The sequence below is a fragment of the Balaenoptera acutorostrata genome, chromosome X (genome assembly GCF_949987535.1).
Source record: "Balaenoptera acutorostrata chromosome X, mBalAcu1.1, whole genome shotgun sequence".
NCBI lineage: Eukaryota > Metazoa > Chordata > Mammalia > Artiodactyla > Balaenopteridae > Balaenoptera > Balaenoptera acutorostrata.
Genome location: NC_080085.1, coordinates 64040036 through 64328393, shown reverse-complemented (window position 1 = coordinate 64328393; position 288358 = coordinate 64040036). Strand labels below are relative to the sequence as shown.

The window sequence follows — 288358 nt, the reverse complement described above, 5'->3', positions numbered from 1 at the left end:
TATTTTATTATGTTGAAGTCTGTTCCTTCTATACCCAATTTGTTGAGGGTTTTTATCATGAAAGAATGTTGAATTTTGTCATTTCCCCCCTGTATCTATTGAGATGATCACATGGTTTTATTTTTCATTCTATTAATGTGGTGAATCACATGTATTGATTTGTGTATGTTGAACTAACCTTGAATCCCAGAGATAAATCCCACTTGATCATGGTGTATGATCCTTTTAATGTGTTGTTGAATTCATCTTGCTAGTATTTTATTGAGAGTTTTTGCATCTATCATTGGGGATATTAGCCTATTGTTTTCTTTTCTTGTAGTGTCTTTTTTTTGTTTTGTTTTGGTTTTTTGATGAAAGTTCATAATAATGCATCTTGTAGTGTCTTTATCTGGCTTTGTTATCAGGATAATGCTGGCCTCATAAAATTAGATTAGGAGTGTTTCCTCTTCTTCAACTCTTTGGAAGAGTTTGAGAAGGATTGGCATTAATTCTTTAAATGTTTGGTAGAATTCACCAGTGAAACCATCTGGTCCTGGGTATTTCTTTATTGGGAGATTTTTGTTTACTGATTCAGTCTCCTTACTCATTATTTGTCAGTTCAGATGTTCTATTTCTTCATTTCAATCTTGGTAGGTTGTATGTTTCTAGGAATTTATCCATTTCTTCTAGGTTATCCAATTTTTGGCATATAATTTTTCATAGTATTCTATGATTCTTTGTATTTATGTAGTATCAGTAATAATGTCTCCTCTGATTTCTGATTCTACTTGTTTGAGTGTTTCCTTTTTTTTCCTTAGTTATACTAGCTAAACATTTGCCACTTTCATTGATCTTTTCAAAAAAAAGCTCAGTTTTGTTGATTTTTTCCTATTGTTTTTCTAGTTTCCATCTCATTTAATTCTACTCTGATTTTTGTTATTTCCTTCCTTCTGCTAACTTTGGGGTTAGCTGTTTTTTTCCCTAGTTCTTTGAGGTACACCTCAAGGTTGTTTATTTGAAAACTTCCTTTTTTCTGAGTGTAGGTGTTTAGGTGTTTATCACTATAGATTTCCCTCTTAGTACTGCTTTTTCTGCATCCTATAAGTTTTGGTATATTGTTTTCCATCCTAAATGGTCTCAAGATTTTTTTAAATTTCCCTTTTGATTTCTTCTTTGATTCATTGGGTGTTCAGAAGTGTGGTGTTTAATTTCCACATATTTTTGAATTTTCCATTTTTCCTCTTTTAACTTTTTTCTAATTGTATAACATTGTGGTCAGAAAATATATTTGGTATGATTTCAATCTTCTTAAATTTTGTAATTGTTCTGTGACCTAACATATGATCTACCCTAGAGAATGTTCCATGTGCATTTGAGAATGTGTATATGTTGCTGTTGCATGGAATACTCTATGTATGTCTGTTAGGTACACTTGGTCTAAAGTATAATTCAAATCCAATGTTTCCTTATTGTACATCTTATTGATATAACAAAATATTTTAAGCTGATAACAACTTAACTTTGATCACATACAAAAACTCTACCTTTTTACTCCCTGCCACATAGTTTATGCTTTTGATGTCATAATTTACCTCTTTTTATATTGTGTATTCATTGATAATAATTGTGGCTATTGTTATTTTAATACTTTTGTCCTTTAACCTTTGCATTAGAGTTAATCGATTAATATACCACCATATTACAGTATTAGTATATTCTGAATTTCAATCTATACTTACCATTACCCTAGTTTGTTATATTTTCATGTTTTTGTGTTACCAATTAGTGTCCTTTCATTTCATCTTGAAGAGTTCCTTTCAGCATTTCTTGTAAAGTAGGTCTAATTATGATGAACTCCCTCAGCTTTTGTGTATTAGGGAAAGTCTTTGTCACTCCTTTATTTCTGAAGGACAACTTTGGCTGGGTAAAGTATTCTTCATTGACATTTTTTTCTTCCAGCAATTTGCATATATCATTCCACTCTCTACGTAGGCATTCCCTTTATATGAGGAGGTTTCTTTTCTCTTATTCCATCTAAAATTCTCTCTGTCTTTGATTTAGACAATTTAAAAATATATATATCTTGGAGAAGATTGTTTGGGGTTGAGATATGGGGTATGGGGTACTTATGAATCAAACAAACTTTGATGTCCAAACCTTTCTCCAGATTTGGGATATTCTCAGCCATTATTTCTTTAAATAAGCTTTCTGCCACTTTTTCCCTGTCTTCTCCTTCTTGGACTCCAGTAATGCATAGATTGTTTCTCGTAATAGTATCCCATAGTTCATGTAGGCTTTCCTCACCACCTTTCTTTCCTTCTTTCTTTCTTTCTTTCTTTCTTTCTTTCTTTCTTTCTTTTCTTTCTTTTTCTTTCTTTCTTTCTTTCTTTCTTCCTTCCTTCCTTCCTTCCTTCCTTCCTTCCTTCCTTCCTTCCTTCCTTTCTCTTCTCTACCTGGATAATTTCAAATGATCTGTTTTCTACTTTACAGATTCTTTCTCCTGCTTGATCCAGTCTTCTGTTGATGTTCTCTATTGCATTTTTCATTTTATTTATTGTATTCTTCAGCTCAAGAATTTCTGTTTGGTTCTTCTTTTTTAACATCTTTACTGGAGTATAATTGCTTTACAATGGTGTGTTAGTTTCTGCTTTATAACCAAGTGAATCAGTTATACATATACATATGTTCCCATATCTTTTCAAATGAGACCATAGGGAACTACAGCTAATGGTATTTACACTTGTGTCTACATGGACAAGTGACCTTAAACAAATGACCTGTGACTTTGCTTGTGTCCCAGAAAAAGAACCACTTATTAGAACTATTGATCAGATCCTGGGAATTATGAATTTGAATTTAACAATCTTTGTAGGACAATGTGCCAAATGCTTACCACCTGGAATTAATTAGTAGAAATTCACTTTTTTTTTAGTTTAAACAAATTGTTTACATGTAAAAAAAGAAAGAAATTTATATATGTAACCTAGCTAATGTAAGGCCTTTTCCAGACCTTATATCATGAACAATTCCTTTTTCCTGGATTTCCATGTGCTTCTAACAGACATTACTTCTTTGTGGCTAGGACACTTGGTCCTGTTTGTCTCAGACTAACATCTCATGCACCTTAGGAAGAGTATTCTGAGACTTGTCTGTACAAAAAGACCCTAATTCTATACATCTGCAAGGCTGAAATTCTGACTCAGATGTGAACTTCAAAATGAGGTCACCCTTGATTATTCAAGCATTCTACCTGAGGGAATTACTGAATCATTGTTTATGTGAATAATCAGAGCAGTATACCCAGTAATGGAAATCATACAAATAGAAAAAAACTGTGAGACACTTACCACTAACTTTGGCAGAAGTTATTAATACCACCTCTGCCCCAGATAGAATACAGGTTAGTCTCATTTTGGCATGAGTAGTGACAATCTCATTACTCTAGATTTCTTTTGGGCTAGTCATGTGCCATCACTAATACTTCTTGCTGTATTTGGATCAATGAGACAGACAAGGCAGTACAGGCTACACTTTGCCTTAAGGAAAAAGCTACTTGGATCTTTAAGGTTGATCATCATGGCCTATGGGAATTGTTCTCTTGGCCTGAGTTGAGCAATTGGAGTTCTGGGTTCCAAAGCATCATACAGAGAGGTAGCACAAGAGGGGTTTGGAGTAAATGAGGAGCTGGAAAGGTAGTGTGAGCAGGGACAGGGGATTTAGAGCAGGTGGAAAGTGAGTATAGAAAGGTAGTGTAACCTTGATCTGAGCAGAGATCTGTAGAGGCTGCAGGAATGGAAGTCTGAAGGGAGAAGAAAGAGACAGCACTAGCAAGAACTGGAGGGAGGGCCAGAGCAGAGAAGCAGTGCAAGTGGAGTTCGAAGTGGGTTGGGGAGCTAAGAGGCGGTGCAAACCAGGATGAGGCTAATAGTAGTTGAGAGCTAGCAGAAGCAGGTATAGGGAACCAGAACCGAGAAGTAGTGACAGCCGGGGCTGGAGAGAAAGTGCAACCTGGGATCTCGGCAGGAGCTTAGCAGAGATGTAGCCCCAGGAGTAGCTACAGAATGGTGGATGGATGGGGTGTGTAGACTGGAGGTAGCGCTGACCGGAGAGGAGTGGGTTCCTGGTGGGTGAGAGAAGTAATGCTGGGGCTGAGGAGGGGTAAATTGGAATTGGAGGCTGTTTTGGAGAGGAAGCACGAGTGAGGAACAGAGAAGTATCTTGAATAGATGTTGGGGCTGGTTTGGGGTCTGAGAGGTAGCAAGATCAGGTATGAAGGGGGTATGAGAAGAGATGTAGAATGATTGGGATCACGTTGAGGTGGAGGCTGGGGGTAGGAGGGAGAATGGAAAGAGAAGGTCAGAGAAATAGTGAGAGCTGGCAACTGGGGATGGGAGAGGGTGGTGGAGAGAGGACCTGAGGGGTAGTTGGGAGAGGTATCACAAGTGGGAGCCCAAGCAAGGCAGGACAAGCTGCATTGACCTGGGCTTTGCTGTCAAAGTCCCTTAGAAAACTGGACTTAGGGGGTTTTGTTACAGTCACGGCATCCGTTATTCTAATGCATCAACAAGGAAAGACATAAAACCAAATAGTGTCGAGGACTGGCACTCCCAATTGCTCCCAAGAGCGTGAAGAGATGTCTATACTCTGAGAGACATATATCTAGCAGGGGCTAGGGAACATGAAGTCTCAGTTTTTGAAAAGCCTGACACAAACAGAGATAGCAGAGGCTGAACCTCTGGGGCACAGCAAGAAAGTGATAACTTGGCCTCTCTGTTCTAAGCACCTCTGGAATAACCAGGTCATGCTCTATGACTTGTATCAATCTTTCCATTTCCTTCTTTCTCAATCTCCCCCCTTCTCTTTTATCCCTTCTCCCCACTAATGTAAAAAACTTATCACCTTCCCCTGGGAAAGGCCGGCTGTTGCCTCCTTCACTGTTCTTGAACAACACACAGCAGTTATACAACCACACCATGATTCTCTCATAGGTCCTTTCTTACCCTGCAGTGGTCTAGAGCTAATTTGTGAAAATGACCAGGTGATATGTGGTACTCTGCACTTTGGTACAAGGTTGAAAATGCCCTGGTACTGAATGCAGTGTGCCTTTTCCCTACCCTATACTCTCCCACTTTTTTCCTTAGAGGGAATCTTGCCATTGCTGACCTCCTGGGACGCATTGGGCTGATGATCATTAAGTTCTCAAGTGACTACATCCATATTGAAAAACCAGCTATCAGTGCTGGTTCTGTCAAGTATGTTTCTAACAGATAACTTTCTCCTCCTTGTTTAGTGGGATCTTGGCCATCACTGTTGACCTCTACATATCTCTGCACAATGCTTTTACCTACCAAGTGATTTGCACCATGCCCCATACCTTAGGAATATTAAGCAGGGTATAGTTCACCTGAGTGGCTCTTGGTTTGTTTCCAGTAATGGGCTGGAATTGTCTAGACCACCCTGATTCCTGCAGTGTGTCCATTTGTTTGAGAAAAGACAATACTTGGTTGTGTACTTCTTGACTGTCTTCATTCTCATGCTTCAAATCTATATTCAGATCTCCTACTCCTTCCATCACCAAGCCTAGGGGATCTTGTGTCAGTGTCAGGATTTAGGTCAGGTTCAGGACAGCCCAAGCCAGAGTGGCTTCATCTGAAACTTCAAGTGCATCACCACTGTCTCCCTGGTACTGGGCCTGTTTACTGGATGGATATGTCCTGCTCATCAGAGATGCCTCATATCCCTGGCTTCCCAACACCTCTATGGCCCTGACAACTACCTTCCATTCAGTCATCATTCCCATCACCTACAGATTTCAAAATGCAGAAATCCAGAGGACAGTCATCCATTTCTTCAATAGCTACTTCTACATCCACCTGTACATCCTTTTATTCAGAGTTCCTGGGTGGGCTTGTGGTATCAAGAAATCATTTTTCTGGGGGCTCCATCAAATCAGAATGTGTTGAGGGGTTGCCTGGGATAAGTTCTGGAATCCAAAGATGGTTGGGACACAGGCTATTAGGGTCATGCTGCAGAGCCACCTCCTGTGTGAGAGAGGAGGCTGTGGCAAAGTCCCTGGAGACCAGTGCTAGGGTAGAAGGAGGAGGAGAGAGTAATAGAGTATGAGGTGGAAGGGGGAAGGGTAATGGAAAGGAAGTAGGGGGGAATAAGTCATCTTCTTGCACAGAGGCAAAGAAGACATTCCAGATGATAGAATCTCTCCTCTTCAAGCATGTTGCTCCTTCACTTTCTTGTTCTCTGGGTCCAGAAAAACAGTTTTGGAGAAGGCCCCAGTTGGCTTCTAACCTCTATCTATTTACTTCTGTCTCTGTGTATTTGTGCCTATTGTAAATGCTGTTTGGGTGTGTATGTGTATACATGAATGCCTCCATGATTGGGGGATTCCTGGGGTGAGGCGGTACAGGGCAAAGAGTGGTATTGTTTTATCCCTTTTCCCCCTTCTCTTTCCAATGTTTAAGAGGAACTGTATTTATTAGTTTTATGCTCTCACTTTCAGTTTTATCTAGTGTCCTCTTTCAGTATCAGCCAGAATGAAAAGCTCACATCTGGGAAGAGATGGACTGAAGCATGGTGGTGTGGGTGAGGACGCAGGCGGGAAGCCATTCCCAGATATCCCAGTCTGTGCCAAGAAAGGCTTCAGGCTGCTGAATAGCCACCTCAGAACTGACTAGTCTTCCTCTACATCCAAATTTCTGCCCAAGTACTTGGAAAGATTTGCTCCTTCTTGGAGTCCCTAAGAAGGGGCAAGATCAGATTCCCAGGACTGCCTTCCATCCTGTTCCAGAGGGTGTCCTTTTTCGGAGCAAATAAAACAGTGGAAAAAACCTTGTGAATGAATCTTTCAGCTTTTCCTCCCCTGCCCCATGAATGTATCAGGAATCCTTAATGGAGATACCCTACTGGCCCAGGGCTCAAGGAGGAAGTGGGGATTGGGAGGGGAGAGAAGCAAGCTGAAAAGGCAGAAAGTAAATGAGAAAGCAGGGAAGAAAAAACATTCTTAGTTTGACTACCCTTCCCTTCCCACCAGCCCTACCAGTAACTACACACAGACATCTATTGAATACATAACTTTCTACAAACCTCTGCAAGTCTCAGCCTGATCAGGCAACCTCCTCTCCTCACAGTCTCCCCCTTCCCCTTTTGTCTCTCATCTTACACTTTTTGCCATAGAAATGAAGCACCCTTTACATTTCTAGGTTTCATTTCTATTCTGGCCACTCTGTAACCTCACTGAATGCAATAGAATTAAACCTCGAGGTTGAGAAGGGTGGGGAGCCTGATGAGGGTGAGAAGGGGCTGTGCCACACTGTCCACACGTCTACCACCAAGTTATAGCTAAAAGCATCAATTTCATGACCTTGAGAACACAGAGGTCATTTTAAGGGACCCCAAGAGTGTGCCTACAACTTTCTCTTTCCCAAGGAAGGCTGTTTTCACTTACCACCTTGCAGGCCATTGAAGGCCAGCCCACAGAGTGGCAGTGAGCACTTTGTCTGGAAAATTGGTCTACTTAATGAGATTCTAGAGTCTGTATAGCTGTCATTATCTTTCTATGTGTGTGTGTTGGTAAGGTTTCATAGCGTTTGAATGCAGACATTATAATATGTATTTTCAAAGAAGGTGACATAGCCCCATTTCCTCCCCACAGCTGGCTCATTTAAAAGCTCTGAAACTCTATGGTGCATATACTATTGAAAAATTCATAAAGTTTTTAATTAGATATAAAATAAGCTACAAGGATATATTGTACAACACGGGGAATATAGCAAATATTTTATAATAACTATAAATGGAATATAGCCTTTAAAATTTGTGAATCACTAATAAATAAATAAGAATTCACAAAGTTTTAATCTTTATCAAACCTCATCCACTTTTCTATTTGCCATTCTGCTTTTTGTCTTATCACTTTGGCACCTTTATTTTTCTAATGAATGACTGGTTTGATTTTTGTTTCCCATCTCTTTATTTCACTTTGCTAGAGGTCTGTGATGATCCTGGAGTTTGCCAGGACTATGCCAGGGCCTCACACAGAGTGCAGCTTGTAACATGTCTAATAAAATCATCTTTGGGAAAGTCCACTTTACTTGATCCTGGAGATTCAATTGTTCCTCACCCCCCTCCTGTTGTGTGTGGCAAGCCGCAGGCCTGGTGACTTTTAAGAACTTGAGGGTGGGGTTTTGGAGGAGATGTGGGCTTAAGCTATCAGTTTGAGAAGGATCTACAAAGACAAAGAGAGCACCCAGGCAATATATCAGCCAGCCCCAGTGGTGTGCTGACTTAACAACCAGCACTCTGAAAAATTTCTGGCATGTACATTGCTGATTTCCACAGTGTGTATACTCTAACCACGACCAACTTTAAGATACAGACTTACGCCACTGAAGGTGGAGTTGGGAATAAATGCACACAATCTGATTTCCTGAGTCCTTAAGAGTCATTCCAGTACACCACAGCTCTGCATACTATGGACAAACTGCGTCATGTCTCCTAGAGATGGGGTCTTCCTCTTGGCAATAATGAGGTTGGACTGAGCAGTGCATAAGGAATCTTGGAGCTTTGACATTCATAAGTTAAAGGTTCAGAGTCTGAAGGTTTGTGCTCCTGACAAATGAGCAGGAATACTGGGCAGGAAGATGGACCCCAAGCTGATATGCAAATTCACAGATGATAAATATCAGGTGTGCTTGAGTTTGATAAAAGTGTAGAGGAATTGCTTTTTTCTAGGAGGGGAGGGTTAATAACCAAAAAGTTGAGGGTAGGCAATGACATTATTCCCAGTTTTCCCGGAGAAGAGTATTTGAAAGCCAAGGACCTTCAATACCTTGGTTTTTCAGGAAGTTCAAGGAGAGCAGCACCTCTCACCAGCAAGGCCTATCTAATGCATCACACTCTCCTTGACCTAAATATTGTGGCAAAAAGGGGGTCTCTAGTGCCAGACTTCTGAATGTTTGGTAAAAATTTTCTGAAATGTATTTTCTCCAGTGGATAGTCAGTCACTGTGAGCTTTGACTCTTGCTCTATATAGGGTTGGGTTCATTAGGGTTCTAGGGGAAGTGAGATGGGTGATTAGGGTCATTGCTCTAACAAGAGACACTTTCTACCTGGCAACTCATTTTCTGGACTTCCAGTCCAGTGCTTTTTCTAATGCATCTGATCTCTTGGAGACAGAAGCCATATTTTCCCAGGCCAAGGAATGATTTGAGCAGATAGGATGGAGCTCTGGAGGCATCAGTTAGCCAGGAGGCACAAGTTTTTGAAAAGCATTGGCACCCATATCCCCTGCCCCTAACAAGTGTAATAAGGCATATCTGTGCTCCAGCTGTGTGATCATGAGCAAGTAATTGCCTTGAACCTCTCTCTCCTCGTGTGAAAAACAGGAGTAATAATAATAGTACCTATCTATGACATCTCGTTTTTGTGAGGATTAAAACAAAGCACTTAATAAGCTCAATTAATGTTTAATTAATAGTAGCAGGATTACATATCACCCCTGGACAACACTGCTGAAGTTTTTGAAGTTTCCTTGGTTCCATCCCTTCTTCCCCCCCAGCTATCCTGAATTTGTATCAGAATTCATAACCACCCCAGGGTCTCTTGATTTACTTTTGCTTGAGGGAGAGGAAGAAGCCCTTGGGCTGGAAATGGCTGAGTCTCAGGAGTCCTCTATGGAACAAAGGGGCTTCTAAATCCCTCTGCCTCCAAGTGACAGAATGTGGGGGGGGGGTGAAAAATTGGGTGGGACAGCAAATGCCTCACCCTAGGTTCTGTTCAGATGAACACAGAATGGCCATTTTAAACTTCAGATTCACAGCAGCAGACTAAGGCAGTGCAGTGTCTTGTGCTTTGGACCCAGAGGAGAAGGGTGAAAAGCCTGTGGAGGGAATGCCCTAGATAACTGCTGACCTGGTATTGTTTGCCTGTTTAGTTTAGTTAGTTCTGATGAAATTAAAATTCATATTTTAAAGCAAATCAAGGAAAATTTAAACATGAAATTTTTCTCTGCCCTTTGGCCTCTTACCTCCCCTCTGGTGTACATCGTGTATCTGCATTATGCATTGACCAGACCTCCCCAAAGACAGAAATACCTGCTCAACCACCTAGAGCAATACTCTCCTAATGTCAGCAAGATGACTCTTTAGGAGATAATATTCCTTCCTAACCCTATAAGGGGTCTTGATGACCCACTGTTTTGTACATGCAGATCTGGATTGTGTAAACTGTCAGTACGTCGTATGATGTATAACCCTCTGTCTCAAAAACGTATATAACTGTGCTTTGACCTTTTAACAGGCGGAACAGTTCTCAGAGCTCTCTGAAAGACTATCTCCTATGTTACACTCCTCAGGGTGGCTTCAATAAAATTTTTCACTTCTTTCATAGATTGACTGACTATTAATTAATTTTTCATTGACATTTGCATGGCATACCTGGCAGGATATCAGAAACACCCACTAGAGGACACCTGCAGGACATCCCGAACTGGCCCTTGGTACCAACATGGGCCCTTTGAGATTCACTGGCTTCTCAGTATCTCTCAGGTGTTCTGGTAAGTTCTCCTGATATTTGTTTTCTTTTACTTTGCTTTTTTGGAGTATAGTTGCTTTATAATGTTGTGTTACTTTCTGCTGTACAGCAAAGTGAATCAGCTGTACGTATACATATATCCCCTCTTTTTTTGGATTTCCTCCCCATGTAGATCACCACAGAGCACAGAGTAGAGTTCCCTGTGCTATACAGTACTTTCTCATTAGTTATCTATTTTATACATAGTAGTGTATATATGTCAATCCCAATCTCCCAATTAATCCCATCCCTGTTCCCTGTTGGTATCCATACATTTGTTCTCTATGTCTCTATTTCTGCTTTGCAAATAAGTTCATCTGTATCATTTTTCTAGATTCCACATATAAGGGATATTATACGATATTTGTTTTTCTTTCTGACTTACTTCACTCTGTATGACAGTCTCTAAGTCCATCCACGTCTCTGCAAATGGCACAATTTCATTCCTTTTTATGGTTGAGTAATATTCCATTGTATATATGTACCACATCTTCTTTATCCATTCCTCTGTTGGACATTTAGGTTGCTTTTATGTCCTGGCTATTGTTAAACAGTGCTGCAATGAACATTTGGTGCATGTATCTTTTGGAATTATGGTTTTCTCTGGGTATATGCTGAGGAGTGGGATTGCTGGGTCATATGGTATTTCTATTTTCAGTTTTTAGGAACCTCCATACGGTTCTCCATAGTGGCTATACCAACTTACATTCCCACCAACAGTATAAGAGGGTTCCAATTTCTCCACACCTTCTTCAGCATTTATTGTTTGTAGATTTTTTGATGATGGCCATTCTGACTGGTGTGAGGTGATAACTCATTGTAGTTTTGATTTGCATTTCTCTAATAATTAGTGATGTTGAGTATATTCTCATGTGTCTGTTGGTGACCTGTATGTCTTCTTTGGAGAAATGTCTATTTAGATCTTCTGCTCATTTTTTGATTGGGTTGTTTGTTTTCTTGATATTGAGCTGCATGAGCTGTTCGTATATTTTGGAGATTAATCCCCTGTCAGTTGCTTTGTTTGCAAATATTTTCTCCCATTCTGAGGGTTATCTTTTCATCTTATTTATGGTCTCCTTTGCTGTGTAAAAGCTTTTAAGTTTAATTAGGTCTCACTTGTTTATTTTTGTTTTTATTTTCATTACTGTAGGAGGTGGGTGAAAAAAGATCTGGCTGCGATTTATAGTAAAGAGTCTTCTGCCTATGTTTTCCTCTAAGAGTTTTATAGTGTCCAGCCTTACATTTAGGTCTTTAGTCAATTTTGAGTTTATTTTTGGGTATGGTGTTAGGGAGTGTTCTACTTTTATTCTTCAACATGTAGCTGTCCAGTTTTCACAGCACCACTTATTGAAGAGACAGTCTTTTCTCCATTGTATATTCTGGCCTCCTTTGTCATAGATTAGGTGACCATAGGTACATGGGTTTATCTCTGGGCTCTCTATCTTGTTCCATTGATACATATTTCTGTTTTTGTGCCAGTACCATACTGTCTTGATTACTGTGGCTTTGTAGCATAATCTGAAGTTAGGGAGCCTGATTCCTCCAGCACCATTTTGCTTTCCCAAGATTGCTTTGGCTATTCAGGGTCTTTTGTGTTTCCATACAAATTGTAAATTTTTTTGTTTTAATTCTGTGAAAAATGCCACTGGTAATTTGATGGGGATTGCATTGAATCTGTAGATTGCTTTGGGTAGTATAATCATTTTCACAATATTGATTCTTCCAATCCAAGAACATGGTATATCTCTGCATCTGTTTGTGTCATCTTTGATTTCTTTCATCAGTATCTTATAGTTTTCTCTGTACAGGTCTTTTGCCTCCTTAAGAAGGTTTATTACTAGGTATTTTACTCTTTTTGATGTGATGGTAAATGGGATTGTTTCCTTAATTTCTCTTTCTGATCTTTCATTGTTAGTGTATAGGAATGCAAGAGAATTCTGTGTATTCATTTTGTATCCTGCAACTTTACCAAATTCATTGATGAGCTCTAGTAGTTTTCTGGTGGCATCTTTAGGATTTTCTATGCATAGTATAATGTCATCTGCTAACAGAGACAGTTTTCCTTCTTCTTTTCCTGTTTGGATTCCTTTTATTTCTTTTTCTTCTCTGATTGCCGTGGCTAGGACTTCCAAAACTATGTTGAATAATAGTGGTGAGAGTGGACAGCCTTGTTTTGTTCCTGATCTTACAGGAAATGCTTTCAGTTTTTCACCATTGAAAATGATATTTGCTGAGGGTTTGTTGTATATGGCTTTATTATATTGAGGTAGGTTCCCTCTATGCCCACTTCCTGGAGAGTTTTTATCATAAATGGGTGCTGAATTTTGTCAAAAGCTTTTTCTGCATCTATTTCAATGATCATAAGGTTTTTATTCTTCAATTTGTTGATGTGGTGTATCACACTGATTGATTTGTGTATATTGAAGAATCCTTGCATCACTGGCATAAATCCCACTTGATCATGGTGTATGATGCTTTTAATGTGTTGTTGGATTTGACTTGCTAGTATTTTGTTGAGTATTTTTGTGTCTATGTTATCAGTGATATTGGCCTGTAATTTTCTTTTTCTGTGATATTTTTGTCTGGTTTTGGTATCAGGGTAAAGGTGGCCTCGTAGAATGAGCTTGGGGTCTTCCTTCTCTGCAATTTTCAGGAAGAGTTTGAGGAGGATGGCTGTTAGCTTTTCTTTGATAGAATTGGCCTGTGAAGCCATCTGGTCCTGGACTTTTGTTTGTTGGAATATTTTTAATCACAGTTTCAATTTCGTTACTTGTGATTAGTCTGTTCATATTTTCTATTTCTTCCTGGTTCAGTATTGGAAGGTTGTACTTTTCTTAGAATTTGTCCAGTTCTTCCAGGTTGTCCATTTTATTGGCGTATAGTTGCCTGTAAGAGTCTATTATGATCCTTTGTATTTCTGTGGTGTCAGTTGTAACTTCTTTTTCTTTTCTAATTTTATTGATTTGAGTCCTCTCCCTTTTTTTCTTGTTGAGTCTGGCTAAAGTTTTATCAATTTTATTTATCTTCTCAAAGAACCAACTTTTAGTGTCATTGATCTTTTGAATTGTTTTCTTCATCTCTATTTCATTTATTTCTGCTCTGATCTTTAGGATTTCTTTCCTTCTACTAACTTTGGGTTTTACTTGTTCTTCTTTCTCTAGTTGCTTTAGGTGTAAAGTTAGGCTGTTTATTTGAGATTTTTCTTGTTTCTTGATGTAAGATTGTATTGCTATAAACGTCCCTCTTGAACTGCTTTTGCTGCATCCCATAGGTTTTGGGTCATCGTGTTTTCATTGTCATTTTTTTACAGGTATTTTTTGATTTCCTGTTTGATTTCTTCAGTAATCCATTGGTTATTTAATAGCATATTGCTTAGCCTCCATGTGTTTGTGTTTTTTTTACAGTTTTTTTTCCTGTAATTGATTTCTAATCTCATAGTGTTGTGGTTGGAAAAGAAGCTTGATATGATTTCAATTTTCTTAAATTTACCAAGGCTTGATTTGTGATTGAAGGTGTGGTCTATCCTGGAGAATGTTCCGTGTGCACTTGAGAAGAAAGTGCATTCTGCAACTTTTGGATGGAATGTCCTATAAATATCAATTAAGTCTATCTGGTCTAATGTGTCATTTAAGGCTTGTGTTTCCTTATTAATTTTCTGTCTGGGTAATCTATCCATTGGTGTAAGTGGAGTGTTAAAGTCCCCCACTATTTTTGTGTTACTGTCGATTTCCCATTTTATGGCTGTTAGCATTTGCCTTATGTATTGAGGTGCTCCTATGTTGGGTGCATAAATATTTACAATTGTTATAACTTCTTCTGGGATTGATCCCTGATCATTATGTAGTGTCCTTTCTTGTCTCTTGTAACAGTCTTTACAAGAGACAAGAAAGGACACTACATAATGATTTATGTAAAAGTCTATTTTGTCTGATATGAGAATTGCTACTCCTGCTTTCTTTTGATTTCCATTCACATGGAATATCTTTTCCATCCCCTCACTTTCAGTCTGTATGTGTCCCTAGGTCTGAAGTGGGTCTCTTGTATACAGTATATATAGGGGCCTTGTTTTTATATCCATTCAGCCAGTCTGTATCTTTTGGTTGGAGCATTTAATCCATTTACATTTGTTAATTATCAATATGTATGCTGCTATTGCCATTTTGTTAATTGTTTTGGATTTGTTTTTGCAGGTCTTTTTCTTGTCTTGTGTTTTCTGCCTAGAGAAGTTCCTTTAGCATTTGTTGTAAAGCTGATTTGGTGCTGCTGAATTCCCTTAGCTTTTGCTTGCCTGTGAAGCTTTTGATTTTTCTGTCAAATCTGAATGAGATCCTTGCTGGGTAGAGTAATCTTGATTGTAGGTTTTTCCCTTTCATCACTTTAAATATATCATGCCACTCCCTTTTGGCCTGCAGAGTTTCTGCTGAAAAATCACATGATAACCTTGTGGGGATTCCCTTGTATGTTATTTGTTGCTGTTTCCCTTGCTGCTTTTAATATTTTTTCTTTGTATTTAATTTTTGTTAGTTTGATTAATATGTGCTGTGGCATGTTTCTCCTTGGGTTTATCCTGTATGGGACTCTTTGCACTTTCTGTACTTGACTGATTATTTCCTTTCCCATGTTAGGGAAGTTTTCAACTATAATCTCTTCAAATATTTTCTCAGACCCTTTCTCTTTCTGTTCTTTTTCTGGGACCCCTATAATTCGAATGTTGTTGCATTTAATGTTGTCCCAGAGTTCTGTGAGACTGTCCTCATTTCTTTTCATTCTTTTTTCTTTACTCTGCTTGATGGCAGTTATTTCCACCATTCTATCTTCCAGCTCACTTATCTGTGCTTCTGTCTCACTTATTCTGCTATTGATTCCTTCTAGTGTATTTTCATTTCTGGTATTGTGTTGTTCATCACTGTTTGTTTGTTCTTTAGTTCTTCTAGTTCCTTGTTAAACATTTCTTGTACCTTCTATTCCATGCCTCCATTCTATTTCCGAGATCTTTGATCATCTATTCTATCATTACTCTGAATTCTTTTTCAGGTAGATTTCCTATTTCCTCTTCATTTATTTGGTCTTGTGGGTTTTTAACTTACTCCTTCATCTGAAACATATTTGTCATCTCATTTTGTCTAACTTATTGTGTTGGTGGTCTCCTTTCTGCAGGCTGTAGGGTCGTAGCTCCTCTTGCTTCTAGTGTCTACCCCATGGTGAGCAAAGTTAGTCCAGGGTCTTGTGTAAGCTTCCTGGTGGGAGGGACTGGTGCCTGTGCTCTGGTGGGTGGAGCTGAGTCTTGTCCCCCTGATGGGCAGCGCCATGTCAGGGGGTGTGTTTTGGGTTGTCTGTGAGCTTAGTATGACTTTAGGCAGCCTGTGTGCTGATGGGTGGGGCTGTGTTACTGCCTTGCTGGTTTTTTGGCATGAGATGTCCAGCACTGGAGCCTGGAGCCTGTAGGCAGTTGGGTTGGGCAGGGTCTTGGTGTTGAGATGGAGACCTCCAGGAGAGCTCACGCTGATTAATATTCCCTGGGGCTGGGAGTTCTCTGGTGTTCCAGCATCCTGGGCTCAGCACTCCCATCCCAGATGCTCGGACCTGACCCCTGGCCTGGGATCCAAGACCTTGCAAGCTGTGAGGTATGGCCAAAAAAGAAGGAAAAAAAAAAGGAAAAACAAATAGACAGGGGACTTCCCTGGTGGCACAGTGGTTAAGACTCCAAGCTCCCAATGCAGGGGGGCCTCAGTTCGATCCCTGGTCAGCGCACTAGACCCCGCATGCATGCTGCAACTAAGAGTTCACATGTCACAACTAAGGAGCCACCGAGCTGCAACTAAAGGAGCCCATTAGCTGCAACTAAGGAGCCTACCTGCCACAACTAAGGAGCAGGCAAGCTGCAACTAAGGAGCCCACGAGCCACAACTAAGGAGCCCGCCTGCTACAACTAAGTCCCGATGAAACCAAAATAAATAAATAAATAAATAAATAAATAAAAATTTTTAAAAATTTAAAAAAAGAATAGAGACAAACAAAACCCAAGACAAATAGCAGAAACAGAAAGAAACATCAACAACATAAAAAAATAAAAGAAAACAAACAAAACCCAAGACAAACGATAAAATCAAAACCAAAAACACAAAAACAAAAACAAAGAAACAGAGAAAAACATAAAAATACAAAGAAAACAAAAAACAAGAGAACAATGAAACAAACAAAAGAACCCCAAAATGAAAACAAACAATAAAAATGAGACTACTAAAAACAAAAAAACAAAACAAAAACAGGAAGCAAACTGAAAAAAAGCAAAGAAAACATAAAACAAACACAAAAACGATCAAAAAAAGTTCCAAACAAAACAAAAGAACAAAAAGAAAAACAATAAAAAATACAAAACAACAAACAGTAAAGTAAAAATGGAAAAATAAAAAATACATTAAATTTTTTTTAAAAAGAAAAGAAAAATAAATGAAAGAAAACAGCAACAGAACAAAATGTAACAGAAAAATTTAATAGTAACAACAATGTTTTCCTGGGGCCAACTCCCACATGTACTTGCCCCCAAAGTCCACAGCTGCTAAAGCTAGACTGGTTTCAGTTGTGGGAGCACTCCTTGTTCATTCAGATAGTCCACACATGCAGGGTTTACCAAGCTGATTGCGGGGATTTAATCCATGGCTTGTGCAGCTGCATGGAGAGATTTCCATTCCTCTTCCTTTGTCACACATCCCCTGGGGCTCAGCTTTGGTTTTGGCCCCACCTCTGTGTGTAGGGCACCCTCAGGCCTCTGACTCCCACCCAGGCAAGAGGGGACAAAAGCAGCGGCTGATTGGGGCACACTTACTCAGGCTGGGGAGGGATAAGGCAGTCGCAACTGGGGTGTGTGTGAAGTGCCTGCAGTGGCAGAGACCAGCAAGAAGTTGCAACAGACTGGGTTGTGCTTGCTCTGGCAGGAGTCCCTCTCAGTGCTCGTGGAGGCAGGGGCTGGCATGTTGGAAGAGAGTCTGTGACTGTGGCTCCACCCCTTGCACACCACACGACAATGGTGCCTCCTTTCCAAGGCAGACCACCCTTCCTCTAGGAGCATTCCCAGCTGCTGGAGTCCCTCACTCCCATCCCGTTAGGTTGTCTCCACACAGCCAAGAGCAGTCCTCTCCCCAAATCCGCTCTCCTAACCCCATGCTTTAGCACTCAGCCCCCACCAGCACTGGCAGACTCCCGTCTCAGGCTGGGGAGCCCAGGGCTGATTCCCAAGGAGGCTTTGGCATGGGTGGCACGTGTGGGCCCGCTAGGGCCTGTGCAGTCAAAGGAGGCTTTGGCAGTGGTGGTGCTCAGGACCCCAGAGCCTGTGTGGGTGGAGGAAGCTTTGGCTTGAAGGGTGGTTAAGCCTGCTCAGGTGGGTGCCCCTCCCAGTGCCCGTGGAGGCAGGAGCCAATGGGTGGTGAAGGGGTTGCAATGGCGGCCCCACACCTTGCACGCGTCAACAATGACGCCTTGCTTCTATAGTGTCCTGGGTTTCTTCTGCAAACTTTCCTGGTTGTGGAGCTCTTTACTCCTGTCCCTTCAGGCTGTCTCTTCACAGCCAACAGCTGTCCTCTCCCTGGATCCACTCTCCAAATCCCACTTTCCAGCACACAGCCCCTCTCCACACCAGGAGACACACAACTCAGGTGTGCAGGGCTGTGGCATGGATCATGCATGCAGTTCTTACTTTGTCCTGCCTTCCACAGACTGGTTGTTGCATTCCACTCTGATCCCCCAAAGGTCCCTTTCTGCCCCAACTGATTTTCCCACCTTGGGGGGCTTTCTGCATGTGGGAACCTATCCTCACCTTTAGCTCCCTGCCAGCAGTGCTGGTTCCTTCCCGTTTCTTCTTTTCTTTTTTCTTTCTTTCACCCTACCCAGTTGTGTGGGGATTTTTCTTGTCATTTTATGTGTCCAAGGTCTTCTACTAGTGTACAGCAAGTGCTCTGTGAGAATTGTTCCATTCGTAGATTGTTTGTACTCTTGATGTACTTGTGAGGAAAGGTGAATTCCACATCCTCCTATTCTGCCATCTTGACTCCTCGAGTTCTCCTAATAGTTGGATCTCATTGTTTGAGTGACGATCCTAAAAATTTTATTTGAGCTGTTTTTACTTAAGACTTGGAGTCTTAAGGGGAATTGGTGCATTTTCCTAGGCAGGGACGTAGGGGGATCTGGGCAGGAGGTCCAGGGAACCATAGGTGGCTGGTTTTTGTTAAATTTGGCTTAACTTTAGAAAAAACAAGTTGATATATGGCCTGAACAAACCATTTGCTAGTGAAATGAGAGACTGAATTATTCAGCTCCAAGGCACAAGGGACTTTTGCTCCTTCCAGCCACAAGGCATCCTCAGGTGGCTAAGAACCTAGCAGAAGTGTTTGAGGATTAATCCTTGTGATGTGTAGTGGTCCCTAAGGGAGCCCCACTACAACCATTAAGTAAATACTGCTCTTCTGGGAAATGTGACAGAGGCTGATCACCTAGTGATCAGAGCACCCATGGCAGTTTTAGATTGTAAGAGGGAGAAACCAAGACACATAAAAGAGTTGAACTGACCCAAGGGTAATTCCTTGAGGAGCTAGACTCAGAAGCAGCACTCATCCAATTGAACACACCATCCTCAGAAAGTTGTTCAGATCATATCTCATATCTGAATTAGGCTACCAAATTAATAAAGGGAAATTGTGCCTCAAAGGCCAAACAGCTCCCAGACAAACAGCCACCTATGGGAAACCCAGCTGGGTTTATGTATAACATCTATGGAACTGACACTTGCAAGTATTTAACTAAATGGTAAGGTCTGACCAAATATAATTTGTGCCTGAGATGGCCAAAATGGGGCACTTTTGATTTAAAACTAAGTTGGTTTACTTGCAGGCTCAATTAGAAAAATATCCAGCTATAAGATCAAACAGCCAGAATGGAAGGCATATTTTAATTGGTACCTGGAAGCCTCAAAGCAAGAGAATGATAAAGTGGCTTCATTGCAAGAGACAAATTGAAAATTATTAGAAACAGTGGCTTAATTAGAAAAGACCTCAGAAACCATTGCTTATTATCCCCCTCTTTCCTCCTCCTTCAGCTTCTTCATATCCTCTTCTTTTTGTGCTTCCCTATCCTGACCTTCCTGCTCTTCTACCTTCAATTTCAAAGAAAGAACTTATGGAGTCTAAGGGAAAGGATAAAGACAGCTCTAAAATAACAGCTGCTCCCTCTAAGGAGAAACCCACAAGTAGAGGGGAGCTTGCTCTTACCTATACCCCTTGGACTAAGACAGAACTTAAGAACTTAACTAAGGATTTTCCAGATCCTTTACAGGATGCTTTGGGTTTTGCTAAATAATTTGACCTTACAGTAACAACTTACGAGCCTGGATATTAAGCCTTGTATCAGCTTGTACAATTACTAGTCTCTGAAAATAAAGCAAAAGAATGGCTCCAGGAGATAGATTAGAAGACACCTATGGAAGATTTTCTTAAACAAGGCTGCAGATTGCCAGAAATGTAGAGAAATTGCCCACAACCTTTATTAAGCTATTCCAAAGATCTTTCCAAAGAAAACAGATTGGGCAAAAATCCATCAATGCAAACAAAAGCCAGAAGAGACTTTTTTTGATTATTTCAAAAGATTTGAAAATATAGTCAAATACTACTCTGGCACTGACCCAAAGAGTTTCCTGAACCATCAGAATCCAATATTAAATTATATTTTCCTAGAAGGAATAGGTGAATTGGCATGACTGGTAAAAAGATATGAACTTGATTGGGCTACTATGCATACTAATACACTTGTCACTATTGCTGACAAAGTCTCCAAAACCTTACAGAAAAGAGAAAAGGAAAAAGCTGCCAAGGTTATGAATATGCAGTTACAACAGCTCAGCAGTCCATTGAGACTACCTGGCCCAAATTTCAATCAGTCTTGAAGCAACCACACCTGCCTTTGGAACCCTGTGGGCCCCCCTTCCAAGTACAAAGGCCCCCTCCATGTTCCCTGCCTCTTGTTTGTAGAAAAGCTGAAATCTCCCAGCCCTCCGTGAGTCACAAAAGAGCAGACTCAAGCAGTTAATGATTAGGACAATAAAGTCACAGATTCAGTATCTGATGCACATTTCTGAGTTGTTTTACAGATACTATAACTGCCACCAGAGGGAAAAAGCTAACTGCATGATGGCCAGATTGCAGCCATGACATAAGCTGCTCCATCTTGAGCAGTGCTGAATCTATGACTAGCACAATTCCAAGAACCGTCCTTAAGAGAATGGGATTAACACTATTGCTCATAGGTATCACCTCACACCAGTCAGAATGGCCATCAATAAAAAGTCTACAAATAATAAATGCTGAAGAGGGTGTGGAGAAAAAAGAACCCTCCTACACTGTTGGTAGGAGTGTAAACTAGTGCACCCATTATGGAGAACAGTATGGAGGTTCATTAAAAAACTAAAAATAGAACTACCATATGATCCTGCAATCCCACTGCTGGGCATATATCCAGAGAAAACTCTAATTTGAAAAGATACACAAACCTCAATGTTCATAGCAGCACTATTCACAATAGCCAAGACATGGAAGCAATCTAAATGCCCATCAACAGAAGAATAGATAAAGAAGATGTGATATATATATATACAATGGCATATTACTCAGCCATAAAAACAGAATGAAATAATGCCATTTGCAGCAACATGGATGGACCTAGAGATGGTCATTCTAAGTGAAGTACGTCAGACAAAGACAAATATCATATGATATCATTATATGTGGAATCTTTAAAAATGATATAAATGAACTTATTTACAAAACAGAAACAGACTCACAGACATAGAAAATAAACTTATGGTTACCAAAGGGGAAAGGTGGGGGGAAGACAAATTAGGAGTTTGGGATTAACATATACACACTACTATATATAAAATATGTAGACAGCAAAGACCTAGTATATAGCACAGGGAACTATACTCAATATCTTATAATAATCTATAATGGAAAACAATCTGAAAAAGAATATATATATATATATATATAGTAAATTAACTATACTTCAATTAAAAATAGGAAAGGAAAAACAAAAGAAAAAACACTATTGCTCAAAATAATCTATATCTTTGTGGGCATCAAAATAATTGTAGCTTGTTCTGCCCATGTATGTAAATAGGCAACTAAAACTGTCAGCAAAGAGATGCTACAGAACTACTTTGATCTCTTCCACTCTAAGAATATGGCACCCTATGTCAGCAGGAAGAAGTTACAGAAGACGGACCTTCACCCATAATCCCACAAAAATGGAATGATGTTCTGACAAGTGGGGATTTGTAAGCAGCTTTTGGCAGGAAAGAGCTCTTTGCAGGAAAGAGCTCTCTGCAGGAGGCCCCTTTGTTTTGTCACTTTAGCAAAGCTATATTTTAACTAATATAACCAGGCACCCCCATGCTCTGCTCATCTCTGGCCCTAGCACACATTTCATATCTTTTGATCACACAGTACCTTGCGTAACCTGTTGGTTCTTTCCATAGATCAAAGAAGTAGAAATGAAGAAAAAGTAATGAACAGATGACCAGATCGTTTCCCTAGCTTCCCCTTCAGTAATCTTTCAAATAAACTTTGTGAACAAACTGTGTGAACAAAATAGCATCTAAAGAAAGATCACGAGGAGTCAACAAGCCTGCATGCAGTGGGAGATGGCGACAACTCAGACCCCCTATCTCAGTGATTAACTAAAATTGCTTGTCCTTTTCCCTTTAAAACCTTTCATGGCAAAGCAGAATCTTGGGAGTTAGTTTTTGAGGGACATGAGTCCACCTTCTCCCCAGATTGCCAGCATTCTGATTAAAAGCAACTTTTCTTTCTACCAACAATTGCCTCTTGATATTGATTTTTGAGTGGCAGGCAGCCAGACCTGAGTTCAGTAACACCTTTATTGCAGAAAACCTGGGCATTTTAAAAGAGACTGCCACAAATTTAAATGAGATTTAGAACAAGGCAGGATTAACAAGGAATACGGGTGCTCTGAGGATTATGAGAAGGCATTCCCCCTCCTTATCACTAACTACCTTAGGGGAAATTGAAATAACAATCAGAGGGAAAACTTCTAAGGCCCTTGTAGACACAGGGGCTACATTATCTGTTCTTAAACCTACCCGTATTCATTGCCCTCTCCCTCAGAGTAAACAGTCGATTCAAATGATAGGGGTTTCTAACTTACCTATACACGTTTTTAAACCAGCACCAATAACTTTTCAGCTAGGAACTATCATTGGAAGACATGTTTTCCTTTTGGTAAAATGTGCTCCAATTCATTTAATAGGATGAGACTTTCAGAAGCATACAACACCCATATTACCTTTCCACCAAAGGGTGAAATGATTTTAGATTTATAAAACTTAGATGCAGACCAGAACATAATTACCAAGAAATGACGGTAATGAAAACAAGAGTTTGGACAGATGGAGAGGAAGTTAACTACTGTTACAAGGGCCTGAGGAATTATGGTCATCCTCCTCCTCAGACATTGGGAAAATCAAGTCAGCTACTCCCATTAAAGTAACTATTGATAATTCCAAGCCTCTACCCAATATTTGACAGCATCCACTTATATCAGAGGCATTAAATGGAATTCCTATTATTCAGGAATTCCTCAATAAAGGACTTATAATTCCTTGTACCAGTCCTTGTAATAGCCCTATTTTACCAGTAAGAAAGTTAAATGAGGAAGGCTGAAGGTTTGTTCAGGACCTGAGAGCTATAAATACTATTGTGATCCCTTGATACCCTGTGGTTCCTAATCCTCACACCCTGCTCTCAGCCATTCCAGCAGACACCTGTTATTTCTCAGTAATAGACCTATGTAGTGCATTTTTTAGTATTCCAGTGGAAGACGAAAGCCAATACCTCTTTGCCTTTATGTGGGAAGATCATCAGTATACTTGGAGAGTTATGCTGCAAGACTATACTGAAGGACCCACTTATTTTTCTCAAATACTTAAAGCTGATCTGGCTGTTCACTTCCTTAATGGCTCTGTTTTGATTCAATATGTAGCTGATTTGCTTTTGTGTTCTAGAACTGGACAGGACTTTATTTTATATTTATTTATTTATTTGGCTGCGATGGGTCTTAGTTGAGGCACATGGTACCTTTGTTGTGGCATGCAGGATCTTTTAGTTGCAGCATGTGGGCTCTTAGTTGTGGCATGCATGTGGGATCTAGTTCCCTGGCCAGGGATCGAACCCGGGCCCCCTGCATTGGGAGCATGGAGTGTTAACCACTGGACCACCAGGGAAGTCCCCAAACAGGACTTTCAAACAGACACTATCCGCCTGTAACAACAATTAGCCTCTAAGGGACATACAGTGTCTAAAAACAGACTGCAATTCTGTTTACCAATTGTGAAATATTTGGGTCATTTGATATCCAAGGAAGGATTGTTAATTGAATCTGAAAGAATTAAGGGAATCCTGGCTTTCTTGCTCCCCGAAACAAAGAAACAGCTAAGAGGATTTCTAGGTTTGACTGAATATTGTAGGAATTAAGTACCTACTTTTCCCCTCATTTCCCAACTCCTCTATGTGTTAATTAAGTACCACTGATCAGGCCCAATTGAATGGACAATAAAAGGAGAAAAGGCTACAGATGCCTTAAAAATCTTCATTGACTCAGGCTCTGGCATTAGGCCATCCTAATTATAAATTACCATTTTTTCTCTTTGTGCATGAAGATAAAGGAAATGCCCTAGGGGTGTGTTAACTCAGAAGCATGGTGACCAGCATCAACCCATAGGATAGTATAGCCACCACCTAGATTCAGTGTCAAAAGGAATCCCACCCTATATGAAGGTTGTTTCAACAACAGCTCTCTTGATCAAAGTTACTGAAGAGCTCATAATGGGGTCTCCTTTGACTGTCTATGTTCCACATTCAGTGGAATCTCTTTTAAATTCTCATTATACTCAGCACTATTCTGTGAGTAGACTCACTTCTTACAAGGCATTGTTGCTTTCTTTGTCTAATATTATTATACTTTGGCTCAATGTGATAATCTTAACCCCACAATTTTGCTTCCAGTGCCACAGGAAGAAAACAGCCACATCCGTATTTTACTAACGGATTATGTTCTTATTCCTAGGAATGATTTACAAGAAATCCTATTGATAATGCTGACTTAAGTTGGTTTACAGACGGATCTTACTTAAAAGATGAACACGGACATTACTGAGCTGAATATGCAATAACATCCACTGTGGACATAATTGAAAGTTCTTACTTACCAGAACCAAAGTTGGCAGAACAAGCTGAATTAATTGCTCTAATCAGGGCTTGTCAGCTATCCAAGGATCAAATAGCAAATATTTACACTGATAGTCGCTATGCTTTTGGAGTAGCTCATGATTTTGGAATGCTCTGGAAGGAAAGAGGGTTTCTTACTTCCTCAGGGAAACTCATAAAAAATGGGAAACTAGTCTCAGAATTACTAGACTCCATAATTACCCAAACAATTGGCCATTATCAAAATACCTGGACATTCCAAATCTGATTCAATAGAGGCTAAAGGGAATCAATTCACGGACTCGGCAGCTAAACAAGCTGCTTTAAGTTCTATTTCTGTCCAGCTCTGAGAATGTCCACTACTTAAACTTGACCCCAATTTAACTGTTAAGAAATTTCCCCTACAGGTTCAAGAATTAGTCCCAAAAGATTAAAAAGAAATATGGAAGAAGAAAACAAGATTCTTTGATCCCACCTCACGAATATGATTTGGAAAATAATAAGAGGCTTATAGTGCCCATGGGGGCTCAGTTACCCTTACTCCAGCACATGCATTCCCTGACCCAATAGGCTCCTAAAAAAATAACTCTATGGAGAAAATATATTTCGAAGCCCTCCCCAATGGTAGCCAAAAAGGCATATCCTTGATGTATTATTTGCCTTAAATATAATCCCAGTAAACCACTCCACTGGTCACAAGGTCACTTTCCCCTTCCTAGGGGACCCTGTGAGGTATGGTAATTGGGCTTCATCCAAATGCCACAATCTCAAGGATATGAATATATTTTGGTAATGATCTGTATGATTTCACACTGGGTTGAAGCTTTTCCGTGCAGGACAGCAACAGCTTTAACAGTAGGTAAATTAATATTGGAAAGAATAATTCCTGTTTGGAGGATCCCTTTCGAGTTGTACAGTGACCAAGGGACTCACTTTACTGGGCAAATAATAAAATCCATATTTGGCCAATAGTGCGCTTACCACCCCCAATCTTCAGGATTGGTAGAAAGAATAAACAGTATTATCAAAACTCAATTGGCAGATAGCCTCATCTACCAGAAGGCAGACAGCAGAAGCAAGAAAAACTACAGTCCTGCAGCCTGTGGAAAAAAACCCACATTCACAGAAAGATAGACAAGATGGAAAGGTAGAGGGCTATGTACCAGATGAAGGAACAAGATAGAAACAACAGAAAAACACCTAAATGAAGTGGAGATAGGCAACCTTCCAGAAAAAGAATTCAGAATAATGATAGTGAAGATTATCCAGGAACTAGGAAAAAGAATGGAGGCAAAGATCGAGAAGATGCAAGAAATGTTTAACAAAGATCTAGAATTAAAGAACAAACAAACAGAGATGAACAATACAATAACTAAAATGAAAACTACACTAGAAGGAATTCAATAGCAGAATAACTGAGGCAAAAGAACGGATAAGTGACCTGGAAGACAGAATGGTGGAATTCACTGCTGTGGAACAGAATAAAAAAAAAAAGAATGAAAAGAAATGAAGACAGCCTAAGAGACCACTGGAACAACATGAAATGCAAAAACATTCGCATTACAGGGGTCCCAGAAGGAGAACAGAGAAAGACAAGACCCGAGAAAATATTTGAAAAGATTATAGTTGAAAACGTCCCTAACATGGGAAAGGAAACAGCGACCCAAGTCCAGGAAGTGCAGAGAGTCCCATACAGGATAAACCCAAGGAGAAACACGCCAAGACACATAGTAATCAAATTGGCAAAAATTAAAGACAAAGAAAAATTATTGAAAGCAGAAAGGGAAAAACAACAAGTAACATACAAGGGAACTCCCATCAGGTTAACATCTGATTTCTCAGCAGAAACTCTACAAGTCAGAAGGGAGTGGCATGACATATTTAAAGTGATGGAAGGGGAGAACCTACAACGAAGATTACTCTACCCAGCAAGGATCTCATTCAGATTCAATGCAGAAATCAAAAGCTTTACAGACAAGCAAAAGCTAAGAGAATTCAGCCCCACCAAACCAGCTCTATGACAAATGCTAAAGGAACTTCTCTAGGCAGGAAACACATGAGAAGAAAAGGGCCTACAAAAACAAACCCAAGGGGTCTTCCCTGGTGGTGCAGTGGTTGAGAATCTGCCTGCCAATGCAGGGGACACGGGTTCGAGCCCTGGTCTGGGAAGATCCCACATGCCGCGGAGCAACTAGGCCCGTGAGCCAGAACTACTGAGCCTGTGCGTCTGGAGCCTGTCCTCCGCAAAAAGAGAAGCCGCGACAGTGAGAGGCCCGCGCACCGCGATGAAGAGTGGCACCCGCTTGCCACAACTAGACAAAGCCCTCGCACAGAAACGAAGACCCAACACAGCCAAAAATAAATAAATAAATAAATAAATTAAAAAAAAAAAAAACAAACCCAAAACAATTAAGAAAATGGTAATAGGAACATACATATCGATAATTACCTTAAACGTGAATGGATTAAATGCTCCAACCAAAAGACACAGGCTCACTGAATGGATAGAAAAACAAGACCCATATATACGTTGACTACAAGAGACCCACTTCAGACCTAGGGACACATACAGACTGAAAGTGAGGGGATGGAAAAAGATATTCCATGCAAATGGAAATTAAAAGAAAGCTGCAGTAGCAATACTCATATCAGATAAAATATACTTTAAAATAAAGAATGTTACAAGAGACAGAGAAGGACACTACATAACGATCAAGGGATCAATCCAAGAAGAAGATATAACAATTATAAATGTATATGCACCCAACATAGGAGCACCTCAATACATAAGTCAACTGCTAACAGCTATAAAAGAGGAAATCGACAGTAACACAATAATAGTGGGGGACTTTAACACCTTACTTACACCAATGGAAAGATCATCTAAACAGAAAGTTAATAAGGAAACAGAAGCTTTAAATAACACAATAGACCAGATAGATTTAATTGATATTTATAGGACATTCCATCCAAAAACAGCAGATTACACTTTCTTCTCAAGTGCACATGGAACATTCTCCAGGATAGATCACATCTTGGATCACAAATCAAGCGTCAGTAAATTTAAGAAAATTGAACTCATATCAAGCATCTTTTCTGTCCACAATACTATGAGATTAAAAATCAATTACAGGGAAAAAAACGTAAAAAACACAAACACATGGAGGCTAAACAATATGTTACTAAATAACCAAGACATCACTGAATAAATCAAAGAGGAAATAAAAAAATACCTAGAGACAAGTGACAATGAAAACACGATGATCCAAAACCTTTGGGATGCAGCAAAAGCAGTTCTAAGAGGGAAGCTTATAGCAATACAAGCCTACCTCAAGAAACAAGAAAAATCTCAAATAAACAATCTAAGCTTACACCTAAAGGAACAAGAAAAAGAAGAACAAACAACCCAAAGTCAGCAGAAGGAAAGAAATCATAAAGATCAGAGCAGAAATAAATGAAATAGAAACAAAGAAAACAATAGCAAAGGTCAATAAAACTAAAAGCTGGTTCTTTGAGAAGATAAACAAAATTGATAAACCATTAGCCAGACTCATCGAGAAAAAGGGGGACAGGACTCAAACAATAAAATTAGAAATGAAAAAGGAGAAGTTACAACAGACACCACAGAAATACAAAGCATCCTAAGAGACTAGTACAAGAAACTCTATGCCAATAAAGTGGACAACCTGGAAGAAATGAACAAATTCTTAGAAAAGTATAACCTTCCAAGACTGAACCAGGAAGAAATAGAAAATATGAACAGACCAATCACAAGTAATGAAATTGAAACTGTGATTAAAGGTCTTCCAACAAACAAGAGTCCAGGACCAGATGGCTTCACTGGTGAATTCTATCAAATATTTGGAGAAGAGCTAACACCCATCCTTCTGAAACTCTTCCAAAAATTTGCAGAGGAAGGAACACTCCCAAACTCATTCTATGAGGCCACCATCACCCTGATACCAAAACCAGACAAAGATACGACAATAAAAGAAAATTACAGACCAATATCACTGTTGTATATGGATGCAAAAATCCTCAACAAAATACTAGCAAACAGAATCCAACAACACATTAAAAGAATCATACACTGTGATCAAGTGGGATTTATCCCAGGGATGCAAGGATTCTTCAATATTTGCAAGTCAATCAATGTGATACACAATATTAACAAATCGAAGAATAAAAACCATATGATCATCTCAATAGATGCAGAAAAAGCTTTTGACAAAATTCAACACCAATTTATGAAAAAAAACTCTCCAGAAAGTGGGCTAGAGGGAACCTACCTCAATATAATAAAGGCCATATACGACAAATCCACAGCAAACATCATTCTCAATGGTGAAAAACTGAAAGCATTTCCTCTAAGATCAGGAACAAGACAAGGCTGTCCACTCTCACCACTATTATTCAACATAGTTTTGGAAATCCTAGCCATGGCAATCAGAAAAGAAAAAGAAATAAAAGGAATACAAATTGGAAAAGGAGAAGAAAAACGGTCACTGTTTGCAGATGACATGATACTATACATAGAGAATCCTAAAGATGCCACCAGAAAACTACTAGAGCTAATCAATGAACTTGGTAAAGTTGCAGGATACAAAATTAATGCACAGAAATCTCTTGCATTCCTATACACTAATGATGAAAAATCTGAAAGAGAAATTAAGGAAACACTCCTATTTACCATTGCAACAAAAAGAATAAAATACCTAGGAATAAACCTACCTAGGGAGACAAAAGACCTGTATGCAGAAAACTATAAGACACTGATGAAAGAAATTAAAGATGATACAAATAGACGGAGAGATATACCATATTCTTGGATTGGAAGAATCAACATTGTGAAAATGACTCTACAACCCAAAGCAATCTACAGATTCAATGCAATCCCTATCAAACTACCACTGGCATTTCTCACAGAACTAGAACCGAAAATCTTAAAATTTGTATGGAGACACAAAAGACCCCAAATAGCCAAATCAGTCTTGAGGGAAAAAAACGGAGTTGGAGAAATTAGACTCCCTGACTTCAGCCTATACTACAAGGCTACAGTAATCAAGACAATATGGTACTGGCACAAAAACAGAAACATAGATCAATGGAAAAGGATAGAAAACCCAGAGATAAACCCATGCACCTATGGTCAACTAATCTATGACAAAGGAGGCAAGAATATACACTGGAGAAAAGACAGTCTCTTCAATAAGTGGTGCTGGGAAAACTGGACAGCTACATGTAAAAGAATGAAATTAGAACACTCCCTAACACCATACACAAAAACAAACTCAAAATGGATTAGAGACCTAAATGTAAGACCAGACACTATAAAACTCTTAGAGGAAAACATAGGAAGAACACTCTTTGACATAAATCACAGCAAGATCTTTTTTATCCACCTCCTAGAGTAATGGAAATAAAAACAAAAATAAACAAATGGGACCTAATGAAACTTAAAAGCTTTTGCAAAGCAAAGGAAACTACAAAGAAGACGAGAAGACAATCCTCAGAATGGGAGAAAATATTTGCAAACGAATCAATGGACAAAGGATTAATTTCCAAAATATATAAACAGCTCATGCAGCTCAATATTTAAAAAACAAACAACCCAATCAAAAAATGGGCAGAAGACCAAAATAGACATTTTTGCAAAGAAGAAATACAAATGGCCAAGAAGCACATGAAAAGCTTCTCAACATCACTAATTATTAGAGAAATGCAAATCAAAACTACAATGAGGTATCACCTCACACCAGTTAGAATGGGCATCATCAGAAAATCTACAAACAACAAATGCTGGAGAGGGTGTGGAGAAAAGGGAACCCTCTTGCTCTGTTGGTGGGAACATAAATTGATACAGCCACTATGGAGAACAATATGGAGGTTCCTTAAAAAAGTAAAAATAGAATTACCATATGACCCAGCAATCCCATTACTGGGCATATACCCAGAGAAAACCATAATTCAAAAAGACACATGCACCCCAATGTTCATTGCAGCACTATTTACAATAGCCAGGTCATGGAAGAAAACTAAATGCCCGGGCTTCCCTGGTGGCGCAGTGGTTAAGAGTCTGCCTGCCAATGCAGGGGACACAGGTTCGAGCCCTGGTCTGGGAAGATCCCACGTGCCGCGGAGCGACTAAGCCCGTGAGCCACAACTACTGAGCTTGCGTGTCTGGAGCCTGTGCTCCGCAACAAGAGAGGCCGTGACAGTGAGATGCCCGCGCACCGTGATGAAGAGTGGCCCCCGCTTGCCTCAACTAGAGAAAGTCCTCGCACAGAAACGAAGACCCAACACAGCCAAAAATAAATTAATTAATTAAAAAAAAAACGGAAAAAACTCAACTATATGTTAAAAAAAAATCTTTAAAAAAAAACACTAAATGCCCATCGACAGACGAATGGATAAAGAAGATGTGGCACATATATACAATGGAATATTACTCAGCCATAAAAAGGAACGAATTTGGGTCATTTGTAGAGATGTGGATGAATCTAGAGACTGTTATACAGAGTGAAGTAAGTCAGAAAGAGAGTAACAGTATCGTATATTAATGCATATATGTGGGACCTTGAAAAATGGTACAGATGAACCGGTTTGCAGTGCATAAATTGAGACATAGATGTAGAGAACAAACATATGGACACCAAGGGGGGAAAGCGGCAGGGGGGGTGGTGGTGGTGGTGTGATGAATTGGGAGATTGGGATTGAGATATAAAATGTATAACTAATAAGAGCTTGTTGTATAAAAAATAAACAAAATAAAATCCATAAATTCAAAAAAAAAAAGAAAAAAAATCATAAGATCATGAAGATAACAACAACAACAACAAAACTCAATTGGCAAAATTCTCAGAGGCTTTTAGTCTTTCATGGAGAAAAGCTTTCCCATTGGTGCTTCTCAACCTCAGGTCTATCCCTTTTGGTAAACATCAACTGTTTCCTTTTGAAATAATCACTGGGTGACCTATGTGCTTAGATGAAGGCATGTAAGAACCAGCATTACTTAAGGGTGCCATATCAAATTATTGCCAAGGACTTATTAAAGCACTTAAAGAAAATGAAAAGCTACTAACTAATTCCTTTCACAGTGAGCTCCTGGGAGACAAAGACTCTAAGGACCATGGGTTACAGCCTGGGGATTTTGTCTATTGGACAAGATATCAAATAAAGGACTCTTAACAACCACATTGGAAGAGGCCATATCAGATATTACTAACAAATCTGTGCTGCAAAACTTAAAGGAGTAAGCTCTTGGATTCACATTGCTCACCTTAAAAAGCCTCCTCTCCTAAATGGACTGCAACTCCTGTTTCTGACACCCAGCTTTGACTAACTAAAACCAGCACTACCAGACCAGGATGAGAAGATGAAATCCAAAGTAAACAGATGACCCAAGATGCTGGACCAGGTCTGTATGCTAATTACTTTGATAATCGTTAACTTTTGCTTATGAACCAAATGTATTTATTTCTTGGGCTCAATCATATGAAAATTTCAAAAATCAATCCAATTGCTGGGTTTGTGGCCAATTACCCATGTCCCGCACTTCTGGATTACACTGGTGGGTTTAACCCCTTCAGGGTTCAGACTGGCTAGACCTTAGGCATTTTATCTTAGAAGAAAGAAATTCTAGTACCATGCAAGCCACCAGTGATATCAATAAGTGGGACCCTCTTACCTGGTTAATTAATGACACCTGTTCTGAACCTGGCCATAAATACTCCTTTTCACTAGATGTTACCCAATCCCAACCAGAGCAGCATTCTAAAGCTAAACCTAAAAATGTAACAACCCGCCTTTTTGGTGGCATTATTCCCCAGTTATGGGATGAATTTATTTGATGCCAGCCTATGGCAACCTGAATATGAGGGACCCTCTCTGTTGGGGACAAACCAATCATACCAAAGATAATCAACCTAGCAATACTTATAAGTTATGGTGGATGCCACCTGAAAGTTGTCAATATACTATAACTTTGAGGACCAGTGATTGGTTTGGAACTAATTGGTTAAGAGGACCAGGGGTATACTGGGTAGCTTCTAATGGGATCCAATGGATTTGTGGAACAAATTTGTGGCCTCGGCTTTCCTCAGGTTGGTTAGGGAGATGCACAATTGTTTTCCCTTGGGTTCAAGGTCACTTACCGGTAACCTTGGAAACAGCCCCTGCCAATCTGCCTTTAATGTGGGCACACTGGGTTTGATTAGGTTTTCAATGATATGATCATTTGGTCGTGATATTTGTTCCTGTGCATGGAATAGAAGATATCATTACTCACATAGAAGCTTTACTAAAATTTACTCAGCAAGCTTTGAATGATAGTAATTGAGCCATTGGCTTGCTCAATTCAGAAGTCTCCATGATGAGAAAAGTGGTCCTACAGAATTGCATAGCCCTTGATATTCTGCTTCTCAAGGGGAATTGTGCTATAATACATACTGAATGCTGTGTCTTCATACCTGACAAGTCTTCTAATGTAACTCATTCTTAATACATATGGAGACTCAAATTTCTGGTCTGAATAATCCTCTTCCCAGTTTAGGGGAAATACTAGGAAAATGGTTTGGTTTAGGAGGATCTTGGCTTAAAACTTTACTAATAATGTTGTTTACTCCTCCTGGCAATTTTAATTACAGTTTGTCTAACTTGTAAGGTGATAGTTTCTTGCCTTTCATGCCATATATTACCTACTCCTACTAAGATAATGATGTCTAAACAACTTGAAATTATTGATTACATCTATAGTTCTTTATAAAATAATGGACATGCACAATGCACATGCGAGGCAAAACTGGCATAAATCTTATTGGACAATCTGGAATTGACCTTCAGTCCTTGCCGAACATCCTATTAGTATAATCACCGTCCTCCCCAAAAATAGAGAACCAGGCTACTAGGTCCCAGCCATCAAGGGACATGATGAACCCAAGCAGGTAAGCAACCTGCATTGAGGGACGAAATAATTGATTACCTTATGCTTTTTATCAAAAGATTTATGATAAAAAGGGGGAGATTGATGAAATAAAAATTCATAATTTAAGGCAACTCTCTAAAAATTTAAACATAAACATTTTCTCTGCCCTTTGGCCTCCTCTCTCCCTTCTACTGTGCATTGTGTATCTGCATTATGCATTGACCAGACCTCCCCAATGGCAGAAATACCTGCTCCACCATATAGAGCAATATACTCTCAGGGCTAGCAAGATCATTCCTTAGGAGATAACATTCCTTCTTAATCCTGCAAGGGGTCAGGATGACCCATTACTTTGTAAGTGCAATTCTAGATTGTGTACACTGTCAATACATCATGTGATATATAACCTTCTGTCTCAAAAATGTATATAACTGTGCTTTGACCTCTAATGGGCAGAACAGTTCTCAGAGCTCTCTGGGTTATAATCTGTCTCCTGGGTTATAATCCTCAGGTTGGCTCTAATACAATTTTCCATCTCTTTCATAGATTGACTATTGATTAATTTTTCATCAACACATTTTTTTTAAGCCTGTAGCTGGTTACTTTGTAAGAGTCTGGAGATGAGCTCACAGCAAGTTTGAGTGTAATATAACCATTTCCGTAGAGGGTTTTATTTTATTTTGTAATAAAATTTTAAGTGATTTGTCAAGAAAATATCCAAACCCAAATAAAAATTTGTCTCTTGTTCTACAGTTGGATCATGAATGCTAAGACATTTTCTCACTATGGACAACAAAAATAAAGTATCTTTGGGACTTTCCTGGTGGTCCAGTGGTTAAGACCCTGCACTTCCAATGCAGGGGGCGCAGGTTTGATCCTTGGTTGGGAAACTAAGATCCCACATGCCACGTGGCACAACCAAAAAAAAATAAAAACAAGTAAAAAATTAAAATAAATAATGAAGGGAAAATAAAGAAAAAAAGTCTCTTTAAAATGACATTTCAATAGCTGATGTTGCCAAACTAATTAATATAAAAAAGGGATTTGAAAGGGAGAAAAGCTTTTTTAAAATATGAGTTACTTGGTACTATATTAAGGGGAAAAATACTTTTCCCCCAAATTATGAATCTGTATCTGTATCTTATTAATACAAGCATTTTTAATATTACTCCTTTATTTTAGAATGAATAATGCTTATAAGTATAACTAAGTCTCAAGTATAAAGGGACTGATTATCTGCCTGGAATATAATTTGAGCCTTTCTTCCACTCCCAACTTATCATTTAGAAATTTCATTGTATTAATAACAAAAGTTAGGCAACTAAAGGAACAAGGTATAATTCAAATAAGCAAATTCTGTTCTTTATTAGCTGCCCTTGAGAAAGTTTGAAAATGGAATTGAGGGGAAGCAATACCATAACGCTTATACTCATCAATTTATTTAATAGTGTTCTCTTTCTTCTATATTAGCAAAGCAGTTGAATAAAGCTTTATGTACTTACTCAAAGAGACTAAATCTCGATATGTTAAATGGCTTGCTCCATGTTGGTTTCACATGCACACACATAAACATATAAAACAAACCAAATAAATACTTAAGAACTTGATGTAGAGAGAAGATTCCCTCCCCAAAAAGAAGCTTCTGGTAAGATGAAGTAGACATACTTTTCCCTATTCTTCTCACTATTCATTCTTACAAATAAGAACACTGGACACTATATATAAAATAAGAATATGAAAGGTGGAGAGAAGGCAGACAGCTAGGGTCCTTGGGACCAAAAGGAAGAGATGTTTATGAGTTCTGTGGGGTTTCTCTTTGCCTCATATATCCCAGACTTGGAACTGAAGAAGCTAGAACCCTCAAACTGCCAATTACTGCTGTAAAAGGCCCAATAAATCCTGGTCTCCCTAGCAACAGATCAGGAAAGGAGCATCTTAACAAGGCAGAAAGCTTTTATATAATAATTGCTATACTCCAGTCAAACATTACAGAAAAGAACCGTGGCTCCTCACCCCTACCCATACCAGAAAAATCCAGGTGGGTACCACAGAATTCTCATGAGGTTGAAGCAGAGCACGACAACATTCATGCGTGGGTGATGTTCAAGAGGTCCAAGTAGATAACGGGAACTCTCATCCCCCTTCATCAGCAATGAAACCATTCATCCCCATGATATCAGTGGGGACCACGTAGAAGCTCTGGACTTCAGCCCCATGCAGCACAACATTCTTTTACCTACTGGGGAAATATCAAAAGAGAAGTGGAGAGTAAGGAACTTCACTATCACCTAATGGTACCAAAGCACCCCCATTACAGTATCACTGGAGACTGTGTGGGAAGCCAGAATTCCGATTCTTGCCCAGGAGTAAAAATAAGCAAATAAGCTCCCATCCTTAGGTGGTAATGAGGTCAAGTGGGGAATCTGGAATTCTACTTACACCTGGAAGTAACAAGGTGGTGATACTCCTCACCCTGCCAAAGCACTGTCAGAGAAAACCAGATGAAGCAGAAGATTTAAATAACACCCAGAGTCTAATAACATAATATTAAAATGTTCAGGTTTCAACTGAAAATCACTTATACCAAGAACAAGGAGGATCTTAAACTGAATGAAAAAAGAAAATCAAACTGTGTCAACACTGAGATGATACAGATGATAAAATTATTTGAAAAAGATTTTCAATCAACTTTTATAAAAAAGCATAAGTGAGGAATTACAAACACAGCTGAAACAAAAATTGAAAGTCTCATTAAGGATTTAGAAAGCACTAGCAAGGAAATAGAAGAAATAAAAAAGACCAAATGAAATTTTAGAAGTAAAGCATAGAGTAAGTAAAAATTTAAAAGCTCAGTAGGTGGGCTCAAGAGATTGGAGAGAACAGGTAAAAAATTTATGAACTGAAGATGCAGCATTAAAAATTGCCCAAACTAGTAAAAGAAACAAAAAGCAGAGAATAACATCCCTCATAAACGTATATGCAAAAGTATTCAACAATATATTAGCAAACAGAATTCAAAAATATATAAAAAGGATATACACCATGACCAAGTGAGATTTCTTCCATCTATGTAAGGCTAGTTCAACATTTGAAAGTCAAATAATGTAAACTCTCACGTTAACAGATTAGAGAAGAAAAATCATATGATTATATCAATAGATGCAGAAGAAAACACTTGACAAAATTCACCAGCAATTCATGATAGAAACTCTCAGAAAGCTAGGAATAGAGAAGGACTTCCTCAATTTCATTAAAAAAAAAAATTAAAAAACCACTACAGCCAACATCATTCTTTTTTTTTTTCTATATTTTTAAACATCTTTATTGGAGTATAATTGCTCTACAATGGTGTTTTAGTTTCTACTTTATAACAAAGTGAATCAGTTATACATATGCATATGTTCCCATATCTCTTCCCTCTTGTGTCTCCCTCCCTCCCACCCTCCCTATCCCACCCCTCTAGGTGGTCACAAAGCACCGAGCTGATATCCCTATGCTATGCGGCTGCTTCCCACTAGCTATCTATTTCACGTTTGGTAGTGTATGTATGTCCATGCCACTCTCTCACTTTGTCACAGCTTACCCTTCCCCCTCGCCATAGCCTCAAGTCCATTCTCTAGTAGGTCTGTGTCTTTATTCCCATCTTGCCACTAGGTTTTTCATGACCTTTTTTTTTTTTTTTAGATTCCATATATATGTGTTAGCATACTGTATTTGTTTTTCTCTTTCTGACTTACTTCACTCTGTATGACAGACTCTAGGTCCAGCCACCTCACTACAAATAACTCACTTTCGTTTCTTTTTATGGCTGAGTAATATTCCATGGTATATATGTGCCACATCTTCTTTATCCATTCATCTGTTGATGGACACCGAGGTTGCTTCCATGTCCTAGCTATTGTAAATAGAGCTGCAATGAACATTGTGGTACATGACTCTTTTTGAATTATGGTTTTCTCAGGGTATATGCCCAGTAGTGGGGTTGCTGGGTTGTATGGTAGTTCTAGTTTTAGTTTTTTAAGGAACCTCCATACTGTTCTCCATAGTGGCTGTATCAATTTACAATCCCACCAACAGTGCAAGAGGGTTCCCTTTTCTCCACACCCTCTCCAGCATTTATTGTTTGTAGATTTTTTGATGATGGCCATTCTGACCAGTGTGAGATGATATCTCAGTGTAGTTTTGATTTAAATTTCTCTAATGATTAATGATGTTGAGCATTCTTCCATGTGTTTGTTGGCCATCTGTATGTCTTCTTTGGAGAAATGTCTATTTAGGTCTTCTGCCCATTTTTGGATTGGGTTTTTTTTTTTTTTGTTATTGAGCTGCATGAGCTGCTTGTAAATTTTGGAGATTAATCCTTTGTCAGTTGCTTCATTTGCAAATATTTTCTCCCATTCTGAGGGTTGTCTTTTGGTCTTGTTTATGGTTTCCTTTGCTGTGCAAAAGCTTTTAGGTTTCATTAGGTCCCATTTGTTAATTTTTGTTTTTATTTCCATTTCTCTAGGAGGTGGGTCAAAAAGGATCTTGCTGTGATTTATGTCAGAGTGTTCTGCCTATGTTTTCCTCTAAGAGTTTGATAGTGTCTGGCCTTACATTTAGGTCTTTAATCCATTTTGAGTTTATTTTTGTGCATGGTGTTAGGGAGTGTTCTAATTTCATACTTTTACATGTACCTGTCCAGTTTTCCCAGCACCACTTATTGAAGAGGCTGTCTTTTCTCCACTGTATATTCTTGCCTCCTTTATCAAAGATAAGGTGACCATATGTGCGTGGCTTTATCTCTGGGCTTTCTACCCTGTTCCATTGATCTATATTTCTGTTTTTGTGCCAGTACCATACTGTCTTGATTACTGTAGCTTCGTAGTATAGTCTGAAGTCAGGGAGCCTGATTCCTCCAGCTCCATTTTTTCGTTCTCAAGATTGCTTTGGCTATTCGGGGTCTTTTGTGTTTCCATACAATTTGTGAAATTTTTGGTTCTAGTTCTGTGAAAAATGCCAGTGGTAGTTTGATAGGGATTGCATTGAATCTGTAGATTGCTTTGGGCAGTAGAGTCATTTTCACAATGTTGATTCTTCCAATCCAAGAACATGGTATATCTCTCCATCTATTTGTATCATCTTTAATTTCTTTCATCAGTGTCTTATAATTTTCTGCATACAGGTCTTTTGTCTCCTTAGGTAGGTTTATTCCTAGATATTTTATTCTTTTTGTTGCAATGGTAAATGGGAGTGTGTTCTTAATTTCACTTTCAGATTTTTCATCATTAGTGTATAGGAATGCCAGAGATTTCTGTGCATTAATTTTGTATCCTGCTACTTTACCAAATTCATCGATTAACTCTAGTAGTTTTCTGGTAGCATCTTTAGGATTCTGTATGTATAGTATCATGTCATCTGCAAAGAGTGACCGCTTTACTTCTTCTTTTCCGATGTGGATTCCTTTTATTTCTTTTTCTTCTCTGATTGCTGTGGCTAAAACTTCCAAAACTATGTTGAATAATAGTGGTGAGAGTGGGCAACCTTGTCTTGTTCCTGATCTTAGTGGAAATGGTTTCAGTTTTTCACCATTGAGGACGATGTTGGCTATGGGTTTGTCATATATGGCCTTTATTATGCTGAGGAAATTTCCCTCTATGCCTGCTTTCTGCAGGGTTTTTATCATAAATGGGTGTTGAATTTTGTCGAAAGCTTTCTCTGCATCGATTGAGATGATCATATGGTTTTTCTCCTTCAGTTTGCTAATAAGGTGTATCACCTTGATTGATTTGCGTATATTGAAGTATCCTTGCATTCCTGGGATAAACCCCACTGGTTCATGGTGTATGATCCTTTTAATGTGCTGTGGGATTCTGTTTGCTAGTATTTTGTTGAGGATTTTTGCATCTATGTTCATCAGTGATATTGGCCTGTATTTTTCTTTCTTTGTTACATCTTTGTCTGGTTTTGGTATCAGGGTGATGGTGGCCACATAGAATGAGTTTGGGAGTGTTCCTTCTTGTGCAATTTTTTGGAAGAGTTTGAGAAGGATGGGTGTTAGCTCTTCTCTAAGTATTTGATAGAATTCGCCAGTGAAGCCATCTGGTCCTGGACTTTTGTTTGTTGGAAGACCTTTAATCACAGTTTCAATTACATTACTTGTGATTGGTCTGTTCATATTTTCTAATTCTTCCTGGTTCAGTATTGGAAGGTTCTACCTTTCTAAGAATTTGTCTGTTTCTTCCAGCTTGTCCATTTTATTGGCATAAAGTTGCCTGTAGTAGTCTCTTAGGATGCTTTGTATTTCTGTGCTGTCTGTTGTAACTTCTCCTTTTTCATTTCTAATTTTATTGATTTGAGTCCTCTCCCTCTTTTTCTTGATGAGTCTGGCTAATGGTTTATCAATTTTGTTTATCTTCCCAAAGAACAAGCTTTTAGTTTTATTGATCTTTGCTATTTTTTTCTTTGTTTCTGTTTCATTTATTTCTGCTCTGATCTTTATGATTTATTTCTTTCTGCTGACTTTGCATTTTGATCGTTCTTCTTTCTCTAGTTCCTTTAGGTGTACGGGTAGATTGTTTATTTGAGATTTTTCTTGTTTCCTGAGGTAGGCTTGTATAGCTATAAACTTCCCTCTTAGAACTGCTTTTGCTGCATCCCACAGGTTTTGGATCATCGTGTTTTCATTGTCATTTGTCTCTAGGTATTTTTTTTTATTTCCTCTTTGATTTCTTCAGTGATCTCTTGGTTATTTAGTAACATATTGTTTAGCCTCCATGTGTTTGTGTTTTCTACGATTTTTCACCTGTAATTGATTTCTAATCTCATAGTGTTGTGGACAGAAAAGATACTTGATATGATTTCAATTTTCTTAAATTTACTGAGGCTTGATTTGTGACCCAAGATGTGATCTCTCCCAGAGAATGTTCCATGCACACTTGAGAAGAAAGTAGTTCTTCTTGCTTCTGCTGTTTGCCCTCTGGTGGATGAGGGTATCTCCGAGGCTTGCCAACATCATTGTTAATGTTAGGAAATTAAAAAGTAGATGGTTTCCCACTAAGATTGAGAACAAGGGAAGGATGTCTCCTCTCACCACTCCTGTTCAATTTCAAACTTGAAAGTCTACCTAATGCAATAAGATAAGGAAAGGACATAAAATGTAAACAGATTGGGAAGGAAGAAATAAAACTGTCATTAACTAGATGACATGAACTTCTATATATAAAATCTCAAAGATTTGATTAAAAACTCTGAGAACTAATTAATAAGTACAGCAATATTGCAGGAAACAAAATAAATATTCAAAACTCAATTGTTTTCCTATATAGCAGCAATTTGACTGAACAATTGGAATTTAAAATTAAAAACACAATGAATTTACATTAGCACCAAGAAATGGAATACATAGCTATAAATCTGAAAAAAAATAGTACAAGATGTACATGAGGATATCTACAAAATGCTGATGAAAGAAATCAAAGAGCTAACTAAATGGAGACCATGGTCTCCATGATCATGGGAAAGAAGACTCAATATTGTTCTGATATCAGTTCTTCCCAAATTGATCTATAGATTCAGTACAATACCAATTTAAATTCCAACAAATTAATTTGTAGATACTGGCAAATTGAATCTAAACTTTATATGGGAAGGCAAAAGACCCAGAATTAGCCACCAAAATATTGAAAAACAAAAACAAAGTCATAGGACTGATAATATCTGACTTCAAGATTCACTGTAAAGCTATAGTAATCAAGACAATGAGTTATGGGTGAAGAATAGACAAATAGATCAATGGAACAGAAGAGAAAGTCTAGAAATAAACCCACACAACTGATATTTGACAAAGAATCAAAAGCAATCAAATAGATAAAGGATTGTCTTTTCAGCAAATGGTGCTGGAACAACTGGAGATCCAGATGCAAAAAAAAAAAAAAAAAAAAAGACACTGACCTTACACCTTTTACAAAAATTAACTTAAAATGGATCACAGATCTAGATGTAGATGCCAAACAAAAAGTCTCCCAGAAGATAACATAGAAGAAAATCTAGATAACCTTGGGTTCAGCAATGAGTTTTTAGGTACAACACCAAAAGGATGACCCATAAAAGAAAATATTGATACACTGGATATCATTAAAATTAAAAATTTCTGCTTTGTAAAATCCATTGTTAAGAGAATGAAAAGATAAGTTACAGATGGGGAGAAAAACTTTGACAAACACATATCTGATAAAAAGACTTGTATCCAAAATATTCAAAGAACTCTTAAAACTCAACATTAGGAAACAAACAACCCAATAAAATTGGGCAAAATATAAGAACATACTCCCTACCAAAGAAGATAAACAGATGGAAGATAAGCATATGAAAATAATCCAACATTATATGTAACTAGGGAACTGCAAATTAAAATGACAATGAAATACCACTACACATCTATTAGAATGGTTAACATCAAAAACACTGACACGCCAAATACTGGTGACCATGTGAAATGACAGAAACTCATTCATTGCTGATGGAAATGCAAAATGGTATAGCTACTTTGGAAGTCAGTTAGGAAGTTTCTTACAAAACTGAACCTAGTTTCTTACCGTATGATCCAGCAACTGTGCTCCTCCTAGGTATTAACCAAATGTGTATTACACAACTGGTCACACAAAGACCTGCACATAACTCCTTATAGCAGTTTTATTCAGTATGTCAAAAATTTGGAAGCAATCAAGATGTCCTTCAATAGGATAAGCAAACTGTGGTACATCCATGCCATGGAATTTTTAAAAAATGATGGTTAATGTATATATGTCCATGCCACTCTCTCACTTTGTCCCAGCTTACCTTTCCCCCTCCCCATATCCTCAAGTCCATTCTCTGGTAAGTCTGCATCTTTATTCCCGTCTTGCCCCTAGGTTCTTCATGACCATTTTTTTTGTTGTTTTTTAGATTCCATATATATATGTGTTAGCATACAGTATTTGTTTTTCTCTTTCTGACTTACTTCACTCTGTATGACAGACTCTAGGTCCATCCACCTCACTACAAATAACTCAATATATACACTACCAAATGTAAAATAGATAGCTAGTGGGAAGCAGCCGCATAGCACAGGGAGATCAGCTTGGTGCTTTGTGACCACCTAGAGGGGTGGGATAGGGAGGGTGGGAGGGAGGGAGACGCAAGAGGGAAGAGATATGGGGATACATGTATATGTATAACTGATTCACTTTGTTATAAAGCAGAAACTAACACACCATTGTAAAGCAATTATACTCCAATAAAGATGTTAAAAAAAAAAGTGATGGTTAAAATAAAGTGATAATTCAATGGGGCTAAAATAAGCTCTTCCACAAATGGTATTGGAACAACTAAAAAGCCATGTGCAAAGAATGAATTTGGACTCCCATCTCCCACTAAATACAAAAATTAACTCAATATCAGTCAGTGACCTAAATTAAATATAAAAGTTAAAACTATAAAATTCATAGATATGACACCAAAGCAATGAGGTAGTAAAGAAATAACATAAATTGGGCTCTATCAAAATGAAAAACTTTTGTGCATCAAAAGATATTGTTAAGAAAATGAAAAGATAACTTGCTGAATGGGATAAAATAGTGCCAATCATATATCTTATAAGGGTCTAAAATCCAGAATACATAAAGAACACTTACAACTTAATAAAAAAAAGACAGACAATCCAATTGAAAAATGGGCAAAATACTTGGAAATACATGTCTCCAAAACATATAAAAATGGCCAAAAAGCATATGAAAATATGCTCAGCACCATTAGTCATTAGGGAAATGCAAATAAAAACCACAATGAGGTACCACTTCACAACCACTAGGATGACATTAATACAAATAAAATGGAAAATAACAAGCGTTGGTAAGTATATGAAGAAATTGGAACACTCTCTGCAGCAAAATAATAGCAAACTGAATTCAACAATACATTAAAATGATCATACACCATGATCAAGTGGGATTTATTCCAGGGATGCAAGGATGGTTCAAATCATCTGAAAAAATTCAACATCTATCTATGATTAAAACTCTCGACAATGTGGGTATAGAGGGGAAACGCCTGAACATAATAAAGACTATATATGACAAGCCCACAGCTACCATCATACTCAACTGTGAAAGCTGAAAAGTTTACCTCTAAGATCAGGAACCAGACAAGGATGCCCACTCTCACCACTTTTATTCAACAGAGTATTGGAAGTCTTAGCCAGAGCAATTAGGCAAGAAAAAGAAATAAAATGTATCCAAATCAGAAAGGAAGAAATAAAACTATTCTTATTTGCAGATGACAAGATATTATATACAGAAAACCCAAAAGAGGCCATTTTAAAAATTTTAGAATTAATAAAAATCTAATCCAGTAAATTTACAGGATACAAACTCAATATACCAAAATCTGTTGCATTTCTATACATTAAGAGTGAGTGATCAAAAAGAGAAATGAAGAAAACAATCCCATTTACAATTGCATCAAAAAGAATAAAATACGTAGGAATAAATTTAACCAGTGAGGTAAAAGACATGTACACTGAAAACTATAAAACATTAGTAAAAGTAATTAAAGAAGATACAAATAAATGGAAAAACATTCTGTGCTCATAGATTGGAAGAATTAATATTGCTAAAACGTACTTACTACCCAAAGCAATCTACAGAGTCACTTCAATCCAAATATCAGTAGCATTTCCCACAAAAATAGAAAAACAACCCTAAAATGTTTATCGAACCACAAGACCCAAAATAATCAAAGCAATCTTGAGAAAGAAGAACAATTCTTGATGCCTCAAAATTTCAAACTGTATTACAAAGCCAGTAATCAAAACAGTATGGTATTGGTGTAAAAACAGACACATAGATCAATGCAATAGAAGAGAGAGCTTAGAAAGAAAGCCAAACATAATATAGTCAACTAATTTATGGCAAAGGAGCCAAGAATATACAATGCAGAAAATACATTCTCTTCAATAAATGGTGTTAGGAAAACTGGACAGCCATATGCAAAAGAATGAAACTGGACCGCTATCTTCTACCATACCCAAAAACTAACTCAAAATAGATGAAAGACTTGATTGTAAGACCTGAAACCATAAAACTCCTAAAAGAAAACATAAGCGGTAATCTCCTTGACATTGGTCTTGGTGGTGAGTTTTTGGATTTGATGCCAAAAGCAAAGGCAAAAAAAGCAAATATAAACAAGTGGGACTACATCAATCTAAAAATCTCCTGCACAGCAAAGGAAACTATCAACAAAAGAAAAAGGCAACCTATGGAACAGGAGAATATATTTGCAAATCCTATATCTGATAAGGGGTTAACATCCAAAATATATAAAGAACTCATACAACTGAATAACAACAACAACAAAAGCAATCTGATTAAAAAAATGGGCAAAGGGTCTGAATAGACATTTTTCCAAAGAAGACGTACAGATGGCCAACAGGTACATGAAAAAGTGCTCAAAATCATTAATCATCAGGGAAATGCAAATCAAAACCACAACTGTGATGAATGTTAACTGGACTGTGGTGATTATTTCACAATATATACAAATATAGAATCATTACACTGTACACGAGACTAACATAATGTCATATTATTTATATCTCAATTTAAAAAATTTAAAACATAAGGAAATATCACTCCACTCCTGTTAGAATGGCTATTATGAAAAAGACAAATAAAAAGTGTTGGCAAGGATGTGGAGAACAGCTAACCCTTGTGCACTGTTGGTGGGAACATAAATTGGTGCAGCCACTATGGAAATGGTATGGAGGTTCCTCAAAAATTTAAACATAGAACTTCTATATGATCCAGCAATTCTACTTCTGGGTATTTATCCAAAGGAAATGAAAACACTAAATCAGAAATATATGTGCACCATATTAATTGCAGCATTATTTACATAGCCAAGACATGGAAACAACCTAAGTGCCCATCAGTGGATTAATGAATAAAGAAAATGTGTGTGTATGTATGTGTGTATATATACATATATATATACATATATATACACACACACATATATATATAAAGTCATAAAAAAAGAATGAAATCTTGCCATTTGTGACAATATGGATGGACCTTGAGGGCATTATGCTAAGTGAAATAAATCAGCCAAAGAAAGACAAATACCATATGATCTCATATATATGCAGAATCTAAATCAAAAACAAAAACACAAGCTAATAAACACAGAAAAAATGTTGCCAGAGGCAGGGGGTGGGGAATGGGCAAAATGCATGAAGGTAGACAAAAGGTACAAACTTCCAGTTAAAAAATAAATAAGTCATGGGGATGTCATGTACAGTATGGTGACTATAATTAATAATAATGTATTATATATTTGAAAGTTGTGAAGACCATAGAACTTAAAAGTTCTCATCACAAGAAAAAAATTGTAACTGTGTGGTTATGGATGTTAAGTAGACTTACTGTGGTGATCATTTCACAATATATACAAATATCAAATCATTATGTTGTACACCTGAAACTAATATAATTTTATATGTCAATTATGTCTCAATAAAGAAAAAGAAATTGGAACTCTTGTGCATTGCTGGTGGGAATGTAAAATGGCTCAGCCACTCTGGAAAAAAGGTTTGGCAGTTCCTCAGAAAGTTAGACATGAAATTACCATATGACCCTGTAATTCCACTTCTATGTATATACCCAGAATAAATGAGAAAACACACTCAAATAAATACATATACATGTATGTTCATAGTGGCACCATTCACATTACGTCCATCAATGGATGAATGAATAAGCAAACTGTGGTATATATATCTAATGGAATATTATCCATCAATAAAAAAGGGATGAAGTACTAATACATACTATAATATGGATAAACCATAAGTTTATAGAGACAGAACACAGATTGGTACATGCCAAAGGCTGGGCAAAAGCACAAATGGGGAGAAACTGTTTTAACTGGTGAGGTTTTTTACCTTGGAGTGATGGAAATGTTTTGGAATTATTGTAGATAGAATTGGGGGGTTCCCAGAACACTAAATGTACTAAATGCCACTGAATTGCTCATTTTAAAATGGGTAATTTTATGTTATGTTAATGTCACTTCAATAAGTCATTGAAAATTAAGAAATTAGTTGTCAAGCTATGAAAAGACACAGAGGAACCCTAAATACATACTGCTAAGTGAGAGAAGCTAGTCTTTAAAAGACTAAAAAGATTTAAAAATGCTGTGTAATTCTGACTGTATGACATTCTGGAAAAGGCAAATTTATAGAAACAGTAAAAATATTGGTGGTTTTAGGGGTTTGGGTGGAGAGAGGGAGGGATAAATAGGTGGAGCACAGGGGATTTTTAGGGCAATGAATCTATTCTGTATGGTATTGTAATAGTGGATACATGGCATCATGCATTTGCCAAAACCTATAAAACTGTACAGCACAAAGAGTGAAACCTAAAGTAAACCGGACTCTAGCTGATAAAAATATATTAACAATGATTCATCAATTGTAACAAGGAACGACATTGATGCATAATGTTAATAATAGAGGAAACTATGCATGGAGGGGGGTATATGCGAACTCTGCACTTTCCGTTCCATTTTTTCTCTAAATCTAAAACTGATCTAAATAAGAAAGTACATTAATTTTTTTTTAAATACCTGAACTTAACACCAGAGAGAAAAAAGGACTGAAAAATGTTTAGAGCCTCGGGGACCTGTTTGACTATAAGGAAAGCTCTAACCTTCACATAATCAGAGCCTCAGAGGGAGAGGAGAGTATGGGGCTAAAAATGTATTTAAAGAAATAATGGTGGGGGGCTTACCTGGTGGTGCAGTGGTTGAGAATCTGCCTGCCAATGCAGGGGACACGGGTTCGCGCCCTGGTCTGGGAAGATCCCACATGCCGCGGAGCAACTAGGCCCGTGAGCCACAATTACTGAGCTTGCGCATCTGGAGCCTGTGCTCCGCAACAAGAGAGGCCGTGATACTGAGAGGCCCGCGCACCGCGATGAAGAGTGGCCCCCACTTGCCGCAACTAGAGAAAGCCCTCGCACAGAAACGAAGACCCAACACAGCCATAAATAAATAAACAAATAAATTTTAAAAATTAAAAAAAAAAGAAATAATGGTGGAAATTTTCTCTAATTTGAAAACCTACATGAGCCTATGTATTTAAGGAGCATAGCAAATCCCAAATAGTAGAATCCCAAAGAAACCCAGGTCAAGATACACCATAGTGAAACATTGAAAACAAATAATTTTTTAAAAATCTTGAAAATGGCAAGAGAGAAATGACACATTACCTACAGAGGAAAATTTTAAATGACATCACAGTCCTTATCAGATACTATGGAGGCTAGATGTTTATTCTATGTATCCAGTATTACTCCAATAACAAAAACAGCCAAGGATAGTACAGAAAAAGAAAACTACAGACCAATATCCCTAAAGAATAGTGATGCAAAAATTTTTACAATATTAGCAAATAAAATCCAGCAATATATAAAAGAAAATCCACAACATGACTAAATGGGGTTTAATCTAGGGATGCAAGGCTCATTCAGTATTGGAAAATCAATAATGTAATACATCATATTAGCTGTCTAATGATGAAAAGTCACATGATCATATCAATTGATGTAGTAAAAGCATTTGAAAAATCTAATGTCCACTAATAAATATTAACACTCAAAAAATAGGAATAGAGGGGAACTTACTCAACTTGATAAAGGACACCTATAAAAACCTACAGCTAACTTCTTACTTAATACTGAAAGATTAAATTCTTTATCCCTAGTCTCCTTTTTGAGACAAGGATGTCTGCTGTCACCCCTGCAGAGGACATGGTGGAACTTACAAAAAAAAATTTCTAATACCAATGAGTGAATTCAGAAAGGTTTCAGGATACAAGATCAACAAACACAAATCAATTACATAAAAGCCTTTCTGGAATGGCAGTGAGAAGCACCCTAAGGACCCTCCCACTAACCGTAACTGATGAAAATTAAAACAAGCAGGGGTAAAATGTCATGGATTTTGATTTTTGAACTGAGATTTAGAATAGTTTCTTTAATAAATGTATCCGCATTTGCTGTATGTCCTTGAGGCAATTTCCATATGTGGTAGCTTCCCAGGAGGGATAGGTCTCCAGCATTTCTCATCCCAGTCAGGTCTGCATTACAGAAGCACTTTTCCATGGAAGACTGGCTGAGAGGTATCAGGCTTCCTTACTATATACCTATATACTATATACCACCTCCATCATAGGTGGTAGTTCTACCCCAAGCACATCAGGACAAAAAAAGCATGCCCAGATTACACTCTTCACACTTAGCTTACAGGGTGGAAGAGGGAGAATGTAGGGCTTATAGGAGAGAGAGGCAAACTGAGAAGACCAGAGAAAACCACTCCCACCCACTACCCCATAGGTAAAGCAGTGATGTCACTTTACATAAAGCAGGCAACTGTCTCTATCTCTAATTCTGGAGCAGTGGCTTAAAGGTTTTTACAGGAGGAGAGGCAGACCATAAGAACAGAGAACTCCATATTTGTCCTCAGAGGAATAAACTTTATTTGGAACAGAGATGGGGTGGGAGGGGGAGTTTAAGCTTAAGGGCACTGTTGGAAGCAATGGAGATTTCGGTAATAAGCAATTCAGAGGAGGGTGATAGCTCCATGAGAGCAACAAGCTAAACCACTGACCCGCCAAAATTTCAACAGGCAGTATCAAGGAAAGAGACAACTATGAAGAGTTCTCCTGGGCTCAAAAAAAAAAAAAAAAAATCCTACAAACTGGCATCAAAGACTATCCCTACACCAAAATAAACAAATGGGACCTAATTAAACTTAAAAACTTTTACACATCAAAGGAAATGATGGACAAAACAAAAATACAACCCACTGAGTAGGAGAAAAATATTTGCAGATGATATGACCAATAAGGGGTTAATATCTAAAATATATAAACAGTTCATACAACACAATATTTTAAAAAACACAAACAACCCACTTTAAAAGTGGACAGAAAAAAAAAAGTGGGCAGAACACCTGAATAGCCATTTTTCCAAAGAAGACATACATATGGCTAACAGGCACATGAAAAGATGCTCAAAATCACTAATCATCAAAGAAATGCAAATCAAAACCACCGTGAGATATCACCTCACCCCTGTCAGAATGGCTATCATCAAAAAGACCACAAATAACAAATGTTGGTGAGGATGTGAAGAAAAGGAAACCCTTGCACACTGTTGGTGGGAATGTAAATTGGTACAGCCACGGTGGAAAAGAGTATGGAGGTTACTCAAAAAACTAAAATAGAACAACCATATGATCCAGCAATTCCACTCCTGGGTATATATCCAAAGAAAATAAAAACACTAACCAGAAAAGATATCTACACCCCAGTGTTCACATATGGAAGTAACCTAAGTGTTCATCAACAGATAAATGGATAAAAAAGTTGTGGTATATATATACAATGGAATACTACTCAGCTGTAAAAAAAAGAATGACATTTTGCCATTTGCAAAAACATGGATGGACCTGGAGGGAATTATGCTTAGTGACATAAATCAGACAGAGAAAGACAATACTGTATGTTACCACTTATATGTGGAATCTAAAAAATAAAATAAATGAATAAGTATACAAAACAGAAATAGACTCACAGATATACAGAACAAACTAGTGGTTACCAGTGGGAGATGAAAGGGGGGAGGGGCAAGATAGGGGCAGAGGGTTAAGAGGTACAAACTACAATGTAAAATATAAATTAAGCTACAAGGGTATACTGTTCAGCACAGGGTATATAGCCAATATTTTGTAATAACTTTAAATGGAGTATAATCTATAAAAATTTTGAATCACTATGTTGTACACCTGAAACTAATAAAATACTATAAGTCAACTATACTTCAATAAAAAAAAAAAAAAAGGCATAGGGACTTCTCTGGTGACGCAGTGGATAAGACTCTGTGCTCCCAAAGCAGGGGACATGGGTTTGATCCCTGGTCAGGGAACTAGATCCCACATGCATGCCACAACTAAGACTTCACATGCCACAACTGGGGAGCCCACGTACTGCAACTAAGGACCTCACATGCCACAACTAAGGAGCTGGCAAGCTGCAACTAAGGAGCCCTGGAGCCTCAACTAAGGAGCCCGTCTGCTGCCACTAAGGAGCCCATGTGCTGTAACTAAGGAGCCGGTGAGCCACAACTAAGGAGCCTGCAAGCTGCAACGAAGGAGCCTGCCTGCCACAACTAAGACCCAGTGCAACCAAATAAATTAATTAATTAAAAAAAAATAAAGGCACAGAAGTAAAAAAAAAAAAAAAAGTCTATCCCTACAAAGGGGCCAAAATTTAATTGGGTCAGACTGACAAGCAATTATTTCCCCAGGGTATTGTAAAAACTAATAAAGCAATCAGGCAGCAATTATTGAAACCTAACAGCTAGGTGTGATATCAAGAGAGACAGAGAGGGCATACAGAAAAATCAGGTAAAAAGATGGTAAAAAACAGTGCTGCTAAAACTATCATTATACCAGGGTGACTGTCTATTTGCCCAAGGCTACATCCTCTAAAGAGTGACACCAGAGGGTGCACACTGTAGGGGAAATAAATTTTGAAGAAATAGTCCAAGCATGCCACTAAACAAATAAATCACACACAATAAGTCCTATTCAGAATTGCTACAATATATACTCTAAAATATACAGTTTTCAAGAAAAAAATTGAGACATGCAAAGAAACAGGAAAATCAGCCACATGAACAAGAAAGAGAGTGTGCCACAGAAATTGGTTTGAGAAGGCCCAGGTGTCAGACTTAGCAGATCAACATATCAAAGTAGTTATTATAAATATACATTATATATACATATATATGGAACTATGCTTAAGGAAGTAAAGAAACATATGATGGACATGTCTCATCAAATATAGAGTATCACTAAATAGGAGCAACAGTAGATTAAAGCTGGAAGATGAAAGAATTATTAACTTGGAGATTGATTAATAAAAATTGTGGAATAAAAGAACAAATAATGAAGGGAAGTAAGCAGAGCCTCACAAAAATGTGGGACAAAATTAAATGCATCAAAATGTATGTAATTTGAGTACCAGAAAGAATGGAGATAGGGACTGGAGTAGAAAAAATACTAGAACATATGTAGAATGTATAACAAACTCTCAAAACTCAACAGTATAAAGCAATCCAATTAGAAAATGGGTCAGGTGACATCAGCAAAAGCATGGGCTAGGAGGTCCCAATGCTTGTCTCCCCACAAAAACAACAAAAAATAAACAAGTAAAAACCAATGAAAATACTCTGTGAAAATTCTGGACTTCAGAGCAGAAACCCTGTGGAGCATAAAAACTGAGGATGGCCACATGAAGAAACATAGGAAGCATTTTACCTGCATACCCCCATCCCTGAGTCTAGAGCAGCTTGGTGCCAAGAGGGAACCCTTCAGAGGGATTTCACCCCATGGGTAAAAGAAGAGCAGGAGAAACACAGCAAGTCTAGTTACCACTCTGGACATTGCAGCATTTGCTAACTGAGGCCCGCACAGTCTTCACCAATGCTGAACCCAGCTGACAGAGCTGCCCAAAGTCCCCTCTGCTGCATCTCCTTCCTAAGGCTGGAGCTCTTGCTGAGTTAAGACCTGCCCCCAGGGGCCCCATTCACTGCTCTGTCCCACTCTCTGTAACTGGCATGCCATAGAGCCTCACCATCTACAAGACTGGAGTTACCAATGCTCTGTCCCCAACTCCTGGATCACAACTCAAAGCTTTGACCCATCATCAACAGGAATAACTGCTACTGCTCTGTGCTCCACTATCTGAGTTCTAAGTCATGGCATTCACTTGCCATCACCAGGGAGCACTTCTGTTGCCTTCTGCCCCATCCCCTGTGTCCTGAGTCAGGATGTTGACACTCCATCACAGGGGCCATACTGCTGCTGCTCTGCATCCTTTAAGGAAGCTCAGTGAGATTCAACAAAACACAGATGGACAACTCAATGAACTCAAGAAAAATAATGCACGAACTAACATGAGAATATCAATAAAAAGAAATAATTTAAAATAAACAGAAATTCTGGAGTTGAAGAATACAATAAATGAAATAGAAAATACAGTAGAGAGCTTCACAGTAGGCTCAATCAAGCAGAAGAAAGAATCAGCAAACTTGAAGACAAATCTCTTGATATTACCCAGTAAAGGAGAAAAAAAGAAATAAGAATGGAAGATTAAAGAAAGTCTATATGAACTACGGAACATCATCAAAAGAAACAATATTCACTTTATGTGAGTTCCAAAGGAAGGGGGGGAGGAAGGGGGCAAAAAACATATTTAAAGAAATAATGGTCCTCAATGGTGAAAAACTGAAACCATTTCCACTAAGATCAGGAACAAGACAAGGTTGCCCACTCTCACCACTATTATTCAACATAGTTTTGGAAGTTTTAGCCACAGCAATCAGAGAAGAAAAAGAAATAAAAGGAATCCACATCGGAAAAGAAGAAGTAAAGCGGTCACTCTTTGCAGATGACATGATACTATACATACAGAATCCTAAAGATGCTACCAGAAAACTACTAGAGTTAATCGATGAATTTGGTAAAGTAGCAGGATACAAAATTAATGCACAGAAATCTCTGGCATTCCTATACACTAATGATGAAAAATCTGAAAGTGAAATTAACAACACACTCCCATTTACCACTGCAACAAAAAGAATAAAATATCTAGGAATAAACCTACCTAAGGAGACAAAAGACCTGTATGCAGAAAATTATAAGACACTGATGAAAGAAATTAAAGATGATACTAATAGATGGAGAGATATACCATGTTCTTGGATTGGAAGAATCAACATTGTGAAAATGACTCTACTACCCAAAGCAATCTACAGATTCAATGCAATCCCTATCAAACTGCCACTGGCATCTTTCACAGAACTAGAACCAAAAATTTCACAAATTGTATGGAAACACAAAAGACCCCGAACAGCCAAAGCAATCTTGAGAACGAAAAAATGGAGCTGGAGGAATCAGGCTCCCTGACTTCAGACTATACTACAAAGCTACAGTAATCAAGACATTACGGTACTGGCACAAAAACAGAAATATAGATCAATGGAACAGGATAGAAAGCCCAGAGATAAAGCCACGCACATATGGTCACCTTATCTTTGATAAAGGAGGCAAGAATATACAGTGGAGAAAAGACAGCCTCTTCAATAAGTGGTGCTGGGAAAACTGGACAGGTACATGTAAAAGTATGAAATTAGAACACTCCCTAACACCATACACAAAAATAAACTCAAAATGGATTAAAGATCTAAATGTAAGGCCAGACACTATCAAACTCTTAGAGGAAAACATAGGCAGAACACTCTGTGACATAAATCACAGCAAGATCCTTTTTGACCCAACTCCTAGAGAAATGGAAATAAAAACACAAATAAACAAATGGGACCTAATGAAACTTAAAAGCTTTTGCACAGCAAAGGAAACCATAAACAAGACCAAAAGACAACCCTCAGAATGGGAGAAAATATTTGCAAATGAAGCAACTGACAAAGGATTAATCTCCAAAATTTACAAGCAGCTAATGCAGCTCAATAACAACAAAAAAAAAACCCAATCCAAAAATGGGCAGAAGACCTAAATAGACATTTCTCCAAAGAAGATACACGGATTGCCAGCAAACACATGAAAGAATGCTCAACATCATTAACCATTAGAGAAATGCAAATCAAAACTACACTGAGATATCATCTCACACCGGTCAGAATGGCCATCATCAAAAAATTTACAAACAATAAATGCTGGAGAGGGTGTGGAGAAAAGGGAAACCTCTTGCACTGTTGGTGGGAATGTAAATTGATACAGCCACTATGGAGAACAGTATGGAGATTCCTTAAAAAACTAAAACTAGAATTACCATATGACCCAGCAATCCCACTACTGGGCATATACCCTGAGAAAACCATAATTCAAAAAGAGTCATGTACCACAATGTTCATTGCAGCTCTATTTACAATAGCCAGGACATGGAAGCAACCTCGGTGTCCATCAACAGATGAATGGATAAAGAAGATGTGGCACATATATACCATGGAATATTACTCAGCCATAAAAAGAAACGAAAGTGAGTTATTTGTAGTGAGGTGGCTGGACCTAGAGTCTGTCATACAGAGTGAAGTAAGTCAGAAAGAGAAAAACAAATACTGTACGCTAACACATATATATGGAATCTAAGGGGAAAAAAAAGGTCATGAAGAAGCTAGGTGCAAGACGGGAATGAAGACACAGACCTACTAGAGAATGGACTTGAGGCTATGGGGCGGGGGAAGGGTAAGCTGTGACAAAGTGAGAGAGTGGCATGGACATATATACACTACCAAATGTAAAATAGATAGCTAGTGGGAAGCAGCCGCATAGCACAGGGAGATCAGCTCGGTGGTTTGTGACCACCCAGAGGGGTGGGATAGGGAGGTTGGGAGGGAGGGAGACGCAAGAGGGAAGAGATATGGGAACATATGTATATGTATAACTGATTCACTTTGTTATAAAGCAGAAACTAGAACACCATTGTTAAGCAATTATACTCCAATAAAGATGTTAAAAAGAAAGAAAGAAAGAAAGAAACAATGGCTGAAAACTTCCTAAATCTGGGGAGAGATATGGCCATCCAGGTCTATGAAACTGAAAGTTCACCAAACAGATTCAACCCAAAGATATCCTCACCCAGAAACATTATAATCAAACTCTCAGAGACAAAGAGAAGATTTTAAAAGCAGCAAAAAAGTGACTTCCCTGGCAGTCCAGTGGTTAAGACTCTGCACTTCCACTGCAGGGGGCACAGGTTCGATCCCTGGTCAGGGAACTAAGATCCCGCTTGCCACATGGCATGGCCCAAATAAAAATAAAAATAAATAACAGCCGCAAAAGAAAAATGACTCATCATATACAAGGGAATCCATATAAGGCTATAGGTAGATTTCTCAGCAAAGACCTTGCAGTCCAGTAGAGAGTGGGATGATACATTCAAAGTGCTCAAAGAAAAAATTATCAACCAAGAATACTATACCCAGCAAAGTTGTCTTTCAGAAATGAAGGAAAGTTACTTTCCCAGATAAACAAAACCTGACAAAATTTATCACCACTAGACCTGACTTATAAGAACTCCTATAGGGAATTCTTCAAGCTAAAACTAAAGGATGCTAATCAGTAACATGAAGACATATGAAAGTATAAATCCACTGGTAAAGGTAAATATAGAGTCAAATTCAAAATACTTTAATACTGGGACTTCCCTGGTGGTGCAGTGGTTAAGAATCCGCCTGCCAATGCAGGGGACACAGGTTCGAGCCCTGGTCTGGGAAGATTCCACATGCCATGGAGCAACTAAGCCCATGCACCACAACTACTGACCCTGTGCTCTAGAGCCCACGAACCACAACTGCTGAGCCCACATGCCACAACTACTGAAGCCCACATGCCTAGAGCCTATGCTCTGCAACAAGAGAAGCCACCGCAATGAGAAGCCCATACACAACGAAGAGTAGTCCCTACTCGCTGCAACTACAGAAAGCTCGCACACAGCAACAAAGATCCAAAGCAGCCAAAAATAAATAAATTCATTTAAAAAACAAAAACAAAATACTTTAATACTGAAATGGTAGTGTGTAAACCACTTTGAACTCTAGTATACAGGTTAAAAGACAAAATAGGTGTAGCTACAATATTTTGTTAATGAATATACAATATAAAAATATGTAATTGTGACACCAAAAAATGGGGGGGGGCAGTAAATGTATAGAATTTTTTAAGTAATTGAATTTATGTCTACACAAAAAACCAGTAGAGATGTTAATAGCAGCTTTTTTCATGATTGCTGAAACTTAGAAGCAATCAAGATATCCCTCATTAGGTGAATGGTAAATCAACTGTGGTATATCCAGATAATGGAATATTTTTCAGTGCTAAAAACAAATGAACTATCAAGCCATGAAAAGACAGGAAAAACCTTAAATGAATATTACTAAGTGAAAGAAGCCAATCTGAAAATCCTACACTGTATGATTCCAACTACATGACATTTTGGAAAAGGCAAAACCATGGAGATAATACAAAGACCACTGGTTGCCATGGGTTGGGGGGGATGGGATGAGTAGGCAGAACACATGATTTTTAGGGCAGTGAAAATACTCTGTATAATATAATACTCATTATATTATAATGATGGATACTTGTCCAAACCCATGGATACATTTGTCCAAACCCATAGAATGTAGAAGACTGAACCCTAATGTAAACTATGGACTTTGGATGATTAGGATTGGCCAATGTAAATTCATCAATTGTAACAAATATACCACTGTGATGGTGGATGTTGATCGTCGGGGAGGCTATGCATGTGTGGGGGCAGGATGTACATGGGAGGTCTATGTACCTTCTCAATTTTGCTGTGAACCTAAAATTGTTCTAAAAATATTTTTTTAAAAAACCAACCTATTGAGGATAGAAAAGGTAAGCCAAAAATTCACCACCAGATTGCACCCATATTACCTAAAAATTTAAGGAAAGTCTTCTCTTCCAGAAGTCCCCAAAATATCTAAAAGTTCCTGGGCCTGCTAGAAAGTGACCTTCCTTATTCACCTGAAAGACTGGAAACTGTAAGCCAGGTTCCAAGGCATTTTCCCCTAGGGCTGTATAAGCCATGCTTCCATTAAGCCAACCTTTATATCCTTTAAAAAGTTTGGTCATATCTGATTAAATGAGCATTGGTTTCAAATATGACATTCCAGAGAAGGCCTTGGTTGCATAACCAATGTTTCCAATTATGTCCTGTTAAAAAGGAGGAAAGAGTCCTTTTTAACCTATGCAAGTAATTATATTGCCATAAAAATAATACCCAAATAAGAGTTTCTGAATTAGGGAAAGGTCAGGCAAGGAGAAAAGATAAATTGTTCATTTCTGTTTACAAAAGCACAATATACATGATTATTATAATTTATAGATAGCTTAAGAAAAAAGAAAAGTTTTCCCTACATCCAGAAAAAAGAACATTAAAACATCAACAGTATTCTAAAAAGTAAAAATAAAAGCCACAACCATTGCTCATCAGTTCATTCCATCGTAGTAATGAATTCTTGTTCTAATCAATCATGGGTTAGTAGTCTCCTGATATCTGCTTCTTGACTAGAGTTCTGAAAATCTTGATGCATTCCACAAGCACAGTTTCAAAGTTTTTAAAATGATGCCATCAGAAGCCTGAGCCCAAATACACAGTCCTTTCCACCGGGATCTGAGACAATCCTTCAACTGAATACAAAGCACTCAGGCCTGTAGCTGATTACAAGAGCTTTCAAAGAAGCATCAGAGAAATCAGAAATTATCTGTAGAAACAAAAGTCTTAAAGTGGCTGTGAGTAAATTATTACTAATAATTTTCAAAAGTGAAAATCTAATGAGAGTTCATTAAAAGAATAATGCAAATGAAAAGGAAATTTGGTTGTTGGTGTAGCATGCAAAACAAGATAATAAAGTCAATTTTTAAAGTCTTAGAAAAAAATTTATTAACATAATGATTAGCCAACCCAATTTTCAAAGAAGACAGTGAACATTACATGATTAATAAAATAAATATTATTTTTCAAAGAAAACTTGAGATATAACATATAATCCTGATATATCATGAATATACCAAGTGTCCAAATAGCATACACCAAGATTATCAAATAAAGTGCTTCTGTAAGTCTGATGTAGGTTCTAAACATATGCATATTAGTAAAACTCCACAGGTGAGTAACAAGAATCCCTGATGGAAAAACACTGGCCTTGAATATGCTAGATTCAAATTAAAGAAATAAAGTTGTGACCAAGTTAACATTTAAAACAATAACTGAAAGAATGACTATAAAAATAGACTGTAGTTGTATAATATCAGGAAAAGCAGTACCAGGACAGTGACAAATAGAAATATATCACAGTCAGCAAGGGCAATGAAAATTCTCTAGAAATTTTCCATATAGCATAAAGTTTGTGAAATATATGTTAATAATATTTTACCTATACCAATTTAACGTAGGGAATACTAAGTATTTCTTACGATTTAACAATGATTTCCATGCAATTCATCAACTGTAACATAACAAATAAAATTAATTATAACACCTCTCTTTTTTAAAGATGAAAGAACAACACCTTTTGATTTTCCAGGGGCATTCTGAGAAAACTCAGACACTTTTAGGTGTAAAAGATATCATTTAGGATTCAATTCTAATTTGGGGATGGTGTATTAGTTTCTGAGGGCTGCTGTAACAACGTACCATGGACTGGGTGGCTTAAACAACAAAAATTTATTTCTTCATAGTTCTGGAGGCTAGAAGTCCAAGATCAAGGTGTCAGCAGGGTTGGTTTCTTCTGAGGGCCTCTCTCCTTGGCTTGTAAGTGGCCTTCTCCCTGTGTCTTCACGTGGCCTTGCCTCTGTGTGTGTGTTTGTGTTCTAATCTCCTCTTCTTAAAGGACACCAATCATATTGACTTAGGGCCCAAGCCATTTAATCTTAATTACCTATTTAAAAATTCTATCTCCAAGTACAGTCACATTCCATGGTACTGGGGGTTAGGACTTCAACATATAAATTTGGGAGAACAAAACTCAGCCCATAAGAGAAGGCAAAATATGAAAAGTTGTCAGAAAAATTGAACACATGATTAAAATAGGATCATGGGTTACTAAGAAACAATACTTGGCTACCTATTTGACCAAAGTGACAATAAAAATATTTTAAAGGACATATAGGAGGTAACACAATGGAAAAAAAATTTAGCTCTTTCAAATGTGAGAAGACTATGTCACCAAAAATGTCAGTGTAGAGAACTGAAAAACTCCATCCCTTCACTCTAGCAATGATTTAGTTGGAAAAAATTGTCAGAATCAACTTTTTCAGAACTCTGGAATCTAATTTAAAAATTTACAACAACCACTCTAATGCTAAATGAAGAAAGAAGCCACTAAATTTTATAAGAGAGCATTGTGGTATTGTGATGTAACCATGTACCATCTCTCATTCCCAGCTTGGTGATAGTGGCCCACATTCATGGAATTTTTTACTGGTGCCAGAGGGAAAATATGGAACATTTTCTTAAAGAACTATGATTATGTGTTTTGATCTGCCTGGTGGCTCCATAAAGGATGGTTTCAGGGGCTTTCTTTTGTTTTGCCCACCACAGAACTTTCTCAGGGCTGGAGTGATCACGTAGGAAATGTTGTCAAAAGAATTTAAAGGCAAATATACTATCCACAGACATCTCGGGCAAGTGATACCAAACACGGCAAGCAACAGACAGAAATGCCTGACAGGAAGAGGCTTAGGGAAAGATATACATGGGGGAACAAGGAATGTGAAAAGCTCTCACAAACACTAGAGAATCTAGAAGTTCACAAGGATACCCAGAGTTGGATGTATGCTCAGAAAATACATGAGAAGACCCAAAGTTTAGACCTCTTGATGATATTTAGGCTCTGTACAAGCAGAAAGTGAAGACAAAGCAGAGTTTAAATTGTATGGATAAGCATTGAATGTGTTTGCTAACACAGAGCTGATCTTCAAAATCTAAGACATTTTTGGGGGGGCTTTAGGCATTTAAGGAAATATTTGTCAACTCACTAGCTGAGTTTTGGGAATAAACAGTACTGACAGTTGCATAAAACTGAAAAAGTAATCAATGCCACTGAATTGTACACTTAAAAATGGTTAAAATGGCAAAATGTATGTTATATATATATTTACCAAAATAAAAACATTTTTACAGTTGCTTCCTGACCACTAACCTAACATAGTAAACATGTTAGTGATCACATATGACAAAGAGTATGGTCTTTACAAAGGTAGTTTCAAAAAGTCACTTTAAAAGAAACAACCGCAACTCACAAAAAGCAGCAACAACAAATGTTGGAGAGGGGAGGAAAAGCTGACTTCCAGAGTTGTTGTATTATAATATACAAAATGCTAAGTTTTCAACAAAAATTAGAAGGCATAAAAAAAGACAATAAAGTATGGTCCATTCACAAGAAGAAAAAGAAATCAATAAAAACAGTGGAAACCTGGACACTGGACTTAGTAGACAAAAACACTGAATCAACTATCTTAAATATGTTCAAAGACATTTAAAAAAACCCATAGATAAAGGATGAAAGGAAAACAGGAGAACAATGTCTCATCAAACAAAGAATACAAAAAGGAACAAAATAGAAATTTTGGAGGTGAAAGGTAAAATAACTAAAATGAAAAATGTACTAGGTGGTTTTAACAAGATATTTAAGCAGTCAGAAGAAAGAACCAGTAAATATAAACATGGGTCCCTTGAAGTTCTCCAGGTTAAGCAGCAGAAAGGAAAAAAAATGAAGAAAAATAAAGAGAGCCCTAAAGACCTGTGGGAAACTATAAAGGATACCAATATATGGATAATGTGCATCTCAGAATGAGAGAAGAGAAAGGAGCAGAAAGACTGAAGAAGTAATGGCTAAAATTTTCCCAAATTTGATAAAAGACATGAAACCATATATCCAAGAATCTCAATGAACTATAGGTAGGATAAACCCAAACAGATCCACAGTGAGATACATTCTAATCAATGTGTTGAAAGCCAAAGATAAAAAGAGAATCTGGAATGCAGCAAGAGAAAAGTGATTCATCACTTGGGATCCTCAATAAGATTAATGACTGGGTTCTCATCAGAAAACATAGAATTAAATTGTTAAAAATATGTTCAAAACTATATCATTTATTCTTAAAAATCTTTTCTTTGGGTAGGAGTTTATTAATTAGCATTTCATGTTGTTTTTCTTGAATAAACTACATACAAAGTGCAAATAAAACAACATAGAAGACAGAAGGCAGTGTGATACCATACTGTTGGAAACCATCCAGACGCTGCAACGCCATGACAAGGTCATGGGGCGCTCCAGTGTGGAACTGCAAGGCGGAACCGCACGTGGAAGGTGGACTACACTCCTCGTAAAAGCAATACTTATAATTTCTATATATGTAAATTTAAGTGTGGCAGGATTTGCCCCAAGGAAAAATCTTAGATTTCCTAGATGAAGAAAAACTACCCTGACTCCCCCTTTGAGTACTGTATGGCATGGCCCGGTGCCTAAAGAGGGACATTGGGAAACAGTGACTAAATCTGGACATAGGGAAATGTTTCTTTGGAAAACACCATCCTCCCTAGAGATATGGCTATATGAGGGTGTTTATGATGATAATAATAATTTGTGGTTCAATATTAATGGTAGTTTAATGATATTTGATCAATTAACTGGTGAACAGATATGTTCTAGATTAGGGACAAATAGAAATGATTTGGAAAGTTATTCTTTAATAGATTATTGGGATCCTAATATTGTTTGTTGCTATATTAAATTGCCTTTGAGTAGCAATATTCAAAATAGAAATTGTAAAATATATTTTAGATATTTTAATGACATTATAAAAAAGGAATGTCCATGTAGGAAAAGCTATGTGGGGGCTAGGGATCTGGCTGATCAGGCTGATTTAGATGAAGCTGCTGCAGCTTATCATAGAGATCCAGATCCACGGGGATTTCCCGTAGTGAAATCGGAAGCAACTCCTCATAATAGATCTCTGTATCCACCTCTGAATGATTTCAGACATAAATTAAAAGAAGAATTGCCCTCAAGGCCTCCTCCTCCTCTTCCTGTTAATAAAATGCAATCTAGGGCAAGGGGAATTCGTATTTCCTCAATAGGTAATAGATTTCATACTTTAGAGGATCCAGACTTTGCTGGATGCTTTCCAGTAATATTTGAGGGAGAATTCAATGATGAAGTAGTATGGGAACCTTTACCCTATAAACTTATGAAAGAATTAAAAACTGCCTGCGTAGACTATGGTCCACTTGCTCCTTATACTTTAACCATTTTGGAGGCTTTAGCCAGTAAATGGATGACTCCATATGATTGGACTCAAGTGGCAAAATCTTGCTTATCAGGAGGACAATATTTGCTTTTGGAAAACTGAATATGAAGATTTAGCTAAAAAGCAGGCAGCTATAAATAAAGGTCATGGCAGGAGAAGATTGACTTTGGACATGATATTAGGCGCAGGAGATTATGATACTGCTCAGGAGCAAATGCATCTGCCAAAGGAAGTACTAATGCAGTGTACAAGTTGTGCAGTTGATGCTTGGAAAGCCTTGCCTCCGATATCTGGCAAGACTACTACCTTAGCAGAGGTAAAACAGAAAGGTGATGAACCCTATGAAGAATTTGTTTCTAGACTTGGCTTGGCAGTAAGTCGTGTTATTTCAAATCAGGAGGCTGCAGAAATTTTAATAAGACAATTGGCTTTTGAAAATGCAAATAATACTTGTCAAGCATTGTTAAGACCTATTAGAAAGACAGGAAGCACTTCAGATTATGTAAAACAGTGTGCAGACGTAGGCCCAGCATTTCTGCAGGGAGTTGCAATTGCAGCTGCATTAAGAGGAGAGCCTTATCCTCAAGTTATACAAAGCATGAATCAAGGAAAAAAGACAACATCAAATATAATTGGGCCTTTTATGGTTAAGTGTTATTCTTGTGGTCAGTCTGGACATATTAGTAGAAATTGTCCATATGGATCCTCTGCAGCCCCAGTAGCCCCAATGAATAGTATGCCTAATGCTGAGTCTTCCTCAGCGGGAGTCCCTATGTCTCCATCTCCAAAATCACTGTGTCCTAGATGCATGAAAGGCTATCATTGGCAAAAAGAATGTAAGAGCAAATTTCATAGGAATGGTAGGATACTGCAGCCCATTAACCCTGGGAATCAGGGAAACTTCCAGAGGGGCCAGCCTCAGGCCCCAAAAATGATTGGGGCATTTCCAATGCAAGCAAAGCCAATACAGCCATCTATCCATCCTCTTCCTCTTCACCCACTACCTCAACCTCCAATGTGCCCCGAACAGATGAATCCATTCTTTCCCCATTGCGATCAGTCTCAGAACTCTTCAGAGCAACCCCAGGTAGTGCGGGACTGGACCTCAGTTCCTCCACCTCAACAATATTAACCCCAGATTCTCCTACAGTAAAGATTCCAACTGGAATCAAAGGACCCTTACCTGAAGGGGTCTTGGGGCTCATATTAGGAAGGAGTTCAACATCAATGGCAGGTATTACAGTATTACCAGGTGTAATAGATTCTGATTATACTGGGGAAATTCAATTGATGATATCACCACCTGTAAAAACACAACAGATTCACAAAGGTCAGAGATTAGCTCAACTATTGTTATTACCTTACTACGTCATGGGTAAATCAGTCACTCAGCAATCTAGAAATAATCAAGGTTTCGGGTCTAGTGACATGGCTTTTTGGGTACAAGAAATTACTCAAACTCGACCTATTAAAACCCTTAAGATAAATGGTAAAGATATTCAGGGTCTATTAGATACAGGAGCTGATGTATCTTGCATATCAGGTAAGGATTGGCCCTCTGCATGGCCTACAAAAACCTCAAAAAATGAATTATTGGGTTTAGGGAAAGCACCAATTGTGGACAAAAGTTCTCAGATTCTTACATGGTCGAATGAAGAAGGGCAAAAACGACTTTTTCATCCTTATGTAATTACTTCATTACCAATAACATTATGGGGAAGAGATATTTTATCCCAAATGGGAATGTTGTTATATAGTCCAGATGGTATAGTTACACATCAAATGTTATCAAAATTTATGAATAAGGTCACTGTTCAAACAGCTGACCCCATTACCTGGAAATCAGATAATCCAGTTTGGGTTGAACAATGGCCCTTGACTGCTGAAAAGCTGTCGGCTGCTCAGGCTTTAGTTCAGCAACAATTGGAAGCTGGTCATATAGAGTTATCTAACAGCCCTTGGAATACTCCTATATTTGTTATTAAGAAAAAATCTGGCAAATGGCTATTATTACAAGATTTGAGAGCTATAAATGATACTATGGAAGATATGGGAACTTTACAGCCTGGTTTACCCTCGCCAGTAGCAATTCCAAAGGATTATAATATAATCATTATTGATTTACAGGATTGTTTCTTTACTATCCCTCTTGATATGGCAGATAGAAAAAGATTTGCCTTTAGTGTTCCCTCTATTAATTTTCAGAGGCCTTATCAAAGATATCAATGGAAAGTTTTACCACAAGGTATGAAAAATAGCCCTACCTTATGTCAAAAATTTGTAGATATGGCTATAAAAGTAATAAGAGAAAGATATAAAAATGTATATCTTATTCATTATATGGATGATATATTAATTGCTCATCCTGATAGAATTTTATTGCAAGAAATATTACAACAAATGACGGCTACTTTGCAGAAATCTGGACTAAAAATTGCCCCTGAAAAAATTTAGGTGCAATCTCCTATGACTTATTTAGGAAGAATTATTAATACTCAAGTTATTACTCCTCAGGTTTTTAGCCTAAGAAAAGATCATTTAAAGACTTTAAATGATTTTCAAAAGTTGTTAGGGGATATAAATTGGATCAGGCCTTATTTAAAAATTACAACTGCTCAATTAAAACCCTTATTTAATATTTTACAAGGGAACTCTGACCCAGTTTCCTCAAGAGAAATTACTCCTGAAGCGCAAAAAGCGTTACAAACAGTGGAAAAGGCTATGAATGATTGTTTTTTGCAGAGAATTGACATAAGAAAGACTTGGGATTTTTTAATATTGTCAACCCCTATATCTCCTACAGGAGTCCTTCAGCAAGATGGGCCTTTGGAATGGATACATTTGCCAGTTACTCCAAAAAAGATTGTTACTGCTTATCCTGCTTTAATAGCAACTTTGATCTTGAAGGGACGTAAAAGAAGCCGAGAATTATTTGGAAAAGAAATGGATAATATTGTTATTCCATATAATAAAGATCAATTAAATGATCTATTGCAGTTTAATGAGGATTGGCAAACTGCCTTAGAAAATTATACAGGACAAATAAAATTTCATCTCCCTGGTCATCCTTTGGTACAGTTTTTTGCAAAACATCCTGTTATTTTTCCCACATTAAGTGCAAAAAATCATTAAAGAAGCCCAATTAGTTTTTACAGATGGGTCCTCAAATGGAAAAGCTGCTATGGTTATAAATGGAAAATCACAAGTGTTACAGACTTCTGAGACTTCTGCTCAAAAGGCAGAACTTATTGCGGTTATTCACGTTTTTGCAGAACTCTCTCAGGAGACATTTAATTTATTTTCAGATTCACAGTATGTGGTTAGACTATTTCCTCATATTGAGACTGCGATTTTACCGGAACAAAAACCATCAATATTTGACCTTTTGATACGCTTACAGAAGCAAATTTGGTCACAATCTTTACCTTATTATGTAGGTCATATAAGGGCTCATTCTAATTTACCTGGAGGATTGTTTGCAGGAAACAATCAAGCAGATCTTTTGACTAAAACTATTATAGGAAGTAATCTAGAGGAAGCAAAACAATCACATAGCTTACATCATCAGAATTCTGCTGCATTAAGATATCAGTTTCACACCCCTAGGGAAATCTCTAAGACAATTGTTAAAAATTGTAAACAGTGTCCTTCAACACAATCTATATTGCCTATGGGAGTAAATCCTAGAGGATTGAGCCCTAATAAATTATGGCAAATGGATGTTACTCATGTGCCGAGTTTTGGGAAGCTTTCATTTGTACATGTTACTGTGGATACATATTCACATGTTATAATAGCCTCTGCTCGGACAGGAGAAGCATTTAAAGATGTAGTACAGCATTTGTTTTATTGTTTTTCATATTTAGGCAATCCTCAAGCTTTAAAAACAGATAATGCACCTGCTTATACATCTAAGGCTTTTAAGGATTTTTGTGCAGCATTTAAGCTCTCACATTCTACAGGAATTCCTTATAATCCCCAAGGTCAAGCTATTGTGGAAAGGGTTTATCATACTTTAAAAATTCAAATTACAAAGCTACAACAAGGAGAATTTAAACATACTTCTCCACATCATATCTTACATCATGCTATGTTTGTTCTTAATAATTTAAATACTGATAATTTACTTAATAATTTAAATACAAGGAAATACAGCAATGCTAAGACACTGGAATCCTGATTATACAAAACCAAAACCAATGGTAAAATGGAAGGATTTACTTACTAGCCAATGGAAAGGACCAGATGTGTTACTAACCAGCGGTAGAGGCTATGCTTGTATTTTTCCGCAGGACGCAGACTCTCCCTTGTGGGTGCCTGACCGATTGATCAGACATGTCAGGTTTACCACCCCCACCTCCATTTCCTTCGACAAGTCGCCTTCTCTTCAAAAAAGAAACTATATCGTCGAACCCAACAAAGGAAATACCTCCGCCGAGATATGAAAATCCCGTTGCTGCAGTTAGAAGGACTTTCCCTTACAGAACAGCCACCAATAATTTTTCGTCCTAGACCTGTTGTAGGACGCCCTGTTCTTGTTCATAGATCTCGTCCTGCGCCGCCACCACCGCCATCTTCACCAGCTAAGCAATCTTTGTCACCTCCTCCTAGAAAACGTTCTGCTTTCTCTACGAGAACAACAAATCCCCCTACATGGGGACAAATAAAACATTTGACAGGAGAGGCTAAGAAGGTTGTTTTGGAACAGGGAGCTATGATAAATCCAGGAAATTTGTTAGTGGCTATGCTTGCGATTATCGCCTGCCAGGTAACAGGTGGAATGGCTGCTGGGTTGAAAGATGCATATTGGGCTTAGGTACCTGATCCTCCTGTGTTACAAGTAGTTACATGGGGAGAGGAAATACCTCCCGTTTCAACTAATAGACCTGATTTTATTAATGGACCTTTAAACTCTCAGGCATATAATAATTTTAAAATGAATGATAATTTTACTTTTGTGGGAAAGTCTGCTTCCTCACCTATATGTTTTAATTTTCCAGCCTCCCTACATTTACAAAATTCATCCTTGAAGCATAATTGTATTCCTACCTCCCTGAGAGGACAAATGTTTGATACTCCAGGAGAAAGAGGAAAAAGACTATTATGGTCACTATTAATGAGAATGCCAGGTTTTGATACAAATCATCTTGATATGGCTAAACAGCCTGATAGATATGGTGATTGTAATGTTACAGGAACTTTAAAAGAGGAATTAGAATCAGGACAAGGTTTAGATCCCTTGACTGGATTTCCTAATTGGAGACAATGCATGTATAGAAGCAGAATGGGTAATGGCAAATCATTATGATATACAAAAAATATATGATTGGAGTCACCCTGATCCCACTAGAGATTATAGAAAATATTACCAACATGCTTCCCTCTATGATTGGGAGAACTCTATTATTCCACCTTACATGAAAGTAAATAGAGTTCATGTTGGAGGATGGGTACCCTCAATATTAACAGGAGTACTTAAAGGAGTAAATTTTTATCAACCTGAGTTATAGAAAATTGTAGCTAGTTCTGCTCCTATAACCCTTAAAAGGCCAAAAAATAAAGTTATGATAGAGTTACAGACATGTTTATATGCTCCTTATGTATTTTTGGTGTCTCACAATTATAGGGATATAAAAATAAAATATAATGATACTGTATATAATGTTCAATGTAAAAATTGTATGTTGGCAAGTTGTGTTAATCCAATGATGAATGCACAGGTGGTGTTAACATTAAAAAGGCCATCATATATTATGGTTCCTGTGCAATTAACAGAACCTTGGTATGAAGAGTATGGAATGCAAGTTTTAGAAGAGACAAAAGCGTTATTTAAAAGACCAAAAAGATTTGTTGCAGCTTTGATTTTAGGTATATCAGCTTTGATTACTACTATTGCATCATTTTCCTTATCAACAATAGCTTTAACTCAGGAAGTACATACTGCTAAACATGTAAATGAGTTATCTAAGAATGTATCCTTAACTTTAGCTATACAGGAAACAATAGATAGGAATTTAGAAGCTAAGTTAGATGTGTTAGAAGAAGCTGTATTACATATAGGTCAAGAGTTAACTGCCTTAAAAGTTCAATTAGCATTGAAATGTCATAAAAATTATAAGTGGATTTGTGTAACTCCAGCACAACTTAATACTTCTATACATAATTGGGATAAGATAAGAAATCATATATTGGGAGTTTGGAATGATTCAGATATTAGTTTAGATTTAAATGAATTGCATAAGCAAATACATACTCTTGCTACTGCTAAACTAAATATTTCCCCTGCTACATCAGCCTTGGATTTTTTTGAGAATATTGAAAAATTTGTGTCTCAAAAAACCATCTTCTCCCTCTTTATTAACGTGGCCATTATTGGAGGAATAATATTAATTTGTATATTTTTATTTCCAGTCATCTTCAGAATAATTCAAAAAAGCATCAAACAAGTATCTGTGGAATTACATACCTATATTTTAAAAAATAAAAAAGGGGGAGATGTTGGAAGCCATCCAGACGCTGCAACACCATGACAAGGTCATGGGGCGCTCCAGTGCAGAACTGCAAGGCGGAACCGCACTGGAGCGCCCCATGACCTTGTCATGGCGTTGCAGCGTCTGGATGGCTTCCAACACCATACTTCAAGTGCTGAAAGAAAAATACTGTCAAACAAGAATTCTTTATCAGATAAAACCATCCTCCCAAAATGAAGGAAAAATTAAGGTATTCCCAGATAAACAAAACTTGAGGGAGTTTGTCACTAGTAAACTTGCCCGAAAAGAAATGCTAAGGAGAATCCTTAGCTGAAATAAGAGGATACTAGATAGCGATGCAAAAATATATAAAGAAATAATTAACACTGGAAAGGGAACTATATAGATAAAAGATAAAACAAGTATAGTACTTTAGATTTGCAATTCTTCTTTTTTCTTTTTTTGCCCATGTAATTTAAAAGATAAATGCATATAACAGTAATTATAAATATGTGTTAAAGGGTACACAGTATATAAAGATGTAATTTGTGACAATAACAACACAAAGGGGAGAGGATGGCACTGTTCAGGAGCAGAATTTTTGTATACTTAATTAGTGTAATTAAGTTGGTTTTAATTGGAGCTAGATTATTATAAATTTAAGATGTTAATTGTAAGCCCCAGGGCAACCACTAAGAAAATAACTAAAATATATACAGAAAAAAAAGAGGGAATTCCCTGGTGGTACAGTAGTTAAGAATCCACCTGCCAATGCAGGGGACATGGGTTCAACCCCTAGTCCTGGAAGATCCCACATTCCACAAAGCAACTAAGCCCATGTGTCACAACTACTGAGCCTGCGCTCTAGAGCCTGTGAGCCACAACTACTGAAGCCCAGGTACCCTAGAGCCCATGCACCACAACTACTGAGCCCATGCACTGCAACTACTGAAGACCACGTGCTCTAGGCCCTGCATGCCACAACTAGAGAAAGCCCGCATGCAGCAATGAAAACCCAATGCAGCCAAAAATAAATAAATAAATAAATTTAAAACAAAAAAGAAAAAAAGAGAAATGAATTGAAATGATACATTAGAAAAAAGTAAACACATAAAGCAGTCGCAGAGGAACTGAGGAATAAAAAAGTTATAAAATATATACAAAACAAACAGTAAAATGTCACAAGGCTTTTCTTATCAGCAATTACTTTAAATGTAAAAGATTTAAACTACACAATTACAAGGCAGAGACTAACTAATCAATTCAAAACCATGATCCAACTATATGCTGTCTACAAGTAACATATTTTAGATACAAAGACACAAATAAGTTTGAAAGTGAAATTGAGGAAAAAGATGTTTCATGCAAATAGTAACCAGAAAAGAGCTTGGGTAGCTATATGAATATCACACAAGATAGAGTTAAATTCAAAAACTGTCAAAAAAGTAAAAGAAGGAAATTATATATTAATAAAAGAGTCAATCCTTAAAGGAGACATAGCAATTATTAACATATACACATATAACAGAACTTCAAAATATATAAGGCAAAAACTGACAGAATTGAATGGAGAAATAGTTATAAAATAGTAGTTGGAAACTTCAATACATCACTTTTACAAATGAGTAAGACAACCTGACAGAAGAATAATGAAGAAATAAAGGACTTGAATAGCAGCATAAGCAACTATACAGAACAGATATATACAGAACAATTTATACATTATTCTCAAGTGCACATGGAACATTCTCCAGGATAGAGAAAATATTAGGCCACAACACAAGTCTCTTCTCCAACTACGACAAAATAAAATGAGAAATTAACAACAGGGGGTTCCTGGAAGATGGCGGAAGAGTAAGACACGGAGATCACCTTCCTCCCCATAGATACATCAGAAATACATCTACACGTGGAACTGCTCCTATAGAACACCCACTGAACGCTGGCAGAAGACGTCAGACCTCCCAAAAGGCAAGAAACTCCCTACGTACCTGGGTAGGGCAAAAAAAAAAAAAAAAGAAGCAACAGAGACAAAACAATAGAGACGGGACCTGCACCAGTGGGAGGGAGCTGTGAAGGAGGAAAGGTTTACAGACACTAGGAAACCCCTTCGCTGGCAGAGACTGCAGGTGGTGGAGGGGGGAAGCTTCGGAGCCATGGAGGAGAGCACAGCCACAGGGGTGCGGAGGGCAAAGCAGAGAAATTCCCGCACAGAGGATCGGTGCCGAGGAGCACTCACCAGCCCAAGACGCTTGTCTGCTCACCCGCCGGGGCAGGCGGGGGCTGGGAGCTGAGGCTCGGGCTTTGGTCGGATTGCAGGGAGAGGACTGGGGTTGGCAGCGTGAACAGAGCCTGAAGGGGTTAGCGCACCACAGCTAGCCGGGAGGGAGCCCGGGAAAAGGTCTGGAGCTGCCGAAAAGGCAAGAGACTTTTTCTTGCCTCTTGGTTTCCTGGTGCGTGAGGAGAGCGGATTCAGAGTGCTGCCTAAACGAGCTCCAGAGATGGGCGCGAGATGCGGCTATCAGCGTGGACCCCAGAGATGGGCATGAAACGCTAAGGCTGCTGCTGCTGCCACCAAGAAGCCTGTGTGCAAGCACAGGTCTCTATCCACACCACCCCTCCCGGGAGCCTGTGCAGCCCGCCACTGCCAAGGTTCCATGATCCAGGGACAACTTCCCCAGAAGAACGCACGGAGCACCTCAGGCTGCTGCTACGTCATGCCGGCCTCTGCCACTGCAGGCTCACTCCGTAACCGTACTCTTCCCTCCCCCCGGCCTGAGTGAGCCAGAGCCCCCGAAGCAGCTGCTCCTTTAACCCCGTCCTGTGTGAGCAAAGAACAGACGCCCTCAGGTGACCAACACGCAGAGGCAGGTCCAAATCCAAAGCTGAAACACGGGAGCTGTGCGAACAAAGAAGAGAAAGGGAAATTTCTCCCAGCAGCCTCAGAAGCAGCAGATTAAAGCTCCACAAACAACTTGATGTACCTGCATCTGTGGAATACATGACTAGACAACGAATCATCCCAAATTGAGGAGGTGGACTTTGGGAACAAGATATATTAGTTTTTCCCCTTTTTCTCTTTTTGTGAGTGTGTATGTGTATGCTTCTGTGTGAGATTATGTCTGTATAGCTTTGCTTTCACCATTTATCCTAGGGTTCTGTCCATCCGTTTTTTTATTTTTTCTTTTTTTCTTAATAATAATTTTTTTATTTTTTATTTTAATAACTTTATTGTATTTTATCTTACATTATTTTATTTTACTTTATACTCTTTCTTTTTTTCTTTCTATTTTTTCTCCCTTTTATTCTGAGCCGTGCGGATGAAAGGCTCTTGGTGCTCCAGCCAGGCATCAGGGCTATGCCTCTGAGGTGGGAGAGCCAACTTCAGGACACTGGTCCACAAGAGACCTCCCAACTTCACATAATACCAAATGATGAAAATCTCCCAGAGATCCCCATCTCAACACCAAGACCCAGCTTCACTCAACGACCAGCAAACTACAGTTCTGGACACCCTACGCCAAACAACTAGCAAGACAGGAACACAGCCCCATTCATTAGCAGAGAGGCTGCCTAAAATCATAATAAGGTAACAGACACCCCAAAACACACCACCAGACGTGGACCTCCCCACCAGAAAGACAAGATCCAGCCTCATCCACCAGAACACAGGCACTAGTCCCCTCCACCAGGAAGCCTACACAACCCACTGAACCAACCTTAGCCACTGGGGACAGATACCAAAAACAACAGGAACTACGAACCTGCAGCCTGCGAAAAGGAGACCCCAAACACAGTAAGATAGGCAAAATGAGAAGACAGAAAAACACACAGCAGATGAAGGAGCAAGGTAAAAAAACAACAGACCTAACAAATGAAGAGGAAATAGGCAGTATACCTGAAAAAGAATCCAGAATAATGATAGTAAAGATGATCCAAAATCTTGGAAATAGAATAGACAACATGCAAGAAATATTTAACAAGGATGTAGAAGAACTAAAGAGGAACCAAGTAACGATGAAAAACACAATAAATGAAATTAAAAATACTCTAGAAGAGATCAATAGCAGAGTAACTGAGGCAGAAGAACGGATAAGTGACCTGGAAGATAAAATAGTGGAAACAACTACTGCAGAGCAGAATAAAGAAAAAAAAATGGAAAGAACGGAGGACAGTCTCAGAGACCTCTGGGACAACATTAAACACACCAACATTCGAATTATAGGGGTCCCAGAAGAAGAAGAGAAAAAAAAAGGGACTGAGAAAATATTTGAAGAGATTATAGTTGAAAACTTCCCTAATATGGGAAAGGAAATAGTTAATCAAATCCTGGAAGCACAGAGAGTCTCATACAGGATAAATCCAAGAGAAACATGCCAAGACACATATTAATCAAACTGTCAAAAATTAAATATAAAGAAAACGTATTAAAAGCAGCAAGGGGAAAACAACAAATAACACACAAGGGAATCCCCATAAGGTTAATAGCTGATCTTTCAGCAGAAACTCTGCAAGCCAGAAGGGAGTGGCAGGACATATTTAAAGTGATGAAGGAGAAAAACCTACAACCAAGATTACTCTACTCAGCAAGGATCTCATTCAGATTTGATGGAGAAATTAAAACCTTTACAGACAAGCAAAAGCTGAGAGAGTTCAGCACCACCAAACCAGCTTTACAACAAATGCTAAAGGAACTTCTCTAGGCAAGAAACACAAGAGAAGGAAAACACCTACAATAACAAACTCGAAACATTTAAGAAAATTGGAACAGGAACATATATATCGATAATTACCTTAAATGTAAATGGATTAAATGCTCCCACCAAAAGACACAGACTGGCTGAATGGATACAAAAACAAGACCCGTATATATGCTGTCTACAAGAGACCCACTTCAGACCTAGGGACACATACAGACTGAAAGTGAGGGGATGGAAAAAGATATTCCATGCAAATGGAAATCAAAAGAAAGCTAGAGTAATAATTCTCATATCAGACAAAATAGACTTTAAAATAAAGACTATTACAAGAGACAAAGAAGGACACTACCTAATGATCAAGGGATCGAACCAAGAAGAAGATATAACAATTGTAAATATTTATGCACCCAACACAGGAGCACCTCAATACATAAGGAAAATACTAACAGCCATAAAAGGGGAAATCGACAGTAACACAATCATACTAGGGAACCTTAACACCTCACTTTCACCAATGGACAGATTATCTAAAATGAAAATAAATAAGGAAACACAAGCTTTAAATGATACATTAAACAAGATGGACTTAATTGATATTTACAGGACATTCCACCCAAAAACAACAGAATACACATTTTTTCTCAAGTGTTCATGGAAAATTCTCTAGGATAGATCACATCTTGGGTCACAAATCAAGCCTTGGTAAATTTAAGAAAACTGAAATCATATCCAATATCCTTTCCCACCACAACGCTTTGAGACTAGATATCAATTACAGGAAAAGATCTGTAAAAAATACAAACACATGGAGGCTAAACAGTACAGTACTTAATAACCAAGTGATCCCTGAAGAAATCAAGAGGAAATCAAAAAATACCTAGAAACAAATGACAATGGAGACACAACGACCCAAAACCTATGGGATAGAGCAAAAGCAGTTCTAAGAGGGAAGTTTATAGCAATACAATCTTACCTTAAGAAACAGGAAACATCTCAAATAAACAACCTAACCTTGCACCTAGATCAATTAGAGAAAGAAGAACAAAAAAAACCCCCCAAAGTTAGCAGAAGGAAAGTAATCATAAAGATCAGATCAGAAATAAATGAAAAAGAAATGAAGGAAACCATAGCAAAGATCAATAAAACTAAAAGCTGGTTCTTTGAGAAGATAAACAAAATTGATAAACCATTAGCCAGACTCATCAAGAAAAAAAGGGAGAAGACTCAAATCAATAGAATTAGAAATGAAAAAGGAGAAGTAACAACTGACACTGCAGAAATACAAAGGACCATGAGAGATTACTACAAGCAACTCTATGCCAATAAAACGGACAACCTGGAAGAAATGGACAAATTCTTAGAAGTGCACAACATGCCGAGACTGAACCAGGAAGAAATAGAAAATATGAACAGACAAATCACAAGCACTGAAATTGAAACTGTGATTAAAAATCTTCCAATAAATAAAAGCCCAGGACCAGAAGCCTTCACAGGCGAATTCTATCAAACATTTAGAGAAGAGACAACACCTATGCTTCTCAAACTCTTCCAAAATATAGCAGAGGGTGGAACACTCCTCAACTCATTCTACGAGGCCACCATCACCCTGATACCAAAACCAGACAAAGATGTCACAAAGAAAGAAAACTACAGGCCAATATCACTGATGAACATAGATGCAAAAATCCTCAACAAAATACTAGCAAACAGAATCCAACAGCACATTAAAAGGATCACACACCATGATCAAGTGGGGTTTATTCCAGGAATGCAAGGATTCTTTAATATATGCAAATCAATCAACGTGATATATCATATTAACAAATTGAAGGAGAAAAACCATATGATCATCTCAATAGATGCAGAGAAAGCTTTTGACAAAATTCAACACCCATTTATGATAAAAACGCTCCAGAAAGTAGGCATAGAGGGGACTTTCCTCAACATAATAAAGGCCATATATGACAAACCCACAGCCAACATCGCCCTCAGTGGTGAAAAACTGAAACCATTTCCACTAAGATCAGGAAGAAGACAAGGTTGCCCACTCTCACCACTATTATTCAACATAGTTTTGGAAGTTTTAGCCACAGCAATCAGAGAAGAAAAAGGAATAAAAGGAATCCAAATCGGAAAAGAAGAAGTAAAGCTGTCACTGTTTGCAGATGACATGATACTATACACAGAGAATCCTAAAGATGCTACCAGAAAACTACTAGAGCTAATCAATGAATTTGGTAAAGTAGCAGGATACAAAATTAATGCACAGAAATCTCTTGCATTCCTATACACTAATGATAAAAATCTGAAAGTGAAATTAAGAAAACACTCCCATTTACCATTGCAGCAAAAAGAATAAAATATCTAGGAATAAACCTTAGGAGACAAAAGATCTGTATGCAGAAAATTATGACGCTGATGAAAGAAATTAAAGATGATACAAATAGATGGAGAGATATACCATGTTCTTCGATTGGAAGAATCAACATTGTGAAAATGAGTCTGCTACCCAAAGCAATCTACAGATTCAATGCAATCCCTATCAAACTACCACTGGCATTTTTCACAGAACTAGAACAAAAAATTTCACAAATTATGTGGAAACACAAAAGACCCCGAATAGCCAAAGCAGTCTTGAGAACGAGAAATGGAGCTGGAGGGATCAGGCTCCCTGACTTCAGACGATACTACAAAGCTACAGTAATCAAGAAAGTATGGTACTGGCACAACAACAGAAATATAGATCAATGCAACAGGATAGAAAGCCCAGAGATAAACCCTCGCACATATGGTCACCTTATCTTTGATAAAGGAGGCAAGAATATACAGTGGAGAAAAGACAGTCTCTTCAATAAGTGGTGCTGGGAAAACTGGATAGGTACATGTAAAAGTATGAAATTAGAACACTCCCTAACACCATACACAAAAATAAACTCAAAATGGATTAAAGACCTAAGTGTAAGGCCAGACACTATCAAACTCTTAGAGGAAAACATAGGCAGTACACTCTGTGACATAAATCACAGCAAGATTCTTTTTGACCCAACTCCTAGAGAAATGGAAATAAAAACACAAATAAACAAATGGGACCTAATGAAACTTAAAAGCTTTTGCACAGCAAAGGAAACCATAAACAAGACCAAAAGACAACCCTCAGAATGGGAGAAAATATTTGCAAGTGAAGCAATGGACAAAGTATTAATCTCCAAGATTTACAAGCAGCTCATGCAGCTCAATATCAAAAAACAAACAACCCAATCCAAAAATGGGCAGAAGACCTAAATAGACATTTCTCCAAAGAAGACATACAGATGGCCAACAAACACATGGAAGAATGCTCAACATCATTAATCATTAGAGAAATGTAAATCAAAACTACAATGAGATATCATCTCACACTGGTCAGAATGGCCATCATCAAAAAATCTACAAACAATAAATGCTGGAGAGGGTGTGGAGAAAAGGGAACCCTCTTGCACTGTTGGTGGGAATGTAAATTGATACAGCCACTATGGAGAACAGTATGGAGGTTCCTTAAAAAACTAAAAATAGAACTACCATACGACCCAGCAATCCCACTACTGGGCATATACTTTGAGAAAACCATAATTCAAAAAGAGTCATGTACCAAAATGTTCATTGCAGCTCTATTTTCAATAGCCAGGACATGGAAGCAACCTAAGTGTCCATCATCAGATGAATGGATAAAGAAGATGTGGCACATATATACAATGGAATATTACTCAGCTATAAAAAGGAACGGAATTGAGTTATTTGTAGTGAGGTGGATGGACCTACAGTCTGTCATACAGAGTGAAGTAAGTCAGAAAGAGAAAAACAAATACAGTATGGTAACACATATATATGGAATCTAAGGAAAACAATAAAAAGGGTCATGAAGAACCTAGTGGCAAGATGGGAATAAAGACACAGACCTACTAGAGAATGGACTTGAGGCTATGGGGAGGGGGAAGGGTAAGCTGTGACAAAGTGAGAGAGTGGCATGGACATATATACACTACCAAACGTAAAATAGATAGCTAGTGGGAAGCAGCCACATAGCACAGGGAGATCAGCTCTGTGCTTTGTGACCACCTAGAGGGGTGGCATAGGGAGGGTGGGAGGGAGGGAGATGCAAGAGGGAAGAGATATGGGAACATATGTATATGTATAACTGATTCATTTTGTTATAAAGCAGAAACTAACACACCATTGTAAAGCAATTATACTCCAATAAAGATGTTAAAAATAATAAAAATAAAAATAAAAATGGGCAAAGGACTTGAACAGACGTTTCTCCAGAGAAGACATACAAATGCCTAAAAAGCACATGAAAAGATGCTCAACATCCTAATCCTTAGGAAAATGCAAATCAAAAGCACAATGAGATACCAGTTCACATACACTAAGACAGCTATATGAGAAAAATGTGGAAAGTAGTGTGTCAGTGAGGATGTAGAAAAATTGGAACACTTGTACAATGCTGATGGAAATGTAAAACGGATCAGTCACTGTGGGAAACAGTTTGGTGTTTACTCTAAAGTTAAACATAGAATTATCCCATGACCCAGGAATTCCACTCCTAGATATCTAGCCAAAAGAATTGGAAACCTGTATTCAAACAAAAACTTGTACATAAATGTTCATAGTAGCACTATTTACTATAGCCAAAGGTGAAAACATCACAAATTTCATCCAGAGAGGAATGGTAAGAATATGTGGTATATCCATATTCAGCTATAAAGAATATTTAGCCATAAATAGATTGAAATACTGTTACATGATACACAACATAGATGAACCTTGAAAACTTCAATCTAAGTAGAAGCCAAGCAGAAACGGTTACATATCACATGATTCCATTTATATAAAATATCCAGAAAAGGCAAATCCATAATACAGAAAAATGATTAGTGGTTCCCAAGAGTTGCGGGGAGAGGGAAATGGGGTGTGACAAAGGGTTTTCTTTTGTGTCAGTGACAATATTCTGGAAATTCATAGTGGTAATGGTTGCACAACATTATGAATGAACTAAATTGCACTAAAATTTTCACTTTAAAATGGTTAGTTTTCTGTTATGTGAATATCACCTCAATTTTTAAAATGTAAATTAGAAGAGAGTAGGCCAATATTTCAAGAAAATTGTGTTGTTTTAGCAGAAAGAAAACAAAACTTTAGATTTGTATTAGTATAATATTTGATGCTAAAATTCTTTTTGAAAATATTTTAAATAAACCTATCAAATGTTAGCCAACTTTGACACTGACAAATACATTTCCCTTCCCATGAACCTTCCATAGTACTCTATATCCATAAAGCATCTTTCTAGTACATCATCTACAAATGGCAAAAATGGATATTTTCATTAAGAAGTGTATATATATATCTATCTATATATATAAAGGTATATTACATAGGATATCCTCTACCATATGAATACAGGGGCAAAAAGTAAATAAACCTAAAATTAAGGCTAGTAATTGAAGTTTCAGTATTTATCTTTCTTAAAAATTATCTTAGTGTCTAACAAATATACATTATTTAGATAAATTTAGCATCAGTTTAAGGTCTTAAGTTACCTGAATATTTTGGAGATCATCTTCAAGCTGACATACTACAAAATATAATTACTTTTGAAATAATATTTGTCAGAATAATGATTCAATTTTGTTATTACAAATTTACATATTTTATAATCTTAAACATTAAGCAGAAGCAATGCTAGATTATTCAATCAGTAAACCCAAATTAGTTTAGAAAGAATGTGGCCAAGTAGGATAAAAATGTATGAAAAAGTATTCTTTTTTTAAAAATTGAGATACACGAAACAGAATAGAGAGGCCAGAAATAAACCCACACAATTATGGTCAATTAGTTTATGACAGAAGAGCCAAGAATATATAATCAGGAAAGGACAGTCCCTTCAATAAATGGTGTTGGGAAAACTGGACAACCACATGCAGAAAATGAAACTGGACTACTACCTTACACCCTACACAACATGCAACAATATGGATGGTCCTTGAGGGCATTATGCTAAGTGATATAAGTCAGACGGGAAAAGACAAATACCATATGATCTCACTTAAATGTGGAATTAAACAAATATATAACAACAACAACAAACAAAATTCATAGATACAGAGAAAAGATTGATGGTTGCCAGAGGTGGGGGCTGGGGGGTAGGAGAAATGGATGAAGGCGATCAAAACGTACAAATTTCCAGTTATAAGTCATGGGTATGTAATGTACAGCATGGTGACTACAGTTAATAATATGGTATTGCATTTTTGAAAGTTGCTAAGAGTGTAGATCTTAAAAGTCCTCATCACAAGAAAAAAAATTTGTAACTATGTATGGTGATGGATGCTAACTAGACATTGTGGTGATCATTTCACAACATATATAAATATCAAATCATGTTGCATACCTGAAACTAATATCATGTTATATGTCAATTATATCTCAATTAAAAATTGATGCAAAAAATCTTTAATTTTGTTGAATCCAATTTTCATTTGTTGCTTCTGCTTTTGGTGTCATATCTCAGAGGCCAATGCCAATTTCAAATCCATGAAGATTTACCGCTATGTTTTTTCTTAAGAATTTTGTACTTTTAGCTCCTTTAATAGATTTTATAATAAAATTTGATAATACTATGTGGAGATGGGAAAATATTACATACTCCCAGACACATATATACAGACACAGAGTTTTTAGTTTTAATTTTAACATTTCAGCAGAAAATTTTAAAACTCACTGGACAATATCAAAGAGCTGTGCCCCTTTGGTGGAAATGAATTATTAATTAAATTAAACTTAAAATAGACAAAAGACCTTAATGAGATTTTCTGTTGTCTTTTACCCAACAGAGACAAGATCTTTATGAACCATCAATCCATTTACAGAGATCACTGAATGGTCAGACCATTAAACCAACAGAAGCTGGAACCAGAAATCAAGGCAGTACTCAAAAAGAATTAATATCCAATCCTTACTTTGCTATCAATTTACAAGAGTTCAGAACACAGGAGCATGAGTCCAACACACCATTGTGGATGAAAGGGGATCATATAAATCAATTTTGAAATATTTTGAATATTTTATATTTTGCCCTGATCATGTTTTATCTTTCTTCCTCCTAACAATGACCCCAAGTCTGATGAGCTGGAAAAGGGCTTACAAGACTTAGACTTAACTCTGTTTAATTTATATGAAAAAGCTTTTCTTTGAAAAGCCTTTTGTCATTCTTGCACCCAACCCTTCTCAACAAAAGGTCTGAGTAGGAGTGGAAGATGACTTGAAAAAAATTATCTGGCAAGACTAGAGCATTACTTTGATAGGCATTTGTCTTTCAAAAGGTATGAATACCAGACTTTGGACAGATTTCTAGGTTGTGAAAGTCAGAGACATTTGCGTTTATCTGGCTTTTGGAAGACATATTTACATTCCAAAAAGATATATGAGAACCTAGGATCCCTTCCATTCCATCTCTAAGTAGCAAAAGTTTTCTTTTTCTGTTCTTTCCAGATGGAGGTAGATGGTTGTCTCTCTCCTGTATATAAATGGAGAAAATCCATTGTTCTCAGTCTCCTGCTCCATGGAGTGTCCAGCTACACTGGACTTCCTCGTGTCATTCCAGGGATAGGATCTGGGGCAAGAGGCTACTCACTTATTATTTACTGTAAGATAATTAATAAGAAATCTGACTCTGAATCAGATTACCTCTTGTGTGCATTCATGATAAAATTAATAAAGTTAAATAGTAAAAACCCAACAGGTATAACCATATTGATACATGCAAAAATATGTATGAATCTCAAAAAATTATTGTGAATGAAAAAAGCCAAACCAAAATGAATATATTCTGCACTATTTAACTTATATAATTTTTAAAATGCAAACTATTCTCTACTGACCAAAAACAAGTCAGTGGTTACCAGTAGATATATGGCAGTGTTGTTGAGGGGTGGGAGGAAGGCATTATAAAACAGGCAGGAGGACTTTTCCTGATGATAGATATGCTCATTATCTGGAATATGAGTTTCACATATGTAAAAACTTATCAAATTGTATGCTTTAAACATATGCACTTTACATATATGTCAATTATACCTAAATGTGACTTTCTTTAAAAAATCACTAAAGGAAGAAATGTCAAGCTACAGATTGGGAGAAAATAATTGCAAGTCATATATCTCATAAAGAACTTTTATGCAGATTAAAGCAACATTTTATCAACATTGTTGCCTGCAATAACAAGGAGAGAAGAAAATATGCAAAGTGTTAAAGTTGCTACCTGGTTTCTTGATGCTTATGGTAAAATGTGAGAGGAGAGAGAAACTGAAAGAAGGAGTACTTTCTTTTAAACATCTTTATTTGAGTATAATTGCTTTACAATGGTGTGTTAGTTTCTACTTCATAACAAAGTGAATCAGTTATACATATACATATGTTCCCATATCTCTTCCCTCTTGCGTCTCCCTCCCTCCCACCCTCCCTATCCCACCCCTCTAGGTGGTCACAAACCACCGAGCTGATCTCCCTGTGCTATGCGGCTGCTTCCCACTAGCTATCTATTTTACGTTTGGTAGTGTATATATGTCCATGCCACTCTCTCACTTTGTCACAGCTTACCCTTCCCCCTCCCCATAGCCTCAAGTCCATTCTCTAGTAGGTCTGTGTCTTTATTCCCATCTTGCCACTAGGTTCTTCATGACCTTTTTTATTGTTTTCCTTAGATTCCATATATATGTGTTACCATACTGTATTTGTTTTTCTCTTTCTGACTTACTTCACTCTGTATGACAGACTGTAGGTCCATCCACCTCACTACAAATAACTCAATTTCGTTTCTTTTTATGGCTGAGTAATATTCCATTGTATATATGTGCCACATCTTCTTTATCCATTCACCTGTTGATGGACACTTACGTTGCTTCCGTGTCCTGGCTATTGTAAATAGAGCTGCAATGAACATTTTGGTACATGACTCTTTTTGAATTATGGTTTTCTCAGGGTATATGCCCAGTAGCGGGATTGCTGGGTCATACTAGAACAAAAAATTTCACAATTTGTATGGAAACACAAAAGACCCCGAATAGCCAAAGCAATCTTGAGAATGAGAAACAGAGCTGGAGGAATCAGGCTCCCTGACTTCAGACTATACTACAAAGCTACAGTAATCAAGAAAGTATGGTACTGGCACAACAACAGAAATATAGATCAATGCAACAGGATAGAAAGCCCAGAGATAAACCCACGCACATATGGTCACCTTATCTTTGATAAAGGAGGCAAGAATATACAGTGGAGAAAGACAGCCTCTTCAATAAGTGGTGCTGGGAAAACTGGACAGGTACATGTAAAAGTATGAAATTAGAACACTCCCTAACACCATACACAAAAATAAACTCAAAATGGACTAAAGACCTAAATGTAAGGCCAGACACTATCAAACTCTTAGAGGAAAACATAGGCAGAACACTCTGTGACATAAATCACAGCAAGATCCTTTTTGACCCAGCTCCTAGAGAAATGGAAATAAAAACACAAATAAACAAATGGGACCTAATGAAACTTAAAAGCTTTTGCACAGCAAAGGAAACCGTAAACAAGACCAAAAGACAGCCCTCAGAATGGGAGAAAATATTTGCAAATGAAGCAACTGACAAAGCGTTAATCTCCAAGATTTACAAGCAGCTCATGCAGCTCAATATCAAAAAAAGAAACAACCCAATCCAAAAATGGGCAGAAGACCTAAATAGACATTTCTCCAAAGAAGATATACAGATTGCCAGCAAACATATGAAAGCATGCTCAACATTACTAATCGTTAGAGAAATGCAAATCAAAACTACTTTGAGATATCCTCTCACACCGATCAGAATGGCCATCATCAAAAAATCTACAAACAATAAATGCTGGAGAGGGTGTGGAGAAAAGGGAGCCCTCTTGCACTGTTGGTGGGAATGTAAATTGATACAGTCACTATGGAGAACAGTATGGAGGTTCCTTAAAAAACTAAGAAAAAAGAAGGAGTATTAATCATGAACAAGTTTAGACCTAACGGTTTGGAAAATTCTCAGTCTCTCCTAAAGGCAAAGTATGTTGAAGTTAAGAAACGGCTACCAAGTAACGATCAAATCCAGGGTCCTTCCAGAAAAATACTGTATGCTCTCAAGGTGAAGCTGAGGGTATAGCTCTAAAATCCTTTGTTAAGGCATCAAAAGGATAGAATGTTCTGCTTTAGAATATTAAGTTGAACAAAAAAAGCACTTTAGAGTTTAAGGGTGTGCCTAAGTGTATCTTCATCAAACAAGAGTATCTAAGAAACATAAAAACTTTATTATACAACCCTCCTGACATAAGACCAGGGTGAAGAAGGGTTTAATTGGAAGAAATTCAGGGTGTGGTGTTTATTCATAGGAGACCAAAATGATTTTAAAAGAATTACATTTCCTGACATACCACCAACTTTCACTGACAGGGACAAAAACACAACAAAAAGGAAAAAAGGACTTTGAACCTCTGAAACCTACTAGCAGGGAGCAAACCACAAAAACTACGTAGTTGAAAATATAGCTTACCTAGCAGATAAAAGGAAGGATGACTCAAAGGGTGGAACCAAGAACAATGAGTAAGTACTGAGCCATTCCTGGGCAGGAATGGGGCTGAGTCCTTAATGAAGAAATTTCCAAAATTTTCCTGTCTGGATTTCAGAATTTCTATGTTCTTCTTTTTGCTTCACATTTTCTCCCTATTTGAATAGGAATACCCATAGGGGTTTTCTTTATCAGTCTCGACCCTGTATGTTGGGCAAAAGGAGTGCACATAATTCAGATCAAGGAGAACTATACTTGAGGTGATTTACTTAAGAAAGTACACCTGAGAAACTTCATCTGTGCATGGATCTGATTTAGATGATGATTTCACGGACTTTGAGCCGATGGTATAGTGAGATGAGACTTTTGTGGGCCTTTGTAGTGGGTAAGTGTATTTTGCATGTGGGAGGATAGTAAATAATTTGTGGCCACATGGGGGACCTATAGGGTTTTAAAATTCACATGTACTTTATATGAGGTAAAATTCACCACTTTAAAGGGTACACTTCCTTGGTTTTTGGGACAGTCACTAGGTTGTGCAACCATCTCCACTACCTAATTCCAGAACATTTCTATTGATACCCTCATCCCCAAAACCAAGCCATACCTATTAGTAGTTAGTCCTAGTTTGTCTCTCTTCCCATTTGATAGCAATAACTACTCTACAGATTTCTATCTCTATAGATTTCTGTCTCTACAGATTTGTCTATTCTGATTATTTCATATAAATGGAATCATAGAATGTGTAGCCTCTTGTATATGGCTTCTTTCACTTAGCAAGTTTTCAAGGTTTATCCATCTTGCAGCATATATCAGTTCTTCATTTCATTTTATTTCTGTATAATATTCCTTTGGATGGTTATGCCACATTTTATTTGTCCACATCCATTTTGTTTGTCCATCCAACATTTAATGTATTGAATACATTTGGGTTATATTCATTTTTTGGCTATTATGAACAATGCTCTTATAACCAGTCATGTACAAGTATTGTATGGACATATGTTTTCATTTCTCTTGGATATATACCTAGAAGAGGAATTCCTGTGTCATAAAGTAACTTTATTTTACCTTTTTGAGCAACTGCCAAACTTATTTTCCACAGCAAATGCACCATTTTACATTCCCTTATGATTTCTTTTTTAACCCATTCCTTATTTGGTAGTGTGTTGCTTCATTTCCACATTTTGTGGTTTTTCTAAATTTCCTTCGGTTACTAATTTCATATTTCATTTCACTTTAATTACAACACTTACTTTGTATGATTTAAATCCTTTTAAAATTTATTAACACATGTTAATGTCTTAAGATACAATCTATCATGTACAATGTTCCAGGTTCACTTGAGAATAATATTCTGATGAAATTGGGTGAAGTGTTCTATAGGTAACTATTAGGTCTGCTTGGTAATTAGGGATGTTCAAGTCTTACATTTCCTTGCTGATCTTCTATCTACTTTTTCTGTCCAGTATTGAAAGTAGGGTATTGACATATCCAATTCTTATGATTAAATTACCTATTTTTCCCTTCCATTCTCTCCATTTTTACTTTACATATTTTGGAGCTCTGTTGTGAGGTGCTTAAATTATTATATTTTTTCCAGGGATTGATGATTTCATCATTATATAATGTCCTTTCTCAGGACATCCCTGGTGGTGCAGTGTTTAAGGATCCGCCTACCAATGCAGGGGACATGGGTTCGATCCCTGGTCCCAGAAGATTCCACACGCCATGGAGCAACTAGCCTGTGTGCCACAACTACTAAGTCTGCACTCTAGAGCCTGTGAGCCACTACTATGGAGCCTGCGTGCCAGAACTACTGAAGCCTGTGTGCCCTAGAGCCCATGCACCACAACTACTGAGCCCACGTGCTGCAACTACTGAAGCCCGTGCACCTAGAGCCCATGCTCTGCAACAAGAGAAGCCACCGCAATGAGAAGCCCATGCACCACAACGAAGAGTAGCCCCCGCTCACTGCAACTAGAGAAAGCCCACGTGCAGCAACGAAGACCCAACGCAGCCAAAAAAAAAAGTCCTTTCTCTCTAGTGACAATTTCATTTCAAAGTCTATTTTGTCTGATATTAGCATATGAACTTCAGCTCTCTTGAGAGTACTGTTTCCATACACTATATTTTTACTTTCAAACAATTTGTGTCATTAAAACTAAAGTATCTGTAGACAGCATTTAGTTGGATCATTTTTTAAAAAAATCCATTCTGCCAATCTCTGCCTTTTAATTAGAGAGGTTAATCCACTTACATCTAAAGTAATTATGGATAAGGAAGGACTTATTTGTAGCATTTGGATATTAATGTTCCACATCTTATGTGTTTTTGGTTTCTCCATACTTATTTCCTTTTTTAGTATTAAATAGATATTTTCTAGTGTATTATTTTCATTCCCTTGTCATTTCTTTTACTATATCTTTTAATCATTATCTTACTGGTTGCCTTAGGATTACAATTAACATCTTAATTTATAACAATCTAGTTCAGAGTAACACTGACATAATTTCAATAGTATACATTTTGCTTCTATATATCTCCATTCCTCTCCCAATCTGTATGCTTCTATTGCCACAGAATACATCTTTACATGTTGTGTTCCCATTAATGCAGATTTATAATTACTGCTTTTTGCAACTGTCTTTTAAATCATATAGGGAAAAAGGAGTTATAAGCCAACAATACAATAATACTGGCTTTTAAATTTACCTATTTAGTTACCTTTCCTGCTGTTCTTTATTTCTTCATGTCGAGTTGAGTTACTGTCTAGTATCCATATATTTCAAACTAAAGGACTCTCTTTAGCATTCGTTGAAGGGCAGGTCTGCTAGTAAAAAAATCTCAGTTTTTGTAGATCTGGAAATGCCTTAATTTCTTTTTCATTTTTATTGTGGTAAAATATACATAATTTTTTTATCATCTTAATCATTTGTAAGTGGCATTAAATATACTCACAATGTTTTGTAAACATCACTACTAAATCAATACCCAAAACATTTTCATCATCCCAACAAAACCCCCATACACATTAAACAAAAACTTGAGCTTCTAACCCCATCCCTTGCCCCCAGCCTCTGGTAATCTCTGTTCTACTTTCTGTCTCTATGAATTTGCCTATTCTAGGTGTGTCATAAAAGTGAAAGGATACAATATTATATTTTCATCTGTATCTGGCTTATTTCACTAAGCATAATGTTTTCAAGTTCACCCATGGTATATCATATATCAAAATGTAATTCCTTTTTATGACAGGATGATATTCCATTGTATGAATATACTACATATAGTTTATCCATTCACCTGTTGATTGACACTTCGGTTGTTTCCACCTTTTGGTTATTGTGAATAATGCTGCTATGAAACTTGTTACAAATATCTGAGTTCCTGTTTTCAGTTCTTTTGGATATAAACCTACGAGTGGAATTGCTGTGTCATTTGGTAGTTCTATATTGAACCTTTTGAAAAATTGCCACTGTTTTTCATAGCAATTACACCTTTTTACATTCCCACCAGAATGCACAAGGATTCCAAATTCTCCATATTCTTGACAACACTTGTTTTCTTTTTTTTTTAAATTATAGACATCCTTTGTAGGTGTGAAATGGTATCTCGTTGTGGCTTTTATTTATATTTCCCTGATGACTAATCATGTTCAACATCTTTTCATGAACTTATCAGCAGGTTGTATATCTTCTTTGGAGAAATGTGTACTTAAGACCTTTACCCAATTTTGGGTGGGTTTGTTTGTCTTTCTATTGTTGAGTTTTAAATGTTTTTAAGTATCCTGGGTATTAATCTCTTATCAGATTTATGGTTTGAAAATATTCTATAGCATTCTTCAGATTGTCTTTCTGCTTTCTTCATAGGATCATTTGATGCATAAAATTTCTTAATTTTCATGAAGCCCCATTATTTTTTCATTTATCTCTTGTGCATTTGGTGTCATATTCATGAAATCATTGCCACATCCAATGTCATTAGGATTTTCTGCAGTGTTTTCTTCTAAGAGTTTTAAAGTTTTGTAATATAAATGTAGATCTTTGATCCATTTTGAGTTAATTTATGTATATGGTATGAGGGTCGAGTTTCATTCTTTTACATGTGAATATCCATGCAGTTTTCCAAGCACCAATTATGAAAAAACTGTCCTTTCCCTACTAAATGGTCTTGGCACATTTGTCAAAAACAAATCGATTATATATGTGAGGGTTTATTTCTGGCCTTTATATGCTATTCCATCTATCTCTATGTCTGTCCTTAACACCAGTACCATCCTGTTTTACCTACTGTAGCTTTGTAGTAAGTTTTGAAGTTTGGAATTGCAAGTCCTCCAAATTTATTCATCTCTTTCAAGATTGTTTTGGCTAACATGGACTCGAGATTCCATATGAATCTTAGGATGGGATTTTTGATTTCTACCCAAAAAGTCATTAAAATTCTGATGATTGCATTGAATCTGTAGATCATTTTGAGTAGCATTCTCATCTTAACAGTATTAAGTTTTCCAATCCATAAACACAGGATGTCTTTGCATTTATTTAGTTCTTCTTTAATTTCTCTCGGCAAAATGTTTTATAATTTTTGGTGTACTAGCCTTTTGCCTAAATTTATTACTGAGAATTTAATTCATAAATTAATTAAGTTTTTACAGGTCCCACTCAGGAAAGAATGCATCAAACACATTCACATTTCCATTCTTTTTTTTAAGCAAATGACAAAGACCCAGCTTACCAGCTTTACTTTTTTAAATCTAAGCTTATCATTACATGTTTAAACAATTGTCAAAATGTACTAAGTTGCCAGCATTCATGCACAAGTAGAAAACATCCTCAATTTATATTAAATCAAAAGTGTGTTACTATTAATGCATTAATGTCTTTCACTACTAAATACTGAAAAAAATTGAATTTGTGTATGTGTGTGTGTGTGTGTGTGTGTGTGTGTAAGATTCATCCTGGCAATACTGACTTTACAGCAGACTGACACTACTTGGCTCATGTTTCAAACACAATGTAAAAGAAGGTCTGTGCTGGTGTTAGTGTACAAAAGAATCAAAGCCACCTTAGATTACATTTAATAAAAAAGCAATGTGCATATACAGATTTACAACAATTTTAAAGACCAAAAAATATGGAACTGTTATGTGGTCCCAACAATAAACTCGAAAGCATATGACAAATAGGGGCTCCAGTGAACTGTTTATAAATACTTTATATTAGGTACAGTTATACTAAAAGTTGAATTCATTTTAAATCTTCAACAAATGTTCCTATATTTATAGTTTAACATTTCAGTTAAATGCATGCAATTACTCCTTATCCAAGCATAGCTGCTGCTCCTTACATTTTATTATTAAGGACTTTAACTGGCCATCTTTTTCAACTTCTAATCTTTCTTCAACATTCTTGACAATTCTCTTTGTAGTGATTTTTCTGCCATTAATTAATTTAGTAGAAGTTGACATAGATTTGAAATTGCCCATCCCACTACCACCAAATGACATGGAAGAGAATGAAGTGAGGCCCCCATGACGTAGTGAACTGAACAATGTAAATTTTGTGTCAAAAGAAGAAAATCCACCTCCAAAAGATGGAAATCCACTTAAGGCAGAGAAAAGTGACCCTGTGCCCCAGCTTTTGTTTCCATGGGGCCCCTGCAATTACCAAATATGTTCTCAAGTGGGTCTTCAAAGAGGTCAAATAAAAAAAGTCTCTTCCACCAAAATATTTCCTGAAGACAACATCTGGATTAAGGAATCTGAAGCCAAACTCAAATGGCCTGTCAAAATGACTTCCACCTCCATCATTTAATTGTTTTTGGCATATCTGTCATAGATGTCCCATTTTTTAATATGTGATAACACCTCATATACCTTGGCTATTTGAATTTTCTCTCCTCTTTTTCTTCTCAAGATTTTTATCTGGTTGCTATGCTGATGCCAGTTTCCAATAAGCCTTTTTAATATCCTTGGCTGAAGCATGTCTCTGCATGCATAGAACTTCATAGTAATCCATCATGTTTTAGCAAGCTGTTGGAAGGAGTCCAAGGACGTGGAAGCAGGTGGATAGAAGCAGCAGCAATGGGGTGATGGCCTGGGTCTCCTGTTGGCTCTGGCATGGCTGTGCTGGTCATGGAGGTGCAGATGGCAGCTCCCCAAGGTTCCCTTTCTCTCCTTGGATTTAAGTTTTTAGATATTATAAATGGAATTCCATTCTTAATTTCATTTTTGGATTGTTGCTGGTGTACAGAAATACATCTGATTTTTGTTTTCATTTGTACCCTGCAGTTATGAAGAACTTGCTTTTTAGTTCTACTAGCTTTCTTGTGGATTCTTTTGGATTTTCTAAAGATTAGATCATATAATCTGTGAATAGAGGTAGCTTTACCCCTTCATTTCCAGTGCTGATGCCCCCTTTTTTCTTGTATAATAGCTATTGCTAGTACTTCCAGTAAGACATGAATGGCAAATGATGAAAGTGGGTATCTTTGTCTTGTTAGTGATCTTAGGGGTAAAATTTGCAGTCTTTCATCAATGAGTATGATGTTAACTGTGGGTTTTTCATAAATGTCCTGTATCATGTTGAGGAATTTTCCCTATATTCCCAGTTTTCAGAGTCTTTATCAAGAAAGGATGTTGGATTTTGTCAAATGCCTTTCCTGAATAAATTGAGATGATCGTGAGGGTTTTTTTCCCTTTGCTCTATTCACATCATGTATTACATTGATTGATTTTCTTATGTTGAACCACCCTTGCATTCCTGGAATAAATTTGACTTGGTCATGATGAGTAATCCATTTAATATGCAACTGGATTTGGTTTTCTAATATTTTGTTGAGGACTTTTGCATCTATATTAATAAGGGATATTGATCTATAATTTTCTTCCTTGTTATGTCTTTATTTGGCTTTGTATCAGAGTAATGCTGTTCTCATAGAATGAGTTAGGAAATACTTTAATTTCTTGAAAGAGTACTAAAAGTATTGCTTTTATTTCTTCTTTAAATGTTTGGTGGAAATCACCAAAATTAATTCAGGATTTAATTTTGTTGTCAGGTGTTATGTTAGTGATTCATTCTCTTTACTTGTTAGGTCTGTTGAGATTTTCTATTTCTTCTTGAATCAGTTTAGGTGAATTGTGTATTTCAAGGAATTTATCCATTTCTTCTAAGTTATCTAATTTGCTGTACAATTATTCATACTATTTTCTTACAATTCATTTAATTTTGTTAAGGTCAGTTGTCGTGTCACCACTTACATTTCTCATCTTAGTTATTTGTATGTACTCTCTCTCCCTGTTTTTTCTTAGTCTTACTAAACGTTTGGTGATTTTGTTTATCTTTCCAAGGAACCGTCTTCTGATTTAATTAATTTTCTCTATTGTTTGCTTAGTCTCTATTTTATCACCACTTTGATCTTTATTATTTCCTTCTTTCTGTTACCTTTGGGATAGTTTCCTCTTCTTTTTCTGGTTCTTTCAGGTGTGAAGTTAGGTTACTGATCTGAGACCTTTATTCTTTTTTGATTTACATAATTACAGATATACATTTTCCTCTAACAACTGTTTTCACTGCATAGCATAATTTTAATGTGTTTTTATTTGCACTTGTCTCTAAGTATTTTCTAATTTCCATTACAATTTCTTATTTGACAAATTGGCTGTTTGAGTGTGTTGTTTAATTTTAATATATTTGTGATTTTATTAGTTCCTTCTGTTGTTGATATCTAACTTCATCCTGTTGTGGTCAGTGAAGATACTTTGTATGATAACCATCTTTTTACATCTATTGAGACTTGTTTTGTAGCTTAAAATATACTCTGTCCTGGAGAAAGTTCCATGTGCATGTGAGAGAATGTGTAATCTGCTGTTGTTGTGTAGAATGTACTTTATATATGTCTGTTAGGTGTATTTGGTTCAGAGTTGTTCAAGTCCTCTAATTCCTTACTTATTTTCTGTTTGGTTGCTATTTCCATTATAGAAAGAGAAGTATTGAAGCCTCTCACTCTAACAAAGAACTATCTATTTCTTCCTTCAATTCTGTCCAGTTTCCTTCATACATTTTGAGGATCTGTTATTAGGTTTGAAAATGTTGACAATTGTTATGTCTTCTTGTTGAATTGAATATTTTATTAATATATAATTCCTTCCTTTGTCTACTATAAACTTCTTGATTTAAAATCTACTTTATTTCATATTAGTATAGACACCCCTGATCTCTTTCAGTTACTATCTGCATGGAGTCTTTTTCACTGTCAGTATATTTGTGTGTTAGATCTAACATGAGTCTCTTTTAGATACAATAGAGTTTGATCATGGTTTATCTATTCTGCCAAGCTATGTCTTTTGATTAAAGATTTTATTCCTTTTATATTCAAAGTAGTTATTAATCAGGAGGTACTTCTTCTGCCATTTTGCTATTTGTTTACTATATGCCTTATGGCATTTTTGTAACTCATTTCCTACCATTACTGACATCTTTTGTGTTCGGATGATTTTTTTTCTAGTGAAACATTTTGATTCCCTTCTCATTACTTTTAGTGTGTACTCTATACATAGGTACTTTGTGGTTACAATGATCATTACATTTAGCACCTTAAAGTTATAACAGTCTAATCAGAGTGTATACCACCCTTGAATGTAATTTGCTGCAGCCACTATGGAAAACAGTATGGAGGTTCCTCAGAAAACTAAAAATAGAATTACCATATGATCCAACAATCCCACTCCTGGGCATATAACTGGATAAAACTATAATTCAAAAAGATACATGCACCCCAATGTTCACAGCAGCACTATTAACAATAGCCAAAATATGGAAACAATCTAAATGTCTATTGACAGAAAATGGATAAAGAAGATGTGGTACATATAAACAATGGAATACTACTCAGCCATAAAAAAGATCAAAATAATGCCATTTGCAGCAACCTGGATGCAAACAGAGATGATCATACTAAGTGAAGCAAGTCAGAAATAGAAAAATACCATATGATATCACTTATATGTGGAATCTAAAATACAGCACAAATGAACCTATCTACAAAACAGAAACACACTCACAGACATAGAGATCAGACTTGTGGTTGCCAAGGGGGATGGGGGGAGGGAGAGGAATGGACTGGAAATTTGGGGTTGGTAGATGCAAACTATTACATTTAGAATGGATAAACAAAAAGGTCTTACTGTATAGCAAGGGGTACTATATCCAATGTCCTGCGATAAAACAAAATGGAAAAAATATTTTAAAAAAGAATGTCTATATGTGTATAACTGAGTCACTTTGCTGTACAGCAGAGATTGGCACAACATTGTAAATCAACTACACTTCAATTAAAAAACAAAAAGAATGTATACCACCTTAACTTCAATATCATACAAAACCTCTGCTCCAGTAGAGCTGTCCTTCCCTCCTTCTATCATTGATGACATAGACTACGTATGTATAAATTATGTGCCTAATAAATAGAATGATAATTTTAATCCATTTATCTTTTCAATCATGTAGAAAATAAAAATTGGCATTACACAATTTCCCATGTATTTATCTTTATTAGATATTTATTTCACTAATAATTACTGATGTTGAACATTTTTTCACGTGCCTGTTGGCCATCTGTATGTCTTCTTTGGAAAATGTCTATTCATTTCCTCTGCCCCCCCTTTTTAATCAGGTTGTTTGCTTTTGTTTTTGAGTTCTATGAATTCTTTATATATTTTGGATATTAACCCCTTATTGGATATATGATATGCAAATATCTTCTCCCATTCAGCAGGTTCTCTTTTTGTTTTGTTGATGATTTCCTTTGATAGGCAGAAACTATTTAGCTTAATGTAGTCTCATTTGTTTATTTTTGTTTTGGTCCCCATGCCTGAGGAGACATATCCAGAAAGATAATGCTGAGACTGATTTCAAAGAGCATACTGCCTATGTTTTATTCTAGTTTTATGGTTCCAGTTCTTACATTCAAAGCTTACATACAATCCATTTTCAGTTGATTTTTGTTTATGGTGAAACAAGGTGATCTAGTTTCATTTTTCTTTTTGCTTTGCATGTGACTGTCAAGTTTCCCCAACATCATTTACTGAAAAGAGTATTGTTTCTCCACTGTATGTTCTTTGCTACTTTATCATAAATTAATTGTCCACATATGTCCGGGTTTCTGCCAATACCATGCTGTTTTGATTACTATACCTTTGTAATACACTTTGAAACTAGAGAGTGTTACACCTCCAGATTTGATCTTTTTTCTCAGGGTTGCTTTGAATATTTGGGGTATTTTGTGGTTCCACATAAACTTTAGAATTTTTTGTTCTATTTCTGTGAAAAATGTCCTTAAGATTCAGACAGGAATTGCACTGAAAGTATAGATTCTTTTAAATAATATGGACAGTTAAACAATGTGAATTCTTCCAATCAATGAGCAGGAAATATCTTTCCATTTATTTGTGTCTTCTTCAACTTCTTTCAACAATATCTTCTACTCTTCAGAGTACAGGTATTTCACCTCATTAAATTTGTTCCTGGGTGTATTATTCTTTTTGATACAACTGTAAATGGGATAGTTTTCTTCACTTCTCTTTCTGATAGCTCATTATTATTGTATAGAAATTCAACAGATTTCTGTGTATTAATTTTCTATTCTGCAACTTTACTGAATCCATCTCTTATTTATAATAGTTTTTTGGTGAAGTCTTTAGGGCTTGATGATCTGTCCTTTGATGAAATTGGGGTGCTAAAGTTCCCTGCCATTATTGTATTGTCAATTTTTCCCCTTATATCTGTATTTGCTTTATATACTTAGGTGCTCCTACATTGGATTCATAAATGTTAAAAAGTAAAATATACACTTTTTGTGTTGATCCCTTTATCATAATATAATGCCCTTCTTTGTCTTTTGTTAGACTTTGCTTTAAAGATTTTTTCTGATATTATTGCTACCACCCCTTTCTTATCATTTCCATCTGCATAAAATATCTTTTTTCCATCCCTTCATTTTCAGTATGCATGTGTCTTTAGTTCTGAAGTGAGTCTCTTGTAAGCATCATATAGATAGGTCTTTTTTTTTATCCAGCCACCCTATGTCTTTTGATTGAAGCATTTAGTCCACTGACATTTAAAGTAATTATTGATAGGTATGTACTTATACCTGTTTTCTGATTATTTTTGTCAGTTTTCCCTGTTCTTTTCTTCTTCTTTTAGTTTCTCCCCATTTAGTTTGATGATTTCCTTTAGTAGTATGCTTGTGTTCATTTTTCTCATTGACAGTAACACAATAAAAGGAGGGGACTTTAACACCCCCCTCACATAAATGGATAGATAATCCAGACAAAAAATAAACAATAAAATACTGGCCTTAAATGACACATTAGACCAGTTGTACTTAATTGATATACATATATATATATAAAGCATTCTATCCGAAAGCAGCAGAATACACATTCTTTTCAAGTGTGCATGGAACATTCTCCAGGATAGATCACTTGCTAGGCCACAAAACAAGCTGCAGTAAATTTAAGAAAATTGGAATCATATCAAGTGTCTTTTCCGACCACAATGCTATGAGACTAGACATGAACTACAAGAAAAAAACTGCAAAAAACATAAACATGTGAAGGCTAAACTATATGGACTAAACAACCAATGGATCACTGAAGAAGTCAAAATGGAAATTTAAAAAACTACCTACAGACAAATGAAAATGAAAACACAACAGTCCAAAACCTATGGGACGCAGCAAAAGCAGTTCTAAGAGAGAAGTTTATAGTGACACAAGCTTACCTCAGGAAACAAGAAAAATATCAAACAACATAACCTTATACCTAAAGGAACTAGAGAAAGAAAAACAAATAAAACCCAAAATTAGAAGTAAAGAAATCGGGACTTCCCTGGTGGAGCAATGGTTGGGAATCTGCCTGCCAATGCAGGGGACATGGGTTCAATCCCTGGTCGGGGAAGATCCCACATGCCATGCAGCAACTAAGCCCATGTGCCACAACTACTGAGTCTGAACTCTAGAGCCCATAAGCCACAACTACTGAGCCCGCATGCCACAACTACTGTAGCCCACGTGCCTAGAGCCCAAGCTCCGCAACAAGAGAAGACACTGCAATGAGAAGCCTGCACACCACAATGAAGAGTAGCCTGCACTCACTGCACCTAGAGAAAGCCCACATGCAGCAACAAAGAGCCAATGCAGCCAAAAATTAATTAATTAAAAAAAAAGAAGTATGGGGTATCACCTCACACCAGTCAGAGTGGCCATCATTAATAAATCTACAAACAATAAATGCTGGAGACAGTGTGGAGAAAAGGGAACCCTCTTGTACTGTTGGTAGGAATGTAAGTTGATACAGCCACTATGGAGAACAGTATGGAGGTTCCTTAAAAAAATAAAAATAGAACTACCATATGACCCAGCAATCCCACTACTGGGCATATACCCTGAGAAAACCATAATTCAAAAAGAGCCATGTACCACAATATTCATTGCAGCTCTATTTACAATAGCCAGGACATGGAAGCAACCTAAGTGTCCATTTACAGATGAATGGATAAAGAAGATGTGGCACATATATATAATGGAATATTACTCGGCCAGAAAAAGAAACGAAATTGAGTTATTTGTAGTGAGGTGGATGGACCTAGAGTCTGTCATACAGAGTGAAGTAAGTCAGAAAGAGAAAAACAAATATCATATGCTAACACATATATATGGAGTCTAAAAACAAACCAAAAAAAAGGTTATGAAGAACCTAGGAGCAGGACAGGAATAAAGACACAGATGAAGACAATGGACTTGAGGACATGCAGAGGGGGAAGGGTAAGCTGGGACGAAGTGAGAGAGTGGCATGGACTAATATATACTACCAAATGTAAAATAGATAGCTAGTGAGAAGCAGCTGCATAGCACAGGGAGATCAGCTTGGTGCTTTGTGACCACCTAGAGGGGTGGGATGGGGGGTTGGGAGGGAGACGCAAGAGGGAGGAGATATGGGGATATATGTATATGTATAGCTGACTCACTTTGTTATAAAGCAGAAACTAACATAACATTGTAAAGCAATTATACTCCAGTAAAGATGTTTAAAAAAAAGAAGTAAAGAAACCATAAAGATCTGAGTAGAAATAAATGAAATAGAGACTAAAAAAAAAATAGAAAAGATCAATGAAACTAAAAGCTGTTTTTTTTTTAAGATAAACAAAATTGATAAACCTTTAGCCAGACTCATCAAGAAAAAAAGGGAGAGGGCCCAAATCAATAAAATAAGAAATGAAAAAGGAGAAGTTACAACCGACACCACAGAAACACCAAGGATCATAAGAGACTACTACAAACAACTATATGCCAATAAAATGAACAACCAAGAAGAAATGGACAAATTCTTAGAAATGTACAATCTTCCAAGACTGAACCAGTAAGAAATACAAAATATGAACAGACCAATTACCAGTAATGAAACTGAATCAGTAATTTAAAAACTCACAACAAACAAAAGTCCAGGATCAGATGGCTGCACAGGTGAATTCTACCAAACAGTTAAAGAAGAGTTAACACCTACACTTCTTAAACTGTTCCAAAAAACTGCAGATGAAGGAACACTTCAAAACTCATTCTATGAAGCCAGCATCACCCTGATACCAAAACCAGACAAAGGTATCACAAGAAAAAGAAAATTACAAATATAACTGACAGACATAGATGTAAAAATCCTCAACAAAATATCAGCAAACCGAATCCAACAATACATTACAAGGATCACACACCATGACCAAGTGGGATTTATCCCAGGGATGCAATGATTTTTCAACATCCACAAATCAATCAATGTGATACATGACATTAACAAATTGAAGAATAAAAACCATATGATTATATCAATTGATGCAAAAAAAAAACTTTTGACAAAATTCAACATCCATTTAGGATAAAAACTATCCAGAATGTGGGCATACAAGGAACATACCTCAACATAATAAAGGCCATATATGACAAACCCACAGCAGACATCATACTCAACAGTGAAAAGTTGAAAGCATTTCCTCTAAGATTGGGAACAAGACAAGGACGCCCACTCTCACCACTTTTATTCAGCATAGTATCAGGAGTCCTAGTCATAGCAATCAGACAAGAAAAAGAAATAAAAGGAATTCAAGTTACTCTACTTTTCAAGTTTAAATATTCTATTTAGTTACTCTTTATAATTTCTATCTTTTTATTGATATTCTCACTTTGGTGAGACATTTTCTCATACTTTTCTTTAGTTTGTTAGATAATAGTTTCCTTTAGCTCTTTGAACACTTCAAAACTCATTCTATTAAACTCATTTAAAACAACCAAATTAAAGTCTTTGTCTAGAAATACATCATTTGTGCTCCCTCAAGCATGTTTGTATTGATTTTTCTCCTGTTAATGTGCCATATTTTTTTAAAATAAATTTATTTATTTATCTTTGGCTGCATTGGGTCTTCATTGCTGCATGCGGGCTTTCTCCAGTTGTGGCGAGCAGGGGCTATTCTTCATTGCGGTGTGTGGGCTTCTCATGGAGGTGGCTTCTCTTTGTTGTGGAGCATGGGCTGTAGGTGTGCAGGCTTCAGTAGTTGTGGCACGCAGGCTCAGTAGTTGTAGCTTGCAGGCTCTGAAGCACAGGCTCAGTAGTTGTGGTGCATGGGCTTAGTTGCTGCATGGCATGTGGGATCTTCCTGGACTAGGGCTCAAACCCATGTCCCCTGCATTGGCAGGCAGATTCTTAACCACTGTGCCACCAGGGAAGTCCCATATTTTCTTTTATTAAAATGTCTTTTAGATTTTTCTTGAAAAGTGGACATTTTGAATATTATAATATGGCAGCTATAGAAATTAGATTCTCACCTCTCCCCAGGATTTTTTATTAATGCTGCCTATTGATCTTTTAGTGACTTTTTTTTTTGCTGTAAGAAAAAAAATCCTCAAATTCATTTTAAATGGTAGCCTTTTAATACAAGCATTCTTTTTTTCTTAAATTTTATTGAAGTATAGTTAATTTACAATGTTGTGTTAATTTCTGCTGTACAGCAAAGTGACTCAGTTATACATATATGTTCTTTTTCATATTCTTTTCCATTATGGCTTATCACAATATATTGAATATAGTTCCCTGTGCTATACAGTAGGACCTTGTTGTTTATCCATCCTATACATAATAGTTTACATCTGCTAATCCCAAATTCTCAATACTTCCCTCCCCTACTCCCCTCCTCATTGGCAAACACAAGTCTGTTCTCTATGTCTGTGAGTCTGTTTCTGTTTCATAGATATGTTCATTTGTGTCATATTTTAGATTCTACATATAAGTGATATCATATGGTATTTGTCTTTCTCTTCCTAAATTACTTCACTTAGTTAATTTAAGCTTTCTTAATAATTTGTTTCTTCTTACTAAATCACATGCAAGTGAATATGTTTTTAGATCACTGTCCTTAAGCTGTTTTCTGCATTATTGTTGTATTTTCCCCAGTTCCTCTCAACAGTCATTTGAATCTATCTACTTGTGGTTCTTTTACTTTGGAGATATTAACATGCATGGGTCTTTACTGAAGGAGTCTGTCCTTGCATTTTAGTCTACTTGTATTTTTCTCAACCCTCTATAATATTTTAATGGGTTTGTTAATATTCATTCTCCTTTTTTATAGCTTAATAAAGATGCTACAGAAACCAAACCAAGTATAAGACCAGGTCCACAGAGCTCAGCAGTGCAGATGGATGTCAAAGATGAAGAGACTTGCTGGAATGTGATTAAACCCTTCTTCAGGAATGACTCAAAGCTGAGATGCTTAGAGAAAGGAGAAGATAAAACACCACTCTGTATAGCAACATGACTGTTTTACTTCAGCTACCACAATCTTTCAATGAGTTTACAAACCACATTACTAATGTATGTGGTAAGCTGTTACTTATAACAAATCTGCTATTAATCTGCAAACTTTTTAACTGAAGCTGGAATGGAAAAAACATTAGAATGACCAAGTTACTCAATTACCTAACTAAGCTATAACCTGCATACCACTTAAATAAATAATGAGATGCTTTTTAAATTTACACCAAGCATGCTATTCTTTCCCATCAATTAAAACTATCATCCCACAGTTTGTTGAGTTTAAAATAATAATATAAATAACCACTAAAAATATACTAGCAAAACTGAATAAGGGCATGAATGTGTGTGTGAAAGGGAAAAGAGACAGAGTAGTTATTTGCATAGTTGCATAATTATTTCAATATTCTTTTCATTTTACACATTTCTTTTTATAGAGGTCTCATTATTACATAAATACAGTTGACTCTTGAACAATGTGGGGGTTAGGGGCACCAAACCCTCATTCAGTCAAATACCTACAAATAACTTTTGACTCCCTAAAAACTTTACTAATAGCCAACTGTTGACCAGAAGTCTTACTGATTACATAAACAGTCAATTAACACATATTTGTATGCTATATGTATTATATACTACATCCTTACCATAAATTAAGCTAGAGAAAAGAAAATGTTATTAAGAAAATCATAAGGAAGAGAAAATACATTTACAGTACTGTAATAAATTAATTGATACCATAAGTTTACATCATCTGTTTACAAGATGAATCATCTGTGAGTACCTACAACAGTCTTATATGATACAAAACACTGTAGATGGTATACATATTATTAACACTAGACATCAAAAATGAAACAATGTGAATAAAGAAATTAATATTTATTTACAGGTATAATGATTCACGCATTGATAACAAAGATTGCTTTATGGTAGCCTAGTGTAATCAATATGATAGCCTATACACTAATGAATGAAATGTTATAAAAATTTTGTGGTATACAATATTACAGTCACATTCATAATACTGTATTGGAAATGTTATTACACTTTTAAAAGACCACTTACCTGTGATGATAAGGCTGATGCACAGTTTCTCCAATAACAAGAGGCATACTGTAATGTAATTCTTTGAAAGTAAAGTTATAAAACAGTAAGAAAACTAACCCACTATTAATTTTATATTAAATGTCATTCACATTATGCCTATGTAAGGATAGGTTACCCAGCTCAATACAAGTCTTGTATGGGATGTTATATACAATGAATACTTAGGGGATGATGATGACGATGGTGACAAAAAAGGTCTCATAGAGTTTTTGCTGTAAGTTTATTAGATTTTCACATGAAGACACTCACAGACATACACAATAGATAAGTTTTTAAACTGTAGGGCATGATGATTATTTGCTATCATTAAGTGGAAGTGGATCATCATAAATTCTTCATCTTCATCATCTTCATATTGACTAGACTGAGGAGGATGAGGAGGGTTTGGTCTTGCAGTCTCAGGGATGGCAGAGGCAGAAGGGGAGGCAGGAGAGGCAGGCAAACTCGGTGCAACTTTACAGAAATACATCATAATTTCTGTCTGACTTTTTTGCCTTTTCATTTCTCTAAAACTGTTTCTATATGGTACCAATCCTCCTTCCAAGATTTGCTTTAGTTTCAGCACCTGTATCATATAAGGGTCCCTGTCATAAAAGAAGTCAAAAGCAGTCTTGAATAACTGGAACACTGCTAGATTGTCTAATGTCAATTTGTTTTCTGGTGCTGCTTCTAAGTCTTCTTACTTGTCGTCTGGCACTGGTTCAGAAGCACTCATCTCCATCAAGTTATCATCTGTTAATTCCTCTGGTGTGGTGTCTGTTAGCTCTTGAATTTCTCCATAGATCTATATCTTGAATCACTCACCACCACCCCCCCTTCTTTTTGGCCATATCCACAATCTATTTCATGATTTCTTTGATGGCTCTGTCATAAATCCTGTGAAGTCATGCACAACATCTGGACAGTTTTTTTCCAGCAGGAATTTATTGTTTTGGGCTTGATGCCTTTCATGGCTTTTTCTATAACAACGATGGCATCTTCAATGGTGTACTCCTTCCAGACTTTCATGATGTTCTATCATGGTTCTCTTCTATAGCGTTGACAATCTTTCCCATACAGTACTTGTGTCATGAGCCTTAAAGGTCCTTATGACCCTCTGACCCAGAGGCTGAATTAGAGACGTGTATTTGGGGCATAAACCACTTTGACGCCCTCAGTATTGAACTCATGGGGTTCTGGATGGCCAGGGGCATTGTCCAATATCAGAAGAACCTCAGAAGGCCATCCCTTACTGGCAAAGTATTTCCTGACTTCAGGGACAAAGCATTAATGGAACCAATCCAGAAAAAAGGGTTGTCGTCCAGTCCTTCTTGTTGTACAACCAAAAGACTGGCAGCTCGTGTTTATCTTTTCCCTTCAAGGCTCGAGGGTTAGCTGCTCTATAGGTAAAGGCAGTCCTGTTCATAAACCTGACTCCATTTGCACAAAACAGTAGAGTTATCCTACCCCTTCCTGCCTTAAATTCTGATGCTTGCTTCTCTTCCTTACTAATAAAAGTCCTTTGTGGCATTTCCCCTCCAGAATAGGGCACTTTTGTCTGCGTTAAAAACCTGTTCAAGAAGATATCCTTTCAGCAGGACAGTGGCCATGGACGTTGGAATCCGCTAAAGAGTGTGTAACAACTCACCTGCCAAATTAACTAGCCCTGAAAATGGATGGTGCTGGAGAGTCGGGCCCATACCTGACTGTCGCACAGATGGCCAACAAACACATGAAAAGAAGCTCAACATCACTAAGTACTAGAGAGATGTAAATCAAAACTACAATGAAGTATCACCTCACACCAGTCAGAACGGCCATCATCAAAAAAATCTACAAACAATAAATGCTGGAGAGGATGCAGAGAAAAGGGAACCCTCCTCCTCTGTTGGTGGGAATGTACATTGGTACAGCCACTATGGAGAACAGTATGGAGGTTCCTAAAAAACTAAAAATAGAACTACCATATGACACAGCAATCCCACTACTGGGTATATACCCAGAGAAAACCATAATTTGAAATGATGCATGCACCCCGATGTTCATTGCAGCACTATTTACAATAGCCAGGACATGGAAGCAACCTAAACATCCATCAACCGAGGAATGGATAAAGAAGATGTGGTACATATATACAATGTAATATTACTCAGCCATAAAAAGGAACGAAATTGGGTCATTTGCAGAGATGTGGATGGACCTAGAGACTGTCATACAGAATGAAGTAAGTCAGAAAGAGAAAAACAAATATCATATAATATGACTTATATGTGGAATCTAGAAAATGGTACAGATGAACTTATTTGCAAAGCAGAAATAGAGACACAGATGTAAAGAACTTATGGATACCAAGGGGGGAACGGGGGTGGGATGAATTGGGAGATTGGGACTGACATATATACACTACTATGTATAAAATAGATAACTAATGAGAACCTACTGTATAGCACAGGGAACTCTACTCAGGGCTGTGTGGTGACCTAAGTGGGAATGAAATCTAAAAAAGAGGGGATATATGTATACGTATAACTGATTCACTTTGCTGTACAGCAGGAACTAACACAACATTGTAAAGCAACTATACTCCAATAAAAATTAACTAAAAATAAATAAAATACATATTTTTTAAAAAGATATCCTTTCTCCTCAGTGATTTTCTTAATGGTATCTGGGAACTTGTCTGCTGCCTCTTCATTAGCAGAAGTTGGTTCTCTTGTTATCTTGACATTTTTAAAGCCAAACCTCTTTCTAAAATGATCAAACCATCCTTTGCTGGCATTAAATTCTCCAGCTTTACATCCTTCACCTTCCTTTTGCTTTGCCATATAGTGACTTTGCTTTATTTTGAATCATATTAGAGTCTATAGGCATGACTTTTTTATACCAATCCTGCACCCACATAGAAGCTGCATTTTCAATAGGAGATAAAAAGTTATTTCACAAAAAGTGCAAGGTTTTTAGGTCTGTTGCTAGCCACAGCAAGGATTTTATGAATTTCCTTTTCTTTTCTGTTTTTACAATGGTCCTTATACTGGATTTATCTTGAAATGGCAGGTGCATGTCAAGCAATTCAACTTTTTCTTGTAATGTCACGACTTTTCTCTGCTTCCTGGGACCACTTCCAGCATCACTAGTGGCACTTCGAATGGGTCCCATGATGTTATACAAGGTTTACTGTATTGCACTAAACATGAAAAATACACAAAAACAAGGAGAAATCACTTTTTACTGTTATGAAATTTACTGGGGACAAACCACTCACACAAAGATGATTAACATCACACAGTGTTTCAAGCAGATCCTCCCAACACTTGCTCTCACCACAATAGCAATAGGAGGTGGCTACAAAATACAAGTGATGGTACACGACTCAGGAGGACTATATCACAAAAGGCATTGGAGGCTTTTTCCTTGCTCTCTCTTGGATTATTCACTCTGGGAAAAGCCAACTGCTATATGCTGAGGCCTGCATAGAAGGAATGAAATATTCCTACCAAAAGCAATGTGACTGAGCAATCTTATAAGTGAATCCCACAACCCAGTCAAACCTTCAGATGGTTCCAGTCTCAACAGACTCCCTGGCTCCAATATTCTGAGAAATGCCATGCCAGAACTATTAGCTAATCTATACCTGAATTTCTAACCCTTACAAACTGTGAGGTAATTAAGGTTTGTAGTTTTTTTTTTCTTTTTAAGGAATTCCTTTATTTTTATTATTTATTTATTTACTTATTATTTATTTTTGGCTGTGTTGGGTCTTCGTTTCCATACAAGGGCTTTCTTTAGTTGCGGCAAGCGGGGGCCACTCTTCATCGCAGTGCATGGGCCTCTCACTATCGCGGCCTCTCTTGTTGTGGAGCACAAGCTCCAGACGCGCAGGCTCAGTAGTTGTGGCTCACGGGCCTAGTTGCTCCGCGGCATGTGGGATCTTCCCAGACCAGGGCTCGAACCCGTGTTCCCTGCATTGGCAAGCAGATTCTCAACCACTGCGCCACCAGGGAAGGCCGAATGTTTGTAGTTTTAAGCCTTCATATTTTGGGCCAATTTTTTACACAACAGTAGATAGCTCATAAACCTACTTGTAAAGAAAAAGTTTTAAAATTTTAGAAGCATTCCTGAAAAATATACTAGATAATAATCCTTTCCAAAGCTAATCAAAAATGATATTTGTAGAAGAACAGGTTAAAGACTACTCGAATAGATTCTAGACATAGACAGCGTCACATTAAACTTTATATTCGTTTTCTACTCCTGGCTAAAAATTACCATGAAGTTAACAGCTTTAAATAACACACATTTTTTATATCGTGTTATGTGTTGGCCAAGGATCTGGGACAGCTTAGCTGCCTCCTCTGCTTAGGGTCTCACAAGACTGTAATCAAGGTGTTGGCTGGGCTGGGTTCTCATCTGGAGGAATAGTTAGGGAAAGAATATACTTCCAAGTTCATTCAGATTGTTGGCAGAATTCATGTTCTTGTGGCTATATAACCAAATTTCCAGACATTTTGCTGGCTGCCAGCAGGAGACTGCCCTCAGGTCCTAAATGATGCACACAGTTCCTGTTTCCCATGTGTCTCCCCAACATAACTGCTTACATTGTCAAACCAGCAATGAGTTTCTTCCTCCAGTCTGATATAAGATAGAGTCTTATATAACATGATATAATCATAGAAGTGACTTTTGGTCACATAACATAACCTAATCAAGTGAATGACATTCCATCACCTCTGCTATTGTTTAGAATTTGCTATTGGTTGGAAGTCACAGGTACTGTGTGCACACAAGGGGAGGAGAATAGACAAAGGTGTAAACACTAGTAGACAAGAAAATATTGGGGGTTACCTTATGGTTTGTCTGCCACAAACCTATTTCAAAAACCACAGGACCAAGAGTTGCTGTTATTTAGAATTGATATTTCCCAGACCTAAGAAGATATCCAACTACTATATATATATGTACAATAGTTTATCTTTACTTACTTTTCAATATTTTTATTAATGCCTGCAATTTACTCTTCTATAATTGGCATGTTTAACATTGTTACAGTAAAAACCAAAACATTAACTTTAGTTCTAATAGTCTACAAAAATCTTGATGACAGACACTTGTAAATACATTTGAAAATATATTATTTTTGGAATAAGTTATCATGAATATGGCTCAGCTTAAAAACACTGTCAAGTGGTTATAATGGTTCTCAAATAAATTTCCCATACTGAGGTATAATTGCTCTACTGGTATATTTTTCTAATTATAATTGCTCTAACATTTTAAGGTTAACTTTTGAAGATATTATGAAATAGAAATGAGATTTTAAATCTAATACTTGAAAGTATGTCTTTAAAAATTAATTTGAGCACCCTAATTCTGAGATTTAAATTTCAAAGTAGTGTTTTTTCTACTCCTTCACTTTACACATTCATATAAAGTAGTTATATTAGTCAGGGTTCTCCTTAGAAACAGAACCAGAAGGATATAAAACAAATATATGAAGAGATTTATTATAGGAACTGGCTCATGTGGCAACAGAGGCTGAGAAGTCCCATGATCTGCTGTCTGAAAGCTGGAGGCTCAGGAAAGCTGGTTGTATAATTCAGTCCAAGTCTGAAGTCCTGGGAACCAGGGGAACCAATGATGTAACTCCCACTCCAAGACTGAAACTCTAGGGGAGAAGAGAGGTGGTGGTGTAAATCCTGGAGTCTGAAAGCCTGAGAACCAGGAGCTCCAATGTCTGAGAGCAGGAAAGAATTCACTCTTCCTTTGCCTTTTTGTTCTATTCTGGCACATTGGTGAGGGCGGATATTCTTTACTCAGTCTACTGATTCAAATACAAATCTTCTGGATAGACTCTCACAGACACACCCAGAAATAATTCTTTACCGGCTATCTGGGCATCACTTAGTGCAGTCAAACTGACACAAGTTGTGACTTGTTAAATTAACATTTGTCAAGTAGAGCCTCAGGATGTCAGATGGTGAGTCACAGTTCAACAAAAGACCGCAAGAGCTCCCAGGCTAGGGCTGAATTGGTCAATTCAAACCAAAAAGAAACGGGCTTTGGAAAGCTTCTTGAGTCTAATATAAAAGGTGCACAAGGGGGAGGCTTTGGATGAGAATGCTTACTACAAGGGCAGTTGGGGGAGTCATATCAGGACCTTACATTTACTTGTGCCCCTGCTGTTATATAGGGCATGCATTCTTTGAAGGGGCTAGTGTCAACTTAAGGCCCCTGCAGGGTACTTAAACATACAAAATGGATGCCAAGGCAGCAATATTATGGAGTAGTTTAAATTCTCAACAACACATAAAATTAATCCTCACAGTAGTCAACTACATAATACTACTTCTCATCCATTTTCCATTTAAAAAATATGTGCAAAGTAGGGATATGAAGAAATACTAAAGTTCTGGGGAACCAAATAAGAAAATGTATAACAGAATATCATATATAAAATGTTTTAAAATATAGGAAATATCATGATGTAGGTCATCATACTGAGTTCAATTAAATATATTTTATATCCATATAATACCTTGCACTGAATCATTTTAAAAAACTAAGATCTCACAATTGTTACACTAATTTGACAAATGGAAAACTGATATACAGAAGAGTCTTAAGCTGAAAAATAAGTTCTACAAAAAGTTTATTTGTAATGTATTTTTTGGTCACTTATTTCATCACTTGATCATACAAAAATATTTATTGAAAATATTTATTTAGTAGGTAGACAGTATACTACTAACTGCTATGATCATGTTTGGAATACTGTTAATTCTACAGATAAATTTGAGGAGAACTAGCATCCTTACTATGATGAGTCTTCAAATCCATGAACACAGTATGTTTCTCAATTAATTTAGGTCATTGATTTCTTCCACCAAAATTTTGAAGTTGAAAGGTTATTTAAATACAAATTATATAATTCTTTCATAAATATGGGCCTATTCAAATTATCTGTTCTTGGGGAAATTATAGTAGTTGGTGTTTTAATATCTTTTAATGCCTTTAGGGTTTGTAATAACGTCACATCTTTTATTCATGATAATGGTAATTTTGTTATGTCTTTTTTTCTTGGAGGTTATGGCAGGTAGCTTATCAAATTTATTGATTTTTAAAAAGGTTTGCTTTTGCTAATTTTACTTATTTTCTTTTTTCAATTTCACTGACTTTAGCTCCCATATTTATTATTCATTACTACCACTTGCTTTCAGTTTAATTTGTTCTTTTTCTACCTGCTTCAAGGGGAAATTTCTAATGATTTAAAGCCTTTCTTGAATACCAATGTAAGAATTTAACGTTAAAAATTTCAAGTTCTGTGTAGAAACATCCCAGTTTTGATATGCTGTATGTCTGTTTTATTCAGTTCAAAATATTTTCTAATCTAATTCTTATACAAATCTAATTTCTTATACCAATTAGATTTGAAGAGGTTGTTGCTTAATTTCCAAACAGTAGAAGACGTACCAGATGTTTCTGTTACTGATTTCTGGTTTAATTCCATTATTGCCACAAATAACACTTTCTATGATTATGATCATAGTACATTTGATCAAATTTCCTTTTGGCCGAGCACATGGTGAATATTGCTGAATGTTTCAAGTGAACTTGCAATCTACAGTTGTTAGGTAGAGTGTTCCATAAATGTCATCTAAGTCAAGTTGATTTATAGTGTTCAGACTTCTATATTCATGATATTTTCTGCTACATGTTTTAATATATGAATAAAATAATGAATTAATAATAATAATTGATGAATAATGAGAGAGGAAAGTTGAATTCTCCAAGAATAATTGTGGATCTTTCTATATCTCTTTTCACTTTTTGCTTCACTTATGTTGAAAACTATAGTTAGTTGCATCCTAAGTTAAGAATAATCCAGAGAGGGCCATATCTCTCGCACCCGTGGCCGCCTGCTTCCCTGCACATTTGGTGCCATTGGGGCTCATGCAATCCAAGCAGTCATACCACCTCTGTGCACGGTCCTCACAGGGGCAGACCCAAGAGCTCCAAGGCAGCCACAGGACCAGACTCCTGTGGGTGGACCACATGCAGAGATGGGGATAAAAGCAAAGCTGAACCCCAGGGATGGGGCGACTAAGGAAGAGAATCGAATATCTTTCCATCACTTGCACAAGCTGAAGATTAAATCCCTGTGATCAGCTAGTTAGACCCTGCATCTATGGAATATCTGAGTAGACAATGAGTGTTCCCACAAATGAAAATGGTCAAGCTCTGGCAGCTGTGGACTTTGAGGGCAAGTGCACACAGGAATTGGGCCAGATCAGAGTCTGAGTGGTCCCCACAGGGCCCACAGGAGGTCCAGAGACCAGCCCAGAGGCACAGGAGAGACCCTGGGGAAACGGAGGTGGGCTGTGACTCACAGTGTGTGCAAGGACACTTACAGCAGAGGCCCCAGGGAAACATAATTATTACTATTAATTTCATTATGTTTTGATTCATTGTGTTGTTGGTTCTGGCTTTTTTTGTTGTTGTTGTTAGCTGTTGTTTTAGTATTTTTTTTATTTAGTCTTTTGGGATCTCCATGTTTTATAACATAGCTTTTAATTTTTTTAATATTTCTATTTCTACTTTGCTTTTCTATTGTCCTGTGTTTTTTCCCTTTTTATTTTACTTTTATTTTATTTTATTATTTTTAATCATTTTTATCAGTTTGTTCTGTTTCCTTGCTTTTTTCTTCAGTTGGGACACTGCTTTGGTTTTGTATTTAGGTTATGTGTTTTTGTTAGATTTAATTCTAATTGTTTGATTTTGTTTTTGAGTTCTTCTATTTGGTTGTTCTCTTGCTATTTGTTTTATTTGGCTCTGTTTTTGTTTCTTTTATGTGTGTGTGTTTCCTTGTTTCTGTTTTTGTCTGTTTGATTTTGTTTTTACCATTTCTCTGGGGATTGGTTGACTTTTTTTTCTTTAATGTATTTTCTATTTTTTCTTTTTTATATTTCTATTTCAACGTTGCTATTCTGTTGTTCTGTCTTCTTTCTCTTTTCTCGTTTTCTTTTTTTCTTTTAATCATTTTTGTCGGTTTGTTTTATTTCCTTGCTTCATTCGTCAGTTGGCACTCTGCTTTTGGTTTTGTTTTCTGGTTTTGTGTTTTGTCAGTTTTCTTTTTAATTGTTTGATTTTGTTCTTGGGTTATTTTGCTTGTCTGGTTGTTCTCTTCCTTTTTGATTTCTTTGGTTCTGCTTTTGTTTCTTTTGTGTGTGTTCGTGTTTCCTTGTTTCTGTTTCTCTTTGCTTGATTTTACTTTTTACCATTTCTCTGGGGTTTTGTTAGTCTTTTGTTTTTTTAAGCCCCTTTATTGCTGGGATGAGCGACTTGCGGGGTCTTGGTCCCTTGACCAGAAGTTGGGCCTGAGGCTCTGGGGTGGGAGCATCGAGTCCAGGACGCTGCACCACTAGAGAATTCCCAGCCCCAGGGAAGATTAACCGCTGAGAGCTCTCACAGAGGGCTCTATCTGAAGCCAAGACCCGGCTCCACCCAACTTCCAGCAGCTCCCAGCGCTGGATGCCTCACACCAAACAAACAAGACAGGAATACAAACTCACCCATCAGCACAAAGACTACCTAAAGTCATACTAAGTTCACAGACACCACAAAACACACCACCTGACATGGCCCTGCTAATCCAAGAGAAAAGACACAGCTCCACCCACTAGAAAGCAGGCACCAGTCCCTCCCATCAGGCAGCCTACTTAAGCCACTGGACCAACATCACCACCAGGGGCAGAGAACAGAAGCAAAATGAACTGTGACCCTGCAGCCTGCAGAGAGGAGACCTCAAATACTGTAAACTAGACAAAATGAAAAGACAGAGAAATATCTTATAGGAAAAGGAGCAAGATAAAAACGCACAAGATATAAAGCAGAATCTAACACAGCACTGTAAAGCAATGTTACTCCAATAAAGATGTTTAAAAAATCAATAAATAAAATAGAAAAAAAAAGAGCAAGTAAATGAAGAGGGAATAGGAAAACTACCCGAAAAAGAATTCAGAGTAATGATAGTAAATATGATCCAAAATTTTGAAAACAGAACAGAAAAAATACAAGAAACGTTTAACACGGACCTAGGAGAGCTAAAACACAAACTAACAGTAATGAACAACACAATAACTGAAACTAAAAATACTGTAGAAGGAATCAATAGAAGAATAACTGAGGCAAAAGAACAGATAAGTGACCTGGAAGAGAATGGTGGAAATAACGGCCACAGAGAAGAGTAAAGAAAAAAGAATGAAAAGAATGGAGCACAACCTCAGAGACCTCTGGGACAACACTAAGCACACCACCATTTGAAGTGCAGGCATTCCAGAAGAAGAAGAAAAAAAAAAGGGTCTGAGAAAATATCTGAAGAGATTATAGTGGCAAACGTCCCCAACACGGGAAAAAAAATAGTCAATCAAGTCTAGGAAGTGCAGAGAGTTCCATACAGGATAAACCCAAGGAGAAACACACCGAGACACATATTAATCAAACTAAAAAATTTTAAAAACAAAGAAAAAGTATTAAAAGCAGCAAGGGAAAAGCAACAAATAACATACAAGGGAATCCCCATAGGGTTAACACCTGATCTTTCAGCAGAAACTCTACAGGCGAGAAGGGAGTGCCAAGATATGTTTAAAGTGATGAAAGGGAAGAACATACAACCAAGATTACTCTACCCAGCAAGGATCTCATTCAGATTCGACAGAGAAATCAAAAGCTTTACAGACAAGCAAAAGTTCAGAGAATGTAGTACCAACAAACCACCTTTACAACAACTGCTAAAGGAACTTCTCTACACAGGAAACACAAGAGAAGGAAAAGACTAACAAAAACAAACCAAAAACAATTAAGATAATAGTAATAGGAACATACATATTAATAATTACCTTAAATGTAAATGGATTAAATGCCCCAACCAAAAGACACAGACTGGCTGAATGGATACACAAACAAAACCCGTATATATATGCTGTCTACAAGAGACCCACTTCAGGCCTAGGGACACATACAGACTGAAAGTGAGGGGATGGAAAAAGATATTCCATGCAAATGGAAATCAAAAGAAAGCTGCAGTAGCAATACGCATATCAGACAAAATAGACTTTAAAATAAAGTCTATTACAAGAGACAAGGAAGGACACTACAAAATGATCAAGGGATCAATCCAAGAAAAAGATATAATAATTGTAAATATCTATGCACCCAACATAGGAGCACCTCAATACATTAGGCAAATGCTAACACCCATAAAAGGGGAAATCGACAGTATCACAATAATAGTAGGTGACTTTAACACCCCACTTACAACAAGAGACAAATCATCCAAGCAGAAAATAAGGAAACACAAGCCTTAAAATGACACATTAGACCAAATGGACTTAATTGATATTTATAGGACATTCCATCCAAAAACAACGAAATACACTTTCTTCTCTAGTGCACATGGAATATTCTCCAGAATAGATCACATCTTGGGGCACAAATCAAACCTCGGTAAGTTTAAGAAAACTGAAATCACATCAACCATCATTACTGACCACAACGCTATGAGATTAGAGATAAATTACAGGGAAAAAACATAAAAAACACAAACACATGGAGGTTAAACAACACATTACTAAATAACCAAGAGATCACTGAAGAAATCAAAGAGGAAATCAAAAAATACCTAGAAAGAAATGACAATGAAAGCACAATGGCCCAAAACCTAAGGGATGCAGCAAAGGTAGTTCTAAGCAGGAAGTTTATAGCAATACCATCCTACCTCAAGAAACAAGAAAAATCTCAAACAATCTAACCTTACACCTAATGCAATGAGAGAAAGAAGAACAAACAAAGCCCAAAGTTAGTAGAAGGAAAGAAATCATAAAGATCAGATCATAAATAAATGAAATAGAAAGAAATAAAATGATAGCAAAGATCAGTAAAATTAAAGCTACTTCTTTGAGAAGATAAACAAAATTGATAAACCTTTAGCCAGACACACAAAGAAAAGGAGGGACAGGACTCAACTCAATAAAATTAGAAATGAAAAAGGAGAAGTTACAAAGGACACCACAGAAAGACAAAGCATCCTAAGAGACTACTACAAGCTACTCTATGCCAATAAAATGGACAACCTGGAAGAAATGAACAAATACTTAGAAAGGTATAATCTTCCAAGGCTGAACTAGGAAGAAATAGAAAATATAAAGAGACCAATCACAAGCACTGAAATTGAAACTGTGATTAAAAATCTTCCAATAAACAAAAGTCCAGGACCAGATGGCTTCAAAGGTGAATTCTATCAAACATTTAGAGAGGAGCTAACTCCTATCCTTCTCAAACTCTTCCAAAATACAGCAGAGGGAAGAACACTCCCAAACTCATTCTATGAGGCCACCCTCATACTGATACCAAAACGAGACAAAGATGTCACAAAAAAAGAAAATTACAGGCCAATATCACTGATTCACATAGCTGCAAAATTCCTTAACAAAAAACTAGCAAACAGAATCCAACAGCAGATTAAAAGGATCATAAACCATGATCAAGAGGCGTTTATCTCAGGAATGCAAGGATTCTACAATATATGCAAATCGATCAATGTGATGCACCATATTAGCAACTTGAAGGAGAAAAAACATATGATCATCTCAATAGATGCAGAAAAAGCTTTTGACAAAATACAACACCAATTTATGAAAAAAACTTTCCAGAAAGTGGGCATAGAGAGAACCTACCTCAATATCATAAAGGCCATATACGACACATCCACAGCAAACATCATTCTCAATGGTGAAAAACTGAAAGCATTTCCTCTAAGATCAGGAACAAGACATGGATGTCCACTCTCACGACTATTATTCAACATAGTTTTGGAAATCCTAGCCACGGCAATCAGAAAAGAAAAAGAAATAAAAGGAATACAAATTGGAAAAGGAGAAGTAAAACGGTCACTGTTTGCAGATGACATGATACTATACATAGAGAATCCTAAAGATGCCACCAGAAAACTACTAGAGCTAACCAATGAACTTGGTAAAGTTGCAGGATACAAAATTAATGCACAGAAATCTCTTGCATTCCTATACACTAATAATAAAAAATCTGAAAGAGAAATTAAGGAAACACTCCCATTCACCATTGCAACAAAAAGAATAAAATACCTAGGAATAAACCTACCTAAGGAGGCAAAAGACCTGTATGCAGAAAACTAAAAGACACTGATGAAAGAAATCAAAGATGATACAAACAGATGGAGAGATATACCATGTTCTTGGATTGGAAGAATCAACATTGTGAAAGTGACTATACTACACAAAGCAATCTACAGATTCAATGAAATCCCTATCAAACTACCAATGGCATTTTTCACAGAACTAGAACAAAAAATTTCACAATTTGTATGGAAACACAGAAGACCCTGAGTAGCAAAAGCAATATTGAGAAAGAAAAACTGAGCTGGAGGAATCAGGCTCCGTGACTTCAGACAATACTACAAAGGTACAATAATAAAGACAGTATGGTACTGGCACAAAAACAGAAGTATAGAGCAATGGAACAAGATAGAAAGCCCAGAGATAAACCCAAGCACATATGGTCACCTTATCTTTGACAAAGGAGGCAAGAATATACAACGGACAAAAGACAGTCCCTTCAATAAATGTTGCTGGGAAAACTGGACAGCTACATGTAAAAGAATGAAAGTAGAACACTTTCGAACACCATACACAAAAACAAACTCAAAATGGATTAAAGACCTAAATGTAAGGCCAGACACTATAAAACTCTTAGAGGAAAACATAGGCACAACACTCTATGACATAAATCACAGCAAGATCCTTTTTGACCCACCTCCTACAGTAATGAAAAATTTAAAAAAATCAACAAATGGGACCTAATGAAACTTAAAAGCTTTTACACAGCAAAGGAAACCATAAACAAGACGAAAAGGCAACCCTCGGAATGGGAGAAAGTATTTACAAACGTAGCGACTGACAAAGGATTAATCTCCAAAATATACAAGCAGCTCATGCAGCTCAATATCAAAAAAACAGACAACCCAATCCAAAAATGGGCAGAAGTCCTAAATAGACATTTCTCCAAAGTAGATATACAGATTGCCAACAAACACATGAAAAGATGCTCAACATCACTAATCATTAGAGAAATGCAAATTAAAAACACAATGAGGTATCCTCTCACACTGGTCAGAATGGCCATCATCAAAAAATCTAGAGACAACAAATGCTGGAGAGGGTATGTAGAAAAGGGAACCCTCCTGCACTGTTGGTGGGAATGTAAATTGATACAGCCACTATGGAGAACAGTATGGAGGTTCCTTAAAAAAATAAAAATAGAACTACCATATGACCCAGCAATCCCACTCCTGGGCATATACCCAGAGAAAGCCATAATTCAAAAAGACACATGCACCCCAATGTTCACTGCAGCACTATTTACAATAGCCAGGACATGGAATCAATGTAAATGTCCATCAACAGATGAATGGATAAAGAAGGTGTGGCAGATGTATACAATGGAATATGACTTAGCCATAAAAAGGAATGAAATTGAGTTATTTGTAATGAGGTAGATAGACCTAGAGTCTGTCACACAGAGTGAAGTCAGAAAGAGAAAAACAAATGCCATATGCTAACGCACAAATATGGAATCTAAAAAAACAGTACTGTATAATTGTAAAGCCATTATACTCCAATAAAGATATTAAAAAGAAAAAAAAAGAATAATCCAGGTAATTTTCTCCATTCTGTAGTCTTACCATTCTACCCATTTCACATAGTTTATCATTTTCTTCCTGTTACTCATTACATATCTTTATTACTCTATTTAAAGTGGGTGTTCTTTGGGATTTTTCTAGGTGATGTATTTTTTTAAAATTATATTTAATTATGGAGACACAAGACATTGCAAAGACAGTAATAAAAGTTTGCTCAGACCTCTCACCTCTTTTTCTATATAGGTAATATTTTAATGTAACTATAGTAGAATATCAAAACCAGAAAATCAACATCGGTACAAAGTGTATGTATAATTCCATGTTATTTTATCACATATGTAGTTTAGTGTAACACTCACAACAATCTAAGTCAGAACTATTCCATCATTACAAAGATATCCATTGTGCTACTCCTTTATAATCACTCCCACCTTATGACACGCCTAAAAGATGACAAACAATAATCTTTTTCCATGTGAATAATTTTGTTAAGGAATGATGCATATGTGACAATCTGAAATAAGTTTTTCCTTCACCATACTACCTGTGAGACCCATGCAAGATTTTGTGTATAACAATAGTTCATTCCTTTTTATTGCTTGGTAGTATTTCATGGTATGGATATACCACCAAATTTTTAACCATTCAACTACTGAAGCACATATGGGTTGATTTCAGTTTGTGGCTATTCCAAATAAAAGTGATGTGAATATTGAAATGCAGGGATTTGTGTGCAGATGTAAGCTTCATTCCTCTGACATAAAAAATCGCATGATTGCAATTGCTGAGTCTTATCATGTGTTCAGTTTTAAAAGAAACTATTAAAATATTTTTTAAAATAAACATAAGGAAATACTATGAACAATTTTATGCCAACAAATTCAACAACCTAGAAAAAATGGACAAGCTTCTAGAAACATGCAGCCCACCAAAACTGAATCAAGAGTAAATAGATAATTTGAACAGAATGATCACTAGAAGTGAAACAGAATCTGTAATTTTAAAACTCCCTACAAACAAAAGCCCAGGACCAGATGTCTTCACAGATGAATTCTACCAAACATACAAAGAAGAACTTATACTGATTATCTTCAAACTCTTCCAAAAAACTGAAGAGGAGGGAACACTCCCAAAGACATTGTATGAAGCCACCATCACCCTGATACCAAAACCAAACAAAGACCCCACCAATAAAGAAAATTACAGGCCAATATCTTTGATGAAAACATATGCAAAAATTCTCAACAAAATACTAGCAAACCGAAACCAACAACACATAAAAATGATCACAGACCACAAGCAAATGGAATTCATCCCAAGTTCACAATGATGGTTCAACATATGCAAATCAATCAATGTGATACACCACATAAACAAAAGACAAAAAATACATGATCTCAATAGACGCAGAAAAAGCATTTGACAACATTCAACATCCATTCATGATAAAAACTATTACCAAACTGGGTATAGAGGGAACATATTTCAAGATAATAAAAGCTATTTACGGCAAACCCATAGCCAATATAATACTCAGTAGTGAAAAGCTGAAAGCCTTCCCACTAAAATCTGGAACAAGACAATGATGTCCACTCTCACCTCTTCTATTCAACATAGTATTGGAAGTCCTCTCCACAGCAATCAGACGAGAAAAAGAAAAAACAGTATCCAAATTGGAAGGGAAGAGGTAAAATTGTCATTACATACAGATGATATGATACTATACATAGAAAACCCTAAAGACTCCACACAAAAACTACTAGAACTCATAAACAAATTCAGCAAAGTAGCAGGTTACAAGATTAACATACAGACAAAGGTTGCATTTCTTTATATCAACAATGAAATATCAGAAAGGGAATGTAAAGAAACAATATCTTTTAAAATCACACCACCAAAAATAAAATACTTAGGAATAAACCTGACCAAGGAGGTGAAAGACTTATATGCTGAGAACTATAAAACATTAATAAAGGAAGTTGAAGATGATTCAAAGAAATGGAAAGATATCCCATGCTCTTGGATTGGAAGAATTAATATTGCTAAAATGGCCATACTACCCAAAGCAATCTACAGATTAAATGTGATCCCTATCAAACTACCCATGAGATTTTTCACAGGACTAGAACAAATAATCCTAAAATTTATATGGAACCATAAAAGATCCAGAATTGCCAAAGCAATCCTGAAGAAAAAGAATAAAGCAGAAGGCATAACCCTCCTAGACATCAGACAATACTACAAAGCTACAGTAATCAAAACAACATGTTATTGGCACAAAAACAGACATATGCATCTATGGAACAGAACAGAGAGCCCAGAAATACACCCACACACTTATGGTCAATTAATCTTACACAAAGGAGGAAAGAATATACAATGGGAAAAAGACCGTCTCTTCAGCAAGTGGTGTTGGGAAAGGTGGACAGCTGCATGTAAATCAATGAAATTAGAACACACCCTCTCACCATAAACAAAAATAAACTGAAAAGGGCTTAAAGACTTAAATATAAGACAAGACACCATAAAACTCCTAGAAGAGAACATAGGCAAAACATTCTCTGACATAAATCATACCAATATTTTCTTAGGTCAGTCTCCCAAGGCAATAAAAATAAAAGCAAAAGTAAACAAACCGGGGAATTCCCTGGTGGTCCAGTGGTTAGGATGCCATGCTTTCACTGCTGAAGGCGTGGGTTCAATCCCTGATCAGGGAACTAAGATCATACAAGCCGCACAACGTGGCAGAAAAAAAAAAAAAGGACCTAATCAAACTTACAAGCTTTTGCGCAGCCAAATAAAACATAAACAAAAGAAAAAGACAATCTACAGGATAGGAGAAAATATCTGCAAACAATGAGACCGACAAGGGCTTAATTTCCAAAATATACAAACGGCTCATATAACTCAACAACAAAAAAACAAACAAGCCAATCCAAAAACGGGTGGAAGACCTAAATAGACATTTCTCCAAAGAAGACATACAGATGCCCAATAGGTACATGAAAAGGTGCTCAAAATTGCTAATTATTAGAGAAATGCAAATGAAAACTACAATGAGGTACCACCTCCCACCAGTCAGAATTGGCATCATTAAAAAGTCTACAAATAACAAATACTGGAGAGGGTGTGGAGAAAAGGGAACCCTCCTACACTGTTGGTGGGAATGTACATTGATGCAGCCACTGTTGAAAACACTATGGAGGTTCCTAAGAAAAGTAAAAATAGAATTAAATACCATATGACCCAGCAATCCCACTCCTGGGCATATATCAAGAAAACTATAATTCAAAAAGATACATGCACGCCTATCTTCATAGCAGCATTATTCACAATAGCAAAGACATGGAAACAAACTAAATGTCCGTCAACATATGAATGGATAAAGAAGATGTGGTACATATATACAAAGGAATATTACTCAGCTATAAAAAGAATGAAATAATGCCATTTGCAGCAACATGGAAGCAACTAGAGATTATCACTATAAGTGAAGTAAGTCAGACAAAGACAAATATCATATGACATCACTTACATGTGGAATCTAAAATATGACACAAATGAACCTATCTATGAAACAGAAACAGAATCACAGACATAGAGAACAGACTGGTGGTTGCCAAGGGTGAGGGGGTTGGGGGAGGGATGGAGTGGGAGGTTGGGGTTAGCAGATGCAGACTATTATATATGGAATGGATAGACAACAAGGTACTACTGTATAGCACAGAGAACTATATTCAATATCCTATGATAAACCATAATGGAAAAGAATATTTTAAAAAAGAATGTGTGTGTATACAATATATATATATATATATATATATATATATATATATATATATATAACTGAATCCATTTGTTGTACAACATTGTAAATTAACTATACTTCAATAAAAAATTAAAATAATAACCAGCTTAAAAAAAAAAGAAACTAGCAACCTTAAAAATAATGTTTTCAAAAATGGATATAAATTTGATTTACCCATTAGGAATGTATGAGAGTTTCAGTTTCTCCACATCTTCCTTAGGATTTTTTATGGTCAATGTTATGTATTTTATCTCTTGTAACAAGTATGTAATAGTATCTCATCCTGCTATTAACTTGCATTTCTCTAACTGCTAGCGATTTGCAATATCTTTGCATGTCCTTAGTGACATTTCTCCAGCCTCATCAGTAAAATTCTCCTACATACCTTTTGCCCAATTTCTAGCTATATGGTTTGTATTTTTATTGTTGAGTATAGAATATATAAATAGGAACATGCCCAATGACATATTAGTGGTTCGTGAGTATTTTCTCTGACAATGCAAATTATCTTTCCATTTTCATCATAGGGAGTTATGCAGAGCAAAAGTGTAAAATTTTAATGTCATCCAATTTATCGATTCATTTTCTTAAATGGATTTTGTTTTGGCTCTCATCATTAAGAACAATTTGCCAAGAGCTAAGTCAAACAAATTTTCTCCTATAGTTAGGTCTAAATGTTTTATAGTTTTGCATTTTACATTTAAATCCATGATCCATTTTGAGTTAATTTGGGTAGATATGAGGTTTAGCTCAAGGTTCACTTTTAAAATGTATGCGTGTTTAACTGATCCAGAACCTAGTATAAAAAAGACTGTCTTTCTTTCATTAAATTGATTTTAGGAATTTATGAAAAATAGGCTGGGTATATTTCTGCAAATCAATTTCTGGCTTCTCTATTCTGTTTCATTGATATATGTCTCTTTCCCTCCATCAAAACCATGCAGACTTAATAATGGTAACAATTTAATGCTTTAAAATCAGGTAGAGAACTGTTGGTGGGAATGTAAATTGGTGTACCCCTTTGGAAAACAGTATGGAGGTTTCTTATGAACCAGCAATCCCACTCCTGGACATATATTCAGAAAAAACAAAAACTCTTAATTCAAAAAGATACATGCACCCCAATGTTCATAGCAGCACTATTTACAATAGCTAAGATATGGAAGCAACCTAAATGTCCATCAACAGATGAATGGATAAAGAAGATGTGGAACATATATACAATGGAATATTACTCAGCCATAAAAAAGAATATTATAATGCCACTTGCAGCAACACATATTGACCTAGAGATTATCATAGTAAGTGAAGTAAGTCAGACAAAGAAAGACAAATATCATATGATATCACTTATATGTGGAATGTAAAAAAATGATACAAATGATCTTATTTGCAAAACAGAAATAGTCACAGACATAGAAAACTAAGTTATGGTTACCAAAGGGGAAAGGGGTGGAGGGATGAACTGTGAATTTGGGACTAAGAAATACATACTACTATATATAAAATATCCAACAAGGATCTACTGTATAGCACAGGGAGCTATATTCAATACCTTGTAATAACCAAATAATGGAAAAGAATATGAAAAAGAACATATATATGTATGTGTGTATATATATATATATATATACACACACACACACACAAACATAACAGAATCACTTTGCTATAATCCTGAATCATTGTAAGTCAACTATACTTCAATAAAATAAAAATGAAATAAATTTTAAAAATCAGATAGAGATAACAGTCACTATATAATTCTTTTAATAAATTGTTTAATCCATTCTAGTTGCATTTTCTTTCCTGCTGAGGGACATCTTAGTTGCTTCCAAATTTGGGCATTAATGAATTAAGCTGCTACAAGTATACATGTGCAGGTGTTTGTGGGGACATAAATTTTCAACTCCTATGGGTAAATACCAATAAGCACAATTGGCAGATTACATGGTAACAGTATGCTTACTTTTTTAAGAAGCCATTGAACTATATTCCAAAGTGGCTTTACTGTTGTGCATTCCCACCAGCAATGTACAAGAGTTCCTGTTACTCCAGACCCTCACCAGAAGGTGTTTTTTAATGTGTCCTGGATTGTGACCATTCTAATACGTGTGCAGTGGTATCTCCTTTTTATGTTCATTTGCATTTCCCTGATAACGTATGATGTGGAGAATCTTTCATATGCATATTTCCCATCTGTATATCTTCTTTGGTGGGATGTATGTTAGTTCCTCCACTTACTTTTTAATCAGATTGTATTCTTATTATTGAACTTTTAGAGTTCTTTGCATGTTGTAGATAATAGTTTCTTATCAGATGTATCTTTTGCAAATATTTTCTACCAGTCTCTGGCTTGTCTTCCTATTCTCTTGACATTGACTTTTGCGAAGAAAAACTTTTTAATTTTAACAAAATCCAGCTTTTCAATTATTTATTTCATGAATGTGACTTTGGTGTTGTACCAAGAGAGTCATTGCGAAACCAAAGATCACCAAAGGTTTTCTCCTATGTAACCTTCTAGGAGTCTTATAGTTTCACATTTAGGTCTATGACCAATTTGTAGTTGATTTTTGTGAAGAGTGTACGATCTGTGTCTAGATTTTGTTTTTTACATGTGTAAGTCTGGTTGTTCCAGCAACACTTGTCACAGATACCATCTTAGCTCCATTATATTGCCTTACCTCCTTTGTCAAAGATCAGTTGACTATATTTATGCAGATATATTTCTCAGCTCTATATTCTAAACCACTGACCTAGTTGTCTATTCTTTGACAATACCACACTGTCTTGATAGAAAACGTTAAAGATGAGTAGGTTCAGTTCTCTGACTTTGCTCTTTTCCATCAAAGTTTGTGCTGGTAATTCCGAGTCTTTTGCCTCTCCATATGAACTTCAAAATCAGTTTCTCAATATCCACAAAATGTCTGCTAACATTTTATTTGGGATTTTATTTAATCCATAGATCAAGTAGGGAAGAACTGACAACTTGATAATGTCTATCCATTTATTTAGTTTTTGATTACATTCATCAAACGTTTCTGGTTTTCCTCAAAAAGACCCTGTATATATTTTGTTAGATTTATGTCTAAGTATTTCATTTCCAGGGGGAGAAGTGCTAATATAAAAGGTATTGCATTTTTAATTTCAAATTGTACTCGTTAATCACTTATAAATAAAAAATCAATTGACTTCTGTATATTAACCTTATATCATACAACTTTGCTATAATCACTTAGTTCCAGGATATTTTTTCTTGATACTTTAGGATTTTCTCCATAGACATTTATATCATCTCTGAAAAAGACAAATTTCTTCCTAACCAATCTGTTTATACATTATTTCCTTTTCTGGTACTATTGAGTTAGGACTTCCAGAATGACATATAAAAGGAGTGGTGAGATAAGACATCCTTGCCTTGTTTCAATCTTAGCAGAAAATTGGCTATTTAACTACCATTAAGAATGATATTGCCCTTCAACATCCATTTATAATAAAAACTCTCCAGAAAGTGGGCATAGAGGAAACATACCTCGACATAATAAAGGCCATATGTGACAACTCCATAGTTAACACCACAATCAATGGTGAAAAGCTGAAAGCATTTCCCCTAAGATCAGGAACAAGACAAGGATGCCCACGCTCACCACTTTTATTCAACATAGTTTTGGAAGCCCTAACCACACGAATCAGAGAAGAAAAAGAAGTAAAAGGAATCCAAATTTGAAAAGTAGTAGTAAAATTGCCACTGTTTGCAGGTGACATCATACTATACATAGAAAATCCTAAAGATGACACCAGAACATTCTTAGACCTCGTCAATGAATTCGCAAAGTTGCAGGATACAAGATATACAGAAATTTGTGGCACTCCTATACACTAACGATGAACTATCAGAAAGAGAAATTAAGGAAACAGTCCTATTTACCACTGCATCAAAAAGAATAAAATACCTAGGATGTATAAACCTACCTAAGGAGGTAAAAGAACTATATTACAAAAACTATAAGATGCTTATTAAAGAAATTGAAGATGACACAAACAGGTGGAAAGATATACAGTGTTCTTGGATTAGAAGAATCAATACTGTTAAAATGACCATACTACCCAAGGCAATTTATAGATTCAATGCAATCCCTATCAAATTACCAATGGCACTTTTCACAGAACTAGAATAAAAAATTTTTTAATTTGTATGAAAACACAAAAGACCACAAATAGTGAAAGCAATTTTGAAAAAGAAGGATGACGCTAGAGGAATCAGGCTCCCTGTCTTCAGACTATACTACAAAGCTATAGTAATAAACACAGTATGGTACTGACACAAAAACAGGAATGTACATCAGTGGAAAAGGATAGAAAGCCCAGAAATAAACCCACACATTTATGGTCAATTAATCTATGACAAAGGAGGCAATAATATACAATGGGGAAAAGACAGCCTCTTCAATAGGTGGTGCTGGGGAAACTGGACAGCTACTTGTAAAAGAATGAAAGTAGAATATTCTCAAACACCATACACAAAAATAAATTCAACATGAATTAAAGACCTAAATGTAAGACTGGATACCATCAAACTCCTTGAGGAAAACACAGGCAGAACACCCTTTGAAATAAACCACAGCAATATCTTTTTGGACCTGTCTCCTAGAATAATGGAAATAAAAACAAAAATAAACAAATGGGACATAATTAAACTTAAAAGCTTTTGCACAGCAAAGGAAACCATAAACAAAACGAAAAGACAACCTATAGAATGGGAGAAAATATTTGCAAACGATTTGACCAACAGGAATTAATTTCCAAAATATACAAACAGCTCATACAACACAACAACAAAAGAACAAACAACCAAACTAAAAAATGGGCAGAAGATCTAAATAGACATATCTCCAAAGAGGACATAGAGATGGCCAACAGGAACAAGAAAAAATGCTCAGCATCGCTAATTATCAGAGAAAAGCAATCAAAACAACAATGAGGTATCACCTCACACTGGTCAGAATAGCCATCATCAAAAAATCTACAAACAATAAATGCTGGAGAGGGTGTGGAGAAAAGTGAACCCTCCTACACTGTTGGTAGAAATGTAAATTGGTACAGCCACTATGGAGAACAGTATGGAGGTTCCTTAAAAAACTAAAAATAGAGCTACTGTACGATCCACCAGTCCCACTCCTGGGCATATATTCAGAGAAAGCCATAATCTGAAAAGGTACATGCACCCCAATGTTCATATCAGCACTATTTACATCAGCCAAGAAATGGAAGCAATGTAAATGTCCATTGACAGAGGAATGGATATATAAGATGAGGAACATATATACAATGGAATATTACTCAGCCATAAAAAAGAATGAAATAATGCCATTTGCTATGACTTAGATGAACCTAGAGATTGACATACTGAGTGAAGTAAGTCAGAGAAAGACAAATATCAAGTGATACGCTTATATGCGGAATCTAAAAAAGTGGTACAAATGAACCTATTTACAAAACAAACTTATGGTTACCAAAGGGAAGGGGAGTGAATGGATAATTAGGAGATTGGGATTAACATATATACACTACTATATATAAAACAGATAAACAACAAGGACCTACTGTATAGCACAGGGAACTATATTCAATATTTTGTAATAACCTATAAGGAAAAAGAATCTGAAAAAGAATATATATATATTCAGTTATACAAACATACATGTATGTATGTATGTATGTATGTAAAACTGAATCACTGTGCTGTACACCTGAAACTAACATGACATTATAAATCAAGTATTTTTCAATTAAAAAAAACAGAAATAAGCCTATGCACTTATGGTCAATTAATCTATGACAAAGGAGGCAAGAATATACAATGGAGAAAAGACAGTCTCTTCAATAAGTGGTGCTAGGAACACTAGATACCTACATGTAAAATAATAAAATTAGAACATCCTCGAACACCACACACAAAAATAATATCAAAATGGACTAAAGACGTAAATATAAGACCAGAAACCACAAAACTCCTAAAGGAAATTACAGGCAGAACACTTTTTGAGATAAATCAATAGTAGAAATATCTTTTGGGGTCTCTCTCCCAAAGCAAAGGAAATAAAAGCAAAAATAAACAAATGGGACCTAATTAAACTAAAAAGCTTCTGCACAGCAAAGGAAACTATCAACAAAATGAACAGACAGCCTAGAGAATGGGAGAAAGTATTTGCAAATGATATGACGGATAAGAGATTAATATCCAGTATATATAAACAGCTCATACAACTCAACAGAAAAACAACAAACAACCTAATTTAAAAATGGGCAGGGGCTTCCCTGGTGGCGCAGTGGTTGAGAATCTGCCTGCCAATGCAGGGGACATGGGTTCGAGCCCTGGTCTGGGAAGATCCCACATACCGCGGAGCATCTGGGCCCATGAGCCACAATTACCGAGCCTGCGCGTCTGGAGCCTGTGCTCCGCAACAAGAGAGGCCGCGATAGTGAGAGGCCTGCGCACTGCGATGAAGAGTGGCCCCCGCTTGCCACAACTAGAGAAAGCCCTCGCACAGAAACGAAGACACAACACAGCCATAAATAAATAAATAAATTTATTAAAAAAAAATGGGCAGAAGAACCAAATAGACATTTTTCCAAAGAGGAAATGCAGGTCACCAACAGGCACATGAAAGGAGGCTCAACATCACTAATCATCAGGGAAATGCAAATCAAGACCAGAATTAGACATCACCTCACACCTTTCAGAATGGCTATCATCAAAAAGTCTATGAATAACAAATGTTGGCGAGGATGTGGAGAAAAGGGAACCCTAGTACACTGTTGGTGGGAATGTAAATTGGTGCAGCCACTATGGAGAACAGTATGGAGATTCCTTATAATACTAAAAAGAGTTAGCATATGATCCAGTGATCCCACTCCTTGGCATATATTCAGAGAAAACTCTTAATTCGAAAAGATACATGTTCCCCAATGTTCTTGCAGCACTATTTCTGGTAGCCAAGGCATGGAAGCAACCTAAGGTTCCATGGACAGATGAATTGATAAAGAAAATGTGGTACATATATACCATGGAATAGTACTCAGCTAGAAAAAAGAATGAAATAACGCAATTTGCAGCAACATGGATGGACCTAGAAATTATCATACTAAGTGAAGTAAATCAGACAGAGGAAGACAAATATATGATATCACTTATTTGTGGAATCTAAAAAATGATACAAATGAACTTATTTGCAAAACAGAAATAGACTCACAGAATAGAACCTCATGGCTACCAAAGGGGAAAGAGGGAGGGAGGAATAAATTAGGGTTTGGGGATTAAAATATACACATACTCTATATAAAATAGATAACCAACAAGGACCTACTGTATAGCACAGGGAACTATAGTCAATATCTTGTAATAACCTATAATGGAAAATAATCTTAAAAAGAATATATATATATATATATATATATATATATATATATATATCTGAATCACTTTGCTGTACAACTGTAACTAACACATTGCAAATCAACTATATTTCAATAAAACATTTTTAAAATACAATTTTAAAAAATGATATTATCTGTACGTTTTTTGAGTAAGGTTTTATCAGGTTAAGGATGTTACTCTTTATTCTTTATTGTTTTACAAATCATGTATGGGTTTTGGATTTTGTCAAATGATTTTTACTGCATCTATTTATATGACCATATGATTTTTCTTTTTTTTAGCCTGTTGATGTGATGGATTACAGAAACTGATTTTTGAATGTTGAAACCATGTTGCAGCCATGGGATAAATTCCATAAGTTCACGGCTTAAAAATTTTACTACATATTTGGATTTGATGTAATATTTTGTTAAGGATTTTTATATCTGTGTTCATGAAATACAGGTTTGTAGTATTCTTTTAATGTCCTTGATTTTGATATATGGTAATTGTGGTCCCACTGTATGAGTTAGGAAATATTCCTACTGCTTCTATCTTCTGGAAGACTTTGCAGAGTATTGATATAGTTTCTTCCATAAATAGATGATAGAATTCCCCAGTGAATCCACCTAGGCCTTATGCTTTCCCTTATTGAAGGTTGTTATTTATCGATTTAATTTCTGTAATATGTAAGGGCTTATTCAAATTGTCTACTTGTTAAGGAATTGTACATCTATATTAAACTGGTATTAGTCTGTAGTTTATGTATTTTATTTATTTATTAAGTTCCTTTGCCTTTGATATAAAGGCAACACTAGTCTTATAGAATGAGTTAAGAAGTGCTTTTCTTTTTTATTTTCTGAAAGAGATCACATGCAAAAAAAAAAAAAAGAGATCACATGCAAATTGGTGATAAATCTGAAAATATTTAGTTCGTTTTTGCAGTAAAACAAAGTGGGCCTGGAGATCTTTTTTCCAGGAGTTTTAAAATTATAAATGTAAATAAGTTGTTATTGGACTATTCATTTTACTTCTTTTAGTGAGTAACAGTAATTTGTGTTCTTTGAGGTATTGGTCCATTTCATTTAATGTGTCTAACTCAAGCATGGCAAGTTATTCATATTTTCTCATTTCTTTAAGGTCTTCATAGTTTGTTGTTATATCTTGTTTCTCTTGTGTTATTGAACTATTTGTGGCTTCACTTTTTTCCCAGTCTTGGTAGAGGTTTGTTAATTTCAACAAGCCTTTCAATGAAACAGCTTATGTTTCATTTTCTCTATTGTTTTGTGCATTCAGTTTCATCAGTTTCTGGTCTTATCTTTTTTCATTCTCTTCCTTCTTCTTGTTTTGTATTTAATTTGCCATTCTTTTCCTAGTTTCTTAAGGTGTTTGTTTACTGATTTTGAGTTTTCTGTGTTTTCTGATGTGTGTATTCAATGATGTTTCTCACAGCACTGATTGAGCTGTATCTTACATATTTAATATTTTTTTGTCATTCATTTTTAGGTATTTGTATTTCTTGAAAGACATTTTCTTTCATCAGTGGGTTATTTAAAAGTATGTTTTCTAGTTTCCAAGTGTTCATAAAATTTCCTGTTACCTTTCACTTATGCATTTCTACTTTAATACTATTGTGGTCAGAAAACACTCTGTATGGTTGAAATGCTTTTAAACATATTGAGATTTGCTTTGTGGCACAAAATATGGTATCATTTCTACATTTGTTTATTTCAAATGTTCATTTGAAGAGAACATTTACTTTGGTATTATATGGATGGCCTGTTACTTCTGTCAATTAAGTCTGGGTAATTCATAGTTTTGATCAGTTCTCTACCTTTACTAATTTTCTGTCTAATTCTATCCACTACTGAGAGGAGTGTTTGCCAACTCCATTTATTATTTTTGTATCCATTACCACTTTTTGTATTTTCAACCTCTGTTGTTTGATGCATAAAATTTAGGATTGTTATACATTCTTAGTTGACTCTTTTATCATGTTTTGTCTCTTCCTGGCCCTTGTGATTTTTTGTGGTGAAATGTACAGGAACTCCTAATTTCTTCAGGTTCATATTTGCATGGTTAGCTTTTACCATCTTTCTACTTCCAAGCTATACATATCACCATATTTTGAGTGATTTACTGATATATAGCATGTATAACTGGCCATGTAAATTTATCCTCTATGCCATTCTGTCTTATAATTGTACCCATATTATAATTTATATTATATATATTATTGTATATTATATACATTAAAATTGTTCCATAATTAGACATTTACATTTATTATAACTTTTGACATGGTAGGGTTAACTCCATGATTTATATTGCTGTTTGCTTGCTCCATCTGTTTTTCATTTATGTTTATCTTTCCTTACTATTTTTTACTTGAGTGCGTTTTAGGATATCATATTGATTTATCTAGTGTTTTTGAGTATATCTCTTCTTAGAGATTTTTAGTTGCTCTTGGTAATAAGTGTAGAGAACTTTCATCTCTTTTCCCTCTATTTATAATAGTTTTAAATATTTTCACCACATGCTTTGAGAACCATGCTACACAGTGTTAAACAGTCTTCACCTTCTACTGTTCTTTTGTCCCTCCTGGTGTTCCAATATTTATCATTTCACTTGTTTGGAGAATGTTCTTTAACCATTCTTATAGAATAGGTCTGGAAGCATCAATTTATCCTGTTTAATTTGTTTGAAAATGTGTTTATTTCTTCTTCATTCCTAAAGGATAACTTTGCCCACTATAAAAATCTAGGTGACAGTTCCTTCCTTCATGACTTGAAAAATGTAAAGTCACCTCTTTCTGGCCTCCACATTTTCTGAGGACAAGTCTACTATCATTTGTGGTTTTTTCTACAATAGTTTTTGTTTGTTTTTGGCCCCCTCTGGCTGCTTTCATGAGTATCTTTTGTTTTTAATGGTTTGACTATTGTGTGCCTCAGAATGGATTTCTTTGGGTTTCTACTACTTGGGGTTCATTAAGCTTTGTGAATCTATGTGTTTTCAAAAATTGGAGGAGTCTTCAGTCATTGTCAAACACATTTTGGACTTACCTTCTCTCTTACCTTCTTCTGGGACCCCAGTGACAGGAATCGTGGAACTTCTGTTATTGTCCCAAAGACCCTTGAGGCTTAAAAAAATGTTTAGCCTATTTGCTCTCTGTGAATAATTTTAATTGTTCTATCTTTAAGTTCACTGGGTCTTTTCTCTGTCATTTCCATTGTGCTGTTAAAACCATCCATTTAGTTACTTCATTTATGTTTTTCAGTTCTGAAATTAAACACTTGGTCCTTCATATCTTCTTTCCTTACTGAGATTTTCTGATATTCTATTTCAAATGTGTTTTTAATTGCTTGTTAAAACATTCCTGTGGGGGCTGCTTTATAGTCTTCAATAGGTAATTCCAACATCTGTGTCATCTCTATGTTGGCAGCTATTTATTGTCTTTTCTCATTAAAGTTGAAAATTTCCTGGCCCATGATTATGACTTTTTTTACACTAGACATTTTGGGCATATGATTCTGGAATTCAGTTGAATCTTCTTTTTACAGACCTCCTATGAGTCAGTTCTGGTGAGGGATGGAGATTCTGCCATCTAACAGTGAATGTATAGGTTCTCCCCTTGACATTCTTTAAACTCCAGGAGGGAGAGGAAGCTCATTACTGCTGATCATATGTAGGTGTGAGGGAACAGCATATTATATCAATGCTCCTCACCACATGTCCTCCACAGATATCAGAATGGGTGGTTGGGACAGCACTCAATAGGGCTAGAGAGTGGTTAAAGTACTAGCTTACCACATGGCCTCATCTGACAAGCCCCATGTAGAGAGGGAAGTGCTCTTTGTTACTGCTGGATGTGGATATGAATCCAAGATGCCCACAAGGCCTCTATTTATGCTATGGGGATTAATGTTGCCACTGTGCAGTAAAGGCTTTGCTGTCCAACAGGCTTTCTCTCATACTACCCTGACACTGGTTGAGGGTGGATGAGAGTCTCATTGTAGATTGGCAACAGAGAAGGCTATGATGCCACTCAGCCTTTGCTGATGGAGGTGTGGATGGAGCAGTGATTTTTACCCTTAGGTTTGGAAGTAGTAGGGCAATACTTTCTAAAAGTTGTCTTATTTGATGGGTTGCTACTGGCTAGAGAATCCTTTTCCTAGGGATTTGTTCTGTTTTGATGTTTGGTCTGTGCTCACAGGTCTTTCTATTTGCCAGATACTTCAGCACTTAACCTGCGATATATTAGGCAAAAGAAAAAAACTCAATGTAATGTCTTTTCTTGGGTGTCAGTGTCTCTTGCTGATCTCCATCCCTTTTCATTCTTCTTGTAGTTCTTTGATATATAATATACAGGGTTTTTGGCAAATATGAAAGTGCATCTATTCCCCTGATCTTGAGCCCAAAGTCCTAGGCCATATAAAATTAAGATATTTATTTGTATGCATTTACATCTATCTTTTTATTATGTCTCTCCTCTCTTTTTAAAATTCTACTTTTCCTTCTTTCCTCTATTCCTTTTGATTTGAATATTTTATAGTATTCCATTTTAATTTATTTAATAATTTTTAGTAGGTTTACATATATTTCAGAGGTTTCCCTAAGGATTAAAATGTACATGGGTGATATTTTCCCATCTACTAAACATTAAAATATTACTACTTTAAATAAAATCTATAAATCTTAGGACCATATAGGTCCCATTACCATCTGCTTTGTCATGAACTATAGTCCTGTGATTTTGTCATACATACAAGCTAAAAGTAAGCCTGTTAGTTTTATGAATTCTGGCAGAAGACAAGAATAAATAGCTCAAACTTTATCCCTTTGAAGTACCAAGTTTCTCTCTGGTGTCACTACCTGAAAATCATGCCTCAATGACAGAAGATTTTATAACTCATGACATGGTAAGCAGCATGAGCATCTTCACATTGATTTCATGAGTTCACATTGGTTCTTCAAGCTTTCCACCTTATTCCAAGGGGGCAATGAAAAATGGTCTAGGTGGATTCTGCACATATAATGGGTTTGCATCAGAGGTGAGGTATCCCAAATTTAGGAAACCTGAATATTTTGGATTCTCTGTATATTAACTTTTCCAATAGGCCCAAAGGATTAATCCAGGTACCACAGGATGTATTAGTGATTGCAGAGGCTCTGCCTTTGCCTGTAAGTTGTAACTCTAGGGCAATTCTATAATCTAAAACAAACCCTGGCCAGTGAGATGAAGCTGACTTGACTGCATTCAAGGAATAGGCAGAGGAACCTTAATGAATTAAGCATCCCCATGGAGTCAGCTTTCACTGAAGCTTTGCTTCAGGTTGTGGAGCAGGAGATAAAGATTACCAGAAAGGGAAAGCTGCAACATTTCAAAGTAAAAATGAGATTACCCTGGGGCTAATGTTTCTGTATTATTAAAAAATACTAATTTCATCTGACAAACAAGGCTTGTTGGGCCTTTTTCTCAAAATGGATATTCTAAATGTTTTAAGAGATTGCAAAGTGTCATGCCAACCTCTGTCACAGAATGAAACATTATTATTTGGATAGTGCAAAACAATAAATTTAAAAACCAGCCCTGTGGGATTCCCTGGTGGCACAGCAGTTAAGAATCCGCCTGCCAATGCAGGGGACACAGGTTCGAGCCCTGGTCCGGGAAGATCCCACATGCCGCGGAGCAACTAAGCCCGTGCACCACAACTACTGAGCCTGCACTCTAGAGCCTGCGAACCACCAATACTGAGCCCGTGTGCCACAACTGAGCCCACGTGCTGCAATTACTGAAGCCCACGCGCCTAGAGCCTGTGCTCTGCAACAAGAGAAGCCACTGCAACGAGAAGCCCGCGCACCACAACAAAGAGTAGCCCCCACTCGTCGCAACTAGAGAAAGCCCACACGCAGCAACGAAGACCCAACACAGCCAAAAATAAATAAAAATAAAATAAATTAAAAATACCTAAAAAGAAAAGAAAAACAAAAAACCTGCCCTGTGCTAAAATTACCTCCCAACGCCTACTTTATGTTGTTACCATAATTTAATATCTAAATATATTGAAATTCCTCTCAGGCAATGTTATAATCTTGTTTCCAAGAGTCATGTACTTTTTAAAGGGTTTAGGAGAAAAACAGTTATCGTATATGCCCAGATATTTACCGTTACTTGCTCCCTTTGAAGCAAGGGATAGCAAACTTTATCCCTTTGAAGTACCAAGTTTCTCTCTGGTGTCACTACCTGAAGAAAACCATTATCATTTCTTTTAGAGCATTTTTGTGATAAAAAATTATCTAGGTTTTCCTTCATTTAAGAATAATCTTGAATTTATTTAAAAGGGTATTTTTCCTAGTGATAGACTTCTGGGTTCATTTTACCTTCAGCACTTTAAAGATGTTCTATTTTCTGGACTCTGTAGTATCTCGTAAGAAATACAGTTATTTATTCAAATTACCATTACCCTATAAATAATAAACTGATTTTTGGTAGGAACTTTCAAAATTTTTTCTTCATCATTGGCTTTCATCAGTTTGATTACACTGTGTATCAGTATGCATTTGGGTTTATTCTCTTCAAGGTCACAATGCTTATTGAATCTGCACATTTATGTCTTTCACCAAACATTATTATTATTTCTTCAAATGTTTTCTGTGCCAATCACCATGAGGTGATGGATGTGTAAAGAATGTAGTATGTCCATATACTGCAATATTATTCATCTATAAACAGGAATGAATTATGGATATCCAGTATGACATGTATGTTCCTCTTAATCATTGTGCTAAGTAAAAGAAACCAGACACATAAGGGTCTTATTCCATTTACACACCCTTTGACTATGGCAAATAGTGTGGCTATACATATTTCCATACAAAATTTCTACTTGAACATTAATATTCCTTTAACTGAAGAATATACCTTTGTGTGGAATTGGTGGGTCACAGAGATTCTATAAATTTTTGAGGGACCACCATACTGTTTTGCACAGTAGCCTCACTGTTTGACATCCCCCCATAACAAAGAACAAAAATCCCAACTTCTCCACATCCTTAGCAACATTTATTATTTTCCATTTTTCATTTTATACCCAAAATGTGAAGTGATATCTCATGGTTATTTTGAATTGAATTTCTCAAGTAAAAATATTAAAATTCTTTTCATGTACTTATGGCTCCTGGTATATTAACTTTTGAGAAATATTTATGTCCTTGGTGCATTTCTAAATTGTACTTTTCTTCTGTTTTTTACTTGGAAGTGTTCTTTATATATTCTTCATGCTAGTAAGTTCTCAAATACATAATTTCCAAGTATTTTCTCCCATTCTATGAGCTGTCTTTTCACCTCCCTCAGAGTGTGCTATGGTGCACGTTTGTAAGTTGGATAAAGTCCAACTACGGGCATACCTCTGAGATAGTGAGTGTATTGTTCCAGCAAATATCACAGTAAAGTGAGTTGAGTTAAATGAATTTTTAGATTTCCCAGTGAAAATAAGTTATATTTACACTACATTGTAGTCTATTAAGTATGCAGTGGCATTATGCTTAAAAAACAATGTACATACCTTAACTAAAAAATACTGTCACCTGAGCCTTCAGTGAGTAGTTATCTTTCTGCTTGTGGAGGATATTGCCTTGATGTTGATGGCTGCTGACTGATGAGGGTGGTGGTTGCTAAAGGTTGGAGTGGCTATGGCAATTTCTTAAAATAAGACAGCAGTGAAGTCTGCCACATCAATTGACTCTTCCTTTCACGAACAACTTCACTGTAACATGCAATGCTGTTTGGTAGCATTTTACCCACAGTGGAACTTTAAATTGGAGTCAGTCCTCTCGAACCCTTCCACTACTTTATCAACCAAGTTTGTGTAATAGTCTAAATCCTTTCTTGTCATTTGAACAATATTCAAAAGCATCTTTAATGGGTGTAGACTCCATCTCAAGAAATCACTTTCTTAGTTCATCCATAAGAAGCATCTCTTCACCCATTAAAGTTTTATTACGAGATTGCAGCAATTCAGTCACATCTTCGGGCTCCACTCCTAGTTTTGGTTCTTTTCCAATTTCCACCACATTTGGAGTTACCTCCTCCACTGACGTCTTAACCTCTCAAAGTCATCCATGAGGGCTGGAATCAATGTCCTCCAAACTCCTGTTAATGTTGATACTCTGACCTCTTCCCATGAATCACGAATGTTCTTAATGACATCTGGAATGGTGAATCCATTCCAGAAGGTTTTCAATTTACTTTGCCCAAAACATCAAAGAAAACACTATCTATGGCAGGTATTGTCTTACAAAATGTACTTGTTAAATAATAAAAATTGAAAGTCGAAATTGCTCCTTAACCGACAGGATGCAGAATGGATGATGTGTTAGCAGGCATAAAAACAACATTAATCTCATTGTACATCTCCACCAGGGCTCTTGAGTGACCAGATGCATTGTCAATGAGCAGCAATATTTTGAAAGGAATCTCTTTTTGCTGAGCAGTGGGTATCAACAGTAGGCTGAAAATATTCATTAAACCACGTTGTAAGCAGCTGTGCTCTCATCCAGGCTTTGTTGTTCCATTTGCGGAGCACAGGCAGAGTAGATTTAGCATAATTATTAAGAACCCTAGGATTTTCAGAATGGTAAATGACAACTGGCTTGAACTCAAAGTTACCGGTTGCATTAGCCTGACAAGAGAGTCAGCCTGTCCTCTGAAGCCAGGAATTGACTTCTCCTCTGTAGCTATGAATGTCCTAGATGCACTTCTTCCAATAGAAGGCTGTTTTGTCTACATTGAAGATCTGTTGTTTAGCGTGGCCACCTTCATTAATTATCTTAGTTAGATCTTCTGAATAATTTGCTGCAGCTTCTACATCAGCACTTATTCCTTCACCTTGCATTTTTGTTATGGAGATGGCTTCTTTCCTTAAACTTCATGAACGAACCTCTGCTAGCTTCAAACTTTTCTTCTGCAGCTTCCTCATCTCTGTCAACCTTCATAGAATTGAAGAGAGCTAGGGCCTTGCCCTGGATTAGGCTTTGGCTTAAGGGAATGTTGAGGCTGGTCTGTTCGTCTATCCAGACTGCTAAAACTGTCTCAGTATCAGCAATAAGGCTGTTTTGCTTTCTTATCATTTATGTGTTCACTGGAGAAGCGCTTTTCATTTCCTTCAAGAATTTTTCCTTTGTATTCACAATTTGGCTAACTGGCACAAAAGGCCTAGTTTTTGGCCTGTGTAGGCATTCAACATGCCTTCCCCACTAAGCTTAATCATTTCTAGCTTTTGATTTAAAGTGAGAGATGTGCGAGTCTTCCTTTCACTTGAACACTTAGAGGCCACTGTAGGGATATCCACTGGCCTAACTTCATTGTTGTTGTTTCTCAGGGAATAGACAGGCCTGAGGAGAGGGAAAGAAACAGGAAAACGGCATGTCAGTGGAGCATTCAGAACACATACAACATTGATTAAGCTCACTGTCTTATATGGATGTGGTATGTGATTTTCTAAAACAATTACAATAGTAACATCAAAGATCATTGATCACAGATCACCACAACAAATATAATAATGAAAATTTTTGAAATATTGCAAGAATTACCAAAATATGACACAGAGATATAAAGTGAGGAAATGCTGTTGGAAAAATGGTATCAATACACTTGCTCAATGCTGGGTTGCTACAAACTTTAAATTTGTAAGAAACACAATGTACCCAAAGTGCAATAAAACCAACTGCAATGAGGTATACTGTAATTTATTATTTCTTTTGATGATTTTACTTTCAGTGTCATATCTAAGAATTGATCACCAAATTAAAGATCAAGAAAATTTTACTATACATTTTCAATTATGGATTTTTACAGTATTAGCTTGTATATTTAGCTTTTGATAGATTTTGAGTTAATTTCTGTAAAGGTTATGAGTTAAAAGTCCAATTACATTCTTTTATATGTTGATCTCCAGTTGTCAAAGGACCATCTGCTAACACTACTCTTTCATAATTGAATGGTCTTGGCAACCTTTTGGAAAATCAATTAGCCATAAGTTGTATTTCTGAACTCTCATTTCTATGACATTGGCCTATATGTCTATCCTTACACAAATATCATACTGTTCAAGATTACTATTGCTTTGTTATAGTTTGAAAAAAGTGTAAATCATCCAAATTTATAGTTTTCAAGATTGTTTAGGCTATTCAGGTTATTTGCAATTTCATACTTATTTTAGGTACAGCTTTTCCGTTTCTGTAAAAAAAGGCAGTTGAGATTTTGATAAGGATCACATTAAATCTGTATATTGCTTTATGGGCTGATGGCATGTTAAAAATGCTTTCCAATAAATGAACACAGGATGTCTTTCCATTTGTTTAATTTCTTTCAGCAATGTTGTGTAGATTTCAATTTACAAGTCTCACATCTATTTGAATAAATGTACCCTACATATTTTATTATTTATGATATTGTAAATAGAATTGCTTATTTGCCTTTATGTATTGTCCATTGTTAGTACACAAAAATATAACCGATTTTTCTGTATACTCTTGAAACACTGCTGAATTTCTTATAAGATCTAATAGTTTTTTGCATGTATTCTTTAGGATTTTCTGTATGTATGACAATATCATGAGAATAGAGACAATTTTACATCTTCATTTCCAATTTTGATATATTTTATTCTTTTTCTTGGCTAATTGTTCTGGCTGAAACTTCTAGTACAAAGTTGAATACAAGAGGCATCCTAGTTTTATTTCTGGTCATAAGGAGACAGCCATCTTTCCCCTTTAACTATGTTACATGGTTTTCATAAATGCCTTTCATCATGTTGAGGAAATTCCATTCTATTCCTAGTTTGTAGAGCTTTGTATATCATGAACGGGTATGTATTTTGTCTAATGCTTTCTTTGAAATGAATTATCATGTGTTATTTTTTTCCTTTCTACTATTAATATGGTATGTAACATTGATTTGTGTATGGTGAATCATCTTTGCAATTCTGGAAAAAAATCCCATTTTGCTCATGGTGTATAATCCCTTTTAGCATGTTGTCACAATTTTTAACTAGTACTTTAAGGTTTTTGGCATTTACATTCATAAGGTATACTGACCCATAGGTTTTGTCTTTGTGTTTGTCTGACACTGGTATCATGGAAATGTTATCTCATAAAATGAATTTTAAAATGTTCCCTCAATTGTATTTTTGGAGAGAGGCTGAAAAGAGCGGTATTAATTCTTCCTTAACATCTGGAAGAATTCACCAGTGAAACCACTTAGTACTGGGCTTCTTTATTGGCAGATTTTTAAAAATATAATTTCCTGAGGTGACGTTCACATAACTTAAAAATAACAATTTAAAGTGAACACATTAGTGGCATTTAGCACATTCACATGATTTAGTAGGAAACATTTTCATCACTACAAAGTAAAGCCCTATAGTCATTAAGCAGTTTCTCCACATTCCCTCTCTTCCTAGTTCCTGGCAGCAAATAATCAAAATTCTTTCTCAAAGTAATGTCTATATGTATAAAATCATATAACATGTGCCTTTTTGTGTCTGGTTTCACTCACTTAGCATAATGCTTTGTAGGTTCATCCAAATTTAGCATATTGTCAGTACCTCATGACTTCTGTGGCTTAATAATACTCCACTGCAGGCATATACCAAAATTTCATTGTCTCTGTGGACATTTGCACTGTATTCCACAGCAGCTGAACCATTTTAAATACCAGCTATGTGGACAAGATTCAATTTATGTATATTCGTGCCAACACTTTTCTTTTTCATGCTTTTAAAATTACAAACACATTAGTGGATATGAAATTATCTCATGGCTCTGCTTTTACCTCACTTATGTCAAATAATATGAAGCATCTTTCATGTGCTTTTTGTCCATTTATACATTTTCTTTGAAGAAATGTCTTTTCAAGTTTTTGCCCATTCTTTAATTGGGTTGTCTACTTGTTGAGATGTAAGAGTTTTGTTTTTTCGTTTTTAATACATAACACATCCTTGATACTCAACCTGTATTGGGCATATGCTTTGTATTTTCTCATCTTCTGCATGTTGCCTTTTTCCTCTTTGGTAATGTCCTATCATGCACAAAAGTGTTGATTTTTGATAGCATCTAATATATTTATTATTTATTTATTTACTTAGACTTTAGATATCACATCTAATATTCTATTGCCAAATCCAAGGTCATGAAGGTTTATTCCTATGTTTTCTACTAAAAGTTACAGAGATTTAGCTCTTACATTTGGGATGTTGATGCACATTGAGTTAATTTTGTATATGGTACATCTTCATTGCTGAGTCCATTTGTCCAAGCTCCATTTGTTGGTAGGGGTTCAGCTTCATTCCTCTGCGTGTGGAAATCCAGCTATCAAGCACCATTTGTTGAAGGGACTACTCATTCCTCTAAATGATCTTGGAAACCTATCAATAAGCAACTGGGTATATGTATATGGGTTTATTTCTAGAAACTTGATTCTATTTCATTGGTCAATATGTACATACTTATGCCAGGACTGTATCATTTTTGATTAATGCAGCTATGCAGTAAGTTTTGAAATCAGAATTCAAGTCTTCTGACTTCGCTCTTTTTCAAGACTGATTTGGTTACTCACAAACCTTAGCAATTACATATGAATTTGAGGACCAGCTTTTCCATTTCTGCATAAAAGGCTATGCATATTTTGAAAGGAATTGCACTGCATCTGTTGATCACTATGGGTTGTACGACATCTTAAGAATACTGTATTACAATACATTTACACAGGATGTCTTTCCATCTATTTACATGTTCCTTAATTTATTCCAGCAAAGTTTTGCAGTTTTCACTGAACAAATACTTCAACTCCAGGCTAAATTTATTCCTAGGCATTTTATTCTATTGAATACTATGATACATGGATTTTTAAAATAATTTTTAAATTTCCTTTTCAGATTGTAATTAGCTACAGAAATACAAATAATTTTGAGTGCTGATGGTTTAATTTTGCTGATCTTATTATCTCTAGAAACTTTCTGTGAATTCCTTGGAATTTTCTACATAATAGGAGTATAAAGAGAGTTTTAATTCTTACTTTCCAATTACTATGCCTTCCATTCCTTCTTCCAGCCTAGTTGCTGGAGCTACAATATCCAGTACAATATATAACGGCAATGGTGAAATCAGGTACATTTGTCTTGCTGATGATCTTAGGAGAAAAGCATTCAGTCATTTGACATTGATATTAGCTATGTGTTTTACATAAATGCTATTTATCATGTTCAGAAATTTCCTATTCCTAATTCACTTTTTTTTTCTTTTCTGAAATCATGAAAGTTTTGTTGGTTTTTATGAAATTCTTGCTCTGTATCAACTGAGATGATCCTTTGGTTTCTTTCCCTCATTACATTAATGTGATGTATTATCCTTGTATTACTGGCAATAATTCTACTTATTTATGGTGTATAATTCTGATAAAATGATGTTGGATTCTTTTTTGTAGAGTTTTTTGGAAAAAATTGGAATCTATATTCTAAGACATACTGGTAATTAATTTTCTCTTCTTGTGATGGTTTTACTTGGCTTTGGTGTCAGAGTAATGTGGACATACAGAATAACTAAGTATTCCCTCCTTTCCATTTTTTTTTAAGAATCTGAGTGATTACTATCAACACAATATTTGGTAGAATGTACCAGTGCAGGCATATGACAGAGGTCTTTACTGACAGGTTTTATATTTTGGTTACTTGTTCAGTCCCTTTATTTATATAGATCTCTTCAAATTTTCAAACACCATCTGAATCTATTTTTTTATTGAAATACAGTTGATTTACAATATTCTGTTAGTTTCAGGTATACAGCAAAGTGATTCATATAGTATTTGTCTTTCTCTGACTTACTTCATGAAATATAATATTCTCTAGGCCCATTCAGGTTGCTGCATATGGCAAAATTTCATTCTCTTTTATGGCTGAGTAGTATTCCATTGTATATATACCACATCTTCTTTATCCATTCATCTGTTGATAGACACTGAGGTTGCCTCCTTATCTTGGCTATTGCAAACAATGCTGCTATGAACATTGGGATGCATGTATCTTTTCTAATTCTTATTTTCATTTTCTTCAGATATATACCCAGGAGTAGATTTGCTGACAGTATTTAGAAGCTTGTTATTTCTGTAATGGGACAGATTTTTGATGTTCTCTACTCCCCCATCTACACTGACATCAAACTACAGCCTGTTTTTTTAAACAAATTTTTATTGGAACACATCCGTACTCATCAATTTACATGCTTTGTACATGACAGTAGAGTTCAGCACTGTGAGAGAGACAATATGGTCCACAGGTTTAAGACATTTACCATCCGGCACATTAAAGGAATAAGTTGTTGGCCCCTCTACTGAGATGTTATCAAAGAAGAATTATAAAGTTAGAAGATTTAAACTACAAAACAATAAAAATTAGGACAGCATGGTATGGAGGAAGAAAATGGCTTTCCTTAATTTTTAAAATGTATTTTAAAGTTTGTGTAAAATGTTTATATTCTGGTGTCCACGTTTATTATTTTAAAAATGCATTGATTCATCTAAATAGCACCAAGCATCAGGAAACATTTCTGTAACCAAAAAAAAAAAAAAAAAAAAAAAAACACTTCTTTGTTCCCCATCATTTCACACTTAACCTCAGGAAAACATCAATTTCTTCTGTGTTACTATACTTTGTGTATGCTGAAACATCATCTGTATGTCAGCATTTTCAGTATGGATTCTTTTATTGAATACATTAACAAAATCCATTTGAGATTCATCTATATTGTTAAATGTATTAATAATTCATTATGCTTTACTGCGAAGTAATACTACATTAAATGGATGTAGCACATTTTATTGATCCACTACCCTGTTGGAGGCCATTCAACTTCTTTCAAGTTTGGGCTGACAAAAAAGCTGCTATGTTGTGAAGGTATACATTAATGAATAGTTCTATATGAGAACAAAGGTTATTATTTCAACTTGGATAAATAACTATGAGAGCAACTGCTTGGCTATAGCATATAGGCTTAATTTTATAAAAAACTGACAAACTGCTTTTTACAAAGTTCCTGTTCCATTTCATAAACAATGCTTAAGACTTCCACTTATTCTATATCTTTAGCAGCACTTGGAAATGCTGGGGTTTTTTACTCAGCCATTCTAGTAGAGATTTATTGATATCACAGTGATTTCTAATTGGCATTTCCTTACTGACAAGTGATGCTAAGTATTTTTCCATTTGCTTATATATCACTTTATCTTTAATGAAAAAGTATACTTCCATCTTTTGCACATTTATTTTATTGTGATATAATTCATATACAATAAAATTCAACTTTTTACTTTCTCACTTACCACTCCTTCTAGCCTCTGAAAACAACTCTCTACTTTCTGTCTTTATAAATTTTCATATCGTAGACATTTCACATAAATGAATCATGCAATATGGTGCATTTTGGGTCTGGATTCCATCACTTGAATAGTATTTTCAAATTCATCCATTTTGTACAATGTATCAGTACTTCATGCTTTTTATTGTACTTTATTTCACTTTCTTGATAGTATCTCTTCAAGGACAAAAGTTACTGTATTTTGATTTGGCTGCTTGTGCTTTAGACTTAATATCAAATCCAAGGTCATGAAGGTGTACAACTATGTTTTCTCTTAAGAGTTGCAATGTTAGCATTTAAATTTAGGTTTTTGATTCATATTTTATTCATTTTTGCAAACTGTGAAGTCGCTGGACCAAATTTATTCATTTGTATGTGGATATCCACTTGTCACAACATTATCTGTTGAAAGGATTTTGTTATTCCCCACTGCAGTGTCTTGACACCCTTGTCAGAAATCAATTAATCATATATATGTGGGTATACTTGTGGACTTTCCATTTCTGTCCTCCCATATGCCTATATAACCTATATATCTATCCATACAATTTTACAATGAGGTCTTAATTACTAGTTCTCTGTACTAAGCTTTAAAATTAGGAAATATGAGTTCTCTAATGTGTTTTTTTCAAGATTGCTTTGTCTATTCTGTATCCATATTTCCATATGAATTTTAGACTCAGCTTGCCAATTTCTACAAAAATGCCAGCTGGGACATTGATAGAGACTTCTCTAAATCTCTAGATCAATTTGGGGACTACTGTCAATTGTATTCATTTCCTATAGCTGCCTAACAGCCAACAACTGGAAAGCTTAACAAAAGAAAAATTAGTTCTTCCACAGTTCTGGAGACTAGAAGTCTGAAATCAAGTTGTCAGCTTAACACAAGTAAAATTAATAATCTCACAGTTCTATAAGATAGAAGTCTGAAATCAAAGCATTCATAGAGTCGTGCTTCCTGCGAAGGCTCTAGGAGAGAACATATTCAATGTTTCTCTAAGCTCCTGGTGTGGCCATCAATCCTTAGTGCTCCTGTTCTTGTAGACACATCATGTCAATCTCTGCCTTTGTAATTACATGACATTTTCCCTGTGTATCTCTGTCTCTCTGTGCCCTTTCCTCTTCTAAGAACACCAGTCATATTGGATTAAAAACCCAATCTCCCTAATATGACCTCAGATTAACTTAATGACATCTGCAAAGCCCCTATTTTCAAATTCATAGAAAGCAGAGATTAGAATATTAGCATATCTTTTAGGGATACATAATTCCATTGATGACACCATCTTAACATTACTAATTCTTCCAATTAAGGAACATGAGGTATCTTTCAAATTGCTCAGTTCTTCTTAAATTTCTTGCAATGTGGTTTTTCTGGTTCTCAGTGTAAAAGTCTTACACTTATTTTGTTCAATTTATGCCTAAGCATTTTATTCTTTTGGATACTATTGTAAATTGAATTGTTTTCTTATTTATTTATTTATTCAGATTATTCATTGCGACTATACAGAAATATAACTCATTTTCCTATATTATCTTATATCATGCAATCTTTCTGAAATCATGTATTAGGTCTAATTATGTAATGTGTGTTAACCTAGGATTTTCCACACACAAGATCATTTCATCTGTGAATATAGTTTTTGTGCTTCATTTCCAATCTAGATGCAATTTATTTTTCTTACCTAATTGACCTGGATAAAATTCCTACTATAAGGTCAAATAGAAGAAATAAGAGTAGACATTCATGTCTCATTCCTGAATTCAGAGGAAAAGTACTCAGTCACTGAGTATGTTAGCTGTAGGTTATTTCTAGATACATATTATCTGATTGAGAAAGAAACCTTCTATTCCTAGTTTGTGAGATGTTTTTAATATGAACAGGAGTTCGATATTGCCAAATGCTTTATATACATCTATTGAGCTTATGCACATTTAAAAAACCGGGTTACTTCTTCTAACGTCAAATTTTAAGAGCATTTCATATATTCTAGATAGATGTTATGTGTTACATAAATGTGTTTGAAATATACTCTTCCACTCTATGACTTCTTTTTTTCATTTTCCTAGCACTTTCCTTTGAGAGAAAAATTATAATTTTGATGAAGTCAAATTCACCTATTTTTTCATTTATGGATAATGCTTTTGGTGTCCTATCCACAAATTTATTGCCTACTCCATGGAAAGAAAATTTTTGTTTTATTTTAAAAACACAATAGACTTATTTTCTTTTAAATTTAGCATATGACCACATTGAGTTAATTTTTTATAAAGTGCATTAATCTTTTCTACATTGAGGTCAATTTTTTATTATATACATGGGAAATCATTACCAGCATCAATTGTTGAAATGACAACATACTTCCATCAAATCAACTTCAAACTTCGTAAAATATCTATGGACCATATTTGTTTGGGCCCACTTGTAAACTCTCCTCTATTCTATTAATTGATGGCTCAATCCTTAGACTAAAACCAGACTGATATCATGACTATAGTTTAGTATACTAAGATTTGAAATTGTGTACTTCTTTTCCTATAATTTTCTACTTTGAAATTATTTTGGCTGTTTCAATGACTATGCCATTCCACAAATTTTAGAATCATGTTGTCAATATCTAGAAAAATATCCTAGTTTATTCTTAATTAGGATGGCCATTAAAGATATAGATCTATTTGGGAGAATTAAGAATATTGTGTTTTCAACTGATTAATAATTTTTTTGCATCAGTTATTTGGGCAATGTTTTGTTGTTTTCAGCACACAGAGATTCAGCAAAATTTTCACTATAATTTTACTTTCCTACAGGCAATGCACTCTTTGCACGGTTCCAATAGTCACAAATTTCTGTTACCAGGGTTTAGTTAAATAATACCTGTCTGCAAATAACACCAGTCGAATTTTAGTTACTATAATGTATAAACTGAGTAAATGGGTAAAGTGAAAAAAAAATTCCTGCTACCTCTTTATTCCAAAAATTATTACATAAATAACCAATGCACATCATGATCACTAACTAATTATGTCGCTTTTGAAAAATAAGATTTTTTTCATACTCTACTATTTTTGGAAGTACAGTTGTTTACAATTATATTAGTTTCACATATACAGCATATTGATTCAGTATTTTTATGAATTATATTCCATTAAAAGTTATTACCAAATAATGGCTATATACCCTGTGTTACACGATATGTCTTGTTACTTCTATATTTTATACATAGGAGTTCATATCTCTTAATCCCATACCCCTACCTTGCACCTCCTCACTTCCATTTCTGCACTGATAACCACTAGTTTGTTTTCGACATTATGAGTTTGTTTCTGTTCTGCTATGTACATTTGTTTGTTTTGATTTTTAGATTCCACATATAAGTGATTCCATACAGTATTTGTCTTTCTCAGTCTGACTTATTTCACTAAGCATAATGTCCATCCACATTGCTGCAAATGGTAGAATTTCATTCTTTTATGGCTAATATTCCATTGTGTGTGTGTACGTATATGTGTGTGTATAATATACACACACACACATATATATACCTCTTCTTTATCCATTCATCTATTGATGGACACTTGGGTTGCTTCCATATCTTGGCTATTGTACATGGTACTGCTATGAACACTAGGGTGCACGTATCTTTTTAAATTAATGTTTTCATTTTCTTTGGATATATACCCAAGACTGGAATTGCTGAATCATATGGTAGCTCTATTTTTAGTTTCTTGAGGAACCTCCATACTGTTTTCCACAGTGGCTGCACCAATTTACATTCCCACCAACAGTGTACTAGGATTCCCTTTTCCCTACATTCATGCCAACGTTTGTTATTTGCAGACATTTTGAGGTTAGCCATTCTGACAGATGTGAGGTGGTATCTCATTGTTGTTTTGATTCACCTTTGTCTAATAATTAACAATGTTGAGCGTCTTTTCATCTGCCTATTAACTATCTGTAGATCTTCTCTGGAAAAATGTTCAGGTCTTCTGCCCATTTTTTAATTGGGTTGCTTTTTAGATATGGAGTTGTACGAGCTGTTTATATAATTTGGATACTAACCCCTTGTTGGTCATATCATTTGCAAATATTTTCTCCCACTCGGTAGGTCATCTTTTCATTCTGTTGATGGTTTCCTTTCCTGTGCAAAAGCGTTTAAGTTTAATTAGGTCCCATTTGTTTATTTTTGCTTTATTTCTTTTGCCTTATATTATTGCCAATTCCTCCTTTTGTTTGTTAATATTTGCTTTATATATTTAGATGCTCCTGTATTGGGTGCATATATGTTAACAAGTATAATTTCTTCTTGTATTGATCCCTTTATCATATTATCATGCCCTTGTCTTTTGTTATACCCTTTAAAGTTTTGTCTGATATGAGTATTATTACCCTCACTTTCTTGTTTCCATTTGCATGAAATATCTTTTTTCCAACCCCTCACTTTCAGTCTGTGTCTGTCTTTAGCTCTGAAGTGAGTCTTTTGTAGGCAGCATGTAGATGGGTCTTGCTTTTACATCTAATCAGCCACCCTATGTGTGTTTTTTCTTTCGGCCGTGCCATGCGGCATGGGGGATCTTAGTTCCCCAACAAGGGATCGAACCCACATCCCCTGCAGTGGAAGCACAGAGTCTTAACCACTGGACCACCAAGGAAGTCCCACCCTGTGTGTTTTGATTGGGGCATTTAGTCCGTTGACATTTAAAGTAATTATTGATAGGTGTGTACTTATTGCCATTTCATTACTTGTTTCCTTTTTGTTTTTGTAGTTCTCTGTTCTTCTCTTTGTTTCTTCCCCTATGGTTGATTTTATTTTTTTGAGCTGTTTCAGGATCACAGCAAAATTTAAGAGAGAGTAGAGATTTCCCATATGCAAGCTGCACCACATGCATATCCTCCCTCATTATCAATGTCCCCCAACAGAATGGCACATTTGTTACAAGTGACAAATCTACGCTGAGATATCTTAATCACCCAAATCCACAGATTACATTATGGTTCACTCTCAGTGTTGTATATTCTATGGGTACATAGAATGTATAGTGACATATATCCATCGTTAACATATCATACAGAGTATTTTCATTGCCCTAAAAATCTTTTGTGCTGTACATGTTCATTCCACCCTACTCCAACCTCTGAGAACCACTGATCCTTTCACATTCTCCATAGTATTCTCTTTTCTACAATGTCATATAGTTGGAATCATACATTATATAGCCTTTTCAGACTGGCTTCTTTCACTTTATAATATGCACATATGAAGGAATCACTCATGTCTTTTCATGGCTTCATATATCATTTCATTTTAGAATTAAATATTCCATTCTCTGAATGTACCACAGCTTATTTATTCCTTCACCTACTGAAAGACATCTTAATTCTTCCACATTTGGTCAATTATGAATAAAGCTGCTATAAACATCCATGTGTAGATTTTTGTGTGAACTTCAGTTTTCAACTCTTCAGGTAAATGTCAAAGTGCGCAACTGCTGGATTTTATGGTAAGAGTATGTTTACTTTTTAAGAAACTGCCAACTGTCTTCTAAAGTGGCTACAACATTTTGAATCCCCACCAGTGATGAAGGAGAGTTACTGCTGCCCCACATCCTTGCCAAAATATGGTATGGTCAGTGTTTCAGAAGTTGGCCATTCTAATAGGTGTGCAGAGGTATCACACTGATGGTTAAATTTGCATTTGTTTTTTACATTAAGTCTTTTCATATGTTTATTTTGACCTGTATATTTTCTTTGGTGAGGGGTCTATTAACATCTTTGACCCATTTTTTTAAATTGGGTTTTTTTAATTTTTTGTTATTTAAAAATTATTTTTATTAATACAGTGTTGTGTTAGTTTCAGATGTACAGCAAAGTGAACGAGTTATACATATGCATATATCCACTCCTTTTTTTCTTATATTCTTTTCCCATATAGGCCATTACAGAGTATTGAGTAGAGTTCCCTGTGCTATACAGCAGTTTCTAATTAGTTATGTATTTTATATATAGTAGTGTGTATATGTCTGTCCCAATCTCCCAATTTATCCCTTCCCCCGCTTTATCCCTTGGTAACCGTAAGATTGTTTTCTACATCGGTGACTCTACTTCTGTTTTGTAAATGAGTTCATCTGTATCCTTTTTTACGGATTCCACATATAAGCAATATCATATGATACTTGTCTGTGTTTCACTTACTTCACTCAGCATGACAATCTCTAGGTCCATCCATGTTGCTGCAAATGTCATTATTTTGTACTTGTTTATGGCTGAGTAATATTCCATTGTACATATGTACCACATCTTTATCCATTCATCCATCAATGAATATTTAGGTTGCTTCCATGTCTTGGCTATTGTAAATACTGCTGCAATGAACATTGGGTGCATGTATCTTTTCAAATTATGGTTTTCTCCAGATATACGCCCAGGAGTGGGATTGCTAGATCAAATGGTAGCTCTATTTTCAGTTTTTTAAGGAACCTCCATACTGTTCTCCATAGTGGCTGTACCAATTTACATCCCCACCAACAGTGCAAGAGGGTTCCCTTTTCTCCACACTCTCTCCAGCATTTATTGTTTGTAGATTTTTTGATGATGGCCATTCTGACTGGTGTGAGGTGATACCTCATTGTAATTTTGATAGCATTTCTCTAATAATTAGTGATGGTGAGCATCTTTTCATGTGTCTCGTGGCCATCTGTATGTCTTCTTTGGAGAAATGTCTATTTAGATCTTCTGCCCATTTATGATTGGGTTTGGTTTTTGTTTTTTTTTTTTGATATTGAGCTGCATGAGCTGTTTGTATATTTTGGAAATTAATCCCTTGTGGGTCGCTTCGTTTGCAAATATTTTCTCCCATTCTGAGGGCTGTCTTTTCGTTTTGTTTATGGTTTCCTTTGCTGTGCAAAAGTTTTTAAGTTTAATTACGTCCCATTTATTTTTGTTTTTATTTTCATTACTCTAGGCAGTGGGTCAAAAAGGATGTTGCTGTGACTTATGTCAAAAAGTGTTCTGTTATATCTTTCTCTAAGAGTGTTATAGTATTCAGCCTTACATTTAGGTCTTTAATCAACACTGAGTTTATTTTTGTGTATGATGTTAGAGAGTGTGCTAATTTCATTCTTTTACGTTTAGCTGTCCAGTTTTCCCAGCACACTTACTGAAGAGGCTGTCTTTTCTCCATTGTATCTTCTTGCCTCCTTTGTCAAAGATAAAGTGACCATATGTGCGTGGGTTTATCTCTGGGCTTTCTATCCTGTTCCATTGATCTATATTTCTGTTTTTGTGCCAGTACCATACTGGCATATATATCATATATGTGCTCTTTTGTCATATATATCAATTTTCACTTGGGTCTATTTCTGGGCTACCTATTCTGTTTCATTAATCTATTTGTCTATTGGGGGGAATAATACAACAATATCTTGATTACTGTCTGTAGCTTTAAAATAAGTCTTGAAGTAGAGTAGTGTGAATCTTTCAACTTTGCTCTTCTTCTCAAATAACAGGTTGGTAATGCAGGGTATTTTGTCTCTCCATATAAACTTTAGAATCAGTTTGTTGATATCCACAAAATAACTTGCTGGAATTTTTATTAGGACTACCTTGAAGCTATTCATCAAATTGGGAAAAACATACATCTGGAAAATGTCGAGTCTTCTTTATCCATGAACATGTATTGATACTATCTCCATTAAATCAGTTCATTTCTATGATCAGAATTTTATAGTTTTCCTCATATAGATCTTGTACATATTTTGTTAGATTTATACCAATTTCATTTTGGAGAGTATGAACGTAAATAGACCTGTGTTTTTAACTTCAAATTCCACTTGCTTGTTGCTGGTGTCTACGAAAGTGACTGAAAAACCTGTATCCTGAAACCTTTCTATAATTGTTTCAGTTCTGGGAAGGTATTTTTGGTTTTTGTTTTGTCAATTCATATTTTCTACATAGACAAACATGTCATTTCCAACCAAAGTCAGTTATATTTTTTTCCTGTCCAAAATGTATTCCTTTAATTTCCTTTTCTTGTCTTTGCTTTAGCTAGAATCCAGTACAATGTTAAAAAGGAGTGGTGACAGGGGACATCTTTGCCTTTTATCTGATCTTGGTGTGAAAGCTGCTAGTTTCTCACCATTAAGTATCAAGCTGTAGGTTTTATGTAGATAGATCATCTTTATCAGGCTGAGGTAGTTCCCCCTGCATTCCTAGTTTATTGCAAGGTTTTTTTTTTTTAATCACAAATGGGTGTTGGATTTTGTCAAATGCTTTTTCTGCATCTATTGCTATGATCATGTGATTTTTCTCTTTTTAGCCTGTTGATATAAGAGTTTACATTAATTAATTTTCTCTTCAAAAATGTTCTCATGCCCTTTCTCTCTCTCTTCTCCTTCTGGTACCCCTATAATGTGAATATTGGTGCATTTAATGGTGTCCCAGAGGTCTCTTACACTGCCCTCATTTCTTTTCATTCTGTTTTCTTTATTCTGTCCTGTGGCACTGATTCCCACCACTGTCTTCCAGCTCACTTACCTGTTCTTCTGCCTCATTTATTCTGCCATTAATTCCTTCTAGTGTGTTTTTCATTTCAGTTATTGTATTGTTCATCTCCGTTTAACAGTTTGTTCTTTAAATCTCTACCTCCAGGGAGATCAGCTCAATGCTTTGTGATGACCTAGAGGGGTGGGATAGGGAGGGTGGGAGGGAGGGGATATGGGGATATAAGTATACATATAGCTGATTCACTTTGCTGTATAGCAGAAACTAACACAACATTGTAAAGCAATTATATTCCAATAAAGATGTAAAAAAAATAATAATAAAGCAAATTTGAAAACAAAACAAAAATCTTCTCTTTGTTAAACATTTCTTACATCTCGGTCTGTGCCTCCATTCTGTTTCCAAGATCTTGGATCATCTTTACTATCATTACTTTGAATTCTTTTTCAGGTAGATTCCCTATCTCCACTTCACTTAGCTGTTCTTCTGGGGTTTTATCTTGTTCCTTCATCTGCACCACATTTCTCTGCCATCCCATTTTGTCTAACCTTCCGTGGTTTTTTTTTTTCATTTGCTTTTATATAAATTTGTTTATTTAAATTTTTATTTTTGGCTGCATTGGGTCTTTGTTGCTGTGTGCAGCTTTTCTCTAGTTGTGGCGAGCTGGGGCTACTCTTCACTACTGTGAGCGGGCTTCTCATTGCAATGGCTTCTCTTGCTGCGGAGCACAGGCTCTAGGCACACGGCTTCAGTGATTGTGGCACTTGGGCTCAGTAGTTGTGGCTCGTGGGCTCTAGAGTGCAGGCTCAGTAGTTGTGGCACACAGGCTTAGCTGTTCCGTGGCATGTGGGATCTTCCCGGACCAGGGATCAAACCCACATCCCCTGCCTTGGCAGGTGATTCTTAACCACTGCACCATCAGGGAAGTCCTAACCTTCTGGGTTTATGGTGTCCTTTCCACAGGCTGCAGGTCATAGTTCCTCTTGCTTCTGGTGTCTGCCCCCCGGGTGGGTGAGGTTGGTCCAGGGGCTTGTGCAGTCTTCCTGGTGGAAGGGACTGGTACCTGCCATTTCAAGGGGTGGGTTTAGAGGTGGCTGTGAGCTCAGTACAACTTTAGGCAGCCTGTCTGCTGATGGGTGGAACTGTGTTCCCAGCCTGCTGGTTGTCTGGCCTGAGGCATCCCAGCACTGGAGCCTGCAGGCCGTTGGGTGGGGCCAGGTCTCAGCACCAAAATGGTGACCTCCATTAGAGCTCACACCAATCAATATTCCCTGGGGCTTCTGCCACCAATGTCCTTGCCCCCACAGTGAGCCACAGCCGACACCTGCCTCCCCAGGAGACCCTTCAAGACCCGCCAGTAGGTCTAGCCCAGGTTCCTATGGAGTCACTGCTTTGTGCTGGGTCCCAGTGCACATGAAGCCTTGTGTGTGCCCTCTAGGAGTGGAGTCTCTGTTTCCCCCACTGCCATGCAGCTCCTGCACTCATGCCCTGCTAGCCTTCAAAGCCAAATGCTCTGGGGGCTTCTCCTCCCAATGTCAGACCCTCAGGCTGGGGGAGCCTGATGTAGGGCTCAGAACTCTCACTCCTGTGGGAGAACCTGATATATTTTCCAGTTTGTGGGTTGCCCACCTGGCAGGTATGGGATTTGATTATATCATGAAAGTGTCCCTCCTACCATCTCATTGTGGATTCTTCTTTGTCTTTGGATGTAAAATATTTTTTTTTGATAGGTTCCAGCCTTTTTTATTGATGGCTGTTCAGCAGTTAGTCGTGATTTTGGTGTTTTTGTAAGAGGAGGTGAGCACAAGTCCTTCTACTCCGCCATCTTGTCCAGAATGGAGGGGCTGCTTTTAGTTTGGATGATTGCTGCCTCTTTCCTCAGTGTGTGCTAGCCATTATCCCCTTGATATGGGGTGTGCAGGTCTGGAGGCCTGTGCACACTCCCAGGACAGCAGGGGCAGCGACTGGCATCTGACCATTAATTAATTTTCAAATGCTGAAACAACCTTGCATACCAATTATATATTCTATTTATTCATGATGCATAATTCTTTATACATTGTTGTATTTGATTTGCTAATATTTTGTTGAGGACTTTTTATCTATGTTCATGAAAGATACTGGTCTGCAGTTTTCTTGTAATGTCTTTGCCTGATTTTCCTATTAGGGTAATGTTGGCCTCACAGAATAAGTTAGGAAACATTTTCTCTGCCTCTATCCTCTGAAAACGATTGTAGAGTACTGGGATGATTCCTTCCTTAAATGTCTTACAGAATTTACTAGTGAACCCATCTGGGCCTGGTGCTTTCTGTTTTGGAAGGTTATTAAATATTGATTCAATTTCCTTCATAGATATAGGACTAAGGAGCTTGTCTATTTTTTTAAATGTAACTTTTTCTATACTCATCTTTTTTTTTTTTTTTTGGCTGCACCATGCACCTTTCAGGTTCTTAGTTCCCTGACCAGGGATTGATCCTGGGCCCGTGGCAGTGAGAGAACCAAGTCCCAACCAATGGACCACCAGGGAATTCCTGAGATTGTCTATTTTTATTGTGTAAGTTTTGGGAAACTGTGTCTTTTGAGGAATTGGTCCATTTCATTTAGATTATCAAATATGTGGGCACAGAGTTGTTTATAGTATTCCTTTATTATCATTTCAGTGTCCACAGGATCTGTAGTGATGTCCCACCTTTCATTTCTGATATGAGTAATTTGTGTCCTCTGTTTTATTTTTCTTAGTCTGGCTAGAGGCTTATGAATTTCATGGATCTTTTGAAAGAACCAACTTTTGGATTCATTTATTTTTTGTATTTCTTGTTTTCAGTTTTATTAATTTCTGCTCTAATTGTTATTTTTCTTCTTACTTTAGATTAATTTGCTTTTTTCTAGTTTCCTAAGGTAGAAACTTAGATTGAGTTTAGTTGTTTCTTGTTTTCTATAAATACATACCCAGTGCTATAAATTATTCTCTGAGCACTGCTTTCATTACTTTCTACAAATTTTGGTAAGTAGAGTTTTCATTTTCATTTAATTAAAAATATTTTAAAATTTCACTTGATACTGCTTCTTTAACACATGTGTTATTCAGAAGTGTTTTTAATCTCAACACATTTGAGATTTTCCAGATATATTTCTATTATTGATTTCTAATCTCATTCCATTGCAGTCTGAGAGCATATATTGATTTTATTCTTTTAAATTTGTTAAGGTGTGTTTTATGGCCCAAAATATTTTCCATTCTGCTGAATGTTCCATGTCAGCTTGAGAAGAATGTGTAATCTTAGTGTTGTTCAATTAAGTAGTCTATAGATATTTATTAGACTCAGCTGATTGATGGTGGTGTTGAGTTCAACTATGTCCTTACTGATTTTCTGCTGGCTGGATTTGTCCATTTCTGAAAGAGAGGTGTTGAAGTCTCTAACTAATAGATGGTTTCATCTATTTCTCTTTGTAATTTGCATAGGTTTTGCCTCAAATAGTTTGATGTTCTGTTGGTAAGTGTATACACGTGAAGGACTGTTATATCTTTTTGGAGAATTGACCCCTTTATCATTATGTAATGACCTTCTTTATCCCTGACACCTTTAATTTCTTTGAAATCTGCTCCATCTGAAATTAATAGAGGTACTACTACTTTCTTTTCACTAGTGTTAACATGATATATTTTTTCCACCCATTTACTTTTATCTGTATGTGTCTTTATAATTCATTTTTTTTAGGAAGCATATAGTTGGCTCTTGTTATCTGACCTACTCTGAACACTCCCAAATTTGTGCAATTAGAACACTGATGTTGAAAGTGATTATTGATATAGCTGGATTAACATCTACCATATTTGTTCCTGTTTTCTATTTGTTGCACTTTTTCTCTGTTCCTATTTTTGTCTTTTAATTTTTTTGGCCTTTTGTGGTTTTAACTGAGCATTTTATATGATTCAATTTTCTCCCCTTTATTAGCATATCAGCTAATACTTCTTTTGTAACTTTTTTTTAGTGCTTGCCACAATGCAATATACATTTACAATTAATCCAGGTCTGCTTTCAAACAACATTATATCACTTCCCGGTAGTGTGAGTACCTTTTAATAACAAAATAATCCTAATTCCTCCCTCCTGTACCTTATATCATTGCTTTCACTAATTTCACTTATACATAAGTATACATAAGCACAAACATATATGCATGATATATAAAAGTACACACGATTGAATACAGTGTTATTATTAACAAACTATTACCTGTTAGATCAATTAAGAATAAGAAAAACAGTTTTTATTCACCTTCACTCATTCCTTCTTCAAGGCTCTTCGATACTTTATGTAGATCCGAGTTTCCAATCTTTATCACTTTCCTCCTCTCTAAGCACTTCTTTTAACGTTTCCTGAAAGGTCTACTGGCAAAAAATGGACCTTCAATTTTTGTTTGTCTGAGAAGGTCTTTATTTCTTCTTCACTTATGAAGGATAACTTCACAAAGTACAGAACTCTAGTTTCCAGGTTTTTTTCTCTAACCACTTTAAATATTTCACTCCATGCTTTTCTTGCTATCGTTTCTGAGAAATCAGATGTGATTCTTATTTTTATTCTGCTATAAAGGTGTCCTCATTTCTTTTATAGTGTTTTTGATATTTAACATTTCTTTTGGTTCTTTCTTAGGATTTCCATCTCTCTGCTTACATTGCCCATCTGTTCCTACATGCTGTCTACTTCACCCACTAGAGTCCTTAACATAGTCCTCTTGCTTCTTTCAGGATTTTTTTTAGCTTTAATTTTCTGTAGCTTTTAAAAACGATTTTCCTAGGTATAGTTTTTGGGACATTTATCTTGGTTTTCTCTGAGCTTCCTGGATCTGTGCTGTGGTGTCTGACATTAATTTGGGGGAAATTTTCAGTCACTATTACTTCAAATATAACTTCTGTTCCTTTACTTCTTCTTCTTGTATTCCCATTACATGTATGTTACACTTTGTGGTTGTGCCACAGTTGTTCAATATTCTATTTTTTTCTTCAGTCTTTTGTTCCCTTTGCTTTTGGTTTTAAAAATTCTATTACTATATCCTTGAGCTCAGAGATTCTTTCCTCAGCCTTGTTTAGTCTACTAAGGGGCCCATCAAAGCCATTCTTCATTTCTATTACAGTGTTTTTTATAATTATCACTTCTTTTGGTTCTTTCTTAGGATTTCCAACTCTCTACTTACACTGTCCATCTCTTCTGGCATGCTGTCTACTTCACCCATTTAGAGCCCCTAGAATATTAATCATAGTTGTTTTGAATTCCAGGTGTGATAATTCCAATATACCTGCCATCTCTGGTTCTGGTCCTTGGTCTGCATCTTCAAATTGAGTTTTTTGCCTTTAGGTATGCCTTGTAATTTTTTCTTGATAGCTGGACACGACATACAATGTAAAAGGAACTGCTATAACAAGGCTTTAGTAATGGGATGGTGAAGCGTGAGGGAAGGGGAAACATTCTACAGTCCTATAATTAGATTTCGATCTTTCAGTGACCATATGTCTCTGGACTACTTAACTTCACAACAGCTTCTCAGTTTTATTCTTCTTGCCTTGGGTGGAACAGGATGACTACAGTAAGCTGGAGTTGGGTATTTCCCTTCCCCAGATTAAGTTAGGCTATGATAATACCCCAGCAGGTTAGGCTCTAGTTAAACAGTTTCCTCTGAGGTCAGGTCTTCTTAAGAACAGAGTACTCTGGCTTATTTCAAAATGATTCCCCTTTCTCTCCCCCTGACAGAAGTATGAGGGTATTTTCCTCCTGTATGTACTCCTGGAGGTAAATCTCACAATACTGTGGAGATCCCTCTACAACTGGGTCCCCATGGAATTTTTACCTCTCAGACTTGTCCACACTGAGGCTCCAGCAATTTAACAATTACAGTTCAGGTTTTCCTATACTGGCACTGGTTCCTGCAGCGGTTTCCGCTCATCTGCTACAGTAAGCCATGGCTCCCTGTATTCACCTGTCTCTTCTCTCCAATCTTGTGGGCAATAGTTTGCCCTGTGTCCTCTCCTCTTTTACAGATACAAGAAGCACTGGTGATTTTTCAGTCTGTTCAGATTTTTACTTATCTTTTGGATGGAGTGGCGCCAAGCTCCTTACATGTGGAACTAGAAACCTCACTTACTTCTTTTGAAGTCTACCAGTGATCAGTCCCTGCATATCAGTTATTCAGTTTACATGCAAAAATGTAGTTATGTTGCCTCCTTGTCTTCCAGGGATGAACCCATATGACATCTTCCAAAATACACAATCAAAAAAGGAAATGGCCAAGAAAAAAAATAGAAGTGCAGTAATAAAAGTGTTAACACTGAAGGGAAATTTGAATTTAATGTAAACATAGTTATAACATAATTGGCTGACCATGGAAATGTTGACAATATCATTTGAGACCTTTAGATATGCACCTGTAGTAACTTACCAGTACAAATGAGAATAGTGACTGTGCTGAAAAGGATGAAGATGTCCAAGAGGGAGTGACACACGAGCAAAAATTTTACATTAAAGAAACTTTCAGAACTATTTCATGACACTGAAAGCATGAAAGATGAAATGCTGGATGGAAATCCATATTTAGAAAGAAGGGGGGGTCTGGGCAAGATGGCAGAAGAGTAAGACGTGGAGATCACCTTCCTTCCCATTAGAAATACATCTACACGTGGAACTGCTCCTACAGAACACTCACTGAACGCTGGCAGAAGACGTCAGACCTCCCAAAAGGAAAGAAACTCCCCATGTACTTGGGTAGGGCAAAAGAAAAAAGAAATAACAGAGACAAAAGAATAGGGACGGGACCTGCACGAGTGGGAGGGAGCTGTGAAGGAGGAAAGGTTTCCACACACTAGGAAGTCCCTTTGCAGGCGGAGACTGCAGGGGGCACAGGGGGGAAGCTTCGGAGCCACGAAGCAGAGCACAGCCACAGGGGTGCGGAGGGCAAAGCGGAGAAATTCCCGCACAGAGGATCAGTGCCGAGCAGCAGTCACCAGCCCGAGAGGCTTGTCTGCTCACCCGCCGGGGTGGGCAGGGGCTGGGAGCTGAGGCTCGGGCTTCAGTCAGATCGCAGGGAGAGGACCGGGGTTGGCAGCGTGAACAGAGGCTAAAAAGGTTGGCGCACCACAGCTAGCCGGAAGGGAGTCCGGGAAAAAGTCTGCAGCAGCCGAAGAGGCAAGAGACTTTTTCTTGCCTCTTTGTTTCGCGGTGCACAAGGAGAAGGGATTCAGAGCGCCACCTAAACGAGCTCCAGAGACAGGCGCGAGCCGCGGCTATCAGCACGGACCCTAGAGACGGGAATGAGACGCTAAGGCTGCTGCTGCCACCACCAAGAACCCTGTGTGCGAGCAGAGGTCACTATCCACACCGCCCCTCCTGGGAGCCTGTGCAGCCCACCACTGCCAGGCTCCCATGATCCAGGGACAACTTCCCCGGGAGAACACACGACGCGCCTCAGGCTGCTGCAACGTCACGCCAGCCTCTGCCGCCACAGGCTCGCCCCGCATCCGTACCCCTCCCTCCCCACGGCCTGAGTGAGCCAGAGCCCCCGAATCAGCTGCTCCTTTAACCCCGTCCTGTGTGAGCAAAGAACAGATGCCCTAAGGCGACCTACAGGCAGAGGCGGGTCCAAATCAGAAGCTGAACCCCGGGAACTGTACGAACAAAGAAGAGAAAGGGAAATTTCTCCCAGCTGCCTCAGAAGCAGAGGATTAAAGCTCCACAAACAACTTGATGTACCTGCATCTGTTGAATACCTGAATAGACAACGAATCATCGCAAATTCAGGAGGTGGACTTTGGGAGCAAGATATATTAATTTTTCTCCTTTTCCTTTCTTAGTGAGTGTATATGTGTATGCTTCTGGGTGAGAGTTTGTCTGTATAGCTTTGCTTTCACCATTTGTCCTAGGGTTCGGTCCGTCCGTTTTTTTTTTTGTTTTTTTTTTTGCTTAAAAAATTTTTTTCTTAAAAATTTTTTCCCTAATTTTTATTTTAAAAGACTAAAAAAATTTTTTTAAATTTTTTCTTAATTTTCATTTCAAAAAATTAAAAAAAATTTTTCTTAATAAATTTTTTATAATTTTTTTATTATAAAAAATTAATAAATTTTAAAAAATTACAAAAAGAATTTTCTTAATAATTTTTTCCTTATTTTTTATTTTAAAAGATTTAAAAAGTTTTTAAATTTTTTTCTTAATTTTTATTTTAAAAGATTAAAAAATTTTTTTCTTACTAAATTTTTTTCTTAATATTTTTTTATTTTTTATTATAAAAAATTAATAACTTTATTTTTAAAAATTAAAAACAATTTCTTAATAAGTTTTTTAATAATTTTTTATTTTTTATTATAATAGCTTTATTTTATTTTATTTTATCCTCTTTCTTTCTATTTTTTCTCCCTTTTATTCTGAGCCGTGTGGATGAAAGGCTCTTGGTGCTCCAGCCAGGCATCAGGGCTGTGCCTCTGAGGTGGGAGAGCCAACTTCAGGACACTGGTCCACAAGAGACCTCCCAGCTCCACATAATACCAAATGTCGAAAATCTCTCAGAGATCTCCATCTCAACATCAAGACCCAGCTTCACTCAACAACCAGCAAGCTACAATGCTGGACACACTATGCCAAACAACTAGCAAGACAGGAACACGGCCCCATCCATTAGCAGAGAGGCTGCCTAAAATTATAATAAGGCCACAGACACCCCAAAACACACCACCAGACGTGGACGTGCCCACCAGAAAGACAAGATCCAGCCTGATCCACCAGAACCCAGGCACTACTCCCCTCCACCAGGAAGCCTACACAACCCACTGAACCAACCTTAGCCACTGGGGACAGATACCAAAAACAAAGGGAACTACGAACCTGCAGCCTGTGAAAAGGAGACCCCAAACACAGTAAGATAAGCAAAATGAGAAGACAGAAAAACACACAGCAGATGAAGGAGCAGAGTCAAAATACACCAGACCTAACAAATGAAGAGGAAATAGGCAGTCTACCTGAAAAAGAATTCAGAATAATGATAGTAAAGATAATCCAAAATCTTGGAAATAGAATAGACAAAATGCAAGAAACATTTAACAAGAACGTAGAAGAACTAAAGAGGAAACAAACAATGATGAAAAACACAATAAATGAAATTAAAAATACTCTAGAAGGGATCAATAGCAGAATAACTGAGGCAGAAAAACGGTTGAGTGACCTGGAAGATAAAATGGTGGATATAACTACTGCAGAGCAGAATAAAGAAAAAAGAATGAAAAGAACTGAGGACAGTCTCAGAGACCTCTGGGACAACATTAAACGCACCAACATTCGAATTATAGGGGTCCCAGAAGAAGAAGAGAAAAAGAAAGGGGCTGAGAAAATATTTGAAGAGATTATAGTAGAAAACTTCCCTAATATGGGAAAGGAAATAGTTAATCAAGTCCTGGAAGCACAGAGAGTCCCATACAGGATAAATCCAAGAGAAACATGCCAAGACACATATTAATCAAACTATCAAAAATTAAATACAAAGAAAACATATTAAAAGAAGCAAGGGAAAAACAACAAATAACACACAAGGGAATCCCCATAAGGTTAACAGCTGATCTTTCAGCAGAAACTCTGCAAGCCAGAAGGGAGTGGCAGCATATACTTAAAGTGATGAAGGAGAAAAACCTACAACCAAGATTACTCTACCCAGCAAGGATCTCATTCAGATTTGATGGGGAAATTAAAACCTTCACAGACAAGCAAAAGCTGAGAGAGTTCAGCACCACCAAACCAGCTTTACAACAAATGCTAAAGGAACTTCTCTAGGCAAGAAACACAAGAGAAGGAAAACACCTACAATAACAAACCCAGAACATTTAAGAAAATGGGAATAGGAACATACATATTGATAATTACCTTAAATGTAAATGGATTAAATGTTCCCACCAAAAGACACAGACTGGCTGAATGGATACAAAAACAAGACCCATATATATGCTGTCTACAAGAGACCCACTTCAGACCTAGGGACACATACTGAAAGTGAGGGGATGGAAAAAGATATTCCATGCAAATGGAAATCAAAAGAAAGCTGGAGTAGCAATTCTCATATCAGACAAAATAGACTTTAAAATAAAGACTATTACAAGAGGCAAAGAAAGACACTACCTAATGATAAAGGGATCGATCCAAGAAGAAGGTATAACAATTGTACATATTTATGCACCCAACATAGGAGCACCTCAATACATAAGGCAAATACTAACAACCATAAAAGGGGAAATCGACAGTAACACAATCATAGTAGGGGACTTTAACACCCCACTTTCACCAATGGACAGATCATCCAAAATGAAAATAAACAAGGCAACGCAAGCTTTAAATGATACATTAAACAAGATGGACTTAATTGATATTTATAGGACATTCCACCCAAAAACAATAGAATACACATTCTTCTCAAGTGTTCATGGAACATTCTCCAGGATAGATCATATCCTGGGTCACAAATCAAGCATTGGTAAATTTAAGAAAATTGAAATCATACCAAGTATCTTTTCTGACCACAATGCTATGAGACTAGATATCAATTACAGGAAAAGATCTGTAAAAAATACAAACACATGGAGGCTACACAATATACTACTTAATAACGAAGTGATCACTGAAGAAATCAAAGGGGAAATCAAAAAATACCTAGAAACAAATGACAATGGAGACACGACGACCCAAAACTTATGGGATGCAGCAAAAGCAGTTCTAAGAGGGAAGTGTATAGCTATACAAGCCTACCTAAAGAAACAAGAAAAATCTCAAGTAAACAATCTAACCTTAAACCTAAAGGAACTAGAGAAAGAAGAACAAACAAAACCCCAAAGCTAGCAGAAGGAAAGAAATCATAAAGATCAGATCAGAAATAAATGAAAAAGAAATGAAGGAGACAATAGCAAAGATCAATAAAACTAAAAGCTGGTTCTTTGAGAAGATAAACAAAATTGATAAACCATCAGCCAGACTCATAAAGAGAAAAAGGGAGAAGACTCAAATCAACAGAATTAGAAATGAAAAAGGAGAAGTAACAACTGACACTGCAGAAATACAATGATCATTATTACAAGCAACTCTATGCCAGTAAAATGGACAACCTGGAAGAAATGGACAAATTCTTAGAAATGCACAACCTGCCGAGACTGAACCAGGAAGAAATAGAAGAAATAGAAAATATGAACAGACCAATCACAAGCACTGAAATTGAAACTGTGATTAAAAATCTTCCAATAAACAAAAGCCCAGGACCAGATGGCTTCACAGGCGAATTCTATCAAACATTTAGAGAAGAGCTAACACCTATCCTTCTCAAACTCTTCCAAAATATTGCAAAGGGACGAACACTCCCTAACTCATTCCACGAGGCCACCATCACCCTGATACCAAAACCAGACAAAGATGTCACAAAAAATGAAAATTACAGGCCAATATCACTGATGAACATAGATGCAAAAATCCTCAACAAAATACTAGCAAACAGAATCCAACAGCACATTAAAAGGATCATACACCATGATCAAGTGGGGTTTATTCCAGGAATGCAAGGATTCTTCAATATACGCAAATCAATCAACGTGATACATCATATTAACAACTTGAAGGAGAAAAACCATATGATCATCTCAATAGATGCAGAGAAAGCTTCCGACAAAATTCAACACCAATTTATGATAAAAGCCCTGCAGAAAGTAGGCATAGAGGGAACTTTCCTCAACATAATAAAGGCCATATATGACAAACCCACAGCCAACACTGTCCTCAATGGTGAAAAACTGAAACCATTTCCACTAAGATCAGGAACAAGACAAGGTTGCCCACTCTCACCACTATTATTCAACATAGTTTTGGAAGTGTTAGCCACAGCATTCAGAGAAGAAAAAGAAATAAAAGGAATCCACATCGGAAAAGAAGAAGTAAAGCTGTCACTGTTTGCAGATGACATGATACTATACATACAGAATCCTAAAGATGCTACCAGAAAACTACTAGAACTAATCAATGAATTCTGTAAAGTAGCAGGATACAAAATTAATGCACAGAAGTCTCTTGCATTCCTATACACTAATGATGAAAAATCTGAAAGTGAAATTAAGAAAACACTCCCGTTTACCATTGCAACAAAAAGAATAAAATATCTAGGAATAAACCTACCTAAGGAGACAAAAGATCTGTATGCAGAAAATTATAAGACACTGATGAAAGAAATTAAAGATGATACAAATAGATGGAGAGATATACCATGTTCTTCGATTGGAAGAATCAACATTGTGAAAATGACTCTACTTCCCAAAGCAATCTACAGATTCAATGCAATCCCTATCAAACTACCACTGGCATTTTTCACAGAATTAGAACAAAAAATTTCACAATGTGTATGGAAACACAAAAGACCCCGAATAGCCAAAGCAATCTTGAGAACGAAAAATGGAGCTGGAGGAATCAGGCTCCCTGACTTCAGACTATATTCCAAAGCTACAGTAATCAAGACAGTTTGGTACTGGCACAAAAACAGAAACATAGATCAATGGAACAGGATAGAAAGCCCAGAGATAAACCCATGCACATATGGTCACCTTATCTTTGATAAAGGAGGCAAGAATATACAGTGGAGAAAAGACAGCCTCTTCAATAAGTGGTGCTGGGAAAACTGGACAGGTACATGTAAAAGTATGAAATTAGATCACTCCCTAACTCCATACACAAAAGTAAACTCAAAATGGATTAAAGACCTAAATGTAAGGCCAGACTCTATAAAACTCTTAGAGGAAAACATAGGCAAAACACTCTATGACATAAATCACAGCAAGATCCTTTTTGACCCAACTCCTAGAGAAATGGAAATAAAAACACAAATAAACAAATGGGACCTAATGAAACTGAAAAGGTTTTGCACAGCAAAGGAAACCATAAACAAGACCAAAAGACAACCCTCAGAATGGGAGAAAATATTTGCAAATGAAGCAACTGACAAAGGATTAATCTCCAAGATTTACAAGCAGCTCATGCAGCTCAATAACAAAGAAAAAAAAAACCCAATCCAAAAATGTGCAGAAGACCTAAATACACATTTCTCCAAAGAAGATATACAGATTGCCAACAGACACATGAAAGAATGCTCAACATCATTAATCATTAGAGAAATGCAAGTCAAAACTACAATGAGATATCATCTCACACCGGTCAGAATGGCCATATCAAAAAATCTAGAAACAATAAATGCTGGAGAGGGTGTGGAGAAAAGGGAACCCTCTTGCACTGTTGGTGGGAATGTAAATTGATACAGCCACTATGGAGAACAGTATGGAGGTTCCTTAAAAAACTGAAAATAGAACTACCATACAACCCAGAAATCCCACTACTGGGCATATACCCTGAGAAAACCATAATTCAAAAAGAGTCATGCACCAAAATGTTCATTGCAGCTCTGTTTACAATAGCCAGGACATGGAAGCAACCTAAGTGTCCATCATCAGATGAATGGATAAAGAAGATGTGGCACATATATACAATGGAATATTACTCAGCCATAAAAAGAAAGGAAATGGAGGTATTTGTAGTGAGGTGGATGGAGTTAGAGTCTGTCATACAGAGTGAAGTAAGCCAGAAAGAGAAAAACAAATACAGTATGCTAACACATATATATGGAATCTAAGGGGAAAAAAAGGTCATGAAGAACCTAGTGGCAAGACGGGAATAAAGACACAGACCTACTAGAGAATGGACTTGAGGATATGGGAGGGGGAGGGGTAAGATGTGACAGGGTGAGAGAGTGGCATGGACATATATACACTACCAAATGTAAAATAGATAGCTAGTGGGAAGCAGCCGCACAGCACAGGGAGATCAGCTCGGTGCTTTGTGCCCACCTAGAGGGGTGGGATAGGGAGGGTGGGAGGGAGGGAGACGCAAGAGGGAAGAGATATGGGAACATATGTATATGTATAACTGATTCATTTTGTTATAAAGCAGAAACTAACACACCATTGTAAAGCAATTATACTCCAATAAAGATGTTAAAAAAAAAAAGAAAGAAGAATGAGTATTCAGCAAGCTATAGAAAAGATGCTCACTCCTAATATACAAATTATACAAGGAGAAGAAAGTAAGCACTGTTAAATCTACTATTGATAATCTTTATAATGAAATAAAACACTCTAATTTTAAATGTTTCTAACATTTCGTATTAAAATATAGTAAATAACTGTTAGATTAACTAATGCTTTAAATTTCCTATACATTTGTGATTGACAGTAAGAGAATTTTTAATGTTTTGACAAAAAACTTTTTAGGTAATGGAGCAACAGTAATTTTTCCATTAATTAATATTGCTTTCGTCCTGGAGAAAGATGGTGACAGCCGAGAAGCAGAAACACGATGGGCGTGTGAAGATCAGCCACTATATCCCGGGAGACACTCTGGGGGTCGGGACGTTCAGCAAAGTGAAGGGGATGGAAGAGGAGAGCCCTTCCTTCTCTTGCTCTTTCTGAGTCATAGAACTGGAAAATTGCTGTATAGCCCACAGGGAAGCAACTGCCTAAACTTTCTTAAGAAAATCAGCAAGGCCAACAATCCCATAGAAACTTAGAATCCTGAAATTAGAACATTGGAGAGGAGGCTGTGAGTTGACTCCTGATAGGCTGTGAAGGATGAGACACAACTTCAAAAAGCAGAAAACCCTAGGAGCTGGAACATAATAGCCTGGGAGCAAGAAGTAACTCCCATGGATGTCACTGTGTGAGGGCATAGGGAGTAACTGATGCTCATACTAGGTGAACATTTGCTTGGTTCCCTGTCATCACTGTGTTCCATTTAAGAATTCTTGGATGGGACTTCCCTGGTGGCACAGTGGTTAAGAATCCGCCTGCCGATCTACTAAGCCCATGCTCCACAACTACTGAGCCTGTGCTCTAGAGCCCACGAGCCACAACTACTGAGCCTGTGTGCTGCAACTACTGAAGCCCTTGCGCCTAGAGCCTGTGCTCTGCAACACGTGCACCGCAATGAGAAGTTCACTCACTGCAATGAAGAGTAGCCCCTGCTCGCCGCAACTAGAGAAAGCCCATGTGCAGCAACGAAGACCCAACGCAGCCATAAATAAATAAATTAAATAAATAAATTTATTAAAAAAAAAAAGAATCCACCTGCCAATGCAGGGGACATGGGTTCGATCCCTGGTCCGGGAAGATCCCACATGCCGCGGAGCAACTAAGCCCATGTGCCACAACTACTGAGCCTGTGAGCCACAATTACTGAAGCCCACGCGCCTAGAGCCCGTACTCTGCAAAAAGAGAAGCCACCACAATGAGAAGCCCACGCACTGCAATGAAGAGTAGGCCCCGCTCGCTGCAACTAGAGAAAGCCTGCACACAGCAATGAAGACCCAACGCAGCCAAAAATAAATAAATAAATAAATTTATTTTTAAAAAAAGAAGGAAAAAAAAATATTGCTTTCAGGTAGCAGTCATTTTTACAGTCCCACAATACTATGTAAAGCAAGACTTGCCTATATTTCATGGGAGTTTTTGGGGGGTGGGGTGCTACTGTAAATGGTACTGTTAATTAAATTTTGATTTCCAAATATTCAGTTAGTATACTGAAATGCATGCCCTTTATTGTTTTTTCTTGCCTTATGGTATTGGCTTGAACTTCCAGTGCAAAATTGAATAGTCATGGTGAAATCTAACATACTTGCCTACTTTCTGTTCATAGAAGGGGAAACCATTAAGTCTTTAATGGTTGATACTGATGTTACTATCAGTGTTTAGGAGATTCAATTTATCACATTAATGAGGTTGCCTTCTATTCCAAGTTTGCTAAGCATTTTTTTATCATGAATAGGTTTTAAATTATGTCAAATGCTTTTCTTTTTGTACATATTGAGATAATATGTTTTTATTTTTAGTTACATGATTGACTTCCAAATGTTGAATTACTCTTTCAGTTCTGAACCGGACCATTTTCAAATACACCCAGAGCATTCTGTTCTCCTTAAAAAAGGCACACTCTCAAGGGAAACTTATTTTATCACAGTCAAACAGACCTCGGGGAAGGGAAATCCCAACTTCTGTTCCCTACAGCCTTTGACATAGAGGAAAGAAAATACCCAACTCCAGTCCCTTTGAGCCTCTGACAGGAGAAAGGGAAGTACCCAAATCCAGCCCTTTCTAGCCTTCCTGTCTCACCTAAAGTGGGAAAAAACCAAGAATCACTTGGTAAGGTCACAGACAAGGGGCACAGGCTCACTAAAAGACTGAGACTTAATCACAGGAATATAAATGCTACTCCTCTCCCCACATACCTTACCAACGTATTAACAGAGCTCCTCTTTCCACTTTTCAGAGTTCTCCTTGGGTTGCCTCTTAAGTTATTTCCAGGGATTATAGTGTACTTAAGAGTGGAGGAACAGGGAAAAATGTATCTATGTCACACTTTCTGAAACAGAAGTCCTGGTGCCCGTTTTTATAAATAAAGTTTTACTGGAAAACAGTCACACTCATTCATTTATTAATTGTCTAAGGTGACTTTTGTGCTACAATGGCAGAGTTAAGTAGTGTGAAAGACCAGGACTTGAAAAGCATAAAACACCTTCGATTTGGTCCTTAAACTTTCTGACCCCTGTGTTAGAGGGCATAATGGTAAAGCCCCAAATACAATAGCAACAAAAAGGATAAAATATTATGAATAAGCAGGTCAAAAAATGTTTAAAATATATATAAAGATAACTATAAAATACACATTAAAAATTCAAAAAGAGCCTTAAATAAATAAAAAGACATCCCTTGTTTTTGGATTAGGATGTCCCAAGATCTTCAAGACATCATTTATAAGTTTATAAATTTTATAAACATAATTTTATAAATTTAATAAAACCCTCCCCCCAAAATCCCCAAAAATTAGTTTTACAGAGCTACACAAATTGATCCTGAAGTTCAACTGGAAAAATAAACCCACATAAATTTCTAGGAAAACACTGAAGAAAAAAAAGAGCTCCATGATTGAACTAACCTGACAAATTATTATACTATACTATAAAGCCTAAATAATCAGGAGTGTGGTACTAGCCCCTGAATAGAGAGGTCAATGGAAAGAACAGAAAACTCCAGAAAACAGACCCAACTATATGTAAAAGCTTACTACATCACAGTCCATTTGCAGTTAATAATGTATTGCTTCACAACATCTTGCAATGTTATAAGCTCACAGTCCCCTGTTCTTTATTTTACTTTTTATATATAATACATATATATATATTATAGACCTAATACAACGATGTTACAATTTTGATTTTTAATAAGGTATTTGCTTTATAAAGCTATGAAGAGAGAAAAGGCAAAAAAAAAAAAAATCTTTGCATTTACCCAGATATTTACCAGTTCTAATGCCCTTCATTCTTTTCTGAGGATCCAAGTTTTCAAGAAGTTTCATTTACTTCTGTCTTAAGTACTTTTTTATCTTGTGGTGTAATATAGATCCATTTGTAACAAATACTCTTAGTTTTCTTTTATTGAAAATGCCTTTATTCCATCTTCATTTTTGAGTATTTTCACTGGATATACATTAAGGGTTGACAGGTTTCTTTTTTTTTTTCACTCACGACTTTAAAGGTGCTGTTCCATGCAGTTTGGCTGAAATGGTTTTTGACGAGAAGTCAGAAAGTAATATGATCATTATGCCCATGTATATGTCATTTTTCTGTTGCTAAGCTTTACACTTTTTGTTTGGCTTCAGACACTTTAATTATGATGTGCCTAAGGTGGCCTTCTTTGCCTTTATCACGCTTCATATTTAGCATTTTCTGTCTGCAAATTTTTACATTTAATGGAGTTTGAGAATTTTTCATTTAAAAAATGTTTTTCCCCATTTCTCTCTTTCATCTCTTCTGATATCCCAATTACACATATGTTTGACTGATGTGATCTAACAGGTTTCCGTGGCTCTGTTCAGTTTTTCTCATTCTTTTTTTTACTCTTTTCCTCACCTAAGATAATTTTTATTGATCTGGCTCCAAGCTCACTTACTCTTTCTTCTGTCATCTCTATACACATACAGAAGTTAAATCCCCTCAATGAACTCTGCACTTCAGAAATTATATTGTTCCTTTCCAGCATTTCCATTTATTTCCTTTTCATGAGTTCCTTGTGGAGAGTTCCCATTTTTCTGCTGAGATTTTCATGCATTGAAAATATGTTGTTTCAATGTGTGGACACTGTGGGGGGAAGGAGGGGTGGGATGAATTGGGAGACTGGGGTTGACATACATATGCTGCTGGATATGAAACAGATAACTAGTAAGGACCTGCTGTATAGCACAGGGAACTCTACTTGGTGCTCTGTAGCAACCTGGATGGGAGGGAAATCCAAAAGGGAGGGGATACGTGTATACATATGGCTGGTTCCCTTCGCTGTGCATCAGGAGCTAGCACAACATTGTAAAGCAACTATACACCAATAAAAATAAATAAATATTAAAAAAAGAAAATATGTTGTCTCACTTCATTGAGAATAAAAATGCCCACTTTAAAATTCTCAAATGCTAGTTTACAATTTTGGTTTACCTTAGAGTTGGAGTTTTCTTTTCTCTAGAGAATGTGTTACACTTTTTCAGTTCTTCATAAGAATGAACATTGTAATTCATAGGAAGACCACTATAAAAATAATGTACAAAACATAAGCTAAATAGTAAACAGGAAAACTAAAATGGAATTCTAAAACAATTCAACTGCTCCCAGAAAAGCAAGAAAGGAGGAACAAAGAAACTAATAATGGAGGAAACAAATAGAAAGCCAAAAAATAAAATGGCAGACCCCAGCAGAGACAAAGCAATAACTCCAATAAATGTTAATGGAATAAATGCTCCACTTAAAAGGCAGAGACTGTTAAAAATGGATTTAAAAACTAACATAAACTAAACATGAAATACAGAGGTGAACTTTAAATATAAAACACAAATAGACTGAAATGGGTGGAAAAACAATATCAGAAGGAAATGATAAGCGTAAGTTCACTAAAATAGTTGTATTAATAGTAGATAAAACAGATTTAAAAACAAAACTTATTACTGGAAATCAAGAAGGACTCAGACTCGGGCTTCCCTGGTGGTTCAGTGGATAAGAATCTGCCTGCCAATACAGGGGATACAGGTTCAATCCCTGGTCCAGGAAGATCCCACATGCCGTGGAGCAACTAAGCCCATGCGCCATAACTACTGAGCCTGTGCTCTAGAGCCCGTGAGCCACAACTGCTGAGCCCACGTGCCACAACTACTGAAGCCCGCGCGCCTAGAGCCTGTGCTCTACAACTAGAGAAGCCACCGCAATGAGAAGCCCGTGCACCACAACGAAGAGTAGTCCCCACTTGCTGCAACTAGAGAAAGTCCGCACGCAGCAACAAAGGCCCAACACAGCCAAAAATAAATAAATAAATAAATAAAGGACTCAGACTAAAAAAAGTACTGATTCAACAATACACAACAATCATAAATGTATCTGCACTCAGTAACAGAATACATGAACTACATCAAAATACATGAACTAAAGACTGACAAAAGGCAATTCCACACTCATGGTTGCTAATTTTAAACCTGTCAGCAATCGACAGACCTAAAAAAAAATTCAGGAATGCATACATGCATAAAAGATATGAACAACGTTATCAATTACCTAGATTCAATTGATATTGTTAGATAATACAACAAAAATGACATACTGCACATTATTTTCAATTGTACAAGGTAGGTTTACCAAGATGGACAATATTCTGGACCATAATACAGTACAAGTATAAATAAAAACATTAAGATTGTAAAGAATATGTTCTTTAACCACAACAGAATTAAACACAAACCATAAGGTAACCAGGAAACCCCCAAATATTTAGAAATTAAACATTCCTTTAAATGAACATTGACTCAGTCAAAAAATTACAAGAAAGATCAGATGACATTTTGTACTGAATAATAATGAAAATATGTTTTAAATCTGTGAGATGCAGCTAAATAGAGAAATTTATGACTTTAAGTGTCTATGTTAGAAAAGAAGGAAGGTCTTGGGACTTCTGTGGTGGTGCAGTGGTTAAGAATCCACCTGCCATATACCCTGAGAAAACCATAATTCAAAAAGAGTCATGTACCACAATGTTCATTGCAGCTCTATTTACAATAGCCAGGACATGGAAGCAACCTAAGTGTCCACTGACAGATGAATGGATAAAGAAGATGTGGCACATATATACAATGGAATATTACTCAGCCATAAAAAGAAACGAAATTGAGTTATTTGTAGTGAGGTGGATGGACCTAGAGTCTGTCACACAGAGTGAAGTAAGTCAGAAAGAGAAAAACAAATACCATATGCTAACACATAGATATGGAATCTAAAAAAGAAAAAAAATGGTTATGAAGAACTTAGGGGCAGGACAGGAATAAAGATGCAGACGTAGAGAGTGGACTTGAGGACACGGGGGGGGAAGGGTAAGCTGGGACAAAGTGAGAGAGTGGCGTGGACATATATACACTACCAAATGTAGAATAGATAGCTAGTGGGAAGCAGCTGCATAGCACAGGGAGATCAGCTCGGTGCTTTGTGACCACCTAGAGGGGTGGGATAAGGAGGGTGGGAGGGAGACGCAAGAGGGAGGGGATATGGGGATATATGTATACGTATAGCTGATTCACTTTGTTATAAAGCAGAAACTAACACACCATTGTAAAGCAATTATACCCCAATAAAGATGTTTAAAAAAATAATAAAATTAAATTTTAAAAAAAAATAGCCAGGACATGGAAACAACCTAAGTGTCCATTGACAGATGAATGGATAAAGAAGATATGGCACATATATACAACGGAATATTACTCGGCCAGAAAAAAGAAATGAAATTGAGTTATTTGTAGTGAGGTGGATGGACCTAGAGTCTGTCATACAGAGTGAAGTAAGTCAGAAAGAGAAAAACAAATATCATACGCTAACACATATATATGGAGTCTAAAAACAAACCCAAAAAAAAGGTTATGAAGAACCTAGGAGCAGGACAGGAATAAAGACACAGATGAAGACAATGGACTTGAGGACACGGGGGGGGGGGGGGAGGGTAAACTGGGACGAAGTGAGAGAGTGGCATGGACTAATATATACTACCAAATGTAAAATAGATAGCTAGTGGGAAGCAGCTGCATAGCACAGGGAGATCAGCTTGGTGCTTTGTGACCACCTAGAGGGGTGGGATAGGGAGGGTGGGAGGGAGGGAGACACAAGAGGGAAGAGATATGGGGATATATGTATATGTATAACTGTTTCACTTTGTTATAAAGCAGAAACTAACACCCCATTGTAAAGCAATTATACTCCAATAAAGATGTTAAAAAAAAAAAAAAAGAATCCGCCTGCCAATGCAGGGGACATGGGTTTGATCCCTCGTCTGGGAAGATCCCACATGCTGCAGAGCAACTAAGCCCATGCGCCACAACTACTGAGCCTGCGCTCTAGAGCCCGTGAGCCACCACTACTGAGCCCACGCGCCAAAAATGCTAAAGCCCGCGTGCCCTAGAGCCCGTGTGCGGCAACTACTGAGCCCGCGTGTGGCAACTACTGAAGCCTGCGCGCCTAGAGCCTGTGCCCTGCAACAAGAGAAGCCAGCGTACTGCAACAAAGAGTAGCCCCCGCTCGCTGCAACTAGAGAAAGCCCACGTGCACCAATGAAGACCCAACGCAGCCAAAAAAAAAAAAAAAAGAAGGAAGGTCTCAAATCAATGATCTAAGCCGGGCGGGGGTGGGGGGGGTTCACTGATTTACAGCCCAAAGGCCTGTGTTGTCTTTGTAAATAATGTTTTATCAGAACATAGCCACATCCATTCACTTAAATTATCTATGGCTAACTTCTGCCACAATGGCAGCACTGAGCAATTGTGAGAGGCCATACGGTTCATAAAGCTAAAATACTATGCTGCCCTTTAACAAAAACTTTGCCTACACCTGACCTAAACTTCCACCTTATGAAAGTAAGAAAGGAAGACAAGTTAAACTCAAAGCAAGCAAAAGGAAATTATAAAGGTAAGAGCAGAAATCACTGAAATAAAAAACTGAAAAACAATAGAGAAAACAAAAAAACAAAAAATCTCAAAACTGATAAATTAGATTGATAAAGAAAGGAATAAAACTAATTTCTAATATCAGGAATTAAATAAGGAACATCACTACAGATGCTTCATACATTCAAAAAATAAAAAAGGAATATTATGAACTGATATGGAGTAGGTTCCAAAAAGTAGTATTAAAAGGAAAACTCAAAATACAATATGTTAAAGAACAAATATATCATGCTACCTATTGTGTGAGAAGGGAAAATAAGAAAACATATATCTGTGTCAGCAGAATAAACCAGAAAACAATGAACTTAGTCATCCATAAGGGATGGGGAGGCAAATGAGGTAGAATGGATACAGGAGAGAATGACACTTCTCTGAGTGTAACCTTTTGTACACTTTTTAACTTATTAAAAGCACATTACTACTCTAAATATTCAAAAAATAAAATTATATCAGTAAGAACGTGATGGAAGGAAAACTAAAACTAAACAAATGAACATAGTTACATTTTGAGCTGACACCATAACCATACGGAGAGAAAAAAAAGGAAGCAAACGGGATGGGAAAAAGAGAAAGAGGAAGGAGCAAGGAAATAGGCAAGGAAAGGGGAAGAATGGAAGGAAGGGAGGGAGGGAAGAAGAAAGGATGCATTCAAGTATCTTATAAACACAGTATCTGACAGTATACCCTCAGTCTTGGGGGATGGGGGGGGGGTGTCAGGGGGCCAAGAGCAGAAGTGAAAATAAACCCTTAACTAGGGGCTTCCCTGGTGGCGCAGTGGTTGAGAATCTGCCTACTAATGCAGGGGACACGGGTTCGAGCCCTGGTCTGGGAAGATCCCACATGCCACGGAGCAACTGGGCCCGTGAGCCACAATTGCTGAGCCTGCGCGTCTGGAGCCTGTGCCCCGCAACGGGAGGGGCCGCGATAGAGAAAGGCCCGCGCACCGCGATGAAGAGCGGTCCCCGCACCGCGATGAAGAGTGGCCCCCGCTTGCCGCAACTGGAGAAAGCCCTCGCACGAACCGAAGACCCAATACAGACAAAAATAATAAACAACTAAATAAATAAATAAAAAAAAAAAAAAAAAAAAAACCCTTAACTATTTTTAGTGGGTTTGTTTATTGGCTTTTGGGTGAAGCAATTTTGAAAATACTTTAGATACATTGTAAGACTGCACAATTGCGTAAATATTTTTGATGTTGCTGGGAGCCAGTTTTCTCACTGTGCATAGAAGGAAGAGATAATTATAGAATGGGGAAAAGCAAGAAAGAACACTATAGGGATGGATTAGAACTGAAGGTACAGTATGAACCCACACAGAAATAAAATATGTATATGTTTAGTGTATATATATGTATGTACTTCCTAGCTCTGTAGGAAGGGCTAACAAGAAAAGACCTCAGGAGCAATGAGCAACCAAGCACCGAGATCTTGGTTTGTAAATACTATTCCTCCACTAAAAGGAACCAAGGCTCCTAGAAAAAAGAGACAATTGCAGGATGAGGCAGGATAGGTATGAGTCTTATGATGACAAAAGTAAGGAAATGTTCAAATAAATGTTGAGGACATATTACAAGCACATAAGAAACAGTCTTAAGGGGTTCCCATGGGCCATATCTAGAACATTTTGAGCAAAAAAATAATTAAGAAGCAAAATGAATTATTAACCATTGAAAAAAGCTAAGAATTTCAATCCCTCATAATAATAAATAATCAGAGAGAAGGTAGGTCTTGTGCTTATAGTATTATGCTGAGGCTTGACTGGTAAATCTGGACGAAGTAGTAGAGTTGCAAAACTTTCACAGTAAAGAATGGGCAAGGATAAAGGCTAAGTCCAGGGGGATATTTTGATAGGGTGCAAGATATTTTCATGATCTCAAAATATCTCACTACACTGTGATGGAATCATCAACGATGTGAATATTCTGGTTGCCATACTGTACTACAGTCTTACAAGGCTGTGGAAATGCTGCAAATTAAAGAAGGCTACAAAGACATGACAACTAAGTATAATATTTTTTTTTGGTATAAAAAACATAAAATTTATTATTTCAGCCATTTAAAAATGTACAATTCAGTGGCATTAAGTACATTCACATTTTTGTGCAAACATCACCACCGTCCATCTCATCATCCCAAACTGAAACACTGCACCAATTAAACAATGATTCTTATTCTTCCTCACCAGCCCCCCACCCCTAGACCACTATGCTACCTTCTGTATCTATAAATCTGACTATTCTAGGTACCGCATATAAGTAGAATCATACAGTATTTGCCATTTTGTGGCTGGCTTGTTTCACTTAGCACAATATTTTCAAGGTTTATCCATGTTGTAGTATGTATCAGAATTTCATTCCTTTTTAAGACTAATATTCCATTGTATGTATACATGACATTTTGTTTATCCATTCACCTGTTGATGAATTTTTAGGTTGTTTCAACCTTTTGGCTATTGTGAATAATGCAGCTATGAATATTGGTGTGCAAATACCTGTCTCTGCTTTCACTTATTCTGAAAATATATCTAGAAGTGAAATTGCTGGGTCATATCGCAATTCTGCTTAATTTTTTAAGGAACTGCCATATAGTTTTCTACAGTAGCTGTACCATTTCACATTCCCAACAGAAATGTCCTCTTTTGCATTATACCCCCGTGTTTGTTTCCTGTTTTCGAGATTCCATGTTGCTCTCTTGTAATTAACTGCCCTGTTTTGGTGTGACACAGCCTCCATTTGCTTTCTGAGAAAGGATGTGTAAGAGATACAATTTTTTTGAACTTGTGTGTCTGAAAATGAACTGTTTTGCTCTCACACTTGATTATTTGGTTGAGTATAACATTCTAGGTTAAAAATATTTTCAAATCGTTTACTCCATTGTCCTTCAGCTTCCAGTGCTTTTACTGGCAAGTTCAAAGATATATTTATTTATTCTTGTCCCTTTCATGCAACATGGTTCCCCCCCTGCCCCACCCCGTGCAAGTTATTATGATCTTCTTTTGATTCCCATTGTTCTGAAATGTCACAATTATGTCCCTTGCTTTTGGTCTTTCTTTTCCACTATGCTGGGCACTTAGTGCGCTGATACAGTTTGAAAATGCACATCTGACATTTCTGAGAAAATTTTTGGAATTATTTTAATATTTTCCTTTCCTCCATATTCTCTGCTCTCTCTCCTTTATTTGGATGTTAGATATCCTGTTCTAATCCACCAATTTTCTTAACTTTTCTCTCTTATTTTCATAGCTTTGTCTTTTTGTTCTACTATCTGGGACATTTCCTTGGTTTATCTTTCAATCCACTTATGGACTTTTTCATTTATGTTATCATGTTTTTAATTTCTAAGAGCTCATTTTGGTCCTCTAAATATTCCTTTACATGGTCTTTTTTTTTTGGCCGAGTTGGGTCTTTGTTGCTGCGTGCGGGCTTTCTCTAGTTGCGGCGAGTGGGGGCTACTCTTTGTTGCAGTGCACGGGCTTCTCATTGCAGTGGCTTTGCTTGTTGCGGAGCAAGGGCCCTAGAGTGTGTGGGCTTCAGTAGTTGCGGCACACGGGCTTAGTTGCTCTGCGGCATGTGGGATCTTCCCAGACCAGGGATCAAACCTGTGTCCCCTGCATGGGAAGGTGGATTCTTAACCACTGCGCCACCAGGGAAGTCCTGGCATTTTATTGTTTCATGGATGCAAAGTTTTCTCTCATCTCTCTAAAGGAATTTATTTATTATAATTTATTATAATTAAAACATTTTCTTTTGTTCTCTGCATTGTTTGTTTGTCTTTAATTGCTTGCTGTTGGTTTTTCATTTTGGTCTCTGCCTTTCTGCTTAAAGATTTTCTTCAAATGTGGAGTGATCCATAGTTCTCTGTTCATAACTAAGAGACTGGAATGAAAAGCTGATTGGAAGTTTTAGGTATTATAGGTGGGGCTTGTTAATCTTTGTTCTTCGTGGTAGAATGACATGGTTGGGTCATTTCAATGGAGATTCCCAACTGTCAATACTGGTCTGATTTCTTCAGCTGGTCAATTTATCCTGAGAGAACTCCAGCATTCTCTTGGCTGTCAGCAAAGTCTATGCTTTCTTCATGGCACTACCTTGTATAGTTAAGCGCTAAAACAAAGTTTTTAGTCTGACTGTTGTAAGAGTTCAGGCAAGGTAGGGATCAACGAGTGGCAGCAACGTTGGGGAAATCTTAATAAATGATGTGTGACGTGGGATAAGCCCCTCCTAGGAAAATAAACTGGATCCAGGACTACATGGGGTAAAAATGCTATAAAGAACATTGTTATGAAATATGAAGGACAGTTTAGACAAATGAGGTAGACAAATGTATTATGGTTATAAAAAAAAACAAAAACAACCCTATTCTTAGAAAGTATCCAGTGAAGTATTTAGGGGTAAAGGGCCAAATGTTCTAGAAAAAAAAAAAACATTTATACAGAGTGGAGAGGGAGGAGCACAAAAGATAAAACTAGTAGTGGAAAATGTAAACAATAGACAAATCTTGATAAGAGAATACATGTGTTCCTTATATTATTTTTGGTAAGTTTTCATAAGTTTAAAAATATTTTTGAATGAAAAATTTTTTAAAAAGGAATGACATCCATAACATTTTTTAAAAACTACTGTAAATTTTAATCCAGAATATTAAAAACAATACTGTCACAAATCAATTAACAAAATTAAAAGACAAAACAACCCAATAGATAACAGTAAATGACGTGAAAAGAAACTTAAGAAAAGGAAACCAGAATCATTAATAAGCCTATGAAAAGATCTTCAACATCACCAATAATTAGTGAAATGCAAATTAAAGCACAAGATATAATTTCATATCCATCATGTTGGCAAATTTTTTAAAGAAATAATAACAAAAGTGCTGAAAAGCGTAAGCAGGGGGGAAAAGGGATAAGGAGAGGAAAGAAAATGTTACTGAGAAACCAATATTCTCATACTCTTTGGTGAGAGCGTAAATTGGAACAATCACTCTGGAGAGTAACACATATTTCACTTTACATACACATAATTTCACTTTAATAAAAATACTAAAGAAATTCTCATATGTGCATAAGAAGTCCTCTAAAGATTTTACTGCAGCTTCGTATTTAATAGTAAATAACTGGAAATAACCTAAACATCCATCAACAGGCTAATAGATCCATTGTATTTTCACCAAGTGGAATATGGTACAGTAATTGAAATGAATTGGCTAGATTAATATATTTATCAGTATAGATAAATCCCAGGGTAAGATATTAAAAATATTTAACAACTAGTATGGCACCAACCAGAAAAGACATTGTAAATAACTACTATGGCTATACCACTCCATAGTGGCTGAATATCCTGTATCTCAAAAATAATGATGAGTGAAAAAACCAAAGTTGTAGAATACATAAAATATGATAGAATTGTAATAAAGTTTAATAGCATGGAAAAACCATTACTATATAACTAAGCAGTAAAAGTATTAAAAAAAACACATGGTAAGGATATTCGACTTCAGAATAGGACTTACTTGTGGCGTGTGATGAAGAGGGGGCTTCAACTGTACTGTTTAAAGTTTTTAAAAATCTGAAACAAATATAACATTTAAGATATGTTAAAGCAGGGTAGTAGTAACAAGCACGCAGTTTCTCATTCCCAATATATTCCGTTTGAAATATTTCATTTAAAAAATTTAGATGACTTACTTTCAGAAGAACCAGAGGATAGAAAAGAGACTCCACTCTTAAAGGGCACACCCCAAATCTCACACACTCTGAGACCCTGGGAAGAAGCAGTAATTTGAAAGGAGCCTGGATCAGACCCTCCTGCTGATCTTGGAGAGGCTCTACGAGAGGCAGGAGGCAACTGGAGCTCACCCTGAGGACATAGATGCTGGCAGCAGCCATTTTGGGAAGCTCATTCTATCAGGAGGATACTTGTGCTGGAAAACGCCATTTTGGAATCTTCCCTCTAGCTTATTAGGGATGGAACTGGCCCCGCCCACCAGCCTGTCGGCATCAGTTCTGGGATGCTTTAGGTCAAGCAGCTACTCAGATGGGAACACAGACCCACCCACCAGCAGACTAGCTGCCTTAGGACCCCTTGAGCACCAGCCACCCTCAGACATGGGCTACCACCAGTGCACCAGCACTAGCCCAGGGACCTCTGAGGGCCTACAGCCAGCCATTAAGACCCAGCCCACCTACCAGTGGGCAGACACCAACTCTGGGACCCCCAGGGCCCTGGAGCCAGAGACATCAGGACCTGGCTCTGCCTACCAGCAGGCTGGCATTAGCCCCAGGACACCCTGGGCCCTGGCTGCACACACCAGTGGGTGGGCACCAATCCCGGAACCCCCTTGACCCTGGTGGTGCCCACCAGTGGGCAGACACCAGTGCTAGGACCACCACAGCCCCATGGCCTACCAGTGTCAAGACCCACCACACCTACCAGGAGGCTGGTATCAACCCAGGGACCCCCTAGGTCCCAGCCCCGTCCACCAGAGGGCCTGACATCAGTTCCAGGATTCCCCAGGGCCCTGCAGTCAAAAACCCCGGGACCCAGCTCTGCCCACCAATGGACTGGCACTAGTCCCAGGATTCCTGGGACCCAGCCCCGCCCACCAGCAGGCCAACACCAGCTCTGAGACACTGTGGACCCCTCAGTCAGCTGCCCTAGGATCCAGCCTGCTCACCAGCTGGCTGACACCAGGTTTGGGACACCCTGGGCTCTTCAATAGATGAATGGATAAAGAAGATGTGTGATACATACACACACACACACACACACACACACACACACACAATGGAATATTATTTACCCATAATAAAAGAATGAAATCTTGACCTAGAGGATATTATGCTAAGTGAAATCTAAAAACCAAAACAGATGAACAAACATAACAATACAGAAACATAAATACAGAGAACAGATGGTTGCCAGAGGGGAGGGAGTGAGAGGAGGAGAGAAATCGGTGAGGGGGATTAAGAGTTGCACGATAAATGAGTCACAGCTATAAAATGTACAGGGTGGGAAATATAGCCAATAATTATGTAATATCTTTGAATGGTGATAGATGGTAACTAGATTTATCATGAAGATCATTTTGAAATATACAGAAATATCAAATCAGTATGTTGTACAACAGGAACTAACATAGTACTGTGGGTCAATTATACTTCAAAAACAAAGTAACTCATAGAAAAGGGCATCAGATTTGTGGTTACCAGAGATGGGGTGGGGGGGTGGGGTTTGGATGAAGACAGTCAAAAGTTACAAACTTCTGGTTATAAAATAAATAAGTACTAGGGATGTAATGTACAACATGTACATTACAACATGTACATTTATGTATGTACAACATGTACATTTATGTATGCACAACATAAATTAACAGTGATGTATGTTATAGATGGAAGTTATTAAGTGAGTAAATCCTAAGAGTCCTCATCACAAGAAAAATTTTTTTTCTATTTCTTTAATTTAGCATCTATATGAGATATGGATATTCACTAAACTTATTGTGGTAATCATTTAATGATGCATGTTAAGTCTAATCATTATGTTGTATGCCTTAAACTTATACAGTGCTATATGTCCATTATATCTCAATAAAACTAAAATAAAAATGTACAAAAAATAAAATTAAAAAGAAAAAATAAGTAGATTAAAAACATAGTTACCAATAATTTCATTAACCTAGGATTAAATCACAAAGTGCTGCTAAGCAGTGGTGAACTGACTGGAAAGGGGCACAAGGAAACTTTCACAGGTGATGGAAATGGAAGGGTTACAATGCTTTAGGGGTGCAAAATTTGCCACCCCAAAATGTTTCTATTTGGCATGAGGATTAATTTAGGCTGATTATTTTTAAATAACAGAAGACTCTGGAAGACTTTCATTACACTTACCCTGAAACTACCTAAAGAATTTAGATCAAGGGCCTGTTCCTGGAATAGAGCTATCACCAAAGATATCCGCAAATAATATGAGCTAGCTCTGGTGGGAGGAAACTTAGCAGGGCCTAGGGATCAAGAGTCCACTCTGTGTCAGGTTGTCTCTGCATTTATATACCAGACGCTTGCTTTTCCATCTCCATGTGAATTGCCTTCCTTCCCTTTGAAGTCCCAAACCACTACCCCCAACACCCTCTTTTGTCTTTAGCTAAAGATGGTATTTAAGATGAAGGCTTCAGCCATTTTGGCGAGTTACTCAACATTCCTGGGTCTGTCCCATGTATACATGTTATTCAACTTTTGTTTGATTTTTCTTCCGTTAATCTCCTGTAAATCATGTCAATCTAATTACTAGACCAGCCAGAGGTCTAGTAAGGATAGAGGAAAGGCTTCCTGTAAGGATAGAGGAAAATTTCTTCCTTCCCGACAATGCATTTTAATATATGTGAACTATACCTCAAAGTTTTAAAATGGGATTATATGAGCTTTTATTTTAAATAGTTCAATTTTATTTTACTTTTTTTAAAGAGGAGAGAAAGAAAAATGACAGTGAAGGACTTGCTGAATTGCACATGCTATTTCACAAGAAATATAACTTACAAAATGACACCCTAATTTTTTTTGGATGAAAAATCATTAGCATGTAAAACATTATATATATTCTTACCACATGTTAATTTTAAAGTATTGACACCATACAATGAAGAATGAGAATAAAAGAATGAGGATAATTACTTCTACAACTCACAAAATGACAAATTTCTGTGGCTGGTGTATTTCTACTTTCAGGGCTTATAACACATTTTGTTACGTAACCTTAACTCCCTCAGTTTTTCCCCTAGTTCAACATTTACCATGGATTCAATGTTTACCACCAGCCCTTTTATAACAGTTAATTCTATTCCTGTCATTGACAAAAAAATTAATCAACAGTCAACTATTGAAAGAAAAGGAAAATTTTATTCGAGCCAAATTGAGGATTATAACCGAGGAACAGCCTCTCAGAAAGCTCTGAGAACTGTTCCACCCATTAGAGGTCAAAGCAGTTTTTTTGAGACAGAAAGCTGTACATTAAATGCCATAGATAGATTGCACAATTCAGATCTGCAAGTACAAAGTGGTGGGTCATTGTGACTCCTTACAAGATTAAGAAGGAATGCTATCTTTTAAGGAGTTGTCTTGTTGGTGCTAGGAGAATGTTGCTCTTTATGGCTGAGCAGGTATTTCTGCTGACGGGGAGGTTTGGTCGATGCATAATGTAAATATACAATGCATAGCAGAGGGGAGACAGGAGGCCAAAGGGCAGAGAAAAAGCTTTAGTTTTAAATTTCCCTTGACTTGCCTTAAAATATGAATTTTTATATTTTTATTTACTTCGTGGTTGACTATATTTCACTGTTAAATACCTTTTTCAAGAAAGGTTCATGAATGCTAATTCCATGAGTAATTTTATATTTGATTATTTCTGCCTGTCTCCTTAATACCTGAAAGACAACTTCTCTCTCTGAGTGATATGGTAACAAATTTGGTGACAATTTTTTAGATGAATTCCAGCCACTATGGTGAACTTAAGAATGCTATGGGAAACCTCCCCTCACCCAACTCAAAGTAGAAATGCTGGATAAAATAGAACACACTGACAAAAGTACATAAGAAAGATCAAAGAGAAGAGAAGAAATTCCTCAGATACCAGAAACAAAGACAGAACTCAAAGCCACTGCTGTGATATCTAGGCAAGAAATGTGCTCTCCAGAAAGTAGAAGAGCTTGGCTTCCTATATGGAAGGTCCTACAGATCCAAAAAAGAGAGTGACAATTCACAGTTCCAGTTCCACAACCAACATACAAAAGTATCCTTTGCCCATCACTGCCAATAGTAGTTGTCTATTTAGTTTTATACCAATCTAGCAGATAAGAAAGGATATTGCACTTATAACTTGCATTTCCTTCAGTATATTTTCTATGCTTATTATTGATTTGGATAGGCATTTCCACGGAATTATCTATTCATATCTTTTACCCATTAATCTACTATTTTTCTTACTAACTCTTTGGAATAGCAGAGATAGAAACCCTTTACCTTTTGTGTGCAATACAAATTAGTTTTCTTTCAAATTCTGTTTGTGGTGTATTTTACCATAAAAGTTATTTTAAAACTTAAATTTATCTTTAAAAAGGATTCAAAAGTTTCTGCCTTAGTTGGAGGCTGTAATTTTCGCAAGTGAAAAAAAAGTGAATTTTCAGAGATATTAAAAAATTTAAAGTCCTCACATTTTCATCAACTCTCCTACTTCTTGCACTCTTAACCTAGCCTGAGCAAGTTTAATATCAACAATCATTTGGATCATATTCTCATTTTCTCCAAGTTTTTTTTTTCTTCATGGCTTAATTTGCTAGAAACCAAGGCCTTTTGGGGCAGACAAAGCAGATTTCTGACCAAAGAATATTACCACAGATGAAGTTCATCTCATAATGATAAAAGGGTTAAGAAAGACTTAATGCCAAAAGTCTATGCAGAGCCTCAAAATAAATTCAGCGAAAATTAATAGAACTTCAAGGAGAAACAGATTGACTGCAATTATATTTAAAGATTTCAATATATTTCTCACCATAATTGGTAGAAACAGTGTATAGAAAATCAGTAAAGATAGAGACTGAACAACTCAATCAACTAACTTGACCTGGTTGATGTTTATATAACACTTCAGCCAACAGCAGAACACACATTCTTTTTTAAGCACACACTGAGCATTTTTAAGATAAATCATAATCAGGGCCATAAAACAATCGTAAGTAAATTTAAAATAATGCAAATCATATAAAGCATATTCTTTGACTCTAAGAGAATTAAAATAGATAATAATCCAGAAAGATCTCTGGAATATCCCCCAATATCCCCCAAATGTATGCAAACTAAATAGCACACTCATGGATCAAAGAAGAAATCAATATGGAAATTAGAAAGTATTTTGAACATAATAAAAATTAAAACAATATATCAAAATTTGTGGGAAGTCACCAAAGATGTACATAGGAGAAAACAGCATAAAATCCCTATGTGAGAAAGAAAAGTCTTGACTCAGTGACCTGACCTTAAGAAACTAGAAAAAGAGCAAATTAAACTAAAGGTAATAAGCAGGAAAAAAAAAAATCAGCCTAAAAAAAAAAAAAATCAATGAAACTGATAACATAAAATAGTAAAGAAAATAAATGAAACCAAAATGTAGATCTTTGAGAAGATTAATAAAATTGATAAACTTCTAGCCAGGCTGATGAGAAAACAGAGAGAGAAAGAGAAAGCTGGACAGTATTACCACAAATGAGAAAGGTGACATCACCCGATTACATAGATATAAAAAAATGATAAGTGAATTTTATGAACTTCATGTCAATAAATTCAATGACTGAAATGAAATGGACATATTCTTTAAAAGATGCACACTATCAAAGCTCACTCAAATATATGCATATAACCTAAAGACATTACAATAAATGTTAAAAATCTTCCCCAAAAGAAAACATCAGGCTAAGTGAATTCACTGGTGAATTCTACTAAACATGTAAGGATGAAATAACATGGATTCTTCCAACATTATTTCAGAAAACTGAAGAGGTATTACACTCCAACTCAGTTTAATGAATTAGGCCACGATCAGGCTGATACTAAAACCTCACAAAGACATAAGAAAACTACAAACTAATCTCCCTCATGAAAGTAAATGCAACAATTAACAAAATTTTAGCAAATCTAATCTAACAACATATAAATAGGGTAATGTATCTTGACAAAGTAAAGTTTATCCCAGAAATACAAGCCTGTTTCATAATTCAAAAATAAGTGTAGTTAAATACATTGAATTCCAAAAGAAAAACCACATAATCATCTCAATGAACACAAAAATAGCACTTGACTAAATTCCAAGCTCATTCAAGACTTTAAAACTCAAAAAAGTAAGAAAGAAAAGAAACTGATTTAACCTAATAAAGGAAATCTACAAAACAAAAACCTACAGCTACTACCATGCTTAATGGTGAAAGACTGAATGCCCATTCCTACCACTTCTATTCAACACTGTATTGGGAGTTCTAGGCAGTAAATAAGGGGAAAAAATTAAAGAAGATGAGATTAGAAAGAAAGAAGTAAAACTGCCCTTATTTGCAGGTGAAATAATCCTATATGTAGAAAATCCTAAGGAATCCATAATAAAACTACACAACTAACAAAGAAGTTTAGGAAGCAATAGGATACAGGATTTAAACCCAAAAATCAATTGTATTTCTATACTACAATAAACCATCATCCAAAAATGAAATTAAGAGAACTCCATTCTGAATAGCATCAAAAAGAATAAAACATTTAGGAATAAATTTAACAAAAGAAAAGATTTATACATTAAAAACTACAAAACACTGCTTGGAGAAATTGAGATATATAAATGGAAAGAAATTTATGGAAATCTACGTTCATGGATTGGAACATGCAATATTACTTTGAAGACAACACTCACCAAACTGATCTATAAAGTCAATGCAATCTATATCAAAATCCCAACAGGCTTTTGTGTGTGTGTGTGGAAAATGGCAAATGATCCTAAATGCAAAGAATGCGGAATACCAGAAACAATTCTGGAAAACAACAAAAGTATTAGGTCTTTCATTACCAGATTTTAAAACTTACTTTAAATTTACAGTAATCAAGACAGTGCAACATTGATAAAAGATTAGATACAGAAAATAACTGATATATTGGACTTCATCAAAATTAAAAATTTTAGTGCTTCAGATAGACACTATAGGAAATGAAAAGACAAGCCACCTAGTGGGAGAAAATATTTGAATATCGTATTTTTGATAACTTTGTGTCCAAACTCTATAGATATAAAGAACTCTTACAATGCAATAAGAAAAAAAATTAGAAATGGAAAAGATTTAAATGTTATTCCTTCAAATACATATGAATGAGCAATAAGCAAATGAAAAGATGTTCAACCTCATTAGAGTTTAAGGAAATGCAAAATAAAACCACAACAAAATACCACTTCACACAAACTAAAATGGCTATAACCAAAAAGACAGGCAGCAATAAGTGACGATGAGGATGTGGAGAAATGTGAACTCTCATATATTGTAGGTGGGAATGTAAAATAGCACAGCCACTGTGGAAAACAATTTGGCAGTTTCTTTAAAAGCTAAATAAATACTTACCCTATGACCCGGGTAATCCACTCCAAAAAATCTACACAAGAGAAATGAAAACATACAAGAACATGTACATCAATGTTCACAGCAGCATTTATTAATAGCCAAAAGAAAAACAAAAAGGGGAAAGAATTTAACTTTCTGTCAAGTGCTAAATGGAAAAATAAAAATATAGTATATTTATAAAATTGAATAATATTCAGCTCTAAAAAAGGAATAAAATACTGATATATGCTACCACAAGGATAAACCTCAGAAAGATTTTGGGAATTCCCTGGCGGTCCAGTGGTTAGGACTCAGCGCTTTCACTGTCATGGTCCCGGGTTCAATCCCTGGTGTTGGGGAACTAAGACCTTGCAAGCTGTGCAGCACGGCCAAAAAAAAAAGAAGAAAGATTTTAATAAGTGAAGGGGGATCAAACTCAGTATAATAAATATTATATGATTTCACTTATATGAAATATCCAGAAAAGGCTAATTTTAGACAGATCATTGGTAGCCTGGGGCTGAGGACAGGAACAGGACTGAATATAAACAGGCTTGAGGGAATTTTTGGAAATAGTGAAATGTCCTAAAGCTGGATTGTGGTGACAGCTGCACACTATACAAATTTACTGAAAATAAGTGAATTGTGCAAATGCAATGAATAATTTTTATGGTATGATATTATACCTCAATAATGCTTAAAAAGAACCAAATTGAAAAAATTTAACTAAAAAATACATCATCTACAATAAAAAAAATTCACTTGAGATCTCAATAGCAGAATAGAGACAGGAAAAAAAAGTCACTGAATTTGAATTTGAAGACAGATCAACAGAAATTACTGTTCTGAGCAACAGAACAACAAAAAAAAGGTTGAAACAAAACAGAGACTCAGGACCTATGGGGCACTATAAAAATGTCTAGCATACAAGTCTTCAGAATGCCAGAATGAGATAAATATTGTGCAGGCAAATAATATTCGTAGGAGTATCAGCCAAAAATTTCCCAAATTTGATGAAAGATAAATCCACATATTCAACCACCTCAGCAAACCAAAACAAGATAAACTGAAAGAAAAACACACCCAAAAATATTAGTCAAACTGCTAAAAAACAAAAATAAAGAAAAAATTTGCAAGCAGCTACAAAAAAACAACACATTCCTTATGGGGAAACAATGATTCAAAAAACTGCAAATTTCTCATCAGAAACGATGGAGGACATACATAGTAGAAAAACATCTTTATTTAAAGTGCTGAAAGAAGAAGTAGATAATGGTTTCATTATCTAACACCTCTTTATCCAGTGAAAATGTCCTTCAGGAATGAAGGTGAAATGAACACATTCTTAGATGCAGGAAAATGAAGAGAATTCATCTCAAGCAGCATTGAGATGAAATGATAGAGAGCTCTTTACTCTTGAAGGTAAATAATGTCCAGAGGGAGCTAGGATCTTTAGGAATGAAGGAAGAACAATGGAACTGGTAAATAACTAACAGATTATTTTTCTCCTCCTAAATTCTTTAAAATATGTAAGACTCTAAAATATGAAAGGAATCATAACACAGTCTGGTGGGCTTTCAAAATATATAAATGTAAGACACATGGCAACTATTAAAAAAACCACTGGGGGAGTATAAAGAGATCTATATGAATGTTAAGGCTTCTGTGTTTTACTTGAAGTGGTAAAACATAAAATCTATACAAACTGTTAGGTGATTGCTAGGTATGTATAGTGTAATCCCTACAGCAACAACAGCAAAACAAGTTTAAGAGATGCAACCAAAAGTTTAAAAAAGAACATTAAAATGCAATACTAAAAAAAATGGTCAAATAATGCAAAAGAAAAAAATGAAAAACATCAACAAACAAAATTAACAAAGACAACAAAGCTCAGACATGTAGAAAGTTAGAAAAAGCATCACTATGTTCCTTAGGAGAAGAAAAAAGCTTGACAACTTGATTTTCTTGACCTCAGAAGTTAAGCCATTGTGGCAAAGAATTATAAAGAAATTTAGAGAAAGGAAGGTGCCTACAGGGAAAGATAGAATGAGCAATTGATTACTGGAACGAATGCCACAGTAAGTCATATAAAAGCAGGTAGGAATATTAAACTAAAAATTATAATAAACTGCTAATGGCCAAGTGCGGGATTCCACAAGAAGGAGAAGCCCCTCAAGGTTTCAAAACCAAGGGTCAGGCCGTACTGGCCTGCAGTTTTATCAACAGGTGGCCACAAGGAAGATCAGAGAGAAAGATTCCCTCTGTACTATCTGGGGAAGGGGAGCAGCAACTATGGCTGAAATCCTGCCCAGAAGCATCTCTCCTATCTCTCTTACCAAAGAAAATGTTCTTAATCTCAAAGGAAGATCACTAAAACCTGTGGCCTGAAGCACTGCGTAGAGGAATAGAGGGCAGACAAAAATTAATACCAAGCCTATCTCCCCTAAGGAACAAAAGCCTAAATGCACAACGTGGGGAAGCCCAGTGGTGGAAACCAACTACATCTGGGTAAGGGAGAAAAAACAAAGCTTTAGCCCTGGAGGAGGAAGAGGAATACAAGCTGGGAACAGCATTAAATATGAAGGTGCAAGAAGACTTGTGAAGGCCATACTCTAAGACCCAGAATCACAGTGCTGGCTTAAAATTAAAATAATACACAGGGGAAAACTGAAGGAGACAGACCCTCTCTGGGAAGCAGTGCAAAGAAGGAAACCCAAAGCCAAGCAGGGACATGAAAACAAAGTATCATTACATGGTTCAAAATCTCTGGTGCACTGAGGGAAACCATAGTAACAAGCTTCAAAACCAACCCAATTCTCACTAATTGGATATAAAATTCCACATTAATAGCCTAGACAAAAGAAAGGTATGTTTTTCTCAAAGAATAAAAAATATTTACTTCAGTATCTACTATCTTACATGTCTATCAACAAAAATTATAATGTAAACAAAAATAAAGTGATAAAAAAGTCTGAAAAAGTGCAATCTTCAAAACCAGACTCAGATACGAGATGTGGGAACTAACAGAGAATTTTAAATAACTAGGATAATATGTTTGAAACGTAGGCAACAAACAAGGTCACATAGGTAATATCAGAAGACAGGTAGAAACTATAAGAAGGAATCATATAAAAATGGTAGAAATTAAAAATGCAGAAATGAAGAATGCCTTTAATGGGCTCATAAGTAGACTCAACACAAATGAATAATCAGGAAACTCGAACATAGGTTGACAGAAACTCCAAAGTAAGGTGAAAAACTAAGAGGGAAAAAAACCATCATTCAAGATAAAACTATAGAGACAGTAAAAAGATCAGTGGTGGCCAGAGGTTAGGGGATGCAGGGAGAGATAAACAGGGAAAGTACAGTGGATTTTTAGGGCAGAGAGTCTGTATAATAGTTTAATCTTGGATGTATTGTCATTATAAATTTGTGCAAACCCATATAATGTACAACAGCAACACTGAACCCCAATGTAAACTATGCAATTAGATGATGATGTGGTTTTTTTCCCCTAATAAATTTATTTATTATTTATTTATTTTTAGCTGCATTCAGTCTTTCTTGCTGTGCACGGGCTTTCTCTAGTTGTGGCGAGTGAGGGCTACTACTCTTCATTGCAGTGCACAGGCTTCTCATTGCGGAGGTTTCTCTTATTGTGGAGCATGGGCCCTAGGTGCGCAGGTTTCAGTAGCTGTGGCACGTGGGCTCAATAGTTGTGGCTCACAGACTCTAGAGCACAGGCTCAGTAGTTGTGTGCACGGGCTTAGTTGCTCCATAGCACGTGGGATCTTCCCGGACCAGGGCTTGAACCCGTGTCCCCTGCATTGGCAGGCAGATTCTTAACCACTGAGCAACCAGGGAAGTCCCTGGATGATGATGTGTTAATGTAGGTTCATCAGTTGTAGCAAAAGTACCACTTTGGGGGCTTCCCTGGTGGTGCGGTGGTTGAGAGTCTGCCTGCTGATGCAGGGGACACGGGTTCGAGCCCTGGTCTGGGGGGATCCCACATGCCGCGGAGCAACTGGGCCCGTGAGCCACAACTACTGAGCCTGCGCGTCTGGAGCCTGTGCTCTGCAACAGGAGAGGCCGTGATAGTGAGAGGCCCGTGCACCGCGATGAAGAGTGGCCCCTGCTTGCCGCAACTAGAGAAAGACCTCGCACAGAAACGAAGACCCAACACAGCCAAAAATAAATAAAAATAATTAAAAAAAAAAAAAAAAGTACCACTTTGGTGGGAAATGTTGATAATGGCGGCAACATTGCATGTGTAGAGGAAGGGGTATATGGGAAATCTCTGTACCTTGTTTTCAATTTTGCTATGAACCTAAAACTCCACTAAAAAGGTAAAGTCTGTTTAAAAAAATGACTTTAACTCAAATCCATACAAAGAAATAAACAGGGCCAGGAAAACTTATTACATGGGTAAATATAAATGAGAGAATATATTTTTTACTCTTTTCTTCTAAAATGATTTAAAAGAGAAGTGCATACAGGGAGATCAGCTTGGTGCTTTGTGACCAACCAGAGGGGTGGGATAGGGAGGGTGGGAGGGAGGGAGATGCAAGAGAGAAGAGATATGGGAACATGTGTATATGTATAACTGATTCACTTTGTTATAAAGCAGAAACTAACACACCATTGTAAAGCAATTATACTCCAATAAAGATGTTAAAAAAAAAAGAGAAGTGCATAAAAGATACAAATAGAAAACAACTAAAAAACAGCATTGTTGGGTTATAACATGTAAAGGCCTCATTTGTATGGCTACAGCACAAAGGAGAGAGGATGCAAAAAAGAATTATTGGAAGATTCCATACAATATTGGATATAATTTAGTATTAATCTGAAGTAGATGATTTTAAGTTAATATGCATATTATAACCTCTTGAGCAACAATTTTAAAATAAACTAAAAAATACACTAAAAATGAGTTTTCCTCTTGCCAGCAATTGGTATTTATAGGTTTAAAATTTTTTTAATCATTCTATTATGGGTATAGGGGTATCTTTTTTTTTTTTTCATTGAATTTCTCTAATTGCAAATGAGCATCTTTTCATTTGCTCATTTGCCATCTCTGTATTTTCTTTGGTGAGGTGTTTGTTCAGATCTTCTGGCCAATTTTTAATTGTTTTTTTTGTTTTCTTATTGTTGAGTTTTAAGAGTTCTTTGTATATTAAAGTCCTTTATTAGATATGGGGTTTGCAAAATTTTCTCCTAGTCTATGGTTTTTGTCTTTTCATTCTCTTGACAGTGTTTTGTGAGAGCAAACTTTTTTTTAAATTTTTGGGGCACGCTGTGCGGCTTATGGGATCTTAGTTCCCCGACCAGGGATCGAACCCAGGCTCCCTGTAGTGGAAGTGCAAGTCCTAACCACTGGACCGCCAGGGAATTCCAGAGCAAACATTTTTAATTTTAATAAAGTCCTACTTATCAATTTCTTTTTTGATGTCATATCTAAAACTCATCACCAAACCCAAATTCACATATTCTCCTGTATTTTCTTTTAGAAGTCTTACAGTTTTCCATTTTCTACTTAGGTCTGTGTTCCATTTTCAGTTCATTTTTGTGAAGGGTGAGGGCCTCAAAATAGGTTCACTTTTTAACCTGTGGACATAAAATTGTTCTAGCACCATTTGTTGAAAAGACTATCCTTTTACCATTGTACAGCCTTTCTGCCTTTGTCAAGGGTTAGTTTGCTATATTTCTATGGGTTATTTCTCAACTCTCTATTCTGTTCCATTGATCTATATGCCTATCCTTTTACCAGTCGCATGCTGTTGTCATAACTATAGCTTTACAGTAAGTCTTGAAACCAAGTGGTATAAGCCCTCCAACTCTGTGCTTCTTCTTGTTATAGATAATTTGCCTTTCCATAAAAGGTTTAGAATCAGCTTATGAATATTGACAAAATATTCTGGTAGAATTTTGATGTAAATTGCATTGAGTTTATAGCTCAAGGTAGGAAAATTTGACATTTTAACAATCTTGAGCTTTCCAATCCATGAACAGAAAGTATCTCTCCATTTATTTAGATCTTCTTTGACCTCAACAGACCCTGTACATATTTTGTTAAATTTACACCTAAGTACTTCATTTTCATTTGGTGCAACTGGAAATGGTATTTTTTTTTATTACAAATTCCAATTGTTCATTGCTGGCATATAAGAAAATAATTGTAAGAGGCACATGAAAAGCTGCTCAACATAACTAATTATTAAATGCAAATAAAAACTACAATGAGGTATCACCTCACACCGGTTAGAATGGGCATCATCAGAAAATCTACAAACAACAAATGCTGGAGAGGGTGTGGAGAATAGGGAACCCTCTTGCACTGCTGGGGGGAAAGTAAATTGATACAGCCACTATGGAGAACAGTACGGAGGTTGCTTAAAAAACTAAAAATAGAATTACCATATGACCCAGCAATCCCACTCCTGGGCATATACCCAGAGAAAGCCATAATTCAAAAAGACACATGCACCCCAATGTTCACTGCAGCACTATTTACAATAGCCAGGTCATGGAAGCAACCTAAATGCCCATCGACAGATGAATGGATAAAGAAGATGTGGTACATATATACAATGGAATATTACTCAGCCATAAAAAAGAACAGAATTGGGTCATTTGTAGAGATGTGGATGGACCTAGAGATTGTCATACAGAGTGAAGTAAGTCAGAAAGAGAAAAACAAATATCATATATTAATGCATGTATGCGGAATCTAGAAAAATGGTACAGATGAACTGGTTTGCAAGGCAGAAATAGAGACACAGATGTAGAGAACAAACGTATGGACACCACGGGGGAAAAGCAGGGGTGGTGATGGTGGTGGTGGGATGAATTGGGAGATTGGGATTGACACATATACACTAATATATATAAAATAACTAATAAGAACCTGCTATATAAAAAAAAATAGAATTCAAAAAAACAAAATAAAAAATGGTTTAAAAGAATAAAGAAAAAAGAAAGAAAATAATTGACTTTTGTATATTCTAAATGTATCCTGCATCCTTCTTATCCTTGCTTATTAGTTCTAGATTTTGGGGTTACTTTTCTTACTGTTTTCTAACTCTGCTTTTAAAGAACTGCATCACTGTACAGAATACCTCTCTCTCTTGTAATTAGAGAAACTGTGCATCAGCTTGTCATCACAGGTGTTTTTTTTTTTAATGTAACAATGTTTCCAATACTGTATTATGAATATGACTGTAATACTATATGCCATAAAATTTTTTAACACTTCATTCAGTATTGTATAGGCTATCATATTGATTACACTAGGCTACCATAAAGCAATCATATTGCTGCTTCTTCATTGTCAATGCATAAATGATTATACCAGTAAATATATGTTAATTTCTTTTTTCACATTATCTTTTCATTTTTGGTATCTAGTGTTAGTAATATGTATAACATCTACATGCTTTGTATCGTATAATACTGATGGAGGTACTGATAGACATCTAGTAAACAGATGACATAAGCTTATGGTCTCGATAAATACAGTAGAGTACTGTAAATGTATTTTCCTTATGATTTTCTTAATAACATTTTCTTTTCTCTAGCTTACTTTATTATAAGAATACAGTATATAATATATATATCACATAAAATATGTGTTAATCAACTATTTATTTTATTGGTAAGGCTTCTGGTTAAGTTCTTGAGAGTCAAAAGTTTAATATGTGGATTTTTGACTGCCTGGAGGATTGGCGCTCATAACTCTTGCACTGTTCAAGGGTCAACTGTACTTGCCAATCACGTATCTGGTAAGAGACTAGTGTCCAGAATACACCAAAAGCTGTTATAACTCAATAATGAGAAGGCAAACAGCCACTTAAAAATCAGACAAAATATTTAAATAGACATTTCATCAAAACAGATATATGAAAAGCTAATAAAAACATGGAGGGAATTCCCTGGCGGTGCAGTGGTTAGGACTCCACGCTTTCACTGCCGAGGGTGCGGGTTCAATCCCTGATCCAGGAACTAATATCCTGCAAGCCACAGGGTGCAGCCAAAAAAAAAAAAAAAAAAACAGGAAAAATTCCCTAATTCATTAGTCATTAAGGAAATGCAAATTGAAACTACAATGAGATGCAATTTTACTCCAACAGAATGCAGTAACATATGTAGAGAGAAATGTAAAAATCATTAACCCTCCTACATTGCTGGTGGGAATGTAGTATGTTAAAGTTACTTTGAAAGAAAATTTGGAAATTTCTTAGAAAGTTAAACATAAGTTACCATATGATCCTACAATTTACACATAAGAGAAATGAAAACATACTCACACAAAGATTTCCATGTGAATATTCACAGAAGCATAATTTATAATAGCCAATAAAATAGAAACAACCCAAACTCTCATCAAGTGTTTAATACAGAAACAAAAACTGGTATACTCATACAACTGAACATTATCTGCAAACAAATGAGATACTGAATGAAATACTTCAAAATAATTAACCTATGTAGAAGAAATCAAACACAAAGACTACAAGTTATATGATTCCAATTGTATGAAAGATCCAGAAAAGGCAAATCTGTAGAAGCAAAAGTAGATTAGTGTTTGCCTGGGGTTAAAGGTGGAAACGGAGATTAAATGTAAACTAGTATGAGGGATGTTACTGGGGTGGTGAAAATGTTATAAAACAGGATTATGGTAATGGTTGCAGAACTCATTAAATTTACTAAAAATTATTTAATTGTACACTTTAAATGAGCAAATTAAATGGTATGTAAGTTTTATCTGAAAAAAAGTTGATTTTTAAAATTGGAATGGTCTAAACAACACCAAAAGAAGACAGACAGACATTGTCATATGGGATAAAACACAAGCCAACCCACCTATCTATTTACTCTAATTATTTGACCTAAAAACCCAACCACCAACCTACTTACTGTGAAACACACACCCAAACTTTACATATACAAAACGATTAAAAGTAAAACATGAAGAAAGACATAGCATGAAATATTAACCAAAGAAAAAAGATGAGAATCTATACTAATTTGAAACAAACAACAGAACAAGAAGGATTATCAGAGAATAAAGAGGAACATTATGAAAAGATAAAGGGGTGACAGCCCCCAAAAGATATAATAATCCCATATGCATATGCACCTAACAACACATTCTCAAAATACAGAAGACAATAAATCATAGATGTGAAAGGATATATAGGCAAATTCAAAAGTAGTTCGAGATTTCAACACTGCTCTCTCAAAAGTTAATAATACAGTCAGAAAACCAGAAAAAATATGGAAGGCATGAACAACACTATCAACCAACTTGATATAATTATAGAACACTCTAAACAATAACAATAAAATACATATTCTTCTAAAATACACATGTGTAACACTGACCAAGACAGATCATGTTCTGGTCTATAAAACAAATCTCACTTTGTTTAAAAAAATAATAATATAAAGTACACTCTAAAATATAAAATTAAACTAGAAATCAATAACAGAGATATCTGGAAAATTCCCAAATAATTGGAAATTAAACAAATGTCTAAATAACAGAGATCAAAGAGAAAGTCTCAAAGGAAATTAAAACTAAAGACACTGAACTAAAAGACAAAGAAAATATAATACATCAAAATCTGTGGGATGCAGCTAAAGCAGTGCTAATGGGGAAATTTATAGCACTAAATAACTATACTGGAAAATAATGAAGACCTAAAATCAGTAACCAAAGCTTGTATTAAAGAAACTAGAGAAAGAAGAGCAAATAAAGCAAGCAAAAGGAAGGAAATAAGATCTAGAACAGATATCAAAACAAAAAAAATACCAAGAAAATCAATAAAACCAAAACTTGGTTCATTGAAAACACTGAACAACACAGGTTTGAACTGCATGGCTCCACTTATACAAAGTTTTTTTTTTTTCAATAGTAAATACTACAATACTACATGATCCGCGGTTGGTTGAATCCACAGATACGGAGGACCTGTGGATATAGACGGCCCGTCTATAAGTTAGTTATACATGGATTTTCAGCTGTGCCTAGGGTTGGCTGACCAAAACAAACAAACAACAACAAAAACCCACAGAAGAGAAAGAAACCATAAATCATCAGTATCACAAATAATGCCAAAGACTTTAAGAGGAAAATGAAGGAATACTACAAACAACTTTATGCTTATGAACTTGATAAATTACATGAAATGGAATAATTATTTAAAAGACGTAGACTAACTACCAAAACTTGCTCAAGAAAACCTGAATAGCCCTATATCTTGTAATTAAATTGGATTGGGATGTTACTAACCTACTAAAGCTGAAAACTTCAAGCCTAGATGGTCTCACTGGTGAATTCTACCAAACAATCAAGGAAGAAATAATACCAATTCTACACAATCAATTCCATTAAAAAGAAAAGGAGTGAACATGGTCCAAATATGAAACTAGTATTATCCTGTTCACAAATCCAGAGAGAAACACTACCAGAAAATTACAAATCAATATATCTAATGAATATAATAGATGTGAAAATTGTCACAAAATGTTAGCAAATCAAATCCAGTAATATTTAAAAAACTGTATTACAATCAAGTTCATCTAAGGAATGTAAGGTTAGTTCCACATTCAAAAATCAATGAAATTCCATATCAACAATTTAAATAAGAGAGACCACACAGTCATCTCAATAGATTTATAAAAAGGAACTTGAAAAATTCATACTTTCATGGTAAAAACTCTCACAAAACTATAAGCAGAATGGGAAGTGCTTAACCTAATAAAGAGCATATATATAAGACCTACAGCTAACAGATACTGGAAAGAAGGAAAGTATGCCCTCCCTCTCTATCCTACTCAACACTGTATTGGAAGGCCTACCAGTTCAATAAAGCAAGAAAAACAATTATAAGGCACACATGTTGGGAAGAAAGAAATTTTAAAGGCCTTTATTTGCAGAAAACATAATTGTCCATCTGGAAAATCTCAATCTACCAAAAAAAAAAAAAAAAACCCTTGGAACTAAAAAGTGAGTTTAGCAAGGTTGCAGAATATAAGGTCAATAAACAAAAGTCAACCATATTCTTATACAGAGTTACAAATACTTGGAGCTTGAAATAAAACAATAAAAATAATTCAATTTATAATAACATCCCCAAAAATGAAGTTCTTATATATAAATCTAACAAATATGTGCAGCATCTATATGCTAAAAATAACAAAATATTAAAGAAATAACCAAAGAAGATCTAAATAGGAAAAATACCATGTCTATGAATCAGAAGATTCAGTAAGATATTAAATCTCCCCAATCTATAGATTCAAAGCCATCCCAATCAAAATCTCAGCAACCTCTTTTTGTGGATTTTTAGAAGACATTTTTGCAGATAAGAGTGGGATAATAAAATGGGAAGAGAGCTTCTCAGAGACACAGCACAAAGGGAAGAATTAACCTGAGGGTGACATAGTCATTTAGGAAAACCAGAGGCTACTACCCTAGGTAAGCAACCTTGCTCACTAAGAAGCGGTGTCACTCTGAGAAACGCAAGCTACTTCTTCTACCCTCAGCTCCAGATCAGCAGTGCAGAGGTTTTGCCAAGGGGCAGAGGTAGGCTGTAATAACAGAGAGCTCAGAGGTATCCCCAAGGGAACCAACTTAATTTGGAACACACTGGGGAAAGTTCAATCCTAAAAGTACTCCCAAAAAGAACAGAAATTTTGGTGGTAAACAATTAAGAGGACACTGGTAAACTACATGAGAGCAACAAACTAAAGGAACACCAGTTAGAAGTTTACCAGAGACCAGAGAAAGAGACAGATAGAAGAGCCCTCCTGAGGTCTGTATGTTCTCAGACTACAGTGGAATTAAACTAGATCAACAACAAAAAGATAACTGGGAAATTCTGAAATACTTGCATTTTAAATAACACACTTCTAACTAGCACATGGATCAAAGAAGAAATCTCAAGAGAATTTAAAATAAATTTTGAGCTAAATGAAAATACAACTTGCCAAAAGTTGCAGGATACAATGAAAGCAGTGCTTAAAGGGAAATTTATACATTGAACGCATATATTAGAAGAGAATAAAAGTCTAAAATCAGGGGCTTCCCTGGTGGCGCAGTGGTTGAGAATCTGCCTGCTAATGCAGGAGACACGGGTTCGAGCCCTGGTCTGGGAGGATCCCACATGCCGCGGAGCGGCTGGGCCCGTGAGCCACGGCTGCTGAGCCTGCGCTTCTGGAGCCTGTGCCCCGCGGCGGGAGGGGCCGCGATAGTGAAAGGCCCGCGCACCGCGATGAAGAGCGGTCCCCGCACCGCGATGAAGAGTGGCCCCCACTTGCCGCAACTGGAGAAAGCCCTCGCACGAACCAAAGACCCAGCACAGCCAAAAATAAAAAATAAATAAATAAATAAATAAATAAATAAATAAATAAAAACTCAGACTGCTGAAAATGCTCCCTCAGCCAAACTTTAAAATAAAAAAAAAAAAAAAAAAAAAAAAAAAAAGTCTAAAATCAAAAACTTAAGCTTCCACCTTAGGAAACTAGAAAAGAAGAGCAAATTAAATCCAAATTAAGCTGAAGAAAATAAATAATAAAACCACAGCAGAAGTCAAATTAAAAACAGCAAATAGACAAAATTAGTAAAACCTAAAGCTGATTCTTTCAAAATAGCAATAAAATTAATAAGCCTCTAGCAAGGATAACTATGAATTAAACAAAGAGAAGACACAAATTACTAATATCAGAAATGAATGAGGGGGCACTATAGATTCCATGGACATTAAAAGGATAATAAAGGAATACTATGAGTAACTATGCCCACATACTTGATAATCTAGATGAAATAGATCAATTTCTTGAAAGAAACAATTTACCAAAACTCATACAAGGAGAAACAGACAATCTCATTAGGCCTATATCTATTAAAGAAATGGAATCAATAATTAATAATCTTCCAAAACAGAAAGCACCAAGCCCAGATGGGTTCACTAGTGAATTCTAGCAAATATTTAAGATATTGTAACAATTCTCTACAATATTTTCCAGAAGATAGAAGCAGAGGGAGTACTTCCTCAATTCTATGAGGCCAACATTACCCTGATACCAAAACCAAAGACATTACAAGAAAACTATACACCAATACCTCTCATTAACGTAGATACACAAATCCTCAACCAATTAGCAATCTGAATCCAACAATATAAGAAACAAATTATACACCATGACAAAGTGGGGTTTATTCCAAGTATGCAAGGCTAGTTCAACATTAGAAAATCAATAAATGTTAACCACTGCATCAACAACTAAAGAAGAAAAATCACATGATCATATCAATAGATGCAGAAAAAGCATCTGACAAAATCCAATAACCCATTCATGCTAAAAACTCTCAGCAAACTAGGAACATAGGGGAACTTCCTCAAATCGATAAAGAGCATCTACCAAAAAAAATACAACTAACATGGTTAATGTCAGAAACTAGAAGAATTCCCACAATGATCAAGAATGCGGCAAAGATGGCTCCTCTCACCATTCCTTTTCAACAATGCACTGGTAGTCCTAGTTAATGCAAAAAAAGATAAAGAAAAGGAAGTAAACGGAATACAGATTGGGAAGGAAGAAATATAACTGTCTCTGTTCAGAGATAACATGCCCATCCATGTAGAAAATCCTAAAGAATTGACCCCCCCCCCAAAAAAAAAACAAAAAAACTTGGAACTAATAATTATCCCAAGGTTGCAGGATACAAGGTTAATATACAAAAGTCAACTGCTTTCCTATATACCAGCAATAAACAAGTGGAATTTGAAGTTAAAAACACAATACTATTTACATTTGCACTCCCACAAAATGAGGGTATAAATCTAACTAAATATGTACAAGACCTACCTATATGAGGAAAACTACAAAACTCTGATGACAGAAATCAAATAACTAAATAAGCAGAGATATATTCCATGTTCACGGAGAGGAAGAGTAAATACTGTCAACATGTCAGTTCTTCCAAACTCAATCAACAGACTCAATGCAATCCTAACCAAAATCCCAGCAAATTATTTTGTGGATATCAAAACACCGATTCTAAGTTTTATATGGAGAGGCAAGAATCCAGAACAGCCAGCACGATACTGAAGAACAACGTCATGGGACTGATACTCTCTGACTTCAAGACTTACTATAAAGCTATAGTAATCAAGACACTGTACTATTGATGAAAGAATAGACAAATAGGTCAATAGAACAGAATACAGAGCATAAGCCCAGAAACAGACCCACATAAATACAGTCAACTGATCTTTGACAAAGGAGCAAAGGCAATATAATAGGGAAAAAAAAAAGACAGTCTTAATCAACAAATGGTGATGGAACAATTGGACCTCCACATGCAATAAAATGAATCTAGACACAGACTTTACACCCTTTACAAAAATTAACTCAAAATGGATCACAGACATAAATGTAAAATACAAAACTATGAAATTCTTAGAAGATAACATATGAGAGAATCTAGATGATCTTGGGTATGGTGATGACCTCCTAGATACAATACCACAGGCAAGATTCATGCAAAAGTAATTGGTAAGGGCTTCCCTGGTGGTGCAGTGGTTGAGAATCTGCCTGCCAATGCAGAGGACACGGGTTCGAGCCCTGGTCTGGGAAGATCCCACATGCCGCGGAGCAACTAGGCCCATGAGCCACAATTACTGAGCCTGCGCGTCTGGAGCCTGTGCTCCGCAACAAGAGAGGCCGCGATAGTTGAGAGGCCCGCGCACCGTGATGAAGAGTGGCCCCCGCTTGCCACAACTAGAGAAAGCCCTCGCACAGAAACAAAGACCCAACACAGCCATAAATAAATAAAATTTAAAAAAAAAAATCGGTAAGTTGGACATCATTAAAATTAAAAACTTCTGCTCTGCAAAAGACACTGTCACAAAAAGAGAGAAGACACAGACTGAAGGAAAATATTTATAAAAGACATATATGATAAAAGATTTTCATCCAAAATATACAAATATGCTTAAAACTCAACAATAAGGAAACAACCCAATTTAAAAAATGGGCAAAATGCCCAAACAGACACACCTCACCAAAGATATACAGATGGCAAATAAGCATATAAAAAGATGCTCCACATCATTTGTCATTAGGGAAATGCAAATTAAATTAACAATGAGAAACCACTATATACCTATTAGAATGATCAAAATCCAGAACACTGATAACACCAAATGCTAGCAAGGATGTAGAGCAACAGGAACTTTCATTCACTGCTAGTGGGAATGCAAAATGATACAGCCACTTTGCAAAACAGTTTGGTAGATTTTTACAAAACTAAGCATACTCTTACAATATGATCCAGCAATCACATTTCTTGGTATTTACCCAAAGGAGTTGAAAACTTATACTCACAAAAACCTGCACACAGATGTTTGTAGCAGCTTTATTCATTAATTGCCAAAACTTGGAAGCAACCAAGATGCCCCTTTGTAAGTGAATGAATGAATAAACTGGTATATTGAGACAATGGAATCTGATTCAGTGCTAAAAAGAAATGAGCTATCAAACCATGAAAAGACAAGCAGGAACCTTAAATGCATATTATTAAGTGAAAGAAGCTACTATGAAGAGGCTACATATTGTATGATTCCAACATCTGAGATTCTGGAATAAACAAAACCATGGAGACAGTAAAAAGATCAATGGTTGCCAGAGGCTAAAGGGGAGAGAAGTATGAACTGGCAGAGCACAGAGGATTTTTACAGCAGTTGTAGAAAAACCAAGAAACCAGAATATTTGAGAAAAAAAAAAAAAAAGATTAAAGCTGGAGCATTCATACCACCTGTTTTCAAGGTTTATTTCAAGACTTATTATGCAGTATCAGCAAAATGACTGACACGTGGACCAGTGGAACAGAACAGGGTATGTAGAAATAAACCCATACACATATTCGACAAACAGTATTGGAATTATTAGAGGATGGGGGAATGGGCTGACTTCAAAAGAGCATAAGACAAACGTTTTAGGTTATGAAACAATTTCATATTTTAACTGTAGTGATGTCTATACTATGGAATGTGAAAACTCATAGAACTATAAACTAAAGAAAGTGAATTTTACATTATTTAAATTACACTTCAAAAAACCTAAATAAAAATTTTAAAAACCAGACACTACATAGTGAGAAAATCAAAATCATGATATAAGTATATTAAGATAATGGAAAGGACCAGCATTGAGTATGTATATAACATACCTGAATTCAGGTTGGGGGTGAGAAGGGTATACATACGAAGGAGAGTTAAATCCTCATCATCTAGGGTGGGCAATCAATAGATAATGGCTAAAACTTAAAAATAAAAAAGCTATACTAGCATATTATTTAGATATATGGACCTAAGTAACAGAAAAATCAAAGTTCAAAGTGATTTAGTTACCTTTGAGAATGGAAAATTAAGGAGTAAGGGAAATAAGACATGGGGTTTTTAAAAACAAACTTATAAAACTACACAACTCTACTATATGCATATAGAACTTTTATTTTTAAATTTAAATTTTCCTATTTTATACATAGTATCAACAGTGTATATATGTAGCACAGGGAACTCTACTCAGTGCTCTGTGGTGACCTAAATGGGAAGGAAATCCAAAAAAGAGGGGATACATGTATATGTATAGCTGATTCACTTTGCTGTACAGTAGAAACTAACACAACATTGTAAAGCAACCATACTCCAATAAAAATTTTTTTTTTAATTTTAATTTTCTTTTTGTTTTCTTTGGCTGTGTTGGGTCTTTGTTGCTGCGCACGGTCTTTCTCTAGCTGTGGAAAGCGGGGGCTACTCTTCCTTGTGGTGTGCCGGCTTCTCATTGCAGTGGCTTCTCTTGTTGTGGAGCACAGGCTCTAGGCACGCAGGCTTCAGTAGTTGTGGCACGTGGGCTCAGTAGCTGTGGCTCATGGGCTCTAGAGCACAGGCTCAGTAGCTGTGGCGCACCGGCTTAGTTGCTAGGCAGCATGTGAGATCTTCCCGGACCGGGGATCAAACCCGTGTCCCCTGCATTGGCAGGCGGATTCTTAACCACTGTGCCACCAGGGTTATGTGCCACCAGTTCACTGGTACATTAAACTACTGCCTAGTTAACTTATAAACCGTATTTTATATAAAGGTAAGAATTATTTAAAAGAAGCACAAAGATGGGGATGGGGAGACTTCTAAATATGAATGAAAAGCATCTTTCCTAAGTCCAAACATTAGTATAAATAAACAGTAGGCAGCCATCTAGTATAAAATTGCAACTTGATCAGCTGGAATCTGAGACTGGGCACTGTCTACAGAAGAAGTAAATCTGGAGTTCCACCCCTACCAATGGGTAAGACTGCAACTATTTCAGTACAAAAACCTGATATGTAGCATAACAAAGGTGGGCCCTAACTACCTATACTTCCGCCAAAGTGCAGCCTTCCTCTAACCTACACTGTCGGTCTATATGACTAATCCTCATTCCTGTTAGAATAGGAGTCTTGTCCTGTACATCAAGCCTTTAGTTCAGGTCCTGCTCCAATCTGCACCAACCACCAGGGGACCACAATGCTAATATCTGTCCACCTGAATAACATAACTACCTAGAAGTTTCCTGCTGAAATGCTCTACTTAGCATTTTGGATTCCATCCCTCTGAAAGCCAGGCCAGATCAGGCACACATTTACTCTGTCCCCTACCCCCCAAGCATGAACTTCAAGCCAGTGGTTTTCAAGCCTTTAAAAGAGTCTACACTCTTAAAACTATTGAGGACCCAAAAAGCTTTACTTGATTTCTCTAGTACATTAGGAAGTAAACTAAAAAGCTTTAAAAAAAAATGTTTAAAATACTTATCAATTAATAATTAATTTAATTCAATAATTTGGTTAATTTAATTAAGATATTTAATGTTTCATTTAAAAATATTACATGTTAACATAAATAAATTTTTGTGGAAAATGGCTGCATTTTCAAAACCAAACAACCTTAGGGATGAGTGACATTGTTTAATACATATAATATATTTCTGCATATCTCCTTTAATGTCTGGCTAAGAAGACAGCTGGAGCCTCATATCTGCTTCTGCATTCAAACTACTATGAAATGTTTTCCTTGGGTTGAAATATATGAAAAAAGTCCTGCCTAACAAATATGTAGTTGAAAAAGAAATATATTAATATTCTTTCAGATAATTATGAATAGTCCTCATTGATACTATACCAAAACTCAACATGTGGTAGTTTCTCAAAGGTTAGTTGAAATTTAGGAATCTGAAAACATATCAACAAACTTCTCATACCCTGTTATACTAAAATGCACCAATCTGTCTTGCCCTTCAATGGATATTTGACCCATGCATGATTTTGAAACATTCTTCAGAGGTCATTTGGAAAATACTGGTTCACTGAGTAACATGGATCTTCAAAATGTTGGCATATTTCACTAAATAATATTTTAAAAATCACATTCATTAAACTCTCCGCTCATGTCATCAGAAAAGTCTTCTAGTATTGAGAAGCTATAAAGTTCACACAGGTTGACACAAGTCTACAAAAATTCTAAATTTTGTTTGAAAGCTCAAATTTAAAATGGGCAACAAATACCATCAGTTGTTTTCCTTGAAGGAATAAGCTCACTTTATTTAGAAAAAAAAAATACGCCTAATACCCAAATATGAAAAACAGTAGCTTTCTATCAGTTATAAGTAAAATGCTGAAAATGAAAAAGTGAGTAGCACAGTTTGCAGACAATGTTTCAGGCTATTTTCCTCAAGGCGATCACCACAATTCAGTTTGCAGATGTGCTTCATGTGTACTTCCCTTTACATCACACAATATTAAGACAATATACTTAAGGGTCCATATTTAATAAAATTAGTAACATTTACTGCTCAAAGACTTTTTTTAAAAGAAACTGGCTTTTTTTTTTTTTTTAAACTACAGGTGCATGGTGAAGAACACAATGTCTACTGCTAGAGTTTGGTGCCACTAACCTTGCTTCATACTCAGGCAGAAGCAGATTTATTTTCTGCTGTTCTGACACCATCAGTGCAGATGTCAACACAGCAAAAACAAATGTAACAACTTAGTATTATTATAAAAATATTTTCCACTTTGCAGATCCTTTGAAAAGCTGAAAAGTGTTTTATACTGTTGGCCACCACCTCAGGTGATGTGTTCCCCTAGATCTACTCCCACCCTATTATGGCTTACTGCCCTTTCCCAACAGTACTACTGATGTCTAAACCAGTCTAAACAATGACAACTTCACTATAATTTAACCTACTGTCTTGTAGGAAACAAGGGACCAAAACAGACAAACCATTTCATTACCAAATCAATAAAGGTTTCCCACCCCTCCCAAGAACTTAAGCTGTGTCTTCTGAATAGCTGTTTTCTCAGTTAGCTGAAGGTTTTAGACCATTAGCAAACTTTTTTTTTTACCTTTGGAAGGGAATCCTAAATGTGTAACATACATTTCTACCTAACAAAACAGAAGATATAACTATAACTTAACCTTTTCTGGATGCCCTCTACATTAAATTGTCCCAGACAACTCTATTTTATATATGTTTGTCTCCTCACTTGCAGTCAGGCTATGAGCTGCCACTTGTAATAATGATCGATGTATCACGCTATCAACCCTCTTCTACCTTCTAAATCTGCCATGGACTTAGAAACCAGATTTATTAGAATTATGTATTAAAGGCTACAGGTGAGGGATACATTGAAATGCATGCAATGTGAGCTCTAGTGCATGAACACTGCTGTACCTCTTTTAGCTATTCAAAATTCCTTTTATTCTACATCTCCGTTGTGTGCAAGACAAGTTAACTGGCTAAACAGATGAGTTCCAGACATTAAGATGATATTGTACTTGTGTATAAAATGAAGGTTTGTCTAGATAACTTGAAATCCACACAAAAAGAGGTTTGACAAATCAACAATTGAAGACAAGTGTTTTAAAATAAACTTTTAATTTTAAGATTACTGTAGATCCACATGCAGTTGTAAGAAACAGTACAAAAATAACCCTTTTATTATTTACCCACATTCCTCCAATCCATCAGTATCCACCAGGATACTGATATTGATAGTCAAGATACTGAACATTTCCAGATACTTCATGTGATCTTTTATAACCACATCCACCACCCTCCTGTATCCACACTCACCACTGAAACTTAAAACCCACTTCTCTACTACCCATTCCTATAATTTTGTCATTTCAGAATATTATACAAATGGTATCATACAGTATGTAAACGTTTGAAATTAGATTTTTTTTTTTTTTTACTCAGCATTAATTCTCTGGGGATTCATCCAGAGAACTGTGTGTACCAACTTCATTCTTTTTTATTCCAGAGTGGTATTACATGTGTTGAGGGTTTAGCTAAGCTACTCCATGGGTGCCCCAGGATCCATTTTGTTTGGCCAAGAGGTCTGAGGGGGCCTTAAACTGACATTAGTTCCTCATGCAAGAACATGCTCTAGATAACAGCCCATGGAGTCACAAGTAAATTTAAGTCCTGATATAACTGCTCCAGTGGCCATTGTAATAAATAGTACCCCCAGCCTCCCAGGGCTTTTCCCTTGTGCACCCCTTAGATTAGACTCCTGAGCTTACCAAAACCCTGCTCTTTTTGAACTGAACAATCCAGCCTTAGCCCAGAAACCCCAAAGCCCTCCACCTACAGACCCTAATAAAGGCAAACGCCCTAGGTCCTGCTCCGCTCTCTCTGCCTGCACCCTGCCTTGACCTTGACCCCCCACGTGGCCCCTCAAGATGTGCTGTGTACTTCCCTCCAGGACTTGTGAGTGATAAACTTCTCTATTTCACTTTCCTGTGTAGTCTCTTGTTGAACCTTGGCTCACCATCCAACACCCTAAGGGGCTCTACTTAGCAAATGTTAATTTAACAAAGTCACAACCACATGTAATGAATGTGCCACAATTTATTTGGCTATACAACCATTAAAAGATATCTGGGGGACTTCCCTGGTGGCGCAGTGGTTAAGAATCCATCTGCCAATGCAGGGGACATGGGTTAGATCCCTGGTCCAGGAAGATCCCACACGCCGTGGAGCAGCTAAGCCCGTGCACCACAACTAATGAGCCTGTGCTCTAGAGCCTGCAAGCCACAACTGCTGAAGCCTGCGTGCCTAGAGCCCGTGCTCCACAACAAGAGAAGCCACCGCAATGAGAAGCCCACACACCACAATGAAAAGTAGCCCCTGCTCTCAGCAACTAGAGAACGCCCACACAGAGCAACGAAGACCCAACGCAGCCAAAAATAAATAAATAAAATATAAATAAATTTATAATAAAAAAGACATCTGGGCATTTCTATATTGTTACTGTTATGAATAAAGATGCTATGAATATTCATGTACAGGCTTTTATGTGAACATGTTTTCACTGCTCTGGGATTTATTTTTTTTACACTCAAGAGTGTAAATGCTGGGTCATATAGCAGTTGTATGTTTGTTTTAATAAGAAACTGCCAAACTTTTCCAGAATGGCTATACCATTTTACATTCCCATCAGCAATGTATGAGTAATCCAGATTCTCTGCATCCTAACCAGTACTTGGTGTTAGCACTATTTTTCATTTTATCATTCTAATAGGCAGACAGTTATATTTCCTTCTGGTTTTAATTTGCATTTCAAACATGGCTAATGATTGAACATCTTTTCTTTTTCTAATTTATCTGCATATCTTCTTTTGTGAAATGTCCCTTCATGTCTTTTGCCCATGTTCTAATTGGATTGGTTGCTTGGTTTTTTACCATTTGGTTTCCAGTTTATGTATTCTAAATGCTAGTAACTTGTGAGATATGTGGTTTACAAATAAGTTCTCCCACTTTGTAGCTTCTTTTTACATCCTCTTAACACAGTCTTTGGCAGACTAAGAATTTTTAATTTCATTAAGTTTAATTCATTCAGTTTTTCCATTTATAGGTCATGCTTTTGAGATCAAGTATATGAACTCCTTGCCTAGCCCAAGATTCTGAAGATTTTCTCCTGTTTTCTTCTAGAAGTTTTATAGCTTTAAGTTTTCTGTTTTAGGGACTTCCCCAGTGGTCCAGTGGCTAAGACTCTATGCTCCCAATGCAGGGGGCCCAGGTTCGATCCCTGGTCAGGGAACTAGATCCCGCATGCCACAACTAAGAGACCACATGCTGCAACTAAAGGATCCTGCATGCTGCAACAAAGATTCCGTGTGCCGCAACTGAGACCCGGAGCAGCCAAATAAATAAATAAATATATTTTTTAAAAAGTTTTGTGTTTTACCAAGTCTGTAATTTTTCAGTTCATTTTCATATAAGGTGTGGAACTTGGATCAAGGTTCATTTTTTTGCCTCTGGATGTCCAACTGCACAAGCACCATTGTTAAAAAGGGTCTCTTTCCATAGTGAACTATTTTTCCACTTCTCTCAAAAATTAGTTGGGCATAATTGTGTTTGTCTACTTCTCAGTTCTCAGTTTTTTTGCACTGATCTATGTGTCTATCCCTCTATCAATATAATACTCTCTTGATTATTGTAGGCATATAATAGGCATTAACAACAGAATGATTCCACCAATTTATTCTTTTTCAAAATTGTTTTAGCTATTCTAGGGCCTGAGCCTTTCCATATACGTTTTAGAATAAGCTTGTCTATATCTATAAAAACACACTAGGTTTTAAATTGGAATTCCATTACACCTGTATCACTCTGGGGACAACTGACTACTATGTTATCTAATTTATGAACATGGTAAGTATCTTCAATTATTTAGGTCTTCCTTAGTTTGTTTCATCAGCATTCAGTGATTTCAAGAATATAGATGCTGTACGTGTTTAGTTAAAATTATATCTAAGTATTATATTTCCTTAGAGTAGTTGTAAATTATTTTGTATTTCTAACTTTTGGTTTCTACACATTCATTGATAGCATATAGAAATGTGATTGATTTTTCTGTATTGATCGTGTAGCATGTGACATTGCTGAAATTACTAAATCTAGGAGTTTCTTGGGTTTTTGTAGATTCCTTGAGATTTTCTACATAGACAAACATGTTATCTGCAAATAGGAACAAATTTCTTTCTTTTTCTCTCTCTTTCTTATTAGGATACCTTTTATTTCATATTCTTGCCTTACTACAGTGGCTTGAACTGGTACTCTGTTGAATAAGAGAGGTGAGAGAGGACACCTTTTCCATTTTCTTGACCCTAGAGGTAAGTATTCAGTCTTTCATCATTATGTATAATATTAGCTAAGGGGTTTTTGTAGATGCTCTTTATCAAGTTAAGGGAGTCACCCTATATTCCTCATTTTCCAAGAATTATCATGAATGGGTATTTGATATCATATGACTTTCTGTCATCAATTCATATAATCATATGATTTTTCTTCTTTAGCTATTTATAAGGTGTGTTATAATGATTGATTTTCAAATGCTGACTCAGCCTTGCATACTTGGGAAAATTCCACTTGGTCTTTGTGTATAAATTTTTTCATACACTATTGGATTCAATTTGCTAACATTATGTTTAAAGTATTTTGGGTCTAAGATGATGAAAGATACTAGTCTGTAGTTTTGTGGGGGTTTTGTACTAACTTTGAATGTTTTTGTACCCTAATTTCATATCATGGTAATACTAGTATCAAAATGAGTTCTATTTTTTGAATGAGATTGTGTAAACTTGGTTTTAATTATTCCTTAAATAATTTGCAGCATATAACAGTGAAGTTATCTGGGTCTTGAGATATCTATTTTAGAATCTTTCAAGTTACGCTTTCAATTTCTTTAATTGCTATTGGACTATTCACGTTGCTCATTTCATCTTGGTTTAGATTTTGGTAGTTTGTTGACTTTGAATAATTGGCCTTTTACTTCTAAGTTCATGAATTTATGAGTACAAAGTTGTTTGTATTATGCCCTTATTATTTTTTCAATGGCTGCAGGATCATTCCTAATATTAATGACTTGGCTCCTCTAACTTTGTTATTCTTGCTAGAAGTTTATCAACTTTTTAAAATTTGTATTCTACTTAGTTTCTCTATTGTTTTCCTATTCTCAGATTCATTAATTTCTTAACTTATTTTTTCCTTCCTTTTTCTGGTTTTGTTTAAATTATGCTCTATTTTTCTAGTTTCTTGAGGTAGGAAATAGATTATGAAATTGAGACCTTTCCTCTTTTGTAATGAAAGTATTTAGTGGTATATATTCCCCTCCATATAATGCTTTAATACTGGGTCTCACATATTTTGATAGCTGTGCTTACATTTTCTTTCAGATACATATATATGCATATATACATGTATACACACACATATATATATAAAAATCTCCCCCTTTGAGACTTCATCTTTGACCCATGGATTATTTAAAGTGTTGTTTTATGTCTAAGTGGTTAGAGAGTGCCTTGTTATTTTTCTGTTATTAGTTTTTACTTTGAATCCACTGTAGTCAGAATATACTATGTATGATTTCAATTGTTTTAAATTTGTTAAGGTTTGTTTTATGGTTAAGGTTTGGTCTATCTTGGTAAATCTTCCAAATAGTATGGAAAATACTGTATACTATAAAATAGCATGTATTATTCAGGAACAAAAAGAAATGAGCTATCAAGCCAGGAAAAACATGCATGTTGCTAAGTGAAAGAAGTAAAGTGAAAAGGCTACACATAATGTATGATTCCAACTGTCTGACATTCTGACACAACAATGGAGGTAGTAAAACTATCAGTGGTTGTCAGGAATTGGGTAGGGGGTAAGAGAGAGAAGGATGAAAAGGCAGAGCACAAGGGATTTTTAGGGCAGTGCAACTACTCTTGTATGATACTGTAATGATGGATGCATGCCATTATACATTTGTCAAAAATAAATAAAATATATAATACAAAGAGTGAACCCTAATGTAAGCTTTAGTTAATAATATTGCTATATCAATATTGGCTCAACTGATAAATGTACCATGTAAATACAAGACAGCAATAGAAGAAACTGGTTTTATTGGGGGGGGAGCAATACAGGGATACCTAGGAACTTTCTGTAGTTTCTTCTCAATTTTGCTGTAAACTTAACACTGCTCTAAAAATAATCCCTATTAATTAAAAAATAATAATGTATATTCTTCAGTTGTTGGGTGGAGTGTTCTATAAGTGCCTATTAGATCTTGTTGGTTTATGGTGCTGTTCAGTTCTTCTATATAATTACTGATTTTCTGTCTAATTGTTCTGCCAATTTTTGTGAGAAGACTGCTGAAGTCTCCAACTGTAATTATGAATTTGTCTATATCTCATTTCAGCTTTATCAGTTTTTGCTTCACATATTTTACAGTTCTGTTGTTTGGTACATATACTTTGAGGGTGCCATACCTTCTAAGTGAATTTTATCATTATAAAATGTCCCTCTCTTTAGTAAATTTTCTTTGTCTCAAGCATACTTTACCTGATATTAACGTAGCCACTACTGCTTTCTTTTGACAGGTTCATATGGTATATCTCTGCCTACCCTTCTACCTTCAATCTACCTATATAATCATATTTGAAGTGAGTTTCTTATTAACACATATAATCAGGTCATGGTTATTATTCCACTCTGACAATCTCTTGTCTTTTAAATGGTGCATTTAAGCCATTTAAATCTAATGTAATTACTAATATTAGGGCTTAAGTCTGCTTTTTTATTTTTCCTCTGTTCTCTTAGCTTTCTATTTCTCTGATTTCTTTTACCTGCCTCTCTGTGGGTTACTTGAACATTTTTTTTAGAATTCTGATTTATCTCTTGTGTTTATTAGTATGTTTCTTTACATAGTTTTTTAGTGGTTGCTCTATATTATATATACATTACTTATCACAGTCTACTACTGTGAACACTTTACTAGTTCAAGTCAAGTGTAGAAACCAACCTTCCTTTATGTCCCTTCACCCTCTCCCATTTATACCATGATTGTCTTAAATATTTCCTTTAAATACATTTTAGATACAACAATGAAGCATGATCCATCAAAGAAATGAGTTGGACTTTATTAAAATTAAACAGTACTACTCTGAGAAAGACAATACAAAGAGGATAGAAAGACAAGCCAGACTGGGAGAAAATATTTGCAAAACACATATCAGATAAAGGACGTGTACCCAAAATATACAAAGAACTCTTAAAACTCAATGATAACAAAATAAGAAACTCAGTCAAAAAAATAAACAAAACATCTGAACAGTCACCTCACCAAAGAAGATACACAGATGGCAAATAAGGATATGAAAAGATGTTCAACATTGTATGTCGTAAGAGAATTACAAATTAAAACAATGAAATACCACTACACACCTATTAGAATGGATAAAAAAAATTTTTTAAAGACACATGCTAGCCAGGACAGAGCAACAGGAACTCTCACTCATTGTTAGTGAGAATACAAAATACAACAGCCACTCTGAAAGATAGTTTGGCAATTTATAACGAAACTAAACATATTCTTATCATACAATCCATCAATCATGCTCTTTGGTATTTAACCAAAGGAGCTGAAAAGTGTTGTCTACACAACAACCTGCACAGGACTGTTTATAGCAGCTCTATTCAAAAAGCTATGGACTTTAGATAATAATAATATATCAATTGCCAAAATCTGAAAGCAACCAAGATGGTCTTTAGCTGGTGAATGGTAAGTAAACTATGGTACATCCAGACAATGCAATATTATTCATTGCTAAAAAGAAGTGAGCTATCAAGCCATGAAAAGACATGAAGGAACCTTAAATGCATACTGTTAAGTGCAAGAAGACAGTCTGAAAAGGCCACACACTGTATAATTCTGACTACATGACATGGAAAAGAAAGGCAAAACTACAGAGACAGTAAAAGGATCAGTGCTTGTGAGGGATTGGGAGGTGGGGTGCACAGGAGAGGGAGGGATGACTAGATGGAGCCCAGGGGGAACTACTGTGTGTGATACTGTAATGCTGGATACATGACATAATGCATTTATCAAAACCCATAGAGATGTACAACACAAAGTGAACCTTAATACAAACTATGGACTACAGTTAATAATAATATATGAATAATGGTTCATTAGTTGTAACAAATGTATCACACTAATGCAAGATGAGCAAAAGTGCAATCTGTGTGATTGGGGAGAGGGGGCAGTATCATAATACTATCCACAGAGTTTCCATAGGAACTCTCTGTACTATCTGCTTGATTTTTCTGTAAATCTAAAACTGTTTTATAAAGTAAAATCTATTAATTTAAAATGTTTTTAGTTTAAGAAAAAAGAGACTTAAGTATGTAGTAGGGAGAAGGGGGACAGGCTTTCTCCAGAATTATCCACAGCAATATTGAAATGCCTGAGAAAAACAGAGCAAGTATAAAAAAGTTCTGAGGAAAAGAAAATGTGAACTAAAATTATTATGCCCATTGTTATTTAAGTATAAACACAAAAGAAAGTCGTTATTCAACTTTAAAATACTCAAACAAATGCATCTGTGCGAATTTTATGAAAGAAAAAAGCCAAAATTATTTTTAAATGAAATTGACAAACAGCTACTAAAATTTAGATGGAAATGGAAAGAGCCTAGAATAGTTAAAGCAATTTTTTTAAAAGAGAAAAAAGTTGAAGGACATAAAGTACTTGACGTCAAGACTTAATAAAAAGCTACAGTAATCAAGAGCATGGTATTAGTAAAAGGGAAAAAAACACAGACCAATGGAACAGAACTAGAGCAAGAAATATGCGGACAAATTGTTTCTGACAACAGTATCAAGTCAATTCAATAAGAAAAGGGAAGTCTTTTCAAGCAATAATGCTAGAACAACTGAATATCCATATGCAAGAATAATAAGCATTGACCCTTACTTAATGCCAAATGCAAAAATTAACTTGAAATGGATCAAAGACCTAAACATAAGAAGTAAAATTATAAAACTGCAAGAAGAAAACATAGAATATTTTTCCCACCTTGACATAATATAAGTATTCCGTAGATAAAACACAAAAAGCATAAACCATTAAAAAATTATGAAATGAATTTCATCTAAGAAACTTCTGATTTTTGAACGACATCTTTTAAGAAAACCAAAAGGCACACCAGAGAATGGGAGAAAATATTCACAATACATATATCTCACAAAGGACTTGTATCTGGAAAATATAAAGAAACATTCTACCTCAATACTAAGACAGACAACCCAATTAAAAATGGACAAAAAGGACTTCCCTGGTGGTCCGGTCCAGTCGTTAAGACTCTGCGTTTCCACTGCAGGGGGCGAGGGTTCAACCCCTGATCAGGGAACTAAAATCCTGCATGCCACACAGAGCAGCCAAAACAAACAAACAAACAAAAAATTAGGACCTTTTATCAAAGAAGATATAGATGTCAAATAACTCATGGAAAGATACTCAACATCACAGTCACTAGGGAAATGAAAATTAAAATGCCAAGATACTACTAAACACCTATTAGAATGGCTTTAAGAAAAAAATATGAAGTGCTGGTGACGATGTAGAACACCTGGAAACTCCCATACATTTCAGGTGGGGATGTAAAATGGTAAAGCTTTTTTGGAAAACTGTCAGTCTCTCATAAAGTTAGATATACTCTTACAATATGACCCAGTAATCCTACAGCATGACAGAGTAATCCTACTCCTAGGTATTTCCCCAAGATAAAAATTAAAATATATCTCTATACCAAAACTGGTATGTAAATATTCATAGAGGCAAAAACTGAAGACACCAAGAAGTCCTTCAACCAGTGAATGAATAAACAAAAAAACTATGGTGCTGTCAATTTTAAATTATTTGTAAATTATATCTAAATTGAAAAAAAGGAAGATAACTAACAAACTTGGAGAAAATATTTGTAATTTATCCCTTTAAACACATAAAGGATTCTTTGATATTGCAGCAAAAAATTACCAAAACTCCAATAGATAAGTGGGAAAAGAAGCAGCTACCAGCAAAAGAAAAAACCTATAAAAATGACACTTAAATATGAGAAAATGTTCAAACTCACTCAAAAATTTTAAAAATGCAAATTTAAAAAACAGTGGGATGTCATTCCTCACCAGATTGGCAGTATTTTTAAAATATGAAAATTGGGAAATCTGAGTAAGATCAGTGGGTTGTATCGATGTCAATGTCCTTGTTATATTTCCTCAAGTTTTGCAAAGTGTTACTGGGGAAAACTGGGTAAATAATACATGGGCTCTCTCTGTATTATTTCTTACAACTATATGTGAATTTACAACTATTCCAAAATAATCACACCATTGTATGTGACAGTGAAAAGACTGAAAAAAGTTTCATTGAGAGGTTTGGTTAAATGTCGTAAATACGTATAAAGGAAAAGTAAGAAGCCACTGCAAATATAAGCATATATGTGCATCTAATGCATTATGTATGCATATATATATACACTTATGACCATGGTTTAAACAGCATGTTGGTAAGATCCTACATTTGCTTAAAACAAATACACACATATACGCACATACATGTATATATTATATATAAAGAAAACACATTCAGCTGGTGAAGCTGTGACGACATAGGCACTCTCACACATAGCTGGTGCAAATGCAAACTATAAAATCATTTTGGAGGGATATTTGGCAATACTTAAGACAGCAAAAGCAATTAATAACTCTTATAGGAGTACCTGTAGATACATCTTCAACAATACAAAACTTTATATACACAAATTTATTCACTGTAGCCTTGTTTACAATTGGAAAACACTAGAAAGAATCCAAATGCCTATACACCAGAGATTAGTTAAATAAACTACAGTCCATCCAAACAATGAAGTATAAGGCAGTGTAACTGAGCAGGACCCTATGGGGCCTTCCCAGGACATATTCCTCCCCCATATCCTCTGCTGTAGCTCCTCTCTGAAGTACCCAGATAACCATATCTCATGCATATTTCCTGAGTTTTTCAGATGCTAAAAACCACCACCAAATGAAAGAAATTAACTACCTGATGATCATGCAGACTTTCTGGTGCATTAGGATTGATAATGTTAACTGCCCTGTTACCTCAACACCAATCAGAGAATTGTGCAGGAGCTGACCACAAACCCTGGGATTCCCCTCCCTCACCTTGCCTTTAAAAATGACTCCCCTCCCTCACCTTACCTTTAAAAATGCTTCACTGAAACCCTTGGGGAGTTCAGGGTTTTGGGGTTTTTAAAAATATTTATTTATTTAGGCTGTGAAGGTTCTTAGCTGTGGCACGCTGGATCTTCGTTGCAGCATGCAGGATCTTTAGTTGCAGCATGCGGACTCTTAGTTGTGGCATGCCTGTGGGATCTAGTCTCCCGACCAGAGATCGAAACCAGGCCCCCTGCATTGGGAGCACGGAGTCTTACCCACTGGACCACCAGGGGTTTTTGAGCAGGAGCCACCTGTATCTCCTTGCTTGGCCCTGCAATACTGTGCATCTTGTTCAGTAACAGCAGCAAAATTGAAAGTACACAAAGTATTTTCTCAAACCATAATATAATTCAACTAGAAATTAATAACAGAAAGATGACAGGAAACTCCCTAAAGAACTTAAAATTTTAAAAACAATTATACCTTTCATTCTCAGAAGTTGAAATCTTTCTTGTATTTTTCATACTTCAACTTAACACTTTTAGTCATTCCTCTACATTCATAACAACTGTTTTAAAGTCCTCAAAACATTAATTCTGTCATCTATGTCATTTCAGAGTCAGCTTCAATTAATAGATTTTTCTCCTCATATTTTCCGGATCTATGCCAGCCTGACACTATTTTTTAAATCTGCTTTATTCACTTTTCAAAAGTAAAACTTTTGTTTCCTTCCCACTCTTTTCCAACATATCAGTAGTTAAAAATTACTGGCATAAGATAGTTATACAATCCGATTAAAGAATGGGCAGAAGAGCCAAATAACATTTTTCCAAAGACATACAGACAGCCAACAGATACATGAAAAGATGCTCAGCATCATTAACCATCAGGGAAATGCAAATCAAAACCACAATGAGATATCACCTCATAGCTATTAGAATGACTATTAACAGAAAGACAAGAAATAAGGGTTGCTGAGTATGTGGAGAAAAGGGAACCTTTATGGACTGCTGGTAGGAATGTAAACTGGTACAGCCACTATAGAAAACAGTATGAAGGTTCCTCAAATAATTAAAAACAGAACTACCATATGATCCAGCAAGTCCACTTCTGGGTATTTATCTGAAGGAAACAAAAACACTAACTCAAAAAGATATTCACACCCCCATGATCACTGCTGCATTATTTACAATAGCCAAGACATGGAAACAACTTAAATGTCCACCAACAGATGAATGGATAAAGAAATTGTGGTATTTTATATATATGTAAAATATATACATAAAAATATATATTATAAAAATATATACTATATATATGCACACCATATATATATATGGCATGCGTATATAGAATACATAAATACAATGAAATGTTATTCAGCCATAAAAAAGAAAGAAACCTTGCCATTTGTGACAATATGGATGGACCTTGAGGGCATTATGCTAAGTGAAATAAGTCACACAGAGAAAGACAAATGCTGTATGATCTCTCTTATATGTGGAATCTTTAAAAAAATCATAGATACAGCGAACAGATTAGTGGTTGCCAGAGGCAGAGGTGGAAGGTGGGAGAAATGGGAAAAGAAACTAAGAAACCTGTAGACAGCATCAAGCATACCAACACACAAAATGAGAGGTCCAAAGAAAAGGAGGGAGAGAAAGGGATATCAAGAATATTTGAAGAAAAAAGAAAAAAAAAAAAAAATGAAGTCAATGTTGACAGACTCACTGAGAGACCAGATGCCATGTTCTCCTGCATCACACCTCTGAAAAATTTTCTCTGGGATGTGTCCAGCAAGGCCTGCAATTCTTGATTGAAATCCACACTCACTTCCTTGGGTCACTGCTTTCTAAAACATCATGGATACTCTGCTTCCAAGAGGGCTTCCCGGACAAGTTCCAAGGGAGGGTAGTTGACATGATAGCACTGGAGAGGGGGACTATATGTATAGAGTTTGGTGTTTCAGGCATATGTGTCTCTCTGCTGACTTTCCATGTGCCCTTTAGACATAATCAGGGATATATACACATTCTGAACAACAACAACTATTTACTGAAAAGAAATATCACATGAGGTATGGTGTAAAATAACCTGGAAATGTTCAAATCAAGTCATAATTCTCACTTCCAGACAGGTTATAAATTTTGAGAACATATTAACAAAACTGTCTTCCCCATCCATTTCAAATACACCTACAGATACATCATAAAGCAAACAATATCCTTGAACTGTCAATATTCAACCATGACTATGGGTAGATCAGTCCCCATATAAACCTCAAGTTCCTCATCTGTGAAATGGTTTAACAATTATTTAGAACTTTTAAGAGTTCCAATGAGTTGATGAGTGAAGTATGTCCTATGTAGCAAATACTAAATAAATAGAAGTGATAGATCTATTTTTATTAAAATGACAGAGAACCTTGAAGCAATGTTCAGAATCCTGCAGGACTAAACAGGCTTCATATATAATTTGGGATCTGCAGTTGTAACCTCTCTCATCTCTGTACAACTCAGGTGTTCATTATAAGGTATAAGACGTAATAATACAATTCAGAAGCACAAGCCAGAGGGCCATGAGACTTCTTTATTGAAAGATGGGCCCAGCCCGACCCCTCTCAATTTTCTCAGTGATCTCCAAATATCAGTTATCTTTGTCTGCTTTGTCTTCATCCTATCAAGCTGTGAAAAGGTAACAGAAATCTCTTTATTTAGTCTAATGAAAGCTGTTCTCTCCAATCCTTCAATATTCTTCACAGGTCCCCAAATTATATTTTGTATACTATTTTGTTATCCATAATGCAGACCAAAACTAAGGAAGAAATATTCCCTATGCCTTCCATTCAGTTTTCAAATATGAATAAAGGGTAATTACAAAAAAAGAATATTTGATGAAACAATGCCCAATCTACATAGCATAAGAAATTCAATGAATTCCAAACAGAATAAACTCAAAAAAGATCCACACTGAGCTGTAGTATAATCAAAATGTTGAAACCCAAGAAAAAGAGAGAATCTTTTTTTTTTTTTTTTTTTAATTTATTTTTGGCTGCGGTGGGTCTTCGTGGCTGCGTGCAGGCTTTCTCTAGTTACTGAGAGCAGGGGCTACTCTTCATTGTGGTGCACGGGCTTCTCACTGCGGTGGCTTCTCTTGTTGTGGAGCACAGGCTCTAGGTGCACAGGCTTCCGTAGTTGTGGCTCACAGGCTCTAGGACGCAGGCTCAGTAGTTGTGGCACACAGGCTTAGTTGCTCTGCTGCATGTGGGATCTTCCCAGACCAGGGCTCAAATCCGTGTCCCCTGCATTGGCAGGTGGATTCTCAACCACTGCACCACCAGCGAAGCCCCCCACCTTTTTTTTAATTTATGCATTTATTTATTTATTTTTGGCTGCACTGGGTCTTCATTGCTGCGCGCCGGCTTTCTCTAGTTGTGGCGAGCGGGGGCTACTCTTCACTGTGGTGCACAGGCTTCTCATTGCAGTTGCTTCTCTTGTTGCGGAGCACAGGTTCTAGGCATGCAGGCTTCAGTAGTTGTGGTGCTTGGGCTCAGTAGTTGTGGCTCGTGGGCTCTAGAGCGCAGGCTCAGTATTTGTGGCACACGGGCTTAGCTGCTCCGCGGCATGTGGGATCTTCCCGGACCAGGGATCGAACACATGTCCCCTGCATTGGAAGTCTCTCTTTTCTTGCTTTTAAGATTCTGTTTTTGGACTTTCCTGGTGGTCCAGTGGGAAAGAATCCACCTTCCAATGTAGGGGACATGGGTTCGATCCCTGGTCGGGGAACTAAGATCCCACATGCCATGGGGCAACTCAGTCCACACACCACAACTACTGAGCTCACGTGCCTCAACAAGAGAGCCCACGTGCCACAACTACAGAGCCCACATACTCTGGAGCCTGTGCGCCACAACTATAGAGCCCACGCACCCTGGAGCCCGTGCGCCACAACTAGAGAGAGAAAACCCACACACCACAACTAGAGAGAAGCCTGCGCACCACAACGAAAGATCCCGCACGCCTCAACAAAGACCCCGCGTGCCGCAACTAAGACCCGACACAGCCAAAAAAAAAAGCAAGAAAATAGAAGTAACTCATCATCAGAAACCATGGAGGCCAGAGGCAGTGGAATGACAATATTTTAAATGCTGGAACAAAAAAAAAGTTCTGAATGGTACAGATGAACCAGTTTGCAAGGCAGAAATAAGAGACACAGATGTAGAGAACAAATGTATGGACACCAAACACCAAGGAGGGAAGGGGGGTAGTGGGATGAATTGGGAGATTGGGATTGACATATATACACTAGTATGTATAAAACAGATAACTAATGAGAACCTGCCGTATAACACAGGGAACTCCACTTCGCTGTACAGTAGAAACTAACACAACATTGTAAAACAGCTAAACCCCAATAATAAAAAAAATAATAAAATAAAGTAAAAAAGAAGGCAGAAAGGAAAAAAAAAAAAAAAGCTCTGAATCAACAAATCTATTTCTGACAAAACAATCTTTCACAAAGAAAGGCAAGAAATCAACTTATGGCATGACAGCGTGAGGAGCTCGAGTGTCCTGCTGCCCACTGAAACTGACGAAAACTTAAAATAAGAAACCCAACCATTTAAAGCCTCTGGAAATGGTTCTAAGGACAAACAACAAATGAAGAAACATCTATTCAAGAACATCTTTTAAAATTCACTAAGACAGGTAAGCCTACGGTATTTGAACCAAGACTACTTTCTCCCTCCCACCCTTCTTCTCCCATCCCAGCTCAAGGAACGGGAGACTCTACTCAAGACTCCTGAAGCCAAGAACACAGGGTTCCCTCTCCACCCTCCCCGCCCACCTACCCCAGTCCCATTTAGAGAGCTTTCTTCCCTGGAAGAACAGGGCATCGGAGTTTCCCATCCAGCCACCAGCTGCCTGTTGCTAGGGCTGAGTCCTGAGCAAGTGTGGTTTAGAGGAACGGGTTCCCTTCTGCCACCCAACCCCAGGTGGTGGAATGTAGACTCTAATTGGGTGTGGTACATGGAGACTACTGGGACCCTGAACATCCTTGCCCTGGGCTGTGAGAGAAAGGCAAACTGAGAGGACCTCTGGTGGCACCCTCACCTCCACTAAGCGCTCAGTTAACAGAGCAGAACTGTCTCTCAGAGAGAAACTTGCCATTGTCCCTACCCCCACCTCCAGAGACCAGATTCAGAGCCTCTGCTTGAGGGAAGAAGCAGACATTAAAACGGAGCGCCTAGTCTCTTCTCAAAGGAACTGAACTGACTTCATTTGCAAGACCATGGAGAAAGTCAAGCCTAGAGGAGCCCTGAAAAAACAGTGAGGTTGTAAAGAAAGGCAATTGGGAGAAGATTCAAAATATAGGCTAAACTGTAGGTCAGCTAGTTTGCAGGTGAGAACTGGGCAATAAGGCAAATGGGAGGAACCCTCCTACAGCCAGAACAAATATCATACACTAACCTCAGCAACTATTTCTTCAAATGACCCACTATTTGACTGAATTAGTTTTCAGAATAGTTTATACCCTAGGGCATTATGGAAAACAATTAAACAATCAGTTCACAGTAAGTGGAGCTTGGCTGCTGGGTGTGGTCAGAGACAGTCAGCTCTAACAAAACCCCAGTCATTCCAGGGTGGTGGTGGGTATATTCAAATTGCACCTCCCCAAGGAGCTACATCAGGGAACTAACCTTGTGGGAAAGGAGACTACAATGAGATACCACTTCACACCCTCTAGGATGGCCAGAATTGGATAAAGTCAGATAATGACAAGTGATGGTGAGAATGTGGACAAGTTAGAGCCCTCATACTGCCGGTATGAGTGTAAAATGATGCAGCCACTTTGGAAAAAAGTCTGACAGTGTCTCAGACTATTAAACACAGTTAACATATGATCCAGCAATAACACTCTTTTAAGTATACACCTAGAAAAATGAAAACATGTATCTACACAGAAAATTGTACACGAATGTTTTAGCAGAATTATTCTTGATAGCCTAAAGGTGGAAACAACCCAAATGTCCATAGATGGATGAACAGATAAGCAAAATGTAGTATATCCATACTACGAATGGAACATTATTCAGCCATAAATGGGATGAAGTACTGATACATGCTACAACATGGATAAACTTTGAAGCAGTATGTTAAGTGAAAAAAGCCAATCACAAAAGGCCATATATTATATGATTCTATTCATATGAAATGCTCAAAACTGGGAATTTTATAGAGATAAAAAGTAGATTGGTGGTTACCTAGGGATGGGCAGGTGGGATTGAAGGGGGTATGGGTTTATGGCTAAAGCATATGGACTTCCTCTTGGAGTGATGAAAATGTTCTAAAATTGACTGTGGTGATGGTTGCACATATATTAAAAACTATTGAATTAGCACTTGGTTCTGAAATAACCAAGTTCAGAGCTTTTTAAGAAGATGGAAATGCTAGGGCATATGTAATTTCTCTCTTGGTTAAATTAACCACCTTCTATAATATAGAGCTTCAGATATTCACCAAACAGATGTTTGAGCCTCTTCAGGACCGCCAACGATGCCTAAGGCCGTTATGTCAGGAGAAGTAATGTCATAAGGAGGTAATTTAAGCCTAGAAGCTATGTCAACTTGCAGAGCAATAAAGATTTCTTTTGATTGGTATTAAATAAAAAAAAAAAAAAAAAAAAAAAAAAAACTATTGAATTGTACACTTTAAATGGGTGATTGTATGCTATGGGTGATTGTATGCTATGAATTATACTTCAATAAATGTGTCAAAAGAGAACTGAAGGAAAAATTAAGACATTCCCAGATAAACAAAAGCTTAGGGAGTTCACTGCTAACAGACTTACCCTATAAGAATTGCCAAAGAGAGTTCTTCAGGCTAAAATGAAAGGATAATACACAGTAACTCAAAAGTATATGAAGAAATAAAGAACATGGATAAAGGTAACTACATAGGTAAATATAAAAGCCAGTATTATTGTACTTTTGGTTTGTAACTCTTATTTTTTTTCTATATGATTTAAAAACAAATGGACAGGCTGATTCTAAAATTCATATGGAATTGCAAGAGGCCCTGAATAGCCAAAACAATATTAAAAAAGAACAAAGTTAGAGGACTGACACTTCTCAATTTTAAAAATTAGCACAATCTACAGCAATCAAAACAGTGGCACTGGAATAAGGATAGAAACAGGTAGGGTTTGAAAGACCAAAAACAAACCCATACATCTATGGCCAACTGATTTCAACAAGGGTGCCAAGACCATTCAATGGGGGAATGAACAGTCTCTTCAACATATGGTGCTGGGACAATTGGCTATGCACATGTAAAAGAATCAAGTTGGACCTCACATCATATATAAAAATTAACTCAAAATGGATCTATGACATAAATATAAGAGCTAAAACCATAGAACACTTAGAAGAATAAATAGGGATAAATCTTCATGACCTTGAATTTGGCAAAGAATTCTTAGATTTGACACCAAAAGTACAAGCAACAAAAGAAAAAAAAATAGACTAAGTGGACTTCAGACTTTAAAAATCTGTACACCAAAGGACATTACCAAGAATGTGTAAAAAACATATACAGAATGGGGAAAAATTTGCAAATTATATATATGATCAGTCTACTATCCATAATATATAAAGAATTTATAACTCAACAACAAAACGACAAACACCCAAATTTAAAAACGGGCAAAGGGCTTGAATAGACATCTCTGCAAAGAAAATATACAAATGGCCAACAAGTACGTGAAGATGCCCAAAATCATTAGTGATTAGGGAAATGCAAATCTAAACCACAATGACATATAACTTCAAACACACTAGAATGGTTGTAATTTTAAAATTAAACAAACAAACAAACAAAAACAGGAGATAACAAGTGTTGGCAAGGAGGTATGGTAATTCTATGTTTAACTTATAGAGAAATTGTCAAACTGTTTTCCACAGTGGCTGCACCATTTTATATCCCAGCAACAATGTATGAGAGTTCCAATTTCTCTACTTCCTTGCCAACACCTGTTTCCTGGTTTTGGTTTTTTAATAAATTAGATTCTGTCCTCAATTTAGAAGAAATTTCACTTGGCCCCTGTTACTGTTACCCAGATAACAGGCACTTAAAAATTCATCTTTTTTATTGACTTTTAAAATTGTCTCTTCAAAATGTATAAAAAATAACCCATGCTAGAAAAAGTTCATTATGTCACAAAAGTTTAAGAAGTGCATGGGAAAAAGAATCACTTTAAAATAATGGTTACCTCTGGGGAAGAGGTGAGAGATGCAATCAGGGATGGGTACACAGAGGACTTCAACTATAATGGTAATGTTTAATTTTTTATGTTTGGTTGGTGAGAAAAGAGATTCACTGTATTATTCTTTATATGTCTGTATATGCCTTAAGTATTTCATAACATATATAGAAAAACCCCCAAAAAAGACAAAGAAAGTTAATCTAACATTCCTTCACTACTCACTACCACCACCAAAAACAAAAACACTAAATCATACTAGACAGAGTATTCTACAACTTACTTTCCTCACATAACAATACATTATAGCATTCTCTAAATCAAAAGAGTGTAAAGAGGTAAATCTGTTTCCACAGCTTCAAAATATTTCATAATACGAATGTCCCACAATTTATTCAAACATTCTCCTATTGATGGATATACAGGCTGTTTCCAGTTACCTGTCACAAAAAAAAAGCTACAAAGGCATCCTTGTTCATATGTCCTTATACAATGGTACATTTATTTCTGTAGGATGTATTCTTAAAAGTCAGACTATTAGGTTCCAGTATTTAGTCCAGTGGTATCTGTATTTTTTATTTCCCTAAACATTGGCAGATTATTTTTTCAAAAGGTTACAGCAATTCATACTCTCCAGCAACGTATGAGTGAGATATGGGCATTTCTTGAGTGAAATTTCTTTTAACCACATAAGCATTTAATAGATTAAATTCAGTTTTACTGTCTTCTCCATATAGTAAACATGTTATGATATTATGCTTAATATAAATTTATTTTCACCAAGAGATCTGAACACTGGAAATTTAGCTCTTTTCTTACTCAGTGAGTAATCAAACTAACAATCCACAAAATAACGTAGCAACTCCCACAAATATTATCTATACACACACACACACACACACACCTCTACCTCTGACACGCTTCCAGAACAAATGTTAAGTATTATATGCCCAAAAGTCCTTATTTGGGGTATATATAAAGGGTATAGAAAAAAATTTTTTAACCTAGCCCACAATGAATATGTTACAAACTGATTGGTTTATCAAAGCTACTAAGTTTGCACATGAAAGGCAGCCCGAAGGAATTAAGGACGGGTAGGCCCAACAGGTTAGGCAGTTCCTGAAAGCGCTCTAGGCAGACAGAATCTTTCATTTTAGGGCGGCATGGTATCAATAAAAACCCATTTAAAAAAGTAAAACAAACAGGAAAACGACCCAGGATCGCTCCTAGGAGCTAGTTTGTGCAACCACCTATCCTCATCCGTGACAGTAAGGTGATTAAGGAGAGAGAAATTATTCTCCGATATTTTGAAGAGAGGAGAGAGAGAAAGATGAAATGCAGGCCGGCTCCTCCCCCACTCAGGCAGGCCACGCGATCCCGAAGTGTGTAACCTTGCTAACGGTCACTTTTCTACCCGATGTGAGGTTCAGCACTCACCACAACACAAATACCGGCGAGTTCTTCGACACTCCTTAGTAGATTCGTCCTTTGGCCGCCTTTCCATACCTGGTACGCCTGCAGCGCTTACACCCCGTGCAAACGCCGCCATCTTAGGTCTTAGATGAGCCCTAGGGGATAGGGCGATAGAAACCTGAGTTGGGCGTCACAGCCAAATAGCGCCGGCGCCCAACCGCCGTGCACTGGCCAAATGGCTCCCCCAGCAACGTGACCCAGGCGCCCTGCGGCCCCTCCCCAGTGTTCCTGACCAATTGCGCTTCCTGTTACAGCGTTTATCTCCGCTGAAATTCCCTCGTTATTTCCCATTTTCTTTCCCTTCATTTCTTTTTTCTTTTTCCATTCCAAATTGCTTTTATCTTTGCCCCGACTCCTTTCCACATTTCTAGATATCTCTCGTACTAGTCAACTTTCATTTACCTCACACGTGTATAGCATTTTTTAATAGACAAACCTATCTTTCTGTTATTTTACCAAATTATCACAACATTATAAGGTAAGCTGAGAACTGATGTTCCCTATTTTATAGGTGAGGAAACTAAGGCTTAGAGAGATGAACCAATTTTCCAAAAGCTGCAACAGCTAGTGAGTGTTAGAGTGTACAAAACCTAATTCTTTTCATTCCACTGAGCTCCGTGCTCCTATAGATCACGGTCTACTTCAACCAGCTAATTGAAAAGATGAGAAAACTGTACAGAGATGGGAAGGGTTTAGGCCTAAATTCATACAATAAGTCAATGACAAAACTGGATTCAAAACAAGATGCTTCCTTAATTCTGTAACAGAAAGCGTCTTTATAAAGTGGTTGGGATGCTGTTCTCCAGCCCAAAAGTCCTTCTTTTAGACTTCGCTCAACTTCTGACTCCTCTAAGAAGCCTCTGTATTAATCAAAACGTGTATCTTTTTTGGTCCGTCTCCATGAGGAAAAATACAGTAGCTGGATGTCAGGCCCCAAAACATTTTTTTAAACTGAGACTCAAACTTGTTTGTGCAAAATTACATGTGAATGGTGTGGAAGGTTAGTGGGGGAAGGTTCGTGCTGCACAGTTAAGGAAAAGACAATTTAGAGGTCTTAATTCCTTTCCAAAGGAATAGAATTTCTACATTCTAAAGTTATCATTAGTTTTCTACAAGAACCCAGCATAGAACACCTCTTATTCTATTCACTTACATCATTACTTTCTCTTTCTTTATGTTGATATTGTCACCCTCAAATAGGAGGTAATGGTAGAGAATTGTATAAACATCTGGGCCTTGATGTGTGGCCATTTTTATGTAAAATACTGCATAGAGCCGACCTGTGTTGTCAATAATGTGTGTAGTGAGGTGAAAAGGACTTAGCTTAAGCTTAAAGTATGTCATTTCCTGGGGTTTAGACATGTTTGAGCACAGTTTGGAAACTGGTTGGTAGGGCAGACACCAGAAATCAATTGCAAGAGGAACTGCTGAACTTTTGAGAAAGAATTCATTTTAAGAGAGGATGGAGTCAGGCAGACAACCTAGGGTAAATGGAGGGTCAATTCTGGGTATTGCAGGAGATCTGTGACTTCAACTATCTTTTCCCATCAAGTGGCATATCTCTTGGTTGTACTACAAAATGTATTTATTTTAAGCTAGGTACACAACATCTCTCTGCAGTGATTTAATGGTAAGTAGAAAGGTGGAGAAAAATAAGTGAAACCTATTACAGTTTTGCTCTGATGACTCTCAGGATGTTTTCTGTCTGGAAAAATGACTGGATTTAAAGAAATATATATAAATAAATAATCAGCAGGAAGCATTAGTAGAACAATAGGCTTGTAAAACTGCAAGTCAATTTTAGGGGAAAAAAACCCTGATGCACTGGTTTTATTTAGTGGTGTTTCACATTGAAAGGTGCTGGACCCAGAGACCTAGGAGCAGAAAAGCCCTATTAATTTACAGCCAAAGTGGAAGCTTCATACCCCTGCCTCCACCCACTCACATTTCCCCTAGTCTGCCTGCCTTGATTCCAACCCAAGAAAAATGCCTCCAGAAAACACCAGAGACAGAGATTCGTTTGCTCCTCGAGGCTGATCCTCTTAGCTTCCTGTACTCTACTGGTTCAGTCAATACCTGTTCCATTCTCTATGAGAGTCCAATTTTCCTCTTTCATAAGTAATTGTTCCAAAAGTAATAAAACTGTCTCCTGCAAGGATATAAAATCCAAATAGGCAAAAGAAGGGTTGGGGTTTCTCCATCATCCAGCCACATTTAGCAGGCACTTACTTACAAAGGGCTCTAAGCTGGAGAATTTACAAAGATAATCGCACAGACCTCTGGGACAATAGTTTCTGTTACCTTTGCATTCATAATCTAAGGCAAATAAATGGATAATGGATCTATAAATGACAATCAAAATAATTGATGCATGCAAAGTTAGATTCTGCATTTGATTTGAATACATTCATTTGAAACATGAGTTGGGAAAAAGTACAATTTGTTGTGGCAAATGGGAGAGCAGATATAACAGTTTATTCATTCATTAGGAACTTACATGTAAAGAATAAGGCTACACAAGAGGATAGCAGAGAGTACAAATATGAATGAAACCAAGTATTGGTCCTCAAGGAGATTAGATTCAAGTTGGGGAGGGGAAAATAAGAGGAGTTCTAAAGAATTATAAGCAGTATCTTTGTATCAGGCACTGTACTAGGTACAAGGTGGGAATAAAAGTGAGGCTTGAGTGTGTTAGCCTCAGGGAATATACAGACTAGTGGGGAAAAATAAAACCTGAAGGTTGGGTAATATTTTTATTAGGGGACTCAAGGAGATGAAAAGTATTTAATACACACCTTTCAACACCTAAAATGATTTATAAAGTCATACATTTTGCAAGGCTGTACTAAGTGATGTAGCGAATGGGAAGAACAACAACAAAAAGAAATCTATGAATATACTGCAAACCAATGAGGGCAATATATTAGAAGGAAAATATATCATGAGACATCTAAAAATCACACTATTTACATTATGTGTAAAGTCAACCTATCCTGAAGCGCTTTAAAAACTTTTTAAATTGAAATATAGTTGACTTACAATATTATATTAGTTTCAGGTGTACAACATAGTAATCGATATTTTTATAGATTGTACTCCATAAAAGTTATTATAAAATATTGGCTACATTCCCTGTGCTATACATTACATCCTTGTAATATATCTATTTTATATCTAGTAGTTTGTACCTCTTAATCCCTCTCACCCATTTTGCCCCTTCCCCCACCTCTCTCCCTTGTGGCAACCACCAGTCTGTTCTCTGTATCTGTGAGTTTGTTTCTGTTTTGTTATTTTTGTCCATTTGTTTTATCTTTTAGATTCCACATATAAGTGAAAACACACAGTATTTGTCTTTCTCTGTCTGACTTATTTCACTAATCATAATACCCTCCAAGTTCATCCATGTTGTCACAAATGGTAAGATTTCATTTCTTTTTTATGGCTGAGTGATAGTCCATTGTAAATATATACCACATCTTCTTTATCCATTCATCTGTTGATGGACACTTTGGTTGCTTCCATATCTTGGCTATTGTAAATAATGCTGCTATGAACTTTGGGGTGCATGTATCTTTTTGAATTAGTGTTTTCATTTTCTTTGGCTAAATAACCAGGAGTGGAATTGCTGGATTGTATGGTAGTTCTATTTTTAATTTTTTGAGTAATCTCCATACTGTTTTCCATAGCAGTTGTACCAATTTACATTCCCGCCAACAGTGTACTAGGGTTCCCTTTTCTCCACATCCTTGCCAGCACTTGTTATTTGTTATCTTTTTGACAAAAGCCATTCTGACAGGTGTGAGGTGATATCTCACTGTGATTTTGATTTGCATTTCCCTGATGATTAATGATGCTGAAACTCCTTTTTTATTGAGATATAATTCAGACACCATAAAATTCACATTTCAAAGAGTATGATTCAGCGGTTGTTAGTATACTCATAGACTTGTGTAATCCTTACCACTATCTAATTTCAAAACACTTTCATCACCCCAAAAGGAAATTCCATAACCATTATCAATTATTCCCTCTTTCCCAAAACAAGTCCCTGGCAAATACTAATTTTTTTTCTGTCTCTATGGATTTACCCCTTCCGAATATTTCATATAAATTAAATCATACAATAGGTGGCATTTTGTGCCTGACTTCTTTTACTTAGCATAGTAATATGTATATTTGAGTTGTTTCTACTTCTTAGCTATTATGAATAATGCTGCTATGAACATTCATGTATGAGTTTTTGTGTGGATATATATTTTCAGTTCTCTAGGGAATATACCTAGGAGTGGAACTGCTGGGTAATATGGAAACACTAAGTTGAACCCTTTGAAGAATTGCCAAACTGTTTTCCAAGGTACTGCATCATTTTACATTCCCACCAGCAATGGAACAGTGTTCCAGTTTTTCCATATCCTCTCTAACATTTTTCATTTTAATTATAGCCAGCCTAGTAGGTGTGAAGTAGCATCTCATTGTAGTTTTGATTTGCATTTCCCTGATGGCTAATAATGTAGAACATCTTTTTATGTGCTTATTGGTCATTTGTATATCTTTTTCCAAGAAATGTCTATTCAAATGCATTGCCCATTTTTTGATCAGGTTATTGGTCTTTTACCATTGAGTCGTAAGAGTTTTATATATATTCTGGATACATGTCCATGATCAGATATATGGTTTGCAAATACTTAATCTGATTCTATGAGTTTTTTCAACTTCTTGATGTGTCCTCTAGAGGACAAAAAATTTTAATTTTGATTAAGTATAATTTATCTGGGTTTTTTGGTATGTGTTGTTGTTCCTTGGGCTTTTGATGTCATATTTAAGAAACCATTGTCTAACCTGAGGGCATGAAGATTTACACCTAAGTTTTCTTCTAAGAGTTTTGCACTTTTAGCACTTACACTTAGATCTTTGATCTATTTTGAGTTAATTTTTGTATATTGTGGGAAATAAGGATCCAACTTATTTTTTTTAAAGCAATTTTTAAATTTATTTATTTATTGACTGCATTGGTTCTTCGTTGCTGTGTGCGGGCTTTCTCTAGTTGTGGCGAGTGGGGGCTACTCTTCATTGCAGTGTGCGGGCTTCTCATTGTGGTGGCTTCTCTTGTTGCAGAGTGTGGGTCCTATAGTGCGCAGGCTCAGTAGTTGTGGCTTGCAGGCTCTAGAGCGCAGGCTCAGTAGTTGTGGCACATGGGCTTAGTTGTTCCGCAGCATATGGGATCTTCCCGACCAGGGCTCAAACCCATGGCCCCTGCATTGGCAGATGGATTCTTAACCACTGTGCCACCAGGGAAGTCCCAAGACTAGTCTTTCCTTGTTGAAAATTAGTTGAACATAAATGTGAGTGCTTATTTCTGAACTCTCAATTCTATTCAGTAAGTTTTAGAATCAAGAAGTATGAGTGCTACAACTTTCTTTTTCCCCCAAATGTTTTAGCTATTCTGGTCTCTTGCAGTTCCTTATGAATTTTAGGATTAGCTTGGTAAGTTTTGAAATAATCAAGGTGGAGTTTTGGGGTTTTGATAGGGATTGTGTTGGATGTGTAGAAAATTGGGGGAAATATTGGCATTGTCTTCCAACCCATGAACAGGGAATGGATGTCTTCCCGTATATTGATCCATAGGTCGTCTTAATTTTTTCAATGACATTTTGAACCTTTCTATGTACAAGCTTTGCACTTTTTTGTTAAATCTATTCCTAAGTGGTTTTATGCTATTTTATTTATTTTTTTAAATACTGGTTTTTTTAATATTTATTTATTTGTTTGGCTGCGTTGGGTCTTAGTTGAGGCATGCAGGATCTTCATTGCGGCATGTGGGATCTTTAGTTGCGCCCCGTGGGATTTTCAGTTGTGGCATGCGAACTCTTAGTTGCAGTATGTGGGATCTAGTTCCCTGACCAGGGGTCAAACTGGGACCCCCTGCATTGGGAGTGCAGAGTCTTAGCACTGGACCACCAGGGAAGTCCTGACTTTATGCTATTTTAAATGGAACTTTCTTAATTTCACTTTCAGAGTTTTCATTGCAAGTGTATAAAGCTACAACTGATTGTTGTATATTGGTATTGTATTTTATGACTTTGTTAAAAATGGTTTATTAGTTCTAGTTCTAGTAGTTTTCATGGATTTCTTAGGATTTTCTATATACAAGATTATGTCATTTAAAAATAGATATAGTTTTATTTCTTTCTTAATTTGGATGCCTTTTATTTCTTTTTCTTGCCTAATTGCCCTGAACCCCCACTACAAGGCTGAGAATATACATCCTTGGCTTGTTCCTGATCTAAGGAAGAAAGGGATTTCATAGGTGCTGTATTAGCTTCCTATTGCCACTATAACAAATTATCGCAAAGTTAGTGACTGAAAATAACACAGATTTATTCTCTTTACAGTTCTGGAAGCCAGAAATCTGAAATCAGTTTCATTTAGTTAAAATCAAGGTGTTAGCAGGCTTGTGTTCCTTCTGGAGGCTATAGGGGACAATCCGTTTCCTTGCATTTTCTTGTTTCTAGAGACTGCATGCATCCCTTGGCTTATGGGCCTCTTCCTCCATCTTCAAATCCAACAGTGTAACATCATCTCTAATTTCTCACCTCTGCTTCCTGCCTCTCATCTTCTCTCTTTGACTCTGATCCCGTGCCTCCCTCTTATAACGAACCTTGTGATTACACTGGGCTCATCTGAATAACCCAGCATAATCTCCCCATCTCAAGATCTTAATCACATCTGCAAAGTCTCTTTTACCATGTGAGATAACATGTTTACAGGTTCTGGGAATTAGGACAAGGACAATTATTCAGCCTACCAAAGATGCCCTTTTTCAGTTTCGGTAAGTTCCCTTCTATTCCTAGTTAGGTGTTTTTTTTTCATAAAAGAGTTTGGATTTTGTTAAAGGTTTTTTTCTACATTTATTGAGATGATCATGTGTTTTTTGTGCTTTTTCTATTAATAGGGTGATTGATTTTCCTATGTTGAACCAACTTAGCATTCCTGCAATAAATCCCACTTGATCATGACATATAATTCTTTTTATATTTCCAGGTTCAGTTTGGTAGTATTTTGTTGAAGACTTTTGTGTCTATATTCTTAAGAGATATTGGTCAGTAGTTTCCATTTCACATGTTTTTACCTGGTTTTGATATCAGGGTAATTCTGGTCTCAGAGAATGAGCTGAAAATTGTTCCTTCCTCTCCTGTTTTTTGGAAGAGTTTGTGAAGGACTGTTAATTCTTTAAACATTTAATACAATTGACCAGTGAAGCCACCTGGGCCTGGGCTTCTCTTTATGGGCTTTTCTTTGATTACTAATTCTCTCTCTTCACTTTTAAAAGTCTATTCAGATTTTTTATTTCTTCTTGAGTCAGTTGTTGATAGTTTTTCTCCTTTTGCATGCTACTTAACTATTTCAGATGAAATTTCTACAGGATTTAAGTCATCAGAATAGTTATGAGCCAAGTCATTGGATGCTTTTCGTAAGTCAGAAGTATTCATAGAAAATAATTTTTCTCTTCTTAAAAATGAAAATTGTGAGGGTACTTCACTTAATTTTTCATATTTCCACTTCAAATGTGAAATTAGGGCATCTATAATTTCCTCAATTTCTATTTGATATGCATTTTCTCCACAATAATTGATGCTCTCATCTGGTGATTTGAACATTTACAATTTATTTCCTTTTTTTACATTTATTTTCAAATTCAGGAAGAATATTCATATCTGTTGATAAAGTTTTACATTCATAAAACATACTTTCAAAGTTGATTTCTTTCATTAGCATTAAAAATATATAGAAATATGTATATGTGAGCACACATATTTTCTTTTGCTTCAGGCTCTAATATGGCTCAGTACAACACTGCTGGTTTCTGTCTTTATTAAAATTTCAGTATTCTGTTCATCATGGATCTATTGCACTAACTTTAATTTTTTTAAAATATTGCATTTACAACTTCATGTCCACTAAGGATGACTGTAATAAAAAAGACAAGCGTTTGTAAGATTGTAGAAAAATTGGAACTCTCATATATTGTTGGTGGGAATGTACAGTGAGGGATAGTTTGGCAGTTCCTGAAAAAGTTAAACCTAGGGTTACCATATGACCCAACAGTTCCACTCTTAAGTATATGCCCAAGACAAAACATATGTCCACACAAAAACTTGTTCATAACTGCATTATTCATAACAGCCAAAAAGTAGAAATAACTCAAATGTCCATCAACTCATGAATGGGTAAACGGAATGTATTATATCCATAGAATGGATGAACCTTGAAAACATTATACTAAAGAAGCCAATCACAAAAAAACACATATTGTATAATTTTACTTACATGAGGTGTCTAGAATAGACAAATCCATAGAGACAGAAAATAGCTTTGTGGTTGCCTAAAACTGGGAGGAAAGGGGTTGAAGTTGAGGGGAGTGGGGACTGACTCCTAATGGGTACAAGGTTTATTTTCGGGGTGATGAAAATGTCGTAAAAATATATTATGGTGGTGGTTGCACAACTCTGTAAATATACTAAAAACCATTTTATTGTGCACTTTAAATTTTAAATTTAAAATAAAGCTGTAAAAAAGTAAACAAATACATTAAAATATTATTTATCTTTATTACTGAGTTTTTGATGCTTTCTTAAATTTTGCATCCAAGGCAAGTGCCATACCTTATCCAATCCTGGCTCTGACATTCTTGCATTAAATCATGCATTGCCCACAAGTTACTGATCTCTGAAATTCCAACCATTAGAAATTGTTACTTTACCCTGAGGTTTTCATTCCTATTAGAATGTTAATTTCCCAAGAGAAAGAGGAGCAGAGAATATCCCAGTAAGTAGTGCCCACCATTCGCATCTTGTAAGTGAAGTTATTGGTTCTTTTCCCCAGAACATTTTTTAATTGGAAAGTGTGAGATGTTAGGGCTCTGAAACAAAGAGGGAACTGGGGATGAGAGAAGTCCAGAAAAAAAAATTGAGGCCCACAGAAGCAAATTCTTCCTTTTTAATATAAATTTCCTATGATTAACTTATCTAATATTTATTGAATACCTACTCTGTGTCAGGCCCTGGGGTAGATACAGGAGTACAGCAGTGAACAAAACGATAGGTTCCATGCTTTCAATGACTTCACAATCTGGTAGGTGAGATAGACCAGTAAAGACCTGATTTTGTATAGTGCCAAGTACTGTGATAAAGGCATGAGATAGTGCACAGAGGAAGGAAAGTATTAGGGTTTGCACAGTGCTTTATAGTTTACAAAGCACCTTCTCACCCATGATCTCGCTTGATCTTCACAACAACCCTCTGAGTTTTTCAGAGCAGAGATTGGTATTCTCATTTTACGCATGAAAAAAATGAGGTTAAGCTGAATGGTAGTCAAGACTAGAATCCAGGTTTCATGATCTTTTCACTATATCCTGCAATTCTTGCACACAGAGGCCTGTCTACTCTCCTCAGGTCATTGTACTGGAGCTATAAGAGGAGTGACTGAATGAGTTTGATTTTCTATCTTCCTTCACACCCTCAAAATCTGCTCTCACAGATATTCCCAAAGCCTTAGCCAACACTAGAAAAGGATGAGGGAGGCAGGAGTGAACAGGTCCTCAGCCAAAAGATATATACACATTGTATTGGGATATACTAGAGTTCCCCTTCATGAATTCTGTGCCAGCCTCTTGCTCTTTGCCAAGTAGACTAATAAATGGCATTATTGATCATCTCTAAACAAACACCTCAATCTATGCAAATGTGAACTGAACCTCTCTGCCTGTTACATTCTATGTAATTTCAAGGAAATCCAAAACATGTTTCTGATTTATTTGCATTTACCTCATAAAAATGTTTATAGAAAGAGCTACGTGCTGGACTTCCCTGGTGGCGCAGTGGTTAAGAATCCGCCTGCCAATGCACGGGACACAGGTTCAATCCTTGGTTTGGGAAGATCCCACATGCCACAGAGCAACTAAGCCTGTGCATCACAACTACTGAGCCTGTGCTCTAGAGCCCGCAAGCCACAACTACTGAGCCCGCATGCCACAACTACTGAAGCCCATGCACCTAGAGCCCATGCTCCACAACAAGAGAAGCCACCGCAATGAGAAGCACACGCACCGCAACGAAAAGTGGCCCCCACCCTCAGCAACTAGAGAAAGGCCGCGTGCAACAATGAAGACCCAATGCAGCCAAAAATAAATAAATAAATAAATAAATAAATAAATAAATAAATAAATAGCTATGTGCTGCCCCAATGCCTTTTTTGGCTTCTTAATAAGCCTAAGTTATCTTTTGCTATTCTTAAAACTGGACCCTTCTGTGCCAAGGATGGCTATTTGTTTTTGATATGCCAGAATGCTGCAGTATGACTCAAATAGGCTATGCAATTTGAATTTTAGGTTCAAAAGCTTTGACCAAAGATTGAAAAGCAAAATTCTAAGTTTAGTCATAATAACCTCACTCAGATGTCAGGCTTCCCAATCAGATCACCTTCATACTTTGAACTTAGATTCTAGGCATATCCTCGAGACTGAGATTTTAAAACTCACCTCCAGGTTCACTCTCCTCATCTTTATACTCTTCTACTTAAAACAAACAAACACACAAGAATTGTTCTTCCTCGGTGACCACACAAAAAGATGTTGAGCTTCTATTGAGTTAGATAGGATTTGGCCTTAGACTAGAGAAACTTTGGCTGGTATGGTATAAAGATGGCCCTTATATTCCAAGACTGTAAATGCCTGGATGCTAAAAATAGCTAAAGTTTTAGAGATTAACTGAATTACATTAGCTGGTAAGGCTAAGGAAGCTGAGGGGCAAAAGAGACTATAAAAAAGTTTCTGAAAAAAAAAAGTTTCTGAGGATTTATAACAGTAATAACTAACACTTATGTAGTATGCCAAGTATTAGTTTAAGAACTTTACATATATCTGCTCTTTTATTTGTGCAGCAATCCTATGAGATTGGTACTATTATCACATTTTATAGATGGAAACCAGAGGTTAAGCAACTTGCCCCAAGGTCACACGACTAACAAGTGACAGAGATAGGGTTTAAACACAGGCAACTAGGATCTAGATCCATGATATGCTATGATATATATGGCTTTGCTAAGAAACTGGTCCCTTCACCCTCCCAAATACCAGCTCTCAGGTGCCTGGAACTCTACAGATAGATATAGATATAGATATCTTCTTTTAGCTTAAGGCTTTATATTCTATTAAAATGAGTACAGTCTGTTTTCAGAATGAATGGGTTTTGCTTCAAAGGCTTGCTTTTAAGTTCTTTGGAACTCGGAATGCATTTTCCCATAGAAACAACGTTATACATAATAGTTAAGTTCTCAGGCCAGACTGTAGAAATCTATTTAACTTTTGGAAAGCTGAACCATAAAAATAATATAACAGATCTGAGCCTTAGGTATTAGAAGAAGAAGGTCCTGTTGTTCATGGGATGGAGTATAGGGGGAGGAAAGGAAGAGAGTTACCTTCCCTTTCTTGAGCAGAGAGCCAGTCCATCAGTGAAATATTCAAATAGGTTGCTTTTTGTAGCCCCTTGCTTTATAGAGCCCCTCCCCCCAGACTCTTGAGTGCCAAAACCCTCAGGCTCATCCTAGGAGATCACATATGTACTTTTGCCACACAACAAAATAACACAAACATAGTGGCTTAAAATATTAATTACAGCCATTTATTAACTCACAGTTCCTGTGGGTCAGGAGTCTGGTATAGCTTAGCTGGATCCTCTGCTCAGAGCTCACAAGGTTAAAATGAAGTTATTGCCCAGGGCTGCAGTTCTCTTCTGGAGCTCAGGGTCTTCTTGCAAGCTCACTCAGATTGTTGACAAAATTCAATGCCTTGCATATGTAAGACTGAGGTCCCTGTTTTCTTGCAAGCTGTCAAGCAGGGGCCACTCTTGGCTCCAAGAGACTGCTCACAATCCTTTCCACATATCCTCTTCCATTTTCAAACCAACAACAGAAAACTTCTCAATGCATCAAATCCCACTAGTACTTCAGTTCTCTCAGACTTCTTGTTCTGCTACTAGTTGGAAAAGGTATTCTACTTTTAAAGAACCCACTGATTAAATCAGGCCCAACTAGATAATCTCTCTATTTTATGGTCAAGTGATTTAGGACCTTAATTTCATCTACAAAATCCATTCACAGCAGTACCTAGATTAGTATTTGATTGAATAACTGGCAGAAGGTGTGTGTACACCAGGAACCCAGGAATCTTAGGAGGTCATCTTAGAATTCTCTCTATCATACCACTGAAGTCTGCTAGGCCTCACAGAGTGACCGACCCTCTCTACCAGAACCCAAAGTCCCAGTCCCTGAGATCCTAATATTTACATGTCATGGGGAAAAGTAAGCTGATTATTAGCTTGTATGCAATGGGCCTCTATTTGGTATAGCAATACTAATAAGTAAAGGTCAAGTGGCTGCCCTAATCCTCCTAGAGATATTTGTATACATAGAAAGAAGGTGCTTATTAATCTAAACACATTTCCATATAGTTTATTTTCAGGCAGTATAACAAATTTGAGAAAAATTCAGGCCATTTGGTGAAAGGTATTTTGGGGCAGAGGGCCATCATGAAGTCAGGTAAGACCTATTTGGGAACTTACTCCTACCCTCTTCATGTCCCCTAAGTTGTTCCTATTTATCACAGCTTTGTTCCCTCCTCCCACAGATTTTCTGCAAATTCACTTTATTTTCTTCTTTATGGCTCAACTGCCAGTGGCATCAGGAGCCTTGGAGAAGAGGGAGAGAGATAAAAGAAAGGAAGGGCAGAGATGGCAGTAGATGACTTCATGAAAGTGTCATTTGTGAATCAAGCATTTGTAAGTTAGAGACTGTACAAAATATGATTTCAGAGGTTGCAGGAAGGCTCCTTGCCCTACAATGGCTTCACATAACAGTTCACGAATGCCCAAGAATAACAAGTCATAAGACCTTTAGTTAGGGCCTTGAGAGCAAAGTTTGAATTCCTTAAGGATACTTGTCATTCCCTGAAGAGGCTTTGATTTCATACAAAGGCAAGGGATCTCTCTCTCTGTCTCTCTCTTGCTCTTGCTCTCACTCAAAGTTCAACTCAATTTTTCAGTTGTTTTTCACTTACCCTGAATTTTTGAGCGGATAGTAGGACCTATTTCTGTCTCACATACCTAATTTAACATATGGCGCAAGCAAAGTCAGGAATTCAACTTATAAACCAACTACCAACTCCTCCTTCATATTTCTCGTCCTTTTATTTACACTGCTAAGCACTTTGGAGTTATAAAGAGATAGGATACCATTCTCACTTTAAAGTAGCTTAGAGTCCAGTAGAGGAGCCAGAACATATGTCAATAGAAGCAACAGTGCAATCTAGGCTGTAAATACCAAACAGCTGCCATTGCTTCCTGAATAAAGTCTAAGCTCTTTAGCTTAGAGGTCAAACCACCTCTGTGTACCTATGTATGTTCCAGTCTCATCTCTTTTTCCTCTCTCTCCACTTCACCAAAACCAGTTTACACGGTATCCTGTCATACCCATTCTATGTATCTTACTTTTGCCTGGGCTGTCCTTGCCTCCCACTCCTTATTCTTCACCACTCTAAATTTTACCCATCCTTCAAGACTTGCATCTTGAAAACGTTTGTGACCACAGCAGTCTTTCCCTTCTCTGAACTGTAGCATTGATGATCAGTACCACTCATTTCACCCTTGGAATACAACTGCTTTTCATGGAACCTCTTTTTTTATATTCACTTTTGTCTTTTCTCCCCATAAGATCCTAAGGGGATTAAGAGTCTAAATTTTTAAATCTCTGTATTTCTCATAACGTAGCCTGGCTCAGTACTCAGTTAAAACTTGGCTAATCTACTGATCAGAGTCAGGAGAGGGAGTGAGAGTGGTGGGAAATGACTTTTTAATTTAATTTAATTTAATTTAATTTATTATTTTTTTGGCTGCATCACGTCTTAGTTGTGACATGCGGGATCTACGTTGAGGCATGCAGGATATTTCATTGCGACACGCAGGCTCTTCGTTGCAGTGCGTGGGCTTCTCTCTAGCTGTAGCTTGTGGATTTTCTCTTCTCTAGTTGTGGTGCGCAGGCTCCAGAGTACATGGGCTCTGTAGTTTGCGGCACGCGGGCTCTCTTGTTGAGGCACACGAGCTCAGTAATTGTGGCGTGTGTGCTTAGTTGCCCCGCGGCATGTGGGATCTTAGTTCCTCCACCAGGGATGGAACCCGTGTCCCCTGCATTGGAAGGCGGATTCTTTACCACTGGACCACAGGGAAGTCCCAGAAATGACTTTCTAAAGGACACCGAGGCCTCTTAGAGAAGAATATACCCACTGCTCATGAAATACTCACTCTAGGTAGCTATTTTAGATAGAAAAACCACAGCAGGATCAAGCTTTTCTCTCAGAAGAATAAGCCTGTCTCTATAGTACATCTGGCCAGGCTGTCGTGAGGAGGCTATAATGGCTTAAGGCCATGTCATTTCTTGACTCCCCACTTCCATCCATCAGGAAAGACGAAGCCTAGATCTTAAAAAGCTTATTTCTAGAAAGAAAATAACTTTAATAGAAATTTAAAACTTGTGCTGCTATCATAGTAACTTTCAGAAATGGGTCCAATCTGATGTTTTAAATGAAAGAGAGAAGATAGAGTCATTTCCCTGTCAAAGTCCCAAATGCCCAATACAATGAAGGAGAAGGGCTTCCCAGTGGCAACCTGGGAGGAGGACTCTGCCATGGTTTGATTCCCTAGGTATTTAATGAACTGGTCCCTGAAAGAACAATTGTTTCTGAAACTACTAAAAGTGAGATAGTGAGTCAAAAGCCACATATATAGGCCCGGATACCTCAATATTAAGGCTGAGTACTGAGCAGGAAGTCCAGAGATTCTAGATGGAGAACAGGGGATATTTTCTGTTTGAAACTTCCTTGGCATTGTTTATTCCTTATGCCTATCTCACAGAGTGTAAAAATGGTACACCTCCCACATTTCTGAATAAGGCCTTCAGACTTGCGTGTGTATTTTCACCCCAAGAAGTCAGTTTCTCCATTACTTGGAAAAATAAAACAAAATCAGAAAACTTTGAGAGACCCCCAAAACCACATAGAATCCATGCAATGCCAAGAAAATCAGATGGGTTCTTTTCATTCAAGTATTTTAGTGTTTATCTCCACATTGATCAACTAATTGCCTATGAAAACAAATTCTGTTTACACCATCCAATTAAACTCATGGCCAGTTGTCCCACCAATGTTATATAATAATTAAAGCATCTATTTCTTGGGCATTTGCTATGAGAATGGTATTATATTTAACACTAAGACTTTCAAGACATCGTATTTCAGAGACTCATAATGTCTCAGTCATCTTGAGAAAATTCCTTTAGATAATTCTAGAGTTGAACCACTGTCGGTAAGATTTAGTGGAAAAGTGAATGTAAATATATTTGATTAATAAATTTAATTTCCTGTCAAATGTATAAAACTAATACACAGCATCCTGCTCAAAACAATGCTAAATATTCAAAGATATTTCAGAAACATCTAGGAAAATGAATAATAGCTTGTTCATTTTATAATTAGTTCTGAGGCTGCTCTGAAAGTCTTTAGTCATTAAATATCTGAAATCTATTTTTAAAAGTGGTACACCTCATTTTATGAAAGACAAAATAACCTCCCAGAAAGTTTCAGTATATTGTCTATAGACACGGGATGAGATTGCAATTCCTACTGAATCACAATTCACATCACACTTCCCTCCAGGCTTACTTCCCAATATACTCATTAAAAAATTTATTTATTACTCATTAACCAAAAAAAAAAAAAAAGGCTGAGATGCATGTCTGAGTGTTTGTTCTACTATCCTTAACTTCTATTTCTCCAGCTATTTCTTCACTTGGCTTGAGTGGATGGGTCATAATTTTCATCAAAAGACCTTTGATTGTTCCTTAGTCTTTTTTTTTTTTTTTTTTTTTTTGGCTGCACCCTACGGCTTGTGGGCTTGTGGGATTTAGTTCCCCAACCGGGGATCGAACCTGCGCCCTTGGCAGTGAAAACACGGAGTCCTAACCACCGGACCGCCAGGGAATTCCTTGTTCCTTAGTCTTTAATGCCACAACCTTGATTTTAACAAATAATGCCACTTGTAAATGAGACCTGGAGAAGGAATGCAGAGGAGAGAAGATAAAAGGAAAGGAGACTGAGTTTGAATTATGTTTATCTTTCTTCTTGGATTGATCTTTTTCTGATGAAGAAGAAAATTGCTACTCAGTTCAGCTCCCACATAAGGCTAGAGATTTGGGATTGTGCAGTGGGGGAAAGTAAGGGATGAGAGAAAAGAGATAGGAAAGAAAAGAGGAGTGAGTGAAGATAAGGGGTAGGTGAGTGTGGGTGCAAGTGTGGAGAGTGAGCAGGATCCAAATATCAGGGTAGAATGACAGAAGCAAGTGCTGAGGTGAATGTCAAGGAGTGGGAAGGGAGGTGGGGAGCAAGGAGAGATAAGTGTTGAAGGAGAAGCCCTAAGGTTTTAGTCCCAAGCGCTGCACATTTGAGCTACTGCAGCTCAGAAGTATGTGTGTTCGTGTGTGTGTGTGTGTGTGTGTGTGCTTAAGAGCTGGCATCTCAGAATTCTGTGCTTGATGGCACACTCAAAAATGAATCTCCCTGCTGTATAAAAAATAAATAAAATAAAATTTAAAAAAAACCGAATCTCTATTCACCTGTTTTCCCAAGAACCAAAACAAGAGAAAATGAGTTAGACGGATCTTTGCAGTTTTTGAATAGAGATTTACACTTGAGATTGTCCCCAAGAACTTCCAAAACGATGCACAGCTGATCAGAGTATTAGTGGTGGAAAATACTCCATTAGCAAATGTAGCCTTAAGGACTTTTCAGAGAAGTTGTTCAGTGTTTGTTCAGAGCGGCAACCTCTAATCTTCCTTAGCCAAGGAATTTGGAAGTGGAGAGTAAGCAAGAACATGAATATGGACCTGTAAGACGTTTTTCTTCTTCAAAGTGGTAAGGGTAAACTCAGCTTTGTCCTATCAACAGATTTTATTCCCCCCACTATTTCCGCCCAGGATGCCCCTACCTTCAGCTGAATTTTTCCAACTCAGGTATTTGGACACTTTTGCCTATAAGAGCTCCAGGCCAGTATTGTGCTGCCCTCGGGTTTCCCTGTATAAACCAAACTATCTGGAGCTCAACCATATTTCATTCTACTTCTCACTCTCACCTTCTTTTGTTTATGCAGGAGAACAGTAACGCTGTCATCTTCCCTGAGCGAATCAATTGTTCCTTCTCATAGGCTGGTGGCTTTGTTTGTGTCTACTCTGTCACTGACTATAAAAGTTACCACCTCATGTACCTCCTGTTCCTTGATTGACATGAGCCTCAACATCCCCATGCTGCCGGTAGCCAACAAGGATGACCTGCTATGGGACCACCTCCCGTCATCAGAAGACATTGTGCAGGTTTCCAGTGACTTGGATAGCAAGCTCTCTGCCAGGGAGTATGTTTGATACCTTCCAGAAACTATGTCAGGAAGAGGACCACAGGCATATTCAGCTTGGTGACAGGGTCAACCACAGTGCTCAGGTCAGTGGGGATCAGGAGGCAGTAATAACAGTGTGAACAGCAGCAATGAGGGCAATGCAGAAAAACATTGGTTCCTGTTGGTTCCTTTCTCACCTCAAGTCTCCCAACATACAAGCAGGCACTGACCTCTAAGAGCAGGGCATCTACTACCCATACTTGAAGAGTCAGAAGTAGTGGGCTGAGAATTGGAGCATATTTTTCTTTCTCTTCCTATATTATTGAACTTCTTGATTTTGAAGTTTGTGGTTTTCTGCTCTCATTGATTATTTCTTATGGAAGCAGAAACTCTCTGAGAGGATCCATCCCTTCATACCACCGGATGCCTCTTCATCAGACTACATCTGCCCTTAGCTCAGAAAAGGTAGAATTGGGTTCCCTGAAATTCTCACTGTTGCTTAGTAATTTAGGGATTACCCCATTATTGGTCTTTAGGTCTTTTTTTCCTCCTCTCCATCTTATTCATTTACTTTTAAAGTCAAATAAATGACCTTGCTCCTGAGATTTTGTTTGGGTTCCTTTTCTTTTCCTCAAGATGATCCCAGGGATTGAACAGCTACATGTAAAAGAATGAAATCAGAACATTTTCCTCATACCATATACAAGAAAGAACTCAAAATGGATTAAAGACTTAAAAGTAAGGCTGGAAACCATAAAACTCCTAGAAGAAAACATAGGCAGTAGACTCCTTGACAGAAGTCTTAACAATATATTTTTTGTATCTACCTCCTTAGGCAAAGGAAATAAAAGCAAAAATAAACAAATGAAACCTAACTAAATTTACAGGCTTTTGCACAGCAAAGGAAACCATCAGCAAATCAAAAAGACAACCTACTAAATGGGAGAAAATATTTGCAAATGATATGTCCGATAATGGGTTAATATCAAAAATAAATAAACAGCTCATACAACTCAATATCAAAAAAACAAACAACCATATCAAAAATGGGCAGAAGACCCTAATAGACATTTTTCCAAAGAAAACATACAGATGGTCAACAGGCACGTGAAAAGATGCTTAATGTGGCTAATCACCAGATAAATGCAAATCAAAACAACAATGAGATATCACCTCACAACTGTCAGAATGGCTATTATCAGAAAGACAACAAATGACAAGTGTTGGCGAGGATGTGGAGAAAAGGGAACCCTAGTACACTGTTGGTGGGAATGTAAATTGGTGCAGCCACTATGGAAAACAGTATGGAGATTTCTCCCTTTTGGCTATCGTGAAAAATATTTTTAATTTCCTTCTGAAATTGTTCATTGCCAGTGTATAGAAACACAACTGATTTTGTATCCTGCACTATTGCTGAAGTCATTTATTAGTACTAACATTATTTTTCTGAATGCTTTATGACTTTATGTATATATATGTATAAAAGACTGTGTCACCTATGAATAGAAATAAGCTTACTTCTACTTTTCCAGTTTGGATGTCCCTTATATCTTTTTCTTGCCTAATTGCTCTGGTTAGAACTTCCAGGACAATGTTGAATAGCAGAGGTGGAAGTGAGCATCCTTGTCTTGTTCTTGATCTTAGGGGAAAAGCTTTCAGAATTTCACCACTGAGTCTCATATTAGCTGAGTTAAAAAAAAATAAATAAATGCCCTTTATGATGTGAGGAAGTTCCTTTCTATTCTTAGTTTGCTGACTTTTTATAATGATAAAACATTGGATTTTATCAAATGCTTTTTCTGTATCAATTAAGATGATCATGTTGTTTCCTTCATTCCATCAATGTGGTGTATTACATAGATTGATATTCATACGTTGAACCGCTTTTGCATTCCTGGGATAAATTCTGATTGGTTGTGGTTGTAATCCTTTTAATATGTTGCTGGATTCAGTTTGCTAGTATTTTGTTGAGAATTTTTGCATTTTTGTACATAAGGAATATTGGCCTGTAGCCTTTTGTAGTGTCTGTCTAGCTTTGGTGTCATGGAATGAGACAGGAGGTATTTCCTTCTCTTTTAACTGGTGTTAATTCTTCTTCAAACTTTTGGTAGATTTCACTAGTGAAGCCATCTGGTCCTGGAGTTTGCTTTGTTGGAAGGTTTGACATTACTGATTTAATTGCCTTACTTGGTATAGGTTTGTTAAGGTTTTCTATCTCCTCTTGAGCCAGATTTGGTAGCTTGTGTGTTTCTTGGAATTTGCCCATTTCATCTGGGTTATCAACATTTTTGGTCTTCAATTGTTCATAATAATCACTTATTACTATGTAACCATAGTGATCGCATTATTATGTGATAATAGTGATCACTTATTATAATCTTACAAACATAAAAAAGTAAGGTCTTTTTATTTCTGTTAGGCTGTAGCAATGTCTATAAGGTTTTTAAAAATTATAAAACAAGGTCTATTTTCTCCCTTCTGACACAATAGTTGTGAATGCTGCCACCCCCACAGAAGATGCCCAGCTGAGAAATGGGGAGTGGTAGGTGGGTAACCAAAGATGCCATCATGCCCTCTTACTGTATTTTTTTTTAGCAGTCTTTCTTCATTAAGCACTCCTCTAGTTGCTCTTATTTGTTTTTTATTAGATATCAGAGTTCTGAAAAAGTTGATTCTGACCGTTTTTCCCAGCCTAGTGGTGGTAGCTTTAGTGGATGGATGAATCCCTGGAGCTTCCTCTCCTTCATTCTTAGTGATGTCATCCCTCCCCCCAACATTTCATTTTGATTATGAAAACTTTCAATCCCACAGCAAAGATAAGAGAATAGTACAGTGAAGACCTACCACATAGATTCTACCACAGACATGTTTTATACTTGTTTTTAATCATGTAACCATTAATCTATGAATCCCTCTATCAATCCATTAACTCATCTTATGCTTTGATGCATTTCAAAGTAAATTGCAGACTTCCATAAACCCTCTGACACTTCCATATGTATATCATTAACAGAGTTCAATATTCCTTTTAGTATTTTAAGCTCTGATGTAAAGTATACCTATGATGAAATACACAATTATTAAGTATACATTCACTGAGATTTGACATGTGTAACTTTGACATTTGAGGAATGTCCCAAATACTCTGATGAGATTAGTAGGATCTTGAGCTAGTTAAAAGATCCTCAGGGCACGTGGCCCGACTTTTCTGTCTGATGATTCTCTCCATAGCATCCCCACAAAATCCACTATTGGCTTCTATACCTTCAGGGATTGGCATCTCACCAATTCTGGAAGTAGTCTGTTCCATCTTTGGACAGCTCAGAGTATTCAGACATCCTTATTCAGACATCCTAGAGCTACACACAACAAGATTAATCATTTTTCTCCCACTGCAGACAGTCCTTATGAGCTGTAAAGAGTCCTTCCCCAAATATTCCCTTCTCCATAATATGTCCTGGTTCCTTTAACTGCTTTTCACTGCACCCACCAGCCTGCTAATTCGACTCGGAATGCTGTATCAAAGTCTTCTTTAAATGGCACTGTGTCGAAGCCAAGGACAAACTCCCACTAAGGAGGGCTGTTCAAATTAGAGGGAATTGAGTACTTTTCTTTCACTCTTTCCTCTGATGCTGAACGTCTATAAGACGTTTGCCCCTTTGACTCAGACCCTAGTCGAGCTTGGTATAAGACGTTGAGTCTTTTCCCCAAGGCGACTCAGTGTTTCTTTGATTATTCCATGCTGCCATCTGGTGGGTAGATCAGGTAGTTCATGCCATTTTTTTTTTTTTTTGAACTATTGGCGCAGGGGAGAGGAACTATAGGTTAAGAAGTAAAATAAGAGGAGTCTTTTAAGAAGAGGACTTGATTCCTTCCCCTCATATAACTCCTGCTGTATGTCATGCATACATACTTTGGGAGCCCAAAGTAGAGGGCGTGGACACAGCTAGGTTATAGCCACAGAAAGTATGTCGGGAACATGCCATTTCGGTCCAAATCTGACTAATTAATTTTGAGCAGGTCACTTTTCCTTCTAGTGTCTCAGTTTCCACACCTTGATCCCAACATATTTATAAAATGAAGCCAAGCAGAAGTGAAGGCAAAGCCAGGTTGTGAAAGGAGGAATGTGAAGTGGAGGATTGAGGGCTGAAGGTGGGGGAGGGGGGCAGCAAGAAAGGGATAAGTAAAGCCTGAACATGATAAACAGCAGGAGAATGCAGGGCTGCTGCAGGGCTGCTGCAGGGCTGCTGCAGGACATGCTGAGTCCTAGGCTCATATTTCGGGAGCGTGCCTTTCTATATAAGTAGTCCCTTTCTATAAATGTCATGGACCCATGTGAGGTGTAGTGATTTAGCAATGAAGATTTAGAATGATGGGTAGAGAAGAGGTACTTATACACTTGTTTATTTAACAGTTCATGTGGAAATTCTCCATAATGTCTGAGTACTCTCTCTTCATTTTTAGGTCTAGAAACCATTTCTTCATGTTCTTTATTGTCAAATGCACCATACCTGGCTAATTTCATGTCTTCCATTACTAGAAAAAGGTAGCAATGCTGTTACCATTTCCAATGCAATGGCTCTTTGGAATCTATTTGTATCCTCTGCAGTTCTTTTAGCCCAAGTCTTGGCAGTGGACCTTGGTAGCCTAGAGCCTTAAAATGTCCTGTGTCTGATGTGAGTGAGAGTCACCCCAAATCAACATGTCAACACCATTTTGGTGGCCTAATCTCACCCGATCCCATGAAAGATTACTATGACAGCCAATGGGAGTAATCTGCTAGTTTGGCCACCCTCCCGGAACCAGAGCCTGGCTGCAGAACCCCGGCACAACCAGCTTATAACTTGTCTTTTCACCTTTTAAGGTGTTTTTGTGAAACAAAAGGTTTTGATTTCAAAAATTCAAATTTATCAATTTTTTAGTAGTGGATGCACTTTGAGTCTTGTTTTAGAAAAATTTCCCTAACCCAAGGTCTAAAAAGTATAGAACATTTCCACGATTGTAGAAAATTCTATTGGACAGGCCTAGTTACCCTAATAATTGGTACCCTGTGCTAAAAACAAAATAAGCTGAAACAGGTTAAATTCTATAGTGGGATCAGATTCCTGGTGATACTATTAGTTTGTGGCCTATAGAGAAGGAGCTTAGGACCTGATAGTGTTGCTGCTGGTGATAGTTGACTTGCTTTTTAAGTCTTGCTGGTTAGTCTAGGCTGAGATCACAGTAGTTGTTACATAACAACCACTTATATAATCATTTTTTTCCTGCTGACTGAAATGATATCAAAATGGTTGTCACTATTTACTGCCTTTTACACGTATGGTTATTTTTCAAATATACCGTGATCACTACAGTAATTTTAAACTCCATTTTAATTCCACAATTCTCACTAGAGAGATTTGACATGCAAGTCAGTCTTGTCAACAGAGATACTTCACTAAAGTGCAACCAAAATTATCTGAGTCCAAGGACCTCTACTGTGGGATCCTCTTGCTGCCACTAGTTTTTAAACCAAAAGCAAAGAAAACAGCATCCCTCAATCTCAATGTACCACTCTATGCGACAAAAGACTCCTTTTCCTCTATTTGTCTCATTAGAAACTTGTGAAAGACTAAATTAGGGTGAAATCTTAAAGACTTTCAGAAATATGTATTTTATATATATATAAATCCCATTTCCTTCCCCAAATCTGGAAAGCATAACAAATTTGTTTGTAGGCGTTTACTTCATAGTTTAATTTTTGAGTGTTGAGGGAAGGTCCTACGGAAAATTATACTACTTTTACAATGCAATATCCTTCGTTTGGAATAAGTCAGATTACCTTTTTGTGTGAACCAAGAGCACTTAGAAAATGGAGTGTGTCCTTTAAGGAAGAAAATTTTGCATACTTTATTACTTATTTGGAGACTGGAGGGCATCCTTACCTGATACTATTTGGGTTAATAGTTATACTTTCCAGTTCAGCCACTGGGAGGGCAATGTATCCTTTGATTTTCTAGGAGTTGTGTGTAATACTTAGTTTCCATCGTCTCCCTCAGTTTCTCTATTGTTTCTCTGATAAACCGTATAGGATGGTTTAGGAGATTAATTGCTTCTCACCTAAATAGCCAGCTTTCTGGGGGAAGCTTTGGCTTTTATATGAACATTTTCCTACCAGTTACTGGCAGCGGGTGAACTTCACTACTGTACTCTTACGACTGCTTCATTGTTGGGGTCATCAGATTCACGGAGGAAGTAGAAAAATACTAAAGATTAAGGTTTCACAGTTTAAAAATTACAAATAATATAGCTTATTTAGGGGCTAAATCGGCATTCTGTGAAATGTCTTTTCCTTCCTCTCTCTTGTTCACTTAGAAGCACTTCCAGTCTTCTATTATCAGGGGCCACACAGGCAGAGTGCTGGAGTATAAAATACACTGACTCAGAATCATGGTGTGTGACTTTGAGCACATCGTGTAACCTTTATGGGTCTCTTTTTCGAGTAAACCTTCACTATCACATTAGATAACGGAAGGGAAAGTCCCGTGAAGAGGGTTCTAACCTTAATGTATTGCCCCTTCCTAGCTTCTTTGGTTCAAACGTTTGGTGGGGCAGTTATACATTCTGGCTAAATGAGGCATTTGGATACTTTATTAACATATCAAAGCTCTACTTCCCCTTTCCTCCTATTTCAAAACCAAATTAAACTAAAACCTTTTCATTTGCTACACTGTTTGTGGAGAATTTTAACATCAGTTATCTAATTTGATTTACTCAACGTCCCTATTTTACAGACGCGAACCCATTGAAAACCCTTTGAAGTCGTGGCTCCTAGACTAGAAATGAAGCCTACCTCCAGGCTAATGTTCTTTTCAGTATGTTGCTGGTTTTTTTTGAAATCTCTCTTTTTCTTGTTACTGGGTAAATTTTTGAGCTGGCTAAACTACAAATATGTCTGGCTTTCAATCTTCTAGGCCACTCCTCTTCTACTCCCTCCGCCCTCAGTCCCCTCCCTCTCACTTCTTAAAGCGCTGCACTTTGCTGCGACCGCCATATTTCTTCTTTTCCCGGGGTAGAAGCTTGCTCATATTGGATCTCTTTGCCCGTGTGGTTCTTTCTGGAACATTTTCCAGCCCCCAGCCATGCCTTATGGCGTATTTCTTTTTAAAAATTCACCAAAAATTCATAAAATATTTTTAAAAATCTGAAATTTCTCCTAGTATTTTCTTGACACCTTGCTATTTTACAGATATTTAGGATATTTTTAGGCAGTTTTCCATTTTAAAGGAATTTTTCTTTGGAATGATTTTTGGTTGACTCCTCTGGTTTTTTGTGGTTTAGTTTTCTTTTTCTCCCCCTTTTCTATATTTTGCCCATCGGGGCTGTGGATACCTGGTTTTAATATTGTTATTTTTTTGCCCATCGGGGCCGCGGATACCTGCTTTTAATTTTTTTTTCCCTTAGCCCATCGGGGCCTCGGATACCTGCTGTGTACCCCCTCTCTCCCCAACACTCTGGCCCAACGGGGCAATGGATACCTGCCTTTTTTTTTTTTTTTATTTTTTTTTTCGCCCATCGGGGCCTTGGATACCTGCTTTGATTTTTTTTTTTTTTTCCTTGCCCATCGGGGCCTCGGATACCTGCTTTAATTTTTTTTTTTTTCCTTGCCCATCGGGGCCGCGGATACCTGCTTAGATTTTTTTTTTTTTTCATCGCCCATCGGGGCTTTTTATGGATGGAAAAGTGTTGGGTTTTGTGGTTCGTTGTACTATCTGGAATGTCTACAAAATGTTGCTGCTAATCGTTTGGTGTTGTGTGAGTGGACCTACGGCTTTGGCTGGGAGATGACTTTGCAGTTAGGCTAGGGGGTTGGTTAGGCTGGGGAGGAAAGATGGCGGCCACTTTAGAATTGCCGCCCAGCTTGGCTGAGGGCTAGTTGTTTGTGCTAAGTATAAACTAGGAAGGTAAGATGAATAGTGGGACAGGCAGAGGAAATGATATGCATTGTATGAGTTAAGTGTTTTGAATGAGCTGATTTGGGTCATGTTAAGAGCTTTGCATGAATTGTGGTATCATGAGGTGGAAAAACAGGATCATCCTGTGTCATATTACAAAAGGCTAATCGAAAATGAGAGGGAGAGGACCTAGGCGCAGGGTTCAAAATGGCGATTTTGACTTTGCAGCATTGCTTAGCATGGCTCTCTGCTTTGTTAGAGTGTTCAAAATGGCGGATCCATTTTGCCGCAGTGTTCCAGTGGCGGGAAGCCACATCATGGGTGTCTTTGTTCTAGTGTGCAGCATGGCGGTGGAAATATTCTGTTACATAGTAAAAGATGGCGGCTTAAGTACTTGCCGCAGTCTAAAACATGGCGGGCCTTTGTCTTTGCCGTGTGCATTTCCTGACAGGTTTTGCAGCAGGGACAATATGGCTGACCTTGTCATGTGGATATCATGGCAGTTTGTCACGTGGACGTCATGGCAGGGGTGAGCGACCGTTACATTCTTGGCGGGCTTTGCACCAGGAGGGCCTGCCGCATTGTTAAAGATGGCGGGCTTTGCCGCGAAAAAGTGAAAGGAGGGATTGGCAGTGTTGGATTGCCGCATGACCCACCCAATCAGAAAGGATGGTGGAATTGGTCGCAGCCAGTTAGTGGAGGATGGAATTAGATTGAGTTAGCATAGCACCTTGCTACCGTCTCTATTCAGCCAGTCAGGACGGGCCACGTTTGTACTACTCCCAGTGGGTGGTACCAAGGTCTTTCCAAGGACATTTGGCCTTTCCACCTCCCTCCCCTTTCACTTGCTCCCTCCCCTCCAGCATTGCCACTTGCAGTGCTGGATATTAGGTTGTGCGGGCTGAACCTCACGCCATTCCTCTGCATTGGTGCCGTGGCCTAAGGCTAGTGTACTACCCGCCCCCGCCAACCCCGCCTCTGCTCTTCTGCACTTTGGCCAGGGGCAGTGCTCCATGCCTGCCAAGTGTGAAAATGGCGGTGAGTCGTGGCAAGGACCAGAATGGATCGCAGATAATCGTTGGCCAACAGGTGGCAGAAGAGGAATCCCTGCCTTCCTCAAGAGGAACACCTACCCCGTGGCTAATGCTGGGGTCGGATTTTGATTTCTATTTGTTTCTTGGATGTCAGTCATACATAGTTTGATTATGTGGTTTGCTAGTGTTTGATTTAAGCCTTAAGGGACTACTATGGAAATGTATTTAGGGGCTTTATTTGTAGACTTCATTTCAGTTACATTTAATTGGTTTTCATGTTTGGGTTCCTTTAAAATTCCTTAAAGTTTTCAGTTTCTTTTTCTACAAATTGCTTAAACTTTTTTTGTCTTTAGATATTCAAAGTAAAATAATAAGCCATTTTAAATTTTTTACTATTTTTTACTTTGGGGTTGACTTAATAAACTACTTCCCTTTGGATTTTTGAAGAGTCTTATAGCACAGAAGTAGTTAATTAAAAATGTAACGTTATGACTGAATGTAAAAAGGAATATTTGAAGGTCCACTCCAGTCCAGGCCTTGCTTTGTTCCCACCCTTAATGCTGCACTAATTGAATAATGACCCACCTATCTGCAGGAAACTTGAATTGCTGTGGACTTGCTTCTTCTATTCGAACTTATTATATTGGAGTATTATTGCTCATAATTTCAAGTTTCTGTGGTTTCTTGCCTCCACAGCCTCTAGCTCCACTCCAGCCCTGTTCCCAGCAACCCCCTTTCTGGCCCCAGCCCCGGCCCTAGCCCCAGCCCTGGCCCCAGCTCCGGCCCCAGTCCCGGCCCCAGCCCCGGCCCCAGCCCCGGCCCCGGCCCCTGGCCCTGCCCCGGCCTCTGGCCCTACCCCTGCCCCAGCCCCTGCCCCAGCCCCAGCCCCAGCCCCAGCCCCAGCCCCAGCCCCAGCCCCAGCCCAGCCTCAGTCCTGTTTCTCCCTAAAGCCCGTGAAATTTGCATTGATTCAGTGCTAAAAATAAGTTGTCCATTGCTTACCCAGTAGACTGGGATACCCTGTCTGCCTCTAGCATTGCTGATCTTGAATGCTGACTACCTGAGTCACCATTTTCAATTAATGTACAGAATCCCTTTTGTCCATTGTCCCATGTTAGAACAAAGAATCCACACACCCTTTGCATTAATGTTAGGAAATGTTAATTAATTGAGAGCTTTCATAAGTCTAGTTACTCATAATCTTCTCAATCCCCTGTCCTTAAGGAAGGAGAAACCATTCCTCTGTCATTGCTGCAGTAGTCACAATCCCAGTTTTCTGGACAGTGCATATATACTGTGCTGACCACCTAAACTCTTTGCACTGAGTGAAATTCTAATTGTTCATAATCCTGCCCATTGGATTAGATCCCAGTCAAAAACCCTTTTGCATTCAGCAGGGGGCACAGAAAACCCAGATTTCTTGTTCCACAGTTAATGTGCTCAGTCCCAATTGTCATAGTCTTGTCCATTAAACAAAGGCATCCTACCAATTTTACCCTGCTTTTCGGGAGTCCTGCTGTTCTTGAACAATTAAAGTACCAAACTGTACATTCCCCATTAATCAATGACCCTCCATCCCATTCGCATTGCTATTAGGCCGTGCTGACTACCTGAGACCATCTTCCTTGAATTATTAATGAGAAGAATCCCAATTGTTCATTACACAAGTCCTTTGCAACTTTTTTGCACTACAGCAGAAGTGCTCATCCTCATAGTCCTTTACTTTGGAATATTAATGGATACAATCACTGTTAGTCATGGTCCTGCCTAACAGGTAAGACCCACCCATGCTCTTCATTGCTCCTAGGCAGTTCGGACTACCTGTCACTTTGCATTAATATGTAAAATCCTCATTTCCCATGGTCCCACCCATTAGTCTAGGATATCCCTTACCTCTGTGCCATTTCTTCTGAGGAGTTCTGATTACCCAAAGTCCCTTCTCTTATTAAACAATTGATGTGCATAATTGCATATATCTATGGTCCCATGCAATAAAAAATGAAATCCCACACTCAGTGGAATACTGCTAGGTTGTACAGATTATTCAAGAACTCAGCTTTTGGACAGTTAATTTGCACAGTTGCAGTTGTCCAGAGTCCTGTCCATTTTAATGGGCCACTGTATCCCATTTGCATGCTATATGGGTCAAACTCTCAAGGAACCTTCTCTTGAATTGATAATGTCCATAGCTGCATTTGTCAATGTCCTGTGAATTAGTCACACCCACCCGCTTTGTATTCCAGCAGAGGACCCTTACTACTTGAGAACTCTGCACTAGGACATTTAATGTGCACAAACCTAATTGACTACACCTGAGCCTTTTGTATCAGGAACCCTGCATCATCTTTACTTCTGAAAGGTGCTAATTATCTAAGGCCATTTCCTGACACTGTTCATGTGCAAAATTGCAGTCCCAATGACTCCTTTCTTTAAATTAGAATCCCATCCCCAACTAACTGCCTTTGCATTACAGCAGAGGATACCTCGGGCAGTTAATGGGCTTGATTGCAGCTACAGACCTCTCTGTTAGTCTAGCACCTATTCCCCTCCTAGATGATTTGCATTACTACAGGCAGTACAAGGGACTGATAATGGACTTATACAGCTATAGTCCCTTACGTTAACCTAGGAACCCATCCCCACCTAACTCCCTTTGAGTGAGGAGGGTACTGCGGAGGGTACTTGGAACTGTTAATGAGCTTTATTGCAGCTACAGTTCCTTTCGATACTCTAGAATCCATTTCCTTCCTACTCGATTTGCATTACCACAAAGGGCACAAGGGACTGTTAATGTGCTTAAGTGGAGCTATAGTCCCTTATGTTAACCTAGGAACCCATCCCCCCCAACTCCCTTTGCATTAATGCAGAGCCTACATGGACTTGTTAATGGGCTTAATTGTACTGTTGTCCCTTCTGTTAGTCTAGAATCCCATCCCTCCTACTCAATTTGCGTTACCGCAGAATGTATGAGAGACTGTTACTGTGCTTAAATGCATCTATAGTCTCTTATGTTTACCTATGATCCCATTCCTGTCTAACTCCCTTTGCATGACTGCAGAGGGTACTTGGGACTGTTAATAGGCTCAATTAGAGCTACAGTCCCTTCTGTTAGTAGAGTCCCATGCCCTCCTACTCTATTTGCATTACCGAAAGGGGGACAATGGACTGTTAATGGGCTTTATTGCAGATACAGTCCCTTCTGTTAATCTAGAATCAGTTTCCTTCTTAATGGATTTGCATTACCACAGAGGGTACAGGGACTGTTAATGTGCTTAAATGCAGCTGCAGTCCCTTATGTTAACCTAGGATCCCATCCCCAACTATCTCCCTTTTCATTACTGCAGAGCCTACACAGAACTTGCTAATGGGCTTAATTGTGCTACTGTCCCTTATCTTAGCCTAGGATCCCATCCCCTCCTAATTACCTTTAGATTACCAAAGAGGACACAAGGGACTGTTAATGTGCTTTTAAATGCACGTACAATCCCACCCCCTTTTTTAACCTAGGATTCCATTCCCACCTCACTCTCTTTTCATGACTACAGAGGGTACTTGGGACTGTTAATGGGCTTTACTGCAGCTACAGTCCCTTCTGTTAATCTAGAATCAGTTTCCTTCTTACTGGATTTGCATTACCACATAGGGTAACTGGGACTGTTAATGTGCTTAAATGAAGCTGTAGTCCCTTATGTTAACCTAGGATCCCATTCCCACCTAACTCCCTTTTCATTAATGTAGAGCCTATATGGGACTTGTTAATGGGCTTAATTTCATTGCTGTCCCTCCTATTAGTCTAGGAGCCCATCCCTCTTACTTGATTTGCATTACCCCAGAGTGTAGAGACTGTTAACATCCTTAAATGCATCTACAGTCTCTCATGTTTACCTATGATCCCATTCCCATTTAAAGCTCTTTGAATGACTGCAGAGGGTACTTGGGACTGTTAATGGGCTTTATTGCAGCTACAGTCCCTTCTGTTAGTCTAGATTCCCATTCACTCCTACACGATTTACATTAACACAGAAGGTACAAAGGACTGCTAATGTGCTTAAATAGAGCTACAGTCCTTTATGTTAATCTAGGATCCCATTGCCACCTAACTCCCTTTTCATTACTGCAGAGCCTACATGGACTTGTTAATGGGCTTAATGGCACTGCTGTCCCTTCTGTTAATCTAGGAGTCCATCCCACCTACTCAATTTGCATTATCCCAGAGTGTACAAGAGACTGTTACTGTGCTTAAATGCATCTACAGTCTCTTGTGTTTACCTATGATCCCATTCCCACCTAACTCCCTTGCACTACCACAGAGGGTACAAGGGACTGTTACTGTGCTTAAAAGCAGCTACAGTCCCTTATGTTTATCTAGGACCCTATTCCAGCCTGACTCCCTTTTAATGACTGCAGAGGGTACTTGGGACTGTTAATGGGCTTTACTGCAGCTACAGTCCCTTCTGTTAATCTAGAATCAGTTTCCTTCTTACTGGATTTGCATTACCACATAGGGTAACTGGGACTGTTAATGTGCTTAAATGAAGCTGTAGTCCCTTATGTTAACCTAGGATCCCTTTCCCACCTAACTCCCTTTTCATTAATGCAGAGCCTATATGGGACTTGTTAATGGGCTTGATTGCACTGCTGTCCCTCCTATTAGTCTAGGAGCCCACCCCTCTTACTTGATTTGCATTACCCCAGAGTGTAGAGACTGTTAACATCCTTAAATGCATCTACAGTCTCTCATGTTTACCTATGATCCCATTTCCATTTAAAGCTCTTTGAATGACTGCAGAGGGTACTTGGGACTGTTAATGGGCTTTATTGCAGCTACAGTCCCTTCTGTTAGTCTAGATTCCCATTCACTCCTACACGATTTACATTAACACAGAAGGTACAAAGGACTGCTAATGTGCTTAAATAGAGCTACAGTCCTTTATGTTAATCTAGGATCCCATTGCCACCTAACTCCCTTTTCATTACTGCAGAGCCTACATGGACTTGTTAATGGGCTTAATGGCACTGCTGTCCCTTCTGTTAATCTAGGAGTCCATCCCACCTACTCAATTTGCATTATCCCAGAGTGTACAAGAGACTGTTACTGTGCTTAAATGCATCTACAGTCTCTTGTGTTTACCTATGATCCCATTCCCACCTAACTCCCTTGCACTACCACAGAGGGTACAAGGGACTGTTACTGTGCTTAAAAGCAGCTACAGTCCCTTATGTTTATCTAGGACCCTATTCCAGCCTGACTCTCTTTTAATGACTGCAGAGGGTACTTGGGACTGTTAATGGGCTTTACTGCAGCTACAGTCCCTTCTGTTAATCTAGAATCAGTTTCCTTCTTACTGGATTTGCATTACCACATAGGGTAACTGGGACTGTTAATGTGCTTAAATGAAGCTGTAGTCCCTTATGTTAACCTAGGATCCCTTTCCCACCTAACTCCCTTTTCTTTAATGCAGAGCCTATATGGGACTTGTTAATGGGCTTGATTGCACTGCTGTCCCTCCTATTAGTCTAGGAGCCCACCCCTCTTACTTGATTTGCATTACCCCAGAGTGTAGAGACTGTTAACATCCTTAAATGCATCTACAGTCTCTCATGTTTACCTATGATCCCATTTCCATTTAAAGCTCTTTGAATGACTGCAGAGGGTACTTGGGACTGTTAATGGGCTTTATTGCAGCTACAGTCCCTTCTGTTAGTCTAGATTCCCATTCACTCCTACACGATTTACATTAACACAGAAGGTACAAAGGACTGCTAATGTGCTTAAATAGAGCTACAGTCCTTTATGTTAATCTAGGATCCCATTGCCACCTAACTCCCTTTTCATTACTGCAGAGCCTACATGGACTTGTTAATGGGCTTAATGGCACTGCTGTCCCTTCTGTTAATCTAGGAGTCCATCCCACCTACTCAATTTGCATTATCCCAGAGTGTACAAGAGACTGTTACTGTGCTTAAATGCATCTACAGTCTCTTGTGTTTACCTATGATCCCATTCCCACCTAACTCCCTTGCACTACCACAGAGGGTACAAGGGACTGTTACTGTGCTTAAAAGCAGCTACAGTCCCTTATGTTTATCTAGGACCCTATTCCAGCCTGACTCCCTTTTAATGACTGCAGAGGGTACTTGGGACTGTTAATGGGCTTTACTGCAGCTACAGTCCCTTCTGTTAATCTAGAATCAGTTTCCTTCTTACTGGATTTGCATTACCACATAGGGTAACTGGGACTGTTAATGTGCTTAAATGAAGCTGTAGTCCCTTATGTTAACCTAGGATCCCTTTCCCACCTAACTCCCTTTTCATTAATGCAGAGCCTATATGGGACTTGTTAATGGGCTTGATTGCACTGCTGTCCCTCCTATTAGTCTAGGAGCCCACCCCTCTTACTTGATTTGCATTACCCCAGAGTGTAGAGACTGTTAACATCCTTAAATGCATCTACAGTCTCTCATGTTTACCTATGATCCCATTTCCATTTAAAGCTCTTTGAATGACTGCAGAGGGTACTTGGGACTGTTAATGGGCTTTATTGCAGCTACAGTCCCTTCTGTTAGTCTAGATTCCCATTCACTCCTACACGATTTACATTAACACAGAAGGTACAAAGGACTGCTAATGTGCTTAAATAGAGCTACAGTCCTTTATGTTAATCTAGGATCCCATTGCCACCTAACTCCCTTTTCATTACTGCAGAGCCTACATGGACTTGTTAATGGGCTTAATGGCACTGCTGTCCCTTCTGTTAATCTAGGAGTCCATCCCACCTACTCAATTTGCATTATCCCAGAGTGTACAAGAGACTGTTACTGTGCTTAAATGCATCTACAGTCTCTTGTGTTTACCTATGATCCCATTCCCACCTAACTCCCTTGCACTACCACAGAGGGTACAAGGGACTGTTACTGTGCTTAAAAGCAGCTACAGTCCCTTATGTTTATCTAGGACCCTATTCCAGCCTGACTCCCTTTTAATGACTGCAGAGGGTACTTGGGACTGTTAATGGGCTTTACTGCAGCTACAGTCCCTTCTGTTAATCTAGAATCAGTTTCCTTCTTACTGGATTTGCATTACCACATAGGGTAACTGGGACTGTTAATGTGCTTAAATGAAGCTGTAGTCCCTTATGTTAACCTAGGATCCCATTCCCACCTAACTCCCTTTTCATTAATGCAGAGCCTATATGGGACTTGTTAATGGGCTTGATTGCACTGCTGTCCCTCCTATTAGTCTAGGAGCCCACCCCTCTTACTTGATTTGCATTACCCCAGAGTGTAGAGACTGTTAACATCCTTAAATGCATCTACAGTCTCTCATGTTTACCTATGATCCCATTCCCATTTAACGCTCTTTGAATGACTGCAGAGGGTACTTGGGGGAGTTAATGGGCTCAATAGAGCCATAATCCCTTCTGTTATTTGAGATTCCCATGCCCTCCTACTCCATTTGCATTACCAAAGGGGATACAAGGGAACGTTAATGTGCTTAAATGCAATTACCTAGGATCCCATCCCCACCTAACTCCCTTTTCGTGATTGCAGAGAGTACTTGGGACTGTTAATGGCCTTTGTTGCAGGTACAGTCCCTTCTGTTAGTCTAGAATCTGTTCCATCCTACTCCATTTGCATTAACACAGAGAGTACAGGGACTGCTAATGTACTTAAATGGAGCTACAGTCCTTTATGTTAATCTAGGATCCCATTGCCACCTAACTCCCTTTTCATTACTGCAGAGCCCACATGGACTTGCTAATGGGCTTAATTGCACTGCTGTCCTTTCTGTTCGTCTAGAATCCCATCCCTCCTACTCAGTTTGCATTACCCCAGAGTATACGAGAGACTGTTACTGTGCTTAAATGTATCTACAGTCTCTTATGTTTACCTATGATCCCATTCCCACCTAACTGCCTTGCACTACCACAGAGGTTACAAGGGATTGTTACTGTGCTTAAAAGCAACTACAGTCCCTTATGTTTATCTAGGACCCTATTCCCACCTAACTCCCTTTTAATGACTGCAGAAGGAACTTGGGACTTTTAATGGGCTTAAATGCAGCTACAGTCCCCTGTCTTAACCTAGAATCCCATCCCTAATTATCTCCCATCCATTACTGCAGAGCCTACATAGGACTTGTTAATGGCCTTAGTTGCACTACTGTCCCTTCCGTTAGTCTAGGATCCCATCCCTACCTAATTCCTTTTAGGTTACCAAAGAGGATACAAGAGACTGTTAATATGCTTAAATGTAGAAACAGTTGCTTTTTTTAGGTAGGATCCTATTCTCACCTAACTCCCTTTGCATTACCACAGAGGGTACAAGGGACTGTTAGTGTGCTTAAAAGCAGCTACAGTCACTTATATTAACCTAGGATCCCATCCCCAACTATCTCCCTCTTCATTACTGCAGAGCCTACATAGAACTTGCTAATGGGCTTAATTTACTACTGTCCCTTATCTTAGCCTAGGATCCCATTAGAGCTAATTACCTCCTAATTCCCTTTAGATTACCAAAGAGGACACCAGGGACTGTTAATGTGCTTTTAAATGCAAGTAAACCCCCCCCCCCCCCCCCCCCCCCCCCGCTTTTAACCTAGGATTCCATTCCCACCTCACTCTCTTTTCATGACTGCAGAGGGTACTTGGGACTGTTAATGGGCTCAATTAGAGCTACAGCCCCTTCTGTTAGTCCAGATTCCCATGCCCTCCTACTCAATCTGCATTACCAAAGGGAGTACAATGGATTGTTTATGTGCTTAAATGGAGCTACAGTCCCTTATGTAACCTAAGATTCCATTTCCACCTAACTCCCTTTCCTGACTGCAGAAGGTACTTGGGACTGTTAACGAGCTTACTGCAGCTGCATTCCCTTCTGTTAGTGTACATTCCCATCCTCTCTTACACAGTTTGCATTACCACAAACTGTATAACTATTAATGTGCTTAAATGCAACTACAGTCCCTTATGTTTACCTAGGATCCCATTCCCACCTAACTCCCTTTCCATTAATGCAGAGCCTACATGGGACTTGTTAATGGGCTTAATTGCACTGCCCTCCCTTCTATTAGCCTAGATTCCCAGGCTGTCCTCGATTTGCATTACCAAAGGGGGTATAATGGACTGTTAATGTGCTTAAATGCAGCTACAGTCCCCCTTTTTTTTTTTTTTTACCTAGGAACCCATTCCTACCTAACTCCCTTTTCATGACTGCAGAGGGTACTTGGGACTGTTAATGGGCTTTATTACAGCTACAGTCCCTTCTGTTAGTCTAGATTCCCATCCACTCCTACACAACTTGTATTACCACAGACTGTACAAGGGACTGTTAACGGGCTTAAATACAGCTACAGTCCCTTATGTTAACCTAGGGTCCCATCTCCAACTAACTCCTTTTGCATGACTGCAGAGGGTACTTGGGACTGTTATTGGGCTTAATCACAACTACAGTCCCTTCTCTTAGTCTAGATTCCCATCCCCTCCTACAGATTTACATTACCACAGAGGATACAAGGGACTGTTAATGTGCTTAAATGCAGGTATAGTCCCCTTTATTTTTTCACCTAGGATCCCATTCCCAACTAACCCCCTTTGCATTACCACTGACTGTACAAGGGACTGTTAACGTGCTTAAATGCAATTATAGTCCCTTATGGTAATCTTGGATCCCACCCCCAACTAACTCCCTTTGTATGACTGCAGAGAATACTTGGGACTTTAAATGTGATTGATTGCAGCTACAGTCCTTTCTGTTAGTCTAGGATCCGTTCCCTTCCTTCCTGATTTGCATTACCAGAGAGGGTAGAAGGGATGGTTAATGTACTTAAATGGATGTACAGTCCCTTATGATAACCAGGATCCCATTTCCACCTAACTCCCTTTGCATTACCACAGAGGCTACAAAGTACTGTTGAAGTGCTTAAATGCAGCTACAGTCCCTTATGTTAACCTAGGATCTTGTTCCCACCTAACTCCCTTTGCATGACTGCAGAGGGTATTTGGGACTATTAATGGGCTTTACTGAAGCCACAGTCCCTTTTCTTAGTCTAGGATCCCATCCCCTCCTACAGGATTTACATTACCACGGAGGGTACAAGGGACTGTTATGGTGCTTAAGTGCAGGTAGAGTTCAAGGATCCCATTTCCACCTGCCTCCATTTGCATTACCAAAGAGGCTACCAGGGACTGCTAATGTGTTTAAATGCAGGTACAGTGCCTTGAGTTAACCCCGAAATCCCGCCTAACTCCCTTTTCATGACTGCAGATGGTAATTGGGACTGTTAACAAGCTTTAATGCAGCTACGGTTTCTCTCTTAATCTAGAATCCCATTCCCTCCTACTTGATTTACATTACCACAGAGTGTACAAGGGACTTTTAATGTGCCTAAATGGCACTACAGTCCCTTATGTTACCTATGATCCCATTCCCACCTAACTCCCTTTGCATGACTGCAGAGGGTACTTGGGACTGTTAATGCGTTTACCTGCCTATACAGTCTCATCTGTCGGTCTAGATTCCCATGCCCTCCTACTCAATTTGCATTATAAAAGAGGGTACAAAGGACTGTTAATGTGCTTAAATGCAGTTACAGTCCCTTTGTAAGGTGGGATTCCATTCCCATGTAACTCCCTTTGCATCATCCCAGAGGCTACAAGGGACTTTCAATGTGCTTAAATGCAGGTACAGTCCCTTATGTTAACCTTGAAGTACGTTCCCACCTAACTCCCTTTTCATCACTGCAAAGGGTACTTGGGACCGTTAATAGGCTTCACTGAAGCTGCTGTCCCTTCTGTTGGTCTAGATTCCCTTTCCCTCCTTGAGTTGCATTACCACAGTGTACAATGGACTGTTACTGTGCTTGAATGCAGGTACAGTCCTTTTTTTTTAAACCTAGGATCCCATTCCCACCTAACTCCCTTGCATTTCTGCAAAGGGCACTTGGGACTACTTTAATTGGACTCCTGTCCATTCTGTTAGTCTGGGATCCCATCCCCTCCTACTTGATTTGCGTTTCCACAGAGGCTACAAGGGACTGTTAATGTGCTTATTAAATGCAGGTACAATCCCTTATGTTAACCTAGGATCCCATTCCCACCTATCTCCTTTTGCATGACTGCAGAGGTATATGAGACCTTTAAAGTGGTTAGTGACAGCTGTAGTCCCATCTATTAAGTGTACTTTCTCAAGCACTCCAATTCCCTCACGTAACTTTGGAACATATTTGGGACTGTCACTGTGCTCGTTTTTAGCTGTGGTCCCTTCTGTAATTCTAGGATCTCATCCCTTTCTACTCATTTGTATTACTTGTTGGTATTGGGACAGAAAGGTGCTTAAATGCAGCTGTAATCCATTTTGTTAATCTAGGATTCCATGCCCTCTAACTCCCTTAACATTACCTAGGAGTGTATTTGGGACTGTTGAAGTGCTTAATTGCATCTGTGGTCCCTTCTGTTAGTCTCACTTCCCATGCCCTCTTACTCCCTTTGCATTACAGCAGAGGGCACTTGGGACTATTAAAGTGTTTAATTGCAGCTGTGGTCCCTTCTCTTATTCTGGGGTCCATTCCCCCCAGCTTTGTTTGCATTACCACAGAAGGTACTTGGAGCTGTGAATGTGTTTAAATGCAGATGTGGTCCCTTTTGTTAGTTTTGGATCCCATGACTCCCTTTACATTACCTGGGAGGGCATTTGGGACTGTCATGATGGTAATTGCACCTGTGTTCCCTTCTGTTGGTCTAGGATCCCGTTACCTCCTACTCCCTTTGCATTACATGGGAGCGTTTTGGGGACTCTTAAGATGCTTAACTGCAACTATAGTCCTTTCTGTTAGTCTAATTTCCAGTCCCTTTCTACTCTCTTTGCATTACCACAGAGGGTACTTGGGACTGTTGTGGTGCATCCCATCCTCTCACACCCTGTCAGCATTACAGCATAGGGTCCTGAACACCAAGGCCCCTTCTTTTCACTGTTAATGCACAGTTGCATTTGTCCTTCTTCCTCTGCAGTATATAAAGACCTCACTAATTTCCCTTTTATTCAGTGGTGGATGCCCTTTACTCAAGACCTTTGTACTAGAATAAAGTGAACCATGGTAATTGACCACAAATATATCTTTCACTTAAGTCCCTTGTACTCTCTTTGTTTTATAAGAAGATGTATTAATTACCTCCGTTACTTTTTCTGGGAGTATTTACATGCAAAATTCCAGTGTTCAAGGCCCCTCTCTTTAAACTAATATCCCTCCCTTTCTGTATTATATCAGGGGATGTTAGTGACTCAGAGTCCTTCTCTTGGGACTCATTGTGCATGTGCCCTCATGACAAGCTAATATCTTGAGTTCTTAGTATTATAGGAGGGACTACTGACTAGTTTCTCTTTTGGACAGTTAATGTGCAAAATTACACTAGGATCCCATCCCATTTCACCTCCTTTGCATCAGGGGTCCTGATCAATTGTGGCTGCTTCTCCTCTAGAGTTTAAATGTGCATAATTTCAGTAACCCATGCTCCCTTATGTTAGATTAGGATCCCATTTCCTTGCCCCATTTACGTTACTGCAGGGGCTTCTGACTAGCCAAGATTCGTTTTCTTGGACTGTTAATGTGTATACTTACATTTGCTCCTGTACCTGTACACCAGGTAAGGACCCTCCCCATTCTATTTATATTCCAGCAGGAGGTGCCTACTACTCAAGATCTTACACACTACTGCAGTTAATGTGCACAATCTTAGTTGTCTTGTACACATTCTCAGTTGTCCACAACTGTGCTTTTTAGATCAGGACTCCACTTATTGAAGCACAGGTTACTTACTACCTTAAAGCCCTTGTTTTGGGACTGTGACTATGTGTAATTACAATTGTCCATGGTCCTTTGAGTTAACTTGTGTCCCTGACTCTTTTCACATTCTCTTTGCTTTACTGCATGGGGTACTGTCCACTTAAGGCCCCTTTCTCAAATACGTGTAATGACAATTACATTAGGATCCTTCCCCTTCAAACTCCTTTGAAGTACCACAAAGATTTTGACCCCTAAGGTCCCATTTCTTGTCCTGTTATTGTATTTGTCTGGGTTCCTGTGCACTAGACAAGGACACCTCTCCATTCCCTGTCCTTCCAGCAGGAAGTGCCCCATCCACAAGACTGTTAAATTTGGACAGTCAAGGTGTACAATTGTAACTGACCACAACCAGTCACCTTGGGCATTAATGTGCATAATTGCACATGGCTCATGCCATATGGATAAGATCCTATCCTCTCAGACCCCTTTTGTAGTACAGCAGGGGTACTGATCACTAAGGCCTCTTTTTATGGCTTGTTATTGTGCATAATTGCATTTGTGCATGTTCCTGTACACTAGATGGGGACACCTATCTCCCCACTCCCTTTGCCTTTTAGCAGGGAGTACCCGCTACTCTAAGATCCTTATATTTGTACAAGGTATACGATTTTAATTGACCACACCATGTCCCTTCGACATTAATGTACATAATTGCAACTTAGTTCATCTTATCCTGTTGCCCTCCATTTGCAGTCTACCAGGGTTGCTGACTCCTAAATCCCCATTCCTTGGCCTGTTAATGTGCATAATTGCATTTGGTTCTTGGGCAGTAGACAAGGATCCCCTCCCCCCCCCCCATTTCCTATGCCTTCCAGTAGGTTGTGCCCACCACCAAGACCTTTCTATTTGGACAGTTAATGTGCAGAATTGCAGTTTTCCACAACCCTGTTACTTCTAGGACTATTTTATCTCCTTTGTAATACTGCAGGGGATACTGTTTTCCCCCAAGGTCCCTTCTAGTGGACCGTTAATAAACATAATTGAAATTGTTGTCTTTATCAGTAGACTAATGTCATATCCCCTCAGCTAACTATCATGACCTCAGCTCTTGGACAATTAATACGCACCAATAACATATCAAAAGTACGATCATTAGATAGGACCCCTCTACCCTCACTGTATACATCAGGGGTACTGACTAAGGCCCCTTTTCTGGACTGATAATGTGAATATTTGCAATTATCTATTCTCCCTTCTTATTAGAGTAGGATAGCATCCCCTTGCACCCCCTTTGCATTACTGCAGGGGCTGCTAATGACACAAAACTTCTACTGGGACTGTGATGAGCACAATGGCAATTAGCAATGGGTTTTTCCTCCCTGGCTTTGTTAGGCAAGCATTCCCAGCTCCAGTTTCCCATGGCATAATAAAGTATAAACACTGCAGTATGCTGTGAACTTGTCCATCAAACAGCGACCCATACTCCCACTCCTTTTGCATTGGCTCCAGTGTATCAAATTTCAAGTAGTCATAGTCTTGCCATTATCTTCCCTCTCCAGACCCCTTGCGTGCCCTTGGACCCTTCTTATGGAATATTAATGCTCACAATTTCAGGTGTCCATGTATCCAGATAAGACTGTGCTCTCTTGCCCCACCTGCTCTTGCCCTGCCCTGCCCCTTTTGCATTGTTGCTGGGAAGTGTTGACTGAGCAAAATGCTTTTCTCTTGGACTTAAAACGTTAACAATCTCAGATGTCATTGTTTTGCCCATTTTGAATTTCTGTAATACCTTGGTTGCACTTTCTTTGGTCCAGCCTATTAGACATGGACCCTTCCACTTCCTTCTTTGCATTACTTCTGAGTAGTGCTGACCTCCCACAACCCCTTTGGTGTTATTAACACAGTATTAATTGTCCCATTTTTTAGCCCATCAGCCCCAGATCTCCCTACCACTTTGACATTGTATTTGTGCAGCATTGACTACCAAAAGCAGGCCTGAACTAGGTGGCTGGGCCTTCACTCCTTTTCCTGCATTTGTTAATGATCCCAGTTCCAATTATTTTCACATTCTGGGGACAGGAACCATTCCTGCCCCCCTCTTACTGCTTTACTAGGCAAAATGCCCAAGGCAAGTCAGACCCAAGGGAACTGGATTGCTACCCTTTATTTTGGGTTTTCATTATACATAAGTATCAATTGAAAATTGTCTCCCCAGGAAGGAAGTTTAGCACTATCTGCATTCTTCCTTTCAAAGCAGATTGCCTGGCAAAGAATCTCTCCTCTCCTCTTGTATATTGCCATTGTATGGTGTCAACTGCCAAGATACAACCAAAAAGTTGCTGTTAATTTTTTATGTTGTAAGGAAGATTGCAAGGTAGAATTGATAACCTGGTCGTTGAAATTTTGAAGTCTAAAAACCTATTTATACCATGTACCTGATGACCAGTGTCTCTCATTTTACTAAGGGTGGTGGGTCTGTGGATAGACCACTGTGACTTTGATATTTTAGTATGATCAAAGGAGTTCTAGAGTGGAACTTTTAAGACCAGTATCTTTGGGCTCTACCACCATTTTCAAACCATTCCTTGTTTGGGCTTTAACAATTTTCACTTGTAGAAAAACTACCTAAACTTCCTAATCCTTAAATTTTTTCATCTGGAGCTCCAACCAGCCCCTACTTATTTCAAGAAGATTGCTGTAAAAGGATAAAATGAGAGAACATATGCTGAGGTGCTTTTGAAAACCATAGATCAATTTATTTGATTAATCTATTACATAAAATGCCCCCTGTTTAATTCTGCTAATTTAAAGTAGCCTAAAGCACCACACTGAAGTGAGGACTTAGAAATGATGGAACCAGTTTCCCCATTTTATATGAAAAGAAAAATAAGCCAAGATCTAATCATTCTTTCAGATATAAATTTCAACAGTGAGATAGCTGCCTGGTAAAAATGAATAATATTCCAGCTCTAGTGTACAGGGTGTTTGGTGGCATAGAAGTATTTAATATGGAACTGCTGGAGCAAATAACTAGTTATCACTACAGCAGTTCTTTGTAATCACTGAGAAAGGATACTCTTCTCTGAGAAGGATGTCAAAAGATTCGCCCAGCTCAGGGTGCTGTTTGCACTACTAGCTCCTTGGACAGCTGTAAGAAGTCTCTGGCTCTTTAGAATACTGTAAGTACTATTTTGTAGTTATTAAGTAATCTTTTCCCTGTTCTGTTTTCTTTCTTTTAGATGCTACTCATAGAAAAGTCAGAGGGTCCTATAAGTCTCCTTCCATGTTTCTACCTCATCTGCAATTTATATATCACCATATGAGTTAACAAACAAAATTACAGAGTTAGTATTGTGTATCTGGCCCTATGCTCGGTTACACTGAAGTGAGGGGTAGAAATGATATAGTCCTATATAATCTCATCCCCAAGATGGTTGTCTTGTTAAAGGAGCTAATATAAGCACACTTGAAATAACGCTAGGATATGATAATCAAGTGCTGTCTTGTGTGAATTATAAGTTATAGAGCTTTAAAAAGGGAGCACACTAGGGTTTGAAGTTAATAGGATAAACTTAAAGGAGGTGGGTTAACTTTTTGTCTTTGGTCCAGGACGTGATTAATATTGCAGCCATCTGGGTAGTACAATTGGTTTATTTTAATGTCATTTGGGTTTTACCTCTTTTGGAGGCATGGAAAGTGATTAGAGATAAGGTCTAGCCAGTGTGTTTGGCTATATGCCAAGGCTGACAAATTGTTGATGGTTAATTGTTTGAAGCTTATGCTTTTCAAGCTCTAGGGATTGGGAGTATAAATCTGATATGTTAGATCTCTGCCCAAGAACAGATGAGAGTAGCAATGTCTTTTTAGTTTGAGATATTTGTGGAACCTGTTTGGCAAGAGGGCAATGGAGAAGTATGTTTTATAAGAAAACCATGACCTCGTCTACTTTATGATGAAGTTGATATAATGTTCTTCCCCCTCGCCTTTTTCAACAGATACTTTGGTAAGCGAAAAAGCTTAGACTCTTTGATGTTAAACAAACACAAAGATCCAGCTGAAAAATATTAACATCAAATTTTAAGCATTTTTTTGTGCATATACATGTATCCCAGCAGGAGCAAGAAGAATCATATTAATGAGCTGGGCTTCTCTTACTGCCCATTTTAATTCATATCCGTATTTCCTCACAGCTTGTTTTCCCCCCTGCCAATGCCTAAAGACATTATTTGTCTGACCGACTGGAGGTAATATACGGATGGTCCTGAGCCTTCTTGGAAACATGGTCTTTGCAATTGTTTCTCAAACTGAAATAACTTGTCAGGATTCAACACCTTTTAAAGAAACAATTTTTTTTTTGAGATCCTAAAGAATATGTGTTTTGAGGAACACTGACTTAAAGTTATTTGCAATATAAACATGTTTTCCAATTTCAAGATATCTTTGTCAAAGATATATAATTTTTTAAATAATTTATGTAGAACTTGGGGATCCATGAGAATATATCCATAAACCCCCAGGGATCTCATCACCCCAATTTGAGAAACACTGGTCTATGCTTATGAAATCTGTTATTGCTGTTAATCAAATTATCATTCAATACTAATATACAACTATATTTATTGGAATTTGTTTTAAAGGGATGAATTCTGAGCTGGTACCCCCACTCAAGAGGAAGGATGGATCGATTTTAGGTGGATTGAAGCCTGCCCTAGACAGCAGCCAAAGGTTAATCTTGGAGTTGTATTTCAGTTCATTGCTTGAAATAAAATCTCTAGCAGTTGTAGAAAGGGATGCTCTGGGAATGTGGGCATCTTCAAACTTGAGATAATCGTTGTGCAACAAATATTTATTGGACCAGGCACTGGAATAAATAGTAAAACCAAAGACATAGTTCCTGTCCAGGAATTTGCTATCTCATGGAGGATGCAGAAATGAACAAATCATTATGGTGTTGGGCAATTTGATGAGTACCGTAAAAAGTTTGGGAAATTCTGTGGGGCATAGAGGAAGAAGAGTGGGGGAAAAACACTCTTACTAAGCAAAGTGATAGCAAGGGGAAAATGCAAGGTGTGCCTAGGGAGCACCTTGATCAGTTGGGTCAGGAGCTGTGTATGCTGAGGGCTTACAGGCACTACTCCAGTATTCCTTGCTTTTTACAAATGCATTTTTTTTTTTTTTTAATGAGGATCTTGAATCAGATGCGTATGTTTGATTGATTGATTGATTGATTGATTGATTTTGGCTGTGTTGGGTCTTCGTTTCTGTGCGAGGGCTTTCTCCAGTTGTGGCAAGCGGGGGCCACTCTTCATCGCGATGCGCGGGCCTCTCTCGTTGCGGAGCACAGGCTCCAGACGCGCAGGCTCAGCAGTTGTGGCTCACGGGCCCAGCCGCTCTGCGGCATGTGGGATCTTCCCAGGCCAGGGCTCGAACCCGTGTCCCCTGCATTAGCAGGCAGATTCTCAACCACTGCGCCACCAGGGAAGCCCTACAAATGCATTTTAATGACGCACTTGTTTTCTTGGATGGAGTGAATCACTATTCTTTTTCATGGGTTTGGGGGCAGAAGGAGTGAGATGCTGGCAAAATTATGAAAAAGTTCTGAACCGGGAATAAGAACACAGCTTTTGGTCCTGGCTCTGACTTTGGATCAAATCACCATCCATCTCAACTTCAGTGTCAAGGACTGCTGATGAATTAAGACAGGGACTTGAATTAAATACCTCAACCCCTGAAAATTACATTTTATAATTTTCAAAGGATCAAGAAAGGAAGCACTTACATTTTTTTGGCATTTCTCTAAATGTTTATTGTGATTTCTGATTTTCCTCCTTATAGAACCTTAATATATAGGATTGGAGAGAGTTTTCTGACCCTGGTTTTGTGTCTTTTCCTATATCCCCCTTGAGCTTTTCTACTATCTTTCTGTAGCTTATCTATACATTTCTCTAACCACCTCCCTAAATTACAGAAGATCTTAAGACCCAGGGCTGCTATGATATAATTTCTTTTCAGAGTAGCTGGGCCCTGATCATCAAATGTACACCTGGATGGGAGTTTGTGACTTGAAGTAAAGAATTAAAAGTTGATCTGTGGTGGCTGCTAAAATATTATATGTGAAAGCATCCTGGGAAAATTTTTTACCAGCTTGAAGAGAAGGAAACTGATATCTGAACTTAACTAACTGTTCCCCCAAACCTTATAAGCTCTGATGGCAAAGAGTAAAGTTGTGTATGGTTAAACAGAGTTAATGCCTTCCTCTGCCTCAAGTCTTAAGGACTCATTTGGAAGAAAACTATTTTCCCGCTACCATATTTTTGGCTACAGACAATTAGCACTTAACACTGGTGTCTTTCAAAATCCAACTCAAGTTGGATCGCAAGTATTTGTATGAAACTTAGCTGACATGCTAAATTTAACAAAACTAGAGGGCTTTGATGCTAAAGTAGCCATACTCAGTAAATATGCTTCAGAGTGGCTCAGAAGACCTGGAGAGACTGGAATAGTTGTTTCCCTTTAGGTACCTTAACTAAGCAGTGTATAAATGAATTTGAGCTTGGATTCATTAATTTTAAGATTCTCTGGGTAAATTTGATTGCATATGGATTGTCCACTTAACTATCATTAATGGAGTTTCAAGAAGGAGCCAGAGTAGATATGTATAAATATGTATGAACTGCCATGTTTAACTAGAAGTCTTTACTTAGCAATGAAGTATCTAATCTTAAGTTAAGTAAGGTTGGGGAAGGATGTTACCAAAAGACTTTGAAGCTTGTTCTCATATTGGGAACATCATAGAATACCAGTGTGGCTTTATTGGACATCTTATCTAGAGAATAGAGTTGAATAAGTGATCTTTCACAGACTAGGATTTGTTTGATATTGACATAAAGGTCCTTATAATATGGTAATTCTTGATCAGGGATCTGGAAGCCATACCTTGTGCTTTCCACACCATACCATAACATAAAAAGTGCTTTCAAGATTGCAAACCTGACTTAGACCTGTTTCAGTGAGCTCCTATCCTATAGTAAGGGCAGGTAGCCAATTATTAAAAATGGTCAAGGCAATTGTACTTCCAGGCAGTAGTAGAAATTGCTCTGCTACCTTGTATCTTGAAGTATTTTCAGCATCTTTAGGCCACAAATGTAGTCAGCCCTTAAGGTGGCTATTGGTTTGACCCATATTTTCATTTAGTTCTTTTTCTATACTTGCCTAGTCCTTCTGTGACACTGCCAGTGCTTGCCATTACAGGACCTTAAGGAAACAACAGGCTAGAGAGGAGAGACAGGAGACACCTATATCTAATGCTTCAGGTTAATGCTTCTTAATGGCTTTTTTGTTTGTTTGTTTTGTTTTGTTTTTTTTGATTGTTGTTGAGGTTTCCTCAGCAGTTTTGGTATCATACTGAGCCCTGTCTTTCTTCTCAAGGACATTCTGAGCATGTGAGACCTGAGGAACTGCAAGCAGCTTTAAGAAGCTCTACATTCAACAGGTCTTTCCTTTTGAGAATCTGGATAAGCTCCAACCAATCTAAGAGGATGGCTTGCCGGCTCCCTGGAGAAAAAGGTAGTGTAAGGAGCTTATTATTGTGTGAATTCTGTCTTTGGGTTTAAGGGCTTTAACTTCCTGCACTTCTCCTTTTTAAAACAGAACATGGACCAATTTTCATCAATTTCTACACAGTTTTTTTCTTTTTTTTCTTTTTGGGCATAAGGGTAGAATAACAGAGACCCAAGGGCCTGTGTAAGCTACTTATTGGACCCCTAGCCTTCTGTACCTTGTTTTTCCTTTTGCATAGATTTGCTTAGTTGTTGTAATAACTGGGGTTTCATACACCTGTAGCCATTCTTGATTTTTCTGAATATCCTGGCACTTTGGTGGTGCCTCATTTATATAAGCTGTTCAAGAAATGTACCATGTAGACTGAGTAGAAAACAGTTCTGTTTACCTTGGCAATGCTCCAGCATCTTACTACTTAATACACGAATTAAAAGAGGGGAATGCTACAAAACTAGATGAGAGAGAGGCACTTTGGTTGAGATAGATTGCTCAGTTCTTAAGATAGATAATACTCTATAAAAGAAGCCTGAGGCAATGTGAAGAAGAATTCTTACAGAACTCATACAGTCAGACCACATTGGAGCTTTTCTAAAGTGTCTTGATGGCTCTCTTGGTTGAGAAAGCTTTAGCTTCTCCTTTTATTATTTTCAGACCCTTAATTTCTTGACCTCCATTGTATTTTATGAGAATACCAGGACATTAAAAATCCACACTCTCTAGAGGATTGTTCATCAGTGGAGACTGGCGACTAAAACACAATATGGGAATTTTGGTAATTATTCAGCTCTAAATTGCTCTTGGAGATGAGGGGAAGTACAAGGAATGGAGCTTGAATGAGTAGAAGAATTTGCATGTTGTTAGACTGGTAGCTAGAAAATAGAGTTCTACATAGTTCTAAATCTCCAGTACTCAATCCATCTGAAGAAAATGGTAGACATAGTTTAATTTAACCTCTAGTTACTCATTGGGACAGACTTTCCCAGTGTACTGCATTTAAGTAATTTATTTTTCTTTTTATCTCTTCTCCAGATCTTCCTCAGAAGAATAGGCTTGTTGCTTTACAGTGTTAATGACCCATTCCCTTTGACGATCCCTAGGTGGAGATGGGGCATGAGGATCCTCCAAGGGAAAAGCTCACTATCACTGAGCAACAATCCTAGGCCAGGAGGTTCTACCAAGATTCTTTCCTGGGCCCAGTTAGGAAGATGAAATCTCAAGACAACCACCACACATCCAGAGGTGGGTAAGCTGTCCCTAAAAGCATAATAAATAGTCTTTAATTTCTTTTTTTTCAGTATACATTGCACTTAGCTTTCCATTTAGATTATTTTCATCATTGTCAACTATGTCTGCTTTGGTAAAAACTGCTTCCTAATTAACCTGGGAAGCAACTGGGTGTGATATGGGTGAAAATGATGATGTGAAGAGAATAGCAGGCTGTATGAGTTAGGGTGTTTAGGGTGGGACTTTAGTATGTGGTAGAGGCTTTCAGCTAAATTTTCTTTCTTTTAGGAGAACATGGACAACAACTGCCACATCTGTGACATTGATCATGGGCAGATCATCATTCTGGACCCTCTGGTCTCCAAAGTCTCCCTTGAGGCCCTGTTGGAGAACTTTACCAATCATTTACATACTTCAAGATGCCTTGGGATAGCTGTTGGACAAAACAAAAAACAAGCTGTTTGAGAAGATAAAACAGAGTTGTGTCTTTTTATGCTGTGCCTGCTAATTGACAGAAGCTTCACAACTATGAGTGGGAATGTGACTAGAAGTGGCACAAAGTTATCTATCGTCAGGCTGGATCTAAAGAACTAGCACCCTGCGTATTCTAGGTCAGTGATGAGAGAGGGTGGTTAGGGGGATGTAGGTTGGGAGATAGAGGTAACTGTTCAGTGTAGTAAGTCCTGATTGTACAGGCTTTGTACAGATTACTATCCAACTAAAGGAATAAGGCTGTGATTGATGGTGGTGTTTCCAGTGGCTCACCAAGTGTTATTAGGCAAGACATTTTCCTATTTATGCCATAGTTTCCTATTCTGTTGAATGAGGCAGTTGTGTTAGTTTTATCTCTAAAGACATAAAAGCTTCAACTTTATACTTTTCTAAGCTCCGTAGAGACAGTTTCTATAGCTCATTAATTTGAATCTTCGCATAACTCTAGCACAGTACTCAGTTAATACTTCTTTATGGCATTTACATGGTTTCCTTCTCATTTTTTGTAGCTCCTGATTGTTCCCTTCATATCTGTCCAATCATTATCTTTCCCAGAAGCAGTGCAAAGAGCAAGACATTTGAACACACCAAAGGAAGATCAACATGCCTGGCACTCTAGAATTTTAGAATAGCAGAATGAAGTAAGTTGGTGGTGGCGTAATCATGTGAGGATCACTTTAGAGCTAATAGCTGTTTGTTGGAGGTTTGTGTGGGATGGGGTATGGTGATCTAATGTGGAAGGGGAGCTGAATGTGAAATGGGAGGATGACCAGTAATCTATTTATTAATTGGTTTCCCTGAAGCAACTCAAAGATGATATAGTCTGTCTACCAGTTGTGTCCCAGGGTAATTTAGTTTTACCTTGTCTGTTCTTTATCTTCACTGCATAAATCTTTTGCCACCCTTAGAGGCCTAAACATATAGAAACTTAAACCAAAAAAGTTTTTGTTTTTTGCTGAAAGAGTGGGCCTTTCTCACCTCTTCTTGTGAGAGAATCTATGGTTAAGGTTTAGTGTTAAGGAAAACCCAGTCCCTGAAGCTGCCATTATGATTGTGAAGGGTGTGAAAATCAAGTCAGTTTTATAAGGGATGGGGAAAGGTGAAGATATAAAATGAGAGGGTTAACTAGGTGCTCTCTAAGGGCCCTTTATTATAATATTCACTCATCTGTGGCACCTCGTTTGGCTCTCCTGGAAATTCTAGGAAACAGTTGTAACAGAATGTTAAGAGGCACATATTGTGTTTAAATCCTCTGCCACTCATTAGGTGAACAGCCTTTGGCAATTTAGATTCTGATTAGACTTGTCTGTTTGTGAAGGTTAAATGAAATCATGTATATAAAGAGCTTAGTACAGTGCCTAGCACATGGTAGGTTAAAGGTAACCTAAGAAGTTTCATAAGTTCATTTGACACAATACAAGTGACCACTAATACCATCTAGTGGCACAGAGTTGGTGTGGTTTGGTCCTATGTAAAGAAATTCCTAAGTTAAAAGTTTAAGTAGAAGAGTATTTGTGTTGGTGGTGATCGTTGTTGTTATTATACTGTTATTATAATTATTATTGTTAGTGGTAATATAAATAGTGTTGGCACTAATAATAGATTATTGCAATTATTAATGAACTTTTTTGTTTTCTTTTGTTGTCTTCTCTTTGTGATGCTTCTTGTGCCTACCATGCTCCTCACTGTATTTTGTCTCTTCTATTTCTTACCCTCTTCCACTGAATGTCTGCCTTTGCTTATCTTTTAAACTCATAAGTGTGTATTTGTTTGCTTATCTATTTCTTCCTTGAATGTCTTTGGTCTTTCTTCTCTAACTAAAGTGTGTCTTACCCATTTCCATGATTCTCTTACTAGTTTCTTCTCTGTATATCTTTGTCTCATTTTCTTTTTTGTACCCAAGAGTGGTCTGTGTCTTGTCTTAGATGTCTCTCTCTAGTTTTTTTCATTTTGTTACTGATTCTCCTTGCTCTCCTAGATCTGGCTTTTCTTTCACTGCTCTTCTCTTTGTGTCTCTTGAGTCACATGCTGTGTGCCTTTTGCTCATTTCTTGCTATGCCTACCTCTCTTCTTTTTCTCTTTGTGAACTGTTTGTCACCCCCTCCCCTTGTTGGCTTGACATTTCACCTTTTCTGATACTGGCCACCCTTCTGCTGTTTCTACTCTTTATCTTGCATTGCTGTTTTCTACATATTCTTTCTGCCTCTCTTGGGCCATTTTCTCTTCTTTTCCTGCTTTGTGTGCCCCAGTGTCTCTTTGTTCTTTGTGATTTTCCATGTCAGCATTCATCTCTGTGTTCTCTTATTTCTTCTCTGCTTTTGCCTTTCTACTTACCTTTGAGTATTTCAGTCTCTTCTTGAGTCTATGTCTCCCCCACTTCGATTTCATGCAGTCCTCTCTCCTTGCATATTTTTTGTGCATGTGTGTGTGCATGCTTTTGTGTGTGTGTGTGTTTGTAACAAAGGGGCCTCCTAACCCCTTCCTAATAGGTACAGAGTGTCAGCTATCAAAATATAAGCATTGAAGAGCTGTTCCTTATGCCAGGCTGCCCGTGAGATGATCCAAGACCCATAAAAGGCCCAAGGGTCTAGACTGGAGTTGGACGGAAGACTCAAGTCTCGGTGAGACAGAAGGCCAAAGACCCAGGATGGGATGAAAAGCCTTGGCTTGAAGACCTATGACCCAAAAATGGAAGGGCCCAAGCACACATAAAGACCCAGGACTCAAGCCTGTCTATACAGACAGAAGGCCCAAGAGAGACAGATATCTCCAGACTAAATTAGGCGGGAAGCTGGAGGCCCATGACCCAGAATCCAGGAAGGATAGAAGCCCCAAGACCAAAGGAAATTCCAAGATGAGAACCCTAAACCGCAGCTCTTTTCTATTGTTCTCCTCCCTACGCTTGGACATTTTCAGTTCTCCCTTTCCTGTTCTCATATCTCCGTTTAAACCCACTTCTTTTGAGATGTCCTTTTTGATGTTGCTGCTACTTTAAAGAAACATACCTTTAGATCAGTAATATTATGCCTGGGCCAGTCTTAAGCCAGATTTTATCACAGTTTTAAGCCATTTATTAAGTTTTTGGTGTTTTGCAAAGTTCCATTTCTCTTCACCTCCTCTCCACTTGAGAGGAACACATAGGTGACATTATATTTCAGTCCCCTCTTTCCTCGGAAGCTCTAGGCTGATGAGAGAACGAAAGCATCAGGTTACTGAGTGGAAAAAAAGTGCCAGGCTATCTAGAGAAAATGTGAAGAGATGCTCCAGGCCAATGAGAAGAACTAGACAAGAAATACACAGATGTGCCAGCTTGCTGAGAAGCACCAGCCAGCAACATATTACTTCTTTGAGCTTGGGTGAGCAGGATTCCTGAGGTTTGGGGTTCCTACTGATAGTTATGAAAAAGGAGGATTGGGCCTGGGAAAGAGTGAGGCCCCAAGGAGGCAGCCTGAACTCCCTGCTCATAGTAGTGGCCTAATAATGTGGTAAACTGTACCAATCCTGCCCCTGGGTTTAATACCTACCTCTAGGCATAAAGGTGAGAGAAGTTGGGAATATTTAGGAGGTTTAATCCTTTCCTTGATTTTTTTCCTCTTACCATGAGGAAAGATAATTTTAATGATTGAGAATATATATGAAAGCACTGTAATACACAGAAAAAAAGCAAGGCATTCTCATTAATGGTGTATTGGCATCCATGCACAGCTAACATTTGAAAATGCACTGTCAGTTGTGAAGCATTATGTAAATCAGGGTCATCACACCCTTTCTGAAAGGGTCAGATGGTAAATATTGTAGGCTTTACGGGCCATTTGGTCTCTGTTGCTTTTTTTTAAAAAAGCAAGTGAATTTGGTCTGTGGGCCACAGTTTATCACCCCTGATGTAATTGCCGGGGACTGTGTGCTGAACAATATTAATTTCCTTCTGTGTGCCTGTCCCTGTGTTAGACATTAAAGATGCAATGATTATGATTATATCTAGGTGATCTGAAGAAAAATATGTGAATGTGAGTTGTAAACTATAAAGCACTTTAAAGACTTACAAGTTTCAGAGTTGATGAATGAACATTGATTACATAGTATATACAATCTAGGCACTGTAGATACAAGGAATAAAAGAAGCATGAATAAAGTGCTTTGTCAAAAGTATGTAATACTGTATAGATATTAGGAATTAAGTGTTTGATAAATGAATAATTCATGTATTTCTGGCCATTGTGTTTCTGTGGCTATGGTGATTTTGAGTAAAAATACAGTATTCCAAGTCGCAGAAGAGAAAACATAAAAACTGCTTTTAAACTATAAAATACACTGGAAATACAAGGGATTTAAGCTATTGTGATCACTTATAATGTGCCAGATACCATGCTAGCCACTACAGATGTCAAAGGGAAAAAATTGTTCTCATTATAGAACAATTAAAAATTTTAGATAGGCAGTACATATTAAAGTGCTTTGTACTAAAGCACTGTATAAATACCAATGGGCTATATGTTTATGAATGAATGAATAAGTATTAAGTGGCTTATACGTACCAGCTATTGTTTCAGGTACTATGAAATCCAAGATAATGCTCCCAAGTAATAAGAGGGAGGTTTATGTCCTATACTATTTAAATGTAAGAATTAGATGTTGCTTATTTTAATCAATAAAGACTTTACTGGTGATATCAAATTATTACCAGTATATTTTCCCTGGTAGCAGGAAAATGTAATGAATGAGATTGAGCTTTCTAACTATAAAGTGCTGTATAAATATAAGACATTAGATGTTTTCTATGTGAACAAAACTTATGTGAGACAGGCATGGTCTCTACAAAATTCTCATTGTGTGCTTGACCCATATGAGAAAGGTAGTATAGTTATACAAACTGAGGGTTTAAATGCTTGTTAAATGAATGGATTATTAATATCAGTTGCCTACTATGAACTCACTGTTATAGGCATAAAGAAACATACAAATTTATCATTTTATTGTGCCTAAAGCTGAGAATAAGGCAATGTTAGCATTTTATGAACTCTAAAGCACCATATAAATGTAACTATTGATTTTTTCATTTGGTGTGCCTAGTACTAGGTTTACAAAATTATATCACAGTTATTATACCATGAAAAAAAGTCAAAAAATTTGAGGAAGGATTGTTAACTATTGAACATTTTTATATGTGAAGCATTAGATGTTTGATGAATGCAAGACTGGATAATAATTATCTATTATGTGCCAGTCTCCTTGATAAGCATCAGGGATGTGAAGATAGTCCCTCTTTATTGTGTTCTGGGCAGCAGAAGGTAATGTTTAAAATTAATTTGTAAGTCTTAAACTGGTATATATAAATATATAAGCCATATCTGCTGAATGAACATTGATTACCTGCTCTCTCTTATTCCCAGAGATAGCAACTGGGGTTGCAAAAATTCATTGTCATTATTATTGAACCTGCAACAGAGATCTGTGTGTAAATTTTACAAAGCCTACTGTTCTATACAGATATAAGGAATTAACTGTTGCCTTAATGAATGATTACTGATTCCTTTCTATGAGGCTCAGAACTGCACATGCCCTAGGATATAAAAATGATTTTATCCTTATCAGATGGTCACAGGAGGAAATGCGGTAATAGGTGTGGGAACCCAGACTGAAAGTTACTTAACCACTGCCAAGCCTATTTGATGAAATTTAAAAACATGGGCAAAATGGAATTGTGCAAGGCAGTATGCTGAATGCTGAGCTAGGTGGAAAGATAAAATCTATACCAGAAGGCTACTTGCTCCCTGGCCTGACCAAAGAAATGGGGATTTTTTTTTTTTTTAAAAACAAGGTGTTATGGTTCTCCATTGGTCTTTTAAATGCTGAGGATGGAGGTGAATTAGATCTAACCTGGCCTGGCTTAGAGACATTAAAGGAGTAAAAAATGGCTCAGGTTGGCTTTTAGATTAATTTGATTAACAGAGCATCTTTTATGTGGAATACATCATTCTAGGTCCTGAACATAACAGAAGTGAAATGGGCCTAGTCTAAAGGGCATTAGATAGATCACAGATCATAGCTGAAGATCCAGAAACACCTTTGATTTTTGAGTAAATACTTGAGTTCCTGTTCTCTGGATGAATTAGTTGATTAAGTCTGGTCCAGAAAACCTATTGACTTGTCTTGGAGATTGAAAAAATAGGAAAAAAAAAAACAACCAGATATGGTTCTTTCAATATTAAATGAAGACATTTTTCCTGGCTCTAGAAAGTCCCAATGTCACTGCTCATTGACCTAGATTGAAGCCAGAAGACTGATAAAAGGCCTTAGGGTTTGTCCTTTAATTCTTTAACATTCTGCTTTTATTATAGTTAAATGGTTTAAGATGAGAATTAAGATGAAACAACTAGTTTTAAAAGTATTTGCTCATTGGCCTGGCATAGAGTCAGGAAGCCACTTAAGAAAAAAGATTCTTCCTAAATTTTCCATATTTTGTAAATTATTCACTTGAATGAAATACTGTTCTACTGAGGAGAATGAAGAGATTTAAAAGACCTAGACCAAAATATACTTTAATCTAACTAGCTTATGGAGGAAACACAAGAGCAAATTTAATAAGAGACTGCAGTTCTTTCATTAGTTGAAAAAACTTCATTGAGCAGCTGTGATATTAAGACACTGAGATGGAATGATTAATTAGATCACCTCTTTGGCATGTTTTGTAGAGTAGGAATAAGAGAGCTTTTTAGTTATTCATTCATACAAACATTGAAGAAGGTGATGCTAAATGAAATTGATCTGGTACAAAAAGCACTTGGAGACGCAATTAAAAAAAACAAGAAATGGAGTGAAACTCTTCATTGAATAGAAGTGTCTATTCTATTTCAGATCTTGACTGAAAGACACTTGCTTGGCTTGGAAACTGGAATATAAGAGGAGAGGTTACTGTTCATTCATTTTTTTCATTTATTCATTCACTCTACAAGTATGTTTGAGTGCCTATTGTGTATAAGCTCCTTAGCTAGGTTCTCAGTTGGCCCCAGAGACATGAAAAAATGAGTACCTACCCAGAGAACTTTTAAAACTTGCCTTTTGGCCTGTTTTCTGGTTAGGGGTATGGCTTAGTTCCTCAATAATAATGTGTGGTTTAATTCCTACTCCATATTTCTTCTACCACTCTGGCCACTACAATAAGCAAGGGTTTCTACTGAGCTTGCTCCTTAAGTTGCAGGAACCTTCCTTATAATAAACACTTCAGTTTTCCTAACCCATCCCTCATGAAAAATGGCTGTGACTGTTGGTGGGCAGAAAGAGGGATGAGAAACAACTGATTCCCAAACCTCAGTCTCATTGGTACAAACCTCAGTCTCATTGGTACCAGCTTTGGGGAACCACTCATACTTAAGCCACAATTGGTTTTGAAACACACAGGTTTTGTCTATTTTCAATTCTTTACCTTTTACATTCTAACAAATATACACTGCCTAAATAGATCTCTTTAAAAAACAATCCTCTGGTAGTACTTAGCAAGTTTGGAGATGGAGACATGATTTCTGTTTTGCAACAGCTTCTCAACTTACAACTTAGAAATCGTTTCCTTTTTACCAGCAAAACCTGCTTAAGAAAAGACTTATTATAATTAAATAATGCAGTGAATGAAATAGCTTAACAACTTACCATGCTTAAGTTTTAAGAATGATAAAAATTGGAAGTAATTGGCAAAAATTGGAGGGAAAAAATACCAAAAAAAAAAAAATCTTCTATATCTAGGCCCAAATGGGCTTTGGCCTTTTCTATTTTTTAAATCACTCACAGAGGGTGGGATAGGAGGAAGAGTGAAAGAAAAGGTCAAACCTGATTCTAAAAAGGGTCGGTCTTAAAAGCATTACTACCTCCAGATCTAACTTGGGGATTGCTGTTTTTAGTTTAATGCAATTCCAGTAACTGGTCACTGTTGAGATGAGGACAAAGTCCTTTGTCCCCACTCATTTCTGTAAGTTTTTGAGAAACAATTTTTTGTTTAATGGTTATTGATTAAGCCTTGGGTTAGATAATTATGGAATTTATTAATTAAATCTATGTTACCTCTCCATCATAAGGTAGTCTTAAAGTTAAAGTCAAAATTCACTGCAAAGGAACAGGACTTTATTGTTCACTATAATTCTTACATACTTTCAAACCATCTAAACTTTAGTTTACATGGCAAGCCAACAATAACATAAGTAAATGGAGAAGGAAATAGATGAATGGCAAAAGATAGTTGCTGGAGGGAGCAAATTTGAAGAAGATTTGAAGGTGATGTTTGTAGTTTTTGCTTTGTACATTGTAATTTAAGCATCAGGTATATCTGACATGTTAATGTTTGGTGTTTAATATGTGCTATTAGCTGGATTCAGTAACTCCCCTTTCTTCAGATGGGGGTGGGGGGTGCATTATTGGAAAGTAGAAAGGAGAAAGTAACTAAGAGCCTTCCTTTCACAGTTTCTGGCATCCCAAGACTACCACTACTGCTAAACAAGAATAAGAGAACATGCTATCATCTGATTTTCGTGGCATAAATGAAGTTGTGAACAAATCTTTTTTTAAAAAGGAAATGGCTTCATCTTTATCCTTCTACCTCAAAGGGAATCTATGACAAAATGCTCCAATGAATGGAAGACACACTTGGACTTGTGAACTGATGTGAAACGCAGAATCTCTGAGCCATGGTTGTTTTGAAGATTGAAAAGTCTTGTTCAGCATGGGTGACCAGCAAAAAAGCAATCTAGAGCTGTCTGTATGTCACAACTGAGACAAATTGGGGAGTTTGTTGTTTAATGTCAAATAAAAATGTACTGTTTTGAAAACTTTGTATTTCGATGTAACAAGTTCTACCTCACTGTCCCTTCCTAACCACACTAGTTACCTCAATTTTTTTAAAAAAATTATCTTAATTACCCAGTTTGGGTAAGTATTTGAGGTCTCTTTTTTTTTTTTTCTAGCTTCAGTTGCTTTGGTCAGGAATACTGAGAAGCACAAACCCAATTTAAAAAATATGAGAAGCAAAAAATTATTGAAGAAGAGGGCTGGGATAGGAATAGTGCATAAAAATATTTTTAAGGCTGTGGGAAGTAGAATGTATTCAGGAAGGTAGTCACTGTAATTAAAGAAGGTAACAGGTCCAATCCTTGAGTAGGTGAAGGGATCTTTGATGTTCCTATACTTAAATACCTGAATGTTAGATTGGTGACTTCATAGGCATATGACCCCAGTGTTTATAGGCAAGAGTTTCTACTCCTTTGTTGGCATCTTACACCATTCTTTTTTTTTTTTTTTTTTTTTTTTTTTTTACTATTTATTTATTTGGCTGCACTGGGTATTAGTTGCAGCATGTGGGATCTTTAGTTACGGCATGCGGGATCTTTTAGGTGTGGCTTGTGGGATCTAGTTCCCTGACCAGAGATCGAACCTGGGCCCCCTGCATTGGGAGTGCGGACTCTTAACCCCTGGACCAGTGGACCAGCAGGGAAGTCCCTCTTAAATGCCATTCTTAATTGAGCCAGAGACAGTGCTCAACTTCCTCTTTCCAATGCTAATCCCTACGCACTTTTTCCTCCAACAAAGTTTTGTTTTTATTTTTACCTGTGCATCTTTGGAATAAGACATGCTGGAGTAATGGCCAGTATTAGAGGAAATAAACCTGTAAGGGAAGTCACAGAAGAGGCAGCAGGATTTAGGATAGCAAGGCACAGAAGGGCCCATTATTAAGCAAGGGCTCTCATATCCTAGAGTCCCAAAACATATGTTAATTTAGTGGGGAGGACAGTCTGCACATTTAATTGATAGGCTGATTAACCAGGTACCAATGCCATTTAGTTGCTTCTATAACCCTTGCCTATATTCTGATCCTTTCTCACCTTAGTGTTTGCAGCTATTATCCTGCCAAGTGCTCTCTGCCCATTTCCTAATGATATCTCTGAAACCACATTCTCACTTTTATAAAGCTAGACTTATATATAGGTAGAGCTGTATAGTGCCTATGTGATGTGATTTCCAAGGTACAAGAAGGCCTTATTTCTCAAGCTTGTGTCTCCCCTTCTTCGTAGCTGATGTCTGATATTCCATTATCTGGAGTTGAGTCTCTGATTCTTCAATATGTGATAAAGCAGGACTGTTTATTTTGTACCTGCACAGAAACTAATAACAGTGCCTTGCCCATAGGAGATGCTCAACAAATACCTGTTGAATCATACTTAAACTTCAGGACCCTCTAGGAGAGAAAACATGACATTCCACACCTAAGGCAAGAACAGCTAATACATCACAGTTTCTTTCTTTAGATCCATGGCAGATGGTATTAAACAATCCTAACACTTATTCCTGCTAAGCCTAGTCGCTAGAGACTGCTAGTTGCCCACCAAAATATAGTCTCCCTTGTTTAACACGTGGCTGCCCAGCTAGACTACATTTCCCAGCTTCCTTTGCAGTTATGCATAGCTAGATGATTATAATCAACAAAATGTGAATGGAAGTGATGGGTGTCATTTATGGGCCTGGCTTAGGGTATGATCACCTCTCCACTCTCTTATCCCTTCCCACCAGCTGCAACCTAGACAATGGCTATCCACCTTCAACCTTACAGATGACAGATCCTTCCTTATGAGATGGAAGAACAGTGACTTGGAAAGAAACCAAGTCCCTGAACAACTCTAAGAAACAGAGCTGTCCTTCTGCTCTGAACTTTTTACATTGAGACTGTCATGTAAGGAAGAAATAATATTTCTTTAAACCACTGAATTGTTGATTTTCATTCTTACAGTAGCCTATTCTTTTTCCCATAACTAAAAACAACTGGATGCTGCCCCACAATCCTTTATACAGCATTTCAGATAGCTACTAATCAATTAATAAACTTTCAGTTATGACCTCATAAAAAAGTCTTTCTTTTGTTCCTCATCCTACTTTCTTTAAGATATGTAAGATTTTAGCTGTGCTGTTGAGGCCAACTACTAAGTTTTCTACTTTGTTTCCCAACAAAATCAGAGGAATTTTAGAACTCAGCTATGGAAACTTACAGGTTATAGATCTACCATCAAGCTGTCGTCCATGATGTGCAAAGAGGAAGCAAATGAATCTAGGTTCATCAAGCCATAGACTTGGTACTGCTTGACATAATTAAGCCTTCCAAGTGTCTTCAGTAAATCCATAATTAAAGCAGTCAGATGGATCAACACCTTCAAATAAGCAATTAAAGCCAAAAGGGCAGAAGGAGATTGAGTAGTACATTTAAGAAATATTTATTTAATCCTTACTAAATGATAGTCTTAGGCATTGGTGAATAAAACCCCAACAGACATTGTCCTTGACCAAATAACTTAAAATCTATTAGAGGAGACAGACAATAACCAAGGAAACATGAACTTATAGTTATACATTGTGATAAGAACATTAAAAGGAAATAGGATGCAGTGACAAGGGAGAGGGACATATTTACTTTAGAAAGTGTGGTTAAGAGAAGGAATCTGTGCAAAGGTCATATTTAAAGACAAACCTAAGGATAAAGAAGTCAATCCAAAGGGAATGGATTGTACTTGCCATGTAATGTAAGTAAACTGTGGTCAGCAAACTACAGCTCATGGGCCAAATCTGACCTGCTATATATATATATTTTGTATGGCCTGAATCCTAAGAGTGGTTTGTACATTTTTAGACAGTTAGAAGGAAAAAAACTAAAAATGAATAATATTTCATGACATGTCAAAATTATATGAAATTCAAGTATCAGTGTCCATATATAAAGTTTTTTTGAATATAACCAAACTAATTAGTGTTGTCTATAGCTGCTTGATGTTACAACAGCATAGTTGAATACTTGTAACCGAAACCATATGGCCCAAGTTTAAAATAATTACTATCTGGCTTTCTACAAAGAATGTTTGCCAACCCCTGGGCTAGACTATAGAAAGTAAGGATAATGGCATGAAATAAGGTTGTAAAGGTAGGAAAGAACAAGATCATGCAAGATCTTATAGGAAAAAGAAATGAGAGAGAGAGAGAGAGAGAAAGAGAGAGGATGAATGAATTAGTTTAAAATGTTATTACTTTAAAAAATTTGCTATACAATGTGAAACCACTGAAAGATAGGAAGCAAAGGAGTGTCATGATCCAATCTACATTTTAGGAAGATTATTAGGACATTTGATTTTAAATCATAAGGTAGAAGATAGTGAAAGATCATCATTCCCATTATAACAACTATAGAAAAAACCTAAACAAATAAGATACAAACAGACTTCAGGAATTTCTAGATTCCACATAAGACATAGAAGGCTAGAAAAGGCATCACTCCCAAAACAACAAGAAAAAGCCAGATAAACTATAAAATCATAACTTGAATCCATTCGAGAGCTGAGATTACAGGGCAACCAACTAGCCTGAATTGTGAGGAAAGATATGTGCTTTCAAGACAGAACATGAGGGACTTCCCTGGTTAAGAATCTGCCTTCCAATGTAGGGAACAGGGGGTTCAATCCCTGGTTGGGGAACTAAGATCCCACGTGCCATGGGGCAAGTAAGCACGCATGCCACAACTACAGAGCCCACGTGCTCTGGAGCCTGCATGCCACAACTAAAGAGACGCCCATGTGCCACAACGAAAGATCCCACCTGCCGCAACAAAGACCTGATGCAGCCAAAAATAAATAAATAAATAAATATTTTTTAAAAACATGAGCACTGGTTGACCTCTGGCAATGGGAAGAAGATGTGGCCTTCATATAAGCAGGTTATAAGAATTTGACTAAAAGTTTCAACAAATTTCTAAAGGTCAAGTGTGGGTTAGTATGAAAACATAGAGCCCCTGGGAACCACAGATAGAAGGCGAACTCATACCCTTGCAAGTTCTTCTCTGTAGACATCATTAAGAGCTTATGAGAAGAATTGGGGAATAGACAAGAGAGTGGAAATAATCACCCTTGGGTAAAGGATTGGAGGAAAGTAGCAGACATGTTTATGAGAAAGGTATGAAGCTCCACCAAAAACCTTTTCCAATAAGAAAGAAACGTCTTTATGACACTGGGGAAGGAGAGTAAACTATTGCTCTTAGGTCACTCACTGCAACTGCAGGAAGAAAGATCTTCTACTCCTGAAGAGGGTCAAGAAATGCTACTAGGACCAAAGCACTAGAGGTTTTTCCTACCACTGGAGATTACCATGAAGGTACCACCTTTGAAAAAAAGGGTTATAGTATCTGTTAATGTTAAAACTATGGCTGAACCAGGAAAGTGGAAAATCTCTCATTCCCTAACCTCAACAGGATAGGAAACACTGAGCAGCAAGAAACTGCAACCTATACTGGTGGAGGGGCAAGTACACAGAAGAGATCTCACATAGGGAAAGGCATACTTAGGGAAAGCCTTAAAGCCTTAAAGCTTTAAAGGAGTAAGAGCACTGAGAAAAATCTTCAGGTAAACCAATTACCACCCTAGGTACAATGTGATGCTAGAGAAATTTGCAGCTGGTGGTGAACTGACAGTGATTAAAACAGTAACAAAACTAACTCAA

At 37.1% G+C, this 288358-nt stretch overlaps 2 long non-coding RNA genes and 1 pseudogene across 9 annotated transcripts; 1 reads left to right on the top strand and 2 right to left on the bottom strand.

The window, feature by feature from the left end:
- Positions 1-63875: 63875 nt before the first annotated feature.
- On the bottom strand, positions 63876-226449 carry LOC103008863 (uncharacterized). Of its 4 annotated transcripts, none has more exons than XR_009006642.1 (5): positions 226300-226449; positions 178900-178955; positions 151308-151449; positions 134932-136759; positions 63876-63997 (listed from the first exon to the last, which is right to left on the bottom strand). It is a non-coding gene; the product is annotated as an uncharacterized LOC103008863 (long non-coding RNA). The 4 variants fall into 4 exon arrangements; XR_009006643.1 differs by lacking the exon at positions 63876-63997 and adding an exon at positions 87256-87298; XR_009006640.1 differs by lacking the exon at positions 63876-63997 and adding an exon at positions 99243-104597.
- LOC130706376 (dnaJ homolog subfamily B member 6-like) lies at positions 89453-93530 on the bottom strand (annotated as a pseudogene).
- Positions 226450-250888: 24439 nt separating the features above from the next.
- LOC103009354 (uncharacterized) lies at positions 250889-283662 on the top strand. 5 transcript variants are annotated; one of them, XR_003623724.2, is made up of 9 exons: positions 261385-268752; positions 270211-270298; positions 272790-272886; positions 273002-273139; positions 274163-274372; positions 274646-274968; positions 275359-275490; positions 276609-278205; positions 283298-283662. It is a non-coding gene; the product is annotated as an uncharacterized LOC103009354 (long non-coding RNA). The 5 variants fall into 5 exon arrangements; XR_003623723.2 differs by lacking the exons at positions 261385-268752; positions 272790-272886 and adding an exon at positions 250889-252909; XR_003623727.2 differs by lacking the exon at positions 272790-272886 and having other exon boundaries at positions 261386-268752; positions 274231-274372.
- The last annotated feature ends 4696 nt before the right edge of the window (positions 283663-288358 follow it).